At 45.3% G+C, this 232,460-nt stretch overlaps 4 protein-coding genes across 26 annotated transcripts; 2 read left to right on the top strand and 2 right to left on the bottom strand.

The window, feature by feature from the left end:
* Positions 1 to 1,504: 1,504 nt before the first annotated feature.
* CNIH2 (cornichon family AMPA receptor auxiliary protein 2) lies at positions 1,505 to 21,009 on the top strand. 2 transcript variants are annotated; one of them, XM_073351616.2, is made up of 6 exons: positions 1,507 to 2,074; positions 8,560 to 8,628; positions 17,528 to 17,575; positions 18,882 to 18,994; positions 19,285 to 19,428; positions 19,662 to 21,009. In XM_073351616.2, the coding sequence occupies exons 1-6, from the start codon at positions 1,994 to 1,996 to the stop codon at positions 19,687 to 19,689; spliced, it is 483 nt and encodes a 160-aa protein (XP_073207717.1). In that variant the 5' UTR covers positions 1,507 to 1,993; the 3' UTR covers positions 19,690 to 21,009. The 2 variants fall into 2 exon arrangements, with proteins under 2 accessions (XP_073207718.1, XP_073207717.1); XM_073351617.2 differs by lacking the exon at positions 8,560 to 8,628 and having other exon boundaries at positions 1,505 to 2,074.
* Positions 21,010 to 26,584: 5,575 nt separating this feature from the next.
* YIF1A (Yip1 interacting factor homolog A, membrane trafficking protein) lies at positions 26,585 to 33,556 on the bottom strand. Its single transcript, XM_073351614.1, has 8 exons — positions 33,358 to 33,556; positions 32,069 to 32,286; positions 31,285 to 31,389; positions 30,844 to 30,922; positions 30,349 to 30,406; positions 29,738 to 29,893; positions 28,971 to 29,064; positions 26,585 to 28,371 (listed from the first exon to the last, which is right to left on the bottom strand). The coding sequence occupies exons 1-8, from the start codon at positions 33,386 to 33,388 to the stop codon at positions 28,216 to 28,218; spliced, it is 897 nt and encodes a 298-aa protein (XP_073207715.1). The 5' UTR covers positions 33,389 to 33,556; the 3' UTR covers positions 26,585 to 28,215.
* Positions 33,557 to 36,992: 3,436 nt separating this feature from the next.
* Positions 36,993 to 40,861, top strand: TMEM151A (transmembrane protein 151A). The gene is made up of 2 exons (XM_073351613.1): positions 36,993 to 37,287; positions 38,869 to 40,861. The coding sequence occupies exons 1-2, from the start codon at positions 37,228 to 37,230 to the stop codon at positions 40,183 to 40,185; spliced, it is 1,377 nt and encodes a 458-aa protein (XP_073207714.1). The 5' UTR covers positions 36,993 to 37,227; the 3' UTR covers positions 40,186 to 40,861.
* Positions 40,862 to 56,966: 16,105 nt separating this feature from the next.
* On the bottom strand, positions 56,967 to 229,644 carry WNK2 (WNK lysine deficient protein kinase 2). 22 transcript variants are annotated; one of them, XR_012159824.2, is made up of 33 exons: positions 229,165 to 229,639; positions 227,652 to 228,419; positions 169,511 to 169,683; positions 168,247 to 168,467; positions 163,265 to 163,422; positions 146,415 to 146,503; positions 145,305 to 145,524; positions 142,386 to 142,674; positions 134,595 to 134,791; positions 131,699 to 131,851; positions 126,391 to 126,582; positions 124,155 to 124,694; positions 118,212 to 118,517; positions 113,951 to 114,000; positions 111,927 to 112,092; positions 111,726 to 111,842; positions 109,338 to 109,505; positions 108,923 to 108,968; positions 107,490 to 107,603; positions 105,039 to 106,255; positions 102,076 to 102,148; positions 96,272 to 96,327; positions 95,510 to 96,192; positions 92,431 to 92,645; positions 89,770 to 89,985; positions 88,797 to 88,895; positions 81,167 to 81,211; positions 79,545 to 79,804; positions 66,388 to 66,452; positions 64,776 to 64,837; positions 61,090 to 61,177; positions 58,951 to 59,085; positions 57,119 to 57,207 (listed from the first exon to the last, which is right to left on the bottom strand). XR_012159824.2 is itself a non-coding variant. In XM_073351585.2 (31 exons), the coding sequence occupies exons 2-31, from the start codon at positions 228,327 to 228,329 to the stop codon at positions 57,179 to 57,181; spliced, it is 6,897 nt and encodes a 2,298-aa protein (XP_073207686.1). In that variant the 5' UTR covers positions 228,330 to 228,419; positions 229,165 to 229,639; the 3' UTR covers positions 57,094 to 57,178. The 22 variants fall into 22 exon arrangements, 21 of the variants coding, with proteins under 21 accessions (XP_073207688.1, XP_073207686.1, XP_073207700.1 ...); XM_073351585.2 differs by lacking the exons at positions 58,951 to 59,085; positions 61,090 to 61,177 and having other exon boundaries at positions 57,094 to 57,207; XM_073351586.2 differs by lacking the exons at positions 57,119 to 57,207; positions 58,951 to 59,085; positions 61,090 to 61,177 and adding an exon at positions 61,189 to 61,632.
* Between the last annotated feature and the right edge of the window lie 2,816 nt (positions 229,645 to 232,460).

Here is a 232,460-nt window from a genome sequence, read left to right as displayed (position 1 = left end):
CCTACCATACTCAGCTCCCTCCACAAAGCAGCCCCCACACATGTCAATCCCAGTATCCTCCACTCTCTCTCCTTGCAGTTCCCCCAGTCTTCCCACCCCAGTATTGCCATCCCCTCAAGATCCAGCTGGTATCCCCTCTCAATTCCCCATGCCCCACCCCAGGGATTCCCTCCCCCCATTCCTGCCCCTCCTGGGAACCCAAAGCAATTAATGAAATAATGGAGAGAGGATCCTACTGGTGCGTGATGGAGGAGGATGGACCAAACCCTGACAGCATTGACCAGGGAGACGCCCCGCACTGAATCCCCCTGCAGGTGGCACAGGCTCCACCCCACAACCCAGCACAGACACACACACCCCATCTGACACAGACCCTGTAGCAAAGATTCCCCCTCATTACCCACCTGCCCCTGTAGAGAGGCAGGAGGCCAAATGGATGTTTGTGTGTGCAAACATATATGGAGCCAGGCAATTACATGTCCTGCCCCCTGGTTATGGTTTTCTAAAGCCAGTCCCTTTGTGCACACAGCCACACCACTGTCTCTCCCATGCACACTTCCTTTTCTGTCACATTCACACACACACCCGCCCTTCCTTCTCACACTCACCCCTCCCAGTCTCCCTCATCTCTCTTTCACCCCTTCTCTGTCTGTCACACACATCCCCCTATCCCTGTCTTTATCACTCACATAAACCCTTTGGATCACATTCTCTCATCCACACAGTCCTCTCCCCAACCTCTCCCAAACACCCACCCACCCCATCTCACCCCACCTTTTGTCTCTGTCTCTGCTCATATCCCATTGTCTGTCTCACACCCCCGCCCTTTCTCTCACATACACCCTCTCACACACTCACTCATACACACACTTCTTTCCCAGCCTCTCTCTAACACAGACTTAACCCCCCCACCCATCTCACATACCTTCTTTGTCTCTGTCTCACACACCCCCCTACCCCCCTCACCCACCCTTTGTCTCACACACCCCCTCCTCTGTCTCTTGCACACTCACACCCTCCTTGTTTCCCTCCCCCTCCCCACCCCCCCACAACATTCACCATTGTCTCTCTCACACAGCCCCTTTGTCTCTCATTCTGGCACCCCCCCTTCCATCTCTCCTTGTCTCACACACACTCCCATTCCCCTAGCCCCTCTTTATCTCACACACACCTCGCTCTGTGTTTCACACACCACTGTCATTGTCTCTGCCTCAAACCCTTTGTCACACTCAGAGACCCCTCCCTGTCTCACACAGACTACACCTCCGTCTCACCCATACACACTATCCATTGTCTGTTTTATACCCTTCCTGTCTCACACTCCGACCCCCTCATACTCACACCTATCCCTGTCTTACACCCTCACCAATCTCCCTGTCTCACCCCCTCTGTCTCACACCCCCATCTCACTCATACTCACATCCATCCCTGTCTCACACACTCACCCCCTCCCTGTCACTCACCCCCTCCGAGTCTCATACACTCACCCCCTCCTTGTCTCACCCCCTCCCTGTCTCACCCCCCCGTCTGTCTCTTACACACTCACCTCTCCCTGTCTCACACACACTACACCTCCGTGTCTCACCCATGCACACCATCCATTGTCTCTGGCTCACGCCCTCCCTGTCTCACGCTCATAGCCCCTCACACTCACCCCACCCACTCCCACTCCCACTCCCCCCTCCCTGTCTCACACTCACACCCCTCTCTCTGCCACACTCACACGCGGTTGCGCTTGCGCCCCGGCTCCTCCTCCCGGCTGGTTGCGAGCGGGGCCGGGGTTGGCAGTCGCGGCGGAGCCGGTCGAGAACCGGAGCAGGGAGCTGAGCGGAACTGAGGCGGGTCCCCGAGCCATGGGGCCCCGGGCTCCGCAGCGCTCCTAGGCGGGCGGGTCCGCCCGATTCCCCACGGCGGCGCCCCGAGCTCATGGGCGGCCGCACGGGCTGAGACCCCACGCCGGACGGGCTCGGAGGGACCCAGGCGTCCTGGCACCATGGCGTTCACCTTCGCCGCCTTCTGCTACATGCTCACCCTGGTGCTGTGCGCCTCGCTCATCTTCTTCGTCATCTGGCATGTGAGTGCGGGTGGAGGGTGGGGATCGGGATGGGGGTTCGGTGCTGGGGGGGGGTCGGGATGGGGGGATCCGGGCTGCGGGATGGGCGTGCTGGGAGGCTGCCCGTGTCCCTGTCAGGCCGCCTCCTCTGCCAGCCAGGCCCCCCGGAGATCGGGCCGGGGGCGGGGGGGATCCACCCCGTTCATGCTGCCCCGTTTCTGGGGTTCGGGCTTGTCTAGCTACTTGCTCCCCCCGCCCCCGCGTCTCTCGGTCCCTGGCTGACAGGCTTTGCCTGAGTCTCCGCTTTCAAGAATAGCAAGAACCGTGAATAATTCTGCAATGAAAGAGAGACCGAGAGTTCCGCTCTGCCCCCCGTCGCCCCCTGCCCCCATCACCCCGACACCGCACCAGCCCCAGTTCCCATCGCTCGGCTCCCCTTCTCACCAGCCCCTTGGCCCTGCGCCCTGGCTGCCCGGTACCAGTTTGGGGGTTGCTCCCCAGACCGGGCTGCTGGGAGGCGTTGGGCCGGACCGGGGCTCCCGTCAGTGTGTGTGTGTGTGTGTGTGTCTCTGTGTGTGTGTGTGTGTGCGCGATGCTGGTGCTGATATGGAGCCGACGTAGCTAAGAAACCCAGGGTTGGGGGGGGGGCCTGCCTGCGCTGCCCCCAGAACCCCTAGCCCCACCCCCGTCGTGGCTCCCCACTGTGTCCCAGCTCCCCCGGGTCTCCCCAACTGCCTCCCACCCCCCTCCCGGTCGGATCTTCCCCAAACACCCTCCCCTCCGCAGCCCGATCCCTCTCTCCCAGTCCCAACCCCCTCCCGTGCAGGATCCCTCCTGCCCCCAGCCAGATCCCCCGTGGATCCCCCAAATTGCCCTCCGCTGGATCGCCCCCCCCCGTTTGTTCCACGGCTGCTGCATATCCCGGGCTCCCCGCGATGTAGCCCCCCTTCTCTCTCAGCCGTAGCTAGGGAACCCGGCGCTGGTTGCCATGGGAACTACATCTGTTTACAAGATGGGCTCTGGGTATCAATAACAGGGTGGTGGGTTTAACTCCTCTGGTTCTGGGCGGGAGGTCTCCCCATCGCTCCCCTTCCTAGCCCTGCACCCCCAGCTCCGCCAGTGCCCCTCAGCCCTGCCTTGCAGCTCCCCCTCCTACCCTTGCCTCGGTGCCCCTCAATCCCCATCCGCAGCCCCCTGCTATCCCAGCCTGGGCTCCCCCACACGGACACGGGTCTGGCTTGGCTTTCCACTGCATAGACAGCCTGGGCCTGTCTCTCCTGTATCCCAGATTACTGCCTCCTCATCCCTGCCCCCTCCCCATGGGCATCACAGCACAGCTGTGTCATCCCCCTCCTTGCCCACCCCCCACCCCCAGAGTGCCCAACTGCTTTGGCACTTGCCCCTGTCATGGGAGGGCTCCAACCACAGCTGTCTGGAGCAATGATCTTTGCAATAGTCAGGGATGAAAATATGGTTGTGGGTGTTGGGAGTGCGGGGCACCAGCAGGGCTGTGGGGTGGGGGAAGCCCAGGGCTGGGATAGCAGGGGGCTACAGGAGTGAGGGGCCCCAGCTGTGTTTGGGGCATAGGATGCATTTGAAACAGGGACCACTCCTGACCCCTGGCCAGAGGGGTCTGTCCCTGGCAGCAACGATCCAGGTGGGTCTGGGAGCTGCAGGCTGTCAGCTATTTCCTCCCCTGGTGCTGAGATGCAGCCACCTCTGGGGTGGGGCACAGGGGCTGTTTATACAGGGATCCCTTGCCTGGCACTGAACTGCAGCCACCTCAGGGGGGCAGGGTGTGTGTGTGTGTGATAACAGGACAGTGTCACACAACAGTTTAGGACAGAAAGTGAAGCAGAATCCTGTCTGTCTGAAGAGTGCCCTAGGAGGACACAGGAGTAGGGCTGGGTGTGAGCTGCATTTCCCATTTCATGGCAAATTCCACAAATTCAACATTTTTTCCTGGAACAGAAGCAAAATATTTGGAAATTTCCCACAAAAGGAAACGACCCCCCCCCCCACCTCCCCCAGGCATTTGGGGTTAATGGAAGCGTCTGGTTCCCATTTCAACCTTTTCCAACTTTTAATGGTTTTCTATATAAAAACGATGAATTTCGTTCTGAAAAGTCATTTCAAAACCCACTGCCAAACCTTTTCATTCCAAAAACGTGCAAACAGGCCCGTCGCGTTTGGCCAGAAATGGCATTTTTATTAAGAAACAGTCCGAGGAAAAATTTCAGCTCCAGTCAGAAGCAAAAGGGAATGTACCAAACAGAGTGTGAACAGAGCCCCTGACATGTAAGGATTTTGTCCTGCCCCGCTCCCTGCACTACAGCGCCCCCTGCGGAGCCCCCCCTCACTCTGCGCCCTGCAGTACAGCGCCCCCTGCGGAGCCCCCCCCGCTCCCTGCACTACAGCGCCCCCTGCGGAGCCCCCCCTCACTCTGCGCCCTGCAGTACAGCGCCCCCTGCGGAGCCCCCCCCCCGCTCCCTGCACTACAGCGCCCCCTGCGGAGCCCCCCCCTCTGCTCCCTGCAGCGCCCCCTGTCCTGCCCCGCTCCTCGCGTCGCAGCACCACAGTGGGGTCAGTAATGACTGCGAGGAGGGAGTGCCCCCTCTTGAGCCCCCTGCTCTGCTCCCTGCAGCACAGCGCCCCCTATTGAGGCCCACCCTGCAGCACAGCGGTGGAGGCTTTAGGGCGGGATGTGGCCGGGGTTGAGCCCTGGGAGCAGCTGTCCCAGGCGGCTGTGGGGATGGAGATAGGGGCTGCTCTGTGCCTTGCTGGCCCCTGTATCTAACCCCCCAGGGGTCCTGACAGTGAAGTTGTGTCACTGCCAGTGCTTAATTTGTGCCAGGGCTGAACCCGGCACCCTGGGCTTGCTGCATCAGTTACAGATGGAAAGGAATTGTTGAGCCCCAGCACCTCTTTCATTACAAATTAAGCACTGGTCACTGCCCGGCCCCCCCCCCCGCCCCGGCCATTAACACCCTTCTGTGCTCTGCCCCAGGGCCACACAATGGCCCATCCAGCCCAGTATCCCTCAGAGGTGTGCTGAGGGGGAGCTCACTGTGGTGCCCTCCTTCCTTTCTCTGCTGGGGGTCAGGGGTTTGCATTGAACTCCAGCACCCCACAGATAAGTGACCTTTCCTCCCTGAACATGCGGCACATCCCATAATACTTTGAGTGCTGAGGGGGGCCCTGCCCCATTCCCTCGCTGCCCCCACTTGAGCCCTTGGGAACCATAGATTCCCCTCCCCACCCAGCAGTGGAGGGTAAACTGAGGCAAGGGGGTCAAACAGCTTGCACAGTGGTATGCAGGGAATCTGCAGGGGAGCCAGGAACAGAACCCAGGTGTCCTGAGCCCCAGCCCTGGGGCCCCCACTCCCCTGTCAGGGCCTGGCCCCTGCAGGGGCTTGGCTGCATGGGAGAGCCCATATGTGTCTGCACATTGCTTTGCTGGGTCTCCTCAACCAAGCTCCTAGCAGAGATGGTGCCCCCCTGTAATTCCCACCCCCCCCCCAGCAGTAAGCAGCCCTCTTGCCACCGGGGAGCCCAGAGGCTGAATAGTTTCCCGGACTCGAGGCAGAGTCCTGGGGGATCCTTGTGTGGAGGGAGGGGCAGGAGTGCTGGAACAATTTGTATAGTGGGGGTGCTGAGAGTCATTGAACCAAATTGTAAACCCTCGATAGAATGGAAGCCACTTCAAGTTAGGGGGTGCGGCAGCACCCCCGCACCCCTAGTTCCAGCACCTTTGGGGGGGGAGCTCCCCCAGCCAGGGCTCCTCTCTCAATAGAAGGAGTGAATTGCTCTGGATGTCCCCTGATCCTGCCCTTCCCCAGGCTCAGAACCCAGGTGACTGGGATCAGGGACCCAGGCGATCGGGGGGACTCAGGCGATTGGGAATCAAGGTGCCTGACCCCTCGGAGCAGCAGGGAAAGTTCGTCCCGCGCACTCCCCCCCTGCTGGAAACCATCCTGTTGCCCCGTGACCGGCTCTCAGGCGGCCAATGGTGGGTGGGTCACACTCTGGTTTCTCTCCCTCCAGTTCTGGGCAGGTGCTGGGCGTGGGGGAAATGGAGGGGATGGAGTTTGTAGCCGTGCAAAGCCAGTGTACCTCAATCCTGACCTGCAGCCCCCCCAGCTCTGCCAGTGCCCCTCAATCCTGACCCACAGCCCCCCAGCTCTGCCGGTGCCCCTCAATCCTGACCCCCAGCCCTCCTGTTCTGCTGGTGCCCCTCAATCCCAATCCCCTGCTATTCCAGCCCTGGGTTTACCACCTTCCCACCCCCACCCCCAGCACACACTGACCCCTAATCTCCCACACTGTGCCTGTCACAAAATTATGTCTGTCCCAGCACAAGCTGGAGTGTTGGACCCTGTCTAGGGCCTGGTATGTGCAGTGAATTTGTGGGATCTCAGCTTCATTCTGTGTGGGGCAGGCACCCAGCCACAGAGAGCAGCAGCTAAATGGTCCAGCCAGCCACCTCGTTACCCCATCCCTGGCTCCCTGCTCCCCCAGCTGGCCTTGCAGGCTGTTCCTAGGGCTCCGATTATGGGGGGAGGATGCTGAAGCAGAATCCCTCCCCTGCCAGGCACAGAAGCCACGTGTGAGGGTTGCTAAGCAACCCCGACAGGCGCCTGTAGTCCTCATTGTTGCTTTGACAGGTACCAAGTGCAGCTCAGATCTGACTGTGGCTGGAGAGGAGCCCAGGGCTGGGTTAGCAGTGGGCTCTGGGCTGGGTTGGGGGGCACCATCAGAGTTGTGGGGGTGGAGGAGAGCCCAGGGCTGGGTTAGCAGTGGGCTCTGGGCTGGGTTGGGGGGCACCATCAGAGTTGTGGGGGTGGAGGAGAGCCCAGGGCTGGGTTAGCAGTGGGCTCTGGGCTGGGTTGGGGGGCACCATCAGAGTTGTGGGGGTGGGGGAGAGCCCAGGGCTGGGTTAGCAGGGGGCTCTGGGTTGGGTTGGGGGCACCATCAGAGCTGTGGGGGTCAGGGGATCCCAGGGCTGGGCTAGCAGGGGGCTGAGGGTCAGGATTGGGGGAACCAGCAGAGCAGAATTGTGTGTCTCAGCCCATCACCTTGATGAGTCTCTGCTCTGAGAGCCCAGAAACTGGTGACGGGAGTAGCTGGGGCTGGGGCACATGCCAGGGAGCCAGGAGGCTCTGGGTGCTGGTAAGTGGGCCTGAGTGTGATGGACCTGGACATGCTTAATGTGGGGGGAGGGGGCAAACTCACAAGCAGGGGCTCTGGAAGGGGGAAGGGAATCCCCCAGACACACCTGCTGGAGACCACGGCAACAGGACTGAGCTCAGGCTAGTGACAGAAACATCTCCATTTGGGAAGGCCGGGGGGTATCGGCTCTGATCCAGGCTGGGGGCTCCTCCAGCCCCCCACTGTCTCACACCGGATCTCTCCCAGCCCCCGGAGGATGGGGAGGCAGTGGCTGAGTCACCCCATTTGGCTGGGGCTCCGGGGCTGGCTGTTCCGGAGCCGGCTGTGCTGGCAGGAGCCCAGGAAAAGCCATGTGGAGTCGGGGGAGGAAACAGGACCCCCCAGGGAAGCTGGGTCTCTCCACATCCTGCTGGGAGCTAACTTCCCTGGTAACGCTTGGGGGAGGATGGATCCAGGCTTTCAGGGGGCAGATGAGTTCAGGGGGCTGGAAGCCAGGACTCCAGGTTCCATCCCAGCTCTGTCAGGGGAGTAGGGGCTAGTGGTTAGAACAGGGAGGGGCTGGGAGCCAGACTCCTGCTCTGATCCTTGATATTTTTATTATTGATATGGAAGTGCAAAGCAGCAGAGACTGGTGAATTCCTGTCCGCTTGATCACTTCTGGGGAGTTTATCAAGCAGTGACTGTTAGCAGTAGGGTCCGTCTGTTCCTTCCCACCTCCTGTATCCACAAACCAGCCAGTCCCCTGGCCCTGGGGCTGGATTGGAGCCAGCGCGCCATAGAAGGGAAAGCCCCATGTCCCATTCTCTAGAAGGGCTAGAGAGGAAGGGTGACAGAATGGGGAGCTGAGAACGTGTATGTGTGTGTGAGGGGGTCCGGCTGGGTGCCCCAGTGGGTGGCACTGCAGATGCTCCTCTCTGGCTTTATCAGCCCTCAGTTGGGGTCACCCCGTGCAAATTGGCAGGATGGGGTCTGATTTGCATACGTAAATAAGATTGTGTGGGTTGGGCCAGACACTGCCTAGGTGATCATGTCCTCAGGCAGCCCCACCATGGGCTTGTGTGACCCCCCCTCGCCTGCTTCCCCCGGGGCGACCCTCCTGGGAACTCCCTACCCTTCCCTCAATGAATGGGGGAGCCCCCATGGGAAGGTCGGGGGGATGGATCCCTGTATAAACAACCCCTGCACCCCACCCCAGAGGCAGCTGCATCTCAGCACTGGGTAAGAGATCCCTGGATACACTGCCCCCATGTCCCACCCCAGACTCAGCCGTGTTCCAGGGCTGGGCCGGGAGTATCTGTCTCTCTCTGCAGCTGTCTCTGACCCTGCTCCCCCCACAGATCATCGCCTTTGACGAGCTGCACACAGACTTCAAGAGTCCCATTGACCAGGGGAACCCGGCAAGGGCAGTAAGTCAATAGATGTGATGGGAGAGGTGTGTCTGTCTCTGTGTCCGTCTGTGTCTGACCCTCCCCCTCACCCACTGCCATGCCCCCCCCCCATGTCGCCCATGTCATTCCTATATTTCTTAAATGTGGTGTCCACTCAACCGTCCTCTGCCATGAATGAGTGACAGTGCCATGAAGGGTGCAGGGCTCCCAGACTCCTGGGTTCTATCCAAGCTCAGGGAGGGGAGGGGAGTCTAGTGAGTTAGAGCTGGGGGGCTGGCAGGACTCCTGGGTTCGCTCTCGCTGGCTGTGCTGCGCTGAAGTTTGTGTCACTCAAATGTTTTTTCGGAAGGTCCCAAAGTTCCCATCAGCCCCTGGGGCTGGTCCTCTGGGGGGGTGTCAACACTACTCTGGGGCTGGGATTTCAACAGGCTTCCAAGGCTCTGCACCAAACCACCCCCTCCCATCCCCTCACCCCTCTTCCTTTTCTACCCCAGTACCCCACCCCCTCCTTCTCTCCTCATCACACCCCTGGTCCAACCCCACTGCTTGTTGCTTTTTCATCTCTCTTTGTCTAGTTTGATCCAGCTGCATCAGTGCTGGGTCCCCTCCATCCCAGTCCCCAATCCCCCCGCTAGCCCACCCCTGGGCTTGCGCTCAGCTCTGCCGATGCCCCTCAGTCCTGACCTGCAGCAGCCCTGGATCCTGTTCCCTCCATGCTCAGCTGATACTCTTCAGTCCCAACCCCCTGCTATCCCAGCAGCAACCATTCAGATGGGGGTCAAGGTGCGGGTGGGTTCTGGGAGCTGACTGTGCTCAGGCGTGGGGGTCGAGGAGCTGTAATTAAAGGTGCTGCTGACAATCACTAAAACTGCCCCTCCCCACCAGCAATGTTCCCTCTAATTTTTCACAGGCCGTGTGTGCAAAAAATTTCTTCTGTGCAAATTTTTGTGTGCACGGTGTTTCACCGTGTGCGTGGGGTTTAGGATCTGTGTGAACACGCACAGAGCAGAGGGAACAGTGCCCCTCAGGGTTTGCAGGGGCGGAATAGCACCCTGGGGCCTCGAGAGGGGAAGGGGCTTGCTATGGGTCACAGTGAGTCAGTAGCAGACCTGAGGAAAAAACCCCACTCCCACCCCAGAGCCAGGGATAAAACCAAGGAGTCCTGACTCTCCCTCTCTCTCCTGCTCAAACCCCTTACACCAGCATTTCCCAGGGGGTGGGACCCAAAATTGGTTGGCGGAATGTTTCAAAGGGTCACGTGGCAGCTCCTAGCCCATGGGGCTGGCTGGGCTCTCCCTGCTCCACGCACTGCAACTTCTGCAGTCCCAGCACCCCTCAGGTTTGGCCCAGCCACCCAGACAGGCCAAATCTGAGTGAGTGGCGGCCCTGTAACCCCATGAGCCAGGTCACAACTCCACCCACACACATTTGGTCCAATCAGGTGGGCGGGGCCAAACCTGAGCCACGCCGCAACCGCCAGAGGTTGCGATGCCTGGCACTACCCAAGCCAGCACAGGAGCTGCTGCTGTGGGGTGAGTGCCATGCAGTGCCCAACCTCGTCCTGAGGGCAGGAGCTGACCGAAACCCCCCCCAAGGCCTCCGCCCCCCCAGACTATTTACTGAGTCGCGACAGGCCATAAACTTTTACAAAGGGGTCCTGAGCCCCCAAAAGTTGTGAACCACTGCACTAGACCCTCCCCTCCCTTCCAGGAGTGGGGGATAGAACCCAGGTGTCCTGGTGGGTGGCGAGCCCTGACTGCTGCCTGTGTGTCGGCTGCAGTAACAGAGTTGCTGGGAGAGGAATTCAGGTCACACAGAGCTGTTTATATTTAGGGAAATGGAGTGGGAGCGATGGCCCCAGCTGCAGTCCCTGGCTTGGGGCCCCCGAGGTTGCTGGGATTGACTCTGCCCAGGTTAGGCACAGTGGAGGGGACAGATGGGCCAGGTGAAGGAATAACTCCTCATAGGGCAGAGTGCTCCCTGTCTGTGCAGCCCAGAGCCCTGGAGTCAACCACCTCCCTGCTCGCACACAGCATCTGCCTGACTGATGGGAAACTGAGGCACAGATGGGGGAGGAACTGAATCAGGGTCATGCAATGAGTAGGGATGAGAAAGGGAAATAGAACCCAGAAGTCCTGGCTCCCAGCCCTCCTGCTCCAATCCTAGACCCCACTCTCACCCAAATTCTATTCATTAACATTTCAGTACTGGAGTAACCTCATTTCATATCTGATACCAGAATCCAGGCCCAACCCCAGTGCAGCCAGGGGTGACTCCGGATATACCTTGTGGGAGCTGACACCAGAATCTGGCCCCGACCCCAGTGCAGTCAGGGGTAACTCTGGATACAACCTGTGGGAGCTGACACCAGAATCCGGCTCTGACCCCAAGTGCAGTCAGGGGTGACTCTGAATATGCTCTGTGGGAGCTGACACCAGAATCCGGCCCTGATGTCAGTGCAGTCAGGGGTGACTCTGGATTTATCCCAGGTAACCAACATCAGACTCTGGCCCACACTCCATCGCAGGCAGATGGTGACTTTGGATTTACTCAGGCTCTCAGCTCAGAATCTGTCCCTAGCCCAATTGCACTTGCTGACTCTGGATCAGTGCTTAATTTGTGCCAGGGCTGAGCCCCAGCACCTCTGGGCTTGGCAGTGCCGAGCCCCAGCACCTCTGGGCTTGCTGCATCAGGTATGAATGTAAAAAATCGCTTGAGCCCCAGCACCTCTTTCATTACAAAGTAAGCACTGCTCTGATTGACCGGGGGAAGCTGAGCTCAGAATCCAGCCCTCATCCCGTTGCTGTTGCTGGGTGACCAGATTTACCACAAGGGAACTGAGATCTGGGGGCCACTGGGGGCTGGCGGGGATGAGATGGGGGTGAAGAAGGAGGGGAAAGAAGGAGCTGGGGAAATTGATGGGGATGGGTTCTGGGGGCTGGCCTTGCTCAGGTGGGGGGGAGGGGTCACAGCAGAGTGAATTGTGGGGTCTGGCTGTGCTCAAGAGGGGTTGAGCAGGTGGGGGGACCTTGCTGTGTGAGTCCTGCTTGTAAGTTTGCCTTTCCTGTTATCGATCCAGCCAGGGTTTGGGGTTCACTGGGTGGCAAAAGGGAAGAGACACTGAGGTTTCAGCCCCCCCAGATGAAGCTCAAGTTGCTTCCTGTTCTCTGCAGGGTTGGTAGCAGTGTGGGGAGCCCAGGGCTGGATAGCAGGGACTGCGGGTTTGAGGGGCTCTGACAGAGCTGTATGGGGAGCCCAGGGCCGGATAGCAGGGGCTACGGGCCAGCACAGGGATACCAGCAGGGTGTCCAGGATTCCAGAGCTGGAATCCTCTCAGGCTGAGTCTCTGTTGGAAAAAGCTGCCATTTGAAGTCTCTGTCGCCCAGTCTCAGGGTTTGATCATGGCATTTGGTGTCTTAGGGCATGTCTATGCTACAACCAAACACCCGGGTTGGCCCCTGTCAGCTGACTCAGGCTCATGGGGCTCCCTCCCTCCTCACGGGGTCCCAGAGGCCAGGCTCCAGCCTCAGCAGTTTCATAGCCCCTCAGCCCGAGCCTCGCCCACCTGAGTAAGATGGCATGGCCTAGCTATGTGTTTTTTATTGCAGTGTAGACATGCCCTTAAATCCCCAGCTCCCAGAGTCCTGGGATCTTCTGAGAATCGTGGCTTTCATATATAAACCCCCCCAGAAACTTTCTCTCCCTTGTGGGGAGAAGCTGGGAACTGCCTCCTGGAGGCACCCCACAGGCACTGAGCCAATAAATACAAGCCCAATGGCACATGATTTCAAAGCTAGTCTCCTGGTTTTGGGGCCCCACTAGCTTCGGGGTTTATGCTGAAGAAACTGGAAATGTAAATGTTCCCTTTCCCCTCACGGGAGCACAAGTGGAGCCACTGCTCTTGAGCTCTGTCTATGTAGGGGCTAGTATTTGTGTTTGTGCAGGGCTTAATGTCTGGGGTTTATGTGGGGTCTTGTCTGTGTTTGTGTAGGGCTTAGTCTCACTGTTTATATAGGATCTTACAAGACCCTTGACTTGCGTATTGTACAAGCCCTAACTAAGGGCACACATTGTGTCAGACAATGATGTGAATGATGGAGCCTGAATCCTCTTTACAACTTGGGGGGGAAGGAAGTGGGGCCCCAGAGGCCCTGGGATTTGGGCTCCACCTTCATTTTGGACTTTCTGCAAACCCTAGCCCTATATAAGGGCAAGGAAGTGTCTTCATGGCTACTTGCACCCCCACCCCTGATCCCAGCTCCAGCAATAACCCGACACACAAAACTAATTCCCAGAGTGGGTATCCATGTACACACCCTCCCCTCCCCAACCACAAGCCCTCATTCACCTCCCACAGCTGAGAATAGAACCCAGGAGTCCTGGCTCCCCTCCTCCCCCACACCCTGCTCTAACCACAAGGTTCCTAGATTATAAAGCCAGAAGGGACAATTGTGATCATCTAGTCTGTCCTCCTGTATAGCCTGTTCCAGTGTCTAATTAAAGCGCTGGGGCAGGTTACTTGGGGAGGCAGTGGAATTCCCACCAGTGGAAGTTTTTAAGAACAGGTTAGACAAACACCTGGCAGGGGTAAGCCAGGTTTATTTGGTCCAGCCTCCTTCAGGTGGGTGGCCTAGATGACCATGTTAGGTGCATTCCAGCCCTACATTGCTATGATTATATAACACAGGGCATATGACTTCCATGAATTAACTCCTGGTTGCACTAGAATAGAGCAGATCTGTTATCAAAATATCCCATTTTGATTTAAACATTGCCAGCGATGGTGAATCCACCACAGCCCTGGATAAATTGTTCCAACGTTTAATTACCTGCACTGTTAAAAATGTAGGTGTCTTATCCCTAGTCTGAATTTGTCCAGCTTCAACTTCCAGCCCTTGGCTCTTGTTAGACCTTCGGCTGCTCTATTGCAGCTCCATTATCCAATTTCTGTTCCCCACGTAGCTACTTCTAGCCTGTGATCAAGTCACCCCTTAATCTTCTCTTTGTTAAACTAAACAGATCGAGCTCCTGGAGCCTCTGACTCTGAGGCATGTTCTCTAAGTCTTTAGTCATTCTCGTGGCTCTTCGCTGAGCCCTCCAATTTATCAGCATCCCTCTTGCATTGTGGTACGAGAGCTGGATGCAGGATTCCAGTAGTGGCCACACCAGTGCCACACCCGGAGGTAACAGAACCTCCCTTCTCCTAGTTGGGATTCCCGTTTACACACCCCAGGCTCGCATTAGCCCTTTTAGCCACGGCATCGCACTTGGGAGCCTGTGTTCAGCTGATTAGCCGCCATGAGCCCCAAGCCCTTGTCAGAGTTCCCTGTCCTGAAAGTATGGCCAGTGTTCTTTGTTCCTAGAGGTGTATGTTTACATTTGCCCATATTACAACACACATTGTTTGCGTGTGCCCAGCTTACCCAGGAAGCCAGATCGCTCTGTATCCGTGACCTAACTTCATTATTTATTACTCTCCCAATCTTTGTGTCATCTGCAAACATTTCATGATGATTCGATGTTTTCTTCCAGGTCACTGATAAAAAGGTTAACTCGTGTAGGGCCAAGAGCTGATCCTTCGGGACCCCACTAGAAACACTCCCATTCAGTGATGATTCCCTGTGTACAGTTACATTTTGCGACCTAGCACTTAACCAGCTTAACCCCATTTAATGTGTGTCATGTTGGGTTTGTATTGTTCAAGGTTTTGAATCACAATGTCATGCAGCATCACATCAAATGCCTTACAGACGTCTCAATATATTACATCAGCTTTATTACCTTTATCAACCAAACTTGGAATTTCATCAAAGAATATACCAAATTAGTTTGACAGGAACTATTTTCCATAAACCCACGTTGACTGGCATTAATTATATCACACTCCTATAATTCTTTATTAATTGAGTCCCATCATATCTGCAGCCCCATGTCTTGCCTGGGATTGATGTCAGGCTGACAAGCCTATAATTACACAGGTCCATCCTTTGGCCCAGTTTAAATACTGGTGCAACATTAGTGTTCTCCCAGTCCTCTAGAACAGGGGTTCTCAAACTTTTTCTTTCTAAGCTCCCCTCCCCGTCCCCCCCAACATGATATAAAAACTTCACAGCCCACCTGTGCCACAACAACTGGTTTTCTGCATATAAGAGCCAGGGCCTATGTTAGGGGTAGCAAGCAGGGCAATTGCCTGGGGCCCCATGCCACAGGGCCCCTGCAGAGCTAAGTTGCTCAGGCTTTGGCTTCAGCCCCAGGTGGCAGGGATCACGGCCCTGGGCTTCAGCCCCAGCCAGTGGGACTTTGGCTTTCTACCCTGCGAGTCTAATGCGAATCTAGGCCCCAGCGAGTCTAATGCTGGCCCTGCTTGGAGGAGCCCCAGAAACCTGCTCGCAGCCCTCCCAGGGGGCCCCAGACCCCTGGTTGAGAACCACTGTTCTAGAACTTCCCCAGTGCTCCAAAACGTATTGAAAAATCAACCCTAATTGTCCAGAGAGCTCCTTGGTCAGCTCTTTTAATACATTTGGATGCAAGTTATAGGGCCTTGCTGATTAAGAAATGTCCTAAGTGGCAAAAAAAACAAAACTTGCCGCCGAACGGGGAGGCGGAGTGATGGTGCAGCCGAAGAAGAGTCGCGTCCCCGCCGCCGAATTGCCGCCGAGCGCGAAATGTGCTGTGACAGAGCGGCCGCCAAATTCCCGCCGCTGCCGAGGGTGGATTGCTGCCCCAGAGCCCGACCTCCTGCCGCCTGCTTGGTTCTCTGGTGCCTGGAGCCAGCCCTGACCTTAACTTTAGTAGACGCTGTTTAACATCCTCCGGAATTACTATTGGAATAGAAAGTGTTTCATCGCCATCATCATCATATGATATGAACACTCTATCTGGCTTTCTCTCAAATACAGAACACAAATAGTTATTGCATACTTCTGCCATTTCTACATTAGTATTGACAATTTTGCCATTTCCATTTAGGAATGGACCAATGTTGTTTTGTTCTTAACATTCTTGAAAAAAATTCCTTCTCATTGTCCTTAACTCTGCTGGCCAAACATCACTCCTTGTATCCTTTTGCTTTCCTTATTAATTTTCTACAATTCCTAGCTTCTGATTTATATTCATAGAATCATAGAATCATAGAATAGCAGGGTTGGAAGGGACCTCAGGAGGTCATCTAGTCCAACCCCCTGCTCAAAAGCAGGACCCATACGCAATTAAATCATCCCAGCCAGGGCTTTGTCAAGCCGGACCTTAAAAACTTCTCAGGAAGGAGATTCCACCACCTCCCTAGGCAACGCATTCCAGCGTTTCACCACCCTCCTAGTGAAAAAGTTTTTCCTAATATCCAACCTAAACCTCCCCCACTGCAACTTGAGACCATTACTCCTTGTCCTGTCCTCTTCCACCACTGAGAATAGTCTAGAACCAGCCTCTCTGGAACTACCTCTGAGGTAGTTGAAAGCAGCTATCAAATCCCCCCTCATTCTTCTCTTCTGCAGACTAAACAATCCCAGCTCCCTCAGCCTCTCCTCATAACTCATGTGTTCCAGACCCCTAATCATTTTTGTTGCCCTTCGCTGGACTCTCCCCAATTTATCCACATCCTTCTTGTAGTGTGGGGCCCAAAACTGGACACAGTACTCCAGATGAGGCCTCACCAATGTCGAATAGAGGGGGACGATCACGTCCCTCGATCTGCTCGGTATGCCCCTACTTATACATCCCAAAATGCCATTGGCCTTCTTGGCAACAAGGGCACACTGCTGGCTCACATCCAGCTTCTCGTCCACTGTCACCCCTAGGTCCTTTTCCGCAGAACTGCTGCCTAGCCATTCAGTCCCTAGTCTGTAGCTGTGCATTGGGTTCTTCCGTCCTAAGTGCAGAACCCTGCACTTATCCTTATTGAACCTCATCAGATTTCTTTTGGCCCAATCCTCCAATTCATGCTTCATGGCTATTGACTTCCCTTCTCTCCCTTTTGTATCTATCTGTCTTGTTCATTTATTGTAATGAACTGCCCTCACTTCATCTCTAAGTGAGGTGGGTTCTTTCTTGATTGTGGCTTTTTAGGCTTCTATTAAAATGTTCTTAAACAATTCCTAATTATCATTCACATTTTTCTCATTAAATTCTGCCTCCCAGCTGATTTGGTTCCTTTTAGCTTTCAGCCTTGTGAAACGAGACCTTTTAAACATAAGTTAATATATTGCTAGTTTGGGGTTTATTCTGTTTATACGTAACAAATGTGATCAAGTCATGATCGCTTGCATCTAAGCAACAACAAATTTTTAGTTCTGTGCTCAATTCCTCTTTATCTGTCCAGATGAGGTCTAATATAGAATTCCCTCATGTTGGATGCAACACTCTGAGCTAGGAAATTGTCATTTATAACTGCAATCTATACTATATAGAAATTCCAAGGATGCTTTCGCACTGACAGCAGGAGGCCTCCAGCAGATGTCACTCAGATTGAAGCCCCCATGATCACACTGTTCATGCCCCCTCTACTCATTAAAAACAGGTGTGGAAGGAGCCAGGCATCCTGTTCTCTAGTGGATTTGGTGGCATGTAGAAGACACCATCTAGTAACCAATCTATTGCTTTATCTGTTAGGACATTGATCTATAAGCATTGTAGCTCATTTGCTTCCTAGCTGTCGGTGACTCTGACACGCATAATGCTATATTTGACACACCCCTTGCCTTTTTGCCCACTTGATCCTTCCTAAATAGGCTATAACCATTGATTTCTAACATTCCAACCCCACTCCCATCCCAGAGCCAGGTATAGAACCCAGGAGTCCTGACTACCAGCCCCTCCCACCAGGCTTGAACACCCCTCTCTGTTCCTGCCTCACCCCCTTCTTTCAGCCCTCCCCTGTGCCAACTCTCAGTCTAATTCCCTGTTTCTTTTCCCCCTGCAGCGAGAGCGATTGAAAAACATTGAGCGGATTTGCTGCCTCCTGAGAAAGGTGCGTCCGTGTGTCCCTGTCCCTGCCTCAACTGTCTGTGTGTCCCCCCACGTCCATGTGGCCCCATCCCTGCCCCTTACGTCTTAGCTCTCCCAGTCCCCAAAACAGTGCATGACCAGTTCTTGAACCCCCAACCTGGGAGCAACTGACAGCGCCTGAACCCTCCAGCCCCCTGAACTCCTGCACCTCTCCAAACATCTGCACCTCCTCCCTATAGCCTCCTCACCTCTCCCCACTGCATCCTGAACCCCCAAGCTCCATCACTCCTTCCCTTCGTAGGCTCCCTGAACTTCCACCCCACAGCCCCCCACACCTCTTCCCACAGCCTCCTGAACCCCCAACCCCTCTCCCATCTCCTGCCCCTCCTAGGCTCCCTGCACCTCCTCGCACCCTCTCCCCTCCTAGGCTCCCTGGACTTCAGCCCCACAGCCTCCCACTTCTCCCACAGCCTCCTGAACGCCCAACCCCCTTGGCTCCCTGCACCTCCTCCCCACAGCCCCCCACAGCTCTCCCCACAGCCTTGTCTGCTCACACCCCCTCCCCTCCTAGGCTCCCTGCACTGCCTCCCCAAAGCCCCCAACATCTCTCCTCATAGCTTCCTGATCCCCCAAGACCCCTCCCACCCCTTCCCCTCCTAGGCTTCATGCACTTCCTTCCCTTTGCCACCCCCCCACCTCTCCCCACAGCTTTCTGAGCTCCCAACCCCTCTTGCACCTCCTCCTCCTCCTAGGCTCCCAGCATCTTCTCCCCACAGCCCCTGACACTTCTTCCCACACCCTCCTGAACCCTCACCCATCCCCCAGCCAGTCCCCACCTGCCTTAGGGCCAGATCAGAGCTGCCCCCTCCCCCAAGAAAGGCCCCATATCCTATTCCCTGCTACCCTGAGCCAGCCAGTTCCCCTGCCCTGGGGCCAGATTGGAGCTGGTGCCCCTGGGGAGGTGCTGTGTTGCTTGTGTCAGTTTCCCTGTTGTGTGTTGCTCTGCATTCCTGTCTGAGAATACTGCCCCCCCCCCCGTATTATTTATGCCTGGCTGCTGGCAGGACAGGACACGGCCACGGCCAAGCCGCGGAATACTAATGGGGTGCCTGTGGGGAGCAAAGTGTGCTGAGGCGGCATCTACCCACCACTGGCACTGGGAGCCAGGTAGGGTTGCCAATTTTGGTTGGGCATATTCCTGGAGGTTTCCTCACATGACATAATCTTTAAGTACAGATTAATCTTAAATTCCTGGAGGGTTGACAACCCTAGAGCCAGGACTCCTGGGGTCTATTTCCCCACAGACCAGGGCTTGCTGTCTCTTCCAGCTCGTGGTCCCTGAATACTCCATCCATGGGCTCTTCTGCCTCATGTTCCTGTGTGCAGCCGAGTGGGTCACCCTGGGCCTCAACATCCCTCTGCTCTTTTACCACCTCTGGAGGTGAGTGGGTTCTGCGCCCTGGGATCCAGCCCTCCTCGAGAGGACAGCTTGTGGGGGGAGGGAGTGCAGCCTCTGGGGGTGGAGGGTTGGGATTGAAGGACACGGGGCGGGGTGCCCAGGGCTGGGCTGGGGGGGACGGGACCAGCAGAGCCGTGGGCATGGCGGGGCTAGCAGGGGGGCCGGCAGAGCCGCGGGCGTGGCTAGGCTAGGAGGGGGGGTTCTTTCCTAAGTACTACAAGAAGCCCCTTGCACGAGCCCCTGTCTGAACCCTGGCCTCGTTGCCCCCCCAGGTACTTCCACCGCCCGGCAGATGGGTCCGAGGTGATGTACGATGCTGTCTCCATCATGAATGCCGACATCCTCAACTACTGCCAGAAGGAGTCGTGGTGCAAACTAGCCTTCTATCTGCTGTCCTTCTTCTACTACTTGTACAGGTAGCGCCCCAGCACGGTCTCTGGGGAATCCTCACCGGGGCTGAGGTGCAGCCTCCTCTGGGGTGGGGCATGGGGAGCTTATACAGGGATCCCTTACCCAATGCTCAGGTACAGCTGTCTCTGGGGTGGGGCGCAAGTCTGTGTGCCTGGCGCTGACTGTGCGCCTCACTCCTGACCTGCAGCTCCGTTATGCTGCAGCATTTCAGGGTGTCTCTTTTTCTTTCTCTCCCCAGTATGGTTTATACTTTGGTGAGTTTCTAAGAGGACTGAGTGGGGGACCTCACAATTATCTCAGTGGCTGCTCCTGGACTCCTGGGCTTACCCCCAACCAGCTGTTTCTAGGAGAGCGCAAGAGATGCTGGGAACACGGGGGGCCCCTGAAACTCCAACACCCCCATGGGCGTGATGCACTGCCCCCATGGATTTGAGGCTCTGCCCCATCGCTGGACGACTCGCAGGATCAGACGTTGGGCATCCCCATATTAGGGCCGCCCCATGTTTTGAGTGACTCACTAAACCCTGCTGCCCCTCATTTCTGCAGCGCCCATGAGGAGGGAAGCATCTCCTTCCAGATGTACCCTCCCCACCTCTGAGATGGGGGCCAGGGCAGGAGCGACCTCCCCCACCCCAACTGTGACACTCCCCATTGCCACACCCCATTGTGAGCTTGTCTGTTGGGGAGCAGGGAGGGGGACGGGGCACCCTGCCCCACTGTTAAACCTATTTTAGGGTGCAGGGGAGCTGGATACTGGGCACCTCTCCCCTGTAGTGTCATTATAATGCGGGGGTAGGCGGTCAGGGCTGATGTCCCCAGGACTAGGGGTGTTATTCTGTTGGACACATTTACGTCTAATCCAGGGGGGTGTAACCCACCCAGGATCTCCCCACAACCTATGGAGCACAGCCCCTGGCCCCCCCACCCCAGGGCAGGCCCAAACCCCACACATGCCAGGGCGTGGCAGGGTATTTCTGTGTGTTTGTAGTGTTGAATTTGTTACCAGGAGTTATTGTCTGGAGTGGGGGCTGGGGGCCCAGGGGGTGCCTTAACTAGACCCCAAGGAGAAGGGGCTCAAGGCTGAACAATGACACCTCCACCCACTGCAAATGTCAGGCCCACTCCAACCCTCATTACCAAGTTGGGGGGAAGATTTTGGGGTGCACTCAAATTTGGGCCTTGAGTCCAGAAAGTGGGATGGGGGTCCCTGTGTGTGGGGGTGACCTGTTATCCTGCATGCGGGGGGGTGTCTCTGTGCAGAACACCCCATTATCTCACGTCGGGAGCTGTTCTGGGCTCGGTGCTGGGGAGGAAATCACTGGTTTTAGAAGGAGGGGATTCCCCCCTCCCCTGCACCTCCATCTGGGGTCAGACCCACACAGAAAGGGACCCTGGTGCCAGAGCTGTCTACAGGTGTTGGGGTGGGTGGGAGAAATCGCTCCCCCTTGGTCATTTCCCCCCCCTCCCCATTTCCCTCCCCTTCCCGGGACATTTGTGTATGAAAGAAACATTGGCTAAACAATCCTCAACTTTGTGGCTAAATAAAAACTTGCAAAAAAAAAAAAAAGGCCCCCCCATTGGCCTCCTGGTGTCTGTAAGTGGGACAATGGGCCCTCAGGGAGCGCTGGCTCCAGTCCGGCCACAGGGCAGGGCAGCGCTTTCCATGCTCGGGGCCACCAGCTCCAAGCCAGTCCCCTGCCACAGCGCTTCATTGCCCCGCTCCACAGCCACGGGAGAGGGGCTGAGCAGGCCCCTGACTGGCTGCCTCCCAAGGGCAGGCAGCACATTGCCGGGGCTGGGGGGGATGCTCTGGCACTGCTGCTGTGGGGGACTGTGAAGTGCTGGGCAGCCTGTCCCCACCAAGCCTGGCCTCCTGGGGACGTGTCTTTGCTCCCAGCCCACAGGGCACTGGGGAGCTGGTTTGCACTGCAACAGCGCAAGGGCCTTCAAGGGGTGCCAACATTGTGTTTAAAACTAAGGGCCTGTTTTCGTAGCCCCCCCCCCCCCCGGCCTGCCCGATATTGTTGTTATCGGAGTTTGGAGCATGTAGCAATAAGAAGCAGTACTCACCCCCTGCACCTCCCCCACCCCCCACCATTCGCCAGGGGCATTGCTTGCTGCTTTTTGCAGCACTCAGCAACTCCAGAGCTTGTTGAGGTGAAAGTATAAGGGACGTACGTCCCGTGTAATAAGGGACTGCTGGCAGCCCTGCTTCTGCGTGGCCATTACCACAGGGACCCCCCAAAGCCTGCCAGGATGGGATGTGTGCTCTCACCCCAGGGCTAGGCACTGCTGTTGGAGCGTACGCAGCCCTTGAGCACCAGTGGGCACACACTCACGGGCTCAGCCCTTCATCCCTTCTTGCCAGACCAAACTCCTGCCCCCCCCAACACCCCTTACAGGGTCCCCCCCACCCCCCCCAACTAGCCTCACACAGAGCCTTCAGGACACACACTCCCCCACTGCCCACACACCCCAGCCACCTGCCCGGCCAGCAGTCACTCAGCGGTGGCTTGGTCTGTTACTCCTGCCTGAGCCAAAGGGACAACCCCAGGGTTGGCTGCTGTGGGGGACAGGGGCGGTGGATCATAGTCACAGTGTAGGCAGCGAGCTCAGTCCCTATGGGGCAGCCCAGCTAGCCAGGCCCAGGGACATCCCCACTACTGGAACCTGGGCAGGGATTCCTGGGTTCTTTCCCCAGCTGGTGGGAGGGGGGCTAGAGGCTTAGCCACGGAGAGGGGGGGACCCTGTGAGGCCTGCAGGGCTCTGTCACTCCACTGGGAGAGGACTGGGGTTTGGGGGTGTGTGTGGGGGGGCGCTGTTAGCCAGGATTCTTCGCTGACATGTTTCCCCTCTGTAATGAGCTCAGTAAAATTCTCTCCTGGGGCAGTTGTAGGGCTGCAAAGCTCTTTGAAGCGCTGGAGAATAATCAGCAACTGCTGTTTTCTGGGCCATTTATCAAGTCTCGGATCAAATTTGTCACTATGCTGCCAGGAGAGATTGTGAACGAGAACGAGAACCCTGCACTGGCAAAGAGCCACCTCCCCCAGGCTTTGATCTGCTGGGAAGGCGCCATCACAGCCGTGGCGCGAGGGATCCCTTTCCTGGCGCCATGCTGCAGCTGCCTCTGGCGTGGGGCATGGCGGCTGTTTATACAGGGGTTCCCTCGCCTGGCAGTGAGCAGCAGCTGCCTCTGGGGTGGCGTGCTGGGGCTGTTTATACAGATTTCCTCCCCCACCCTGCCTGGCACTGAGACATGCCCCATCAGCATTTTGGGTTTGGCCGGGGGGTGGGTGGGGGAATGCAGCGGTAGGAGCCCAGCCGCCAGGGTGGGAGCTGTTATGTAATGGCCAGTGCTCACTGTCCTCCCCACTTGCTCCAGCACATTAGCCATGAGCTGCAGCGCTGATGGATTTAATCTGTTTAGGTGAGTTGCCACCTGACCGCTCCCGAGCTGGCCCCATCTCCAGCCACAGGACCCCAGCTGCTGGCCCTGGGGCTGCCCTCAGCTCCCCCCTCCCACCCCCGCCTGCTACAATGCTCTTGAATTTGTCCTTGATTCGCTCCATTTCTCCATTAAACAAAGCAGGATAGTTAATGTGGGCGCACCTAGACTGGGCTGGGGGAGCAAGCGTGTGTTTGTGTCCTACCCTCGGGGCGCGGGGGGTGGGGGTGGTGAGCACCACAGCCAATCCAGCCCCAAGACAGGGGAAACAGACTGGTGTGGGGGTACAGGGAATGGACTACAGGGCCTTTCCCTAGGGGCAGAGGGAAGAGGTGCTGGCTTTTGGTGCACAGGCATGGGTGATGGTGCTTGTGCAAGGTGTGTCAGGGTTAGAGCTGGGAAGGCTGGCCGCCAGGCCTGTGGGGTCTGGGTCTATTGGTTAGAGTGGTGGGAGGTGGGGGCCGGGTGTCAGGACTACTAGGTTTTAGGCCTCGCTGCGGGACAGGCCATGGAACTAGTGGGATGAGCTGGGCGGCAGGACAGTGGGGTTCCAGTCTCAGCTCACTGGAGGGGGGTGTGGGGGAGAGTTCACACCTCATTCACCCCCCCACCCCCAAGATCTCTGCTTAATTGGAAGAGCCACCAACCTCCAGATGTGTCAGAAATGGGGAGAGTGGAGGGTGGGGGAGTTGGTTGGAGCTTGGGGTGGGGGGGAAAGACAGTGCTGGGGGAGGAGTAGAGCTTATCTGTCTTTCTTGCCCCCACCCATCCCTGCTGACTGAGGTGCTGGATTCACAGTGAAGGGAAGTGGTGGGGGAGGAGGCCTGGCAGGAGACCTGGGAGCCTCCCCCACAACTGCTGCGGTCAGCATTGCAGCATTAATTGCTCTTGGGGTGAGTGGTTGCAAGGTGATGATGAGCAGTTAACTAACAGACCCTGAGACAGAAGGGGAGCCCAAGGCTGGGCTATCAGGGGGCTGTGGGTCAGGACTGAGGGGCACTGGCAGAGCTGGGGTGGAAACCGATAGCTGCTCTGGCCCATATGGGGGTCCCTGGCTCATAACTGGGCATAGGTGCTGAAACGGGGGGTGCTCTTGCACCCCCCTAGCTTGAAGCGGTTTCCTTCATATCCAGCGTTTACAGTTGGGTTCAATGGCTCTCAGCGCCCCCCCTGTACACATGGGTTCTAGGGCCCCTGTAACTCAGGGCATCTGCTGAGGAAAGTTTGTGGGGATCCAATACATCTGCTTCCATTTGCTTCCCTGAGCAAAAGGCCCTGTGTGCTGGGCTCGCAAAGGGCTCGCACTGACACCTGGTGGCAAGAGGCAGAATGACAATGTCAGCAGCATTGAAGGCAGGATGAGCCAGAGCTCCCTCTCTGGTCCCCTCCCCACCCTTGCATCCCTGTGCTGCAGCAGGCCTGGGCTATAGTGGAGGCAAGGGTTAAAGTGCTTGGCAAAGGGGCTCTGATTGGCTGCTTGCCCCACCTCCTGTGGTATAAGCGGCCAATCAGAGCTGCTACAGTGCTCTTCCCCCAGGAGGTGCAGAGGAGGCAGGGGTGGGGGTAGAGTTAATAGGGGGTGAGAGGAGGGACAGTTTGATGGGGCAGGCAGCTGTGAAGGCACTTTAATAGCTGTGGAAAATTACAGATCATAGAACATCAGGGTTGGAAGGGACCTCAGGAGGTCATCTAGCCCAACCCCCTGCTCAAAGCAGGGCCAATCCCCAACTAAATCATCCCAGCCTGGGCTTTGTCAAGCCTGACCTTAAAAACTTCTAAGGAAGGAGATTTCACCACCCTCCTAGTGAAAAAGTTTTTCCTAATACCCAACCTTGAGACCATTACTCCTTGTTCTGTTATCTGCTACCACTGAGAACAGTCTAGATCCATCCTCTTTGGAACCCCCTTTCAGGTAGTTGAAAGCAGCTATCAAATCCCCCCTCATTCTTCTCTTCCGCAGACTAAACAATCCCAGTTCCCTCAGCCTCTCCTCATACGTCATGTGTTCCAGTCCCCTAATCATTTTTGTTGCCCTTCGCTGGATGTTTTCCAATTTTTCCACATCCTCCTTCTAGTGTGGGGCCCAAAACTGGACACAGTACTCCAAATGAGGCCTCACCAATGTCGAATAGAGGGGAACGATCACATCACTCGATCTGCTGGCAATGCCCCTACTTATACATCCCAAAATGCCATTGGCCTTCTTGGCAACAAGGGCACACTGTTGACTCATATCCAGCTTCTCGTCCACTGTAACCCCTAGGTCCTTTTCTGCAGAACTGCTGCTGAGCCATTCAGTCCCTAGTCTGTAGCGGTGCATGGGATTCTTCTGTCCTAAGTGCAGGACTCTGCACTTGTCCTTGTCGAACCACAACAGATTTCTTTTGGCCCAATCCTCTAATTTGTCTAGGGCCCTCTGTGTCCTATCCCTACCCTCCAGCATATCTACCACTCCTCCCAGTTCAGTGTCATCTGCAAACTTGCTGAGGGTGCAATCCACACCATCCTCCAGATCATTAATGAAGCTATTGAACAAAACCAGCCCCAGGACCGACCCTTGGGGCACTCCACTAGATACCGGCTGCCAACTAGACATGGAGCCATTGATCACTACCCATTGAGTCTGACAATCTAGCCAGCCTTCTATCCATCTTATAGTCCATTCATTCAGCCCATACTTCTTTAACTCGCTGGCAAGAATATTGTGGGAGACTGTGTCAAAAGCTTTGCTAAAGTCAAGGAACAACCCGTCCACTGCTTTCCACTCATCCACAGAGCCAGTTATCTCATCATAGAAGGCAATTAGATTAGTCAGGCATGACTTGCCTTTGGTGAATCCATGCTGACGGTTTCCGATCACTTTCCTCTCCTCTAAGCGCTTCAGAATTGATTCCTTGAGGACCTGCTCCACGATTTTTCCAGGGACTGAGGTGAGGCTGACTGGCCTGTAGTTCCCTGCATCCTCCTCCTTCCCTTTTTTAAAGATGGGCACTACATTAGCCTTTTTCCAGTTGTCCGGGACCTTCCCCAGGCACCATGAGTTTTCAAAGATAATGGCTTTGAAATTCTTCCTCCCACAACTCCTTTTTCAGACTACTTTAAGCATTGCAGGGAGCAGGGCCTGCACTTGTCCCCCACATGGGTTCAAAGCCCCCTATAGCCAAACACTCAACCCTGAGCTGTAAAGATACCAAACCCTAATGAACCTCCCACCTCCATCACTCCAGGGCACAATAATGGAATGACTGACACAAGAGAACTCAATTAATAAAGAAGTGTGGTATAATTAAAACCAATCAACATAGGATTATGGAAAATAGAGCCTGTCAAAATAACTTGGTATATTTTTTTGAGAGTCAAAGATGAGTGTTGATGTCAAACACTTATCCTGGGGTACCATGGCAAATGACTTACAGAAGTCTATCTTAAGAAACCAGATCAATACTAAATCACCACAGCACACATTAACTGGATTAAAAACTGGCTTACTGATCTGTCTCATGTTGTACTTGTAAACAGGAAATCATCACTGGGTGCATGTTTCTACTAGGGGCCCACAGTGATTGGTTTTTGGCACTATCCTGTTTAGTATTTTTAGCAATGACATGGAAGAAAACAAAAAATAATTGCTGATAAAGTCTGCAGACGACACAAAGATGGGAGGACTAGTGAATAATGAAAAGGATAAGTCACTGATACAGAACGAGCTGGTAAGCTGGGTGCAAACAACCAATATGTGATTTAATATGGCAAAATGTAAAGTTATACATATAGGAACAAAGAATGTAGGTTACACTTACAGGATGGGGGACTCTATCCTGGGAGGGAGTGACTCTGAAAAGGGCTTGGGGGTCGTGGTGGATAATCAGCTGAATGTGAGCTCCCAAAGTGAATCTGTGGCCAAAAGGGCTAATGCAATCTTGGGATGTATAAATAGGGGAAGATTGAGTAGAAAGGAGGTTCTGTTACTTTCGTAGGTGGCGCTGGTGCAGCATCTGCTGGAATCCTGCATCCAGTTCATAATGCAAGAGGGATGCTGATAAATTGGAGGGCTCAGAGAAGACCTAGGAGAATGATTAAAGGCTTAGAGAACATGCCTCATAGTGAGAGACTCCAGGGGCCTGATCTATTTGGCTTAACAAAGAGAAAGCTAACGGATTACTTGGTCACACTTTAGAAGTACCTAGTGGGGAACAGCACTTGGATAACAGAGGGCTCATCAATCTAGCCGACAAAGGTCTAACACGATCTAATGGCTGGAAGTTGAAGTTAGACAAATTCAGACTGGAAATAAGGCACAAGTTTTTAACAATTTAATAATTAACTATTGAACAACTTCCTAAGGATTGTGGTGGATTCTCCGTCACTGGCAATTTTAAAATCAAGATTGGATTTGTTCTAAAATATCTGCTCTAGTTCAAACAGGAATTAATTCAGCTCAGTCCCATGGCCTGTGTCATACAGGTCAGAGTAGATGATCCCAAAGATCCCTGTTGTACTCAGTCCTGCCTCAGAGCAGCAGGCTGGTCTAGCTCTCTCTTCCAGCCCTACATATCTATGATTCTGTGATATATAATCTATGGTTCTATGAATGGGACAGAAATTGCAGAGTGGCTTCAAGTTGCGATTGAGGGGCACTGTACTAGTGCTGTGTGTAGAGGGGTCCACAAAGCCTGCAAGGGTAGAATGCTCCCCTTCTGAGCCCCCATCCTGCTTCCTGCTGCACAGCCCGCCTAGTACCATGTCTGGGCATTGGGGCCAGGGCTGCAAGGGCAAAGTGCCCCCTATTGGGCCACTGTCCCACTCCCTGCTGTAAAGCTCCCCCTAGCACCATGGCCCAGCACTGACACACAGACTGCTAGTTAGTCAGGACTCTTTATTCCCTCTCTCCCAGTGTTGGGTTTTGATGGAGTTTTCCGGGAAAACACTGATATGCTGGAAACACTGTTTTTTTAGGTTACTTTCCACCGCAGGGGACTGAAGGACCAAATACTCACCAGCAGAAGGGAGGTGGGGGGATAGGGCCCTGCACCCGAGGTGATGTGGCTGGGGAAGTCCCAGAGGGCAGGTTAGTGTTATCATCCCTCCTTCATAATGAGGGTGAAACTGAGGCATAGGCAGGAGAAGGGACGCGCCTCAGGTCACCCAGCCAATTAGGGATAGAACCCAGAAGTCCTGGCTGCCAGACCCCGCATGGGGGTCTGACGTGTCCATGCTTCAGGTTGTGTGTGGTCCCCGCCAGCTGTGCATTGCAGGTTGTGTCTCCTGGGTGCCTCTACGTCTGGGGGCGTCCCAGGAGTCCATGTGTCTGGGAAGGACTGTCCCCCAGGCGCTACGCTGCCCCATCTCAGCGGACCAGGTGGAAGGTGAGCCAGTAGACGATGAGTGGCTGGCAGGCAGCAGCCCCCAGGGTGACATAGGTCTGACCACGCCCACCGCCCCTGGGATGCCCCATCCCATCTGGCACCAGGGACGGGTGGAGCTTCATTCGCAGGGAGCGTGCCTGGGGAAAGACAACATTAGATATAGGGGGGAGCCTGGCCTGGTAACCCACCTGCCCCTGTCTCTCCCTGCCACCACCTCAGCTGTGGGGAGACAGCATTAGACATGGGGGATGAACTGGTAATTATCCATGCCCACTCCTCTCCTCACACAGCCCCATGCCCAGGGCCCCACCTCTCAGGATTGTGGGGACTGCGCTGCCCCCATGGGGTGAGTTGAACATTGCAGCTACTGTGGCTGAGGGAGCCATTACCAAGTCCCATGACGCCCCATGTTCAAAGGCTACTGCTGCCGCTGCCCTGCAGCTGGGATTGGCAGATACCACCCTGTGGGGACAGGGCCCTGGAGACTAGCCCAATGGGATGGCCTCAAACGGCCCACAGGCCACATGGCCTCGCTCACTTCTGAGGCTCTTCCCCTTTCTCCACTCCCAAGCACCTCCAACCTGTGGGGTTACAGGGGCTATAGCTGCTATAGAGAAGCAACCCCCATTCCTGGGTGCCTAGTGCCAGGGATTTATGGGGGCTCTATGTGTCTATATAGGGGCTGGCCCTAGAGATTACAGAGGCTGTAGGTGTCCGTATTGGGCCCTGCACTCACCAGGAAGTACATGAGGGCACAGGATGTCCAGGCAAGGGCCACGTAGTACCCATCACTGCCAAAGAGCAGCCCCCCCAGTACAGCCAGGATCATCCTGGAGGAGACAGAAATTAGGGGAGGGCAGGGCCAGGCAGTGAGAGGGGGCTCCTCAGATCTCCCCTCCCTGCACAGATGCACCAGACTCCATACTCCAGCATCATGTCATCCAGCCTGCTCCCTCACCCTGGTGGGACTCCTCAGACTCACCCTCAGTATCATCCCACACAGTCCCCCGTTCCCAGCTGGACACCTCAGACCCACTCTCAGCTTCGCCCCATCCAGTCATCCCAACCCTGGCAGAGCCCCCAACCCCACCCCAGCATTACCCAGTCCAGCCCCGCATTCCAGCAGAACCCCAAGGCCCACCCCACTGGTGCATCATGGGAGATATAGTCCGTGCAAGGGAAACTCGCACAGTGGAGAATGGGGGCTTGAGGCTCCCGGACTATAACTCCCATGATGCCCTAACAGCAGCTTTTCCCCCAAAATTTTTGAGCAAAACTGAAATATTATCAGAATTTAAATTTTTGCCAAAATACTGAAATTTTCCATTAAAAATTTAGATAATTAATTTTTTGTTTTCATTAAATTATTTGCATTTCAGCCTAGTTTTCTGTAACCTCTGCCCCACATTTGTAGCCTTGAACCCCCCCTCCCTGAGAGTTGCCTGGCACTGCTGCCCGCCCAGCTGGCTTGTGGCAGCAGAGCTGTCCTGTGTGCAGACTCACCCCACATATTTGTACCCACTGTAGGCGAGCAGGTCAAAGGGCGTGAGGTCGCTCTGCACTGTCACTAGGTACAGACTCAGCAGCAGGGCGAGGACCTCGATAACGACCCACACAAAGGCAGTGCTGGCGCACATGCCCAGCACCTCCGGGGAGAACCTGCCAAGGAACCATGATAGCAAATCAGCCTTAACTTCTGACTCTGGGGTGGGGTGCAGGTGCTATTTATACAGGGATCCCTTGCCTGGCATTGAGACGCAGCCACCTCTGGAGTGGGGTGCAGGGACCGTTTACCAGCACATAGCAAAGCTACACCCAAGTTTGAGAGAGGAAATGGGGGAGAATCCTGCAGCTGGCAGAAACTGTAGCAGGGATTTAGAGACAGGTAGAGTCACCCAATCTGGAACCTGGCTAGGAGGACACCTGGGTTCACACCTCAGCTTTTGAGGAAAACCCCAGGTGGATCCTCCACACCTGGGAATCACTGGAACAAAGGACCCACTGTGCTAGGGCACTGGGGTCAGCACTGCCTGCAAGGGGAGAGCGCCTCTGACAAAGTCTGTGGGACAAAGGTGGGCTGAGAGTTTTGGTGGCTCCAGGGAAGCAGGACCCACCTTTGCTGCAGGCCCAGGGCTATGCCGGCCAACAGGATATAGGTGATAAAGGCCATGGCTGAAATAGAGACACAGATGAAGCATGAGCTAGAGCTTCCACTAAGGGGAAAACACAACCCATAGACAGGACAGGGAATGTGACGGGAGGGGATCAGCCTCCCAGGGGACAGTGCTAGCTATGTCTGTCTGCCTAACTGACCGGGCAGTCTGTCCACTGACCCCCCACCCCCATTCATGCGCCCCACCATCCATTCATTCCCATACACACCCTCTCTCTCTGTCTGACACCTCCCAACTGCTCTCTCTCTCACACTAGATACAGACAGAAACGGGGGGTCCCTTAGACCCTAGCTACCAGTCCTAGGAGAAGGGTCATCAGGCCCTGGCCTCTGGGGCTGTGGGTGAGTGGCCTGAGAGTGGAGGGCATCAGACCTGACTAACCTGGGCTAGGAGGAGAGGCCCCTTCCCCATCACTATTTGCTTGATCATACTCACTGGGGATGTACAGGTCGGGTGCGTTGATGTCCTGCCGGGGTGTCAGGGGTGTGTCCCTGCTGTACCGAACCTCCCAGTTCTAAAGAGAAGGGAGAGTGATTAGATACTGCCTCTAAGCCTTGCAGATCCTTATCCATTAAGCAGGGGAAACTCAGGCACAGACATCATCATCATCATGCAATTGAACCAATGGCAGAACCCGGACTAGAATCCAAGAGTCCTGGTTTCCCAGGCAAACCCCCCATCATCCCCCCAGTATCCCACTGAACCACAATCTCCTCCCAGAACTGCAAATAGAACCCATGAGCCCTGGCTCTCAGCCCATGCTCCTCTATCCCACTTGATCCTATTCCCCTCCCAGAGCTGGGGAGAGAACCCAGGAGTCATGACTTTCAATCCCACAGCTTCTGCATCAGGATGTGCGGCAAGGGCGTCCCGTACCTGGTGTGCATATGGGAAGAGCAGCAGCGCCAGCTTCTTGGTCACGTAGGCAGTGTCCACGGCGAAAAAATATTTGAGCCTGTTCACAGACATGAACCTGTGGATCTGTGCAGGGAGAGAGACAGGTTATGGAACCAGAAAGGGGACTTGGGACTTACTGTGCCAGGAAGAGCAGGGGGTCGTGCTATGGGGCATAATGGAGGACTAATCACACCAGGCTGCACAAGGAGATTACTGCACTGGGCAAAATGGGATGTGTGTGACAGGGGCTTACTGCGCTTGGGGCATCCTGGCAGGACAAAGCCCATCACTAGTCAACTAGTGACACCTCCCCATTCTCCTGTGCGGGCCAGATCCAATTTATAGACAAGAAACTGAGGCAAAGAGACAGGAAGGGAACCCTGGAGTCCTGGCTCCCAGCCCATCCTGGCTCTAATCCACTAGATCCCACTCCCCTACCACCGCCAGGTATATAACCCAGGAATCCTGGCCCCCGAGGTCCACTCGCCTCCCAGAGCTGAGAAAGGAACCCAGGAGTCCTGACTTCCAGACCCCTCACTTTAACAAGCAGACCGTGCTCCCTTTTGGGAAAGGACCATGGAGACTCAGTTCCCTCTGCCCAGCAGAGGGGGTACTGCCACAGTAGGGGAGGACTCTCCCGACCATGGGGGGGCAGGGTATGCAGACTCCAGAGGCTGCAGAGCATTCAGCACCCCCAATCTGCCCAGCCCCCTCCATTCTAGCCCTGTGCAATGCAGGGGTCTGGGTCTTGTCCCTCCTGTACCTCCTTGTGGACAATGTCCTTGCTCTGGCTGGCGATGGAGGAGCCATACGCCACGGCCACGTTAGCCATTGGGTCAGCCAGTAGGGTGTTGAAGCCCATGTCGATTCCTGAGGTGGGAGTGCCTTGTGCATGTGGGAAACCAGCACTGGTGTCATCGAAGAGCTGGTGGGGGTCCGGGGCAGGAGGGACCATGGGGCCCCTGACTCGGTGCTTGGAGCCTGCAATACATATGAAATCAACGTTGATCAAATGTGCAGACAACATGCAGATTGATAAACAATGACTGGGCCAGGGCTGTCATACAAAGCAAGCTGAATCGATTGGGGAGCAGGGCCCATTCAGACACACTATATTTTAATCAGCCAAAATTGGCAACCCATCTAAGAACAAGGGGGTCAGGTCGTGCCGATCGAGCTGGGACTGTCTCCTGGAGAGCAGTGACTCTGGACAGGATCCAGGGGTCAAAGTGGACAAGCAACTGACTATGAGCTCCCAGTGCCATGTTGTGGCAATGAGGACCAAGGCGACCCTTGGAGTCACCCAATCTGTAACCAGAGTAGGTGTAGGTAGGAGCACACAGCACTGGGTAGACCCTTACTGGAACAGGGCATCTGGTTCTGGGGCCACAGCTTGGAAACCGGAAGAGCGTGCAGAAAGGAGCCGTCAAAGCGACTTGGGGGCTGAAGAATAAAGTCTCTCACTCGAAGACTTTAAGAGCTAGAGCTGCTCAGCTTCTCAAAGAGAAGATCAAGACTTACTCCTGGTGTCTAACTGCCTTGCTGGGGAGCGGCGAATGGGACGCAGCTGGGAAATAGGGACACGCTGGTCTTTTCTTCCTGACTTGGGGTGGGGGTGGGGGGGCACTCTACCGTGTATCTAACTCACGCCACATCACAGCAGGCCTGGCCGTGGCATCGCCCCTCCCCACACAGGGCCTGGGGTCCCCCCCCCAGCTCCTGCAGGGCCCTGGACGGTGTCAGGAGGGCTGAGCCCCATTACACCGGGCGCTGCCCCCAAACCACCCTGAGGCCCCCAGCCCCGGAGAGACCCCCCGAGTGCCCGCTGGGGTCCAGCCCCCACAGCTGCCCACGCGCGGGGCCAGGGGAGCCCGGAGCGGCGGGAACCCGACGCCGCGAGCCCGGGGGCGGCTGGAGGCCGCGGCGGAGACACCAGCCTGGCAGGGGCTAGCGCTGGCCCGGGGCCTCCCGAGGGAGGCAGCAGCGGGGACCGGGAGGGGGGGCGAACGGCCCAGCCCTCAGGAGAGGGCGCGCCCCGAGCCCCGCACTCACCTTGCCCCCCGTAGCCCTGGTGATAGGCCATGGCGGGCTCAGCGCGCGGCCAGCCTCCGCGGGGCTTTGTGGGTATGAATAACAATGAGCTGCGGGCCCCCCCCCACGGGCGCTTTCACGGGCCCTTCGTTCGCTGCGGGCGCCTCGTACCGGACCCTGAGACCCGGCAGCGGCCACGTCCCCGGCCACACGCTCCCCACTTCCCATTGGTCGCCGGCGCACGTGGATTGGACAAACGGTCACACTGATTGGCTCAGGAGATATCAATCCACACCCAGTTGTTCCAATGAGAAGTCAGAGGGCAGGCTGTGTGGCAGCAGGGAGAGGCGCATGCGTGTTTACTGCGGATGAAGCTCTATGTACCAGGAGTGTGGGGGCGGGGGCCAGCAGTTGCGAAAGGGCAAGCAGAGCGGGCGAGGGAGTAACTCAGCCAGGGTTCTGCATACTAGATCCATGCTCTGTACAGAGGTTAGTGGCTACTGCCAACCAGTGCCCCCGCACTGCACATACAGTCACAGATGTCAAGGCCAGAAGGGACCATTGTGGTCATCTAGTCTGTCCTCCTGCATGTGACAGGCCACAGGACTGTCCTGAATTAATTCCTGTTTGAACTAGAGCAGCTACTTGAGGGGGGGGGGGGGAACACTGATTCTTGATTTAAAAGTTGTCTGATGAAGAATCCACCATGAGCCTTGGGAAGTTGCTCCAATGATTAATTACCCTCACTGGTAAAAAAAATTATGCCTTCTTTCCAGTCTGGCTCTGTGTTGGTTCAGTTTCCAGCCATTGGATGTTAGATCTCTGTCTGCTGGATTTAAAAGCTCGTTGTTAAATTTCCATTCCCCATGTAGGTACATATAGACTGTGATCAAACCACCTCTTAACCTGCTCTTTGTTAAGGTAAGCAGGTTCAGCTTCTGGAGTCTCTCATCTAAGGCACATTTTCAATTCTTTAATCATTCTTGTGGCTCTTCCCTGACTCCTCTCCAATTTATGAACCTAATTCTTCTTGAATTGTGGACACCACAACCGGACACAGGATTCCAGCAGTGGTCGCACCCCAGGCCCTGACACAGAGGTAACGGAGCCTCTCTTCTCCTACCTGAGATTCCCTTGTTTGTGCATCAAAGGATTTCATCACACTGGGAGCTTATGCTCAGCTGCTTATCCACTATGACCACCAAGGCTTTTTCCAGGGTTACCAATGGGGTTTTTGCTGGCCACAGATGTGGGGGATGGGGAGAGTTCATATCTGAATAACAATTTAGCACATTTTTAAAAACAGAGCCTGCAGGAATTAGTCAAATCCCATGGATCACTGGGAGACTAAGCCCATTTGCACCATCTGCACCCATCTGTACCCCAAAGCACATCCCCACTTTGGGCCACTGACTCCCACCCTCTCACGGCCCAATTGGCTGGCCCCAATTGCAGGTGAAGTTATTCGCTACTGGTAGTAGACTCTCAGTGTGTGAAAGTCATCCCCACACTGGTGACTTCAGTGGAGCCTGGTCAATTTCCACCTGCTGAGAGCCTGCCCCAGAGGGGTCTATGTAAAGTGCCAGTTCCTGGAGTCCCAAGATTACAGGGTTTTGAGTAAAGTGACTTGCTTAACTCACCGTCCCTTTTGGACAAGCTGAACCTTTGCCTAATAGCAGGCATGACTCCACAATGCCTGGCTGGAGAGCCCTGACCACAGCACGGGCTGGGGGCTGTATCCAGGATTGCAGGGACTCATCAGTGCTTGTGAAAATCAGCTGAGCAGGAGCTCCCAGTGCCATGCTGTTGGTATGAGGGTGAATGTGATCCTGGCATGTCTGAGGGACATGGAGCAGGAGCTGGGAGGTGAATCCCCTCTACAGCACACAGCACTGGTGAGACCGAGACTGGATCTTACACCCACATCCAGTTACGACTCTTCCAAAGGCTGATGACAAATCAAGGGGAGCCTCAGAGAAGAACCACAAGAAGGATCCGAGGCCTGGAGGACCTGCCTTGCAAGGAGAGTCTGGTGGAGCTGCATTTAGTTTATCCCAGAGAAGGTACCAAAGGGGCTCAATCCTGGCCTTTCAGCACCTCCACAGGGAGATTTCTTGGAGCTGGGGGCTCATTAATATCACAGACAAAAGCTGAGCAAGAGCCAAGGGCTGGGAGCCAGTGCCTGACACATTTAGCCTGGAACTGAGGGACACATGTTCAACAGGGAGAGGGGACTCACCCTTGGAACAACTGCCCCAGGGATGGGGAAGGGGGTTCTCCATCAAGTGAGGTCTTTCAATCCAAACTGGATGTCTCTCTAAAAGCTCAACTCCAGCTTAGCCAGCAGCTCTGGGTGGGGTGCAGGGATCCATGTGGGGAAGTACCCAGCCTGAGTGATTCAGGAGTCAGGATGGAGGATGAGAACAGGCCCTTCTGGCCTTTGAATCTCCCATCCATAAATCCTGTGGCAGGGAGTCCTGCAGCTCACCCACTGACTCTCATACCAATCTCCAGGGAATCTAGTTCTTTGCACACTGCACAAGGAAGTCTTGCATGCTGCACATGTTCTCTGAGATAGGGGCTCCCTTGCCTGGGCACTGCCCCCTTGTCCTGGCACCATGGGAGCTGCAGGGAGAGATGGAGAGGAGGCCTGGGGGGAGGGCAGTGGAGCCAGTCTCACTTCTCTTACCTGAGCAAAGGAGTCCATGGGCAGTCAGGACCAGCCATTCTGCCAGGGGCATTAAGGGGAACTGAATTCCTATCCATCTTAGGGACCATCTCCAAAATGCAACAACATGGGGGTTGGGGGGGGGGAGGGGAAAGGAAGGAGGCATAGTCGGACTTTGGTAATGCAGAGCTGAGACACCTTGCACCCCGAAGGGTATTGGAGAGCAAGGGGAGTGGGGATTGTAGGCACAGAGGGGGGGCAGGAGGCACTGGGGATGGTGTCGGGGGGTGCAGGTTGGTAGGAGCAGGAGGCACAGATTGGGGGGTTGCAGGATGGCACCTGGGCTGGGGGAAGAGGGTCAATTAGGAGCATGATATGTGGGTCGCACTGAGGGGGTGAGGTATGGGGGTTCCGGGGGCACATGCAGGTAGCATAGGGGGTGAAGTGCAGGGACAGGAGGTGTGGGTTGCACTGGGGGGTGAGGAGTGGGGGTTCAGGGGACACATGCATGTAGGATGTGCAGGTAGCACTGGGGTGCAGGGCATAGGGGGTGCAGGGACAGGGTGGCACTGGGGTTGCAGGGCCCCCGGGCTGAGTCATAGCAGGGGATGAAGGTGGTGCAGAGGGAGAGAGGGGATCACAGGAGTGGGGAATGTCAAGAGGCATAAGGGGCGCAGGGCACACGTGAGTGAGAGCAGGGTGTGCTTGTGTGTGTGTGTGTGTGTGTATGGCGGGCAGGGGGGCACACTGGCTCTGGAGCACAGGGCTGCAGTGTAGGGTGGGTGGCACGAGGGGATGGGGCAGAGGGGTGCAGGGAGGGGAGGGGTGGGGGCACAGGAGACCCCTGGGGTGCAGGGGACATCAGGGCCCTGGGTTGGGTGGCAGGGGAGGTGGGCACCTGGGTGCACTGGAGGCGGCGGAGGGTGGATGTGGGGGGGCTCTGCCTGGGCGCAGGGGAGTAGGGCTGCGGAACCGGGGGCGATGGTGTAGCCGGGGCGCAGTGCTGGGCAGGGGAAGCTGGGCACCGGGGCAGGAGGGAGGCGGCCCCGGCGCCGCGGGCAGGGCCCCGCCGGGGGAGGCGGAGCAGGCGCACGGAGCAATCGGAGCGGGGCGCAGAAGATGCACCAGGCGGGGAGGCGGCTCCGCTCTCGGGCCGGGGCGCGCTGGGTCTGACCCCGCCATGGTGCCCGCGATCCCGGCTGCCGCAGCCCCCAGCAACAGCCATGCTCGGCGAGGGGGCGCTGCCCGGCCCGCCCGCCGCGGGGGACCCGCACCGGGAGGAGGTGAGCGCTGGGCCCGATCCTGGACCCCCCACGCGCAAGGGGTGGGGTGCTCTCCCCTCAGGGGCTAGTTGCGGGGGGGGGAAGCGCTGCTGGGAACTCCCCCCCCACCCAGGACAGACAGGCAGGGCGTGGGGGGGTGTTTGAGTGTGAGTGGGGGGGTAGGCAGCGTTGGGGGGGTGGGAGGTGGGGGCAGGGGGTAGGCGGGGCTGGGGTACGGGGAGACAGGCGGGGTTGGGGTGTATGGGGCTGTGGACGTGGGGGTCACGGCGATTCCCCCGCTCCGTTCCCCCGGCATTTCGGTAACTCGTTACCATGTGGAGGGACGATGCACCGGAATCACCGGGGCTGGATCGGGCCTGGGGGACCCCGTTGGCCCGGGGTGTGGGGGTTGCTGTCGGGCCCGTCGCGGGGAGGCGGGTCGGGTGCCGGGCTCTGCATTGCAGCAGAGCGGCTGGGGCTGGTGGCGGCGTCTCTTGCTGGGGCTGGGTGTGGGGGGAGGGGGAGGGACCGTGAGGGGCTCGATCGGGACAAAGGCAGAGATGGGGGGAGGGCTTGCTGGGGCTGGCATCCCCCCGGGCCAAGCGTGAGGTGGGGAGCCCTTGTTTTCTCCGCCCCCGCCAGTCCTGCAGGGAACACCGGGTGTGTGTGTGGGGGGTAATCGCAGAGGCAGGAGGAGACGTGCGGGGCAGTTTCGATCCCTGCGTCTCCCCCCATCACATCCCTGGGCCCACCCCTCCATTCCCAGCTCTGGGAGGTTGGGGTCCAGTGGCAGGGAATGGGGGCTGGGGTGTTGGCAACCCCGACTCCTGGGTTCAGTTCTCAATTCCAGGAGAGGCCTGGGGTCTAAAGCAGGGGGCAGTGGGAACCAGGACTCCTGGGTTCTGTCCTTGGGCCTGGGAGGCAAGTGGGGGCCAGGCAGTTAGAGGTGAGCAGAGGTCCAGGACTCCTGGGCTCTAGGCCCAGTTCAGGGTGGGATCTAATGGGCCAAAGCAGTGGGGGTGGAAGCCAGGACCCAGGGGTTCTATACCCAGCTCTGGGAGCGGGAGGGACATAGGGGGTAAAGTCGGGTGGTTAATTTAGCCCGGAGCCTGCCCATCCCCCAGTGAGCTCATTGGTGCTGATGCATCTGCATCCCTCGCCCTGCCCTGCCCCCGGGAGTCCATTTGTAGTTGGCGTTGTGCCTGGTGCCCACGAGATGCTGATGAGGTGGAAGGCGGGTGGGGGTGGATTAGATGCTCGCTGTGGGCACAGCTGGGCCTTGTGCCAGAGGGGCCATCCCCTTTCCAGCCAGGAGCCTGCTCACGGGCATTCTGACTGGCTAGTGCTGCCTGGCCTGGGCCAGCCCTTTCGATAGTTGGAGGTTGGAGAGCGGGGTAGGGGACAGGTGGCCTTTCCTCTCCAGGGGGCAGCAGCTCTGGGCGGCTCGGGGGGGACGGGACGGGCGGGCGGGCGTGGGGGGAAAGGAAACGGGACCTTCCCCTGTTGTGGGGCATGGACGCTGATCCAGCCTCAGGGCGAGGGAACAGGGAAAGGGACCCAGGGCCTTTCCCCACTAACTGTGTTTCTCTCTCCCTGGAGCAGCAGCGCCCCCTCAAGCAGTCCCTGAGCAGCTCCCTGTGCCGGGAGTCACACTGGCGGTGCCTCCTGCTCACCTTGCTGATGTATGGTTGTTTTGGTGCCGTGGCCTGGTGCCACCTGTCCAGCGTCACCCGCCTGGCCTTTGATGGAGCAGCCCGGGGAACCTCCACCGTCTATCACGCCAGCCCCTGCTCCGATGGCTATCTCTACATCCCGCTGGCCTTCCTGGCCATGCTCTATCTGCTTTACCTGGTAGAATGCTGGCACTGCTTTGCTCAGGCCCGGCGCCAGCCCCGGGCCAGCACGGCCAGCGTGCACCAGCTGGTGCAGCGCATGCAGCAGGCAGCGCCTTGCGTGTGGTGGAAGGCGGCGAGCTACCACTACGTCCGCCGGACGCGCCAGGTGACCCGCTATCGCAATGGCGATGCCTACACCACCACCCAGGTGTACCACGAGCGGGTCAACACCCACGTGGCTGAGAGCCACTTTGACTACGCGGCCCACGGCGTGCGCGACGTCTCCAAGGAGTTGCTGGGCCTGGCTGAGCATCCGGCCACGCGCCTGCGCTTCACCAAGTGCTTCAGCTTCGCCAGCGCTCGGGCCGAGGCTGCCTACCTGGCACAGCGGGCACGCTTCTTCGGACAGAACGAGGGGCTGGACGACTACCTGGAGGCACGAGAGGGCATGCGGCTGCAGGATGTCAACTTCCAGGAGCAGCTGATGGTCTTCCCTGAGCCAGGGCGCCCTCCCTGGTTCGCCCGGCGCTGGGCCTTCTGGGCAGCCTCGCTGGCGCTTCTGTCCTGGCCGCTGCGGGTGCTGGCCGGGTACCGCACGGCCAACGTGCACTACCATGTGGAGAAGCTCTTCGGTACCGAGGACGGGCCCGGCTCCCTGGAGCCCCCTGGCTACGGCCGCCCCATCCCACGCGTGGCCACGGTGGACATGACGGAGCTGGAGTGGCACATCTGCTCCAACCGCCAGCTGGTGCCCAGCTACTCAGAGGCGGTGCTGATGGATGCGGTCATGGCAGGCGGGGCTTACCTACGGGGCTGGCAGCGCTGCCGTCGCACGCTGAGCAGCAACTCACTCCCCTCTTGCGGCACCCGGGCCCTCTACGCCCGCCTGCCCTTCAGCCGCAGCCGCTTCTCGCTGGGCCGCGGCATCTTCCGCAGCCTGAGCGGGGGCGGGGCAGAGAGGCAGCCCCTGGGGAATCCACCCTGCTACCACGACGCCCTCTACTTTCCCGTGATCATCATGCGCAGTGGGGAGACGTGCCCCCCACAGGGCACCCCGGGCACAGCGGCTGGGACGCCTCTATGAACTCAGTGCACGGCCAGGAGCGTGGATGGGTGCCTGGAGACAGGAGGAGAGCAATGCAGCTACCCCTGGGGAACAACTGAACCCCCTCCCCTGCCCCGGGGACCCCAGTGCTCGTGGCACACAGGCCCTGGCTGAGGTAGAAGTAGGGGAGCTACTTCGCAGCAAAACCAGTGTGTGCATTCAGCTCTCCAGGTGTAGATCCAGTCACCCACTGAGGGCTACGGGGTCAGGGCTGGATTCTGATCTCAGCTCCTGTGCGTAGAATTGGATTCCAGAGGTTAGACTGAATCCAGGGCTGGGACAGGGACATTGACAGGCCTGTGCAAAGGGGGAGCCTAGGGCAGAGGGCAGCCTTCCCCAGATGTGCCAGATATGCAGGAGGGGATGAAGCTTCCTTTGGAGGTGACTGGGGCTGCCCTAAATCCCTGATAGTTGGAGGACTTTGATACTGTGGGTTCGGTGCCTCACCCCTCTCTCCCCGAGGCTGTGACCCCCATGGCAGAGTGAGGCTGGGGGATAGTTTAATTTCCTCTCAAACCTTCCCTGCAGGGTATCTATTCTGCCCTGGCACCCCTCTCTCCCTGAGGCTGTGCCAAGGGGCTGGTGGTTAAATGGTGCATGCCCAGGGAGGCCTGGCTGGAGTGAGCGTGACAGTGAATAAAGGGACACAAACCCACAGCAGAGTCTGGGTATGTGGCTGTGCAGGGGGGGGGATGAGCCAGGCTGTGTGCGCGTGTGCAAGGGGGTGGGGAGTCCCCTGCTGGAGGAGCTAAGCCCAGACTAGGATACGGCTCTGGTCCTGGCCTGAACTGTGCTGTGCCCGCATGCAGGTAGCCCCCTGCTGCGTCTCAGCACCAGGTGAGGGAGTCCTGTGTGAACAGCCCCCATGCCCCACCCAGAGGCAACTGGCACTCAGCACTGCCCAGGACCTGCAGAGACTCTATTGCAGACCCTCCTGGGGCAGGGCCCTTTAAGAGTGAGTGGCCGCTCCAAGGCCTGGGGGTAGCACGAGCCACTCTGGCAGGAGCAGATGGGCTCAATTGCTCAAGTGCCTTGCCTATGGGTGCTGGAGCCATGAGCTGATCCGCTCTGGGGAATGGAGCGAGCAGTACAGGGCAGCCCGGGAAATGGAGCCAACTGATATAGCAGCCCTGCTGATGCCCCTGACTGCCAGCCTGCAGCCACTGCTATCCCAGCCCTGAGCTCGGCCCCCTGGACTCAGACTTTGGGGCCAGCACTGACTGCAAGGGGCACGTGCCCCCTACTGAGCCCCTGTCCTGCTCCCTCCAGCACAGCACCACCTACCACTGCCCTGGAGCACGGGGGTCAGCCCTCCAGGCCTGCGCAGTAAGAGTGACAGACACAGCTGCTGATGGAAGCATTAGGGTTTATTGAGGGACTGACAGATGCAGGTGCATCTTGAGCTTCCGCACTGGCTCCATGGGGCCCAGGGCCTGCTTTCCTGGAATGCAGGTCAAACGGTGCAGGGGTGGTGTGGAACAGGCAGGTTAGAGCCCTTAGTCAAGCCCTCACTGAGCCCTATCAAGGCCCAGGGCTTCCCCATCCCTGTCTAGACACTGCATGGCCCCAAGCAGTCCAGACCATTGTCCTGCTGGCTTCAGCCTCTCTGGGAACATGAACAGAGCCAGCTCAGCCCCTGCAGAAGGATGGAGCACTAAAGAGAGGAAATCACTCACTCACTCATGCCAGGGGCAGAGCCAGGAATTGAACCCAGGATGCCTGATGCCCAGCCCACATTCTAACCCATTAGACCCCACTCCCCTCTGGGGCAAAACCCCAAGAGTCCGTGCTCAGCCCCCGGAGGGGAAACACAGCACCGTGTTCTCGAATGGAGGGGGTGCTTTATACCCCGAAAATCTGCTGGAGATTCATCCTGAAGTCTGATTCGGGGGGAGCCCTGAAGAGCCCCCCGCCCTGCTCTCCCTGCTGCTGCACCTCTTACTCCCAAGGTGGCTTGTTCAGCTGCCTAGCCCCAGTGCTGGGGATGCCGGCGAGGGGCGGGTTAGTGCCCACGGGCAGGGCTGTGTGTGTGTCCTGGGGAGAACTGGGCTGAGACCCTGCAAACATGCCTTACACAAGGTGGATCCAGACCAGAACTGGCACCCCTGGGAGGGGAAAGGCCCCCTGTCTCACTCCCAGACCCGCTGCCCCAGGGCTGGATTGGAGCCAGCCCCCCTAGCGTGCAAAGGGTCCACGTTAAATCTGCTTAACTGCCCTGATGCCCGTCCTGGAGTTGGTGCGCTGAGGCTGCAGCTCTAGCTGTTTCTTGCATAAAGGGTGGGGAGGGGGGGCAGATTTACCTGGTGCATGTGTTGGGACGTGGGATGGGGGCGGGTCAGAAGGTATCTCAGCCCCCTGAGCTGTCCATCTTATCCCCAGCTGCCCATGACCCGTTGGTCTTTGCTGCAAACCTGGCACCCCTAATGCCCTGGCTCCTGGCCCTGCCACCCAAGGGGCATTATTCCTGCCCTGGCAGCTCTAGGAGCACTGTCTTGCTGCTGCCCCAGACACCCCCCATTCTGGGAGCCCCTGGAGCCAGAGAAGGGCAGGGCTGGGGGCTGTGCAGCCCATCAGTGCATGCTGGGATAGGACGGCAGGGCCTATGGGCACCACCGCGATGTATACCATGCAGCTCAGCACTGCTGTCTGTACCCCACCCATCTCTCACCTGCTCAGGGACAACTCCTCCTGTGGCTGCCAGCTGGATCCCCCTCTGAATCACAGTCTTCCACGTCATCCCTGGGGGAATCCATGACTCCTGCCTGCCCCAGCCAGTTCCTGGTGTCTGATGTCTGCCATCGGATCCTTCGGCCTGCTGGTGGGGGGGCGCACTGAGGCTGGGGGCTGAACTGGCCTCCACAGGGAGGGGGCATCACTCGGGCCCATGCTGGCCTGGCACTCAGCCAGGGGAGGCAGGGTGGCCATGCTAGGCTTGGATGGTGAATACTTCTAGAACCTAGGAGGGAAAATCCTAAGTGAGCCAGAGAAATTAAAGCCGCATTAACAGCAGAGGCCATAATAGAACCCAGGCATCCGGAGCCTCAGCACAGCCCCTGACCTTCCAGACACCCAGGAGCTCCTGTACCACCCTCAGAGCCAGGCAGCCTTTATTCCTGTAAATGAAAGGGTCTCACCGCCCCCCCACTTTCCCCGGTATTGAACTCAAGTCAGCTCACTCCAAAACCTCGGCTGTGTTTGGGCGGAACCAGGAAACCGCAAAGAGGAACATCATAAGTGGGATTCGATTGGTCTTTCAGCCCCCCGGGCTGCTTCCTGCAGCCTAGCGCCCCCCACCAAGCCCCTGCCCTGCAGCCCAGTGCCCCCTACTGAGACCCCTGTGTGTCTCACGGACATCTCCCATCCCCTCCATGCTGAAGGCTGGGGCAGGATCCCATGTCAGACCCCAGGGTGGGCTTGTCCCCTCACCTGTTCTTGGTTGAGGCTGCCCAGTCCTGCTGGTGGTGGTTGCTGAACCAGTTTCTCACATGGATGGGGGTGAGGCCTGGGGCAGGTGGCACTTGCAGGACAGGCTGGAGTCCTTCTGCGTCAGCTCCTGGGGACAGAGATGGGGATGGGTGCCAATGCAGGAACAAGGTGGTGGGGAGTCCCCTGTGCCCCACCTCAAGGAACACCCCTCCCCCCCCAAGCAATACATGGTCCCCTACAGAGTATTCCCCATCCTAGGTGGGATCATCTCCTACAGTCTATTCTCTCTTGGGGGGGGGGTGAGGTGGGGGACAGGATCATCCCCTCCTGTGATGGACAAAGCACATGTAAGTGCCCTTAGCACTAGAAGGGCACTTATAGTTTTACTATTAATCAGGCAAGCTTCCTTTGAACCGGGCAAGGATAGTCGAGACTCATTTGTCATTAACTTGATTCATATTGCACTTTTCCTCTATCCGTTGCAAATAACTCTAAGGCGGCGTGGACGAGCCCTCCCCATCCCCCCAAGGGAGGAACAGACTGTACAGGGGATGATCCCACAGGATAAACATGCCCATTTTACAGATGGGGATCGATGTACAGAGGTGTTACGTGATCTGCCCAAGGTCACATAGTGAGTCAATGGCAGAGTTGAGACTAGCACCCAGGTTTCCTGACTGATGCCCTGTGTACTTAGAAGCAAACGTCATTGGGAACATGAGTGAAAATATGAATTAGGACTGACTGCGCCTAATAAAGCCAACTAAGCCGTGGGTAAACGGCAACAACAATGGGGCTCTCGCGCCCCCTCTCTGGCTAGTCCTCAGAGGTTTGAGTCAGCTATGGTGCTTGCACTTACTGTATTTAGACTGAGCAGCAGAGGCCCATACTTCTCGAGCCAGTTTACTTGCTGCGCGGCTGTCCCCAGCCAGGGGCATCATGTCACATGTGCTTCGAACAGCAGGGTAATGAATATGTCGTGCAAGACCAACACGGACTCCCAGACAATAATTCCTAATATGGGCCAGATGCTCACGTACAACCGAAAGGAACAGCCCCCCAGTCAGTGGGGGGTACACAAAGGTAGCTTGAAGCACTCCTGGGGCTGCTTTGCCTACACCTTTGGATCCAGGTGATAGGAGCCTGTCCTCCCCTTTGGGTCAAACATGGCAGAACTCCCCTAACACCTGCCATTTTTGTATGATTTTGACCCAACATGACAAAAGTTTCACACCCACTATGCAAGTGTGCTAGGCCACGACACGTGGCCTTGGCTAGCGCCGTGTTTCAGCCTTGGATCCAGATGCCGAATGCTAGCCTAAGCCTAAGCCATAAATCTCTTCCTCGGCCCGCAACAGCTCTGCTTATGAAGTCACATTTCATACCACTGTCATGTGTTGCTTGACAGGGTTTGGCTGTATTTGTGGCTCCCCGTCTTCCACCCTTCTCCCCTGTGTTTCTCCCAGGGGGCTCCCTTCCCTCCAAGTACTTAGTAAAATGCTGGGTTTCCAGGCTCTCCCAAGCTCTTCTCATCCCAGTGCATTAGTACAAAGGAAAACCCAACTTAATGGCACATGCACACGAATGAGGTCCCCAGCACCACCTTCTAAGTAGGGCTCTCGTTCCCGTTGTAAGGCCCCATCCCTTCTGGGGGCGTCTCACTCACTTGTAAGGACTGGGGTTGAGTACTCCACACCACTAGGATACCCACAGCATGCCAGTCGTAGCGCCACTCTCAGGCAGTCTTATTAGACTGGGTCCTAATGATCACTGAGCCACGTGGCTGAGTGAAAGGGTATTTTACGAGGGCCGGCAGGAAAGGGCAGAGGTTGCACCCCCCCGCAGCACAGAGGCTTAACCAGTTACATTTCAAGTGAGCAATAATGGGTTTTCCTTGGGCCAGTCCAATGGAGAGTCAGGGCTCTTCAGGGCTGGGGCCTGGGGTGCCCTCTCCAGTCCTGTCTCTATTCAAGGAAAGAGGAGCTTGCAAGTTTCCAGGCCAGCCAGATCACCTAGTGTCTCTCATTGGGCCCCTCTGCACTGGCTCCCTGTCCAGCTGCTGCCGCCCCATAAGCTGCTCACAGAGCTGCACCCAGCTGCTGTAAGGCTGGCAGTCACAGCCTGTTTGATGTGTGGGTCTGTGGACAGATCCTGGAGATTCCACTCTGCATCCAGGTTCTCTACAGCTCCTAGCTTGTCATGCGGCCCCTGGTCCTGCCTCCCAGATCCTGTTCACTTGCTGGTTCAGGTCATTTCCCCTTACCTGTCCAGGAGGCAGGACTGATGGGAGTTATGTTCCCCTACTCACCAGCTCCATCACATGTTCTTTCAGGGTGAGCGCCTTCGATATTTATCTTCCACAAGCAAAGGAAAGTTTTCTCACAAATGAGTGATGCTGTCTCTGCCCATCAGTGAGGAAATAGTCATAACAAATCAGCTGGCATGTGTTACACTTTTATATTGCTATGCTGGAGGCTGGGTGAAACCTTGTTGAAGCTGGTGGGTGTGACAGCTGCCTTTCATTCAGGATAAACGTAAAAAGCAGTTAAGCTCCTTTTGGCAGAAGACAGCTGAAACAACAGGAGCCACTCCCCAAAACACCGGTAACACGCCAGGCCAGTCAGGAGCTGAGCTACGAGGGCCGAGAGGTTTCACAGGGGGGCTGAATGCAAAGGTAGGCAGCTGGATAATGTTTTGGTGAGCTGCATGTGTGAGAACAGGCACAGTGGCAACACCACAGAAGCACACAGAGAAGGCAGCAGAAAGCCAAGGACGGCCAGAGACGTACTTGGCACATGACCCTGAAAGAAAGCGGAGAGGGGGCTTTTTGGGCAGACTGCCGGCTGGAAAAAGAGGCTTGCCAGACTGAGCAAGGAAACGGTTTCCTAGTTGATTCCTACTGTGGTCAGAGAACCAGCACTTCATGTGCATTCTTTGTACATAAACAGGATTGCCCCACAGAAATACCTTATCCATCATCTATTTCTCCTCTTCACAGAAACAACCCACAAGACCCTGCATGTTGGCTAACCACTTGGGTCGAAAGGGCTAACGCTTTACTAAACTCCCACTGCTGAGAACTGACATGGTTCTTAAGAACATAAGAATGGCCATCCTGGTCAGAGCAATGGTCGATCTAACCCAGAAACTATGGAAAACGAAGTCCTTGGATTTGAGATGCTCTTGTCTCATTTCTGCCAAACAAGCAGCAAAGATCAGAGTGCTGTCTGTAATTTACAGGAGTGTAAACTGGGCCCCCAGATTCCTTCCCCTGCTTCTACCCTCAAAACTTGGCTTAATGTGGTGGTATCTGGATAGGGCCAAGCTGTAGGGCAACAGAGTATGACTAATTGCCAAAGCAGAGGGCAAATACATTTGTGGCATTTAGGTATTGGCAGTTCGGGTAGTTTACTCTGTGGAAACAGAAAGCTGTTCTCAGGAAGGCAGAATGCCTGGGTGAAGTAGTAAAGAATCAGGAGGCCCAGATCCTCAAAGGTGTTGAGTCACCTAACTCTCCTTTTCTTTTAATCAGAATTGGGTGCCTAAATACCTTTGAGGATATTAGCCAAAGTTCCTTAGTATTATCTGAGAATCCGACTCATTTTCCTGACTTTGAGCAGTTAACTTCTACATGCTTTAGTCATCTCAGTTCAAACAGGGCCTCACTGAAAAACAGATGCAGTGAACAATTTCCCTGGGTAAATACATGTCAAATTACAGCACCATTAGAAAGTGGGGAGTCAGAAAGGGAACCAGTTCTGATGGGCCCTTGGGACACGCCAGTCAATCACTGAAGTTTTCCTGTATTTTTTTTCCCCCTTGTCTCTTCTTCGCGTTTCCAAATCCATGTGGAAATCAAGGATTATTTCCTGTGAATCGATTCTGATTCGGACAGACGATACGAGGGTAAATCTTTTAGTGGTTTCACATGTCACCTTTTTGCTGTGTGGGGTCATTTGATTTTTGATAGCTGATTGGGCAAGTGTCTTTTATACAGATGCTATGTGTTTCTATGAATGAGCTGTTTTAAAATTAGTTATTTTGACCTTAACATTTCAGGGAGCAATTTCTTCCCATCAGATTGCTGGGAAGTAGACCAGTTCCAACTGGTACAATAAGAAATTGTACCAAGACATCCCATCACTAGGGATATGTCATCCTTCCAAGCTAGTTTTTGGAGTCACAGAACTATGTAGTGTTCACAAATCCCATTTCCTTGTAACAGAACCATAGAAATTAGAAATGAAATAGACCTACTGCATGTAGTCTACTTCCTTGGCAATGCAGGATTGAACCTCAAACACTCAGGCTTACTTCCATGTTCAATTCAATTTTTTAAAAAAACTCTCTCCTAGCGACCGTGATGCCTGCACTAGCATGGCACCACTATGCCACACCAGGGAGAGAGCCCTTGTCTAATAAACAAGGGTAGCACAAGTGTTCTGTGTGATTATGGCAAAGATAATATTTTTGCTCTGGAATTTCTTTTCCATTGCTTCTCAGCTCCCTCTTTCACAACATTCAAGTCAATAGAACTTTCAGGACCAATGCTCAGGTGGTTCAAAATTAGTTAAAAGCAGTTCCAGCCTCCTTAAATATCGCCAAATAACAAAAAGTATTCTGAGAGGCTGCAGAACCTGTTGGTGCCGGATGTTCTAGAACGGGACGGGCCTCCCCACAAAAGATCAAGAGAGATCTCTATACATTCACTCCTCCACAGCCCAGTCTCCTCTTGGCCTCCCGCCCCCCCCAAAGCCTCTCTCCCTGCACCCACAGGAATGTGGTGGTGTTATTTTAAGAGCTGAGTGGAAGTCAGAATTTCTAACATGTCAACATTTGCTTTTGTCTCAAATTGGGACAAAAAGTTGAAATTTTTAATGTTTTTGAGGAACCAAAATTCTGAAAATTTTCAATTCAGAAATGTCTAGTGTTTCATTACTACTTTTTTGATAGAAAAGAAAGTCTGACATTCCCAAAATTGAAATATTTAATTTTGGTTTATTGAACTGACCCAGAATGCTTAGTTTTGAATCAGTTCAATATTAAATTGCATTTTTCCATGTCACATTACCTTATGGGAGTTGTAGTTCAGAAGTCTGTTGCCCCCATTCTTCCCTATGGGCTAGGCTCTCTGCCAAGATGGCATCTCCCATAATGCACCCAGAATCATACGACTCCCATGATGCACCACACAGCTCAATCAGTAGAAAGTCCACATTGCATTATGGGAGATGTAGGTCCCCAGGTATACTGGCCCACAGGAGAGAATTGGGGCACAAACAACTCCTATAAGGCAATGCCTTGATAAGGAAATATAGATTAATATTGTGTTGAACTCATTTAAAATGAAACCTTTTCAGGTCAGTTCAAAAACTGAAGTATTCTGATTCATTTTGAACTGACCCAAAATGAACATTTCATTTTGATTTTCCAAATGGAAAGTACAGTTGCTGGAAAATTGAAATTTTCAATGGGAAACATTTTTCCATTTTCCACAAAATCAGAATTTTCCTGTAGAACATTTTGATTTTCCAGAAATTGTATTTTTCCATCACAAAATAATTCCAACAGAAACTTCCCCAATCAGCTCTACTGTTCTGCAATGCAGCCATGTTTGTTAAAGCTGTGTGTAGAAGAGAGAGGATGGCCAGTGGCTGTGCAGAGATGCGCTGGACCAGCTCTGGTTATTTGGACTCAGAGCCTGTAAAGTGCCATCTCTTTCTTTCAGATAATCCAGCTGTGAAAATTAAATGACCAATCAGGAACTCTGGAAAAAAGTTACTAGAATCACACATGACCAAAACAGTGTTATCATCTGTTCCTACATTGCACGTTAGCGCTGTACTGGAGAGGATAAAAACACAACTATCCCACCAGCCATGGCACACGGGAGACCCGCCTAAGCATGTCTCTCTCCCCCCCTCACTGTTACAACAGACCCCAGAATATTCATGTGAAAATGAGGGTTCCTCCTGTTGCCTGTAGTCAACCAGGTCAGCTCCAAGATCTACTGATGCAGCTGACTTATTTTGTAAAAACGGATACATTTCCAAACATATTAAAAAGGCTAACAAATGCAGGTTGCAGAGTCAAATAAGTCCCAAACTTGGAAAATTAAGGTTCCAAAGCCCCATTGGATTTGTAGAGTTTTTGTATAAGAACATACGAATGGCCCTACTGGGTCAGACCCAAGGTCCATCTAGTCCAGTATCCAGTCTTCTGACAGTGGCCAGTGCCAGGTGCCCCAGAGGGAATGAACAGAACAGGTAATCATCAAGTGATCCATCCCCTGTTGCTCACTCCCAGCTTCTGGCAAACAGAGGCTAAAGACATCATTTTCAAAAGAATCCACCATTTCAGCCACCATAAATAGTGCAAAGGTAATTGTTAAAGCATCTAACTTCCTTTATAACCTCCCCCAGAATCCAACCCCTACCCCAGCGAATTCACCCCTTTCCTCAGAAAAATTTCTTCTGCTGAGATTGCTAGAGTACCTGGAAACAGTCCTGGGAAGAACGGAGGAAAGAAACAGCATTTGGATGTTCCTTTTTGGCACAATAGCCCTGATTCAACAAAAGTCTTAAGCACACGCTTATATCTCTCAGAAACTATACGAATCCAAAAAGGGTTTGAAGATGTTTTTTCTTGAAGTCAACATATGCACCCCCTTGCTCAAATGCTTTGCTGAAGCAGGGACTTGTGGCAGGAGGCTTGATTGTGGGTGTTAAGGTTCTAAAATAATATCTCCTCTTAACTGTCACCAAAACTAAATTTGCTGTCAAATGAAAGCATTGGTTCTTCCCAGTACCGTGTTCTACTGCCTCTCTGGAATTACAGAGTGACTGTCAGCAATGAAAAAAACACAAAATTCCAAAGAGATGGGCGGGAAAAGCCTTTTAAATAACAAAGCACCATTTTACAAGATGGTAAGTGTAGAACTTTCCTATAAGAGTTTGTGTCTGAAAGAGCCCTACACATTCCCAGTTTTCCTTGTAGCCTCCATTGAAATCCAAGGGTCAGCCTTCCATTTGAGAGCTTCCTATGAAACACATCAGCAGTGATATCTTTGCCTTCAATCAGTGATGGCTGCAATATTCTTGAGCCAGCTCACGTACCATGGGGATTGGAAACCAAGGCCAGGAAAGATTGGGATCTCCTGCAAAGCAGTGTAGTCAAGCATCAGCAACAAGCTACTTGGTGCTTTTACATATTAAACGGCTTCCCTCTAGATCACGGTATCAGACCTTTAGGGGCTGATTTTCGTAAGTGCACATCCAATCAGACAGCATGTTTGAGCTTCCTATTACCAGCTTGCATGTGCAAACACCTTCTGTGTGCAAATTAGACATGCAGTTCTGAAAGCCGGGGCTGCTGAAGCTTTTGATTATATGATGAGTTGACAAAAGTAGGTCAGGTGGATAGATATACCGAGGAAACAATGCGTCCTTCCTTCATTATATCCCTAGATCCATCCCTCCGCTTCTTACATGCTTTGCAAGGTGCTACATGAAAGGCCCGAATCAGTGCCCTGGAAGCCAATAGAAGGCATTTTCCATGCAGCAAATTGACTAACTCTTGCCTTAAAAATCACTAATACTTTCTGCAGCTTCTGTTACCCTTAGTGTAAATCTGATCATGACTGAAACAGCGACACACAGGAGACTCTGGCTGAAGCGGAAGCAACTCCTACCCATTATTCCTTCTCAGCAGTATTTAGGTATTTACTGTGAGTTCATCTCCCCTTGGTCACTACCCCTCTCCCTCCCGCCCCGTGGTGGAACCTGGGTGTGTTTTGAAAGTTTCCTCCTCCGAACAAATCCTATTGTCCTTGTGTCCCCACTTTTAAAGCCCACCTGTATGTAACATTCCAAATCTGCCCCTACAAGCCCTTGCCCAGAGGCACCTTGTTTTTGTTGCTAACAAGTGAGAAGTCTCTGTCTGACAGACAGCTGCCAGTTTTGCACCCACGCTGACTAGACGATTCTGGCTGTTCAAATGCTGGACCCAAAGCAGCATGGTATTCGAGAGGTGGCTATCCAAGGAAGCCATGGTTTAGGGTTAGGCATTCCAGACTGGGAGTGCATTGGAAAGGCAATATAGGCCAGAGATCTAGGGGTGGTTCTCCAGGTGCAGGAGATTGGAGAGCCTCTATGCAGCTCAGGGAAGGCAAGAGGGGAGCTGGCATCAGAACCCAACTCCTGAAGAGTCCCATGGTGCAATGGGCCCCAGAGAAGACCTGCTTTGGGTGTCAGTTTGACAAGTAGCTGCTGATGTTGCCATGTGGATATCAGGTGGTGAAAGGCGAATTGCTACAGCAAGGAAAGTCGCAGGTTTTGTCAGTGGGTGTCAAGGAGGCTGTTGCTTCCCTCTTCCGCCAAGCCAAGGTGAAAGCTCCATTTGGCTCCTCAGGTGCAGTGTCAAACCCAGCTATACCTGTTCTACTCCTGGCCAGAGGATGTTGTGAAGGCCAAGACTATAACAGGGTTCAAAAAAGAACTAGATAAGTTCCTGGAGGATAGGTCCATCGATGGCTATGAGCCAGGACAGACAGGGATGGTGTCCCTAAACTCTGTTTGCCAGAAGCTGGGAATGGGAGACAGGGGATGGATCATTTGATGATCACCTGTTCTGTTCATCCCCTCTGGGGCGCCTGGTATTGGCCAGTCGAAGACTGTATATGGACTAGATGGACCTTTGGTCTGACCCAGTGTGGCCATTCTGATATAGCCAAGCATGCCAGGCACTTGTTCTCCGCTACCGCTAATTAATACTTGGCATGTGCATAGAACGGCTTATGAAAAGATCTAAGTGCTTAACCAAGGTAGGTAGAGCCCTTCCCCCCATTTTATGGAAGGGGGCACAGCAAGGATAAGTGATTTGCTCAGTGTCACGAGGCGAGCCAAAAGGTATAGTTGGGAATAGAACCCAGGCCTCCTGTTGGCCACACCCAGTGCACCAACCACTACCCCTCACTGCCTCAGTGGGTGCTGAACTGTGACATGAGTGTAACAGGAGGCTAGTCATTCTCAATGCCACTTACGTATCACCTGGAAGAAAGTACCGTTTGACTGCCTTTCCCCAGGCAGAGCCTAAGCCTTGTGTTTTAGTGCTGGGTTTGTAATCAAGGCATCTCACGGTTTCTCCTTTTTCCATTTGCTTATGTAAACCCTGAAATGTCCACTCTTGTGTACACGGTTCTTGACTGCATTTGTGAGACTCAGGGAGAAAAGCATGAATGAGCAGTCTCATCCTAACACTGGGCTGCATCCAGTGAGACACATTGAGCCCTGGGAAACTACTACCAAGGCTGGCGGTAGCAAAACAGAACCCACACCTAACCGGGAACGTCTGGGAGTGGGTTGCTACATCCAATACCTATTTGTGTATATACCTCGTGAGTCTTGTGGGATATGAGGGGGCTTTTCCAAGAGCCCTGCTTTTGAAGCCAGTTCCTGATGCAGAACATTTTAACAGTTAGAGTTGGAGCCCAGAGGCTGAGTAGCTGACGGGTGTCATTTCCTGGAGCCTAACTCCGGCAGCAGGAAGGGTTTTCAGCTGGAACTCGAGCCCAGGTACATCAGCTCCATGGCTAACATAAGGGGGAACATTCAGCTTGCTCTGCACAGGGTGGAGACACTGAGGACACCGGGTCCCTTAGGAAGGCACCACTCAGGAAACCGCTCATTTTTTGCAGGGAATCCCACGCAGCAGATCAGATGGGATGAGCTCAGCTATTCGTCTCCATCTGGCACTTTTTAGAACATCTAATTTCCTACTGTAATAAAAGCAGCAAATGCGTGAGCCACACTGCAGAGCTCCCTGGTCTGAGCAGCACCTTGTACAGCAAACTAATGCCAGGAGGACTCTGCAGAAAAACCAGGGCTCCACCAGCATTCCCAGCCAGCCTGCTACAGGAGTGTTAAGAAGCTGTTTGTAGGGAGCACCTGCTCTCCCAATTAGGCAGGGGCTTGTAGGCCAGGGGCTTCCCTTCAAGAATTCTGAGAAGCCCTGCTCAGCTCAGAGGGCCAAGCAGGAGTGTGACGGACTAAAGAGGGTTAGACCACAGGGACGCTGCTGCACGCCGCACACAGGGAGGAAGATAACCAAGGGCTCACAAGTGGTCATGCAGTGGGGAAGGCCCAGTCCTTGGAATGTCGCAGGAGCCAGCGAAGCCATTGGGGAGAGCACCCATTAAAACTGTAAAGAATAAAAATACCCAGCCAGGTTACCAGGCAGTGATGTGTTGCCATACTCACTGGAAAGCTGTCATGACGGGAAGAGCAGGTCTGTGAGATACATACTTGTCCTGTGTGGAGTGTGCCGGCTATTCCCACAGCTACTCCATGGAACTGCATAGGAAGGAGTTTCTTATTCACTGTGCTTGATGGAAGTGAAGAGAAAACCAGCTAGAGGCCAAAAATCAGAAGGGAGCCATAAGAATGTGTCTCAGACCCTTTAGTCTTCAGCGAAACTCTTACAGAATTATTTACACCAACCACCCATGTGCAAGGGAGTCAAAGCGGATCTAACATGCAGACAAGCCAGCAGCAGGTAAGAATGTGTAATTTAGAAGCAGCCCCCACCATCTTACAGCTTCCTGGTGTGCGTCTCAGATGAGCTTTAATTCCCTTACACCTGGGCAGAATAGCGAAGTGTCAGGATCACACATCCAGTCCATTTTGGAGCTATGTTTCAATTCCAGCGTAGCCTACAACGTGGTTATTTGCAATGCGGCTTCTGTTAAGACTTTTATCCTGTAGGACATGGAGGTGTTTGGCTTTAATGGTTTATTGTGCCAGGGTATCTAATGCAGGCTGATTTAAATGAATGGCTTGTACCTTCCGTCTCCCCAGACTGTCCCCTATTCCAGATTCTTTTCTCTCCCGCAGCCGTAACGCCTTGCGGCTTGGATTTCAGGGACCTAACGGCTTGGAGAATGATGGCAGCAAAGGGTTTTATTGTTGAGAACTGAAGTTTGGAAAAGACAGGGCAGGCGACACCACTTCCCCACACACCATGCCCAGATGCAGCCGTGTGAGAGGAGATGACAATGAGTGCAAAGCATGTGGAAAATGGGACTGCATGCTTCCATGGTGTGACACATGGCCAGAAAGGGGTTAAGCATCCTGCAGGATAAATTACCCAAATTCAATCTTTAGGGACATATTGGTAGATGATGTTTGTGTTTTTATGCATGTACATACATATTGTTAGAGGTTAACAACGTAATCAAACCATTCTGGTCTATACTCTGTTCATCTCTCTTTGAAATGTATAGCAAATCACCTGTGAATGGTGGAAAACAGGCAACTGCCTTATGCTAATCCCTGTAGCTAATTACTGGTGATGCTTAGGAAATAGGTCTACCTCAAAGTCTCCATGATTGCCTATTGTTCACCTAAGGACTCTGAGCTGTCAAAAGAAGGCCCGGAACTGTATAAAGATGTCTTGGGTCCTGAAACTTTCTATCTCAGATCTGCTTGATGCTTCATGCAGGGGTAGCTTAAGTCATAAGACTGAGATCTCCAGTCCCATCTGGATCACCCTGAATATGAACACTGGACTATAACCTATGGCCTAATTCTGAAAGAACGCGTTGCAACTACAAAGCTCACCATCTCTACTATGAATCTGATCTGAGAACTATACTCATGTCTGTATGTATATTGATCTTTTAACCAATACTTTCTCTCTTTTCTTTTTTAATAAATTTTAGTTTACTTAATATGGATTGGCTGTAAGCATGTATTTGGGTAAGATCTGAAATATTCACTAACCTGAGAAGTAATATGTCCGATCCTTTGGGATTGGTAGAACTTTCTTATATGGTGAATAAGATTTTCAGTACTCCTCATCATATTTGACTTGGGTGTCTGGGTGGAGGCCTGAGGCTGGGTTGCTTTAAGGGAACTGTATTGTTGGCTTCTGGGTACCCAGTAAGATATTATAGAAGCCGTTTTGTGCTGGTTTGGTAAATCTAAGTATTGGAATATCCACCAGCTTTGGGGATTGTTTGCCCCATTCTTTGCCATTGACCCTAGCTGAGTAACTTCAGTGAGGCTCCCTGGGACCCCGGTCACACACGGTATCAGAGAAGAGAAGGTGAAAGGTCAGGGACTCTAGTTAGAATCCAGACAGGAAGCAAGTGCATAACAGCTGGAGTGTGGAAGAGTTTGGGGCTACCAGCACTCTTTAGCCTTCCCCAGTGAGAGCACTAGAAAGTCACCCAATTGCCACGCACTTCAGTGGCTATCTGCAGCCTCATGAGATAAGTGCTACAAACTCATTTCTACATCACCTCCACCCAGGGGACAGTCAGAAGCGGTCTTCAGTGACTCAAGAAAGAGAAATCACCCACCACATAATTTTAGCATGTCCTCTGTTGAAGGCACTTTTAAAGTATTTTACGAATTGCTCCAGTTAGTGGCTCTCTTTCGGAACATTTTTAGATTTAAAAGTAGAAGAGACCTGACACCTGTATTTACCTCTGTCAAGAAAATGCAGCTAGTCTATTCAAAAAAAGAAAAAAGCCAAGTAACAAGCTTATTCTCCAGCAAAGTTCACTGTCGATTTCTCTTACTGAATTTCACCAGTTTTAAAAAAAGAATATTATCTTTATGAATTTCATTTTGTGACTTGGAGAAATATAAATGGAACTGGTTCTCATTCTAGTAGAATTGGAATAAATATGCCTATTTTTGTTTTTTGAAAATTAAATTAAATTAAATTATGATTCACTCTAGGAAGCAAAAATAATGTGAAAGTCAGGCCTCTGTGGGGGTGTGTCAGGCATTTGTTGCCCCCTGCTGGAGCCCTGACACCTTGGCCAACCCCACCCAAAGGTGTCCTTTTGGGGAAAAAGAGCAGTGAGTTTAGACCTCCAAGAGCTGCCTAGAGAGGCCAGCCAGGATCAGCTGTGGGCAGAACTCTGGGAGAATTGGTCTTCCAGCAGCTAGAAGAGCGGGGAGCAGACAGAAGCCAATCAGGGCCTACGAGGCAAGGTAAAAAGGGCTGGTGCGGCTTCCTTCAAGTCACTTGGACTAAGTGAGCTGTTCTGGGTGAAGCAGGAATGGGAAGGCAACCAAAAAGCCCAGCCTGGTCGGGGCCTAGCTCTGAGTGCACCTTTCTGAGTCAGCGAAAGGCTGTCTGTTTACATTGTGGAATGCAAAGCCCAGGTGGCCTCGAGCTGAATACCAATCTGAGTGCTGTAACGTGATAAAGAGCTTGCTTGTGAGATGCTCGGCTGGTGCAGGTGAAGCCGGGGCCTCACCCCTTCTCCTCTGCAGGTTGCTCCTCAGAGCTCAGATCTGAAGTCACAAGAGAAGGGAACAAAATCCTTTTCCCCCAAAATATTTTTCCTTTATTTTGCATAACATTTGTGTTTCCAGCTATAAATAGAAAAGCTTAGAAAGATGGTACAAAATTGTGCAGAGTGGACCAGAGCGGTACAGAACTTCTCACGTTACATCATTTCACATCCTCCTCTTTGTCCTCCTTAGCTGACGTAGGCCCTTGTGCTTGGCACTGCAGCTGAGCTGGTCCCGCATCAATCGGTGGCATTCTCATTGTCAGAATCTAAAAAACAAAACCGCCACAGCAGATTACAGACCCATCATGTACTATAGGAACTAAATCTTCATTAGAAGGTGCCTGTCTGCTGTGGGCATTTTAGGTGTCTTATGGAAGCAGAAGTCAATCACCCAAGAGAAGAATGACAACGTCCATTGCAGCATGCTGAAAGCTCTCTCAAATGCCAGGATATTTTAAAGCTCCTGTATAGAGGGCCATTCAAGCACATCTAAGCCATTCAATTGGGACCCAAGGTTCAGGGTGCAACCTTTCCCCTAACTTCTATATCACAATGGCCAGGAGTGTTCCAGTCCCTCAGGAGGTGGTGATGGGGGAAACCAGAGAATGTGTCCAGAACTGGTGTCAGTGGATGGAAGGAGAACACTGGATGGAGATTTCTTATTGTACGAGGGAAGTGAGTGGGAATCTGGAACGTGCTAAAATGGTTGTTTGTTTTGAATCCTGAGTTATCACCACAGAGATCTCGGTCAGCTCAAAGCAGCAGGAACAGTGTCGCATGTTACTGCAGCATGATTCGGAAATGGCGCTTTTGCATTGGTGGGGCTACCCATGAACAAGGGGCTTCCTTGTTCCATGCCAGGTTTGGCAGCATTGTTTGAATTGGCCCTAAAGAAAAAAGGCCAAGTCCATGGCCCTAAGAAGACCTGGACTGCAGAGAAGGGGATAAACCAGGCTGGGAGAACACAGGGTCTGAACATCATCCTACAGGCCCTCCTACCTTCACCAGTGCAAGAGGGTGGGTAGGACACAATCAGTTCGGTAGGGCCCTGGCACCAAGTTCACGGAGCTTTAAAATGTCATGTTCAAAACAAACTCAAAGCATGCACCTACAGGCGAGCACAGAGCAACACACAAGCAGAGACACCTTTCTCCACTCCCTCATTGTGGTTCCACATATTCTGCGTTAGCTAGAGTCACAGATCAACCCTTTTTGGTAGCCTGCAGCGAAGTGCACTGAAGTCCTCCCGTCTATATCACAGAGACATGCACCGGGGTTATCAGAGCTGCAAGCACGTTTGGTTTATACAAGGCACAAAGTCTGCGGGGCTCTTTCAGTATAAAATAAGACTGATTGCTCTCTCTAAGACTGTAGGCTCTTCAGAGCAAAGGAAAGACAAAAGGATAAGGGGGAAGGGCGTACTGTACAAGCAGAATGATTCTGTTGATGTATGGTATGGGTCTCGGTTCCCATGGTGTTTTATATTAAATCCACTCTCTCCTTTCTCCCACCCATCACTTTAGCTGCTCTGACCTGCCTGGACATGTGTCACTAACCCACTTTGAAAAGTAGTAAAAGCTGCCTTGACTGAGACTGACGGTCATTCTTCCATCTGCTTCTGACCAAAGTCAAATTCTGCCTGGACTTGGATTCACCGCAATACCTGAACAACTTCCCATTAACAGTAATTAATGCCACTTTTCATCCACAGAGCTCAAAGTGCTTTAACAAAAGGTGGGTGAGCATTATGTCCATTTCACAGACAGGGAAACTGAGGCACTGGGAGGTTATGGGACTGGCTCAAAATCACATAATGAATCAGTTGCAAAGTCAAAAACAGAATCCAGACTTCTGCTCAAACCACTAGCTGAAGCCTATCCCACATCTCTAAGGACACTTCTAAATTTGAAAGCCATTTCAAAGCCTACAGGACAGAGACTGAGACCTCAACATCTGACTACATCCTTATTAACTGCATAAAGGAGTACAGGTAATCCAGTAACCCAAACCTTGTGCCGGGTGGGAAAAGGAAAAAAAAAATATTTTATTTCCCACAATATCCAGTTGCCGCTGACAGTCTGGATGGAGAAGGAAGTAAACACTGAAAAGGGATCTTAGACGGGTTCTTGAAGAAGCTATCAGCCCTGCAAAATAGAAGTCGAAATCCTGATAAATGATTTTTCACAATATGTTTGTCCTGCTCAATATACATTGCTCTTCACCAGCATGTGCACTTCCTGTTTGGTTAGCCCACTGCAGAGTGGCCTTTTCCCCATTTCCTACACATCTCTTTGGCTGGCAGGCTGGGTTAGACCAGCATTCTGTTACAGCAGAGGGCCCCAAATTGTGGGGCATGCTACCCAAAGGGGGTGTGGAGGAATGTTTGGGGGGGGGAGGGCGGTGGCACGTGGCCTGGCGCGTGGCCCGGACCAGCCCCCATGTTGATGCTGGAGGGGAGGGGAAGGGAGTGCCACTCATCTCTGCTCCTGGCCTCGACTGCTGGCCCCGTGCCTGAGGCCCAGGTTGCCAGCTTTAGCTCACAGCCAGGGCTCCATTCTCAGCCCTGTCCCTGCCCCCAGCTGCGGCCCCAGCATTGGCCCCCTTACTCCGGTCCACGTCCTCCCACCCCTCCCGAGCCACGGCCCCCACTCCGGGCCCTGGGGGGGATGGGGCAGACAGCAGTAAGGGTGGTGTGACCCTGAAAAGTTTGGGGAACACTGTGTTACAGTCTCTAACTGACGACACGGAGATTTATCAATGTGTTGCAATTGGGTACATTAAAAATCCAGAGTCTGATTTTCCACTGCCATGCAGAGTGTATGGTGAATGAGCAAGAGAGAACAGGTCCACTGGGTTTACATGCATGGCAAAGCTTTAGTGAGAATTGCATTTTACCTTATCTGCCCCAGATCATTCTTTAGCAGAAAACACTATGCAAGTAACTCAGTAAATATAAAAAGAAAAGGAGGACTTGTGGCACCTTAGAGACTAACCAATTTATTTCAGCATAAGCTTTCGTGAGCTACAGCATCCGGTGAAGTGAGCTGTAGCTCACGAAAGCTTATGCTCAAATAAATTGGTTAGTCTCTAAGGTGCCACAAGTCCTCCTTTTCTTTTTGCGAATACAGACTAACACAGCTGCTACTCTGAACCCTTCAGTAATACAGACTGTTTCCCCATTTTTGTACTTGGACAAAGACTTGAATGGTATTTTCTACTAAAGAATGATTTGCAGCACATATATTTATTGAGCCTTTAAGGCTGAAATGTCTCCCAAGCTGAGCCCCACTACAGGGCGTTCTGAGAAAGTAGGGCAGAACCACCAAAGCCCAGTACTGTGCTGCTAAAGGCACACTCCCTTGTGTTGTAAGTTTCTTCATGTCTATCAACAATCTCAGGGAAAGATGTGGATACAGGATCTATTGTGGCAACTCAGTACTGCAGGTCTGATCCAGGGGCTGGAGGTAGACCTAATGCTGCACAGCGGATTGCAGTGCATAATTCTTCTCAAAGGATGGAGGATCTACCCTGGAGATTTCTTATCCCCAAGAGATCAGCGGGGCCCTCTCTAACGTGGGACTATTCTAGCATGTTGAATATACACTGGTGAATCCGTCTGCCAGCAAAGTAAACGAATCCAAGCTCCTCTCACCCCTCCACAAGCGTTGAAATCACCAAGAAGAATTCACAGGGGCTTCACGGTTACAACCGAACACTGCTGGAAGCTTCCCTGACATGCCCAGTGTTAGGGTATTTATCAAGAAAAGCCTGAAGACTGACTATGCTTTGCACATAGAAGATCCAAATGCTTCAAATGCTCAGGCCTCCAGATTCCAAGTCTGGAAGTCATTCTAGGAGAAAAATTCTACATTCAAGACAGGATCTAAAAGAGGATCGTCACTGCAACCCCGCTACATTACAACTGGCACTCTGAAAAAAGAAAGAGGGACCAGGAAGTTCAAAAAATGAGGCCAAGTTGTTATCCAGCCAGGTTTCTAATGCTGTACATGCTAGATCAGACAGACTATCCAAAATCAAATCCCAGATCCATTATTTACAATGGATTTATTTGCCAACAGCACCTTGAATAGTTTTATAGCACATCCAAATCCCTTTTAGCACCAAGTTCTTTGATTACTGACACCAACCTGTTTGGGTTTATCAGGGCTAGCACGTCTTTCTCCTAACTTCAGTGAGGAGAGAATGAACAAGGATCAGGGTCTAGAACTTGATCTCCTGGAACAGAAGAGGAGTTATTTATCGGCCTCTGCACATGAAGCTGTTGACACAACAAAGCCGATCAAAAAGTAGCCAATGAGATAATTGCTCACACCAGGCCTCATCTACACAGCCTCAAAAATTTCACATCTAAGCTCATCAGGAGTCAGACTCAAGAATCTAGGCTAGGAAGTCATTTTAGCTGCCTCAGACCCATTCAGGAGCAACACCACAGAAGGCCCAGAATAGCCATGGCCCTTGTAGCTCTCTAGAGAGCTGTACCACCCTGGCTTCATAATTGCAGGCCAGAGTCCAGGTTAAAAAAAAAAAAGGTATAAAAAAATCTAAGATTAGAAATAAAAGACTCAATAAATAATATAGAACATACTAGAACCAAACGCTCCCAGCACCATCTGGTCAGCCTTGTTTGTCCCTTTGTCAGCTCCCCAATCACACAACAAGATATGCATCCCCTATTGACAATGAAAACATTTGTGTGTACACACAACTGCCTCCTATGCAGAGAGACTTACTACACAATTCATCACACACAAACTACTCCAACACCCAGCATCTTCTACCAATGGTGCTGTAAGTCTAGGGTTTAAAAGGGAAGAAGGATTCAGGAAACCTTACAAGTTATTATTTAGGTCTCAGCCATGAACTATTTAGTTTGTGACCCCTACCTCATGGCCAATCATTTCAATAAGAAATACCCAACTGACCTCAGCGGGAGGGCAATGATTCAGGAACTCTGCAGGTTTTTGCCATATATATTAGTTTACAAATGGCACCTGAACCCTGCTGGACTAGACCTGGAACCTCTGCTTATTTTGAGAAAGAAAAATCACATTGGACTCAAAGCTTTGAAAAACTGGGAAATCCGATTAGAACTTTTCATGGGTGACTTGCAAAGATGCTGGAAGGATGGTCACTATTCTATTCAAACACCACCTATGTACAAACACTATTCGGGGGTTTCAGTCCTAGTCTGTGGGGTTGGTTTTGTAGGTTCAATACATCCCATTGTTTTCTCCAGTGAGAATACTGCACAGGAGAATCTTTACCTTGCCGAGATAGGGGAAATTTAAGTCTCCAGCAATTCAACAAATCTGACCCCATGGGTTTCACGCTTGGCACCCAGAAAATGAGGAACACAGCTACCACCTATGAAGTTTGGTTTAAGTGACCTGCCCAGCATCACATAGGATCTTAGTGGCAGAGGCAGAATCCAGTTATCCAAAAGACCATCCGTGCTCTTCCTGCAATCCCCTGCCTCGTTCACTACACTACTAACAACCTCTAACCTCACTCCTTTTCCTGTTTTCTCTTTCATTGTCCGCAGTACTCAGCTGTGGCCTGGGCTTAGTGGTTCCTCCCCCTTCGTTGAGGGGTAGACCTTCAGTCTTGGGCAGGTCTAGGCCCGCCTGTCCCAGTCCTGCCAATAGTACACAACTAGCTTTTGCTACCAATGAAGCAGGGATCCTAGAGACGACAGCCTGATTCACTACACAAACCTGGCTCATTCTTAGAGCAGGTCCATCAAGTGCCCTAAATGAGACAGGTGTCTTGTGGACCAAAATAGGATGTGACCCTGTAATGAAAGCCTGTCATAATGAAAACACACAAGGGAACTGAGTTAAAGTTGCACAGCCAACTTAATTATGGCATTTGCTAATTGCTGAGTGCTTGACTTTGCTGCTTTTAAATTTTTAAACATGTTATCTCCTAAGCTTCTAGAAGCTTAAACACTGAAAAAAACCTTCTATCACAGGGATCCATGCTGGCCCTTCACATGGGACCTCAGCAGGGTTGAGCTCTTTAGTTCCATGGCACATTCTCTACCATAGGAACTAACAGAGTAACTGGTCGCAGTAGAAGGCTATTATCTTCTATGTTGTCCTGGCATGACAGGGGGATAAGGGAGACACTATGCCAGTGAGGTTCAAGGATACTTGCTAGACAGCAGAGGAATGGTGAGCATAGGGATAATGGGTTCCCTCCCAGGGTCTGTAAGGGAGTGGTCTCTTAGTGGGCAAAGATACTTCTGCTTCTAACCCCACCTTTCCAGTTCATGACCCAGTCACCTGCCCTACTCGTATCTCCTCCAGCTGCTGCCCCAGGTCTCCCAATGATTCCTGCTTCCCTCACTTGTATACTCCCCCCTCCCCCAATATCTTCTGTCCTCTCTGCTCCTGCCCTGCACTCCCAGCTCCTATTCCTTCTCCCTTGCTTCTCACCCCTTTGCATTTGGGTCATTCGGCTTCCTCCTCCTCCTTGCTGCCTGGGCACTGGCAGCAGGAGCACGGAGAGCATGGAAGAATGTCTCCCTGCTCTTAGTCATGGTGCCTGGCACCCCCATTGCAGGAAAAGCCTGCTCAGCCCCTGCAGCCCTGGATGGAGCATGCTCAGTCACTCTGTGAGGATGACAGATGCAGAGTCTGGTCTTGAAGGAGGAGCTGTGCAAGGATGGAGCATGCTCAATGCAGATGCAATCTTCCAAGAATTTAGTTGCCAAACAAAGCTCTATGGTGCATGTGCAAGCAGATTTTTCAGACGTTTATAATTTGGCCAGATTTAGGAATATTTTCATGGGAATGACAAACGGCACATTCCTGACACCAAGGGCAAGCACCCTGCAAAATGTAGGGTCTCTGCTCAAAATGATAGAGACACTAGAGTTTCTCAACAGAAGTGTTGAAAGATTCCCCACCTCACCACCCTCCTCCTCTGGAATGGCTGAGCTGCTTTATCCGAAACTTTTTAAAAAAGTTCAATTGTAGGCACACATCCAGTATGGAAAATTTCAGCCTGATCAGTTTAAGTTTGGCAAAATTATAAGCAACTGAAACCAGGGGTTTATAATGGAAAATGTCAGATAACCTTAACTATAGGCGGCACAGGTGATGACACTCATACTCAGTTACCTTTTCAAAGACCTAATATAAACATATGCAGCTAGCTAGAAACATTTGAGATAATACAGACATATTCTCTTGATTTCCCTCACTACACTGAACTGGTGGGAGAGCATTAAGCTAACAGAGACAAAGAATGATTTTTGAGCAGCTACAAGTTGCATGTACAGAGAGCATATCCAATGGTTGGTACCCACAGAGGAGTCTTTTGAAGTCCTTATAGCCTCTAAAAGCTGGGCACATGCCAGATTTGGATCCCCTTGTTGACAATGAATAGTACCTGGCTTGACGAGCATTATCATTTATTTCATTGGAATGACTCAGAGCAAGAGACTACTCGGCATGAGGAAAGACAGCAGAATTTAGCCCAAAGTTAGTAGCATGAAGGATCTCAACCATGGTGATTTATCTGGAGATCAGAATAAAGGATATTTTAATGAAACTGTCAACTTCTATCTCCACTACTCTGCATCCCTCTCACTAGTTAAGAACGGTCGCTCAGAAATGTACATCACAAATGACTTTCAAAGCACCATTGTAAAGAGTACGTTCAGGAAACAATACTGCTGTGTATGCCTCACACTCAAAATTCACTTCTTTTTTCAAAATTCAACACTATTTATAAGCACAGTATTACTGACGCTTCTTGGACACACAATAGATGACTGTATACATATATTAATGCAGCAATTACTCACTCTCTCTTGTGTGTTGTGGGTCTGGAAAGAAGAGACTGAGGGTAGCCAGAGAACTCCAATCCCTAGAATCATAGAATATCAGGGTTGGAAGGGACCTCAGGAGGTCATCTAGTCCAACCCCCTGCTCAAAGCAGGACCAATCCCCAATTAAATCATCCCAGCCAGGGCTTTGTCAAGCCTGACCTTAAAAACTTCTAAGGAAGGAGGTTCTACCACCTCCCTAGGTAACGCATTCCAGTGCTTCACCACCCTCCTAGTGAAAAAGTTTTTCCTAATATCCAACCTAAACCTCCTCCACTGCAACTTGTCCATATTTTAAAACTAAGAAAAATTGAACTCAGGAGAGTCTCGGACCTAATGTCTGCCCAGCTCACGTACATAGGGCAGTTGAAAAATTGAAATAGATGCACCAAACATCTGGTCTACAGTTACTCTCCTCCTCTCATCTCTGCAATGCAGTCTGTCTGAGTGAGAGAGTTTGGCAAGAGTGTGCATGGTGCACACAGTTAATACTTCAGGGCTCATTTTTATCGGTATATTGTCACATTTACATGATCACAGGTTGAGTTACAAGGGGAGCCTTGGTATTTCATCAGGGGAGATTCACTCAAATTCAAGTGTCTCTTCCCACCATCTGCCTAGCTCTGGTAGCCTAATGGCCATCTGCAGTGCTGCAGTTCACTTAAGACAACCAATTGGAACATCCAGTTGGGTTTACTTCCCAGTCTATGTGCAACGTAGCACCAGAAAAATTGAGGCAAGAAATGGCTAACATGACTGAAGAGGTGTGTGCTGTGCAGACTCTTTCAGCACAGTCTCACTTCCACTGCTACATACCCTGGGACAGTGGCAATTACAGGCAGCAGCCAAGACCTGGGAAAGGCAGCATTTGCACCTTAAAAGCAAGGAAAGGAACCGATGGCCTGGGTAGGGAGGTGGAGGACAGCTGTCTAGTGCAGTTAGAGAACAATCTGTTTCAAAGTTTTAGGAAAACACTAAGTTTGTCACACAGTTTTCAAGCACAAAATGTTTATTTTTCTTCTTTTTAATATATACAATCTCTGGGGGATTTTAGTGCCACTGACTTTGTCAGTATACAAGGGGTGGACTATACATCAGGCAATCGCAACAAACTGTGAGATCCAGTGCAAGCTGAAGGAGAAATGATGTGAGAACATATTTTCCATGTTTGCTCAGGAAGCATACAGACATGAATCTAAAGAAATTAATTAATTAAAGATACATGTTACAGAGAACAGAAATCTCTTACTACAGTAAGTATTTTGCCCAGGCAGAAGACTCTGCATCATGGTCTACAAAATTCAATTCTAACTGAATCGATGGAATAATATATTTAAAGGGTACAAACAAAATAATGTAGACAGTTATAATGCTCAAAGTACAACAGAACTATATAATTCACAGCTTGGCAGCACAAGACATCCCCACCCTTTGGCAGGTAATATAAAATGTCATTGCAGTAAAGAAATCTAGAACAGTATGCCTTCAAATCTGACCATGTAATGTTTTGTTACCAGTGCCCATAATGATTTCCCTTAGTGTGTTCTGTTAAAATGAAACTTAGCATCAGTACATCAGTTTTAGTGGTTACCTTGTGCCTTTTGACTGAGAGGTGAAGATGCAGATTCTACGCACAGTAAAATGGACAAAAAGCATCTGTCAAACAGAAGAGAGGTGTCTTTGCTACCTACAATGCAAACTTAATTAAAATTGAAAAAAAAAAAAATTCAAACAAACCGTGTTCAAACCCCCAAAACCAAAGGATTCACTGTTCACATAAGAAAAAAGAAAAATAAGAGCTTCACATTTCATTCCATTTCAGTGCAAGTACTGTTAGCACTTCAGTGACAAAAAATATTGTTCTTAACCAACACTGCTGACAGAATTGAAGGGAGAGTACACGCAAGTACGATACTTACATACTTCTTATAGCAATCTGGAGATGGGTTGTCCTATAATCAAGATTTCAGTTAGATTGTTCATCGATGAAACATGCACGGATTTGTAATTTAACTGAATTAAACAAGCCCGTTGGGGGAAACAAAATGTAATCAATTTGCTGCTGAACTAAAAGAAAGCAGCATTTGCCTGCCTGCTCCCTGTAACAAAAGTAAGTTGTCATCTGCAACAAATATACCAACAACTGCATAACAGAAGGAAATGCACTGCCCAAAGCTATTCCCTATACTTATGTACAACGTTCTTTCATTGTTCTTGTAAATGCTTCTATTTTAAAATGCATATATTTCACTACTCATTGTACAAATGCAAATGGATTTAGATCAGTGTCTCAGTCAAACCAATCTCACCTTGCAAACTTCTGAAAAGCCTTAAAACATTTAAATTCAACCCACTAATTAAAATAAAAGCATTTACAGTAGAAAATGGAACTAATCAAGAGCTTCAATTGTAAACCTTCAGTATTTTCGCAAATAAAAAAAATAAAAATTTAAACTCACAAGCAGATTGTAAATAAAATACACCTTTCAAATATTTTTACATCTCTTTCCAGCTGGGACTGAAAAGCTTAAATTCAAGGCACTGTACTCCTGCAAGGGTTAATACAATTTTGTAACCTTCAATTCAAGTATATTAACTTTAAAGACTGCAAGTGTAGAACACGGGAACACTAGAGAATAAAGTGTCTTTAGCAAGGACATTTAAGCAAATATTGCCATAACAAACCAACTATCTTTCGTGAAAACATTTCACAGTGATTGCTTGATGCACTGTATGGCTGTGTGTGCTATTAGACCTGAACTGGGTGCCAGCAGAAGAACCATACCTCTTCAAACACATATGGCATCTATAGGCTCAAAACACTCAGCATTCCAATTTTGAAATCATCATTATCTATCAAAAGGCAAGAAAGCTATGTTATTTTCATGTTAGGGCCAGGTGGATTGACAGCGGGCTGCTGCAGTGACACTGGAAACATCTGCAAGCCAGTTTTGCCAAGAGCTGCAAACTGTGCAGTACTCTGAGCTCCTACAATCCCAGGTTGTGCTGTTGTGCCTGACCACTGTACTCCATAAACTGGCGTAGGGAAAACTCCTCCATATTGACAAAGAGGCATCACATAAGGTGTTACTGTGCCAGAAAGGGTAGCACCTGGCATAGGCACTGGCATGGCTGGCGAAACTCCAGGAGCTAATGCGGCTGACATAGGATAAGACACTGGAACAATGCACTTTTTCCCCACTCCTGTTCTTACTGAATTAACCTATAGAAAGACAAATAAAAAAGCAAAGCTATTAAGCTGATCTTCTCCTCACTGACCAATGAAGCGTTTTATTTTCTGAACTATAAAAGCTGTGGAGAATTGGTCATTTTCAGCTCAGCGGTGGCAAGTGATTCAGCTCTTACGTTAGTCTCATTCCCTCAAGTAGCAAAGGCTTTGAATGACAGGGTGCATACCACCACACTCCACTGACCCTTTCTAACAGAAACCCCCTCTGTGTGAGACAAAAATGGGAAAGGAATGCAAAGAATAACTTTGCATCAAGTTCCTTGGCCTCTCCACTATTAGACTCTTCCAGAAGCCTCTGAAATAATAAACTTTGCTCTCTCTCAGCCCATGCAAGAATCAAGTGGGTTCTAGTCACCCTCCAACTCTAGGGACAGGGTCAGTTTGGGAAATTAAAAATAAATTTTGATGTGGGAAAAAACGCAGATGCCTGTATACATAATAGCTGTGTCAACTATCTAACCTAAAAGGGGCAGGCAGGCCAGGGTATGCCACTAAACCAGGGGGAGCACTCAACACAGAAAGCCACAAAAGCAATTTTTTGTAAAAGGTGATCTGTAAGATCCCCCAACTCCAGCTGGCACTTATGCCTGCCCGAGAAAAACAAAACCGCAGCCTAATCTCATGTTAAACTTCCTCAGTTTTTTAAAATCCCAGCACAATTTTTCAAAGGAGGGGGGTTTAGCCCTCAGTAGTTCACCCTCATTGCTCACTGAAACAACGGTATTTGGAGTTTGCATGGTGGGGTGACAGAAAGGGCTTTCTTTTCTCGGAATTATAAGGTTAACAATAGAGCAAATACCACAGTAACGATTATGGTGCAAGACAATCTGGTCTCCCTGTGGACTGGGTTAGTTTTTAATTTCATACAACTTCCTGCAGTGTTTGCACCAAATCAGCACCTATTCCTGAAACAGAGATACCAGTGTTTCTTTTAATTTGGAAATCTCAATATGGAACAGGTCAAATGGCAAAGATTGGCTCAAGTGGGGAATTTTTAAGGACAGAAAGCAAGTATGAAAAAGACATAAGGGTGTGTGTGTCGTGGTGGGTTAGTTTTTTATATTTTATTTTAAAAGTATCAGTAATGTCACCAAGTGACTTTTTGCTTTTGGGGTTGCAACATCTAGTTGCAAAACAAAACTCTGATTTGTAACCAGTGCAGAAATAGTTAATGGCTTTTTTTTTTTGCTTAACTTTATCTCAAGTGAAATTTGAGTCTGTGTGTTATCAATATATTAAAATATACATGACACCTGAATGGTAGGTTTTAAAATCAGTGATGCAGCAAAATCCCCCACTAAAAATAATGGCATGAACCAGGGTTCTTTTAACTTTTTTGATTCTTTTATATTGTTAATTGTGTCAAAACTATTGGTTTATTTTATAGCAGTCAGAATATAGCCAATTGAAAAGCAACAACATGAACTGAGGACATACCTAGACAACAGGATGATTTAAATAAAATGTTATTTAAGCCCATATTTTGAGAAAATGGTGTTTTCAAGCAAACTAGACTGATCTAAGTAACAACAGATTTACTTTGCACATGCTTCACTCCAATTTACAATTGATAATACTTCCCCAACAAGCAACAGACTATAACACATTACTGGAAGTCACTAAATGGCACTAATGCAGATGGTTTTGCTACCTCTGTTTACCTGAATGTGTAAGAATCAGAACTTGGAGAAATGCTTATTGTCAGCTGTGTGATACAGCTCTTTTTAGATGCTGAGAAGTATGGTTCTACCTTGGTGTGTGTATGTTTCTTGCTCTCTCTCAACTACATCTACTACTCTTGGGCACAGCTGCTTCTTATAGATTATACCCATAGAGGTGGACATAATATTATCCGGCTCTCAAAAAAATAAACCCCACACATGCAGGCTGTATCTTGTAAAGTTGTGACAGATTCATGTTAATGTTTCGAGGACTTCTCTACTGCTTAGTGCATCCTGCCAGAAAATGATCAAATGAACAGGTTTATTAATTATGGCTGCACTCCAGCCATTGCCTCTTTCTCCATGTATAGGAGGTTGACTGTCAAACTATTTTTCAGCAACCTTTTTGTGATTCTCCAGCTGTACCTCGAAAGACATCATCTTCATCAATAATCCTCAAATGTTTTCAGCAGATCATTAGCACTCTTGCATCTCTCAGCATCTTCTGAGTGTGATGTCACAACCAGCACCCCTGCCAGGGTGTTCAGAACCGTGCCGTGGAGTGGAGCATGTGATTCTAGTTTCAGTGAAGCCATGGACTGTCATCCTCTGTGCTCACTTAGTGCATGAAGTTCAAGGCAAAACCTGGCCAAATCTGAAATCCTTGTCCAAATACTGACCAACAGCTTGAATAGTTCTGTCATGAGGAAAGATAGAGCAGTATTCAAGGTCGGCTGGGTATTTCATTAAATCTGTCTGAGGACAAGGCAGGTATTCCAACTGATGCACACGTGAGGAATCTTGCCAGGCTCAAGACATAGCAAGGCACTGCTGGGGCTTTATCAGGTAAGCCACCCAGTGAACTGTAAACAGACGCCAACCGTTCCAAATAAGAGGTGGAGGACCCCATAATTTATCGTTCCAGTGTCAATTTCAGAGCTGGATTCGCAGCTGAGGTTGAATTATGTCACTATTTTCTCCCTCACCTCCTGAGATGGTCAACTCCATGCTGATAGAATGAGCCATTTTCAAATCACTAGATACTTGCTGGACCAGATGTCCTATTCTGTTGGCTAATGTATTGTCAGCAAAGCTGGCTACATCCATTAGCGCCAGTTACTCATTTGGAAGGAAGTTCTAATGCAGGCTCGTTTTTACCGTATCCTGATGACTCCTGGATACACATTGTTCATCAGTGATCAGTGTGAGATGCTAAAACAGAAGGCACTGTGTAACTATAGGGAGTCTTTTTAATTGCAATAGCATTTCCTGATACCAGCATTTGCAACACACCTTGAAATACTTTTGGTTGGCGTGGATCATATATTTTATACTAAAGTTGTCTTGGGAGGTGTAGGAATATCAGATGCTGGTGTCCTGGTGCAAATGGCACAAACACCAGAACCTTGTGTTTCATTCATTCGGTTAAGAAGTGTGAGAGTGTGTGTGTGAGAATCAGAAGAGTCTTTGCAGAATATTTTGGAGTTGTGTCTCCTAGCTCATTGACAATGTTTCCGAAAAAGCTAGGTTCTCTGGGATGAGAAAGAAGAAGTAGAGCTGTGTCTTTACTTTCTAGCTGATTCTTATACACTATACCATGACAAGTGGCACAGAATCACACGGCTAATCCTATTCTGAATGGACTTTACATAATTCACAGTGTTTCCCTATTGGTTTCATTTTATGTATCTTTCTGCTTTTTGTTCTCGACATTTTGTTTATTAAGCTAGCCTGGGCTTAACCATGCTAGATAAACAAACACATAGTTCTCACAATGAATGGCTCCACCAAATGCATTGAAAAATTGCATCTAAAGTCACATGTGATACAAATAACTTCCCTGGCAAAGAAAGAAGTGAATTATGCTAAACCAAATTAAGGCCACTTCAATTCCGAACGAGAATGTCCACACAGGGGTTTAATGCAGTTTAACTAATTCACTTTGAGTTCACACCTTTAATTGGATCAGATTAATTTTTGAGTGGCCCATGCAGACAAGCCCTGAATGAAGTTTTCAGACATGCTAAAAAGCATTTTATAAATAAAACATTATTGAGAGGGAAGGAGGTGAGCAAGTCATTTTTCTTTCTTCCTCCCTTGATAATCCTTTCCCATCACATACACTGTACTTATCTTACTTTAACCACATTCATAACTATGCAAACAATGCATAATTATATATTAGGAAACAGTCTCAACACAGATGACATGTCTATATGATATATAAAGCTACCTGACATGCAGTAGCTGAAGTGAACATAGGACAAACCTTAAGAAACCACATGGCCAATGCAACCAAGCTATAGAAAATAGAGTGAAAAAACAGATGCAGGCTTCCATCCAAAGTCCACCCATTCTGCTGGAACATGTCATGACCTGGTTCTCTCAAATGGAGAAATGGAAGTTCCTCCTCTCTCCACCTTCCCCACCACTCAACTACAATCCACTCAAAATGCTACAGCTAAACAGATCTTCCTTCCCTGGTGTGTCGACTCTGCCAGCATCTCTCCGCTCTAATCTCTTCAATCCCTTCCTGTCTAGCTACAGCTCAAGGCTATGTACAGCTCCGCTCCTGCCACATCTCAGCCTTTTCTTCCACATACCCCCCACTTTGCGTACTACGCCTTCCAAACTCTTTTGACCTTAATAAACCTCTGGTCTCTCCAGTGGTGTGGGAACTATGGGTGCTACCACACTCCCTGGCTTGAAGTAGTAATACAAACACAAAATACATGGTCTCCATCATCAGTACCCCCTGTCCCAGAACCCCTAGGTCTCTCCCGTGGCTTTTTCACACTCCCCCTTACATCCGGAAGAACAGTCACACTCCTGAGCACCAGATCCTTCCTTAGGATACTACTCTTCTGGCTAGCCTTTTACTGTCATCCTCCTCCTTCTCCACTGCTATCCTCTCCTGTGCCCAGTATACTCCTAAACAGTAATTTACCAAATACGTCAACACACAAAACAACAGTAAAACAACAAAATGGAGACATGTGGCGGTAAGTAGGAAACAGTTGTCTTTTTTTCTGCTCCACCTCTTTTGCCTGTCTTTTCTTACCAGGCTAGGTCTAATGTGCCAGTCACACCTAGTGTGTGATAAATTGGTGTATATATCCTATTTTCTAGAGATTAGGTCTGGTCAGTTCTCACAGTGCAGCACAAGAAGATTTTTACTTCAACCAAACTTGGTGGGGCGAGTATGATCTTGGTCATATCTACAATACTACTAACAGTAATAATCTAGGATCACCACCACCAAACAGAATATGGCTAGTGCTGGTGGCTAAGAAAAAGTAGAACTGGGATGTCACTTCACGCACAGACTTCTCTTTCCTCCCGTCATCGGACAAGAGGTCAAAATACCAAGGGGTATGAAACAATTGAGAACTGGCATCAGATGATCCTGTCAATGCCCACTTACTTGGCATCTAGACAAGCGAGATGTAGGGAAAGCCAGTCTGACAGACGGCGGAAGATAGTGAGTAGTGGATTCTGCTCAAGCACAAAATTTCATCATAGTTCCATTGTTCTTCCAAGCCAACCAATATGGAACACAGCAAAACAAGTGCTGACAATCTCCCTTCCTTGTCCTTGCCCCTACGCCTACTTCAAAGTTCTTGCTTCCTAGACAGTCAACTAGCTAAAATAAAGCTCACACAGATGTATAAAGTTTTGGTAACGGACAGGCTTTAAGACATCACATGCCGGTGACAGAAAAGAGGATGTGCCTTTTATAGAGCAATCACATCACCGACTCAAACATTTTTTTCTGCTCACAGCTTTCCTTTATGGTTATTTCTTTTATAAGCATTTAGAGCTCATGTAGTAGCAGGAAGGAAAGCCCCTAGTTAGTGAATCCCTTGGTTCCCTGTCATCTTCAGGTGATATGTTTATCCAAAGAACATTCAATGCACTTTATACATAAGGCAGTTTTTATATCACTTGCCGCATTCCTGTGTTTTTGTGGTGCCCACAACTACCTACAAGAGTTGGTTATTTCAGTCCTTGTCCAGCATGGATTAGCAGTTGTGAAAATTTTATTAGGTGGTTTGACATCAATACCTACAAATTATCTCCCTTTACATTTCTACATATACTGTTGGATGATCAGTTTTCATGCATATTTCCTGTCTGAAAGGGAGTAAGTCACATGAAAGCTCAGATGAAGACATTCGACCGGTGTTTGAGTGTTCCATAACACTACTGAAAATTGGAAGGTATTTTTTAAAAAAAGGTAAAGGGTAGTGACTATATTTCATACTCAGACTGCTAGGCAACATGGTGTGGTTCACTGTAGGAATTCTCATTTCAATAGGAACAAAACAGAAAGCTGTTCCTTTTTCCCCTTGGAAGGGAAAGTTAAAGTCCTCCTTTGCGAGCCCAGTCTCATGTATTGCCTACTATGCTTCCAACTATGGACAGGGGGAAATTAAGAATGAGAAAAACACGATACGTCTGTATGAAATTGGTCAAGCACATCCACCAACATTTCAAAGAGCTGTTAGTTGCCTTCCCCTTAAAAAAGCAGCTCTCATTTTAAAAAGTTACCTGTAATATCTTGTACTCACACAGCAAACAATTTGCCTATGGCAATAAAAGGACCTTAAGGGAAACAGAAATGTTCTTTCAGAAAAAATACACAAAGTTTGCTGACCATGTTATAGGCTGAGGGAGAAGCAGATCGTATGTTCATACTGAGCTCTAGGTTCATGTGTGCAACTCCTATTAATATTAATGGAGGTTCTGAGTAGAAAACAGGCACAATGAAGATGTACAGATTTGGATGGAAGGGACTTTCCAGCTCATCTAGTCTATCCTCTGCCAATGCAAGTTTGTCCCAATGTTACGTCACGATTGCTTTGCCCAGTTAAAAAAACAAACAAACAAAACAAAAAACCAAAAACCTAGACTGCCTCTGGTGGTAGATGCTGCCACAGATGTTTTTAGAACCTAAAAACGGCCCTACTGGGTCAGACCAATAGCCCATCTAGCCCAGTATCCTGTCTCTGACTGTGGCAAGTGCCAGATGCTTCAGAGGGAATGAACAGGCAATTATCAAGAGATCCACCCTGTTGTCCAGTCCCAGCATCAGGTGGTCAGAGGGTTAGGGACACCCCTGTAATGGGGTTGCACCTCTGACCATCTTGGCTAATGGCCAGTGATGGACCTGTCCTCAATAAACGTATCTAATTCTTTTTTCAACCCAGTTATATTTTTGGCCTTCACAACATCCCCTTCAACGAGTTCCATAGGTTGACTGTGCATTGTGTGAAGTACTTCCTTTTGCTTGTTTTAAACCTGCTGCCTATCAAGTTCATTGTGTGACCCCTGGATCTTGTGCTATGTGAAGGAGAAAACACCACTTCCTTATTAATTTTGTCCACACTATTCATGATTTTATAGACCTCTATCCTATCCTCCCCTTAGTCATCTCTTTTCCAAGCAGAACAGTCCCAGTTTTTTTAATCTCTCCTCATATGGAAGTTGTTTCATATCCTTAATCATTTTTGTTTAGCTCAGGTGTCCTTCTGTTTACTTTTTCGGTTTCTAATATATCTTTTTTGAGATGAGATGGCCAGAACTGCACGCAGTATTCAAGGTGTGGGCGTACCATGGTTTTATATTGTAGCATTATGATATTTTCTCTTATCTGTTTCCTATTGTTTCCTAACATTCTGTTAGTGTTTTGGACTGCCGCTGCACATTAAACAGATGTTTTCAGAGAACTATCCACAATGACTCCAAGATCTCTTTCTTGAGTGGTAACAGCTAATTTAGACCTCATCATTTTTATGTATAGTTGGGATCGATGTTTTCCAATGTGCATTACTTTGCATTTATCAACACTGAATTTCATCTGCCATTTTGTTGCCCAATCACCCAGTTTTGTGAGATCCTTTTGTAGCTCTTCAGTCTGATATCTTGAGTAATTTTGTATCATCTGCAAACTTTGCCACCTCACTGTTCATTTACATCTTTTTCAAGATCATTTATGAATATGTTGAACAGTGCTGGTCCCAGTACAGATCCTTGGGGGGGCCGCTATATACCTCTCTTCAATGTGAAAACTGACCATTTACTCCTCCTCTTTGTTTCCTACTTTTAAACAGTTATGGATCTATTAGAGGACCTTCCCCCTTATTCTAGGACTGCTTAGTTTACTAAATAGTCTTTGTTGAGGAGCCTTGTCAAAGGCTTTCTGAAAGTCCAGGTACACTATATCCACTGTATCACCGTTGTCCATGTGTTCGTTGACCCCCTAAGAGAATTTTAATAGATTGTTAAGACAAGATTTCCCTTTACAAATGCTGTTTTGACTCTTCCGACTAATCGTATTCATCTGTGTCTCTTATAATTCTGTTCTTCATTATAGTTTCAACCAATTTGTCTGGTAATGAAGTTATGTTTACTGGCCTGTAATTGCCAGAATCCCCTCAGGAACCTTTTTTAAAAAATTGGTGTCACATGAGCTATCCTCCAGTCATCTGGTACTGAGGCTGATTTAAGTGATAGGTTACATACCACAGCTAGTAGTTCTGCAATTTCATATTTGAGTTCTTTAGAACTCTTGGGTGAATACCAGCTGGTCCTGGTGACTTATTACTGTTTATCAATTTATTCCCAAACCTCCTCTACAGACACTTCAATCTGGGACCATTCCTCAGATCTGTCACCTAAAAAGAATAGCTCAGGTGTGGGAGTCTCACTGATGTCCTCTGCATTGAAGACTGATGCACAGAATTCATCTATCTTCTCCGCAATGGCCAGGTCTTCCTTGAGTGCTCCTTTAGTACCTCGATTGTCCAGTGGCCCCACTGATTTTTGGAAGGGTTTCTGCTTCTGATGTACTTAATTTTTTTATGGTTAGTTTTGGAGTCTTTTGCTAGTTGCTCGTCAAATTCTTTTTTGGCCTGCCTAACTGCACTTTTATACTTGACTTGCCAGAGTTTATGCTCCTTTCTATTTTCCTTTGTAGGATTTGACTTCCAATTTTTAAAAGATGTATTTTTGCTTCCAACAGCCTCTTTTACTCTGTTTAGCCATGCTGGCTTTTTTTTTTGGAGGGGGGGTCCTCTTTTTTTTTTCTGTAAGAGATTTGATACAGAGTTATATATTTTAAAGCGAGAAGGGGCCATTGGATCATCTAGTCAATCTCCTGTATACCACAGGCTAGGGAATTTCACCCATTTATCCATGCATTGAGCCAAATGACTTGTGTTTGACTAAAGCAAGAAAGGCATTCAGTCTTGAATGGAGGACATCAAGAGATGGGGAATCCACATCCTTTCCCCTGGGAGTTTGTTCCAATGGTTAATAACCCTCTCTCTTCAAAACATGAGCCTCCTTCTAATAAGAATTTATCTGGATTGAACTCCCCGCCCGCAGTTCTTGTTATACTTCTCTGCTAGGTTAAAGATCCATTTAGCACTTTATATTTTCTCCCTGTGAAGGTACTTAGCCACTGTAATCAAGTCAACTCTCAATCTTCTTTTTGGCAAGCTAAACAGATTGAGTTTTTAAATCTTTCCTATAAGACATTTTCTCCACCAGCCCTCAATTTTTTGGCTCTTTTCTGCATTCTCTCCAATTTCCCAGCATCTTTTTAAAAATACTGACAGCAGGACTGGACACACTATTCCAGTACTGGACTCCCCAGTGCCATACACAGAAGTGTAATCAGCTTCCTGCTCCCACTTACTACTGTGACATCAGTGGACTCCAATGTAAATCAGAACGATCAAAAGATGCTCTAGTTAATGACAGTGTCCCAGGGCTGCCTGTGGCCTGCTCTGCAGGTGCAACATCCAAAAATCCCTGTTGTGCTGTGGGGAGTTGCCACCTGCCCTGGTCCTGCCTCCAGCGTGGGCCTGGCCAGGCTGAGCACATAGGGCTGCTCGCACTGGGGAAATCTCCCTGGTCAACAGCAGTGGGGCTTTTACAGCTCCTGTAGATCAGTACAGCGGCATACGGGGCCCCGGGTGTTTGGATTTTAACCTTTCCTTGTAAGTCATTTCTTCGAAAAACTCCACCATCTCTGTTTCTTCCTTGGACAATAACCTTACTTTAGGATGAAATATATCCCCAAACACTCTGCAGACTATATGTGGAATATTTCCCTCCATCTCTCCCCCACCAATATTCTGCCACACCCCAGATGGAATATGGGAGCTCTTAAGCAGTGCACACATCACCGAACAGCTTAGGATAGGCAATAAAGACAACTGCTCAATGGCCATTTTAAAGCGAGTTAGGCAAAACACACTATCATTACCCAAACTGGAGCTTGAGCAGGACACCTGGACTGACAGCTCTAACTTGTGCCGAAGTCTCAGCAAAGGCAGCTTTCCAACTGCAAAACCCCTGTCGTGGAGTAGAACGGGCAGAATGACAACTACTGGATCCCCCAAATCACTTCCTGAAGCACCTCTGGGGGGATCTCCCATCCAAGAACTGACCAAGCAAAAGTACGGGTCGCTTGCAATAACTGACAGGATCTACAGACAGACATGGGTATTGTTGTGAAACAATGTGCTCATTTATTATGTATCTGGGCAGCAAAACTGCATCAGCATTTTGTAGAGAGGGGGTAGGACCCTCCCCCCTTCTTGTTAAGCTCTGGCCACTCAACAGAAAAATTATGTTTTAAACAGTTTCACTGTGCTGTACGTTTGTTTTCCCCATCAAATCTGCCGTCATGTTGCAGTGACACACATTTTCACTTTGTGCCAGGAAGGGAAGTCAGCAAACTCCTAAGCATGTGTTTGGACAGCACCTAGCTCAATGGGGGTGAATCCCCCACCACGACTGCAATGCACAGGTTTTTAAAAATAGGGTTTTTCTAGGGTTTATTTATTGTTTGTTTGCTTGGAGTTTTGTTTCTGTTAAAAAAAGTAACGTTTCTCCATGAACATTTAGTTCTTTCGATTGGAAAAGATCACTGTACAATTGCCACAGTGTTTTTTTCCTCCCTCATCTTTATTGCTATTTTATTTCTTCTAGACTCAATTTTCAGCCTCCTGAAAAATGAAACCAGGCAAAAAACAACTGGGCAGGGAGTCATTAAGTCCAGACGAAGACACTGTAGGCCAGGAAGAATTGTGGGGCGTATGTGAGCTGTAACTGGGATTCATTGTTTGTCTCTCTCCTTCATTTTTGTGCCTGCAGGGATGTAGCATAAGCTCTTATTCTCAACACCATCAGCTGAGCCATGAAGTCAAGCGTGTGCGCGTGCACAGAGATGCACACACACCCCTCAGGCTATTCAGCTGTGCCACTGAACAGAGGATTAGCGGGTAGGAGATGCTAGTGCTTCCACGCCTCACTGTATTCGGGGTCATCTGAGTGACGATTTAAAAGTGTCTGTAGTATGGCACTGCTCAGCCACCAAGGGCAAGCTAACTACCCACTCGACACCCATCTCCTCCTCAAGACAGAGTATTCACAAAGCGTCTGACAGAATGAGAGCTCGCAACATACCACCACCAAGCCACTAGTCCAGCAACCATTCTATATGAGGAAGATTAACATTAAAAAAGGAGAGGGATTTTAGCAAAAGTAAAACCTTGTTTAAGTCAAGCAATCTATGGATCACCAGCCAGTGTGTTGCTGTTTATCAACTATTAATTAGCAGTTCTTAATTTTAAAAATATATATTGGCCCATAGGTTACCAAAATTAACTCCAGAAGACCAAAAAACATAAGCTATTTTAGTACTTAGTGAAGTGAAATGGACATTGCAGTATATTTTAAATTTATGTCCTCCTCCTCATATGAGTTCTGCAATGGCTGTCAGATACATGGCAAAATGTATGTTCTTCAAGGAGCGCCACTTACTCCACACGTCTCATTCTGTGCCTGCATGGGATTAGCCTTTGGCTCCATGTCTTGCCTTTTTTGGTTCTGCTTTAGTTGGTTTAAAGAAGGTTTTGACTGTGCTGCGCCAACAGTTTTGCTTGTCCACTGATCCACCAGTTTGTGAAGATCATCTGTGAATGTTCCTTTCTTGTTGTTACTGTTGTTCGCTTGCACCTGGACCTGCAGAGCTGGTGGTGGTAGAGGCTCAGGACACATTACAAGACTGTTTGTAGACGATCCTAGAAAGTCACACACAAAGAAAAGGTCAGCCACGTCATCGTTAGCGCACCACTTTGCTGCTTGATTGACGTTGCTCCCGCACTATGGCTCAAAAGTTAGTTTTTTTGTCCTTTAATGTCCTCATCCCTTTCTAAAGAACATCTTTGCTTCAAAAAATGGTCCCTGTACTCACATTGATAGTTATGTTATTGTGCATCATCTATGCCACAGCAGTACCTTCCCCCAGATGAAGTTATTTAGTAGTGTTGATGTAACACCACTTATAAAAGCATCTCCACAGATCATTACCATTGGAATACAATTTGATGTAGCTACTATTAGCTTTTGTGAATCAGGATTTTACTAGATCAAAATGAAATGCATAGATGATATGCACTTTTGTTAATATTTATGCAAGTTCATCCAAGAAAAATAAGCTTAGAAAGTATAATGTAGGTTTCCAGGGTTAAGAGAGGACACTGTTGAGTTGGTGATGCCTCAAAGGCTACAGAAGCATTCACTCTCTCTTTCTCTCTCACACACAGTTATGGAAATATCTGTCCCATGTCTGTGCTGGAGCTCCACTTCCTGGCAATTTAGTACTATGCCAAAATTAGCACTGAACGTGAAGTGACGAAAGGTGCGGATTTCAATTTCCAGGGAAAACATTAAGTGAAACAGTTTTAACAAATGCACTTGGATATATTCAAAATATAATTTTAAGCAAAGACCATCTCTTCAAGCAAAAAGTTCAGCGAATTGGAGTGAAAGGATTTATTTATAAACATCAACACAGAGTCGTCTTTTTCTGCTAACATGAATTTTCCAGCCCATAAAGTGCATTGGGATTAACCTACTAATGTTCCTCTAGTCACATAAAATACCCGCACCCTCCTTTAAAGGATCATGCATTCACCCTCTGGTGCGGCTTCTATGTGACTCCTGCTCTCATTCTTTTGGGAAAGGGACCAGTGAGAAGCTATGTATTTTGAGGATAAAGCTCTTCAAATAGCGTTCCATATTTCATGCATCTCAACAGGAATGAGGTAGCATCAAGCTATAGGTTCAGCCAGCAGCAAAATGGCAGTTTTATAAAAACTGTACATAGAAGATTAGACACAAGCACTTTACTCCGTTCTCTCTCACATATCTCACACAGAAAATACCCCACAATTATCTTGCAGCATGCACGTGTCCCAAAGCGTCACGAGACATGCACTGTGACTCAAGAGATACCGGCTCACAATTCATATGCAGCCTAATTTAATGTCAGCAAAGGTACAACAGCTGCTTTTAAGTAAACAAACTATATTTTAGTCAAAAATAAATAAAACATCCCATGCTATGAAAGAAATACTGAGAAACAAAAATGGGATAGTTACGACTACTGTGATCTTTGCCTAGACATAGTCGTTTCAGGGTGGACCCTATAAGGTAGAACAATACAAAGACACACAGAGTTAGGCAAGGCTAAACACAAGTCTGATGGACAAGCTTCTGTACTTTAGGCAATCAAAAAGTAGTCATTATGCAAGGAGGAGCAGACAGAAAGTCAGCAGTTCAGGTGAGTAAAGGAAATCTAAATAACTGGGCAGCCCAAACCTACATTAATGTGCAACCATACAAAAGCTTTAAAGGACATAACTGTGTGCCAAGAACAAGATTCAATAAACTTGAAGATTTTTTAAAAAAATCACCTTGGCTTCCAAATAGGGCTTTTTTTGATTCCTACTCTATTTATGCAGGGAATGATGTTAATTCAGTTCATGACAGGATGCCAAAAATGATTTCAGTAGCAAGTAAAGCTAGTCTGGCTGCAAAGACTAACTGTAAAACAACCCCAAAAGTCTTGTTTTACTAGTCCAAAAAGATACATTGTTCTGCAGGTCTGAGGCCAGTTTTTTAACTGCTTCTGTAATAGGATTTGCGTCTAAATGCAAAATTCCAAATTAAAAAAAGCCACAAACTAGTTTCCCTTTCATGTCTTTTCAAGGTGCACAAACAGTCCAGCACAATAGCAGAGGTCTCATTTTTAACCATACTATGTATTTTTCAGTATTGCCTTATTGTTACATTCTCCATCATTATTTTTACAAGTTCAGCAGAATATATGCTCTTACGATGCCAGGCGTCCAGACCACTGTCTGAGTGTAAGGTCTTGCCAGGCAGGACCATCATTCCCTATAGGAGCATCAAATTTTCTGAAAGATATTTTGGACTTCGGTGAGAAGAAAGCCTAATGATGGTATCCCAGGGGGTGCATATCTGGGCAGGGGCAGGTAATAATCTGCTGTCTAGGCGCACTTCAACATATGAGCAAATCAGAGGGCACAGCAGAACCCAAGACAGTGTGGGTTCCCCTGCCTAGCAGCATGGCACCAACACACTATAGTACTATGGAAGAGAGCCAGGGTTAAGCTCAGGGGTCTTGGTTCCAAGTTTAATGGGGACTCTGAATGAGTCTCAGAAGCAGAGAGAAGGGAGACAATTCAGAACTAGAACGAGAGGAAAAAGAAAGAGACAAACTCTTTTGGCATGGGTGGCACAAGAGAAAAAGGGATCTGAAAGAGATTATTTTTATTTTCTACACACAGCTGAGTGATGCTGTTCACCCTGTAAACAAAGAGAAGGACATTTCTGAGGTAGTGTCATGCTTGATTTGTAAGTAAGGAAATCCCAGTATTTTAGTACTCAGCTCTTTACACTTAAAAGGCAGATACAAGCACACACAATAATAACTGAAACAGAGTTTGGGTTGCATTTAATGGATTTTTGTTCTTTTGCTCTTCAATACCTCCGACATACCTTACCCTGCCTTTCTCCACCCTACAGTCACAGCCCTTATTACAAATGTCTCAGTGGGACTAAAATTAGGTGGTCATTTTGCTAACTCTCTTGCAATACTGTAGAATGCAAATAAGAGCATTTGGCTCCATCAGCTAACACACACAGTGAAAAGACCTTTTGTGTTAGTGCCTGGAAAATATAAAAGCAGGCAGCAGATTACTGCACACGCTCAGATCACTATGTTTAAAAACACCCTGCAAAACAAATACACAAACATATGCACCGTGTCAACTAGGGCCCCAAAGCTGTAAGCACTTCAGTATATAAGTGGCTAGGCAGGTGAGTAGGCTTACTGAGTTCAATGGTACCATTAGTGTGTAAAGTTACTCAGCCACGTAAGGGTCTATAAGAAAGGAGCCTATTAAACAAAAACATTAGGAAAGTGAATCACCAAAAATAGGGCTTACTTTTTCAAACAATACCTCTGCAGAACATTGCTTGGAAGACAGGAAACATTACCTTGACTGAGATAACCCCTGAAGCAGAGCAGTGAAAGAGTCTGAAATGTTTATTTTTAAAATGCCTTCAGGTAATAGCTACAGCTGTTGAACTTAAATTCAGGCACTTCATTTATAAAGGTAAACCCAATTTGCATTTATTTTGTTAATCACTTCTGAAACAAAGGAGTGTAGGAGATGGAAAGCGAGGAACAGGATGCAAGTAATTAAGATATGAAGTCTGACCTGCCTCAGGGTGGTAACAGTAAAGTGGAAGGGAGTCCCTCAGATTTTAGAGATCATCACTAAGAAATTAGGCAGCTACCATATTTTCCACAAAGACCCACAAAGTCTACTGTCCTACTCGTTCATCAACAGTTACCAAGAAGCTTGTAAACTTTAAAAAAAAAAATTAAACTTCTCAAATTTTTATAAACTGTTGGACCATTTTCCACCAGATGCTCAAGTATTTAATTCATTGCTATATAGACACTTGAGAAAAAACGTTTTGGGAGGAATTCATTGAAGTGCCAAATTTAAGAGCACACACTCCAATGGCACTTTTGAAAACCCTTCCCAAAGTCCATGCAAGATCTTTCACTGAATGTCTGATTCTCGTGGTACATAAATAGGCTTGGCAGAATTGGATTTTTTAAAAAATAATTTGACAGATAATGTCAATGGTTATTTTGAAGCATTTTTTATATTTTCATCAATTTAAATTTTCGCAGCAGTGGGAAGTATGGTCTGACTATTTAATGAAAGTAGATGTTGAGATTCAAAAAGTTAAAGCTTTATAACCATTAAAACGGAATGTGTCAACATCGTATGTCAAAATAAACAAAACCGATAGCCTTAAACCAAACTCTAATCAGTTTAAAAGCAGCATTTTTCTTACTTTGCCTATCTGTAAATTTTGATCAACATTGATGGAAATATTTTCTCATCGGTTTGCATATGTACGGTGAAAATCGACATGAACTGACATTTACCGATAAAAATCGAATCCTTCCAAGACTATATATAACCAGCAGAGGGAGCAGAGGTTAACAATAATTCTGGAATTGCTCCAACACTGATTATGCCAAAAACATCCCATTCTACTAGAAATGCAAAGAAAGATCCCACACCGAACAAAGTTAACAGATCAAAAAGCTGTCTGGGAAGGACACTGTGGAAGTGTTCAGGCTTTGGGGTCATGTAAACAATGGAGGAGGGGAAAAGGGAGGGGGAAATAATTAGCCACAATTTTCAAAAGCCGCCCTTGATTTTGGGTGCCCCAGTTGAGACACGTGGTGCCCGATTTTCAGAACTGTTGAGCTCCCAGAACTGCTTCTGGCCTCGACTGAAGTTATGGATTCTTGGCATTTCTGAAAATCTGACCCAAGTTTCTGCTGAAATTAGAGATCCAAAAACGAAGGTACCGAAAATAAAGTGGCCATTTGGCCGTATTGGTCAATTGTCTTGAAATATCATGGTCTATCGTTAAATAGGAAAGACAGGGAGTTACATTCTAATCGGCCTTGATCTAGCAATTTACATTATGGAAGCAGACTGCTATGCCTGCACAGAACCCCACTAACTCCAATAGGGCTCTGTGAAAGTACAGATCTCCATCCAGATGTAAATTGCAGGATTGGGGGCTGAATTTGTAGATCTGAAGTATAAGAAGTAGGAACAACTCTAAGTGCTGGTCTACACTATGTGGGGAGATTGATCTAAGTTATACAACTTCAGCTACGTCGACGTACTTAGATCTACTTACCGCGGTGTCTTCACTGTGGTGTGTAGCGTCTCCCATCTATTCTCCTTGCACTTCTCACTGAGGTGGAGTACCAGAGTCGATGCTAGAGTGATCGGTGGTCGATTTATTGCGTCTATACTGGACACCATAAATCGACCCCAGCTGGATCGATCGCTGCCCGTCGATCCGGCCGGTACTGTTGACAAGCTCTTAGCATAGACACAGCAGTGACGAATGCTCAGCTAATTGAATCCACAGAACAAGCCTCTGCACAAGGGCTTGTTTGTAGAAGAAAGTTGCACAGACGTAATCTAAGGTGTCACTTTAAAATAATTTAATCAAACCTTTTTCAAACCGCTGTCTGGAACCTTATTTCAGTATAAGAGTGGCTTTTTCTGCACTCAGCTTAAATTGACTGGGAAGAGGTATAAGCTAAATTGAAATAAATCACTCAAATGGAAATCAGACTGCTCACACAGGGGTTTCCACCAGCTAGCAGTGAGTAAAAAAACCAAAATTTTAAGTGCAACTGGTGCAACATTCCTTTGTAGATGAGGCCTAAGTTCCTGCAACTTTGAGGAAAGTTTTTTTGTCACTTTTGTGGGTTGAAGGTTCATAAAAACATGGTGAAGTATCATCCGAACAAGATGCTTCATAATTTAGGATATGTTGTATCTGATGCTACTTGATATTTTAATGTGGCTATACATTAATTGCAGATGGGAAACATTTATGTTCACTTCATTGTTCTTCTGGTTTCAAACTCAAGAATTCCAAGGGAGACTTAACATATATTTGTACAGACTCCCAACCTGCCTAATGTTTATATCATAAATACACTCAGAGGGTGTGATCCTGCAAGGTGCTTAGAGCTCCAGACTCTTAATTAAGTCAATGGGAGGGTGGGTGTGGGTGTCCAATATTGTGCAACAAGCACTCAGAGCCTTGCAGAACAGGACTCTCAATTAGCTGTCTGCCTGGTGAAGTAAGATGGAAATTCCTTTTGACCTTCTGTGGTTACTTTGTCTACTGGGATGGGCCACAGTTATTTTAAAGAGTCCTGATTATGACAAATTTTAAATAGTGCTATAAAAATATAAATTCTTAACATGTGACTTTTCTTTTTAGTATTAACAATTTGCTGCCTCACAACGAAGGTATGCTATATACTGGCAGTGATACATAAATGCTTTAATAAACCACAAAGCATGAACTCAGTTAACATTAGCCATTTTATGAAGTACAGTTGCTAAGTATATTCCTTTCTAATCCTTAACACAACTTCTTTCTCCAGCTGAAATAATGTTTTCTTATACGCAGACCATCCATGTTACTAAACTAGTTAGCAATTATGAGTGAAGAGTGGGAATCTTGTAAGTGTTTTACACCTAAGCACTAACAGGCAAGGGTCAATGTACCAATTTCTAACCTGGAGGGAAAATGTTTAAGAGTTAAATATGCCAGAGTACTTACAGTATTTTCCTGACATACATGTCCATTCTTGTCAGTAAACGCTAAAACCAAAAGGTATTCTAGGAAATTGATTAAAGGGGTTATATATTTACACTAAAGATTGCTTCTGAATATCAATGGAATCCTGGCTTGAGGTTACTTTTGTTTAAAAAAAGATGGAGTCTGAACTGTAAGATTTACACCCAAAAGCTGCAGCAAAATTGTTTCCACTCCAAGGGACAGATTCTGATCTCACTACACTTCCACAAGCATACAACAGAGATGCATACAATAGCACATTTTGAATTTGGTCCAAACTTTTGAAATTTGTCTACTGGACCAACTCAAACTGAAAGACTTGAAAGTGTATTTTAGACCAAGAGGTGGCGGTTTCCTTGAGAGTCCCAGTCTTTCAACTCCCTGTCGGGACCTTCAGAAACCTGGGTCCCTACAAATGCTACATTGTCATGGGAATAAGGACTAGATGCAGCTCCATCTAGATGGAGCCACTAGAGAAACATCCTTTCCTCTCCTTGAATTGAGTGCACAGCAATCTCTTAAATTAAAAAATTTAAAAATAAAGGTCTATTTTCTGAATTGGAATGGTTCTGGATGGATGTATTTGTGCTAAGTGTTTGGAACTCTGCGCTGACCGAGTACCATTTGGAGATGGGGTAGTACGGCTCATCTCAATACACTTCATTCAAACGAGACACAGAAGAGACCATGTGGACTGAGAAAGAGAAGGTTCATCCACCCAAGAAATTCATTATTTAGGCATTGGGAAAACTTAAAATAATTAAGTACTGACATGTTTTCTCTATCAACTTGAACCATTGGCTGCCATATGCCCCAAAAAATTAAAAACAAGATTGTTTTTTCTTTGGTTGAGGTAGAAATTCTCCCCACTATTTTTGCAGCATATTGAATAGTAAATCTGTGATAGAGGAATTAAACCATTTCTGGGAATTATTTGTGCAGCTAAGGCTACAGCCATGTCCATTACACTTCTGATGGATGGAAAAAAATCAGTATACAGAGAATTCCTCAGGTTCTTAGGATAAAAGTCCCTCTATTCAGAGCATTTTGGATCATCAATGATCTTTAAAACCTTGCATACCATAGGCTGAGGGGTAAACATCACTTTTCACCAGCTTGGATGAGTGGAGTTCCGGGGATCCCAAAATAAATGAAAAAAAAAATCTATTTGAAAAATATTGTTTACTTAGAAAATTGGAAAAATTTATTTGAGCGGTCTTGTGTCTTTGATCTGCATCACCTGAATAATGATGAGCAATGTAGAACTACAATGGGGAAAGTTCGATATCAATGCAAACGAACATTGAGTTGACTGAATATTTCTTCAAGAACGTTAGCCTTGTTAACATTATATGTAAGTGGCCCATAGTACCTGATCAGTACAATATATCTTTATTGTACAAGCAAAATCTGTTTGTCCAAAAAGCAGCATATTTGTTTGGTGAAAAAAGATTGTATTTCAAAATGAAAAAGTTCTATTAAGTTTTGCTGAACTGCCAATTACTTTAGAGACAATGCAAATAAAATAGGTGTTTCATTTGAGCTGGTGCACAGTTATTTGAAATAAAAGAAGTACTGGATCCTGACAATCCATTTCAAAGTATCATAAGAAAGTCTGATAAAGCTTTTTACTTATTGGTGCTGTGATGAACTGCTAAATGACTTCATCTCTGAGGTCACATAAGGTCAGAAGAAAATAAACTGAGTAAAGTGCTCCAGCCAGATTAGTTTATACGAAAAGGTAAACGGAACTCTTATTTGGCGTAACCAGATCTTTCTATTACTAACAATTATACTAACAAGAGCTCACATAAACTAATTAACAGCTCTTAATGTGGAAAAACACACCACCTGAAAAACACACTTTGAAAGAACTAGCTGGAGCACTGTCATCTCAGCATTTCCACATGCAAGGAGCAGGGGAAAAAAGAAAAGAAAAAGAGAGTGGATATAAACAGTACTGTATATTGTTTTAATACAGCCCTTGTATGGAAGTTATACCCTTCAGTGACCTTCTAGTATTGTATCAGCTTGCTACATGCATGTCTTCGTAGTCCAAACATGTGTGAAAGAGACCATTCGTCTACAGAAGGTAGGATTTCTTTTTGTTGTCGCTGGAACTGGGACAGCAGACATGTATATTTGCCACATTGCAAATAAAAATATTACTTCAACATAAATCACATAAAGGACAAAAGCTTTGATACGTCCAGGGTAAAATTTACCATAGGGCTATATAATAAATGATGAGATCTTCCACACATGCTTTTGGTACCCAGGCATGAGCCAAAAGCAGTGCACAAAAGCCTTCATATGAAAAATGAAAATAAAACTAAGGAGTGTCAATGATGATAACTTAAAAGAAAGAAAGAAAAAATGGTGTAGAAGGAAAGGCATCCTGCCAAACATATTAGAGATATAAAGAATGAGCTTGGAAAAAGGGGGACAAAAGAAAGATGGGTTGTGATAAAATACAAAAGAACAAATACAAACAGATGGACAAAGACACAGGTCCACTGAGGAATCTGGTACGAGGTTTGCTACTAGATTTATAGGTCACTCTCTCAGACGTTTGGTGGAAAACCGTCCAGCCTGCAAATGAATATAAAGGGAAGAAAACAAAGACACTTATAAAGTACAAATAACTGTGATCAGATGTCCTATACCATCAGTCAAATCAGCTTTGTTAATCATCCACATCTCCATTTTAGCCTTGCCAAGGAGGAGTAAATTAATTGACCATATGCAAAAGGATGCAACAACAGCAGAAGAGAATAGATATTCTGTAGATTAGTTTGGCAGGATGTGCAATGTTGAGCAAGGTATTTTAATCGTCATAACAACTTTCAATACATTTGGCAACAAGTTCAAAGTCTAGCACTGCTAACTCAGTGGGAACTCAGGACTGCATAATAATGCAGCCTTGACTGACACCTCTATACTGTAGACATGATACCAAAATCATGCAAGAATTAACCCCTCTGATGCTGGTAGATTAGCTTCCCCCACATCATCATATTTTTGTTGACCCAGTAGTTCATAATGGGGAGCTTAGGGCCCGCCAATATCAAGGGGTTAAGAGAAAATAGTATGAATCAAGGGAAACAAAGTTAGCCTTCTGTCTATTGTCATTTTTTTCCAGATCTCAGTAAGTCAGATTCCACAAAAGATTAAATCTGAGTAAGTCACTGTTTGTAAAGGAAAAGGCATTCTGTTCCCTAAGGACAAGGGATTCTTCTGCAGTGTTGATTTATTTTATGCTTTGGGAAGTCTCCTATTTATTTTCGCTCACCTAACCTTCTGCTACGCCTAATTTTTTTACAGGTAAGTCAGTAACTTGCATTTATAAGGCTTGCATACCTACATTGTCAGTAAAGTTCCTCCTAAATCATTTAAGTTTTAAGTGGTATGTATGAATTTTGGCATGTGCTGGAAGACATGCTGAGCTGTAGGTACATAAAATCACCTTGGCCAGAACTTCCATGCGCATTGCCTCCTTCGGTGGCTAAGCCGGAGCAGATGTCAGAAGACAAAGAGGCCTTGACTGAGCAGGGTTGCTGTGTCTGAACTGAATTTCCAAATGTGGCTGATGCGGAGGAAGTTACTGCTGTTGCTTCAGTTGAACCAGCATGAGTTTTAGTTGTTTCTTTGGGAAGGGACTCTTTGCAGTCTGACAGATTACCTAAAGAAACAAACAAAATTGCAAATGCCACCATAAGGAAACTACTACAGAAAAATCAACCTTGTGTAACTGGTAGTTTGCCACTGAGAGGAACAGCATCGTAAAATTCTAAAGAACTGGTAGAAACATACATCTTTATGGGAAAAACTGCATCTGAAAAGAATTTACATACTCCCCCATACCTGCCCAGCGTCTGCAAGATGAAAAGCCAGCCCATCCAATAGGGTTAATTTTTATGCAACGCCATTAGGTCACTTTTCAGAGACAGCTGTGAACTCAAGAAAAGCATTGTTCTAAAAGTTGCAGAAGTGCCTCAATAGGAGATGGAACACATTCTAGAAAGATGGAGCGGGATTAGTGAGACCCTACACCCAACTATGGAACGTATAAGGGAGTGGACAAACTGGAGAACGATTGAGTGAGAAGCAAAGCGAGATGAACAGAACGTTAGAAAGGCAGGACTGGGAAAAAATATCAGGTTTTAAAACCAGAAGAACTTTGAAATTCACTTGGGAGATGGAATGAAAGCTAGCAAAGCTGACTGAGGATGGGAGTGATATAATCAGAATACATCAGTAGTAATGTCAGAGACCTCCTGAAGCTGCAAAAGGATTTAAGAAAGCTAAAGAAGCAGCCATTTCAATAGTCATGAAGGAGAGTGATTAAGGCATGAATAAAGGATTTATTCAAAATCAAGGAAGCTGGTCAGCTTCCTACAGCTTAGCTGAAAAAGGGAAAACGATAGAAAGGGAGATGCATGAGGGAAAGTGTGCAGCAGAAAAGCATTCCAATCAGCAAGGCTTAAAGATGAGTGATAGTGGAGACAGAATTACCTGACAAGACAAGGCAGAAAGAGGCTCTGACTTTGTGAAACATTCAGCTAGTGAGGGAGATGGTATGCTGATGTGAGACAAGTGAGAGGTCAGAGCAGGCTGAGAGTGGGGTGTTGTTGGCATGGAAGGAAAGGAAAGGAAAAGAGTAGAGACATCCCGGAGATGGTCTACAGACTAAAAACACATGGACATGAGGGTTAGATACCATCATAGGGAACTCCATATGGGAAGGAAGGAGGCAGTAAGGCATCCACCAGAAATAAGCAAAGGAGTTGCTAAAACGGGAAGGTTTAAAAGAGAAGAGGAGTTTGCTGGAGACACTGACTCATACAAAGTGGATCATGACATGTCAGTCTTAACTCTGAATGTCCTTGCTTTTGCTATCTTAATTTAGATTCTGGTTTTTTGTAAAAGAAAAAAAAAGTCTATAATAAAAACTGACATAATGCAATTCACATTGGTACAGAACTGCAGTCAATGGAAAGACGACCTATCGAATTTGAAGTATACCCCCAAGAGAGGAAGAGCTAGTTTGCCATCACAGACTTCAAATGAACTAAGTTCAGCAGGAATTACTCGTATTCTGCAGAAGAAGAATTGGGCACTGCCTATCTAAGTTCCCCTACTCAATTACTATTTTATTACTTTTCCAAACAGATAATGCCAAAGACTGACTGCTGTTGGTCACGCAATCCTGATCACAGATTTCGCATCCATATTAACAAGTATTAGAAAACCCCTCAACACCTACCTGAAGTGAAAGGCATCAATCACAGCTTTAATTTGTTTTTTGGCAAGTCCAATCCAATCTTTTAGAGCATCTTTTAGAAAAGAGAGATCACAAAACGCCATACACTCAATGCAGACTAACAGTATCTAAACCATAAATACAAACATGGATAAATTACCTTAGGGAGAAAGATGGGAAAACAAATGGATTTAGGTTCTATCCCAAACTAAAACTGAATTGTGACATTGTTATTTTATTTGGCAAGCACTGAGAGCATGTTCGATACCTACACATAAAATACTAACTGCTTCAGAGGAAGAAATCTGCACTAGGTGGTTATGGAACAGCTCGTGAATAGGGAAAACATTTCTTTCCAAACCTGAGTCAGAGGTCAGCTTATGGCCTGAAGCATGAGGGTTTATATCGCCTCAAAAACTCTTGATTAATTTTTCTTTGTTTTCAATTCTTCCTATTTTAATGCTGGGCGGGTTTTTTTAACCTATATAAATGTACAATGCATTTTTTGGAATCCTGCTGGGGGTGAATTATATCCAAGTAATCACACATTACATTTATTTTGTTTTCTTCTTATCTCATCATTGCTGGCAGAATATTACCTTTTCATATAACCAAGCACTACAGTTAATGCAGGGAAGCCATGGGATCAGTACTGGGCAGCTGCAATAAGAGGAGATCACAGAGAGATCTCTTAAAAGTTGTCTACAGTAGGATGTTTCAATCACTGTAATAAAATTATTATTTCACCTTTCATTGCCTTCACCCAAATTCAGTATAATTGCCTAGCTGGTCAGGGACAGAAAATAAAATACAGGTGCTCCTTATACTTGATAGGATACAAGGTTTTAAACCAGTGGGACCTACTTGTGTTGGAAGGTGCAATTTTGAGCTGCTGAACCAGAGGATTCCATAGTTTCCCAGATTTTAATTTATTTTTGCTGGTTCTTCGCCGCCGGCCACTTGGTGGGGCTGAGTGAAGAAAACCCACTTTGGGTGGCAATGGTTTGCCCAGCCGGACGTACAAAGCCTCGATCTCATTCTTCTGTTGAGTCTGCAGTTCAGCAATTTCTTTCAAGTGCCTAACAAAAAATAAAATAAAAGGACATCATGCTAGCTACTTGTCTGAGAAAATGCCAGACCCAGATGGCATTTACAGTTATAAAAAAAAACCCCTCATGTTGTACAGCAAGCTATTCCTCATCCAAGAGCATGTACATGTGTAAACATTCCACATAGGAAACGCCATCTAACCCTGTATGCACAGACACGAAGAAAATGAGTTTCAATTCGCTGCTTTAAATTTACTCTTCGAGGATTAGGTTATACAGAGACTCCGGTAAAAAGAGGATTTTCAGAATCCAAAGCGAACGTGATTGGTTTGGATACAAGATCTGAATTTAACTCAAATGTTTCCAGAACTTCTGTCCCTTCAAAACAGTGCTAAAAAAAAGTTGTCTCTAGAAGTATAGTTAAAATAACTGGGAGAAGTGCTGCAGGACAAAAAGCAAAAGTAAGTGTTTAAATTAATACAGTGACACAAGAACCTAAATGGTCACGTTTCTTATAATGCAGGATGGATTGCATCTAAATACCCTTTGAACACACACTGAATTGTTTTCTAGAACACCCTTATATTCCAAGTTAAATTCTAACTTTACAGTAAGATTGGGAACCACTGCTTCCATTTTTCTCCCATCACATGCTTAGAGAAAAAGAACCATGAGTTCTGGGGACTAGCCATGTGACAGAGTTTCATTTCAGGCTCACCACTTCAAATCCAGCCTAGGTCAGCAGTTGGGCTGTTAACATTTGACTGCTCAGGGGTCCAGTCATGTGTGACATAAGCTGGATGTCTTCATCCAGTTCCTCTTGGATAGGTATCTACTTAAAAAGTGAGTCCAAAGGTAATGGTCGGATTGAAATAAGCCTGAACTAGCCTCTAACCCCAAAGATGACCCAGGACTGAGGCACTCTGGACAGGGTAACGTGGGGAAAGAGCTGCACTACTGCTACCTATCCCATACCAGGAGAATTCATTCTTTAGGGTTTTCTATCCAGCACCTTTAGGGATTACTGTATTTACTTTAAAAAAAAAAAGAGAACAATGCCACTGAGAGGGAAATGGCATTCACTTTGCACAGCATAGCCGGTATGAAGCACTTCTCCAACTTGAATACACTGAAAGGTGCTCAAAAGAGGAGTTTAATAACAACTGGCTTTCTGGAGTTTACTGCTCATGTAAGTTTGCAACCAACTCACTGAAGAGGTCATGTTATCTGTGACATGCTATCATGTTCTATAGGGTATGACAGAGAATTACTTTTGGGAGACACCACCATAAGCAGTATGCTAAGAGATGCTAAATGTAATTTAATTTACTATTCCAGATGCATTTTGATAGCAAGAAGTACTTTATACAAGGATACATTGAACTGCTTGGATGAGGAGAGTGAATTCTGGTTTATTGTAGATGTGAGCTGCAAAACCTACAATTTTTTATAATCCCCTGTGCTTCTTATGATCTACACAGCCCTGACATGCTTTTCCCCCTCTCCAAGCAGGTCGTCTTCTGCTTGTGTTTACATTAGAAAAATCAGGTCTTGTTTGCAGTGGTTTTGCTAGAGGGCTCTACAGACAACTGTATATCTAGTAGGTTTATGACACCACAATAGACTGATGTCTTAGTCTGTGAGTGCAGGAGGTTGTTTTTTTTTTTTTGGTTACACTTGTTTAAAACTTGGTTGTCCGTTTTGTTAACATGTATTTCATTAAAAAAGCTTTTCAGGTCTTAATATTTCATAAAGCAGCAAAAAAGGACACAAAAGCCACTTCCCCCAGACCCATTTTGCCAGTGACATTGAAAGCTAGTTAGAAAAGACCAAGCAGCGATAAATAAGGAAAACTAAAAAAGGAGGATCCCATTATTGGTGACTCCGACTGAAGAAGGCGGCGCCTGACAAAAAGAAAAACATTTTGCTCAGGGAGAGACTCAAATCCAAATGCTGGCAACAGACATTGCCAAACTTTAGGTAAATTTGAATCCAGATCCAAACAGTGCAGCTCAGAAACACGACTCCCTCCTATATGACAGGATCATGAATATTTCTCCCAATTAAATCAGAAGTTGTAGTTATTATAAAAACAAACTTTTAGTAAATGGGCTTTAGCAACAAAAAAATATCTGCTTCTGGGAAGGGGAAATCTCAAAAGCTCCAGCTAAGTAACCAGATTATTCCTGATTATCTTTTATTTGCATTGAAGTAACACCCAGAGCTCTCAGACTGGGGCCTCATTGGGCTGTGTGCTGAACAAACATCAGGGACATTTCCTGCCCTGAAGTTAACTGAATTCTTTGGTTAGGAAATTGGGGCTAAATTGGTTCTCTCTGGCTCAGAACACACACATATAGGCTTTTGAGGTATTTTGGTATTTTCATGTCTAGCTGGAACTAAGGCCATGTCTATGGTGCTGCAGCTCTACCGCTACAGTGTGGACACTTCCTACATCATCAGAATGCAGTTTTCCGTCAATGTAGTTAACCCACCTCTCCGAGAGGCAGTCGCTAGGTTAACAGAAGCATTCTTCTGTCAGCCTAGCCATGTCTACACCAGGGTTATGTCAACCTAACTATGGCACTCAGGGGACAAAATTTTTTCACAGTCCTGAGATGTGCAGCAAGGCCGATCTATTTTTTAAGTGTAGACCAGGCCTAAGAAATACAAAGGTGCATAAAAAGAAAGGAATGATTAAGAAAAGTTGGGGTTCTGTAACTGTCACCATTGTGATTCGGGTTCAGTATGAATTTTGCAGGAAGGGGTGGCATTTTCTCTTAATGAGTTTACTCATTGCTGCTGTACACACACAGTTTACTATGTGTGGAGATGCTTTTTAGGTAGTCTAAACATATGTCAAGTATCCAGCATTGTTTTAAAATCCAACATACTTCTCTCTCAGGTTTTGCAGTTCTTTCTTCATATCTGCATCTTCAAATTCCGAGTCATTGTCGCTGCTCATGTAGGATGACTGAGAGTGGAAGGATGTTATATTGATAGTGGGAATTTTTGTTCCCTGACCATTACGCAAATCAGGGCCCAGTGCACTAGTCTTTCCAGATCTTTGCAGAACAGAAGCTGCCTTTTTTGTGATGTCATTGGCTGCACCACTGCTCTTCAGGGACGGCTGAACAGCAACAGACTTCCTTTGGAGAGACTCGTCACCAGAATCACTGGACCCATGGTCAGAAAGGACGTCAAGAAAAGATGCCGTTTGCACTCGCCGTACTGATGTCTTTAGGTCAGGACTTGAGGGAAGCTCATCCAAATAAACATCAGGTGGTGCAGAGTACCTTAAGCAGTGTGGCAATGTTAAAGTTAATTCATCGTGGGTACTGATCACTGAAAACCTGCCAATAGTTTTGGCTGGTGTACTATTATCATGCCCTTCAGACTGTTTTCCATAGGAACCAGGGTCTACAAAGTCATTCCTTTGAAGGTTATTTATCTCCCTATCTGTTGTAGAAGTCTGTATTAAGTTCTCTGTAGGTGCAGATGAAGTTTTGATCTTTGCCTCCTCATTCCTTTTAGAAGTTTCCATTTGTTCAGGTATGGTTGTTGATGCAGGAGCAACCTAGAAAAAGAATGAGGGAGATTAATTTTGAGTGTAAGTGTGGCAGACAGACATACAACTATTTATAGTTTCACATTACCTGAAAAAGACCTTTTGTTGGAACAGCAGAAGTTGAAGAAATATTTGCAGCTGAACCTGTTTCATAAATTGGAAAATAAAAAAAATTAACTGAATACGTGTCTGAATGGAAAGGTTTTAGCCTAAAAAATGGAAAGCAACACTAGATCCAAAATCCATTATTAAATAAAATTTGCATTGGAACAATACATGATTCAACTGCAAATCTATATAATTTAGACCATAATTAGGATAATCAAATGCAAGATTTACTTAAAATATTTCAAAAGCCATAGTGCAGGTACTATAAAATATCCCTTAGTAGAAACTCAGACTCAGTGCAATGATCTGGGCAGTCTAGATAAAGACAGGTCTGAAAAAGTTCTGAAGACAAAAATGTAGTTGTGTACTGTATGCAGAACTCAAGTTACAAAGGTACTTTTGAGGTCTGCAACAGAGAAATAGTTGTCTGAACATGTAATTGAGCAGTGTGCATAAGACAAGCAGGATTTGACCATAGCTGGAAAGTCTTTTTTCATATCTTTCACCCGGATCAAATTTGAACAACATATTGCTGAAGGTGGTAACTACAGACTCAAATAGTGGTCATTTGGACCACAATAGCACTATATGAGAAGCAAAATATCTTCCTGATGACATACAAGATAGAATTTAACCTCCAGGCCATTATGCTTTTTCAAAGTTAAACCAATGAATGGAAATCTTTCAAGAATGCAGAGTGAACATAAGGTAAGAATGTCATTTTGCAGTTCTGAAGTCATGAAATATATGCATCTCTTTATGGCATATTGAAATTAATATGAAAACCTAGGGCAAAATTCCCCTCTCCTCCTGGTTTTAGACTGGTGCAACTTCAGTGACTTAAACGAAATTTCCGATGATTGACAAAATTCTAAGAATAGCATCAGGCCTCCTTAATATTTAAGTTAGGAAGGGATACTTACACTACAGTGATGGGGTTCTTTGAGATGCGGTACTCAGGGTAAATCCACTGAAGGTGCACACATGCCTCCTGCATGTGAAATTGAAGGTTTTTTTTTTTTTTTTAAATGGCAGTGTCTGTCAGGGCCACGCATGTGCCCTGTGCCTCCTGGTGCAAGGGCACAGACCCTTCCTTAGCTCCCTCACAATTCAAGGGCTGTGTTACCATGAGGACTCTGAAAAGCTAAGATGAAGGGCGCATTGTGGGATTCACACCGACTGCATCAAAGAACCATGGCTACTGTACGGTAAGTAACCAGTCTTTCTTTGCGAATGTCAGTGTGGAATCCTCTGTAGGCTACTAGTGAGTAGAAACCCTCCTGGACAGTGGGAACAAGGAGTTACAGCTGCATCAGTCAAACGGCAATTAAAGAACATCTGACCTGCCTGCCACGTGCAGGGTAAAATGTTTCACAAGAGTCAGTGGGTTGCTCCATGTTGAATGATCTCAGAGGCTGGAACATTCCTGAAGGGGATGGAAGACGCTGCTTGTGTGCCTGAGGGCATCTGGAGATGCTCATGGTGAGATGATTTGGTATTTCAATGGGCTGGATATAGTCACAAAGAGGTGGTGAGACTGCCTAAAGGGCTTGGTCTTGTTAAAAGTAACAGAACAAAGCTCCAGGCACATCTAAAGTATACAGCTTCTTTCTCCAGGCATTGAGTGCAACGTTGGGAAGAAGGCTAGCAAGGTGATTCATTGGTTCACATGGAATTTGGAAACCACCTTAGGGATGAACACGTGGTGTGGTCTCAACACCACCTTGTTCCTGTGAAAGGACGTATAAAGAGCTACCAGGGCGTGGAGCTCACTAAAGCTCTGTGCCAAGGTGATAGCAACCAGAAAATCCATCTTGATGGTAAGGCGGCGTGCTGCGCAGTCTGACGGGTTCAAAAGGAGGCTCCATGAGTTTTAGGAGGACAGTGTTGAGGTACCACATAGGAGTTGGGTCGCTAACCAATGGGCAAGTATGCAGGAGGCCCTTGAGACATTTTGATTTCGTCAGATGGTAGGATTGTACTGAAGCATGGCACACTTACATTGCCACAAGGCAGACCTGGACAGAGCTAACTGCCAGTCCAGCCTGTTTCAGCTCCAGCATAAAGTCTAGGCTCTTTGGTATCAGGATGTCTACTGGTTCTAGATCTCACTGGGCTACCTGCATTGAGAACCTCTTCCTTTCTGAAGGGGAGATCATCCTAGTGGATGGTTTCCTGCTCTGTATAAGAATGTCCTGAATCTGCAGGGAGCAGTCTCTGTCAGCAGTGTTCAACCAGGCAACACCCAAGCCGTCAGGTGCAACAACCAGGTGCGGTATCTGAACTTGGCTCTGAAATACTATGTCTGCGCAGACTGGGAGGTGTATAGGAGATTGCTTGGATATCTGCAATCAGTCTGACAGCCAAAACTATCTCTACCAGTAAAGGACTAACAGAGTGATTATAGACTCATCTCACCTGATCTAGGAATCAGTGGAAAGGCGTATAGCTCGAGACCAATGGAGGAGAAAGGCATTTGGTAACAAACCCAAGTTCATGCACTCTCTGAAACAGAAGTTTGAACATTTGGTGTGGTCCTCTGTGGTACAAACAAGTCCATTATGCGAGTTCCCCATTGACTGAATATGATGGACTTTCAGAGTGAAAACTCATGGTTGGTGATCAGTTGTTGGCTCAAGAAGTCTGAGGTCATTGCTGACCCCTGGTAGGTGAAGAGCCAACAGGGTTATCCCTGAGAGCTGGGAGGGTCCCAGAGCTCAGGCTGCAGCCCAAGCCTCTACACAGCAATTAAACAACCCCTTAGCCCGGGCCCTTTAGCCCCAGTCAAGCGGTGTGAGCCAGTCGTGGGTGTTTAATTGCAGTGCAGACATACCTAAGGAGTCCTAGTTGAAAGAACAGGGACAGGATGTATTCTAAGGCTGTTACAGTCTCCTACTGGGACCTGCTTCTGATCAGCGAGTCGTCCAGGTCTAGGTAGATGTGCATTCCACGCCTCCATAAATGCACTGTCACTACTCCTAGGCATTTTGCGAATACTCTTGGTGCTGTGGAGATTCCGAAGGACAGAACATTGCATTGGTAATAGTTGGGCCCCACTGTGAATCTTAGGTACTTTCTGTAGGCTGGACGGATAACTATATGGAAGTACGTATCCTGCAAGTCAAAAGCCACAAACCAGAATTGTGCTTGGAGAGATGGAGACAAGTGTTACGGTTCTGAACCCGAGATGGCGTATGTATTAAATGAGTCTCTTCAGGTCTAGGATAGGACGAAGGCACCTTTTGTTTTTCAGAAAGAGAAAATACCAGGAGTAGAAGCTTTTTCCCCTGAACTCTGGTGGAAGCTCCTCTATGGATCCTAGACAGAAGGCTGCTTCTGCTTGTAGCGGTCTTTTGCAAGATGGGTCCTTGAAGAGGGACGGGATAAAGGAGTGGAACTGGATGGGATAGCCACAGGTAAAATTTCTAGCACCCATCTGTCAGATGTCATGGTAGACAAAATGGGGTGAGGCAGCTTCTGAAGGCCAAGCTCCCTGGACTGGATCTGATGTGGCTCCTGACAGTCCTCTATAGATTGTTGTTGGGTTGTAGGTGAGAAGTGCATTGCTGAGGAGGAGGAAGGTTGGTGTCTCTCTGCTGTACCTTGGTCTCTTTTTGGCATGGTACTCAGGTTGCCTGGAATGGTACAATGGTGTAGTCTTTGGTTGAAGATACACATCCACAATTGGTCAATTCAGTCCATAGCGGAGATATGCTCTTGGATTCCTCGAGGATGCTGAACTCTCACACAGCAGCCTCTGCAAGTAATGCCTTCTACCATCTCGGCTTGGCTAGGAAACGCCATCCGATCTTAGTGAACAAAGACCCTCGTGATTACAGCAATGCTATATTCATGAACATGCTGACTTCAGCATTAAAGAAACCGCAACTAGTTCAGAATGCTGAAGCACAGCTCACCTCAGCAACACAGGGTAGCACAACCACGTCAAAGGACTCTCCGCTGACCACAGGGGAGAGGATTCGCTGCTTGAAGATGGAGAAAACGTATGCCCCAGTGATAGTGAGAAAGAATATGCCTCTTCCAGGTGTAGTGCTGAGGAATATGGGTGCTCTCAGTATCCGAATCCGTTCTGGTATCATAAGGTGCTTCGGCACCAATTACAGTCCTGGCTTTGCCAGAGATGCCTCCTCTGAAATAGGGGTCAACACTGAGAGGGGCTTCACTGGAGCTGGATGCTGGAGGACTCCGTGTTATAGGCTGCTCTGTATAACCAGCTCTCGACAACAAGCAGAAGCTTTACATGGTCTGTCCTTGTGGGAAGACACCGAGCTTCGCTTGGAGTTTATGCCTCTGTGTTTGGAGCCACTCCTCTTGGTTCTGGAGGTGTTGTTATTGGTGCCAGGTCTTTTCTCTGCACTGTCTTCTTCACAGCGGTCTTTGGTGTGACATGTCTGCTAGATGTCAGTGCTGGATGACACTGGCTCTTTGCTAGCCCAACTCTGGAGCTGGTCCCCTCAGGTTCTGAGGAGACCCTCATGGATTGCTCCAGGAGATGAAGCTTAAACCTGATGTCTCACGACTTACGCATCCTAGTGGAGGATGCAAGGCGCACTGAACATCTGCTGGGTATAGTGAACTCACCTAAACAGCAGGCACACCAACTGCGTCCATCTTTCAGGGTAATTAGTCCAACAGGGCTTGGAGCCTGTAGGTTTTGAGGCTGGCATGTCAAGCAGTTCTGTTTGTGTGTGCATGTAAGGGGTCTGTACAGGGGGAATCTGTCAGTGCTCGGTCCAGACAAGTTGATATATATCATGATAGTCGTATGTCAGAGTCAGAAGAGTTGTGAAGATTTGTAGTAAGTTTTTGTAGAAAATTTAGCCAAAGCCAAGAACTGATGGGGTCAAACACTTCACTGGTTCCATGTTGCTGCCACTGGTGGTAAGAAGGTACCGAGGTAGGGTTGTTGCCACCCCACCCTTTATGCCCTCAGAGAGAAGCATGAGAAAGCACAGGGTGCATACATGGCCCCAAAGGACACTTATTAAAAAATCCTCTAGTCTCAAGTGCATGAGGAGCATGTGCACCTACAGTGGGAACAATGCTGACACATACTTGAAGAACTGTGTGTTACTCTAACACATCAGCAGCAGCAGCAGGAGCTAAAGTCTCCAGAGTGCTCCGTCCTTAAAGGGGACAAAATCTTCCTGGACAGGTAAATCAGATTAGTTCCACATTCTGAACAATTTTAATATGGACTGCTGTGAAAAGTGTCATTGAATCCATCAACAGCTTAGTTGGAATGGAGTATGCCTGCCTTGATAGGCCTTCATGGTCATCCTCAATGATTCCTCGAGAACGCTACGGACCGACTCTTCTCTGCAGAGCCCACCCAAAATCCTGCTACCTTTAAGAACTCCATCCAGTGGAGTAAAGGAGATCTGGCTGGCTTTCTGCTCAGCCTGTGAACTGCAAACTTCAAAACACTATGGGAAAAGTGCAGTGTCTCACATGAAGGCCTCTGTACCTCACCCACGTGAAAGGACCTGCATTGCTTATTTACAGTATTATGTTTAAGTCTGTCCATGAGACTGTTTGCTTTTTGTATGTTTGATAAAAGTGACAGCAGAGTCAGATTTATTTTTTGTTTTGTGACAGCACCCAGCAGCCCAAGCCAGGTTCAGGTCCCCCTTGTGCTGGGTGCGGTTGTGAAGGTGTCCCAAGGAAAGTTAGTAAAAAGGGTGCATGAGCAAAGGGGCCCACAGGATAGTACAGAAATAGCATTGAAGTTACCACTGACAGCTAGTTTGAATTGTTAACTACCTTTTCTCCTCATCGACCCACCTCTCACTTCTGTGGAGCTGACACCGATGCTAGTCGTTTCGGACTTTTCCAACTTTAAGTAAAAAGAAACAAAATATAAAAGTGAATTTCAGTTTAACACACCCTCAAACAGGGAAGCCAATATACAGTCTCTGTCTCTGGAACTTGCTTCATATTTACATCATATCTTAGCACAAAGTTATTTTGTACAGGAATAAGTATTTTACATTCCTAGCGAAATTTGCCACCCATCTTCTTTTTCAGCCACACCATTCTTTTCTGGGGAGGGTGAATGAGGAGGAAGGTTTTAGAAGACTGCAGCATATACTAGTATGGAACGTTTGTAAATATGCACCAAGTTTAGCTATTCAAGTACACACTTATAAATGAGTATCTTGTGCTTTTTCAACCAGATTACATCCTAATACATATGAAATTTCACTGAAAAGTTAAGTAAATTACAATACAAATGTGTTATGTATCTGTGTTATTCTATGGCACACAATCTAATTGGGAGCACTCAATATTATGATGTTATTTATAATCCCTTTTATGGAGAATGAGCCTTCAGTACTTTAGAAACTGGCTTAGTAACATACACAGCGTACAAGGATATACCTTCATCAGTTGCTTAACTGCAACCACCTCTCTGTTGAAACATGGCATGGTTTTAATATTTTGTACAGTGAATCCAGTTGAAACTACATGGGGGGGCAGCTTTATTTTTGGTTGGGGGGATATAACCAACTCCAGAATACTGCTTTCCAACTAGGTTAAACGTCTCTGATCTAGCAGAAAGTGCTAGGGAATTTGTAATGATCCTAGAGCAGTGGCTTTCAACCTTTTTTTCATTTGCAGACCTCTAATAAATTTCAAATGGAGTTGCGGACCCCTTTGGAAATCTTAGCCATAGTCTGCGGACCCCAGGTTGAAATCCACTGTCCCAGAGCATTCATAGCCTCAGCGTCTCATCTGAATGACTGCATCTCGTTCTGCTTAGGGTCCCTTGTCGGGACACTGAATCATTAACGAGCCAAGCCGCCTACGGAACCACCAGCACCTTGCAGCACTGTGGCTTTTCCACAGCAGTCTGCCAACAAAGCGGTGACATAGCCTTCTCCTGCTGAGCTTATGAAAGGAGGCAAGATCCCATCTGGAAGCGGTATAAGCTTTATGCTAGAGAGTATCCAGCACTAGCTGGAGTGTCTGAGCAAAGTGAATGCCCATAATATGTTTAATTAGGGTTTTAAGTTAAGACTGGTTTCAGAAGGTAGCTATGATGCCCTTGCACAAATGTTATACAACTGGCAGGCAGGCAAGCAAGCAAGCAAAAAAATCTTGTGTTCTGTGCCCTGGGGGCAACTCACTTTTAAAGTGATGGCACTACAGGCCTCATCTAGGACCCAACGTACTTTAGCAGTCTGCTAGATATCACGGAATTAGTCACGGGGGCATAACGGAAGGCAAGGAAAGACTTTTATTATAGCTAGTAGCATGATAATGTCTACTAAGCACATTTATATTTATGAGGCACAATAACTTACCTGACTCTAGTTAAGTTATACATAGCTTTTCAGTTCCAGTTCACCTATTAATCTGACATTTCTGTTACAACCATATTGCTAGTATTTACATTTACTGAAAAATAAGTGTGCAGAAGTGATGGAGGGCAGGTAATCAATTTAAATGAATACATGGAAAATGATCTTGACAAATTGGAGAGCTGGTCTGAATTCAACATGATGAAATTCAGTATAGACAAGCGCAAAGTACTGCACTTAAGAAGGAAAAATCCAATTCACAACTACAAAATGGGGAAGACCTGTCGAGGTGGCAGTAAAGGATCTGGGGGTTATCGGGGACCACAAACTGAATACGAGTCATCAATGTGATGCAGCTTCATAAAAGTCTAATATGATTTTGGGCTGAACTAACAGGAGTGTCATTTGTAAGACACAGGAGATAACTGTCCCTCTCTACTTGGCACTGGTGAGGCCCCACCAGGAGCACTGTGTCCAATTCTGGGCACCACAATTTAGGAAGGATGTGGACAAATGGGAAAGAGTTCTGAGGAGATCAACAAAAATGACAAAAGGTTTAGAAAACCTGACCTAGGGGGAAAGGTTGAAAAAAACTGGGCACATTTAGTCTTGAGAAAAGACGACTGCAGGGCGACCTAATAGTCTTCTAATATTTTGCTAAGGGCTGTTATAAAGAGGTTGATGACCAATTGTCCTCCATGTCCACTGAAGGTAGGACAAGAAGTCAGGGGTTTAATCTGCAGCAAGGGAGATTTAGGTTAGATACTAGGAAAAACTTGCTAACTATAAAGGTAGTTAAGCTCTGGAACAGGCTTCCAAGGGAGGTTGTGGCATCCCCATCATTGGAAGCTTTTAAAAACAAGTTGGACAACCCCCTGTCGGGGATGGTCTAGATTTACTTGGTCCTGACACAGTGCAGGGGGCTGGACTTGATGACTTCTTGAGGTCCCTTCCAGCCTGACACTTCTATGATTCTATGCATGAATGAGGAACAGAAAATAATATACAGAGGCCAGATAGTGGAAAGAGGGTGATGTCTGCCTATCAAGGCTTAGATAAATGCTCAAAAAGGAGTAACCTCAGTTATCAACATCACTATGAATATATTTAACATTCTTAAACCACCATGACATATCACTTTTCCTCAGCTCTCTCGCTTTAGAAACAGGATTTAAAAAAAAGAAAAGAAAAAGACTGCATTGAAGGATTATATGAATTTTTGAACCCAAGAGTAAAGTTTAGTTTTCTCTAATGAATGGCTAGTGAAACACTTGTATGAGTCAGAATACATGTGACAAATTGAAAATAAAAGCAGTGCTGCACTATGGAAAGCAGTAAACAGAGAACCCAGACAGAAAGTAAGCTATTACGGCAACAAGCAATATAGAAATGCTTATAGATAGATGAATCTGCATATCCTACCATTGGCTCTTGGATTCTGAACTCTGTTCTGCTGTGGCCAGTGGCTGTAGCATTGTTCAGCATGGCAGACATTTCCATGGCTGCTGGATTTATGGGTATAAAAGGCACAGTCACAGCCTGACTAGCCAATACAGGGTAAGGTGGCATTTCAGAAGGTACAAGTGACACAAATTGATCCTGAGCAGCATTAGCGTCCTGGCAGGTGTCTGGGACATTAAGGCCTGGTTCTCTTAAATCCAATACAAGTGTGGGAATTAGTTCTTCATTAAAAGGCGGTAAGCTAGCCAACTCGCTCTCCCCATGCTCTAAAGGTACAAAGCTCTCTGGTGTCCCTGCTGATGCAGAAGATGTAGGAACACACTCTTGGTACAGCAAATTGCGCAACTTCTCATCGAGGCTTTTTATTGTGTTGTCAGCAAAATCAACTCTGGGTGGCCCTTCTCCATCTGACTCTACTGCACAAGGTGGCTGCAGCAGACCCATGCCAAGGCCAGCGCAGGTGACAGGCTGGGACTGGGTCAGCATTATATGTTGCTGGGATACAGCTACTGGTAGCTGGGGAGGACTTTGAAGCTGAGAGCCTGTCAGATTTAGAGGATCAGAGACAATACCCCCAGGAAGCAGCTGGTTCACCAAGGAATGCTGCATTACACCAGGCTGCCTGGCCTCTGACACATGGTGGATTTGTGGCGTAGGCTGGAGTTCCAAGACGACGGCATCAGAGAGAGCAGGAACGGGGCAGAATTCGGCTCCTTGCGCAGGAACCATTAGAATTGAGCTGGGTGGCCTGACAGTACAGCATGAGATCTCCACATCGGGAACACAAGCATCTTCATCCGTCTGCTGCAGTGTTTGCAGGGAGGATTTTGGAGCAAGCTGAGCATCAGAAGGCTCCTCTAGTGAAGCTGCATTGTGGGCAGAAGCATCAGGCTGACTGGGCATTACCAGGTGTAGTGGAGGATACTCTGGTTGACCTACATTAGCAACAAACTGTTCTGGGACATATGGAGCAGTTCCCGTTAGTGTTGCAGCTAAAATTTCTGCCTTAGTCTGTAAAACAGCTGACGACACTGCAGCAGGAACTTGTGCCAAAGGACCAGGTGTTCCACAGGGGCTGTCGTATACACTTGTTTGACTAGGGAGCTGGTGACAAAACAAGACACTAGGTGTGTCTGTCACGGCAGAGCTCATTTGCTGATCATCGGACTGTTCAGGATCTATAAGGAGTAAAAACACCAATTTCACCTTTTACAGGCTATACAGAGTGAACCATATAAAGTAACTGCAAAATTTCTTAGTCAAGTTTAAATACAGCAGGCCCTGAACTGCTAAATGTTTTCTGTTAGAAAACTAGTAACTCAATATTCAAATAAGGACCACAAATTGCAGACTACAGAAGATATTTCTGTAAAAAGGATGCAGCCTATGATAAACAGCTATGAATAGAACTTAAATTACAACACCTAACTCTTAACAGAGTTTAAGAACACTGGGACTTTTCTATAAATAATCAAAAGACCATCCACATTTTAGTTTAAAATTATATGCTCACATAAAATGTGTGATCCTACAGAAAAGCTCTTCATGCTGGATATGATCTATCCATTTTGAATGGGTACTGTGTATTGCACTCCATTGGCCATTAATAGTAATAATACACTATTTATGAACTACCTTGTTTCAGCAGCGTGGTAAATTGAGGTTCATAAAAAGGTCCATATCCTACACGACTTTTTAGACTGCAAATTATGTGGCCGATACTACAGGCTCGTTTTGCATTTGTACAAAGTTCTTAAAATTCAAGCACCTTTTGGGGCAAGGCTCCCATGCTATTCTGGACTACAGTGGTGCTCCCTAACTTGCTACCCCAAAATCCATGGCTGATGAACAACTAAGGTAAGAGCTGCCCTAAGCCAAGGAAGACACACCCATGAATGATTCCTTCCCTGGCCATGGCCTCCGAGTGAGCGGTGATGGCGAAGATCAAAACCAGAAGCAGGCATCATTTTTGCTGATTATTTTGGCGTTACGTGTAATCTGTGAATAACTTTTAGAAGAATAAACTTATTGCAGGAATTTGTTTGGCCACACAGCTTTGCTAACAACTAAAACCAAGCCACCGTACTTCCTCTGCAAGATTAGCCTATCTGGTTACCCCCACACAGGTGCTGTGGACGGCAGCAGTTTGAGGTGCAAAAAAGTAATTAAAGGAGAACTAACAGTGCCTGTGTTAGCATCTTTGGTATCCTATACTGGTCAGCTCATGAAGCAACACCACACACAATACTTTTCAGCCTCTGCCTCCCACCATGTTGCAGCTAAAAGGAAACAATCATGATGAAAGCATGGGAGGGTACAGGTAGAACTGACAACTGCCTCTAAGACGACAAGGTCAATGGCCCACACCCCTGTTCCCTGAGATAAACGAAAGCTTTAAAAGTTCATAAATACCTGGACCTTCTGGCTGTTTACTTTGAGGAACTGCTGGGGAGAATTCTGGTACTTCCTCAGTAGGGTTTTCCACAACAGGGCATATAATAAACCACCTTTTTCCAGTATGTAAAACTAATTGTGAAGAGCAAAATAAAGGGTTAACATTGTATTTGTTTTGGAGCATCTATACAGTACTTTAAGAAGCTGATCGGATCCAAATCAGACTTATTCTGGATGTGAAACTCCCACATTTTAGGAAGAGGCACGTGTCTCTACAGTATTCATGGAGATTAAAAATAATGATCTTACTGGACTCCCATAGCAAAAAAGTGATCTTGGGATGGAAAGAGTCCTCTGCCTTACAAGTGACTGTATTAGAGTGGGACCCAAGGCCAGATCCAATCTTGCTCACTGAAGTTGCTGGAACGACTCTCTTTGATTTAAATGATGTTTCGCTTAGGCTTAAAGTGAATTAATTGTACTGTAAAGAAGGTATTTATAATAGAAAAACTGTTTTTTTGGTAATGTTTTTTGCAACTTACTTTATCTATTTTCCTACATAGGTGGTGTTTTTTTACTACTGCTCTCCTACATTTATCTTGAACTTTTACGTCCTCATTTAAATATATCAAATTACTCAGTTTTCAAAATTCTATTTACAAACCAGTAAAGGCAAACAGTATACTTTAAGACTGGCCAGCAAGTGTGAACTATCGAAGAGGAGCCAGGCAGACTGCGGACACCATTGTTTGGGAGGAACACCATTGTTTTCAGTCACTGAAGCATGTTGTGCGGCCCAAAAGAGGTTTTACACACACAAACTCAGAAGTGCCTGGCAAATAGAGGTGTGTACAACACATGACCACATACAGTTTGGAAATGAGGTTTAAACAGGATATGGTTTTATTCCCTTCTCCAGTTTAGAGAGGGAGTAAAAGCCCACACTGATACCTTCCCCTTCTCTTGGAAAGAGATAATATACCAAACACATCCAAAAGAATAAGACTTCTCACTGGTAAGAGAGTTGGCTGAAACTTCCTGGTTACCAAATTCAATTGCATCTGCAAACATTAAGGCTGGAAGAGCCAATCTCTGTTAACTTCCTTTTGCAAGCTTAATTATTGTTGAGAACAAAAGAGTACATTTATGAAAGTCTCGTCTCTTCCTGCTCAACCCCACTTCCAGTTTGGAGGTACCGGGGATCATCGTCAGTTTGTAAAATTTGTATATTTCCAATACACCCAAACACTGGTTTAATCTATTTTAGCCTTGGCACTTCAAAGCTGCTAACGGCAACCGTGGCTTTTACTAGGCCTATATTTTTAGGATATATTCCAGTCACCTGTAACTGGTGGAGTTATTTGGAGACTGCTAAACTTCTGGACAGTCTAATATTACCTGTTCATTGCCTGATAGTTTGATATTCTATTTGTATTCAAAAGCACTTTTACCATTCTGCTGATACATTGGTGTCTTCACTTGAGATTGCCGGTTCTCCTGTTTAAAACAAAAAATATGTTTTTAGACAAGCACTAATGCAGGAACATTTTTCTAAGGAATATTTGTGTTACAAATCTTACATGAGAAGAGGCTGTAAAACAAACTTAAAATACAGTAAGTAGATAAAGAAAAAAATCAGTTTTGATATCAAGAAACCCTCATTTATTAAAAAAAGAAAAGGAGTACTTGTGGCACCTTAGAGACTAACCAATTTATTTGAGCATGAGCTTTCGTGAGCTACAGCTCACTTCATCGGATGCATACCGTGGAAACTGCAGTAGACATTATATACACACAGAGACCATGAAACAATACCCCCTCCCACCCCACTGTCCTGCTGGTAGACCAGACACACAAGATTCTTACTTCATTCATTTCTAGTCTAGAGGCATCTTGCTGGGGACTTGTTCCCTGATCAGAACTTCGTTCTCCTTCTGTATCTTCACTGAGCATATCTTCTGCTTTATCAATAATATCTTTCATTTGTTCAATGAATGTCTCTTTTTCAGTCTGCAATATGAATTCCTTCTCTACCTGTAAAGAGCACATTAAGATAAACCACTAATGGCTGTAGGTCAGTACTCACTGTATGGTCTTAACTAGCTGGAAGTTTGCATCTGTGTACGGAGAGCACGTGCATCATTCTTCATGGGAACTAGACCCTAAAGAGACAGTATTCTTATTTGGCCTCCAGCCAAACTGAATCACCCCTCTCACAAAAAATTAGTCGTTCTCTGGGCCTGGTGAGTTTGATACAAAGTGATCACCTTGCTTGTGTGTGTAAGAAGCATTGTCTTGTTTCTCATCCCCCCCAAAAGACAGACTTTGTTACAGTAAATAGACATAAAAAAAGCCACCCAGAGCCCCATACCTACAAAACACAGAGCCTGGCTTGCAGGTGTGCTTAATGCCCTAAGTTCCCATGGATTTCATTTGGGACCATGGAAGTTCAGCCCCCTCTGAAAAATCAGACTCACTGCATCTGTGATCTAGATCAAAACCAGAACATAGTACAGGAACGACGTGCTCCCCAAACCATGCAACCTCAGAAGTGGGGAGGTTTTGTTGGGGCTAGCATGGGAGAGAAAACTCTTGGCCCTTTTAAGGACTGCACCCCCACCACCCCTGCTTGTGGACTTGAGGAACAGGGCACTGGGGCTCATTGGTTGCACAGGGTGCAGCATAAGCCTCTTGGTTCCCATGCATCCAAGGGAGGGCTTATAAGCCCTTCCCCCTCCTAGGGAACCATTCTCCCCATTTGCCCTCTCTGGGCTCTCATCCCAGAGAGGGCAAATGGGGAGAATTTGGGGAATAGTTGCCTTTTTGCAGCTGGGAAGAAATTATTCCTCACTCCCAGATTGGCTGAAGGGGGGGCCCCGCGGGAAGGAGAGGGGGTGTACACCTTCCTCTCAGCAGCTCGGGAACTGGGCAGGAAGGTTTGGTTGCAAAATTTTGTTGCAAGCTGTTAGGAACCCAGTGCAGGTAATTCTTCAACAGGGGTCTGGTCCACAGATAAGACAGAACTGGAAGAGGATTAGGAGAAAGCATCTCCTAAAAAGCTGGGGCTGGGGCTCCTAATCTTTGGTACAACAAGGTGAGAACCCCTCTTCCCCACCCCCTTAATCCTCCTACAATGAGAGGGCACTGATGTTCCAGCAGTGGTACTGGGATAGGTGAATAAGGGGAGTGGCCGATCTCAGCTCCCCGTCAGGTGACCTGGGTTAAAGTAGGAAGGAGAGCCTGCGCTGGATGCATTATTGTCTGATAGTTCCCAGATGTGTTATTAAAGAAAGTTGTGACCTGTATAAATCACATTTCTGGGGTCTTGTCCTTCTTCCTGTGGTGTCCTGGCCAATCAAAGTCGTGCTTACTTTTCAGATGATAAGCAGGGCTGGTGGCACCGCCTGTTAAGGTTGCCTGACATGTCCTATTATAAGACCCTGCTTTGAGTGTTTATAGCTTTTCCAAACTGATTGGGCTAAATTTTCCAAGCTAGGCGTCTTTTGGAAAATTCTAGCCAAAATGGTCAATGGTTTCTGGACAAGGAGACTGGGAATGGATGAGGAGCCAGGTTTGGGGAATAGACAGGATTGGGACAAGGTCAGATTGGAGAGGATTCAAGGCAGAAAAATCTGTGCCCATTGGCGCACACTCCCTTTGAGAGCCTGGACTAGAACCCAAGATTCCTGAGTCACAGCCGCCTTCTGCTGCTAGCAAGTATCTGTGAAACCCATTGGCAAAATGTGTCTCTCATACCTCTCTAGTGCTGAGCCACAGAGAGGATGACAACCTACTACTGCTATCAATTACTCTAGTAGCTCAAGTGGCAAAGGTCTGTGTGGTGGATCTAAAGATGTCAACCTTGCTGATGATCCATGTGCGTGTCAATATGATGCCACATGATGGAACTGTTTTTTTCAGTTTATGCTTTTTAAAACCTAGGAAATTACACAAACTATGTTAAAAGAACATTATTAAGGTTGCAAAAAGTCAAGCCCTCAGCAGTTAGGAAATGCCAGAATTAAGGCTGCCTGTGCCACATTCATAATGCATAAAACATAGGCTTTAATTATATGATCTCATATTATTTTTTCATAGCAATCTTAATTTTGGCATTCCCTAGCTTTGGAATGCTTGACTTTGCAGCCTCAGTAATGTTCCTTTAACACATTGTGTGTGTGTAATATACATATAGTATAAGCAACTCAAAATTTTAAGTGTCTTTTCAAAGTTTCTTCGCAAATAAAGTCTTACCATGTAAGTAGCAATTTCTTCTGGCGCATCACCGTCTAAATCAAATTTAAAAGTCACCATTTTGTGATTGTGTGTTTCCAGCTGACATTCCACCATCTTATCCCCTGTGTTGCACACCTATAAGAAAAGAGTAATGTTGATAATTATTTCTGGCATGTCCAAGAACAGAAGTTCAGCCTAAGACAAAGAGGTTGTACTTGCATTTAGAATGGTCAGCTTTGGTCTGCTCGACTTCTCCTGGCGTGATCGAATGCGTGTAGATTTCTTATGTTTCTTTGAAGGCTTCCCTTCTTGCTTTCCACTTCCAACCACTCCTTCAAAGCTGTCACTCATCTCTTTACCTGAAGCAACATCGGGACTCATGTAGCTTTATAACAGGGAACGAAAAGATATCCACACGGGATGTGGATATGGAAAGAAGAAGAAGAAGAAAAACAGTGACTACAGGAAAACAGTGGATCTGCTTTGTAATAAAACTTTTGAGAGAGCATGGCTGGCCACAATTCAGCAAGGTCCTTAAGCATGAGCATAAGAAAGCACATGATGTCCCTTGCACAATTAAATCAGGGCCTTAATTTCCACTGAGAATAGCTCCTTTTCCTCAGGGGCCCTTACAGTCTGTCTTTGAATTGCAAGGGTCCCCCATTTCCCCAACTTATTTTCTTACCCTTCTTCAGGTTCTACTCTCCAATGGCGAAGGTACATATGTGACCTTCTCTAGAAACCATCACTTTTTGTCAGTCAGAGATGCAGGGAAAGGGTCACACAGGAGAGTGACATGAGATACAGAATACAACTTCTGCAGCTGCGGGCCATTTTACGACCAGGCACTTGTTTTTAGTCTATGAAGGTGCAACAAAACTCTAATGTGGAGAGAGGACCGCAGGGCATTGCTCTGGGATATGTTCTGATGCAAGCAGCTTTAAATGTTGCCACGGCTAGGAAAATTAGTTTTTCAAATATAGCTAATGAGGAAAAAAAATTTGAGAGTGATCAATCACTAAATATTTGGCGTCCTTTCCTATAAGAGACTGTAGGATAGCATATTCACTAGGGATGAGTGAACTCACTTTGCCTAATTCAATTATACCCAAGAATTATAGGTCTGAAAGTTACTGGAACCTGGAAAAGGTAAATTCCACCTTCCATGAAACACAAAAAAGAATTGAGCACGCCACAGAAACACCAGACACAGAGTTAGTGTCCTGAAGCCTTAAAAACGCTACTTTGCCTGCATGAAGGGAAGACTGAGTTTATTTTCCTTCCCTAGAGCTGTCATGGTTTTTACAATGGCATTCAGCCTGTAAAGCAGAATACTCCTTGCAAGTGAGAAGCAGTTCTAAGGCTCTCGGCCTGTATTTACTTGTGTCAGCCTCGCTTTTTGGTGAGGTAGAAATGGGGGCAAAGGGAAATGTTCAACTCTGAATACACAGGGCAGGCTTCCCTTTATCTAGAAAATTTGTTCTGGTTAAAATATAATAGCTTGAAGGTAAAGATAAACGTTACCCCCACGAGTTTGGGTCCTCCCTCAGGCTCAGACATAAAAGATTGGACATTAAAACATGAATTAAGGCAGTCAGCCAAATACAGTAGAATTATGGTAGTACCTTAAGGCTCCAACCTGTATTGTGCTAACCATGCTAAAGACAGAGCTGGCTTGGTCTATACATTAAATTAATACAATTTTTGCTATACTGGTATAGTTAAAAGCAGGATAGTCCACCCACTAGAATGATTGCAGTTATATTAACATAGAGGTGCCTAATACTGGTATTAGCTCTTGCTGGGTGGAAACGGGAATAACCTCCAGTGGTGTAAGGCACCTTTATACCAGTATAACTGCACCCACACTAGGGACTGTGCCACTTTACCTACTTTGACAGAAAACAAAAATCATACACCTAACCAAAATCGTTAAATAGCACCACAGTTGTGTGTAGACCAGGCCTAAGACAGAGTCCCTGCTCCAAGGAACTTACGGTCTATTCACATAAGATAGACCAACCCAAATAGCTAAACTTCATGTATGCAACTTGTTACTTTCCCCAAACCTATCACTTACTATCTCCAATCTGTCCATGTGCTACTAACCTAATACTCCCACTCTACACCCTGCTCCACCCCATTACAAAAGACAGAAATTCAGGCTCAGGCTTGTGAAGGGGGAGAAAGAAAAAGCTTCCAGAAATAAAATATGTTCAATGCTAGAGAGATTGTAAGAATACCTTTCACAGCTCAGTGCTAGCGTCTGCTGTTTTTCCAGTATTGCATGCTCCTAAAATATAAAAAGAAGTAATTTAAATAGAGACATCAGGCAACATTTGATATATTGTATTTGCATATGAAGAAACATGACACTTTGTAGATCAAGATTTTTGGTAGAACAGTTTTGGGGCATTTAGAAGGATATTTTCTGAAAATAAGATTTTAATCCCACACCATTTTGTTTAACTCATTCTCAGAACTTGGAATGCCACTAAATTGTTGCTTTTGTCGCTAGCATTTCTTTTGGAGCACAAGCCAATATGGCTGTTCGTACACACGTGGCTGTTTGTTAAAGCCCACTTTTGGAATAGAGTTTGTTAATAATTTAGTTCTCCCATTGCTCACTTGGCAGCAGAAGAGCAGAAAACAGAGAAGATCTTACATAAATCAGCAGTTTAAAAAGAGCTCACGGCAATCGAACAGTGTTAGTATATTTGGGATCCACGTCATTACCTACCTGATCTTATTTAAATGGATCTAAATTTTTGGCCTAACCTTGTTATTTTTTTGCAGTATCCTACAGTAAAAAAAAAAAATGCATACAGCAGCAATGTTTAGTATTTCCAGTATGTTTTGCTTATGTTTGAAAGCGCATGATGAATTTGGAAGAAAGGAGAAAAACACTGACATACTGGGCTGCCTACCACCCTCTTCTGCCGGCTCCACAACAGATAGATTTTCCTTTAAAAACAGTTCCCCACTCTTGCTATCACTGGTTCAGCTTCACAGTGGCAGCACTAGTAAAGACACCCTGCCACCAGTCTTCAGGGCTCTACATGTGAGGTGGTGTAGGCCTAGTCTGAGCAGAGTTAGAAGAGATGATGCTTAAAGCACCAGTGGTTGCTGGAGCCCTCTGGCACTCCCACCAATGGAGATAAACTGGTGGCAGCAACAGCAAGACACTAACCAAAAATCCTAGTGTAGCCACATGTTCAGGAACCAAGTCAAACCAGATGATCCAGCTGTCCCTTTCAGCTTAAACTCCATGACTCTAAGGGTATGCCCGCACACAGAGGTGCCAACTTTTCCCGGCGCCGGTGGGCACTCGACCCCACCTGCCCCCACTCCGCCCCTGCCCCGCCCCCTCCTTGCCCCTATTGGACTCCTTCCCCAAATCCCCACCCCAGCCCCACCTCCTGCTGAGTGTGCTGCGTTCCCCCTTCCTCCCAGCGCTTGCCGCGTGAAACAGCTGTTTTGCGGCGGCAAGCGCTGGGAGCTAAGGGGAGAAGTGGGGACGTGGCGCGCTCAGTGGAGGGGAGGTGAGCTGGGTCGGGGTGGGGAGCTGCTGGTGGGTGCAGAGCACCCACCAATTTCCCCCCGTGGGTGCTCCAGCCCCGGATCACTATGCAGACTTTCTGACTTGGGTCTGCATCCATACTGCAAAATGATAGGGCGTGGATACAAGTCACAGCAGGACTTGGGCTCTGATCCACCTCCTTCACAGGGTCCTATGATCCAGGTCATGAGTGCTTGCTGACCTGAGTCAGATTGATGTGTGTGTGGACAGAAAGGGGCTTGGACTCAGTGTAGACATATCCAAAGTTCCCTGAATCCTTTATGACTGCCCTCTAATGGAACGAGAATCTGCATAGCAAAGTTAAAATCTGTAAGCCTCTAAAGGATACCAAGCTCATGTTGGCTATTGCTCATGGCTCTATAAGCCAGTTGTACCAAACCTGACTGTTTTCTCAACAGAATTACAAAATGAATAAACAATGAGATCACAGACACAACATATTTAGATTTTAGTAATGCACTTGATCAAGTGTTTTACAAAATCTTAGTTGCCTGATCAAATCAAAATGGCCAGGGATTTGAGTGCTGTCACATGGATTCAAACAAAAGATAACACCAGAGAGCAGTGTTATGGCAAAATGATAATGAAATGAATTGTTTTGAATTACAATATACGAGTCTGATATGAAACTCTCCTTATAAAAGGTTATACCTAAGAAAACTGTCACAAACGTATTTCACAGTATCTGACATCAGCACAGTCATCAAGGGGTACTTGGATCAATTTGACCCTTATGTGGATGGGGACTCACAAACAATCCAGCTCCAGTGGACAATGATTATCGTTCAACCTAAATGAGGAGTTCCTTTGTCTTGCAGAGCAGATGGACAACAAGGGCCAGCACACAGGCTCACGTGAACAAACCTGTGCCCTGCACGGAGAAAAGTAGAGACACATGATAAGGGCAGGTATGGCTTTAGGATGGGGATTTCCCAGGGGACAGTACAGGGCAGGGAGGGTTCAAGCAAATCTGGGGTCCTTTACAGTCACTCAATTGGGTCTCCAAGCCTCAAGAATCTATGTGCAAATCTTGCCTCCAAACCGCTCTTCTCCATCACATGGGGAATGGAGGGCCAAGGGAGCTGATCCCATGAAATGAGAATGGGAACAGGGAGTTTATCCAGAGCTACTGTGTGTGAATGGAGTTGGGGAAATAGTGGATGGGGGTTTCCAAGGACATGATAAAAAAGTAAAGAGATATCCTTATGCCTCAGGGGCCTCTCGTTGCCATTTCAGTTCTCTCAGAGAAGCTTGTACTTCACATCACATTACGCTACAGCAATACACATCACATCCATATTTCATAGCTCCCAGAGTGGTATAGAACCCCCCCAACAGACACGGCAGGTGTAGCAGCATTGTCTATAATGGTTCTGGTGCTGGGTATATGCAGGACCCAGAGTGGGCAGGAGGAGAAACACCCAGAATCTGAGAGGTGTTGGATACAGCTGGGATTTCAGATGGGTTTTTAGCAGGTGAAATTCCCATGTGCACAGATTTGCTGATTTTGCTGCCAATGTTTGAGATCCAGGACTTGTGTGAAAGCACTGGGTTGGAGAAAATACCACAAGTCTCCATGTTGCTAATTTCTCTAACAAAAAACACATACACTTCAAATCCTTAAGGTCTTCCACTGCTTGAAGGGGCAATGGAAATTTATCAAAATGGGCGGTGGTCTCCAGAGCGGTGCCATAAAGTTTGGCTGTACATTCAGTCTTATTTAACATCTGCACTGATGATCTGGAAAAGGGGCTTAACTGTACCTTAATGAAATTCACAGACTGTTCAGTGCCAAACTGGGAAGAAGCTGCATATACCAGAGAGGAAAATACAAACTGACAGCTAAAGAGCTTAGAAGCATGGGCAGAAAGAGAGATTGAACCTGGAAAGGTGAAAGCCATTGCTTCAGGGGAAGAGATCCTCCAAACCAGAAATGCTCCATGCAGGACAAAAACCTGGAAAGCAATGGTGCTGAGGGAGATTTCAGGTTGGGAGTGGACAGTAAGTCAGATATTGGTTTGCAATCTGATATAACAGCCAAAAAGCCAATGTAACTTTGCTTTGCATAATAATATGCATTACAACACTGAAGGGAAGGCAATATACCTCTATAAAACTTTGTCAAGCCTCAAAGTTAAACAACTGAGTGAGGTCATTCAAAGAAAAGCCAAAGTAGTGATTACCAGGAAGGAAAAAGTAATTGTGTTACAAAGAAAGACCAAGAGAGCAAAAGGTAACTTTGCTACATGACTGCTAAGAAGGGACATTTTTGGTAATTTTTTTTTTTTTTTTTTTACCAAATATGATAAATATTTACCAATTTTTGAAGAATCTAAACCATCAGGAATGGAGATATTACACTAAACAGTAACGGGATGGGGGAAAAAAGACTTAGGCTGAACATAATGAATAACTTTTAGACCATGAGATATTAGATTATGGAATAGTTTCTCAAGGCAAGTGGTGGAAGCCCCATTGATGAGACATTTAAAACAAGACTGGACAACACACTGGATGGCACTGTACGGAACATTCCTGCACTAGCCCATGGGCGATGACCTAATGATCTAGAAGTGTAATTTCCATACCAATTTCAAAACTATCTTTGCATACCCGTTCAACTGAGGATGAAGGGAGTACTTGAGAGCTGAGTTGTCCAGGTGTCTTATTACTCCAATAAATGACGTTAACGAGACATTTCCCAGGTTAACAAGTATAATATAGGTGTCAGAGTGGTATAATATATAATCTCCAGCTATATATGAAATAGTTGCTAAGATGATGATGGTTCAGCCAATAAAATATAGTCTAAGATAAGGGGCTCCACAGAGTGAGCTTAGATAATGGCTCTTGTGAAACAATTTTATATCTATAAAGGAGATTAGTGGCAAGCATGGTAAATTGTTTAGGAAAAAGTGTTCTACCTCTTGAGTTGACTCTGTAACCGACTGGATGGCAGAACATGGAGCCTGCTGCCCCAGAGGCTGGGAAAGATCTGGTTGAAGCTGCAGAAGACCAGTAGGCTGAACAGGCAGACAATGATCTATGGGCACTGTTGCACTAGCTGCAGTAAGGTTGCCATGAAGTTGTGAAAGACTTTCTGGCCCGAGGCAGGGAGGCAATATTTCAGGTTGCAACTGCAAAGGCGATGGCATAACTATTGAATGCTGCATTGGTATTACAGGCATCTGGGTTCCAATTTTCAAACCATATGGAGGATGTCCAATGATCTGTTGTAATACAATAGAGACCTATTAAAAACCCCTCTGTTTAGGGTGTTCATGACTCATTCAAGTCAAAATGCAAAAGTTGTTTTTGCTAATTAATTAAACCTACGCTGAGAACATCTCTATGTTTTTTGTTTATGGGACATGGAAAGAAGAGAACCATAAAGACTTGTTTTCAAAATAATCAGAGTTAAAATAAAATCAGAGGCTGCTACGTATATAATTTCTGAAGGTACAACAAAGAGCATGCATGTCTGAGCATTTATGTACTACATGTGTGATTATTACTTTCTTAATGATATTTGTAGGAATCATGCAAAACTAGGCTGGATCCTGCTTATAATTTCAAAACCCTGTTTATATCCCATTTCCTTGAACACTTGGCTCTATTTCCATAAGCCTAGGGCATGTACATGGAGAAAAAGATGACAATACTTAACAGAGTAAACAATATTCAAGTTGGCAGGGTCTGATGACATTCATCCGAGGGTACTTAAGGAGCTAGCTGAAGCAACCTCAAAACTGTTAGCAATTATCTTTGAGAACACCTGGAGGATGGGGATGTCCCAAAAGACTAGAGAAGGCAAACATACTACCTGTTTGAAAAAGGGGAACAAAGAGGACGAGGGGAATTATAGACTGTCAGTCTAACTTCAATACCTGGAAAGATACTGGAACAAATTATTAAACAATCAATGTGTAAGCATGTGGAGAATAATGGGATTATAAGGACTAGCCAGCATATATTTGTCAAAAAGAAACCATGCTTAAGAACCTAATTTCCTTCTTTGACAGGATTACTGGCCCAGTGGATGTGGTGGGAAGCAGTACATGTGATATATCTTGATTTTAGTGAAGCTTTTGTCACAGTCCCAATGACAATCTCGTAAGCAAACGAAGGAAATGTGGTCTAGATGAAGTTACTTGAAGATGACTGTACAACTAGTTGTAAAACCATACTCAGACTAGTAATCAATGGTTCGCTGTCAAACTGGGAGGGTGTATCTAGTGGGGTCCTGCTAGGGTGACCAGACAGCAAATGTGAAAAATCGGGACGGGGGCAATGGGGTGTAATAGGAGCCTATATAAGAAAAAGACCCAAAAATCTGGACTGTCCCTATAAAGTCGGGACATCTGGTCACCCAGGGGTCAGTTCTGGGTTTGATACTATTCAATATTTTAATTAATGCCTTGGATCACTTGATAATTGCCCCGTTCTGTTCATTCATTTCTGCTCCTCGTTTTGGACAGGTCCTCGGCATGCAGCAAGAAGGGCTGAAACCATTGGGACTGCTGTGGGCGGAACTGTTTGGTTTTAACTGCCGGTGTATAAATCCTCAGAGATTGAAGGGTCACCCTTGGATCTTTAATCTCATCTATTTTATTGGAAAAAGTGTGAGGGGCCTTCAAATGGGAGGTCTCAAAAAGTCTGTTGCACCTCTGGGGGGAAGACTTGATGACTGCAGCCAAGATGAATGCCACGCAGTGATGGCAGAAGCCATAGCTCGAGCCACAGAGTCTGCTGCATCCAGGCTCACCTGCAATGCTGTTTTGGTAAATGATTTGCCCTCCACCATAGCAGTGAACTCCTGCTTTGACCGATCAGGAAGCTTGTCTTTGAACTTCAGGATATTATCCACTCTGCTGAAACTGTAGTGACCCAGCAGAGCCTGCTGGTTCACAACCCCAAGGTGTAACCCTACTGTGGAATGAGGCTTCCTGCTAAACAGGGCTAGCTTTTTTGCTTCTTCTCTTTTGGGGTAGAAGCCTGGTGTCCTCGTCTCTCTCTTTTGTCAGCAGCAACGACTACCAGGGAGCCTAGAAGAAGGTGGTTATAGAAGTGCTCAAATCCCTGTGATGGCACATAGTATCTTCGGTCCCCCCGTTTTAGCAGTGGGAGGCAGGAAAGATGGGGTTTGCCATAAAACCTTGACAGGTTCCAGGATAGCCTCATTAATAAGGAGAGCTACCCTAGTAGGTACTGCAGAGGCCAAAATGTCCACCAGGCTGGGTGATCTTTCTCCTGTACCTCTTCTGGTGGGATATCCAGAGCTGCAGCCCCCTCTTCAACAAGTCTTGATGAGCTCTGAAATCATCGGGGTGGGGTGGGACTCAGTCACTATTGCCTCCTTAGGCAGTGAAGAAGAGGCTAAACGTTGTTGAGGAGGTCCCTCCTCTAATTCCTCCACAGGAGAGTCCTGACCATGTCGTTCCCGCAGCACAATACCAGTCCTGGTCCCTGGGAAGGAAGACAGTGACCTTGCTGTAGAAGCTCCCAGTGCCTAGCCAATGCAGAAGGGCGAGAAGAGAGGCTCTAGAACGTGAAGAGAAGACCCAAGGGGTCCAAAAGGGCCACTGATATGGAAGCGGGACCCAGATATGTGCAAGCCATTGGTCTTTAGAGTGCTGAGACTGTGGCTGGTACCATGGTGGACAGGCATCTTGCCTCACAGTCTGATGGGGAGTCTGCTTCCTCAGACCATGGTGGAGCTGACCCGGTTGGGACCAGGGAGACCAGCTCAGAGTCTGGAGATGGGGGAGCTGGCAAGATCATCGCTGGTTTCCTTCTAGATGGAACTCTGGAGAGAGTAGCTGTAGAAGCCACCGGTGCTTTGCGGCTGGAGCTGTGACGACGCGCTTCCAATCCCCATACCGGGCGAGATTCCAAACCAGCAGGGGAAGTGGGCACCAACAGGTTAAGCATCTCTCTGGATGTCTTGAAAGCCTTGGGTGTAGACTGAACCCAAAAGGGCTCCTGACTGCATTTCCAAAAGGTGCACCAGTCCTTCAGGGATCAGTCTCAATGGGAGCTCCACAGGTTGAGTGTGCAGTGTTTGAAGCATCACTTCCTTTTGTTTGTTTTAAATCTGCTGCCTACGGATTTCACCAGGTGACCCTTAGTTTTTGTACTGGGTAAATAACACTTCCTATTCACTTTTTCCACATCATTCATGAATTTATTGATATCTATCATTCTCCCCTTATTTATCTCTTTTCTAACCTGAACAGTTCCAATCTGTTTAATCTCTCTGCATATGGAAGCTGTTCCATACCCTCGAATCATTTTTATTACCCATCCCTGTACCTTTCCCAATTCTAACGTTTTTTGTTTTTTTTTTGAGATGGTGTGACCAGAGCTTCATGCAACATTCAAGTTGTGGGCATGCCATGACTTATATAGTGGCATTATGATATTTTTTTATTTTATTACCTATCCCTTAGCTAATGATCCCTAGGATTTTGTTCTCTTTTTTTGACTGCCGTTGCACACAGAACGTTTTTTTTCCCCCAGAGAAATATCCATGACTCTTTCTTGAATGGTAACAGTTAATCTAATTTAATATGCAGATAGAAATGAAGGCACAGCATCCTTATATCATGGAATGTGTTTACAGAGGAGTCTATCATGGAGGTTATCTGGATAACAGTTTGGTGTGTGTTGCTGGAAGGGAGTACCAGGTTGCTTTAGTGCAGAGGTAGTCACTTAAAACTGTACAGTAAATTACGGCAGAATAATTTTGAAATCATATGTTTGACCCAGGAGATAGCGAGCAAACAAATATTAGCCATCAACATCAGTGAGACAGTGACCATATTGGACGCTTAGTTATTCCTAGAAATACCTCTCCCTTAAAAGTACTTTAAAGACAGAACAATGTGCTTCTGAATATTCTCTGGCCTAGGTTTAGTCTTCTATTTCATTTGAATTAGCTATTATTTGTCCTACTGAACTATTTCAGGACTCTACCACAGATGTGTCAGGTAAATGATGCCTTTGTGTCACAAGCGGGAATAGCAGTTCATGGTGTTTGCCATGCATACTATGCATAAAAGGCCAGATTCAACGCTCTTTGAAGCCAATGGAAATATTACCATTGATTAGTTCAACAAATTGTATCAGGCCCAAAACGAGCTAGAATTCTTCACAAAAAATATGTCAGTACCAAATATATGGCTGAAGTCAGAAATTTAGATACGATGCAGTAAACTGGAGATACCATGGTACAGTAGACTGAAACGGGATGTTATGAATTTCAATCCACATGCCATTCACATGTAAACAGATGTAATAAAACACTTTCTTCTTCAACCTTCATTTTTGAAGTAAGCCATTCTTAACAGATTTGACCCCTCCTACTATCTCCTGCTTGGGTCTTGCTGTATTGTACTTTATGTTGTCACATTATAAAGGTGACAACGGTATCATTTGCAGACTCATTAGTAACTCATGAGCCACTTATCTTGCAAATGGTGCTAATATTAGAAGTCCTATTTTATGCTTCATTGGTTTTAACAAAAAGGACCTGCAGCTGGTATTTATTTCTTTTTTGTAGATATCCTCCAAGCAGCCTTCCAGAAGTATTCTCCAGCAATCATTTCCCTTCAGTTTAAAAACCCACTACTTATAAACAGTTCTACATCAATAGAACTGACACAGTATGTCCATATTCCAACATGCGTACATATCGACAGTTCACACAGGATCATGCATGTACTGTACTATGGATATTAAAATCAGTGGTATAGTATCCCTTTATATCTGGCCGTTATGGACTGCTTTTCTCCCTTGTAACTGAAATCAGGATGATCATCCTTTTGGTGTGGCCATTTTTTCTTCCAGCTAGGACAAGGAGAGAAGGAACAGGGTGCTCAAGAAGTGATCCTAACCTTCCTTCTACAAATCCATTAGACGATTATATAAAGTACACTACACTGGGTCAAGACTTCGCGCAACAAATTCAACTGCTTAATCCTAGTCCAACCAATAGCTACCTCATACTTAGGGCCCTACCAAATTCACAGCCATGAAAAATGTGTCATGGCTATACAGATTTCATGGGAAGGGAGAGCAACATTTCTCAAATTGGGGGTCCTGACCCAAAAGGGAGTTGCGGGGGGGGGTCACAAGGTTATTTTTGGGAGGTTGTGGTATTACCACCCTTATTTCTGTGCCGACTTCAGAGCTGGGTGGCAGGAGAGCGGCAGCTGTTGGCCAGGCACCCGGCTCTGAAGGCTGCGCATCGCCCACAGCGGCGCAGAACTAAGGGTGGCAATATGGTACCATGCCACCCTTACTTCTGCACTGCTGCCTTCCGAGCTGGGCGGCCAGAGAGCGGCGGCTGCTGACCGAGGGCTCAGCTCTGCAGGCGGCAGCGCGGAAGTACGGGTGGCACCACCATACCAGGCCATCCTCACTTCTGCACCGCTGCTGGCGGCAGCTCTGCCTTCGGAGCTGGGCTCCCGGGCAACAGCCGCCGCTCTCCAGCTGCCCAGCTTGGAAGGCAGCACCGCCACCAGCTGCAGCGCAGAAGTAAGGGTAGCCGTACCGCAAACATCCCTACAATAGCCTTGCGACCCTCCCCCCCCCACTACTACTTTTTGGGTCAGGACCCCGACAATTACAACACTGTGAAATTTCAGACGTAAACAGCTGAAATCATGAAATCTGTGGTTTTTAAAATCCTACGACCGTGAAATTGATTACTACTCCTAACACTGCATTACTGTGCTGACACCAATATGCACGAGTAAAACACCTGAAGTGCAAGGAGCAGAAACCCCACCTGCATGTTTATAATGGAACAAGGCACAAGATCTAATACTGTTAGTACTGATACAGTCCAGTGTCAAAAGGGTTACCTGGTTACCAACTCCAGACGCGGACACAGTCTGTTCTGAAGGATGAATTATGCTTGGCTGCAGTGACTGAGGAAGCGGAGGCAGCTGCTGCTGCGAAACTGCTTGCATGTTCTGAGCGTGATGGGGTGAGGGAGCGTCACTCTGAATGATCTGCTGGAAGGTAGGCTGGTACATCTGTTGCTGGGAGAGATGGGATATTGCGTGATGTGTTGGCAAAGCTGACCCTCCCGGTGGAGCCACAGCAAGTAATGGTACCGTAGCAGCCGACATATTTGGCACTATTGTTTGGCAGGGCAAGACCGAAGAAGCCACGGTAGTATGAGGAAGGTTGACTGCCTGCCTGGACAGGGCCGGGGGATTGGATGCCAGAGGCAGAGCAGGATTCATGGGAAGGCTTGGTATAATCACAGCTGGAGTGAAATACTGGGAAGGAGCAGGTATGGGGGGTGCATTTGCAGCAGGTAAATCAGAGAGGCTTGGAGGAAGATTGTCAAGCCCTGCCAGAGGAGTAACTGCAGGAATGACAGGAAGCTGAGGAATCTGAAAAAAATATAATATCACATAAATTGCAAATGTTTTAAATTGATGATACAAATTAGTTTCATCTGCCATCTATTAACTCATTGGTGCCATGCTAATTATGTCTATTTATTAGTCACTTCCTTCCATTTCCAGAGTTTCATAAATAGCAACACTTGGAGAAATCGATTTACTGAATACAAAAGGAGAATTTTAAAGTTTCTGGCCATTTTTGAGGCCAAAGAATTCACAACGGTTTCCAAAACTAGTAGGCAGCCATACAGCAACCTAATAATAAATAATCATTACTCTGATTCTGAAACAAATTAAAAATCATACTAGGTAGAGGCGTCAAAAAGTAACCACTGTGCATGCAAAATGAGTTGAGACAATTTTAATAATTCATACTGCAACTGGGCAGGATAGAAAAATTTGTGGGAACAGTTTTTAGACACACAAACTCCCAATGACATGACAGACTAAAATGACCCTACTTTGCCAATCTGCTGTTTAACATTTCCCTCGAATGCCGAAAACAGAACATGCCTCGAGGCCTTCTGACGTGCCAACAGGGATCTTATACACTAAGGTCCTGCTCCTGCAAGTATGGAAATACGTGACCAGTCCCCCTGTTCACAGGCATATGTACAACTCTATGCATAGGTATTTACAGGTTCAGGGCGTGCATTTAAATTCCTGTAATCTCATAGTTTCCTTTTTAATACATGCACAAAGGAATTGCAGGGTAAGTTCTCATGAAGTCAATGGCAGTGCTGACTGCAAAAGTGGATCACAATACACTCTTTTACTAAAGAACACTTTATCTTGCATAAAAATCCAGACGTGTAAAAACTGGATACTTCAGTAATTTTATAGATAACCTGATAGCCATGCTAAAATAATATAACAAGTAGCAGCAATATATTGTTTAAGTTACTAGAAATTTTGTTGACTGTAAATGCACTTTTAATCTTCAGAGGACATTTAGGCAGATTCTTGGCTTTTGGAAGTGAAAAGGTTTTATTTTGCAGTTGGACAATTTTTTAGAAGCAGACGTTGAGAATTTTCTTTACCAAAGCAGATAGTGGGAGTCAGTGGAGACTTTAGAAGAGGAATACATCACAGAAGCAGCTTGCTCTTTCCCCTTCGTTTAAGCTGCTTCACATCTTTAAAAGCCCTCGACAGCCAACCTACCAAATGATGCTAATAAGAGCTTTACTACTGCAGGCCAAAGAATAGGTTCCATCTTGGCTACTGCTAATGGAAAGGGGCCAGAGATCTGGAAAAGGAGATGGAGGGGGGAAGGTGGTGGGGTGGAAGGTGAAGAGAAGAGCTCAAGAACATTAAAGTGGGCAATTGTTCATGCTCTTAAGCCTGTGATGGGGAAGGGGGTCCACCATGAAGGGGAAAAAAAATGCAGAATTACAGTTATTGCAATTCAAGTGACTAGCATTAACAAGATTAACTAGGCAAAACCCAGGATTATTCGAACAGGATCATTTTTTAGTTCACCAAAAACAAAAATTAATGAAAACAATCCAGAGAGCATTTAATAGTTACATTCTCATGAACTAAATTACACTGGTGAGCATTGCCAGTAGCCAGGTGAAAACTTCAGGGCACATGACACTGATCACTGACTGGCTAGAAAATATTACTTGAACAAACGTGCCTTTAAAATGATTTAACGCACCACTGAATTCTCAAAACACTTTACCTGGGAGGGTGGGACCTGAGGAAGTTGCTGCACAGTGGAAATCTGTAACGGTGTTAGCTGTGTACTGGTAGCTGCCACCTGAGAAGTCTGGGTTTGATATTGGGGCAGCAGATGGACCGCGGGCTGCAATGGACAAACTGGCTGGCTGGCTAGAACCTGCTGCAGAGGAGCTTGCTGTGGCATGGATTGCTGCTAGAGAAAAAAAAAATGGCATATTAAGAAAGAATCAGTTCACCGGACACCAGTCTTGTTTTCTTCACAATTAAAGCTGTATGCTCAACACAGAACTGTCACTCATATTGAGCAGCACTGGTAAAAAAGACTGACACTTCCAGTTCAAACATTGTACAAGAGCCTAGATTGAAGTCTTATTTAAATAAAACCTATATTACCACAAAAGATAGATGAGCACTGTTTGGAGAGGATATTTTTAATAAATCATGCTGGCTCTTTAAAGCTAAGTAAAGGACAAAAGAACCTCTATTTTCTAGCCAGCCCTGCAAAATCTTCCAGCTATGGACCCCAAATATTCCTATATGTAGAGCAAACCAAGGCAATATTGTCATTCAAAAATTCACTCTATAAAAAAGCCTAGACATTCAAATGTACTGCAAATTGTACTCTCTGGCTGATCAAGGAATACACCGTTCTTATTGAAATAAAGCTACAAAAGCCAGATTCTAAGAATAGTTCCCTCCACCCTGGCAGATCTGAATGTACACAAAGGCTAGGGAACTGATAGCATAAGAAACTCGTCTTACACTGACCACCCCTTAACCCTGTAATATCTGAAAAGGTGAACTACAAAGCAAAGACGACCCCCTCCCCACGTTTATGCTTTTTGTGATATATAAAGACACTTCTCAGAATTGAACAGTGATGTCAAGAGTATGTGACCAGAGCTGGCTCTCTCCCTGCTTCCAAATGAAGTGAATGGGATTCCAATTGATTATAAGTGAATATTCAGCACCCCTTCTCTGTTGGTCAGGAGGTGAGATAGCAAAAAGCTCAAATCAATCACAATTTGCATTCTCCAGTAACCTTGCCAAGAGGGGAAAGTAAAGCCTGACTTCTTATATAAAAAGCAGCACTTTAAAAGATCCTTTGAGAATGTTTTAAATCATGGAAGGGCAAAACAAAGCTTTTTGTTTAATTTTTTGTTTTGTAATCCTGTTTTCAACATGCAGGGAAGCTTTTGCCAAGTCATAACTCATTTTATGAATGATCTCAACTCTCGCCTGCATGAACCACACTCTAGAGTTTCAGTGGTAGCTGTGTTAGTCTGTAACAGCAAAAAAACCAGGAGTCCTTGTGGCACCTTAGAGACTAACCAATTTATTTGGGCACAAGCTTTCGTGGACTAGAATCCACTTCATCAGATGTATGAAGTAAAAGATACAGGAGCAGGGATAAATACATGAAAGGATGTGGGTTGCTTTACCAAGTGTTAAATCAGTCTAAGGAGATAAATCAATTAACAGCAGCATACCAAGGGAGGAGAAATAACTTTTGAAGTGGTAAGAGTGTGGCCCACTACAGACAGTTGACAACAAGGTGTGAGTTGAAAGTTTAGTTGTTGTGACAACAGTTTTAGAACTTTTATTTGGATAGAGGAAATAGACAATTACACCATCTTCCGATACAAAATGCCTCTTGCCCCGCCCTGCTTTTTTGCTGCAAGTTTACATTACAGCATATATGAAAAGTGACAATTTCTAAATTAGAACCTAATTTTGTAAACATTCACAGTATAAGACAATTGAGCATTGGACCTCTCTCAGTTCAGCTGAACTCTGCCTAGTTCCTTTCATTAAGTTTTACGCAATTACCATTTTATTCAATTGGAGAGCAGCTGGTGAGCAAACAGACTGGCACAAATCTAACATTACTGTACTCCTACCAGTAAGCGATTTTGGATCTCGCAAGAGATTCTATAGTGACAGCCCTGGAAACCAAGCTCCGGGTTCACAGGCACAGGGGAGGCTACATTGGCCTGCCACACTACTGAAAATTTGATTAGAATGAGATCACTGTTCCATGGCTGACTTAATAAGTACGTTTTCACCTCTAACCATCTGTCCTGCTTCAGGGGTCTCAGTGAATGCTGGATGTAATTTAAGAGATAAATATGCTTGATGTTAAAACTGTAAAGATAAAAATAAATGAATAGGGAAATGTAAGCATTGCTTTTCATCTTTGCTGCTTCTGACGAATGACAGCTCCGCACTGTTTGATCTTGTGTGTTTTCAGAGATAGAATGCTTCAACAAGAACCCTTATTTCCTTTTTTAAAATATATAAACACAAGAACAGGGATAAAACGGATTAAGGAATCAAGTGGGCTTGCCCATCTAGACACATTTAAGACTGAAGCAGCTTTGTGGCTTCCAAACATTGTAAACAGGTGTGTGTTTGGCTACTTGCATCTGGTGGCGCAGGTTACTCAGCAAGTCTCAACGTAACAAGTAGGGCTGTCAAGCGATTAAAAAAATTAATCTCAATTAATCGTGATTAATCACACTGTTAAACAATAGAATACCATTTATTTAAATATTTTTGGATGTTTTCTACATTTTCAAATATATTAGGGCTGTCAATTAATCGCAGTTAACTCATGCGATTAACTCAAAAAATTTAATCGCACTGTTATACAATAGAATACCAATTGACGTTTTAAAAATGTTGGATGTTTTTCTACATTTTCAAATTCATTGATTTCAATCACAACACAAAATACCAAGTGTACAGTGCTCACTTTATTATTTGTGATTTACAAATATTTACACTGTAAAAATGAATCTGCAAATGAATCTGAAAAAATCTGCAAATTCTGATGTGTCAGCAGAAAGCCCATGTGGCCAATACACACACTCCTGCAACTGGAGCTTTTCCCAGTTCTGTCCAAGAGGCAGTAACATTTCTGGCTGAATGAGAGAACATGAGAATATTTTGCCTATTAGAAAAAAGGGATACGATACAATAGTTCAAGATACCATAGGTTATAAACAGGAAGATCAAATTATGCTGTTTCTATGAGAGTGCTTTCAGAAAGAAGACAATACTTCATCCAGTAACAAAACTTGAGCTATTCCAGCACTGAATATTACTAAGACTAAAGAGATTTTGAGATCTTGATAGCTCTAAGTTCAAGAGAAAAATAAGCATTCATCTATGCCAACAATGCTAGTATTAGAAATACGGCATATTTTGACAGCCTAAATGGTGTGAGGGAGCTGGTGAAACAAGAAGACATCTGTCAGTAAGGCAGTACATTCCTCTGCCCTGTGCACAGAGAGCATAAACACTCCTCAGCCCATTTAAACCATAGCTTGTGTTCACAGAAGCCGAGTTTTTGGTAGAAACACAGAACGGGGACAGGTCTTTATGACATTTTTGTTGGCCTGAGATACACTTTTTACTACCAGTTAGTACGGGATTCTTGTCCAAGCAATCAAGAATTTGTGACTCTCAATTTTCCAGCATACAATAGATGCTTTGTAAATACCTTTACTATGCATGAAATTTCAGAGAATTATTTGAGCATCCTACTCCAGAGATCGGCAACCTTTGGCAACCTTTTCCCTGTCAGGGAAATCCGCTGGCAGGCCGGGACAGTTTGTTTACCTGCAGCGTCCACAGGTTTGACCGATCGTAGCTCCCACTAGCTGTGGTTCGCTGTTCCAGGCCAATGGGGGCTCCGGGAAGCAGTGGTCAGCATATCCCTCGGCCCATGCCGCTTCCCACAGCCCCCATTGGCCTGGAACGGCGAACCATGGCCAGTGGGAGCTGCCATCGGCCGAACCCGCCAACACTGCAGGTAAACAAACCGTCCTGGCCCACCAGCGGATTTCCCTAATGGGCCGCATGCCAAAGGTTGCCGATCCCTGTCCTAGACAGACATTGGAGGAATCAGCATTTTGGAGACTGTCTAGAGACAGCCAGATTCTTCATTTAGAAGAGTGTTACTTGGTGGATCAAGAACACACTGTACTATGTTTTTAAAAAATTATATAATTATTCCTAAATTCGAGGTGGGCCTCTGACCCTCATGCTCCCTTGGAAAAGATGCTCTAAAATCCCCCTGAGGATCTGAGCGCAGTTTAGAATAGACAAAAGTTTGTTTTTCCAATATTAATTTATTAGCGAGTCATGCACATCTCAAGTGCTAACAATAAAATGAAAACAAAGTTGCTCCCTCACTTAGCTTTTTTATAAGTTATGCTTTGCTCAGACCTGCATCCCCCTGTAGGTACTAAAGCAGGTATCAGAGCACCCAGCATGTTAATACATGGTGGTAGAGAAACTGTACAACAGGATATGCCAGGGTCTCAAACTATGGGGCTAGGACTCTCCGACTGAGTCAAACTATTTTTATTTATTTATTTGCTGTCCTGAAAATCATATAATACAAATGGCTGCCTGGGCTTTCCCTCAGGGTTCCTGTGTGCCTATTTCAGCTCCAGGTCAAGTCTCCCACAGCGAGCAAGGCTGCAGAGGCTGAGCAAAGTTTCCCCATCAGTGACCCTGCCAGACTACAGGGGCCTACTGGGTTGCTGACACAGACTGTGTCTCTTCCTCTGCCCAACAACCCTTCTGCTAGTGCTCAGCCAGCCCACAGCTGCCTGGGAGGAGAGAATAGGGGAGATAGATAGCAACCACCAATTGCCTCAGGGCCTCCCGGTAAGGAGGTGAAGAGGACGAGGACAAGCTCATCTACCTCAATGAACTATATTCACAGAAAGGCAGTTATAATTGCATATGTTTTCTACAGTATTTCATTAATGCGAATATTATCTCTAGCACATGTGAAAATGGGGCTCGGGATCATTTGCTCTGAGCAACATGGGGTTGCAATGATGAAAAGGTTGAGAGCCACCAGCATCAAGGAAGAGTGATCAACTTTTCTAGTTAGCAAGCCAAACTACTGTGTGATTTAAGAGCAGATATTAAACTGGGATTCTCTCCACTACTGCGGATAAAGAGTTTATGTCAAAGTTCTGTCTACTCTGAAAAGCACCCAACCACTAAGTCACTGATGAGCCAGGGAAAGAAAGTGGAAACTCTGATGTATAATATTCATGAATGTAACTTCTGAATATTACGACTTATGTTCAAAAGCAAGGTTTCAAAACTAACTAATGCATTTAAATGGTGGTTTAACAGGTTCTCAGTACAGTAGTTCTATTCAATAAGCAGACCTGATCTCTTAGAAGTCCTCGAACTAAGGTCGGACAGTGATTTTGCTAGCAAAAAGACCATTCAGAAGAAAAGAAAGGCAAGAGATGGGGTCAGATAGTTTAGCTTCTCACCTGCTGGCTGGCTAAAACAGGCTGAGATTGCCCCATCTGCAATGAAGCAACTGTGGTTGGCTGTGTGACTGGGAATGTCATTGCTGGCTCTTGGTAATGCTGCGGTCGCTGAGAGATAACAGCAGGCGGAGCCTGAACCACGGTTAGTCCAGGCTGGAGGAAAGGAAAATAAATTACTTTAGAAGAAACATCAATAAAAAGTTGTCTACAACCGATTTTTAAGAACATGCTTGCTACTAAATATTTAATTCAAAACAAGGAAAGAGAAATGAAAAACACAGGCAAAGGAAGGTAACATCTCCAGAAAGAGAGATTCCCTAGGGGAGATAAAAAAAAAAACAACCTGTATTGCATTTCTCTTTATTGGACCTGGGGCCACAACCCAGATAAGCTCCATCTTCTGTCACTGAAAGTGCTCTCTCTCTCACGCACACAAAATACATTAAAAAATCAACAACTAGCTTGGTAAACTCCAGTTGGTATCTTAAAAACAAACAACTTTTATTGCCAGGTGATTTACTGAAATTGGAGGCCAGGAGATTGATTTAGGATTTTAAAAAAAACAATAAAAAAAAACAGCAACAGATAAGGAAGTAAAATAAAATAAGGTTCTTGATAAGCAAAGTCTCAAACTCCTGTACAAGGAAAAGGATAGGTATGTATATTAAAGAAAGGGCCAATAGACTTAAAACCCTATTTACCTACAAGGAACACCAATTACATCTCTTGCTGCATGATGCTATACTACCGCAGTAATATATTTAGAAATTTCCAACTTAAATATGTCAGGAAGTATTCATTGCTTAAAAATCAAGTGTTCTTTTTAAGCTTGTAACAGTTTATACCTGTGTTGAAGATGAAAATGCAGTCAAAAATTAAGTGGACATGAAATATCTAGGAAGAAAATATTGCTTTTGACAAAATACAAAACCAACTGAAATACTTCCTGCTGTTTTACCCTTTGCAACACCCAATTAAAAAAAAACAACAAAAAACAGATCACACTTAAGTCCAGTTACTGAGACTGTACCAATGAAATCAATAAAAAGAGTGTGTCTGCTCTAAGGCACTATACTGCACTGCTCAATTTTATGTCTTCTGCAGAAAAGGTATTGCTACACTCAATCATAGCTGTTATTTCTTCATGTGAAAAATACAGGAGAAAGGATGCAATCAACACCACTACATTCATAGGGCAGATGGCGTCAACAACTGAGGGAGTTTATTACAGAGGCCCAAGTTAAAACAAGATGGTGATTCAAGCCATTCTCAGGACCATTCAAACTAAATATACTGTACATTCTGTTGCAAGCATTTTGGAAAACAAGGGGGAAACAGGGTAAGTGTGGCATTTCTGAAGCATCTGGGGAAATTTTGGATCAAACAGGAGACACTTGTCATTCTTGGATGTGGGTTTTCTTCTTCTAAACCAACTAGGGATAAAACGAGGGATTCAACCTACCACATCACTGGTGGTGTTTTTACTAGCTAGGCTGTTTCTACTGCTCTGCACAGATGGAGTCACTGGATTGTTCTGCTCTGTTAATGATGTTTTGCCAGTGCAAACTTTGTGGAAGGGCGGAGGTAGTTCAGGCATGTTGACTTCCCCATAACTGAAGGACTCAGAATGCAGGACTTTTTCTGTGACTCTTGCAGTTCTCACGGGAATAGAATTGGTCTTTTGGCTAATTATGTGCTGCAGAGATTCATGTAATAAAGGCAGGTCTGACCTTCTGTCGCAAGGCCTGCTTGCTTGAGGAACAGGTAGAGATACTGAGTTTTTCTCTTTGTTACAGAGGCAGCGAGGAGTATTTGTAGCACACTTAAGGGGTACTGACTTTTTTGGATCTTCTCCAGAATGAAGCAGATGGGCTAAGCATCCCTGACAACTGTGTTTAAGGATCATTAACTCAGTGGTATTTGCAGAGATCTCTAATGCCACTAACTGTGATTTACCTGCTTCTTCTTCTCTATTTGGTGAGATTTTTATGTTTTCCTCTATTAGTTCTGTTGGAAGAGAGGATGTAACATTTGGAGTCAAAGCCGCTACTGAATCGCTATGGCGACGATTATTGCTCTGAGTGCTGTGAATCATGGGTAACAAGTATTGGCTAACACAGGAGCAGTGTGCCACTGGAATTTCTGAAGGACACACTAGGCCTATATTGATTCTTTCACTGGAGAGATAGGAAGGTTTATGTTCGCTTGCACGCAATTGTTCTTGCAGTGATGAGTCCATTAATTCTTGGTGGCCAAGGTCATTGTAACATGAACACAAGAGTAAGTGTGAATATCTGTCTGGGTTACCAGTGTTGGGTTTTGGAGCCTCAATAACAGAAGTGCTTCTTCGCCTCTGTGCAACATTACATCTAAGCAAAAAGCTAGAAAGGCATTCAATAGACGCTTGATCTTTAGCACAACAGGAAGAAACATCGGACCCAAGAGGCTCTTGAACAAATGAAGGAACAATATGTGGCTATATTAACAACAAACAAAACACAAAAACAAAGAATAATTCTCAAATGGACATGCTCATGAGGTTAAGTCTAATCATGGCAAAGCTATTAAAAAAAACAACTCAGTGAAATGAAAAAGATGAATGCTCACTTTATGATGCTTAAATTAAAGTACTATAGCAAGCAGCAAAGCATTTCCTTGAGCACAGGAAGTACAATGATAAATGTCTTATCTTTCCATAGCAAAACTAAAACACATTTTTAGGCAACAGTATGAATACATGTATTAAATAAATCAGTATTGGTAGAAATGGGCAGAAAAGAAAAAGGGTGAGCCACAGGATCTACACTCACGGAAGGCAGAATATAAGGCGAGTCATTAAACATGGTCTAGTATATTCAACATTGTTGGGGGGGGGGAGGAAAAAAAAAAGACTTACTACTGAAGGCTGCTGGTAGTGCCCCAGCTGCTGAAGGGTTTGGGGCAAAGCCTGGCTCTCATTTAGAGGTGGACTGTAAACCCGTTGAATAGCAGGAGGTATTGAATCAGGCAGAGATGAGTAGATGACACTTTGCTGGCTGCTCTGGGAGTCTGAATAAACTGTGGACCCCTGACCGCTGTCAAATGTGCTGTCAGCTGAAAGAACAATCTTTTTTATTAAGAGCTTAACAAATCAAACAAAATGTTCAAGTAGTGACTTAATGGGGAGGCCTGTGTGGGGTTTATGCAATTGGCATTTTTACTACCCTAGCTATTTCTACCATATACGTAAGTTATAGAATACAAATGCTATTTTCTGTGAATATATTCCTCCCTGAAGCCAGAAATGAAGAGAGTCTCCTATGGATTTTGTGCAGAGCTAGGCACATTGATATTCCCTTCAGAGGTCACAACATTGATGTTAAGAATTGCAGACCTTCTATGGATTTTATAGCATGAAAGAACAGTGAGCTGATTGTGACTTCAATGGGAGAGGAAGGATCTCAGCTGCCTGCGGGATGAATTCCTTTGGAGATAGAGTGGTTTTAATGATTATTTTAATTCCCTTTTGGTTAGTGGTGTTGCATATTTCAATTTCAAATAAGTTATGAAATGTTACATTATTTACTGTGTGTTAGCCAATATAAAATTTATAATCAGCTTCACTATGTAGTACCACCTTAGTTGAGGAATACTAACAAAACAAGAAAAAATAGGGGCAAATGTTCAACGGAGAAACTGGAGGAAAACAAATCATGGCTTTTTGACAGCTGTATATTAATTGGTGCAAGACAGCAAGTAAAAGAGTAGGCATACCTAAAAAACTGCTCTAAATCATTAACTTGATTTTGACTTGCCCTACAATTTTAGGCATTGCTTGCCATGGAAGCACAGTAAAGCTACACAAGAACAGATCCTCCGAAATTACAACTGAATACTAAGCAATTTTAATACACCCTACTCTTCCCTGGTTTTGTTACTACGAACAGAAAGCCTTAACATACCTGGACTCGACACCATAATAACTGGATGAAATAAAACTGCTTTATATAAGCAGTCATCTTGATCCAAGTTTTTAATGAATAGGAGCACAATTCACCACTTTGTCAGTGCTCATAAGACAGAAAGTTAGCCTGACTAATCTGAAAAATTGCACAACTCTGGGAACTGGGCAAGAGTGACATCTTTGTCAAAACGGAAATAAGGCTTATAATGGCATTGTTAAATATTAACGGCTTGAAAAAAAGGTCTTTTCAAGTTTACTGAAGCCAGTAAAATATATCTGCACAGTTAACTAGCTTCTTTTTCTATAGATGTTGTTTTTACACTTGAATTAACCAAGGCAGCAGTAGTAGTGAAGTTAAAATACCTTGTCACAACAGAGAGGAGTTAAAAATCTGGACCAAAAGTGGACTGTAGCAGACTTGAACCATAACTGTTAAAAGGATTTTGAATTAAAGGAGTATGATTTTACCATATCTTTATCTAAAACCCTCCCTCTTCCCCATCCCCTCACCTCCCACACAGGGCTTGCTCTACGGGGTTTGAATAAAATGGGACCCAGAAGTGAGCCCCACTCAGTTTTCAGAAACTAACCTCCCAAATATGTTTTGAAAAAACTAAAACCCACCTCTAGTTTTCCTCATTGCCAGTTTAAAATAATCAGATGCTGCCTGTTATAACGATGTAGGTGTTTTATAGAATACGGAGTTTCATCATTATAAATAGTTATTCAAGACCACAAAGGAAGACAGAGTGTAAGTGAACAGAGCTAAAGCAGAAGCTGAGAGTCAAACCTAGATTTTCTTGGCACACCATGTCGCACACAGACATTAAATTATTAATATAATCTCTGCATCCTCTCTCTCTACCAAATGAACAGATAGGGAAGTGATTTATAGAGCTTTTAGACTCAATAGCACTAAACAAGCATCCAAAGACATGGGATATGGAATTGCTAAAGTACAGCAAGAAATAAATTACAAGACAGAACCAGGAAGCAAGTTGGGTATATAATATATATATTTACACCCCATAAATTGTCAGCTCAAAGGTCACAGAAAGGCACAATTAACCTCAGTTAGCTATTATTTTTAACTAACTTAGTGTCTTTTATAAAAGGTTCTTCAAAGGCAGGGGTGGCCAACCTGAGCCTGAGAAGGAGCCAGAATTTACCAATGTACACTGCCAAAGAGCCACAGTAATACGTCAGCAGCCCCCCATAAACTCCCCCCTGCCCCCAGCGCCTCCCACCCACTGGCAGCCCCCCGTTCAGCACCTCCCAATCAGCTGTTTTGTGGGGTGCAGGAGGCTCTAGGGGGGAGAAGGGAGGAGCGAGCGGATAGCAGACTCAGGGGAGGGGGCGGGAAGGGGTGGAGCGGGGGCAGAGCCTGTGGCAGAGCTGGGAGTTGAGCAGTGAGCACCCCCCAGCACACTGGAAAGTTGGCGCCTGTAGCTCCAGCCCTGGAGTTGGTGCCTATACAAGGAGCTGCATATTAACGTCTGAAGAGCCGCGTGTGGCTCTGGAGCCAAAGGTTGGCCAACTCCGCTCAAAGGAGTCAGCTTATGTGAGTTAAGTATGTAGTCAGAAAAATATAAGATCAGACCAAATCATCTTCTTCCAAAAGTTTTGAAAGTACTATAAACATTCTGTAAAGTTCTGAAAATATTGTAGGAGTAAGACAATTTTATGCCTTCTGAAAGTCTGCTGTTTTGTGCTGACCTTGTTGAATTATTATTATGTTCAACACTCAAAAGCTAACTCAAGCACAATGCATGAACTATAAAATGGGTAAGGATTTTGTATCCTTATTTATAAAATACCTGAATTAAGGAATAAGCAGTCTCTGTGCTCCAAATAATATCTATTTAAATCGAAGAACGTCTATAATAAAATTCCAAAGCAACAAAAAGGTAGCATTGGCTTAACAGTTTAGGAGGAGAAGCCATACATCAGTTTGTCTAAGGGATATACCCTTGTCTAAACCAAGGGATAATGCACCCTACAGGGATGTGATTTTTCAAGCACATTAATGTCTCATGCATTAATTGGTCTGTATAAACCCTGCTGGTGTGCACTAAAGGTTTTGAATACTACTACATTAAAGTGGGCTATGGAACCATTAGCACGCACCAGCGGGTTCTACCTGGACCAATTAATGCACAATTGATTAGTGTACTTTAGAAATCACACCTCCCACATGGCACATCGCTGTTCGGCATAGACAAGCCCTTAGTAAAACACGTAGCCCCAAACTTTTTCTGAGCTTCCAGTCTGAAGTATTTTGCAATATCAACCTGAAAACCACTAATACTTAAAGTACACCAACAAAATTATAAATACACTCACAGTTCAGTGAGATGGGGAGCCTGTCTTGCTGACAAAATGTGTTCTGAAGCTTGATCTGGGGGTGGGGAAAGGGGGACATGGTCTTAAATTATTTTTGATCACCACAAGACTGCAATTTTCCCCCTATATCACTGAAGAGAAACCTGAGGCTCAGAAATAGGAAAATGAAAGCTCTGTACCTAAAGCTGGGTACCTTCTCATTCAGAAATGCCCAAAAAGCAGCTGAGTTTCTACTTCGAGAAAATCAGTTGCAGGGACTTGTAACATGTCTCACAATTTCGTCCTGCAATGGACCAGAGAGTGCTGTTGAGCCAACAGCATCTTGGTTGAAAGGGTTACTGGTCAACCTTCTCCCCCTATATCCAGGGTCTGCAAATAAAACAGAAATACAGCTGGGTCCGAAGTTTCTTCAAATGAGCAAAGAGAAGATGGTCTTCCTGAGAATGGAAAGGAGATGCTATTTGCCAAGTGTTCTGATGAATGTTTCCACACTGGTCTGCATGGACATTCATAATCCGTCCTTTGGGCAAAGGGTTCAGCTTGTCTTAGTGCCCAAATGTCAGCAAGGGACGCTTAGAGTGCCTCCCACGACAAGTTATTAAAGGAGTCAGCAAGGGAAATCCTGCACTTCTGCCCTTCATTTGAAGAGTTGAGTCAGCACCTCACCATGTGAGAGCCAAGAACTTCACAACGTAACGGCATCGTGAAGAACCTGGCATGGGCCTGCAGGCATTTTCTTAGTAGCAAGAATTTGTCTGGGTATGAAACAGTGGGGCCATGAGGTTTAAGATGTGATGTTCAGGATCCATGTGACCAAGTCACTACCTTAAGCTGTCATTTCCTTGGCACCTTCCATGACAACTGCAATACACCACTCCCACTAAATGCGGAAATTTTTGACTGCTTCCTGAAGTGTCCAGTGTCTGCTCTCTTCTGTTGTACATCCTGGCACAGCTTTACAAAAGAACAAGCCTTCAGTAGAGCCACCATACACATCACGCACAAACTGCTAGAAACCATCACACCTTTGTTTTCAGAGCAGTTCCTCTTGGACAAACTCATCTGTGTCACTAATGGAGTGAGAAGCAGTGACATCAGGCAAGCCACACAGTTCAGTCTGGTAGCTGAATCATGCCCTGCAACTTTTGAAATCACAACCGTTGCACAAGGAAGGAAACAACCTTCTGCAAAGTTATACAATTTTCACTGCTGGGCCATTCTTGTCAATACCAAATAAGATGCCTGAAGAGCATTTGTGCTGACATTGCCAGGTTGAGGAATGAAGTCTCATTGCTTTTTCCAAGACATGACATTGACTCCAGAAATAAAAGCCTCAGGTTCATCTTTCAGTAACTGATGTTTGGCATCTAAAAGCATCCCGACATCAGCCAGCGCTTCAGGACATGCTACCTGCCATGCTTTCAAGTCACATGACATACAACCATACATCATATCTTTGCTATTATTCCATCCTGTCCTTTTTCCTTTTGAGCCATCATTTGGACAAACTTAACGCTTTCCTTCCTACAACACAATCAGACTTTCTGAATCATCTCAGGGCAGAAGTTAACTGCAAAGACTCCAAGAATTGGGCAATACTGTCATGAGAGGTTCAAGCAGTGGCTTCATGCCATAGTAAATACAGTCAACAGCTAACATCTTGATTGTTCAAATTCAATGACTTTTTGTCATGACATTTTGCTTGGATATTTTCATTTCATGTGGTACATAATTTTAAAAAAATAGGTGTGTGCTGTTCTGTAGGAAGTTAAATTCAAGCCCATACAAAGGTACAGATTCAATGCTATTTTGTTAACAGAGTCTCTAGCAGCCGGATGCACATTCTAACGTTCTGCAGTAGTCTATAGTAAGCTACTATCTGGGTATCTCGGGTTACAACAATGTGGTGACCATAAAGGAACAAATAATTAAAGGGTTTATGTCATGTATCTATTTTGATATCTTTTTAGCTGAACTGAATTCCACCCCCCCGCCCATCCCTCTCCTCCACATTGTCTGCATGATTTGCAAAACCCTGGATATCCTATGCAACCCAGAGATTGTGAAACCCTGAATACAAAAATGCAGAAGTGATGTAGAAAATTACTACATCTCTGGTAAAGTTAAAGTATATCAAAGAAGAGGGCTCAACAAGACTAGAGAATCCTCCAATTACCCTATAAAAGTGATTTGCCATTAACGCAGCTGTATTGTACTATCCTTTTGTTGATAAAGTTATAGCAAGTATTGCATCTTCCTGGTTTTATGTTTTTTCCCTTAAGGACAACCAGGAAAGTAGCTACTGGACTAGACAAAAATTTTAGTATAATGGGAAAAATGCAGTGATTACAAAAAAATCATTATTTTATTTATTTTGTTTTGGACTAGGGTTGCCAGGCATCCGGTTTTCGACCAGAACGCCCGGTTGAAAATGGACCCTGTGGCTCCAGTCAGCACTGCTGATGGGGTGCTAAAGGTCCGGTTGGCAGCACAGTGGGGCTATGGCAGGCTCCCTGCCTGCCCTGGCTCTGCATGGCTCCCAGAAGCAAACGGCACGTCCGGCTCCTAGGCACAGGGGCACCCAGGTGGGCTTATGCACTACCCCCGCCCCGAGCGACAGTTCCGCAGCTCCCACTGGCCAGGAACTGTGGCCAATGGGAGCTGTTGGGGCAGTGCCTGCAGGCGAGGGCAGTGCACAGAGTCCCTTGACTCTCCTGCCTAGGAGCCGGACATGCCAGCCACTTCTGGGAGTCACATTAGGTAAGCGCTGCCCAGAGCCCTCACCTCCTCATCTCTGATACCCCCACCCCCTGCCCTGAGCCCCCTCCCACACCCAAACTCCCTTCCTGCACCCCCAGACAGAGTCATCACCCCCGCCCACACCCCAACCCACTGCCCCAGCCCAGAGCCTCCTCCTGCATCCCAGACCCCTCATCCCCGGCCCCACCCAGCACCTTGAAGCCTTTATCCCCAGCCGCACCCCAGAGCCTGCACCTCCAGCTGGAGCCTTCACCCCCTTCCGCACCCCAACCCCCTGAAAATGAGTGAGTGAGCGCGGGCAGTGGAGAGTGAGTGACCAAGGGAGGGGGGATGGAGCAGGGGAGGGGCAACGGTGTTTGGTTTTCTGAAATCAGAAACCCTATTTTGGACAAGTGTATGCTATGAAGTAAGAAGTTTCACAATGTATATGTTCACCTTTCTTTCAGAAAATTATCAAAAAGTGAAAAAGGAACATTCGTAGTATTTTGAGTATATTAAAGGACTATTGTACCTTTATCACAAATTGCAAACTCGTGTACATTATTTTACCCTCCTCCTCTCAACAGGGGCACAGTTGTAGGGGTTGCAAGAATGGCTAGCTCATCTGACAACATGGTATGAGCCAACCCCACTCAGCTCTGTCGTAGGGCAAGGGACTGGCTAAAGCCAGAGGACCCCAATAGAACATTTAATTGGCTCTCCTTAAAAAACAACCATGAAAGGGTAACTTACACTTGCTCCCTGTTTAGGGGTAAGTGTTACTACCTCCTACACACATTCGTACCGCCATGTCATGTGTGCCTCACAGAGAGCACTTCTAATAGATTCATGTTTGTTTTTAAAAGGTAAATTTTACAGTTAAATTTTAAAGGTGGTATTGAACAGCAGATCAGTTGACTTTGTCATGCCACAGAGAAAGGGTAACATTAAAACTATTCTGAATACACATTATTTTTGGAATCACATCTAACAGGGAATGTGATTAGACAGCATTCAGATATTCTTTTTCAAATCTGAAGTATTGGCCTCTTTTTGCAGACCTTATGCAAACTTACATGAATTACAGTAAGAATTCTTTTTTTGAACCGCTTCGGACTTTTTAAAAAACTCCATATTTAGGAACCAGTACCTCTTGTCAATGTCTAAGTACGTATAATACCTCCAACACTGATTTCATTGGGACTTCTAAACATTAAAAAGCAAAACAAAACACACGCTCAACCCAGCCCCCTCTCCAAAACAACATTAATTTCCGTCTTGTGAATCAATATGGAAAGTTTAAGGTTTTATTTTTAATATTAGATTTTTGAAAAATGTATTTTAATGCAGTTAAAAGTACTTTCAATTTTCTTGCTATTTTATTCACTAATTTATCATACCTTAATCTTTCATATGTTTACTCACCCTATATCTGTAACGTTAGTCAATGACTGATAGATAATGTAGATTCTGTAGAAGTTTTTTCTCTTGAATTCAGAATACCTCTAGTATTTAGAATTTAGACTTTCCTCTAGCGGGCAAAACTGTATGTAACACTCTCAATGTATAGTTCAGAGCACTGACAAGTTGTGGATTTCATCCATTTTATGCCAGGAGAATCATAACTGCTCACACAAGGAGCAACGCAAACATGATACTTACATGCAACAGATGTGACGCTGGTGGGGAGGTTATGCTGAAATAGATGCTGGTCAGCTTCTGGCTCCTCTAGCTCTGACAGAGTTTGTTGACCAGTGTGTGAAAGGTACGTTACTTGAACCTGTTGTGCTTGTGGCACCTTCAATTTCTCCAAACTTTCAGAAACTTGATGGTCCTCTGATTGTATCATAGGCCAAATTCTCTCTCTTCTCCACTGTATTAATGCTACTCTGTCACGTATTGACTTTGCAACTATCTTGACATCACTTTCATGAAAAAATCCGGAGTCAACCTGCAGGGAAGGCATATAAACTTATCAAATGCACGTACATGTGCATTTTAACCTGCATCTCTTCATAGCAAAGAAAGGATGGGTTTGAAATAACATGAACCGTGCATCTGTTCCTCACAGAATCAGGAATTCAATATAGTTTTGAGTTAAACGTTTGGCACTGAAGTATTTAAGAAAAATAATTGCTTGCCCTGTACTCCTAGGAAGGACCTATGACCATTGCAAGAACTTTCTAAGCACCCTTCACAGGAGCAGGGGTGCTTACCCTCAGAAAGGCACCCTGGACATATTCATTTTCCCTCCCGCCCAACCACAAGACCGTTGGCAGTTTACTTTTTTGCTGCGTGTGTGAAAAAAGGGACAACACAGAATGGAGGATAGCTGCAGAAAGGTGCCGTGTACAGTTAGGCACTTGCAGACATTCTGATGGACTCCCAGCCCATAAATTGATGTCCCTGGACTACGGACGTAGAAAGTGCTACTTGTAAAAACCTTGTGGTGAAAATAGGAGCTTTTGGGGAGCTAATTAACAATGTGCTCGGGTGATGAGTCACATAAGCTCACAGAGCCTTCTATGGCAAAAAGTAAAGTCAATTCTTCTATTCAAGTCCAGACGGGAAGAGAACTGAAAATCTGCCATGTTAACAAGTTCTAAAATTATATTCGTTCCTACTTCACGCTTTCATATAAAGAATGCTAAACTTATAATAAAGGCACGATTTCTTCCAATACCACCATTTGTGAAATGTAACCACAGGTTGTCAGCCCACTTGTGAACGTGCCTTATTTCAGATCTTTCCTTCTTTGCCTACATGGATTCTTTAAATGGGTTTGTTACTTAACTTCATGAATTTTGAAACCTCTTAACTATCATCAAATTTCATGTGCCCAACACTATCTTCTCCACAAGCATCGACAGCAAAACACATTGGCAAAGCAAAGCGTTTCTGCATTTGCCAACAATTTAGAATTGTCAAAAAAGCCACTTTCTTCAGGAATACACGTTCCTTTTTTAAAAAATGGCTTAGGAGCAGATAGTGTTTATATAAATCTGTTAATCATTTTGAATAAAACAGGCTATTTTTATACAGTCTGGAGGAGGGAAAGATGATATAGTAATTTGGAGGTGACCCTTTGTGGGTAATTCAGCCTAAACAAAATAAAACCACCTTCCCTCTTAAAAGAAGTTTTGCATAGGTAGTACAAGTAAGTTGCAGAACTTTAAGTGTCAACCATTTTCATAAATGTTTAAATATGGTTACAAAAACGTGGTAACTATCACATGGCAAATGTGAATAAGGTGAGTTGTGTCACAATGTATTGCATGAAACATTACATAGCAATTTCAAGTCAGAGTTAGGAAGATAGAGCAGGCCAACTTTCTTCCTTCAATGTATTTGGGAATGCTAAATTATGGATAGAAGTGAAAGCTAAGCAAAAATTACACTATGAGAATCGTTGCCTTCTTGGCAGAACAGAACTGATGGTGATACTGTCACTAAATAAAATCCCACAGGGGAAAAAAAAAGTAATTTAGAGTCCAGATGAAGTGTTCTTTGCTCATCCTGTTTTCATGAACCAATACATAAATGTGTTTTACCATCTGCTCCTCTGAACCTGTTATGAAATGAGATAAACAGCTCATACTTTTAATTATTTCCATGTTTTCGTCCAAGAAAAAAAGTTGCTTTAGTTTTAAGATACTGTTATGATTAGGATACATATTTATTATTAATTTAAGATTGTTTCCCCCTACGCAGCTTTATACTATACGTTGGCCAAGAACCACAGCCACAGCCACTTCATACTTTCTAACAGTTTCCCTTCACGTGCATCTATTTAACTGGTCTAACTTCAGATCACATTTGTTAGCAACTTTCTTGGTCTCGTCAATCTTATCTAAAAGTAAACTTTTGATAGGGAAAAAAATCAATTGCATTAAAGTATGCTCCAGAATAATATTACTTTTTAAGAACAACATAGTGACAGTAGAAGTTAAAAGTTTTCTAAAACAAAGCCCAGAACATTTTACAAAGGAAGATATAAAAAATTAATTAAGTTAGATATATCCACCACTATTAAAAAAACACCCTCCTCTTCCATCACTCTTTATACTATACTTTGATATCAGCTACCTGCTTAATTTTATCAGCTCAATGCCTCTTTATAGAGGACTTTTCTTATCTAAATTCTTCGTAATTTTTCAATGCCAGAAGAGCTTTTCGAAAAGATGGAAAAGGTGTTTGTGAAAAGCATAATGGAAAATGTATTTCAGTTTTTGTTTGCAATTTTGAACTCTTCCAAACAAGTCCACTTGTAGTCTGAAATTATCCTTGATTTAAGCAAGTCTCCAATCAACTCTGAAGATATAAAACAGATAGAGATGGGTTATATAGTTTTCTTTTGTCTCTTCCTGGGATTAAACAACATGTTTTACCAGATTATTAGTTTTCCCTCTTTTACTACTTGAGTTTTCTTCCAGCATTCATTCTAAAACCAATGTCATCCTATTTAAATGAGATAGCCTGACCATTTTGAGTGGAATTTACTTTACCAGATTTGCTCCTGCTGTCCTTTGAGATTTATGTACTACTTATATACATATTTTTGTCAGGAGAAGTTTATTTTACCATTTCTTGTGCAACATCATCAGGAGTTTCCTTCTCCAGATCAAAAGTAAACTCAATGGCTCCATTATCTTTGGGTTTTCCTTTCAGTTTCTTAGGATCTTCTACCCAGAGTCTTAAGGCAATAGAGGATTTCCTACCATGGTCTTCTTCTGCAAGTTCCACTCTTACCCCAGTATCTTCAGCAAAAAAGGCATGGCTTAATAAGTCTTTAATTTCATATCTGGAACAGATGATGTCCAAAATGAATATCAAATACTGCATAATTTAAACACTTTCAATTAAGTATTTAACAACATAAATAGAAAGGCCCTATAAAGGCAAGACTAACACCAACAGCATGCTTTGCATGCAGCCATAAGAAATTTGTATTCTTAGTAGATAGAAGTAGTATGTCTAGTATTTTTAGGAATCCTTGGGAATTCGACATTTGCTATTTGGCAGAGCTTCAGCATTATTCATTTATGCACCAAGTGCTCCAAAGGAGCAGAGGGAAACAGAAATGCAGTTCCTTCCCAAGACTGCTTACAAATCTGTGATTCAATATGACACAGGTGAGAGGGGGCCCCCTCATCAAGGAGACAGTTCTGGTCTATAGGATTCATAGATTATAAGGCCAGAAGGGACCACTGTGATCACCTAGTCTGACCTGAAACTGGACTCTGAAGCTAGACAAATTCAAATAAGGTGTGGTTTGTTTTTTTAAACAGAGAGTCTAAATACTCACTGGAACAACTTATCAAGGTGTGCGGTGGATTCGCCATCACATGAAGTATTTAAAGCAAGACTGGATGTCTTTTTTAGAAAGACATCCTCTAGTTCCACCATAAATTATTGTGCTCATTGCAGAAACTGCTGGATGAAATTTTATGGAATGTGTTAGGCTGGAGGTCACATGAGATCAGAACGGTCATTTTTGACCTTAGTTAATAAAGAGCAGGGAGGGTTGGGTTTATTTTATCATCTTGATCTTTGCTGGTGGTGGTGGTGGAAGTAGTCATATGGTGTACAGCATTGTGTACTTTCTCCTATACAATGAACACCCAGAGAAACTTTAATAAATCTAAACATAAAAATAAATTTTCATACAAAACTTGGCCATTTGAAACAAACCTTTCCTCTTTATTTTTGCAAATACACTCCCCAATTATCTCCTTAATTTCAGGATCAGTAACTTTCTCAAAACTTGCTGGCTTGACACCCTAAAAAGGGGGGGGGGGGAAAGAGTCATTAGTTCAACAGAAAAATCACAGTAAGTCTGTAGGAATGTTAATTGTGGAAAAATTGTACTAAAATCCAAGATACCCACTTGTTTAAGTTTTAAGTATTAATTTGGAATGGAAATAAGATATTCAACAACTTCCAAAACTAAGTATCACTGTGCTTTGAAACAAGCAGGTTATTTTGCGTATGTCACACTGAAATTCATCATGCAAACCTCCCTTGTCTTTATTACCAACATGTGGCAGCCTTGCTTTTTTACCCTGGATGGACTCTGCAGCCAACATTTAAGGAATGACAGTGTTACAATTCTCAGTTTTTTTCCTTGAGATGATTTGGTTTTAATGTAGGTTTTTAAAAGGTGGTTTCCATTAACTCTTTAAACGCTAAATGGACACAAAATATTCATTTTTTTCAGGTGGTCATTTGCAAGATGAGTCACAAAATGTGTTTTCTCACATAGGTACAATATTGCAGCGGCAAACACGAAAGATCAATACAATATTCTGAAAGCTATTCTCCATGTAATCTTTCAGATTGCTGAGGGGTGGGGTGGAGTGGGGTGGGATGGGTTGTTAGCTGGGAGGGGGGGAAGAAAAGGGAGGACAGCAGAATGGGAATCTGCTCAAACAGCTCCAATTTGTTTACACATTTCCCAGCTGTTGAATAAATCCAGTGCCCTGTAGAAACTCAGTGGAGACATTCGGGAGAAAGGGTGTCATCTCTACTGTAACCTGATGCAGGACAAACTTCATTAGCTTCAAACATTTTTACATTCTGGGCACAATCCTTTCCCCTGGGACAGCCCTTGTTCCAGCTCAGGTGGTAGCTAGGGGATTTCTTTCAGGTATCCCTGGGAGTGGAGAGGCTCTCTCTTTAGCCAGCTGAAGACAAAATGGAGTGGTCTCCCACGGGCTTAAATAGACTCTCTCTTGTGGATGGAAACCCCCTCCTCTCTCCTATGAAAAGTCCAGCTCCAAGTTTTGGAGTCACATGAGCAAGTCACATGTCCATGCATGACTCAGTTTTTACAAGCAGTAGCCATTGCTCACATGCTACCTTGAATGTCCTCATGTAGACTTCTTATGTGGATTGGAGCCTTTCAAGATCCATGGTCTGTTAAGTGCTTCTTGATTGGGCACTTAACTTGCAAATTCTTTTCTAAAGAAGCTGACCAAATGCTTTACAAAGGCTACTTAAAAATCAAGCCAGTACACAGCCAATATTTATAACTTCAAATACAAAAAAGGATACATGCATACAAATAGGATTAATAGATTCAGTAGATCATAACCTTTACAGAGATATGTTACATGGCATATGTAACATAAAACATTCTAGTTATGTCATATATACATTCATAAACTTATTTCCATAAAGCATTATGGGGGGGAACAATCACAAGGAGAAAAAGTGCCAATATAATCCCTGCCTCTAAAGAGGGCAGTAAAAGAGGTGATGCAGGCTGCTACATACAGAGACCTCTAAAACCTGGAGAGAGATAATAGAGAGGCTTAATAGTATGAGTTGTGGCAGGAAAAGAGCATGGTGAAAAAAAAAAAAAAACAGAAAAAAAAAAAAACCCCACCAGGGCAGTCAAACATCATCTCCACTTGCTTGCTGATAACATAGGCATCTGTCTCTAGTCAAGCAACACTCTATGGGATACACACTTCACAAGACTTTTATATCCTCCTGCATATATAGATTCTGCTTGCATGAGAAAATTTTAAGTCACAAGCTACAATACGGTTTGTATGCTCTTGTGTCTTTCCTTGCTGCCCCAAGTGGGAACAAGATAATTAGAAGAAAAACTGGACAGGTCATATGTAACACAAAGCAATGCATTTCCAATACCTGCGTAGACAGGCATTTCTGATATAGAGACGAGACTACAGTAAGCTAAGAAAAATTATGTTTTAATTCTTGTTTATGAGACTAATTTCTAATGATCCAGCAAAAAACAGCCCACCCTTCTAATGTCCTTGTCAAATCAAGCAGAATGGACTAACAGGCCCTCGTGATTTATGACACTGCTCACTTGTCCCCATGCAACACAATTAAAAGCTTTCCTATAATCACTATTTCAAGAGCAAGATGTGAGAAGTCTGGTAGTAGAACAGTGATAAGAAGTCTATAGTTCTAGACAAGAAGTTCCATTTATCCTTCCACTTAGACTCAGTCTACACAAAAAAGCCTGCCAATGAAATCTATACATAAAAGGTGTCTACTGAATAAAACTGGTCCGAAGGAGATTTTGGGAAAGCAAGTTTTCTGCATTTAGGCCCCACTTCAGTAAGGTACTCAAGGACATAAGTATTCCCACTGAAGTCAATGGGACTACTCATGTCCTTACATATTTTACTATTTACCTAAAAGACAGCATCTCATGAAGCCCAAAATTCAGTGGAGTTGAGCACCTAACCCCCTTCAGCTTCTTCTAAAATCTCATCCTAAAAGAACAATAATACTGTGCTAGACAAGAAAAACAGTACATTGGACTTCAGGCTCCATCCAAGGCTATGCTGTCTTTGAGATTAGCAGTACAGCTCTTCAGAAAAGTTCTGCACCTAAACCTAAACAGTTACTTATCTTCTCGTAACTGTTGTTCTTCGAGATGTGTTGTTCACGTCCATTCCACATTAGGTGTGTGTGCGCCACGTGCACGAGCTTCGGACACTTTTTCCCTTAGTGGCTCCCGTTGGGCTGGTGGGGGGGCCCCTAAGTGGTGCCACTGCGCCGTGCATATATACCCCTGCCTCCCGACCCCCTCCGGTTCCTTCTTGCCAGCGACTCCGACAGGGGGTAGGAGGGTGGGTGGTGCTTGTTCACGTCCATTCCACATTACGTGAATCACAAGCTTACCTCTGGAGGAGGGTAGGAGTCACAGAACAACTGATTGGAGGACCGCTCTGCCAACTGCCGTGTCCTCACTGGCCTGTTGGTTGACTGCGTAGTGGGTTGTGAAGGTGTGCACCAAGGACCAGGTGGCTGCTCTGCAGATCTCCTGGACAGGACCTGTGCCAGGAAAGCCGTGGAAGTCACTTGTGCCCCAGTTGAGTGGGCTGTGACCGCCAGGGCTGGAACACCTGTGAGCTCATAGCACACCCGGCTGCAAGACAAGATCTGCTGTGCCGACACTCGGAGGCCTTTCATCCTCTTGGCTACGGCCACAAACAGCTGCGCGGATTTACGAAAGGGCTTGGTGCGCTCCAAATAGAATGCCAGCGCACGACAGACATTCAGGGTGTGTAGGCTGCGGTGACTTGAGTCCGTATGGGGTTTTGGAAAAAACACCGGCAGACAAATGTCCTGGCCCAAATGGAACTGCAAGACCACCTTAGAGAGGAACTTGGGGTGCGGTCGGAGCTGCACCTTATCCTTGTGAAATACTGTATACAGTGGCTCAGAGGTGAGAGCCCTCAGCTCAGACACCCTTCTGGCCGAGGTAATGGCCACCAGAAATGCCATCTTCTAGGAAAGGTAGAGGAGGGAGTAGGTAGCGAGGGCCTCGAAAGGAAATCCCATGAGCTTAGAGAGGACCAAGTTAAGGTTCCAAGGGAGGGAGTGGGGGGCATCCTCACAATACTTTAATTGGAATTGGAAACATCCTCTCCAATCCTTTAAGGAAACTTCCCACCACTGGGTGGGAAAACACCGAGCCCCCCCGAAAACCCTGGATGGAAGGAGGAGATGGCCGCCAGGTGCACTCTGAGTGAGGACGGGGCCAGCCCCTGCTGCTTGAGGTGCAGGAGATACTCTAGGATGGCTTGCACCGGTGCCTGGCATGGCTGCATCTGTCGGGGCTCACACCAACATAAGAACATTTTCCATTTGGCCATATAGGTAGCCCTGGTAGAGGGCTTCCCACTGCCAAGCAGAATCTGCTGCACAGAAAGGGAACATTGGCTTTCCAAGGCGTTTAGCCACAGAGCTTCCACGCCGTCAGGTGTAGTGATTGCAGGTCAGGGTGGAGAAGCTGCCCGCTGTCCTGCATGAATAGATCCCGGTGAAGGGGCAGGACTACCGGGGCCTCCACCAACAGCTCTAGGAGTGGTGTGTACCAGTGCTGGTGGGGCCATGTTGGGGCGATGAGGACCACCGCCACTCTGTCCCCGTGTACCTTGAGCAGGACCTTGTTGTATCAAGGGGAGCGGGAGAAAGGCATGCATCAAGCCCTCTCCCCACAGGATCACAAACGCATCTGCGACTGAGCCCAGGCTGTGGCCCTGGAATGAGCAGAACCGCGGGCACTGGGCGTTGACCCTGGTGGCAAACCACTCGTGCATGCAATAAGACCTGTTGAGGTAGTTCGCCAGATCGTTTCGCACCCCCAGGAGATACAACGCCTCAAGGTGAATGGCATAGGCTATACAAAAGTCCCAGAGGAGAGCCTTGCAACAGAGCGGCGAGGAACGGGCCCCACCCTGCTTGTTTATATAAAACATGGCAGTAGTGTTGTCTGTCAGAACTGTCTTGCTGTGACCACTCAGAGTGGCATGAAAGGTCTGGCAGGCTAGACGAACTGCCCTGACCTCCTTCACATTGATATGGAGCGACCGCTCTGCTCCGGACCACAAGACCTGAGGTCCCCCAGGTGAGCCCCGCATCCACGGTCTGATGCATCTGTCACCAGCATCAGGTCCGGTTGTGAGGCAGCAAAGGGGATGCCTTTCCAAACCACAGGCTGGGACTGCCACCACAGCAGGAAGTCCAGCACGTCTCTTGGGGCTGTCAAGTCCAGGGGATCCCTGCCTGTGCGGTACACCCAAGCGAGCCACGCCTTCAGAGTCCTAAGCCTCAGTCTGGCATGCCTGACCATGTGCGTGCATGCTGCCATGTGGTCCAGCAGCCACAGGCAGCACCTGGCCGTTGTTGTTGGAAACTGGCGCAGGGAGGCCACCGCTTGCTGGATAGCCCGGAATTGGGAAACTGGAAGGCTTGCCCTGGCCTGCACCGTGTCCAGGACCGCCCTTATGAATTCCACTCTCTGTGTGGGTACGAGAGTGGACTTGGGGACGTTGACCAGGAGCCCCAGCTTGCGGAACTATCTCAGGGCCACCTCCATGTTGCCCCGCACTTCTGCTTCGGATCGGCCCGCCAGGAGCCAGTTGTCGAGGTACGGGTAACCCTGGATGCTCTGCCTCCGTAAGAAGGCCGCCACCACCGCCATGCATTTCGTGAACACCTGTGGGGCTGCGGCTAGACCGAATGGGAGAACCGCAAACTGGTAATGTTCTTGGCCCACGGTAAAGCGCAGGGATCGCCGATGTGCTGGGTGGATGGCAATATGAAAGTTCACGTCCTTCATGTCAAGGGCAGCGTACCAGCCCCCCGGATCCAGGAAAGGGATGATGGTGCCCAGAGAGACCATGCAGAACCAGGCCTTGACCAGGAACTTGTTGAGCACTCGCAGGTCTAAAATGGGACGAAGGCCCCCCATTGGCCTCGAGTATGAGGAAGTACTGGGAGTAGAAACCTTTCCCCTTTAGGCCATGCGGCACCGCCTCTACCGCCCCCGCCTCTAGCAGTGAGTGAACCTCCTTCTCTAGGAAATGCTCATGAGAGGAGTCCCTGAAGAGGGACGGGGAAGGGGGGTGGGAGGGAGAGAACTGCAGCGAGTACCCGTTCAGCACCGTGCATAAGACCCAACGGTCCGACGTAACGCTGGACCACACATGGGAGAAATGGGACAGGCGGTTCCAGAAACAAAGGGACGGATTCAGTGACTGGTCTGGTACGCTGTCCCCGAGCGCACCTTCAAAAGCCTGGCTTGGTGCCCGGCTGGGATTTGTGCTGACTTTGGTTCTGGCCTGGCGCATTATTGTTATTATTGTTGTTGCGCCGTCACCTATTATCCCTGCCTCACCTACGGTAAGGCTCATGCCTATGATGAGGCTGGTACTGGCGCTGACGGGGAGGCTGCGGCTTAAAGGGCTTCCTCTGCGTTACTGGGGTGTGCATGCCCAGCAACTTAAGTGTAGCCCTCGAGTCCTTGAGGCTATGCAGCCTCGCGTCTGTCTGGTCCGAAAAGAGCCTGGACCCTTCCAAGGGTAGGTCCTGAAGTGTATTCTAGACTTTAGGCGGCAGGCCTGACTCCTGAAGCCACGCTGAGCACCTCCTGACCACCCCCGACACGATTGTTTTGGCTGCCACGCCTGCTGAATCCAGGAAGGCCTGGAGAGAGGTCTTGGCTTCTGCCTTGCCCTTGTCCACCAGGGCCGTAAACTCCTGTTGGGAATTTTGTGGGAGGTTGTCCTTAAACTTCCCCACCGCCACCCAGGAGTTAAACTTATGCCTGTTGAGGATGGCCTGCTGGTTAGCAATCCTCAACTGAAGGCCCCCTAACGAGTTCACCTTTCTGCCAAAAAGGTCCAGGCGTTTTGCCTCCTTGGCCTCAAGGGCCAGGGCCTGTTCTCCATGGCGTTCCCTTTCGTTCACCGCCGAGACCACCCGGGAGCATGGACTTAGGTGGCAGAACAAGAATTCTTAGGCCTTTGACAGGGCAAAGTATTTGCGCTCCGCACCTTTGGTCGTTGGAGTGCTGGAGGCCGGGGTCTGCCATATAGTCTTATAATTCGATTGGATGGTCTTAATGAGCGGGAGCGCTATTCTAGATGGACCTTTGGGGCTCAAAATGTCCACCATGGGGTCCCCCTGCTCAACCATCTCCTTGGCCTGCAATTCCAAGTTCTGGGCGACCCTCTGCAGTAGCTCCTAAGACTTGTGATCTTAGTAAGGGAACTTGTGTTTAGATAAATCTTTTCATTGCAATTTCATAGTGGAAAGCAATGTGACACAGACCGTTCCACATTTTCAGCTACTGTAGTTCGCTAAAGGCCGTTAGCAATTTCCATCCTGCTTATACTGGTCAGAAAGAACGGGTCATCAAAATCATAACATGTTACAGCTTAATGCTTTTTGGAGAACTCATGTGCACATATCAATTAAATGAAAAGAAACAGACAGTTGAGACTTACATATCCAGTGGTTGTGCTTCCACAAGAATATTCCTGTTTCTTTCTATAGTCCCAGATTATCTCACAAGTATCTTGACATGAACTAAACACGTAGGAAATGTAAACCACATCACAGCACCTCTCATTTTAGTCTGGTTTTCCTGAACGCATGAGTTTTTTACATTTATGCAATTTGTCTTGCATTTGGACAGAGCAGGACAGAGCTAGTCACCTAGAGAATAAATCTGCTGGTTTAAGGAAAGTCTCCTTTGACAGAAGGCCCCAGTTGACCAATTGAGAGTTTTGACCTTACAACGGTGTTAAAGCAAAAGAGTGGCTCCCGAGGCTGCTAAATTACTCTCAAAGTTCTTTGGAGTCATGCCCACCCCCCTGCAAACATCTGCTGGGCTAGACCCGGAGTAGATGACAAAACAAATAATGAGGAGCAGCTCTGTGACTGATTTAATTCAATACTGCTTTCGAACCAGCATTTTAAAAAGGCAGCAGCAACTTTCCAAATGCTAGAACATGTTAGTGCCCTTTGTGCCTGGGAGGAGATCCCCAGACACATCTGCAAAGCCACCTCGTTGTCCTACTGCAAATCTCTCCTTTGTCATAATGCTTACAACAATATTGACAATGGATAGGGAGCTGGCAAGATGAGACCACTGCCCATCAGACTGCTCACAGAACAGTCAGTGCTGTCTCATTGTTTCTTTCTACTCCTGTCTGTTTATACCTGTCATCTCTTGTTTGTAAGCTCTTTTGGGCAGAGTCTGTTTTTACAATACCTAGCAGAAGGGGGTCCTGGTCCATGCCTGGGGCTCCTAGACACTACTGCAATAGCAATAAATAAGTAAACAAGTAATAGGTCAATGCCAAGTTAGCAACCAGTCAAGATGTGTCTCCAACTGTTTTAAAAAACAATCCCTTTTCCACATAAGAGCATTACCCATTTACAAGCAAATGAATACTGCCTTAGTGCTGCGATTTATGCAAAAGCTCACACTAACATACACTTGGAGCAGGAAAAAACAGCCACTAGATGCTGGGTTTTCATGTCATTGTCATTTAGGTAGAACCTGACCTGGAATCTCTTCCACAAGTGCAGCATCTCAAAAAGAAGTTTGGATACTGATTAAAACTACAGTACATTGATGAAACCACAACCTGTCAGCAAGCAGGTGGGCTTCCAAGACAGGTAAATTGCTGTAAATGGTCTCACTGAAGACTTTCTGATTAGCAAATATAATAAAACCTAAGACCATTTTCCCATGCTGAAAAAAAAATTAAATTAAAGTAAGGACTTGAACGCAGTAGCTGGGGTGTGCTCTAGTGGTTCTTTCCCTGACAGCCAGCCCTTACCTAAACTTCACTTTTGCTTACATCTCCTTAATAGGGAAATATTCTCAAACTCCCACACTGGTGAGAAGCTCCACAGTAGAGACACTAATAGACCCTCCCATGCCTAGGCAAGAGGTTATGTGTTGGTGGACTGAGAATCACTAATTCTCTTTGGTCCAAAATAATTTAACTTAACATTTTTTTGGCACTTTGCAAAAGCCATTAACTTTGCAGGAGGGTTGGGAAAAGGATGAGGGGATGCTCCTGGATAGGACTGGAGAAGGTGTGGGTGGGGAAAAACAGAAATAAGGGGCTGCTTCTTCATGTACTGGCTGGCTGTGGAAAATTCTCTCCATTTCATTATTTAATGCTGATGGCTGGCAGAGTTTATTTGTATATTAGTATTTACCGTTAGTGGGTGGTGGTGAAGTTTGATGGTTATTAAGGTGCACTCGGCGCATCTGTGAAGCTTTTTAAAATAGTTAAATTTAAATAATTTGACAAAATTAAACAGGTCTTATCACATGCAGGGATTGCAGCACAGGCCAATGCCTGGTGCAGTTTTAAAAAAAGCATTAATCTTCCTAATATTTTTTTGTTTTGTTTGAATACTACTATTCTATTAGCAAAAAACTTTAAAAAAACCAAAACAAAGTCCCCCCCCAGAACATGTCTTCTAGGATACAGTTACAATCAAACCTGTAGGTTTTTTTGAGTCCAGATCTCTGCTAATGGCTCTGTTATTAAAATTAATAAATTGTTGCTTAAATGAGGCGCAAATCTTATGTACCCATTTTCATGTTCTTTTCCTAGGCTGAAGTTTGCCTGGTTTTTCCCTCTTACGAGTTAAATTTTTATGTAACAAAATATTTAGACAAAGATTGTGGAAAGAACCCATAGTTTACATCCATGTTTAACATTCTTTGATTTTTTTTTTTTTTTTTTGGGACCAGATCAATGGAGTTTCTGTCGGTCTACAAAAGAGAAGGCATTTGGGGAAGTAAGTAATCAGTCAATCATATTTCATAACAGGGCTACATATAATTAATGTTAAATATAAAGCCTCCTCACATCTAGTTCTGCTCCTATTTTTGCTTCTTTTACTATAGAGGTCACTTGAAACACTGCTGTTCACGTTCTTATTGGACATCAAAAGGTCCATCTCATTCATCACTGTACAAAAGCCATCTGTCTTTTCTGCGTCTTCCCAAGGAAACATTGTAGCAACTTTTAAAGTATACTGACAGAGAACTCCCCAGTATAGACAGCAGCACAAACCCTGAACAGCTGCCTTTGTCGACAAAAGCAGACCCAGCTCTTCCACCTCTGAAAGAGAGAGAGTTAGGTTTTTTTTTACCTCTTGGACAGGGATATTTCCTAAATGATGTTCTCAGCTGCTAAACTTCACAGAGCCTTAGGACTACACACAAGAAAAATGAGAAACTTTTAAAGAGCCTCCTCATATTCTTCAAACACAGGTCAGATTTGAAGAAGAAAATTCACTGGAGTCCAGTGAAAGGTCTTTGAGCCTGCACAGCCACGCACATTTCGGGCATTAAAAGATTGAATCTCTAAGCCAGACTCTAAGAGAGCTAAAAATTGCTTCTTGTCTCTAAAAAGAGATACAACAATTTTTACACCAGGGGAAGGAATCACTCTATTGAAACAATAACAGTCTGCTTTAAGAAATGTACAACTGATGCCAGACAAATCAAAGTTAAACCTAAACCATATTAGCCTGAAAGTCTGTACCTTTTCTACAATCTTTTCCTTGGTTTAGATGGCTGCTTTTGGTATTTTGTTTACTGTGGGTTAGTGGTGGCATAATTCAGAGTTTTGGAACAAAAACCAAAAAAACCCTTTCACTCTGCAAAGCAATGGAAGTGATATCCTAATATAGAGGGTATGTTCTGTACTATTAGTCGTCTCATGTTGGCACATTACATGTTGCAAGCAAAGGCTATATGCACAAGGTAACTGGGTTGGTCTCCCAACAGAAAGAGGTGCTTTCATTTCAATACTGAGAAAAAAAAATGATTTGCCCATATGTTGGGTACTGTCTGAGAATCATATCCAGGGCCAACTGAAGCCTGCACTTTATTTTGCTTGGCCCCCCAAAATAAAAAACAGGGAGGGAATATGGTGCTGGTGCACTAAAATCCCACTTTTCCAGCAGAGTGAATTGCGTGGAGTTACAGAGTTCCTGCAACAGGAAATACTCTCTTCATGCAGAAGAGATGAAATGTCAAGACTATAGGGGTGAAATCATGGCCCCCATTGAAGAGAATGGCAAAATTCCCAGTCAGGCCAAATTTCATCCCAGGATTTTAAGTAGCGAGAACCTATGCAATCTCAAACTCATCTCTGTTTCAAAGCACAACAGGTGACAATTCTGCTAACCTGCAGATCTAAGAAGGTCTCTGATATACATGAACAGACCAATGAGAATGATAACACGGCTTGTCTGTTTCAGCAGTCTCTTGCAAAAGATGGGTTACTTCTGTTTGTATAAGCCAAATGCAAAATACAGGAAAAACATTAAACCCATTAAGACTCTCAAAAGGGAAAGGATGTGAACAAAATGACTCCACAGAGCAATGTTTTAAAATTATAGGTTTGTGATCTTTAGGCTCCTGCCCCTAAAGCCAATAAGGCATCTATTAAATCCCAATGGATTCAAGAACTGAAGTTTGTTTGCTGTGAATTCTGCAGTGCACCAGTAAAACAAATATTTGGATTGGACCTGCAAGGGAAGAGCAGCAAGTCAGATATTTTATCACAAAATATGCTTCACTGTCTACATCAAAATTATTTGGCAGAATGATTAAACACAAAGAAAATCTGACTAGGGGAAAAACACAACAAGATACGCATGAAAAATGAGATTACAGCATCAGAACTAAGGTCATCGGAAATATGCTGACCCCAAAAAAATCATTTTAGTGTTCGCTGCAATAATGCGTGTTTTTTATTTTCCCCCTTATTTCTTTTTGCATCGTGCAGCATTAAACTGAACCAAGTCCAGAATTTACTTTACTACTTTCCCCACCTTGTTTATACTCAGTACTCTGATTACCAGCATACTGAGGCTTTGGATCCCCAGTGCAAAATCTGAAACCTTAACTTGGTCACTACAGACAGGATCACAGACATGTTTCTAGTCTTTCTGTTGTTCTTTGGGTTGTGGCTAGAAGCCTAAAAAAAAAAGTCATCATGAGAGTCCTTGGGTGGAAAAAAAAAGTTATAAATGAAGTGTGCCATTTTATTCTTTAGATTAACTCAGATGCTAAGGTTGAGGGGCATGAGCTAGTAGCAGTCTAATCTCACAAAGAATCTTCAACCTACTCTGTAAAAACTTAGGAAAGAGAAAACTCAAGGAATCAGTGTGATATTACTCTGGACAACATGCTCATATCTCCGCCACATGCTCACATCTCTGCACATAAAGGACAAACAGTGGATGACTAAAGAAAATGGAATTGCACCATGGGTCAATTGGGTGAAGAAGCTTAGACAGGGAAAAGGGCCTTAATTGCAACAACATAGTAATCTATGGCTGCATAATCCTCTAACACCAAAAAAGTGAAAAGAGGAAAGTTTCAGAAAATAATTTAACAGTTTTGCATGCCAACAGTTCCTATCACTATGAGCAACAATAAAATATGTTATTTCAGCAGCATCTTACACTCTCGTAACAGAGAAGAGCTCAACATATTGTTTTGCTGTTAGAGTTTAACATCTGGCTGAGGAGGACAGAAATATGAATAAGGAATTAAAAACAGTGTAATCAATGTGTTACTCTCCTATGCACTATGTTACATTAAGGCTAGATCATTAATGACACTCTTCCAATTTAAAAGACACAGGAATGCAGTTATATTTCTGGTGCATTGTTTTTCCTATTATTATTTATTTGTATTAGCATAGTGCTTAGGAGCCCTAGTCAGAGACCAGGACCTGACTGTGTACTGTACAAACACAGAATACAAAAGGTGGTCCCTGCAAACCAATGCTTCATGTAAATATCTGTATGCAGTGTTGTTGAAGCCATGTCAGTTCTAAGTTGAAATATTTAGTAGTGTTCATGAACAAACCACATTTACATCATTTATTCTTTATTTGAGAAGTTTATGGACACATTCTACCCTAGTGAGGCCCCTGTAAGGAGCAAAATTGAGAATTTGGCCTCTTCATTTCTCTCCATATTCTTAGCTACTTTGATCTAATGAGACAAATGAAAATGCCAGCTGCACTAACTGCGGAAAGCCTGTATAATCAACAAAGTTTGTTGTTATGGATTTTTTTGATGAGGTGAATCTTTAAATAATTAACTTTTTCTGCTCAGGTTGTCAAACCCATCTGTAAAAGACCTCATGTGGGGGAGGGGAAAGGGGGGAATCTCAGGGTTCCGCTGCCTGCCTCCCTCCCAGAGCAAACCCCAGTCTTACTGGAGTAACATCCTGTCTAGAGAACAAAATGCACTCCTGTCTGGTTACTCACAAAGATCAGCCAATGTGTTGCTCTTTGTGGTAGCGCCCTGGGCTGCAGAAGCAGCTATTCTCCTGGGGAAATCCAGGCTGAAACCAAGATTCGCCTGGGTGGGAACAAGAGCCCTTCCTAAGGCTCATACTTCTCTCTCTAATATCCTTATGTTAGGAGGACCAGCTCCTTGCTCCTCTCTCTGGGACTGACAGTTTGCACACAGCCTTCAGGGTTTGGAAAGGCATTTCTTTCCCTCCCCAAGCAGTTAGCTAATCCCTTCCTCATGGTGATACTGGTGTCCATTTTATCAGCTAAAGAATTCGGATACATCCACACTCCCTCAGTGGCTACTATCGCTTCCAGCAGTGCAGAGACGTACATATAGGCCATCACATCATGCCGGCTGCACCTAGTCCTTGCTAATCCTTCCGGAAGTTCTTCCCAAGCTAGCTGTGTTTGAGGTACAAGGGACTCCCAGCATTAGGACTTGGGGCAAGCAGCTTCAGTGAGCTACCAGATTCACTTTGCTTCTTTGGAAAGGGATAATATGCACCGCCAGCTAAGGACCGTGTTAAGACGACCAGACAGTAGCTGAAAGGCTAGATGATTGTGTGGCTGCACATACCCCATACTGTTTGGTGCTCCAATGTGCTGGTCCTGATTCTGCCATTAGAACATTAGCTAGAGATTTTGTCCTGCTGCTTGCACCGCAAAGCGGTTCCATTATACTCCTCCTGCAGAGCAGAGAATGGGATGCAGCCCTTTGCAAGGAAAAAGGTGTTTCTAAGCTACTTTGGGCCGGGAGTCCAAGTAGCTGAGATCCCACTTTGCTTAGTTACAAATGGCAACTTGCAATAGTAACTGGGTTACTATTTACATAGGAGTGAGTAAGAACTACTTCACTATTCAGTGGTGGTCTCATACTGTCAGCATATTGCCACAGATTCCACAGACAGCTCCAACGTCACTTTGCTTTCGGTGACACCAACGCCAACTTTTCAACCAGGGAACTCTGGCTCATCCATACTGTTCCTGTTCTTATCATCAAGCCCAGCTGAGCAGAAATAGGTCTATAAAAACAAGGCCGTCTAGCAGGAGTGCCTGGTTCTCTGCCTGCCAGTCTGACAGCAATGGCAAGGGAATAGTTAGGGACTGGTGCTCTATGTTCTGGGCTATAGGAGATGAAATTATAAAGGCCCACACAAGCACTACAGCTTTATCAGGCAAGGGTGCGTAGCTGGGTACCAGATGAAGGCCTCGTCTGCTCTGGCAGGGATTGAGGAAAGTGGAGCAATACGGTTATTAGAAGGCATCTCCGGATATGCCGTTTCAGTCTCCAGCTTCACTGGCTGTGACCATCACATTCATGGGATTGTACTGAAACCTACGTCATACTGGGGCAGCTCTGACTGGCAGGATTCTTCTCTGATCAGAGGAAAATGGAGAGAGAGACTAGCTGTGCTTTTGGGACCTTGCTCACGCCTTCCAAAAGCAATCTGCTCAGTCTGTATACCATGTAACGTTAGACACTCACCACCTTGCTTGGGTTTGGGTTTAGAAATAAAAGCAACATTATCCATAGCTCAGCTTGAGCCTTCTCTAGGTGTAGCTGCTTTTTCCTCCCGGCTCCATTCTAGGTCCTTGAGAAGAGGTGTGCACAGCCACTCCCACCTTCTGTAGAACTGATCAATGAAATGGTTTTTAATTGTTCACTTTATTAATATAACTTCATAAGTAAAGTATTATGAATGAAACTACATTCATTCATAAAACCAGCTACTCCAATAAATGGCTAATTGAGTTTCACTTTCAATCCAATTGCTGCTTAAAATCATTGAAACTTGCACTGCTTCAACATTGTAACTTCTGTTCACTGTCTGCCATTCCTTACACTTGTCCATGTTGTAACCCAAACTCCATTTTAACTTGTCCCAAACTCCATTTTAAAATGCTCACTTCATTTTTGCAAAACCCTGCTGTAATCTGATTAGTGTAGTTTAGATGTGAGAATGAGGTATGTATGGATGATGGAATCAACCTCCAGCCCCAGCCTGTCCTGATGAAATAAAGCGTAAACACCAACGGCTGAAGATGCAGACAACAGCCCTGACAAAGCAAGAAGAGTCCACCCTCAAAAGAAAAGAACAAAAGTACAATTGAAGAAACATCAAAGCCAGGTCCTAGGCTGAAAGTCATGCCTGCAGTTGACGGGTGATCAATCACACCGAACCCAGAGGCAGCATGACACAGCAAGACCTATAGACTCTGGATTCAAACTAAAGCCTACAAAAAGGATAGGTGAGATGGAAGACTTTGGAGGGTAACGTTCTGCTGCCAACATGGAAGGGCATCGGTGCATGCCCAACAGAGACCCAGCTCTTCCTTGTGCCCGGCTTTCCTGGCCAGAGAGAGAGAGAATAAACGTGATCCTGTGCAGTTTTGTCAAGTCACGGTACATTCAGGACTGGTAACTATCTAGCAGTTGCAGAACGTGTGTGTGCGTGTGTGTGTGTACGTGTGTGTGCGTGTGAGAGAGAGACAGAGAGATAATAAACGTGATCCTGTGCAGTTTTGTCTGTCTAACACTTCCTTATACCCAGGTGAACTACATGTCTCAGGGAGACAACAGAACCCACCTCATCATTTCCCAGGGGGAGTAAACTGGCTAGAAAGGCCTGGGGTGTTTCATGTGCCAGTGCGTTTGAAGTGTTCCACTGTGAAGAAAGTCACAGTGGGTGAGGTAGTATCAATTTATTGGACCAATTTCTGTTGGTGAAAGAGACAAGCTTTGGAGTCTACACAGAGTTCTCCAGAAGAACTCTGTGTCCTCGAAAGCTTCTCTCTTCCTCCAACAGAAGTTGGTTCAATAAAAGATATCACCTCACCCACCCTGTCTCTCTAATATCCTGGGACAACCACAGCTACAACCAACAGTGCAAACAACAATCTGAAGAAAGTATTGTGTTAGTGGTTTCACCTAATGGTAACATCCCCGCATAAAAAAAACTGGTAGAGTGGCAACTTCAGTGTCCATGCAGGTTGTGATTTTCCACTGATCTTTAGGTCTCCATTAAAGCCACAGAGCTTTCCTAGGTAGTTTCCAGATCAACTCACGTAGACCAGGACACTTGGGATTTGATCACCAGCACAGGATCATATACGGTGGTATAAGCGATCACTCCTGGCTCCCTTTCAGACCACCTTCTCCTCCAACCTAGCCTCCCTCCTGTAGATACATTGGAGCCATTCCCCAGTTGTGTACTTGGAGACTCATAGACCCTACAGAGCTCCCAAATGCAGTTATAACACTATTAATCATGGACTCCTTCCTCTCAAGTGACCTTCAGATAACTTGTTACACAGATGAGCTGTGACAGAGGAAGCTATAAGACAGGAGGCTCTATTGCCAGAGGTCTGAATCAGATTATATCCTTTGCCACAATGTAGGAACATTAAGAGTATCTAGAGGCTGCAATGTAGGAATTTTCCTTTTTCTTCCACTATAACATGCGTGAAACAATTCTGAATTGTGGGAAGCCCAGCTGAACTGGGCAGCCCCATTTACAAAAAGAACAGCGTTACCCACTCCCATCTACTTTGACTGCTGTAGATAAATAATAAAATCACCAAGGAGCACAGAGAGATTATTAAAATTCGCCTTATGCAGCTATAGTAAAACCAAATGCCAGATGGCAGTAATGCAACTGTGGAATTTTAGACATTCCAAATGAACCTGCAAGCATCTTCTACCTCCCGGAAGAGGAGAAAGGAGACATGTAATTTCTACCCTACTAGTATCCCACCACAACATACATCCCAATTCAGAGTCCAAAACAGCATATTGTTTAAGAGGTTAAGAAAGTACTTCAACTGGTTTCAGATTATAAAGACCCATGCTAAAAAAACAAACAAACAAACTGAATAAAAATGTAAGTACACCTATTAAAGCTCACTTACACAGGTTACTTTCCGGTAAATCTGAGCAGCATTCTGGCATTCTGAGTAGGGGTATTCTGAGGTAGCCATTTCCAACATGCACATTCCAAAAGCATATACGTCAACTGATTCATCATAGTGTTCTTCATACATTTCTGGGGCCATAAATTCTGGAGTACCTAGACACAAAAGGGAAGAATTTAAGATAGACACAAATAGTAAATATGTTTTACTGCAGTTTTTTTCCTGATCTATAAAAATGTACCCATTTCAGCTGTGTCTGGGTAAATGCAAGATTATTTTAAAACAACTAAAATAAACTCCCTCCCCACCCCCCCAAAACAAAAACAGAACCCCACACAACTGCCCCTACCCTCATCAGTAATGCTGTGAGAAATGCAGATATGTGTAAAAATTCCAGAAGTGAAGAGCAAATCCTGAAGTGAACACAGTATAGGGCGTGGAAATAAACTGAAAGTTTCATAACGATTTTTTATGGGGATGGGGGGCGGGGAGGGAGAGAGAGAGAGAAGGAGAAGGGAAAGAGAAAGACAAGAAACTTCACATCTGATTTAGACAGTTTACAGATTGTTTCCAGCAATACAAGTAGTAATTACTTAGCAAGTTGCACTTTTGGTGAGATGTGTGGTAGTCCAAGTTCTTATATGAAGTCATGCATGAAGAACACTAGCATTAAGACTGATTGTACCATCACTGCAATGAGTAGAAACCAACAGAACTACTCAGAGTAAGGTCCTTCTCAGTGGGGGTTAGGGCGGCAGAAATTGGACCCACTGCGATAAGCCTGAAATAAAGCCCCACTGTTACTCCATCATAACTGTTCTGGTCAATATCTTCATCAATGATTTAGATAATAGCACATAGAGTACATAAAGCATAAAGTTTGCGGATGATACCAAGCTGGGAGGGGTTGCAAGTGCTTTGGAGGATAGGATTAAAAATTCAAATTGATCTGGACAAACTGAAGAAATGGTCTGAAGTAAACAGGATGAAATTCAATAAGGACAAATGCAAAGTACCCCACTTAGGAAGGAACAATCAGTTGCACACATACATAATAGGAAATGACTGCCTAGGAAGGAGTACTGTGGAAAGGGATGTGGGGGTCATAGTGGATCACAAGCTAAATATGAGTCAACAGTGTAACGCTGTTGCAAAAAAAGCAAACATCATTCTGGGATATATTAGCAGGAGTACTGTAAGCAAGACACGAGAAGTAATTCTTTCGCTCCACTCCGCGCTGATTAGGCCTCAACTGGAGTATCGTGCCCAGTTCTGGGCGCCACATTTCAGGAAATGTGGACAAATTGGACAAAGTCCAGAGAAGAGCAACATAAATGATTAAAGGTATAGAAAACATGACCTATGAGGAAAGGTTGAAAAAATTGGGTTTGTTTAGTCTGGTAAAGAGAAGATTGAGGGGGGACATGATGACAATTTTCAAGTACATAAAATGTTGTTACAAGGAGAGGGAGAAAAATTGTTGTTCTTAACCTCTGAGGATAGGAAAAGAAGCAATGGGCTTAAATTGCAGGAAGGGCGATTTAGGTTGGAGATTAGGAAAAACTTCCTGACAGAGTGGTTAAGCACTGGAATAAATTGCCTAGGGAGGTTGTGGAATCATCATCATTAGGGATTTTTAAGACAGGCTGGACAAACACTTGTCAGGGATGGTCTAGATAACACTTAGTCCTGCCATGAGTGCAGAGGACTGGACTAGATGACCTTTCGAGGTCCCTTCCAGTTCTATGAGTCTATAACTGGAACTAGCAGCTCAATACAAATCGCTACCTAGAATCCCTTCAAAAGTTCCCTTTTCTATACAGCAAATCAAGAACAAACAGAGGTAGTAATGACATCACTGGTAACTGAGTAACTCCCACGCTGAGCACCGAGACTTGGAAATTCAGTCACAATAGTTGTTTAACTCTTGTCAAAGAGCCTCTGAAAAACAATTACTTTGAACAGTGAGGTCTACAGAGCTCAAATGATACCTTCAGCACTGGTGCTTGCATCAAACAATTTATTCAAGGAACTGCATCTAGTCATGGGACAGTTTATGCTTGGGTGGTGGGAGTCTGTACATAAAATATTATTTTCTTATCAAATGAATGTCAGGAAAGATGCAAGAGGAGTGAATAAGGCAGTGCTTAAGATGAAAATGGATTATCTAGATAGGATCACAGATCTTAAAAGGAAGAAAGAGCATTTTCCACCAACTAGGATATCAATGAGAAGGTGCAAAAAGGGACGTTTGTTTTCTCTAGGTACATTAACCTGTGAGCATAAGAAAAGTAATAATTTTGGTTTCGGAAGGACTCCTAATGGCCCGTGTCATTCCCTAGTTTTCAACAAGACATGGACTCTGGGTTAGAAACCAAACTCACTTCCTTCCTGGGATTTGGCTTTATTGGCCTTTCAGGCCAGGTCTACATTAGAAACTTTTGACAGTATAGCAATGTTGGTTAGGAGTATGATTTTTTTTTCATATTTCTATACTTGTAGAAAGCCTAGGATAGACACAGTCATACCACCATAAAAGTGCTTTTGCTGGGGAACAGGTATCAACTGTATCAGTAAAAGCACTTTTCTGCTGGAATAAGCTGCATCTGCACTAGGAGGGTTTGCCAGTATATCTATACCAGCAAACCTTTTCTGGTACAGACCTGGCCTAAGACAAAATAAGCCTCAGCTTAATCTTCTCTCAGCTTTGATACTCCTGGGGCCTCTCTCAGGCCCTCCTCTGTTCTTGTTGCCACTGTCTCAAAGACACTCCCTTTATATCCTAGTTGGACCCCACCTGTCAGCAAGACTCAGCTGTAATTACCCTGAATCTTGATATGGAGTTTTAAAACCTTGGCTTAGGGTGACTTGACAGAAAAGTGCTGCATTCCGATACTGGCCCTTTATTTGCCACCTGTGACAGAACCTTACATTGCAACTACGAAATGGTTCACGGCTGTGTCAGATGTGGACTACGCTCTACAGACCTGCTACATTGCCACTGAATCCCAGTCAGCCTAGAACAAAGAGAAACTGGTGAATTATGCAGCATTTAAAATGACGGTCGCCACCCTGAGGAGGGAGCAATCTAAAAAGCAGGAGATACTATAATAGCATTCCAAAAATATAGTCCAAGGGGCAAGAATCTCATTTGGTCTGTGTATGAATTCATTTGTAACAAATTAGATTCAAAAAGGTTTTCTGTATGCTTAATAGTCCTTAAAAACTGGAACAACTATGGGCTCAGTATTCATTCACAGAATCACTGATCTGCCCAATGCTACTCAATCCATTGCTCTTTTTCGTAAGCACTCTTCTGAAGAGAATTACAAAAGGTAGCCAAGTTTATAAAGGGGTTTTCTCAACTTCCATTAAGTCTTGCCTACTCTAGGATTTTTCCCAACAGTTTCCCTCCACTACTACCACCACTAGAGGAGACAAATTGCCAACAGCCTCCAGTATTTTTGCTAACGTCTTGTCTAGATCTGCTCTGAGCAGGTTTGATGGCTCAGTGGTAAAAATTCCAACAGCCACAGAAGCCTCAATTACACTACTGGTACTAGTGGGGATCGTGAGGATGGAAAATTTTTGAATGGAAAACTTGCCTCCTAGAGTGGACAGAACCTTCAAATACCAAAATCCAAGGCCAGAATCTCAGCTGGTGTAAATCAGCATGGGTTCATTAAAATCAATGGAGCTAAACAGATTTACATGAGCTGAGGATCTGGCCACAGAATTTAATCAGCCACTTTAATCTCAATGATATCAGTCTAACAGCTATATGCTGGTGTTACTGAAATATACCAGTAAAAATGAAGGTATCCTTTTATTAAGCTTTCCGATGCAAAAGAATTACTTTAGCAATTACTTTTCAAAAGAACATACTGTTTTGCTGACTAGGGAATAGGTGTTACCAGGATTAGTTTGCTATGATAAGATATTATCCACTCCTCCAGAAGCCTAAAAGCTTCTTTATGAATAGAAATAGAATTTTAGAGTATTTAAATACTGTAGCTGGAACATGAGCATTGCCATGATAAATTCCCTCACCTTTGCTACTTCATTTTCAACCACAAGGTTCTATAACTTTCATCTACAAAGCTGAAATTTTCATGGTCTTAAGTTTCCAAAGGGTAAATTTGCTCAGGAAGTTTGAGTGAAAAGGGTTGAGCTGATTGAGAATGGAGGAAAAGGGGCATCACACACTTTCCCCACTCAAAGAAGTGTTGCATCAACTTCATCGGTGCCAAAGTGACTGGGGTTAAAAAGTTAACATTTGGCAGGGAAATACTGCCCTTAGGTCCCGATTCAGGAAAGCACTTAAGCACATGCTGAAATTCCACTGAAAATGGAGATAAAACTGCTGTCTCAACTAAGAGTGCTTCCTTGAATTGGGGCTTTCCTGAGGAGAAGGGCCTTTGAATGTTCTGGTGAAAAAAATCAGTTTGACTTTAAAGTGTTATCAGGTTTCAGTAAAATAGCAGTCCTGGGATACAGAGTACTTGGGGTACGTGGGGTTTTTTTTTGAAGACACTTACCCACTCTAAAGTGAAAGACAGCTGCAGTGCAAGGGTGCTGCTAATGTAGGCCCGCAGCAAATGAGTACATCTCTGAAGGCAAAAATAAATGCTGAACTAGTGACTCATTCTTTTAGAATTAGAAATGAAAAGGACATACAAACATTACCTATACGGAGGATATGGTGAGAAGACATTAAAAATCATTTTAGAAGAAATAGGGGGGCCTCTACTGTTTTGATTTAGAAGAGAATTTACCATGCCATGGTACCATTTTCTAGATAGGACCATAGATTGAAATTTTCCTAAGCAGTATAGAGGATTTAGCCACACACAGCCACCTTCATTTCTGCAGCCAAACGACAAGGATATAAATACTAAAATGAAACAAACACCACGAATAAGAACAGCTCACCACCAAAGCAGGACAAGAAGGGCTACAATACAGAACAGAATGATTACCTATTACACTTTTGGCAAATGAAGCTCTTTTGAGGGTTGCCAGACCTAAGTCTCCTATTTTCACAGATCCAGTTGGTCCCGTAATAAAAATATTGTCACATTTTAGGTCTCTGTGAATGATTGGTGGAGTTCTCGTGTGCAAGAACAGTAGACCTTTCAGGATTTGTCGGCACCAGCTACGAAGAACTTTTGGTTTCATCACTTTAAATCTTTTCAGATACCTGCCGCAAAAACACAGAGAGAGCCATAGGCATAAAGAAAAAAAGCGTTATTTAAAACTCTAAAGGTTTTACAATGGACAAAATTAGGACCTTGTTTTGAATACACCCCCACCCCCCCCCACACACCCCAACCACAAGCAGCTCAGAGACAGCATCATGGTGAAAGTAAATTGTGCTCTCTGAAGAAAGCACAGAGACATTTCATTTTTTTGGAGGAAGTTAATTATTGTATCATACTTCCCTGGTACAAATACCACCAATATTCAGACATATGGAAGTTTAATAGTAAAGCAATTCATTTTATGCAAAGACCTATGCTAGAACATAAAATGTTTTATGTATTCAGATTAGCACACTATGGAAGTCTTTTGATCTGTGTACTGCAGACCTGCATTTCTACCATTAGCCTAAGACACACATCTTTACTGTAGATATGGAGGGTATGTTTTGGAGGAACTCAAAATCTGCTTCTTGCACTTGCAGAGTGGCAGGTTGGAGTTGTGCAGTGATGTGTATTACTCCCATCAGGGATGAAAATCTGTTCTGAAGTTTGTGCCAACTGCTTTATAACCAACTGAACCACAAGCTATTAATTAGTGCTGTTTAGGAGATAACCTGGAGCAGCTTTTGAGTCAAAAAATGAACCCCTCCAGCTAAAGCGCTATTTTATTGCAGTTTTGTAATGCAAACCACAAACACCAACCCCCGCCCCCAAAAACCAAACCAAAACAAGCAAACAAAACCACGATCAACAACAACCTAACAAATTCACCCAGAGCTTCATGTGCAGAACAGAAAACAAAGGAGAGAACTGCTGATAGTTACATAACTGAAACAGTAGCTCAGGGGAAACAGCAAAAGGTGCTGAAATTCTGCTTTCAGATCAACAGAGTTCAAACATCGGGACACATGACTGAAGGGACAGAACAGATCAGTTTTTTGGTCCTGAGATGCTTTTTTTTCCCCAGAGAGGCTATAACTAATATTTTTCTAAGAATTTCAGCAGCTATTCTGAGATGTGCCACCAGGAGCACAGTACTTACGTTTTTAGCGTTCCTGAGGTCATCAATTCAGTAACCAGCACTATACATTTTTTCCCTTTTACACAGGACTCCCAGAAGTCGTAAAATCTAACAATGTTTGGATGCTGAAGACCTTTCAACATTTCTGCTTCCTCCTTAAATCTCTGTCTCTCTACTTTTGTCAATTTTCTGTCCTGTAATCCAAAATAAGCATTATTAGTATTGAATAAAACTTTTTTTTTTTACTGTAAGTCATTTACTATGGTTTTGACAGTACTAGATTTCTTTTATGATCACATCAAGCATGATCATTATAAAAACTATTTATATAAGAAATGAGTAATGTGGAGGAACAAGAACTCCACAGGGGCACTAGCCTCAAATTTAGTTCCTGTCATCATTAAATTGTGTCTCTGAGCTGAGCTGAAGGACGAGTAGCCCTGTATCCAAGAAATGTCTGTGGTATGCAACATAGGAGCCTTTGATTTCCATTTTCACCTTCTGAGGCATCACTAAAACCCCACAGTTGAGCCATGTCAATGGTTTGGTGCATTCATATATATCTAAATGATTTCATTAGATTTAGTTTTGAACCATTTTTGATCTTGAAAGTACAGTTAACTGGAAAGACTGAACTAACAAACGCAGGGCTGGATTTTCACATATGCCGAGTACCGCACAATGCCTGTGGATATCATTTACAATTGAGGATGCTCAACACTTTAAGACATCAGGCCTGTAATCTGCACTTTACTGAAAAAAGGGTAAGTTCCTCCTTACGTGGATGGCCTCCTTTTCCATTGCTATGGAAACAAAAACAATCTAGACAATGCCACCTCAAAAAAGAATGTGCCAATTTTTCTGCTCGTTCACAATTCTGCCTCTTCTTCCAAGCTATTTTACACTAAATTCGACTCAAAAAAAGATTTAAAAATGACTTTGTGCCTTTGTCTTTTCTGGGATGTAAAAAGGCATCCTGAAAATGTTTCTTGCCTGCTTTTAAGATCAGAAATATTGGGAATGACAAATTCTATCTTCCTGGTTTTCCTGGAGAATCTCTAAGAGGTCTCAGGGATATTTAAACTCTCGCACCTTAATTGAAAATGCAAGGGTGTTTAATCATTCACAAATGTTTAGACCCTGAAGATAGACAGGTGCAAGAGTTTAAAGGAATGACTTAAAATCTTTCCCTTTCAACTGTCTCCCTCTTGGCTTTTGGGCTGGTGTCAATCCACTAGTTCTTCAGTCAGAGTATAAGTATAATGAAAAAAGTTTTAAAGAAAAATCTGTTGGGGAAAAATGCACTCCTGCAGCCTTAGAGGCAAACGGACTTTGGCTGGATTGGCAGGGGAAGAGGGCTGTGGCTCCTTTAGGGATACTCATCTCCCATCCCACCTCCCATTGCAGGAGTCCAGCTCCCTCTGAGTCTTGGGTTATGGATAACTTGGGTCAGGGGAAGGGAGGGAAGAGGAGAAGCATCATCCTACATGACTGGCCAGTTGGCATATGGAACCCATTGGCCCCCATGCACCCAAGGGTCAGTCACAGAAGCCCTTAAAAATCCCTCAAGCCTTCTTCATAAACCATAAAAAAGCCACAAGCCTAAACAGTTACTCTCATTAGGAGCACCCCTTTAGTACTGTATGATAACCTGTGGTCAATCTCTCTCTCATGGACAGTAAAGCAGATTAAGATCACTCCAGTCCACTGCCCTAGAAATAAAGCTCCTTAGCTCTTTAAAAGGCAGAGCTGTTTCTTACTGACCAAACTCAGAGCTAACAGATCACTGGAAAACACATGCATTTATCAGGTCCAAAAGTTAGTTCATTTTTCAAACTCAGACATTGTACTTTCCTCAGCAACCTTAGAGGGATGTAGATAATAATATCCACTTCGTGAAATAAATGGTCACTTGGCCTATTTTTAACTGAGACTCTGAGGGAGATAAGGCCATTGCCATATGGATACAGTCTCCCTGCATCTGCAGTGAGAGGAATTCCACACAGTAATAAGAATTCTCATGGCTGGAGACGAACTGGCTTTATATTGGCAGAGATTTTTCAGAAAATCCAGGCCGAAACTTGCTACGTGTTTTACCTCATCTTTATCGCCTCCAAGGGACGGAAGCCCACCCTCAGGGTGGGGGGGTGGGGGGAGGAGGCGGCGTTTCCGTTTTCCAAGGGTTGCTAGATGTGCCAGCTTTACTGCTCCGCCGCAGTTTTTAGTTCTCTCCACATTTTACTGAGCAGCATCCACGTTACTACTCACACGAGGGTTGCCCAGGGCAACAGCAACAATCTTGGCCATCTGAGCAGCTGCTTGCCTGGTTGGGGGCAGATCCCTTAGTAGGAGGCAAGCCGTTCTGCCGGTCACAGGCGGACATCTACCGCAGTAACGAGGCGGCACTGCTGCTGTCCCATATCAAAACACTTTTAAGAAAGCTAAAAAATGGTGCCCAGTGAGCCTGCACGGAGGAGTCAGACAACTGCTTTCAACCCCATCGGTCCTTCCCCTACTGCTGAGTTTCCTTTTAAATTTAAGCCCTGTAGAATAAATCAGACACACTCCAATTAAAGAGGAAAGGGAGAAATTCCCTGTGAGTCAGGAAAAGCATACCGGGGGTGTGTGGAGGGGGAGTCAAGACAGGAGCAGGAAAGAGGACAACAACAAAGTCAGCAATTTTACAAAACATTCTAAAATTAAAAAAAAAAATCACAGTGCTCTTTGATTCTAACTTTTAGGTTTCTGAGCATCCCAGGGAAATTTTCCATCCCTAGTTAAGATATAGAATATAATTGCTTCTTGTATGTTTGCTTAAATGTTAAACGAACATACAATACGCAATTATATTCTATATCCCTGACTGCAGATTATGTGCCCCAGTGCACTGGGACTGAAGACTCAAAAGTATCCAGGAATGAACAACAGAAACCACATACATTTTGGATCGGACAAAAGAACCTGACACCTCCTCCCCAGCTCCAAACCATCTCCATATTTCATACCCACTTCTTTAGAGAACATATTTTTAAATCAAAAGAATAAACCAATAAATAAGTTCTAAAGAGCAGCAACACAGGATGAGCATCAGCCTCAGAAGAGAGCCAGTGCCAACTGGCAACACTTGAACAGCGAGTGTAGGGATAAATAAAGTACGTGCCAGGTCTAGGTCAACCAGTCCCACGGTGCAAACTTCAAAAGATTCAAACTGATATTGTGTACAGTCTTTGTAAGAGAGTTTATAACCAAGCTACTCAAATTCCATCAGGCTCAACCTGACCCAAAAATTGTTGGCTCTTTTTAAGAGGGCTTAAAAATTAATCTGTTTTCTGCTTCGAGGCAGGAAAACACCTACCCTGGTTGCTGTTTTAACTACACAACTCACTCAAAGTTCATTTGGAAACCAAAAATCTTTACTAAGTTTGTAAGCACATATTCTCATGCTGTATAAAGCACACAAGGCAAAGCTTTAAGAGGACGATAAAGTTGTAGGCTTGTTGTTTCAAGCTTTCGAGAAAGTCATTTGTTAGGAGGCCAAGAGAGCCTATGCTGAGATGACACTGCAGCAAACCAATTCCACAAAATAAGTGTTTGGAAATCACAAAAGCTAACGGAACCCTGGAATATCATGCCTAAGGTATCTCAAGTTGGGCACCCAAAATCAGGGGGAATTTATGACAATGTGGTTGTAAAGTGACTAAGCCAGGGTTAGCCAATGAGTTTGTTATAGGCAGTCTATTCCTACCTAGGAGCCTCACATTTAATGACTATACAGCACTTCCTCCCAGCCCTCTTTAGGGGAATCCTCTGCCCAGCGCACAGCCCAAGTTGGTGGGCAGAATGCTGAGCAGATAGGCAAGGGGATAATCCTTTTCCCAAATCATGGATCAGCCTCCGAGTCACTCTGCAGTCACCACTTTACCCCAATAGCAGCAATGGCCTCAGCAGTGCCCCTTTAACTGCAAGGTAAGGATCATTCCCACCCTTACTCTGCCCCTGGACACCACTGCACAGGGGGTGCATGACCATCCCATACTGCCAGCCTCTCGTTGCACCCCAGTTCATCTTCCAAAGGGATCCTCTGCAGATACAAATGAGGCAACTGGATGTGTCCCTCGATTTCTCCTTTGCTTCATTTTATTCAAATTCCTTCTCCTCCCCCTCACTTCTTTAGCATCAGCTGCCACAGTCCCTGTACTGACAAGGCACTGTGCTGCGGAGAGACAAGCAACTGCCTGACAGTCCTCAGCTTAGCAAACAAAACAGAAGAGTCATCCCGAATTAACATACAAGCTCCCTGCTTAGTCTATTCTCACTTTATTGGTTTTATCCTATAGATTTGCACTAAGTTTCCACAAAATTGTGAGACCCAAAAATACTTTGACAAAGTGTTTTCAGTGTGAACTGGGAGACACTGACATGATTTTGCAGAGGACTACACACTTCATCTCCTTATAAGGTGTCCGAGCTTCCAGGCGCCTCTGAATCTCACTTTACTGGGACAGAAAAATCTTGGCTCTGCAGGACAGATGTTTAAAGTAATTGACAGCCTCTCAACACTCCTGCATAGCACCAACGTTTCTAAAATAACTTTAGCCATCAAAAGTTCAACGCTATTGCATAGTGTAAGCCTTGGTTCAACATTTCTAGACAAAATTTAAACGGAACCAATAAAGCAAAATGATGTAAGAGAGCTGCTCATTGTAGATTTGTTTTAAAAAGGACTTGGCTAGCTTCTTCTCTTTCATAGGCTATAAAGAACGCCTTAAAGAGAGGCATTTTGTCCACATTTACCAACAGATCATTTTAAATGGTAAAACTTAAAATGATGCAGAGTAGAATTTGTTTCCATGATCAGAGCTCCAGTGTCATAGCAAGAGCAGATATAAGACAAATTATCCGTTTTCTGAAGGACAGCAAGTTTTCCTGCACATAGAATGTAAGACAGCTCTGTTTTAAAATAAATCCTAAATGCACAATCTTGAAACAAGTTTGCTGTGTTTTAATATATCCACCATGACTTCAAGACCACAACTGGTAACTGCACTGAAGATACTCAGCCTTATAAAACACAAGGCAAAAGCAAATTTTTTTTTTAGCAGACATGTTCATGGAAACAAATACAAAATTCTATTGTACAGGATGATTTAAAGACATTTTTGCAAGTGATGTCACAATAATCCATAACCATCTACCCTACCCTGTGTTCACAATTTGTATTAATTTTAAATTATACATTTTTATTATTACTCTATTTTGCTGCGGCTAAGGACTTATGGAGTGTCACTACAGCAGTAAGCCAAGACACGGTGTGCATAAGTAGGCTATTAGAATGTTTCAGGTGCAGTGTCAACAATCCGATCTCTTAGCCATGATACAAGAGTCTACGCAATCTAGTGTGGTTTATTTTGATAAGAGTACACTCCTAAATTTTACGGTTTTTTTAAGCTAACTGTTTTGGAGTTATGCAATCTATCCTTCTGCTATGAAAGGTAGTTCCTAGCAGGCAGAAAATAAAAGCTAGTAAGGAAAAGTAATAAATACTCTTTTCCCTATTCATTTTCTCATTCCTCTTTCCTCCCTTTAATTCTGAATATACCAAATGCATTTACATTGGCAAGATATACAACTGAACAAGTGATAGCTATTTACATTTCTGACAAAATACCCAAATTGTTTTATTTCTCACGCTGCACTTGCCAGAGTATGCACTGTTTCAGAGTAGATTATCAGGGAGTTGGACAAAATGTTTGAGGTAGGAAACAAAATTAAATTGCATTTCCTGTTTGTAAATTGGATTTGTGAAAGTCTGTCACTCATCTGGAACACATAAGTTACTCTCTCCTCCTCCCAGACAATCATGCTGGATAATCTAATAACTTTCACACCAATCAGGCTTCCTCTTTGCCAACACAATGTTCACCGTCACTAAATTTCCTAGTGCTGAACACTGGCTATGGTTGGAATTAGTACCAAAACCCCATTAATAAAATTAAAGGACAGGCTGAGCCTTATATATTCGATTTCTGAGAATGACACCCCAATTAATAATAGGAAACCTGTTTTGCTAGTATCTCCTCTATCTGGAATACATAAGCTCTGACTAAAGTCCTCACACGTCATATAGAAATAGGAGAGCACTTTATTCTGAGCCTTTGGAAAATTTCCAAAGAAAGATTAGCCATTGATGAAATGTAGTTCCTATCTATATTGGTCTAATACTTACCCTAGAAAATGAATATGATAATATTTCCATATATCTTAAAGCACTTTATAAAACAAGAGGGCATATTATCCATTTTTTACAGATGGGAAAACTGTGCCACAGAAAGTTTAAGTGACTTGCCCAAGATCATTGTGAGTCATTGACAGATTTGGGAATGAACGACAGCTTTCCAATTTATACTCACTGCAACTCTTATCCAGTGGAGTGGACTGAAGGTAAACAAAAGATCTAAACAACTTATCCAAAATATTTACTTTAGCTCAGTTCCAGTTTAATAATGCTATGTATTCATTTAAGAACTACTACTTATAATTATGTTTGATAATATGATAACAGCTGTGTCTCAGAGTAGAAAGATGTGGTGTTTCAGCACAGGAACCTGGAAATGCACTGAAATACTCCTGCACAATGTATTTTGAGTAACATTTTAATTAAAAACAGCTACTATGACAACTTGAAGAGTGGTACTAATTTTTAGGACAAACTAAACTCAACCTTGCTAGTGACTGAACTCAGGCTGTGATGCAGATGCTGTTATTTAAATAATTAACTATTAAGTTCTCCTAAGAAACTGAAGAAAGCCGTAGTTTACACAGAATGTTCAAAGTATTCTTTTCAGCCTTAAGATGTAACCATTGCTCAAGAAGCATTTAACCACCTGCTAAGTACTATCAACTTGTATGACAGCTAAGCATTTGGCGGCCATGTCATGCCTGCCCATGTATTAGGAAAGACTCCTTGTTAGCTACCCTTAGACCAAAAGGATATTGCACTGACCTGGAAGCCACAAGTTCTGGTCTCCTCAGAAACTGAGTGTTAATATTTCTATATAATTCACAATCCTCATTAACCAAGGCTTCATACCCCTACCTTAGGAGTCAGGCAAGTAACCTTCACCCATTCTCCAAATAAGATAACAGAGGTTGCACAAGGTCACATCAGGCAGGGTAGAGACAAGAAGTCAGGTATCTAATATAACAGAAGCAAGCCTCAGTCACACTGCCTTTTAGAGTGAATGTGCCAAATCCATATGCCTTCTGTAACCACTGCTCCAACCTGTAGACCACATGCTGCTCCCAGAACCATGATGAGAACCCAAGAAACCCAATTCCCACCATTGTCTCTCAACCTGTCGCATAATGCACTTGCAAAATGTCTGTCACATCCTTTAAGAGCTAGTTCAGCTACAGAACAACAATCTACTTCTGCTATCCCACAGGAAATTCTGATATTTTGTCATTTTAGTCCAACACCCCTAAATTTTTTATGGAACAAAGTTCCAAAAAATATCAGTTTGGAGATGTTGAACGTTTCATCTGCCTAAGACACTGCAGTGGTTTATGGGAAACGTAGTTCTGGTGCCTGCATCATGTTCTCATCCTCTGGCCAGACTGATGTGATAAATGGCAGTCATGTGACTTCTACGATACCCCCTGCCTCTGGGTCAGAGGGGAGACTGCGGTACATCAAGGGAGATGTAAACCAGCCAAGGAGCCCAGCCCACAGGAGAGAACTGGGGCACAAACACCTCCCATGAGGTACTGCTGCATCCTAGCTAGATACAATTTAATGTTGAACTATCTCAGAACAAAATGTTTCAGTTCAGTTCAACAAGCCACAGTATTTCCCCAAGGGTGGAATCAACTTGATACTAAATATTTTGTTTTGATTTTCCTGACAGTTTAAAAAAAAAAAAAAAAAAGAAGGACATATAAAAAAAAGTGTCAATTCTGTGGAATTTCCATCTAAAAATTGCAAGCTAGCTCCACTGCCACCGCATCTTAAAGGGGAGAGATCTGTGCTCTGGAACTGCAGGACTTGGGTTCCAACCCCGCTAATTATCTATGCGGGGAAAAAAAACCAACCCAACCCTAAAGGCTGAGTAAGGTTCTCAAAAGTCCCTAAGTGACTTAGGTATTTTAAAAAATTATTTTACCCCATATCTTTACACGTGGAAACGTAAAGTACTTGACTTTGCAAGGGTGGTTTTCTGTAATTTCATAAGATTCCCCCTTCTTTAGTGAGAGGGGCCTGGAATTATAATTGCGTATGATTTTACACTGAAAACACATTTAAAAGTGAATTTGGATGTAGTTACATTTTATTCTTGTTTATATTTAAGGGTATACCTACACTCCCAACGCTTCAGCACGGCAGCACTGTGACGTGTGCAGTGTAGAACATGCTTTGTCGCCGGCGGGGAGCGCTCTCCCAGTGACAAAAAACCACCTCGAACAAGCGGTGGTAGCTTTATTGCCGGGAGCGCGGCTGCTGGTGACAGAGCGCTGTCTATACTGGCGCGTTTCAGCACTAAAACTTTTGTCCATCGGGGGGGGGGGGGTGTTTTTTCACAGCCCTGAACGACTAATGTTTTACCGCTGAAAGTGGCAGTGTAGACACAGCCTTAGTTAATGGGAGCTGTTCCTTTAACATGGCAAGGCACTTGATTGCAAAGCGTGTAAAGAGATTTTACCTATTTGTCCAGAGAGAGGAAAACCCTGACGGTGTACTCTTCAAGATGGAGGACAGTTGGACATTCTTAAAGGTGGAAACTTTACCATTCGGTGTGACTGGGAGCTTCAGGGTATTGCTTATGAACTATGGCGCCTTTCATCTGGAATAAATTTTAATCCGGTTTAGTTCAGTAGGTATGAAAGGTTGTTCCCTTTTAATGGATGTTTGGTAGGCCCCTGCACAGCTCTCACATTACAAGCTCACCACCATACTTTGAAGTAATTGGCAGTGTCTGCAGAGGCCAAGAACTGAATGAGCATCAGTAGCTAAACCATTTCTTCAGCTCCTAGAGGAAGCCTGCCACCCCCAACTGGTCACAATAGAAGCATATTAGCAAGGTAATGTACATGGGAAGTTTGCTTTGCTGCTCCTCTGCAAAACAGAGGCTTCATTCACCAGGCCTGTCAGGTGAACCAAAGTAAAAGCTAACTGCCATATAATGAAATACTTTACTGTTACACTGATGATTCACTTTCTCCTCCCCAATAAATGTGTTACCGGTTTCAGAAAGGCTTTCAAAATAACTAACAAATTGGAAAGATCTATTAGTAATCTAGTGCACACCTGTATGGAGCAGCTGTGATGGTTATGTAACAGTGTGGAAGACGATCACCCTTAATATAGCAATTCTGGGCTCTGAATACTAATCAGAAGGGAGAGCTGCCAGCTGCAGATAGGAGCAGGCTTTGGTTTGTGTGTTCTTAGGTGGATATAAAGTTACAACTAAAGGAACTTGTTTAACAGAAGCTCCCTTTGTGTTAGGATGGAGAACACCACTATACCTACCCTGCCAGGAAGAACTGTTCCCTGTGTTCTCTAGTGTTCTGTTCAGCCTAGTTTTAAATGTTTCTAGGAATAAATCCTCCCATATTCTCCCAGCAATAACAGCTTCACAATCTTCCATCAAACATCAGGAAAAAGTTTCCTGAAAGTTAAACCTAACTTCTCCTTTTCAAAGTTTATTTTCATTTATAAACAATGGGGGAGAAGTATATGTAAACTTGCATCCTATTCCTCAGTAAGCAATGCCTGAGAAAGAGGATACAAGTTTACAAATACTTCTCCCTCAGATACAGTGCACATATTGTTAGTCAATCTTCTCTGGGTCAGTCCCTCCAACCCATTTATCATTGTGGTGGTTCTTCTTTTGTTAGCAACAAAAGGCATTAACTGTCAACTTAATTACTACCAACCTCTTTATTTACTTTTCCTTTGTTATTGTACGATCACTTTTCTTAACACTCAAAAGGGATTTAAAAATAAAGTTCATAAATAGCAGGACATTTTACCGGGGGGGGGGGGGGGGAATGGCACAACCTTAAAATTTCAAAGTCAAGAGACACCACTGTGAAAAGAGAAACACCAATAATCAAACTCCAGCGAGAAACTGCTGAATTGGAATTCATTTGCAAATTGGATACTATTAATTTAGGCTTAAATAGAGACTGGGAGTGGCTAAGTCATTATGCAAGGTAGCCTATTTCCCCTTGTTTTCTCCTCCCCCCCAGACATTCTGGTTAAACTTGGATTTAAACTTGGAGAGTGGTCAGTTTGGATGAGCTGTTGCCAGCAGGAGAGTGAGTTTGTGTGTGTGTGTGTGTGTGTGTGTGTGTTCGTTCCCGGGGGGTGGGGTGGGGGGGTGATTGAGCCTGGATTTGTGCTGGAAATGGCCCACCTTGATTACCATGCATATTGTAGGGAGCGTGGTCACTTTGGATAAGCTATTACCAGCAGGAGAGTGAGTTTGTGTGTGTGGTTTTTGGAGGGGGGTGAGGGGGTGAGAGAACCTGGATTTGTGCAGGAAATGGCCCACCTTGATTATCATACACATTGTGAAGAGAGTGGTCACTTTGGATGGGCTATTACCAGCAGGAGAGTGAGTTTGTGTATGTGTGTGTGTGTGGGGGGGGGGGGTGTGCAGAAGGTGAGAAAACCTGGATTTGTGCTGGAAATGGCCCAACTTGATGTTCACTTTAGATAAGCTATTACCAGCAGGACAGTGGGGTGGGAGAAGGTATTGTTTCATGGTCTCTGTGTGTATATAACGTCTTCTGCAGTTTCCACGGTATGCATCCGATGAAGTGAGCTGTAGCTCACGAAAGCTCATGCTCAAATAAATTGGTTAGTCTCTAAGGTGCCACAAGTACTCCTTTTCTTTTTGCGAATACAGACTAACACGGCTGTTACTCTGAAACCAATAATCCACAATCAGTTTCTCACACTTCATATTGACTTGAAAACACATTTTGTTCACTACGAGTCCCCATCCTCCTCCAACAGAAATCCATAAGATTTTTTTTTTCCCCCATCAACATCACTGGGGACAAGAGAAGCAGAAAGAGCAGACCCAGTGTTATGGCAACTAGGACTGAAGTGCCAGAGACATATTGTATATAGAGATGTTTTCAGGATGTGAACATTCATCTAAGCAAAACTATACAGCCTTCCTATGTAAAACTGTTTGTGCTGTTTTAACACAATCATCTTTAAATGAGCTGCATGTAGATTACTTGCTGAAATTACTAGTGCAGCAGAGTAAGTTCCACACAAACTAGTACATTTAGATGGAATACCAGAAATAGTTAACTTTAGACCCCCTCCCCATCCTACACACATTTTTCAAAGAAAACCAACCATTTCAGTCTGCAATAGCTGATACTCCCTGACACAATATATCACCAATCTTCAAGCATTTGCGTCTCAATGAAGGTAAAAAATTAAAATGCGTAAGTTAAAAATGTTTTGGGGGTTGAAATGCACATGGTATTTTCTGTCATTTACCTGTGAAGTACAGTGTTTGCTTAAGTTTACAGAAACGTTTGTACCACTTTTTCAGGTTTGTGATCACTTATCAGTTTGATAAAATATTAAGAACACTTTGCATGTATTACAAAAGGCATCTTTATAGCTCCCATTACCACAGTATCTGGGCACAGGCCATAACATCTTCATAACAAACTCCCACGATTCCTAGAGACAATAAAGAATCCCAGACCAGAATAATAGCCAATTCTAGCTCTATTTCCAGCTTCAAGAGAGTCTTTAAAAGCAACAAATGCAGATTTTAAGTTCTGGTGTGTCACACTTAAAGACTCTAAAGCACTCAGCAGGTCAGCTTCTAATTCTCATCAGTGTAGCTAGAATAGATTCTTAATTGGATGCTATGCTAAATTACATGTCACACTCACCATGAAATGATCAGTGGGACGGATTAGAAACTGTGGGAGGGGGACAGAGTGCCCCTAGAGGCAGGAAGGTGCACTGCAGCTGGCTCCTCCTCAACCAGCTACACCAGAAGGAGGAAGGAGGAGAGTTTTGATCACTACTACTATCCAAAGCAGATTTGGGATTGGAGTAAGAGACTGTGGTCCCCAACTAGGCGGAAAGGTTTCTTATGGGGCAGAGTAATAGAGGAGGGGTGGCCTATGCTTTCACCCACACTTCAGCATTGTTTGTAACACTACACAACTCCAACAGTCAGTTATGATCATGGAAGATTAATTTGTTCTTCCTGTCTGAGAGTTTCCCTCCACACACCAAGGCATCTCTAAACTGGCTTATTTGAAAGTTTCAGAGCCCCTTGCTTGTCTGCCCACCTTCTGTGTGAATGTGTATGGTTTTATTTACTGAACAAGTTATGGAGAATACGATCATGTACTACCTCATTGCAGCCTGCACACCACAGATTGAGAAGCACTGCTTCATAGTATTTGGAGATGAAGCAAGCATTGTGCTACTCAGCCTCATATTAAACATAATATTTATACAATGAGGTTCAACTAAAATAAACGCTGCTCAAAGAAGGAGCAAAATAAATTAAGTTTCTTAATTTAGATTTGTCCCTGGACAAATTTGGTTTGGTTTAATCCAGCCTTTTAAACAAGGTCAGTGTTACACAGGTAATAGTCTTACATAAAGAAACTGCTCCTGGACACGATTTCATTATAGAGTCACACTCACTTTTATGTGAAATCAGTAATCCACGGCGGGTTTCCCCGCACACCTATCAATTGTGTTGTGGACACTGACTTGAGACCCCTCTTTCACGGATGAAGTCTGCTGCTTTCTGGACAGTATACCACCATAATGAAGAGGCAAAGTGTCAAGTGGTAGCCACATGCCACCATGATAAGGCGGCTCCATCCTTCAAGATGTGAGTGTTATGGAGCACAAGTGTTCTGGAAACGGACATGGGTTTCTCTCACGATAAAGTATTATCAGGGTAGACACTCTGCCCTTTGACCCATCACCCAGAGAGTTCAACAAATGCAGGTTATATGAACAAAGATACTTTTACACTAGATCTAATGTTAGGCAGCATTCAAGAATTTTTTACCCCATGCTACTAAGTCACACACTTTCTGTCTTATGCATTAACAGTGCATGCCATTCTACTGATGGGATAAAGTGTGAAATGAAAACCTTTTTATTCCCTCATAGACTACTATAATTTGAAATACATCTTAAGTATTTTGAATACTTAGCTGTCTATTTTCTTCAGAGTCATAAAAATAATAGAAGTTAGAGATGGATAAAACCTATTATCCAGTCCATCTCCTTGCAAATGCAGAATTCTCCCAATAGTACATTGATATTTAAAATTGGCATGGTGAATACCTTATACAAAGTGATAAGGGCTACCAGAACTTCGCTTGGGGAGTCTATTCCATAGGAATAGCTGTTCTCACCAGTAAATGAATTATATCAAAAAATTTACACTAACTCAACAGTAAGGTTGTATATTTACAGTCACAAAGAGTCAGGACATAGAAAAAGTTTCCACCAGTAATGTTAACTCTGCTGCATTGCACATCTCCCATGATTTGATAAGTGATTTGGCTCACACTATTAACAATATTAAAGTTCTGTCAACTTAACTTTGGTCCCCATCTAAATTTTATTATAAGAATAATAAATTTAAAAACCTGAGACCAACAGCAATGTTTGCACAATTTTCAAATTCCAATGAAAATAGTTCATCAATGAACAAACATTCCATTGTAGTATTTAGAGCCCAAATATTGCAGCACTAAAAACTTTAAAAATTTTGTTTTCATTACCCAGGTTGAGAAAAATGCAAAGTAAAAAACAGAGTGGCAAATAAATTGGATTTTCAAAGTTTTCACTTTTAATTATTTATAGTATTCATCGGTTATCAGTAATTTCGGGTAAGTAGATACAACAAATGATTACTTTGAGAGCAACCACTCAACGAAAAAAGCCAAAAACAGGAAGAGACATTGACACATATGCAACATGGCATAGTTAACATTGTTGGAACATACACTTTTGCATTTTTTCACCTGCAATTTCAACTTTCCACCTCAATGTTGTATTGAAAGTTGGGAGTTGATATGGAGGGATTTCATTTGTTCAGTAGTGAGTTTATGCATCATGAAAGTCAAGGCTGAAATGTCCCATTTAGGCTTTGAAGTTTCAACCTTTGTTACCACCATTTGTTTAGCTGGGGAACTTTCTGCAAGGCGAGGATAACAGGATAGCAGAATACAGATAGCCTTTTTTAAGTGAGTTTAAGTTACAAAGTTCTGCAGTATCTGCAGAGACTCGCTATCAATGTGATGGGGCTGAAAAAGAGGCAAATGTAATCCTAGAACATATCCTAGGAGGCATTTCCAGAAGAGAGCGCGAAGTTGAATGCCATTGTGCCAGGCACTGGTAAGTGCTCATCTGGAACATTGGGTACAATTCTGGTCACCCACATTCAAGTATGATGAATTCAGACTGGAACAGGTGCAGAGAAGAGCTACTTGGATGGTCAGAGGAATGAAGGGCCTATTTTATGAGAAGAGGCTAGAAGAACTTGGCTCATTTAGCCTAACATGATGAAGGCTGTGAAGGGATATGATGGCTCTCTATAAATACATCTGGGGGGTAAATACCAGGGAGGTGAAGAGCTATTTAAGCTAAAGGGCAATGCTGGCACAAGAACAAATGGGTAAACTGGCTATGAACAAATTCAGGCTGGAAATCAGAAGGTTTCTAAGCATCAGAGGAATGAGGTTCTGGAACAGCCTCTCAATAGGAGTTGTGGGGGCAAACAACTTGATTAGTTTTAAGAGAGCCCTGGACCAATTTATGGGATTATATAATGGGTTGCTTGTGATAGTGAGAGGCACAGGTCAGCAGCTCTGGGGACTCCTGGTTCATGTCTGATCTCATGTGTCAGGACTTCAGCCAGTCACCTATAGGGATCAGGAAGGGATTATTTTCCCCAATGTATTCGGGGTCTTTTGGGGGGCGAGGGGGAGTTGTCTCCTTTCTCTGAATCATCAGAGGTGGCCAGAGCTTGAGATGGGATGGCAATGGGAAGGCATTCTCTCTCTCAGGTTGGCTGGCTCATGCTCTCATGTGTAGGGTCTAACTGATCACTGTATGTGAGGTTGGGAAGGAATTTCCCATCAGGTCAGATTGGTAGTGATCTTGGGGTTTTTCTGCCTTCCTCTGCAGCGTGTGGGTATGGGTCACTTATTGGGATCATCTGGTATTTCTCACTGAACCATTTCCCTGCCCTTGGAGGGCCCTCAGGCACTGCTGCACCTCAATCCCTCCTATTGTCTGCCTGTGGCATATAACAGATAAATCTCCTGTGGGCTGTAATACTTCGGTCTAATTTTGGTTGATGGGTTTAGTGTGATTATGCTGGGTCGTGCAGGTGGCCAGAGGTCAGACTAGATGATCTGGTGGTTCCTTCTGGCATTGAACTCTGTGCTGTGATCCATTATCTTTTGTGGCAGACTTTCTCCAGGCACTAAGAGGTTTTTATTTTGTTTGGGATTTTGGGGGTTCCAGGTGGGGCAAGAGAATGAGGACTTTTGTTTGTTTGTAGGTACATACAGTGCTGAGCTGGAGCTGGTTTCACGCGAACCGGTTGTTAAATTTTGAAGCTGGTTTAGAACCGGTTGTTAAAGGGGTGGGCAAACTCCGGCCCGCGGGACGGTCCTGTCCGGCCCGCCTGAGCTCTCGGCTGGGAGACTCCCCTGAGAATCCCTTTTTAATTTTTACTCACCCGGCAGCGCTCCAGGTCTTTGGCGGCGGGTCCTTCAGTGCTGCCGAAGACCCGGAGCAAGTGAAGGAACCGGTTCTTCAGCTTTTGGCAGCTCATCACTGGGTATATATGCCCCCTGCTAAATGTCCCAAGATCAGATAGCTTAATCCCTACACTAAGCTTCTTGGTGTGCCTATGTACAGATAATGGATAGTGAAGTCAAAGGGTGAAGTTTAGTTGGCGCTCTCTTTCTTAGAAGATGCCCACTGAGCGTACGGAGAGATGAATTTTTAATTGCATACTATTTTTAAACATGTTCCCCCAAACCAGGCAAGCTCTGATCCTTCCTCCTTACTGAGGAGGAAATATAAAATATTCAGTTTGGTCTCTATTTTAATGCCACTTCATGAATTTCAGCTCCCAGAAGTCAAATGGTTTCAGAAGATGATAAATGTGAAAAAGGGGATTATAATAGAAAATGTTTGGTAGCCTTGATTATAGCAGGTTCTAGCAACCAACATCTTCAGAGTGCTCTGCAAATTGTTGTTCTTATGTAATAAAGAGCACTGCACCTAACATTCATTCCACTACTTCCCCACAAGAAATGCCTCTGACATGTCTCATAAACTCAAAGCTAAAAGCCATCTCTCAACTTGCTCTTGTCTATCTGATGTAGTACAGTGCTTGAAAACATTAAAATACCCGAAGCACAGTAAGGTTTAACTCAGGACAGTGGATAGCATATCAGGAGAGGAGCTGGCCAAATAATGGATTTTTTGGTTCCCTGGCAATTTTGAAGAGTAAAATAAATTCATTTTGAGTCAAACAACAAGATTCGTTTTGATTTTGTCCATTTTTAAACATATTTGAAATTTGTGTTTTAAAACCATTTGAGGAAATTTTGAATAAAAAATGGTGTCTAACAAAAACCACCAAAAAACCAAAAACAACCCCTCTCCCCAAAAATCAAAGTCTTACTCCGAAACTACCAGAACAAAATGTTTTGAATTTCTGAATCCCCCTCCCCCAACGATTCAGGAAAACCAACATGAATTTTCAAAACTTTTCAGTGTTGCCAATTTGTATTTTTTGCCAGAAAAACTTTTGGATGAAAAATTTCACCCAGCTATTATCAGAAGTTCTAGTAAATTATAGAAAGAACTGTTTGTGACCCCAATATTTAGATTTAAAAGTTATCCACAATAAAATACTTGTGTGACCTGTCTTTGAGAATCTCCAACTCTTCTCCACTATTTGCAGCAGGCCTTTGAAATTCAGCAGCAGAAAGCCCAGGGGACAGAGAAGTACCTTTTCTTTGCCCTCAGGAAATTCTGCTGAGGTTTGAGGGTTATCAACTCTCACTTGCCCTTGCCAGGAAAAAGAGTTGGCAATGTGCCAAAAGTGGCGGTGGTTGCGGGGGGGGGAATGGAATTTACAAATAGACCCAGGAACTTTCAACAGATTTGTCAAAAAAGGCTAATGCAGTATGTTGATTTGTATTTAAAATATTCCCTTCATTTTTTTTGCAACGTAAACACTGCAGCCACATGCTTGAGACTGAACAAGAATCAAACCATGGAAGTGACTAATTATGCTCATTCTCCACCTTCAGTGAAATGCAAAAAAATTAAGTGTAATACATGATAAAAGCTATGGTAAAATGGATCATTTTTAAAGGATTTTAAAAAAATCTGAAGCACTCACAATAGCACAGATAAGGAATTTTGTCTAATTAAAAATCAGTGACTCTTAACAAGTTTCACTCCTTAAAGACAGCATTTTAAGTCCTGAGTAATTAATTTAATACAAGGTTACGCATTCAGTGAATACAAAGACCAGTTAGTTTCATATTCATGCACATTAAACAGTGTATATAAATCTCCTCACGGTATTTTCCACTGAATGCAACCGATGAAGTGAGCTGTAGCTCACGAAAGCTTATGCTCAAATAAATTGGTTAGTCTCTAAGGTGCCACAAGTACTCCTATTCTTTATATTGAAGATTATATTAAAATGTTAAACAGTTAATGGAGAAAGTAATAAAGAGAGACTGCTTTCCTACTTGTCCAATGAGAGAGACTTCCTGATCCAGGAAAGATATCATTTATGTAAATATTAACCTTGCTATTTGACAATAAAAAAAACCCATAAAATAAAATAAAACAAACCAGTAAAAACTGTTCTGAAAAATCCTGCTAGAGGATAGATTAAGTTAGGAGGAGGAAATCAGTGGTTTATATACAAATTTAGAAGTGTGTTATTTCCAGAGTTATTCAGGTAATTTGTTCTTTCTTAATCACGTGGACAGATCAACATGTCCTTCTACAATTGCAAAATGCCTCTCTGAAGTCCCCCTATACCTTGCCCAGCATGAAAGTTTTTTTGGAGTATGAAATGACTTAATTACTAGTGATGGAGAATTAGTAATTCAAGAAAAACATTTTGTAATCAACAGTGGTAATGGATGTTCAATGTAAAGAATGTACACCCTGTAAATAAGTTTTCCCCGTTCCCTAAGATTAGTGATAGGTGAGTGCAGTAAAATATTGTATGGGCTTCACTGGCCAAACAACTCATTTCATTGTGGGGGAAAAGTTACTTGTGTAGAAAAGTTAAAACAAACCGCTACAGAGCGGATTAAAAGGACTGAAGAGAGAAGTATACAGCGTTTCTGTAAGACGGCCTGTATTTATTTCCAATAATTGTCCTTGCCCTGGAACATCTAAAGTATCTCTTTGGGCTTATGCATGCAAATTAAATGGAAGGGCCAGATCCATTTGTCCCTTCAACCCATGCAGCCAACACATTTGTGTTTTGACTCCTTTCCCCAAAGGGTAGTTGTCTCAGAATGATCCCACTTCCAACGTGCTCAGCTACACACAGTTCGCTAAGGGCTCGTCTACATGGTAGCACTTAGTGAAGATGTTACTTATGCCAACAGGAGAGCTTCTCCCATTGGCATAGATACTCCACCTCCCAGAGAGGCAGTAGCTATGGTGAAGAGAGAAGCCCTTCTGTCGACATAGCGCTGTCTGTACCAGGAGCTCATTTAGTATAACTGTCACTCCTGAATGCAGATTTTCCACAACCTGAGCGATATAGTTACACTGACATAAGTTTGTAGTGTAGACTAGTGCTAAGTTTTGCAGTCTTTGCATATGTCTTTATGACTCATAAGAACACAGTCTTTAATATTTTGATCCCTTTATGTACAACGTTAAGAAAATTTAAACCATATGTAACTTATATTTAAATTAAGTGCACTTCTGTTTCAAAACATTGCATAGCTTCAAACATACGTCCAGCACAAACTGAGTTAATGCAAGACAAAGCAATACAGATTTGGACATGATAAATGAACTCGAACAAACAGCTTAATTTAGCTAATAGCTGCTGTGACCAGAAATTTCTTGCCACCTTTAGCTGGACAAATGATTATGCCCATTCCTCTCCAATGCAGACCCACTGACAGTGATTCATGCATCTGTCACTTAGAGACTAAACTACTGCAAGGTGCTTTTCCTGGAGGTGGTCAAGAAAGACCAGAAACTGCCTCATGCAGCTACCTGCTGTCTAAGGGTCCTAACTGCACAAAGACATATCACTGGAAAGAGTTCAGTAAGTGCTCATCTAATGTTGGGCCTATTTGAGGTCCTTGTCCTCATCTCAGAAGCCCTGTATGAGCTAGGGCCTACCTATCCAGCAGTTAAAGTAGATTGAAACAAATTGGACAGCTCTCGCTACACTAGCCAAAGAGAAGGGGGAAAATTTTGAAGGAACACTGCTTCCCTAAGAGGAGTAAGAACCCACTTCCCCCAAACTGCTTTTAGGAGACTTTCATGCTCCTCCTTCCTTTAATCCCTGCATCCAGGTGACCACCTTTCTTTCCTCTCCACAGCCTGCTGTTACACTCAGTGGGGATTGTCACAACTCGCCCCTTCCTGTGCACACACTTTGTTCAACGCCGGTGTCTGTGGGTGGCTGGTACAGCCCTCTAAGTTTAGCCCTCTGAGCTTCCTTTCAGAACACTTGTCTCTGAATATCAGGCGATCCTGGCTGTCTCCCAAACCTATTTCAAGGGCCCTCTGGATCTCTCCCAATCCCACTGATTGACACCACCTCCAACTTCTGAGTTTGAAAAACCAGTGAACATTTATTTAACCAGATGAAACAAACAGCAGCTTTCAGTAACCCTTCTACTTCTCACTGCCAGATGACCTAGCCTTATAAGAGTCCAGCTGTGCTTCCATTCCTGATCCCAATCTCCCACTGCAATCCTCTCTACATTCCTGCTCCCAACCAACGACACGTCGAATTCAACCCCCAAAGTTCCAAATGAACAGCTTGGTTACAGCTTCCATCCAGGAGTCGAAGCCTCTGTCTCTGTGTTTGCCCCCAGCGGTAGCTGGTCTTTTGGTCTTCGTCCAACAACAGATCCTGCTATACAATATGTGTCCTAAAACATCTCATATCACACAACGTCAAGCCAACAGTCTACTTTCCACAGGAATGCTCTGGAATAAAGAGCCAAGGACCTTGAGTTTGCAACAGTCAGATTACAGGGCATTCTTAGTAGAAAAGACACTGGAGATTAAGCTAAATCCATGCATGTCTCTCCAGTTTTCAAGCAAGTTCTGTCCAATCGGGCACACATTTCCCCAAACCACCACGGCCTAGTTAGCAGACACTGCTCTCCAGGAAGCCATAAAGCCATTTATATAATGAAAAGATGCTTTCAAGGATAAGGACAGACACTTTCCAGTGTCTGCAAGACTAAACTAGTTCAAAATTGGAGCTCAGCTCACAGCTAAATACTCATTCGGCAACTACCTGCATGTGCTACTCTGCCAGTTACAGTTAAACTAAATTTCCTAACTTCCAAATTTTGGCAAGAGATTAATAATTGTTATTAAAATTTCCCCTCTGACAAATCAGTCTCACAAACTGAATCATTTGCCCAGGGGCACTGCTATTTCTCTATTTCTTTCAAATCAGGCAACACCAAACAAGCAACTACATAATGAATTTGGGGAAGACGCAGTGATAAACAGTAAAGATAAAGCCTAAAATTATCATAAAAGCTTATACAAGAGAGCAGGGCTACGCAGCTATGCGGCGTGTTAAAACCAAAAGCACCATTCTGATTCACAATGGGTTATACACATTTCTAAAGCAGTATCGGTCCACACTGTAGAAGTCAGACACATCAATTGTCCCTCTGAAAGGGAGAACACTTTGTCAGCCGAGCCAGCTTCTATTTTTCAGGTCACTCCAGTGCTTGTTGAGGAGTTACAATAAATAAGCAAGTTCAACAGTAATATTGCCATTGTTTTAAAAAGGGAAGAGTCAAAAAATTGCTAAAAATCTCAATTCAGTTAACAGTTTACACTGAAACGGTTTATACTAGGGTCCTAGCATGGATTTTAATCTTGTTTAAGTTGGAGCCAACGCATACATTTCTATGAGAAGGCTTTAATATAAATACTCTTTGGTGCAGTAGTGATTTTTTTTTTAAAGCCACCTTTCACCTAAGGATCACAAAGTTCTTTAGAGATTGTGACAAAGTTCCTCCTCTACCTTGGTGGGTCTTGTGCTTATTGGTGGATTTGCTCGCCTCGGAGATTCACGGCAGCCCTCAGTTTGGCCGTTTTCGTGAACCCACAGTCCAGGTCAACTCCTCCTACGTCTGACCAGGAGTTTGGACGTTTGGGAGGAACCCGGGCCCACCCTCCACTCTGGGTTCCAGCCCAGGGCCCTGTGGAATGCAGCTGTCTAGAGTGCCTCCTGGAACAGCTGTGCGACAGCTACAACTACCTGGGCTACTTCCCCATGGCCTCCTCCCAACACCTTCTTTATGTTCACCATAGGACCTTCCTCCTGGTGTCTGATAATGCTTGCGCTCCTCAGTTCTCCTGCAGTACTCCTTCTCACTCTCAACTCTAGTGCCTCTTGCTCCCAGCTCCTCACACGTATCACAAACTGAAGTGAGCTCCTTTTTAAACCCAGATGCCCCAATTAGTCTGCCTTAATTGCTTCTAGCAGCTTCTTGACTGGCTGCAGGTGTTCTAATCAGCCTGTCTGCCTTAATTGTTTCCAGAAAGTTCCTGATTGTTCTGGAACCTTCCCTGTACTTTACCCAGGGAAAAGGGACCTACTAAACCTGGGGCTAATATATCTACCTTCTATCACTCTCCTGTAGCCATCTGGCCTGACCCTGTCACAAGATGTTAATTATGTCTTAATGTAAGGGAGGTGACCCCATTTTGAAGATGAGGAACCTAATGCAATGAAAGCTTAATGGTGTTCTAGAAGACACAGTGAGCCTGGACTAATACTCTGAATAGAACCCAGGAGCTCAGAAACCAACCTGTGGCTGTAACAACAAGATGATGCTTCTGACCCTATGACTCAGTATTTTGTTAGTATGCAGAGTAGCACCAGCTCCGATATATCTATATTTGGATTGTTTAACTCCACCTGCCTTTATGTATGATGGGACAATGCAGATAATGTTGATGCTGAATTACTCCAGAAAAGCACCAGTGGAAATGATTTATGCATTTGCTAAATACTGTTCTCTTACAACGTGAGAAGCACAATCCCCTCATTTTCGGTTCAGGAAACACCGTAAGGTTCAATGGCCTAAATTTGTCCTACTTTGACGAGGAAGCATATTGAAAATAATGCCTTGGGGATTGGTGATATTTTCCCAAACAGATGCTCTTGGCATAGGAAACATTTAAGAGGAAAGCAGGTGTGACAAAGACAGTCCATGTGCTGGTGCACATATGCCTGCTTTACCATAGCAAGAGCATAATTTCTATTTATTCTCATGCATTATCAACATTTTATGGATATCAGTAGCAATTTTGGAAGAGAGAAATAATAGTTAGAGAGCTCTGACAGCAAGCCCTTCTGTATGGGAGGCTGGCCAACACATGATCATTTTTGTATCCTTACAGAAACATTTTGTGGTTTTAAAACAATGCCCAATAAAAACACTGATAACCTAGGAAGGAACAAGAAAGATCATATAAAGTGTTCATCCTTTATATAACAACAATTTCACCAACACATGGACAGTTCAGAAAGCAGTTTAGAACTAAGTTATCTTAAAGATAAGATTAGATAAGCTATTACCAGCAGGACAGTGGGGTGGGAGGAGGTATTGTTTCATATTCTCTGTGTATATATAAAGTCTGCTGCAGTTTCCACGGTATGCATCCGATGAAGTGAGCTATAGCTCACAAAAGCTCATGCTCAAATAAATTGGTTAGTCTCTAAGGTGCCACAAGTACTCCTTTTCTTTTTGCGAATACAGACTAACACGGCTGTTACTCTGAAACCTGTCACTTTAATCATCAGATTCCTTCCTCTTTTGCTATTAATACAGCAACTCAACATCTTTAAGTTAATAAGTAACTATGTCTGCTGGTCTACATACTGTACTTGATTGCTTCACTGAGTACATATCCAACAAGTGATGAGGGACCAACACTTTCAGGACCAGTTAAATCTTACTGTAAATAAAAAATAAACCCCAGTATTTTACCCCACCCATCCAAAGCTATTCTATACTTTCCTCCATAATTTTAGCATTTCATGTTGCAGCTAGCTTTCTCTTCTAGTCTTGTACACTTCTGTATCCTAGCTAAACTCTGGCTGATGAAGTGTACATCAGATGCAAGTTTTCAGGTAAGGCTGAGAGTAACATATGCCATCCTCAACACAGTTGGCGCTTTTAAAACCAAATACTTCTACATACACACCAGGAGTATACATAGGCCTGGTCTACACAAACGAGGTAAGTCAATGTAAGTAGGTTACGTAAGCTACATATGTTAAGTTGATGTAGCTTAGATCAACTTACAACGGTATATACACCGCGCGTTATGCCAACAGGAGACACTCATCAGCTTATCGAGTCTTCACCAGACCAGCTAAATCAATGCCCACTGCATCGATCGCAGCACCACTGATTTATCCCAGAGTGAAGACAAGCCCTGAAAAAAGGCTCATGCATTCTGAAGTGTCTTGATGGGTACCATTACCCTGTGGCATTTCTACTTCTGACACACTTAGCATAGAGTTGACATTTCCACTGAAGTCTTGGAAACTAAGGTTTAAAGTTTCTTAGTTATTTCAAAGCTTGCCACAGAAGTTGTCAACTTGGATTACAGGTTATAAAAATAATTCAGATTCTCTTAATTGAAAGAGTAAGTCTGCAGGAAGATCCAACAGAAAATGTTTATCACCAGTTTCATAGTCAAAATTGAGTGTGGGTCAACTCAAGGATGAGAAACCAAAATCCGTATTCTACATATGATCAAACACTAACAACAAGGGCCAGAAGGAGCACAGGCACACATCTGCTCTTTGCACAAGTACAGCATATACTCCTGACACCCAGAACCTGTTCTGCTGATATTCCTGCTGCTTTCTTATCAGAAATTTGAGTTCACAGGCTTCAATAGCTCAACTGTTAAAGAGCTTGTCATAAATATAAAGGGAAGGGTAAACCCCTTTGAAATCCCTCCTGGCCAGGGGAAAGCTCCTCTCACATGTAAAGGGTTAAGAAGCTAAAGGTAACCTCGCTGGCACCTGACCAAAATGACCAATGAGGAGACAAGATACTTTCAAAAGCTGGGAGGAGCGAGAGAAACAAAGGGTCTGTGTGTCTGTCTATATTCTGTCTTTGCCGGGGATAGACCAGGAATGGAGTCTTAGAACTTTTAGTAAGTAATCTAGCTAGGTATGTGTTAGATTATGATTTCTTTAAATGGCTGAGAAAAGAATTGTGCTGAATAGAATAACTATTTCTGTCTGTGTATCTTTTTTGTAACTTAAGGTTTTGCCTAGAGGGGTTCTCTATGTTTTTGAATCTAATTACCCTGTAAGATATCTACCATCCTGATTTTACAGGGGGGATTTCTTTATTTCTATTTACTTCTATTTTTATTAAAAGTCTTCTTGTAAGAAAACTGAATGCTTTTTCATTGTTCTCAGATCCAAGGGTTTGGGTCTGTGGTCACCTTTGCAAATTGGTGAGGCTTTTTATCCAACATTTCCCAGGAAAGGGGGCGGGGGGTGCAAGTGTTGGGAGGATTGTTCATTGTTCTTAAGATCCAAGGGTCTGGGTCTGTAGTCACCTAGGCAAATTGGTGAGGCTTTTTACCAAACCTTGTCCAGGAAGTGGGGTGCAAGGTTTTGGGAAGTATTTTGGGGGAAAGACGCATCCAAACAGCTCTTCCCCAGTAACCAGTATTAGTTTGGTGGTGGTAGCGGCCAATCCAAGGACGACGGGTGGAATATTTTGTACCTTGGGGAAGTTTTGACCTAAGCTGGTAAAGATAAGCTTAGGAGGTTTTTCATGCAGGTCCCCACATCTGTACCCTAGAGTTCAGAGTGGGGGAGGAACCTTGACAGAGCTCTATTCCAGTGCTGTGTGTCCTTCTAAGCAAGGTACATGGTCTCTATGCTTCCACATCACACAGCGTTTTGCATGGAAACTGAACATACAAATTCCTAGTCCTTGTTAGAAAGGTGACCATCGAGTTATGTCAGCTAATCCTTGCTCCGAAGTTAAATATTTTACTGACGTCAATCAAAATGACTGGTCTTCCAAAGCTGATTGGGGCTCCAGCTTGCTGACAATTGCCTGACAGTAGTCATAAGGCAAATTTACTTCACTAAGACAGTGACAGAAACTCTTAACCTGACTGGCTTCAATTCACTGGGTATAAGCAAAGGGAGAGTTTTTCATTTTACTTTTAAAACAGGAAGTTTCAGAGTAACAGCCGTGTTAGTCTGTATTCGCAAAAAGAAAAGGAGTACTTGTGGCACCTTAGAGACTAACCAATTTATTTGAGCATGAGCTTTCGTGAGCTACAGCTCACTTCATCGGATGCATACCGTGGAAACTGCAGCAATTCTCTGTGTGTATATAAAGTCTGCTGCAGTTTCCACAGTATGCATCCGATGAAGTGAGCTGTAGCTCACGAAAGCTCATGCTCAAATAAATTGGTTAGTCTCTAAGGTGCCACAAGTACTCCTTTTCTTTTTGCGAAAACAGGAAGTGTTATTTAGAAAACTGGAAGCCATTAAGAAAAAACAGCTTCACTCTTAATTTTGAGAAGCACATCCACCACTCACCCAGCTGCAAACCAGATGTACATTCTGCAGCAATCTCCCAGCACACGCCCTTGATTTTTACAGTGTGCCACACAAGTTCTGTAGCATCTTTGAGAAGTTTCAAAAAGGAGTTAGTCGCCAAATGAAACAAGATTGTACCAGCTGTTAGCAGAAAGTTGGTAGTTTTGGCAATGAGGCTTCTGGCTTTCTGAACAGGGCAACCAGGAGCCTAGATTTTAGCTGTGGGGAGAATTCACATGTCATCTTTCCCTAACTCCTGTGGGAAGAGGTGGAGTGAACATTTAGCACATTAGCTGGGTGTTTCATAGTCATTTTAACATATCAATTGATGTTAAATCTGAAAGCTAGATACAATTTAAAATGGTCAAGTAATCCTTTGTAGTCACTGGGAAAGTTCAAATCTCCGAGCTATTGTTTTATCTTCCTGAGTCTGCAGGTGGCCTGATACTGCATATGTTCAGATTCTGAAGTTTATTTTAGAAACCACACAGGCTAGAAATGCAGCTACTATGTAAATTCTGGGACTAATAAATAGTAGGATGCTAGCGAATACAGAGAAAAATAAATAGCAGCAGGACTGTCATCTCACTAAGGACAAAAAAACCAAACGATCTTAAAAGTTTTCAAAAAGGGCTACTACTAATACCACTGAACATTTAATACAGCATTTATAAGTAGTCATATTTTAACAACTCCATTATTCGATGGGAAATGCTGTGGGGTGTACTAAAGATCAGCAATGGGTCATCCTTTATATTCAGATTCTATAACTGCTCCTCTGCATTCTGACCAGCCTCTCCATTGTCAGCATCAACAATGGTTTCATTGTTGCACTTACATGCACTTTACAGCCATTTTCAGGGGGAATGACATTAGGTATACCTTCTGTGAACCATCGTCTTGATTTTAATACAGCGAGAGGCCTTGTTTTCGAAATGCATCAAATGTGAATCCTCACACTCACTGAAATGAGACCGCTTCAAAAGAAACAACCCTCATACAAAAATAAGCCCGCTCCTAATGACAGTCTAAACTGTGAAAGGATTGAGCAAAGTCAATGGTATTGATTGGCTTGTCTGGTACTTCAGTACACCATTCACGGCAATGATTTGTTTGTTACTATCTGCTGTGTGGAACAGCTAGATGGTAGAAGCTAGCGTGCTTCCCTTACAGTGGTTTGCTGACCGCTTCCCGATTGCAAAGATTAAAAACATTTCCTTTCCATTTTAGAAAAAAGCCGGTTTTAAAATGACTGCTAATGTAGCACAGAACACGGCAAGTTTCAGCTCCATTTCTGCATCCCCTGCCCCACGATATAGAGAGTGGCACTCTAAATATTCAATGACAAAAGAACATCACTGCTTTATATCCCAGTCAACAGTAAACACAACATGGGTACATGAGCATATAGAGATACAGGTCTCTGCCAAGTTCCACTTAACAGTTCTCGAGAATATGTTTATAAATTCACATTAGGCATTCACGAACTACTGTCACCGAACGGCTTCTTCCCCTGGAGGCATGGAAACGAATATCCCAAACGCCAGAGACTCCATTCATTATTTTGGCTCAGTGTCACAATTTTTTCTTTTTCTGGAGATCAGATTCATATCTGTGATTGCTTTAATTATTAGATTACATTATGTTTATACCAAATGGAAAAAAAATGGACTTCCAAGCTTTTTGATATAGTCTCTGGAGATGCATTCTATTAAATATATGACACAGCATAGCTTAACTATTCACTATGGAAAACAACAAGTGTTTGCATTGTGTGTGAAACCTTGTTTTAGTTTTCAGAGTAGCAGCCGTGTTAGTCTGCATTCGCAAAAAGAAAAGGAGTATTTGTGGCACCTTAGCGACTAAATTGGTTATCTCTAAGGTGCCACAAGTACTCTTTTTCTTCTCGTTTTAGTTGCTTATCAGTATTAGAGCCATGCCACAGTTAGTTTGGAAACACTTTTTCTGAATTATTTTAGATTTAAAGTTTCCCCTAGGAGGCAGGTTAAAATATTTCTAGCATCATACACAAAGCCACAATAAAGTCAATGATCTGTCAAAACAGTGGCACATACAGGAGCCCTGACAAACCTGCAGGGACTGAAGATCTGCCTACAATCACAGCTGTTTGGATTCCTACCCAACAACTAAGGGCACTAACCAACATGAAACAAGTAGCAGAGAAACAACAGATGGTGATGACAAAGGTTCTCAAAACACAAGGCCAGTAAATGGTGGAACAATATAAAAACATGCACCAAAAAAAAAATCTGTTTTCTCCTACAGAAAAGTGTGGGAGCACAATATGACTGTTTCCTCTGACTAGAGCTAGAACAATATGGGCCAACGCTATGCAGCATTTCCACACAGCCACTTCAATATCCCTCATTCCTGGTCTATAATATTCCCTGTTTTTGTCGGTCCTGGCTTTTAGAAACCAAGGTGATAGGCTCTTTCAGGATACCGTACACTTGAAATTAAGTTTTAGAAAGTCTTACTTCTATGGAGATAGGGAACTAGGCCAGGGAGTTGAAAAGCGGCATTCTAACAATCTAAGATTCTCTCACTTTGAAAGTTCAGGCAGTTGGAATGTTTTTTTCCTCCCAACAGAAAATTAAAGCTTTCCACGCGTAGGATTGATTGCAATCTGTCTGGATGGTGCCAATGCAGCAACAGGTGAGAAAAGGCCTTGTCATATGGATCCAGACACACCACACTGACTCTATTGTGGCTTTGCTTCTTTATGAGCCCTAAGAAAGTGACTGAAAATCTGTACTAGGTCCTTCATGAAGCTTTTACAGTAATGAACTTCATAAGAAATCATCCAGTAAAGTCTTGTCTTTTTGCATTGCTCTATGTTTACATGGGGGCCTCTTCATCAGCAACCCCTCTTTTACACTGAATCAAAGTGGATCCTAGCCTAATTAAGAGCAGAAGTGCACATTTCCCTGATTGATCCACAATCCCTTCTCACTAACTCTTACCCTGCTTTGCTACATCTTTGGGAATAGAACATGAATGCATTCATCACAAAATGTGATCTTCCAATTCCAACCATGAACTTCAAATGATTACCTTTTGTTTCAGACATCACAAAGGCAACTATGAAATCAGCTGTGGCACCATTTTCCTGATGACCCACAGAGGACAAAGAGGCAGATAACCAAGTCCCACATCCAAGGTACTGATTAGGCCATTGTAGGAGAGAGACAGTCCCACCCGAGACAAGATTTTGAAAGTGACACTCTCACTAGGACTTCAGCAGATATTGGCCATCTCTGAAAGACAGCAATGCACTGAGGACAAGAATTGGTTTTTGAACTCTTGTATCTCTGCTAGTCAGGTTCCTCTTCAATGGCAGTGATTGACGGCAACGCTTCCCTTCTCTTCTCAACTGAAATTCATTTAAAACTGTATTTCCCCATTCCAGCCTCACGTGGAACATCTTTCATCAGTAAGATTGGCTCATGCATCACAGAGGAACAAAGTGTTATTAAAAGCGCTTTATCTCATTTATTATAGTGAAACTTTGCTCTGAGATTTCATAATGAGTTTTTTCTGGGATGACTAAAAGTCATAAAGCTTGTACCACACACAATTAGGGTCAAAGGTCTTTGTGAAACATTTTAATCCGAAAGCGTTCACCAGCGCCGCAGATGTGAGAAACCTTGCTATTGAGAGTACCAGGAACCCACTTAACAGAACAAACCCATACCTACAATGTAGAAGTGTGCAGAAGACTGCAAATTAATTAGATAAAACAGAATAGAAGAAAATTAAAGACTTTCATGTTGTAATGATACTGTGCTTCACAATAGAGACCCATCTTGGAGAACATACAGTTTAAAGATAAACAGATGCTGACTCAGTACAGTTAACTAACCCAGACTCACACCACATGCACATGAAACCCTGAAAATGTCCTACTTTATCTTTTAAGGCTCAAAAATAACTACTACACAAATTGAATCCATGTTTCAGGCCCACCAGAGATTGTCTGGGCAATCTATTCAGTGGATTCATCAGTCTATGGAATACATCAGTCAACAACAATTTGCCCCTGAATAAAAGTGAACCCAGACCCTAACAAGAACTTTGGCACAGGAAAGCAAGGCAAGGAAGCAGCTTCTACATATGGCTAAGGACTAATGACCTTACCATATTCCACCATTAGACTGAAACAGTAGGAGATATGAGCAAGTGTTGCATTAATAAGTGGCAGGATTTGATCAATCCTTTAATTGCTAGGAGATCAGTAGATTATAGCAATTATTGTTTGGATGCCAAGAAATACCTATCTTGTCATTCTCCACCAGAAGAGAGACAGACTGCATTTCAGAAACCCACCACTTTTTATCCAAAGGGTCACATGTTAATTTAAAGGATATTGTATTAGATAAAAGAAAAAAAAGAAAAAAGGATGTAGCTAATAATTTCCTGTTTGTTATAGCTTTTATGTGTTGGCCACAGTTCAAAAGAATTATGGATTAAATACTATGTCTGTTTGATTGGTCTCCAAAATTAAAAGCTTTACAATAACCTTTCATTCCCTATAGGTTTTTTAGGTCTGTTAACTACATTAGGCAAGATCTCAGACATCCTGAACAATACCCTGAAGAAAGATAGTTTCAAATATAATGAACAGAGTAGGATGTGCACACTTCAGAATTAAGAACTATACCCTATAAATTTGGGTTTTAATTGCATCTGTGCTATAGGTTTCTGTACTATGTTTCTGTAGACCTCGGAAGTAGTTTTCAAGGAGATTTGCACACATATAAGCCCCATGCCTTCCTGACATGGAAACCACAAAATGTTATTCTTTGACATTTGTACTGAGGCAGAACTCACAGGCCTCAACCAGGTCAGGGCCCCACTGTGCTAGGCACAAACTTAGCAAATGACCACTCTGTGTCCCAAAGAGCTTACATCGCAAGAAGGGGAGATAGCAGATGGATGAAAACAAGCAAACAGGAAGTCAGCGTAATAAAATAATAGAATGCTTTTGTGGGGTTTTTAAGTACTTTCTGCTTTTGACCAAGTATGCCATGAGAACAGACTGCACAATTTGATACTTTTGAATGAAGGCAGAAAGGGCAGAGGTAAGGGGCGAAAAATGAAAGTAAAAAATAAATACTATTTGATTTGGAAGAAAGGACTAGTGTCAATTCTTCTTTCATTTCAAATGCATTTACTCATCGCTGGAGTAAGAGAAACCCTAGCTGTCCAGAACACAGCAATTTAAGGGGAGAGAGCAAACCCTGCCATCTCCCTACAGAACAATGTGGGAAAGCTTTGCTAGAGATCAAGCCATTATCACCATAAGATCTCTATGGGGGAAGAGCAAATCCCCATCCCACTTACATACACATTTAGAATGGTATTAAGACTGCATTTAAAGTTCTGGTGTTCTATATAAACAGCAGACTAACTACTACAGCAGATACATATTCTATTCAGAAAAACAGCACACTGCACTATATACCAGTTCTGACATTCTCCTTCCACCCTCTTCACATCCCCTCTAGCTCTTCTACTTCATCTGCTACTTCAGAAATGTGGCATGTTAGTAATAGGTTTGTTATGTATCCTGCGAACATCTAAACTAATTATTCTGCATGCAGCTTCGTTCAAGTTAGGTTCCTTTCTTAAGAATCCTAAGGAATATTCTGAAAGAGTGTGACACTCAAACTTGCCAATAGCGTGTGGCAGCAAGAACAGCCATACTGGGTCAGACCAATGGTCTATCTAGCCCAGTATCTTGTGGCCAACACCAGGTGCCTAGGAGGAAATGAATATAACAGACAATTATTGAGTGATCCATCCCATCGTCCACTCCCAGCTTTTGGCAATCACAGGCTAGGGACAGAGCACGGGGTTGTCTCCCTGACCATCTTGGCTAGTAGGCATTGATGGACCTATCCTCCATAATGAAGTTATCGAATTCTTTTTTGAACCCTGTTATAGTCTTGGCCTTCACAACATGCCCTGGCAACGAGTTCCACAGGTTGACTGTGTGTTGTGTGAAGAAATACTTCCTTTTCTTTGTTTTAAACCTGCTGCCTATTAATTTCATTGGGTTACCCTAGTTCTTGCATTATGAGAAGAAGTAAACCCCACCTTATTCACTTTTTCCGCACCAGTCATGATTTTATCGACCTCAGTCATGTCCCCTCTGAGCGGTCGCTTTTCCAAGCTGAGCAGGCCCAGTCTTTTTAATCTCTCCTCATACGGCAGCTGTTCCATACCCTCCATCATTTTTGTTGCCCTTTTCTGAACCTTTTCCAATTCTAATATATATTTTTGAGATGGGGTGACCAGAACTGCACGCAGTATTCAAAGTGTGGGCGTACCATGGATTTATATAGTGGCATGACGATATTTTCTTCCTTATTATCTAACCCTTTCCTAATGGTTCCTAACATTCTGTTAGCTTTTTTGTCTGCAAGGGGAAAGATCAAGCAAAAAAGGTCCACAAACAGGCTACAAGCGTTGGTATTGATGCAGTACTTTCGTCTCCACCCCTGCAGAAAGGAAAGTGGTCTACCGCTGCATGTCTTTAGTTCTGATCTGTTAAGTGCACTGCATTTCATCCAGAGAATTAGCAATGTATCACTCTTCCATTCACTTCCCTTTCCAAAGTAGGAAATTTTATTGCTACACCACAAGTGACAACAATGATGGACAGCCTCTCGGAGGATACACGTTAAACATTTTACAGATAGTGAGTACCAGTGTCAGATACACGTTTTGTTCTAGCAGAGCCATCCCAGCCAGAGAGAACCAGAGAAGCAGGTCAGTGCTGGGAGCAGAGCCACAGAAGCAGCCCTGAGAGGAGATCTGTGCTGGGAGGAGAACTGCAGCAACCAGAGCCAGAGAAGCAGCCCAGGGAGCTGAGCTGGAGGCAGGGCACCAGCAGTGCTGAGGCAGAGTGGAGCTGGAGCTGGGGCCAGAGCCATCCAGAGCCAGGTGCCGTGAGCAGCTGGGGAGAGCGAGGGGGACCCTGGGCAGTGGGCCCAGTGCAGGGAGATGCTCCCAGCCAAGACACCTTGCAGGCCAGACTTGGAGAGGGATTGTAACCCCGACAGAGGGGGCTAACACTGGGAAGTAGGGCTCTGCCACCTAGAATGGCCACACACTGGAACAAGTGTCAGACTCACAGCATCCCTGCAGCACAGCCAGGGCCTGGGAAGGAGGCCTGGGACTTGTGAGGAAAAGACTGAACTTCCCTTACATTCCAGCTACGGCTTGTTGTGATGTCCCTATGCCACAGAGCAGGGTGACGTGTTTTCCTTTAACCTTCCCCATTTTTTCCTTATTTTTTTAAATTGGTTGCTGTTTAATAAATTGTATTTGCTTTAAACTGTATGTAATGATCAGTGGGTCAGGAAAGCATCCAGTACAGAGAGAGCACCCCAGAGTGGGGACACCCTAGCCCCTGCCCTAAGTGACCACGACAAGATGGGGGGGGAGGGGTCAAGCCCCCCAGGAATTCTGGGCCCAGCCTTGTTGGGGTTACGAGGATTCTACCACATAGGAGAGCCCTCAGGCAGGCCTCTGGGTAAAGGAAATGGGAGTGAGGACTCTGATCCTTTCACTAGCCCACTTCACCGGGGTAGTGCATAAGCCAGGAAAGTTCCCCGCAATAGCGGGACCATTCCCCTGCTTACACATAGAAAGACTTCAAGAAGCTCTTCTATTGTTACTCCACTACCAGTTTTCCCTTGTGATCAACCATGAACACTGCCCCTTACCACCACCACCACCCCCCGTATAATTCTCTAAATTAATGTCAAATAGTCATATCTGAATTCTGGACTTCTAGCAAGAATTTACTGACCACCACCTCCGCTCTGGATTTACTCCTGCAAACGTGTAGGTTGGCCTATTCTCATCATTGGACCAACCCAACCCTACTGAAGGCAACGGAAAGACTTTTCTTGATTTCAAGTAGCACTGGATCAGCCACCCAGTGTATTTTTCCATATCTCATATTAAAGCAGTAGGAGCAGTTAAAATGAGTATTTATTTGTTTTTTTATGAATCCGGTTCAAAGTGATTTTTTTTCCTTGAAACGTTTTTCAAGGCCTACTCTTAGAAAACTGATGCTAGTATTAGGTTTCAGAGTAGCAGCCGTGTTAGTCTGTATTTGCAAAAAGAAAAGGAGGACTAGTGGCACCTTAGAGATTAACAAAGGTATTTGAGCATAAGCCTTCATGAGCTACAGAATGCATCCGATGAATTGAGCTGTAGCTCACGAAAGCTTATGCTCAAATACCTTTGTTAGTCTCTAAGGTGCCACAAGTACTCCTTTTCTTGATGCGAGTATGAATTTCTTTTAAAAAACACAACATAATACTAGAGGTTAAATCCTGACTCCAGTTAAGTCAATGAGAGTTTTGACAATCGTCAATGGAGCCTGGTTTCACTGCAGACACCCACAAATGATAAGAAGCAATAGCTGAGCATCTACGCATTCTTTTATAAACACCCAAGGGAAAGGGGAGAAATTAACTGCCAAGTGCACAATCTTCAAAACCTATTTCTTCCAAGAGTGGCTCTTTATCCATCACTTTGCAAAAGTCATTTTAAGGTTTCATATTGCTTTTTGAGTCTTGTTTAAAGTTAACCTTTCTCCCCACATCCTTCCAAAGGGGCCCCCTGAGAATTTACAACTGAAACTGGAAAGTTCTTTGTATTAACTATGCTGTGTTGCCTAGTGAGAAATTATATATTCTGAACTGCTTCCACTATATGAATGCCATGTATTCTGTTTAATTTTGAAAATCTATAAACTTAATATAGCTTTTAACAAAGAAACACTCATTTTGAGATAAACTTATTAACATTTGCTAGAATTAAACCCACTCCAGGCATTTTAATTGGTTGAATTGTATTTTACCAGCACAGATGTTTTATCCTTCCTATTTTAAATTTAGTTACTTCATCCATTAAAAAAGGATTCTAGTTGATGCTAGTATCAGAGAGGTCTTTACCTGCAAGCAAGCCTAGAAGGTCATGGGCTTCTTGCAGTAGCAAGTGTTGCCATGATGATGAAAACATTGCAGAAAAAACAAAGGTGAGAGAATCACAATTCTGAAATCAAAGCATTTCCATCACTTACTGTACATTCTATTCAGCCTATTTTAAGCAGAGTCATGCTTAAAATTTCAATCTGCAAGATTTAATGCTATATAAATGAAACCACACACTATGTGCAATGTTCTTTAAACTAAGACATCAAAATATGTTCTTAAAGAAAAAGCCAGTAATTCTACATTACTCTGTAAGCACCTCAGCTTATACTTATGTACTTGTACATCCAAGATAAATGGGATCAGTCAACTTAACCCCCACCCTTACTGCAATAAGGAGGTTTTAGAAAAAGCCATTATAAGTAGCATTTACAGTATTCTGTACGTTCTTTTTGTTTACTTTGCATATTTGACAGAACTGCATATATGGTTATTTTCACCATTTCCCCTCTATAACTAGTCAGTTTCCCCTCTTGTTTGTTTGGGTCTTTTATCGAGCATAGTAGAGAGAACTAAAATAAAATAGGAAACTTATTTTAAAAGCCACAAAAGATAGTCCGGTGATTCTGGACAGGCCTAGTACTGGAAAGGACATTTTAGTCCTTTTGGAAAAGTGACAATTTTAAATTGACTGAGTCCCTTTCAAATAATACATGTCTTAGAAGAAGAAATAAAAGCCATACCCAATATAGCCTTCAACAAATGCATACCTCTAGATGCCACTGATGGACACCGGATCTTGAAATATCATACTAAATACAGCATAGTATTTGATCTGATCATGTGGGTGAAATCAGCCTAATGTAGGCACGGTTTGAGCCAAAAATATCCACGTTAACATGAAAGGGTGGCCTTGTGATTAAGGCCCCGGTCTAGTACTACGGAGATCTAGGTTCAATTGCCAGCTATACCCATGACTGCTTGTGTGGCCTTGGGCAAGTCGCTCGCTGTTCCTCAGTCCCCCATCTGCAAGGAGAGGGAGTATGATCATCCCTTCTCCCCGCCTCTGTCTGTCTTGTCTATTTAGCTTATAAGCTCCTCAGGGCAGGGACTGTTTCTATGCGTTTTTACAGTGCCTAGCACAACGAGCCCCAAGCTTGGACTCTAGGCACCACTGTATTACAAGTAACGGACAGGAGTAAGGATGTTAAAAGGATCTATCGTTACATATCAACATACTTGGTTACGATCTATGCCAGGCAGACTTTGTACCGGTGCTTCTGTTTCGCGCTTTGTACAGCCATTTCAGAATATCAAGCAAACGTGTTCTGATTTATCTCATGTAGGTTATATCTATTTCTGATATTGGATTTAGAAATTACCTAAGCATAGAGCCAAGAGAATGATAAACTGTGACTGTTTCTACTTAGTTCATCCAAGTGAGGTAGCCAGATACCTATAAAACATTTCGATTTCTGCTTAACACCTCTCTTTTCCCTCTAAAATACACAATTATATGCACAAGAAATTTTTTTTACAGTGGAAGATCTGGCTCTCAATAGATTAGCAATGGGCTGTACAACAGAGTCTCACCTATAGATAACTGATTAAGTAGCTTTCTGGCCCATGCAACATGAATTGGTGGGCTACATATTAAATGCACCTATGTTCATGCTACTTTGAACCTGGTGTGGTCACTCCAAGTCATGGAGGAAACCTATTTCAGGGAGTTATTGAGAGAGAGATGCTCCCAGTGCTGTACTGGATCCGTTGCTAACAGACTTCAGTCTCCAATCCTTGGAGTCCAACATCCTCCAATGACTAAATTCACTTAGAGAAAGAGACAAATTAAGGGTCACTTGTCACACATGCATGTATGCCATATGACCTCTGTGGGGCCTAACTGAATAGGAACAGGAGTTAAGGCTGAGGATGGGGAAAAGCAGAGCTCTCTCCTATTGCAAACAATAACTAGTTTATTGGAAATAATGTAGTGGCATTGTTTCCTTCCTCTAAGTGGACATTTCATGATGATTACATCACAGGGAAAGTTTCACCAGCTGAACTTCCAGTTTCTGTCCTGCAAAAATCTGCAGAAAACCATGAAAGGATTAATACTACTTCTTTAAGCAAGCCAAACTGAAGGCAAAAAAAAATTAAACTTCACATTTACTTTTATAACTGAAATACTAATACCAGCAAGAACATGCATATGCTACAACAGTGGAAATAAGTGAGGTAAAATTGGTTTATAAAAAAAAAATTCAGCCGGTTCATTCCTGAATTATGAATCACAACATCCGAAGATTTCAGTGACTAAGCAAACAGAACAAGCATTATCCATGATCCTAAATTACTGCAAGCTAAGCGATACTGCATTACAATATGCCATGAAACACCTTTTCCCCTCATACCACCAACTTATATTTAATTCCCTGCACATTCCAGCCCTAATCTTAGGTTAATTTTGGCATCATAGATCTTCAAACTATTAGGCTGTGTGACAGAGATTGAAATCTTAGATCTACAAAGTAGCATCATAAAATTGGTTCAATGAAAAGAGTTAAGTGTCTTATTCTTATCTGAAGATGTACTGGGGAAACAGTGCTTTGACTCTGACTTATGTTTAGGCCAGAGATCAAGGCCAACTCAATGCTGCTCTTATGCGACTTCAATCCAAAAACCTCATGAATTCCATGCCACACCCTCTGCACAAGAATGCAGTCCCCTTTCAGTTTTGGCTAAGGCCCAAAACCAGAGGAGCTGATTTGGACCCAGGAATCCGAATCTTAACTTTCTCCCCTCCCACCCTCAAAATTCAAAGGATCTTGGATTCATGCTTCTGGTTTTGGCTCATCCCTAGTCCTACCCTCAAGATCTCTATGGACACTTGACAATGATTTTCCTTGAGTCAGTAAAAACTAAGATAGCAGCCTCTAGAATAAGAGCCTTCTTTGTCAATCTGACCAGCTAACGGAGAATCATTTTGATTGGCTCTGCTGTGTCTAGTTCAGAATCTGTGTGGCGTCTTCGAACTAGAGCTGTTGGCACAGAGGCTGAGCATTCTTGGCTTCCTGCTCTGCCACCTGTTCCATCTTTATACACAGGATACAAAAAAAAAAAAAAACAGTCTTATTTTTTCCTCTGATTTAGCCTGGGCCTGGACTGGTGCAGATCAGGCCTAGCCATCAGGCAGCTTCCCTCATGTTCTCCATGCACATCTGGTACCAAGTTGATCCTGGCAGAGCAAAGAAACAGGACTTAGGTTTGCAACACGAGTTCGGTCATCTTTTTATTATTTTTGTACAGTGCTTGGCACAATAGGGTTCTGATGCATGACTGGAGCTTCTAGGCAGGGAGGGATGGAGGGGAGGGGCTTGCCTGGGGGGCCTCAGGCTGGCCCCGTGCAGTGTCCCATTTTACCTTAAGGAAAACATGGTCACCTTACAGATACGTGAAGCAATATCTTGTTGGATTAGTTTATGAAATTATAGGAAGAATTTTAAAAAGGAATTTTTAAAAACCTACAGATAGGCAAGTGACAAAAATAAGAGACTGTTATGGAAGTAGTGGTGTAGCAGTCCACACTGTTCTTGTAGAAATTCTAGGATATTTAAATTTATTTATTTTGGTGCTTGCTATTAGATAGCGAGGTATATATCTGTGTTGGTTGAAATCAAAAACTATTTCTTTAATGAATATCTAAGTCCATTAAAGACTACAGAGGGGGTGTTAATTTTTTTTAAATTAAGCCTCCCTGTTAATGCATTATTCAATTCCTGCACTCTTTATGGGTCACCATGGAACCCCTTCCGGGTCTGTAACAAACCCAACTCTGCACCACCAAAGCCACACTCCTCTCCAGGCCTGTGTGCACAGGCATTTATGCTCCACCATCCATCTCACAGGGATTTCATTGCCAGGCTAGCAAGCTGTGTATTTGCTGTGGTGCTCAGTGGGTGTGGCACTAACTCTTCTCACTCAGAAACACTTAGATCTGGTCACATTTCTTTTACCAGCATCCCCCATACCAGGAGAGTCTTTCCCTCTTGCCCATCTTTCCTTGTGCCTCTTGCCTAGAAGTTATCCTTTAACATGAAGGCTGGTATTTTTATAAAGCGAGTTGCTGTCCAATAACTTAACAACCTTGGTGGAGGGGAACGTGGGTGAGTTACTGAGTTGAATAGCAATGAATGCATAGTCCCAATCTTGCAATGAGCAGATGTTTATGCACATATGTAAGCTCATTGATGTCACTAAATTATTCACATGTGCTAAGGGAAGCACTGGCTTAAGTGTCTGTAGGACAGGGGACAAAGACATTTAGAAGAAATCTCTTAAACCAGATGACAAAAATCATGGGTGAGAATGGAAACTTGATACAACATCAGAGTAGATTCCCCGTCCTCTTCCCTCCCCTCCTCTTCCCACCATTCCTCTGTGAAAGATGTAACTTAGCCCTGGTCTACACTACGAGTTTAGGTCAAATTTAGCTGCATTAGATCGATTTAACCCTGCACCCGTCCACACAACAAAGCCATTTTTGTCAACTTAATGGGCTCTTAAAATCGATTTTTGTACTCCTCCCTGACTAGGGGATTAGTGCTGAAATAGACATCGCCAGGTCGAATTTGGGTTAGTGTGGATGCAATTTGATGTACTGGCCTCCGGGAGCTATCCCACAGTGCTCCATTGTGACCGCTCTGGACAGCGCTCTGAACTCAGATGCACTGGCCAGGTAGACAGGAAAAGCCCCGCGAACTTTTGAATTTCATTTCCTGTTTGACCAGTGTGGCACGCTGATCAGCACAGGTGACCATGGAGTCCCAGAATCGCAAAAGAACTCCAGCATGGACCAAAAGGGAGGTACTGGATCTGATTGCCATATGGGGAGACGAATCCGTGCTATTAGAACTCCGTTCCAAAAGACTAAATGCCAAAATTTTTGAAAAAAAATCTCCAAGGGCATGAAGGACAGAGGCTATCACTGGGACCCGCAGCAGTGCCGCATGAAACTTAAGGAGCTTAGGCAAGCCTACCAAAAAACCCAAGAGGCAAACGCCCACTTGGGGTCAGAGCCCCAGACATGCTGACATGCTGCTTCTGTGATGAGCTGCATGCAATTCTAGGGGGTGCCTCTACCACTGTCTCACCCCTTCACGTGGACTCCCGCAAGGGGGAAGTCTCACGCAACAGGGATGAGGATTTTGGGGATGAGGAAGACGATGAAGAGGGGGAGGTTGAAGATAGCGCACACCAGGCAAGCGGAGAAACTGTTCTCCCCAACAGCCATGAACTGTTTATCACCCTGGATCCAATACCCACTCAACCCGGGCTCCCGGACCTTGAAAGCAGCTCTGGTGAGCGTACCTTTGTAAATATAATACATGGTTTAAAAGCAAGCGTGTTTCATGATTACTTTGCCCTGAAGACTTGGGATGTATTCACAGCCAGTACAGCTACTGGAAAAGTCTGTTAACATGGCTGGGGATGGGGTGGAAATCCTCCAGGGACATCTCAGTGATGCTGTCCTGGAGGTACTCCCAAAGCCTTTGCAAAAGGTTTCTGGGGAGGGCAGCCTTATTGCATCCTCCATGGTAGGGCACTTTACCACGGCAAGTCAGTAGCACGTAGTCGTGAATCATTGCATAAGAAAGCATGGCAGTGCATGGTCCTGGTGTTTTCTGGCATTCAAGCAACATCTGTTCTTTATCTCTCTGTGGTTATCCTCAGGAGAGTGATATCATTTGTGGTCACCTGGTTGAAATAGGAGAATTTTATTCATGGGACATTCTGAGGTGGCCATTCCTGCGGGCCTGTTTGCCTATGGCTGAAAAGAAACCATCCACGCTGTTAGCCACGCGGTGGGCGGAGAGGTGAAACGATCATCCCAGAGAATTGGGTATGTGTGTGGGGGGTGGGACGCGGGGGGAGGTTAGTTCGGTTTGGGCTGCACATTAACCTGAAAACATCAACCCCTCCTTTTAAACGGCCAATCTCCCTTTTTTTCCCCCTCATGCAGCTGCAAAGGTTTCAACGTTGTGATTAGCATCTCCATCCCCGAGGCTAGCGCAGATAAGAAAGCAAAAAAAACCACACTCGCCATGAAATGTTCTCTGAGCTCATGCAGTCCACCCAAACTGAAAGAGCCCAACAGGATGCGTGGAGGTAGACAATGGCAGAGTCCAGGAAAGCACAAAATGAACGCAAGGACAGATGGCTGGAGCAATCAGAGAGGTGGTGGCAACATGATGAGAGGAGGCAGGATGCAATGCTGAGGCTACTGGAGGATCAAACTGATATGCTCCGGCGTATGGTTGAGGTGCAGGAAAGGCACAGACCGCCACTGCAGACCCTGTGTAATCAACCTCCCTCCTCCCCAAGTTCCATAGCCTCCTCACCCAGATGCCCAAGAACGCAGGGAGGGGGGGCGCCTCAGGGCACCTAACCACTCCACCTTAGAGGACTGCCCAAGCAACAAAAGGCTGACATTCAATAAGTTTTGAAGTGCAGTGTGGCCTTGTCCTTCCCTCCTCCCCCACACCTCCCAGGCTACCTTCGCAGTTATCCCCCTATTTCTGTGATGAATTAATAACGAATGCATGAATTTGAAATAATGACTTTATTGCCTCTGCAAGCGGTGATCAAAGGGGGGAGGGGAGGGCGGTTGGCTTACAGGGAAGTTGAGTGAACCAAGGGAGCGGATTTTCATCAAGGAGAAACAAACAGAACTGTCACACCATAGCCTGGCCAGTCATGAAACTGGTTTTCAAAGCTTCTCTGATGCACAGCATGCCCTGCTGTGCTCTTCTAACCGCCCTGGTGTCTGGCTGCACGTATTTGCCTCAACTTCCCACCCCGCCATAAACGTCTCCCCCTTACTCTCACAGATATTGTGGAGCACACAGCAAGCAGTAATAACATGGGAATACTGGTTTCGCTGGGGTCTAACCGAATCAATAAACTGCACCAGTGCACTTTTAAACGTCCAAATGCACATTCTACTATCATTCTGCACTTGCTCAGCCTATAGTTGAACAGCTCTTGACTATTGTCCAGGCTGCCTCTGTGTGGCTTCATGAGCCATGGCATTAAGGGGTAGGCTGGGTCCCCAAGGATAACTATTGGCACTTCAACAAGCCCAACCGTTATTTTCTGGTCTGGGAAGTAAGTCCCCTGCTGCAGCTGTTCATACAGACCAGAGTTCCTAAAGATGCAAGCGTCATGTACCTTTCCCGGCCCTCCCACGCTGATGTTAGTGAAACGTCCCTTGTGATCCATCAGTGCTTACAGCACTATTGAAAAGTACCCCTTGCTGTTTATGTAGTGGCTGCTTTGGTGGTCCAGTCCCAAGAGAGACGGAATGCATATCCCTATTGCCCAACCACAGTTAGGGAATCCCATTGCATCAAAGCCATCCACTATGACCGGCACATTTCCCAGAGTCACTACCCTTGAGAGCAGCAGCTCAGTGATTGCGTTGGCTACTTGGATCACAGCAGCCCCCACAGTAGATTTGCCCACTCCAAATCGATTCCCGACTGACCGGCAGCTGTCTGGCGTTGCAAGCTTCCAGAGGGCAATTGCCACTCACTTGTGAACTGTGAGGGCTGCTCTCATCTTGGTATTCTTGCGCTTCAGGGCAGGGGAAAGCAAGTCACCAAGTTCCATGAAAGTGCCCTTATGCATGCGAAAGTTTCGCAGCCCCTGTGAATCATCCCAGACCTGCAAGACTATACAGTCCCACCAGTCCGTGCTTGTTTCCCGGGCCCAGAATCGGCGTTTCACGGCATGAGCCTGCCCCACTGCCATCAAGATAGCCAAATTATCTGTCCCCTCATCACTCTTGTCAGCACATTGCCATCGCCTTCTCGCCTGCTTTTGCAGGTTCTGCATATGCTGCCTGATAAGGCAGGAGGTGTTTACAATGCTCATAACTGCCGCGGTGATCTGAGCGGGCTCCATGCTTGCCATGGTATGGCATCTGCAGGAGAGCCAAGGGGCAGTGGAAGAGGTCGTTCAATGACTATGGTTTGCAGTACTGCACCGTCTGCTGAAAGCAGTATGGCGCCCGCATGGAAAAAAGGCACGAAATGATTGTCTGTTGTTGCTTTCACTGAAGGAGGGGCGACTGAAGATATGTACCCAAAACCACCCGCAACAATGTTTTTGCCCCATCAGGCATTGGGAGCTTAACCCAGAATTCCAATGGGTGGCAGAGACTGCAGGAACTGTGGGATAGCTATCCACAGTGCAACGCTCCAAAGGTCAACGCTAGCCTCGGCACTGTGGACGCACTCCATGACTTAATGCGCTTAGTGGGGGACACACAATCAACTGTATAAAATAGCTTTCTAAAAGTCGACTTCTATAAATTCGACCTAATTTCGTAGTGTAGACAGATCCTTAGAAAACTAAAGGACACAGTAGTCAGTTGTAGTTGATTCCCTATAACTTTCCAGTGTGCTGCTCATTCAATGGCAGATGAGCCCAACTATTTCTATAATTTATGAAAAAAATTAATTCAGGGTTAGACGGTTTCAGTTTTAAAAGCAAAAATGCACGCCTCATTTAGGCAAGTTGACAGCCAACAGATGGTCACTTTGAGATTTTTATTTTAATACAGATTTTTAAAATAGTTTAATCCATCTCAGGCCAAATGTTATCAGCATTATTGTGAAATCTTGCATTCCATGCCCCCTTTCTGTGCTCTATCGCCAGAGTTCTCTTCTTTGTAGGTGGAATGCACGGACCACTGCTCCGTATGGTTTTGTAGTTTTGTTCACAGTGCAGTGCGATGGAGCAGTTAGAGAATGGAAAACTAAGGGACTGGTCTGTGACCGTGTTCAATGGGTATTATTTCTGTTAAATTCTCTCCAGTCCTAGAAAAGACTGGAAAACAACTGAACTGCTGGATACATAACAGGATTGTTTTCTCCTATCCTCATTCTAGTAGTCTCTCTTTCAAAAGAAGGGCCAAGGTAATTCTATCTGCAGATAACATTTGCAGAGTGTCTTGATCCAGGAAAGACAGCAGTATTTACTGTTTGCTATGGGATCATTTTGGATCAGGTGGATGGAGGGACCCAGTTGGCCAGAAACTATTAAGGTGGCAGATTAAAAGCCTGCTCCAGCACTGAGTGACTCACTCCAGTTTAATCAGAAGGCTCCTAAGGCAGAAGCAGACCAAAATTCCAGTTTGGGAGTTTTGTACAACTCAGCATCATTTCAATCTGGGAGTGCCAGGATAGCTCAGAAACTCACTGAAACTTTGAAGATTCATATTGCTCAGAAGCTTGATTCGGCCTGGGAGTTTAGTCCAGTTCAGGTGCTTGCTACAAAGCAGAGAGCTAGATTTCGGTGAGAGCCCTCTCTTGTCTGAATGAGGGAATTTAGAAAGTTGATATTGGAATTTTGTGTGTCAAATTAACATGCTTCCCGTGGGATCTTAGATTAAACATCTTTTAAAAAATGGACTGTTTTGCTTTTCACCCTCCCTTCGCTGCATGTTTAAGTTTCTAACCTACAGCTCTTGCGCGACAACTAGCCATGAGTGCAACTTGCCAGTAATTTTTTAAAAAAATTCTTACCAAATCCATGGAAGATGGATTTGGTAAGATTTTTAAAAAATTAAAAATCCTTTAAAAATCCATGGAAGATGTGATGTTACAGACTGGAAGGGGGTAGGGAGGAAGAGAGTTTGTATATCAAAAGGGACAGAAAGAAGGCAGAACACAGAATGAAGATCCAAGACCACTAACAGGCTACAAATGTGCAGTCCAGCTAGCTCTTGCCAGCTCATTTTACTCCTCCCCACACACTCTGGTTTGTATCATATCTAGTATTATAGAGAGAAAAATGACCACATCCATAAAAGCAAAGGAATAGCAGTTGGTATATTTAATGCATATTTTTACATATCTTAAAATTTCCCAAAAGAAATATGGAAAAAACATTAATGTAATTGTGTAGAATTGCTTCGTTTGCCAGAAAGATTCATGCTCTTGTCCTCCATTAGAAGTCAAGGGCAGTATAGGCTTTTATAGCAATTGATGAGAGAAAAACAAGTCTGTTTTACTGATGGAACACTTGCTTTATCTGCAATGCAATTTCCAAGACAAAAGGAAGCATTGTTATGAAATGGAAGAAAAGCAAGTTCAAATTCATGCAAAATGGCAATTTTCCTTAATTCAGTAATGAAAAGCAAAAACAATGCAAACAAACACTTGGAATCAACATACTTTTACCAGATCTAGACATTACCAAATATTTCAACAAGGAATAAACCAGGATAGTTCTGCAGCACAATATAGTATGTCAGCTCTGACTTTCATGGTTTTCTCCTACACAGTTCTATTTTAATAGACAAAATTGATTCAGCTTAGCAGACCCGGTTCAGCTGTATTAACTCCATCGAGTGCAGAGGTCAACTCTGAACGCCGCTTTGATTGAGAGATTTAAACAAATTGGAAAAGCCTTGCTAAAAGTTGCTTCATATGTCAAAATATCATAATAAGCCCTAACGCATATGCCAGGAGAGCAAGGAATGCAGCCGTTTCAGGGACACACTATAGCAAAACTCATTTCACATTTTTTTATGGAAATAAAGATTTAGTTCTCTGCATTTCTGAAATGACAACCTGGCATTTGTTCCTTTTATTAAAGCTCTCAGTTTCATAAAGTGTAAGTAATCTGTTGCTTTTGGCTAAAGAAAAAAAATGCATTCAACTGTCCTTGCATTATGACTACATGATGAATTCTAATGTATTTGAGATGCACAAAAAACGGTGCTCAGCAGCCAGTGATAGAAACTGCCTACACTGAGGAATCACATCATGTCAAGGCCATCAGTATACTAAGAGGTAATGAAAAGGCAAAATACATAAAAAAAGCAATGATTTTGTTATCTGTATACTATGTATATTTTTAATACAACAGATTGAAGTTTACTTGTATGTTTCAGTAAAATCCATGAAGGTTAAAATTATTCAAAATAAAGTAAGAACTAGTTCTAACCAATTGGTTTCCAGAACAGTTTGAAATAACGTTGTTTTTCAGAATTCAAAGTATAGGATTAAAGACAAGTTAACAGAAATTGTGTTAACTGAACATCTATTAACTGATTTAAGGGGTTGCAAGAAGAATACAGTTTAACAAAGGGACACCCCCCATTTCCTTTTGACATCTTATTTAACCATTTTCTTAGAGTAAAATGCTCAGAGCTAGACCTGTTAAGGAATTAGTTTATCTTGCTCAAAAGAAAAGAAAACTAACTCTGGTAGCCTGTTTTAAAAAAAGTCACAAGAGGCTAAGGATCTTTTTAAGAATGTATAATTTTCCATTTAAAAACAAATTTGGACATGGATCAAACTAAGTTTACAGAAAGTAGACAAAAAGATGTTATTTGAGTCTCTCTCGAGTTCCTGAATAACTGTTTTGTATCCCTCTATAGCACGAACAGCTGAAGAGCAGATGGCATTAGAACTTCAGTTTCTCTCGCATTGGTAGTTTAACCCGTAACACATGTATCCCCATGACAATGGCTGTCGAACAAATCTTCCGTTATCCCTATGAATAACCAGGATGCAAAAGGTACATTACGGTGTACAGTTCAGCACACAATCATTTATTGTAAGTCATGTCACCATGTATACAGCATTCGTATTTTAAATCTGAACATATATACGCGCAGACTATTTTTACATGGAAAGCAGAGTTTAAGAAAAGAGGGCACAATTCCACTGACTTCAGAGCTGTGCTTATTTGGAGCAAGTCAAGTGACTGCTAGAGACCTAAATGGTCATTTAAAAAAAAACACTGTAGTCCAAGTTCTTGATGAGTCAGACCTCAAAACATAGACCAATCCCTGGGGAAGCTTGTTAGTGGCTGTTTTTCTACAAACGACACCAGGGCAGGGCAGGAAGCAACAAAGTTCCTGTGGCTTATGAATTGAAGCAACAAGCCTCCTTAGGCCCCTGGAGAATGGTACAGGCGTTTCCCCTCCCACCCCCCGAGCACTTCTGTGATGCTTCCCGGGGTACCCAGGATAGCAAAGCACCACATTACCATCTGCCCTTAGCATGAGGAAGCCTTGTCTGTGCCTACCTAGGGTCAGGTCTCCAACGCTATCGTCGGCCCCAGGCAACACAAGCACACCTTTCTAGGCCTTCCCAGGCCACGCTCTCTCTACAAGTTAGCAACAGGCACATTCCAGTCCTTGAGTTCTCTGAGCGTTTTCTCCCTGGAGGGTCCAGCCCCTGTTCCACCGAGCACTGGCAATGCTCACAGATCTGCTGCTCCCAAAGCTGCAATACATCCCAGCTTACCAGCTACACCTCAAATCACCACTCTGCTTGACACGCAGCACTTAGATATGTTTATAGCAACAACAAGAGAAAGTGTATATAACAAAGTAGAGAGATTCCAGTGACAGCAAGCACAAGTATTGGAAACAATGGTTACAAATAAAGTAAAATCGTAACACCTTCTAGAACCTAGGCTTACTTAACTAGTTACTTTCCTGTCTTACAAAGCAATGCACACCCCAAGTCCTTCCAGCCAGACTTGGCTATGATCTTCCATTCATCAGACAAGTCATGCCTCCCATGAGAAAAATCTTGTCTGTTTACACCCTCTGATATAGCAGACTAATTCTTTGATCTTAGTCATAAGCAGGACACCCCCTGCTAGTTGTTTTTTCCTGTCTGCAAAATCTACAAGAAAGGAGTAATCTCCTAATCAGCATCTAGCTCAGTACACAAATATGCATAGTGTGAGAGAGACAATGCACAACACACACAAAATCAAACGAGAGAGAAGCCTCTCCTGCCTGCTGTCTGAAAGGAGTCTGTCCAAGGTGTGTCACCCTCTGGTGACCTGCCTCACCTTGAAGACCTTAAGAACATAATTTCCAGTATAGACACGCAACTCCTTAATCTTATCCGCACATGCTTTTGCGGTGATTGTGACCACTACTGGGCTATTGGTTCTCAATAGAGACCTCACATGCCACCCTTTAGTGAATGTGATTATGCATATATCTGACTCAGGGCATCCCTGTAAAACCCCATGCACTCCCCATGCCAGTTGGCACCAAGAGATCATTGGGTCACAGCTACTTAAGGGTCATGAAGCTTGGGCTTCTTCCATGATGCAGACCAAAGGAGGTTCACAGAAAGTGGGGAACGAAGACCACATGATCCCTTCCAAGCTTCATGCTTTCGCCAATTTTCTCTCTATGCACATCCTGAGGTCTGCAGGAAGAAAGGGTCTGCAAGAGCACAACCCAGGACCATCAGCAGGCCTTCCCCCACTTCCTGTGGGTATACAGATCTGTAGGAGGATAGAATTCCCGCAAGCCCCCAAAAGGCTCATAAGCCCCTTTCCTAAGGTTCAACATCCCTGAACTCCAACAAGCCTTAAAGTCTGTTAGTCACCATTAACTTATTTTGGCTCGGAGACCTGACTAGACTGAAAGTGGTACACAAGCCTATTTTATTCAGGCTGTGGGGAGTGGATTTCTCACAACTCAAAGACTGGGCCCCACCCCCTACCTCCAAAAATCCTAATGCTTCACGAGACTGTCAGCTTCTCCTCCCAAGATTTACATGGGAGTATGGCTTTGAGAGGCCTCAGAAGAGCTTCACAAGGCTCACCTGGGGGTGCAGGGAAGGACATATCTATCTACGGTACTCATTGCCCCCCCCATTAGTGTAGTATCTGAATGCCTCACAATCTTTAATATATTTATCATAAACAACACCCCTTTAAGGTTGGAAAGTGCTATTATCCCCATTTCAGAGACTGAGGTACATGAACTAAGCAACATGCCCAAGGTCATAGAGGAAGGCTATGGTAGAGCTGAGACTTGAACCTAAGTCTCCTGAGTCTGAAGCTAGTGTCTTAACCACTGGCTCATCCTTCCAGGGGAGGCCGGACAAGTCTTTTATGGTTTGCAGGAGTGGACACTGAAGAATCTTCACTCCTTGGTAACCCCACAGTAGGCCTAGGGACAAGGTGAATACAAATTTTTAACAAATTCTGATTTTTTAAAAATAAACCTTTTAAAAATTAAATTTGAAATTGACAACCTAGATTAAGGCCCATATTTATAATAAAATATTCAAATCATTAATATTATTTCTTTGTATTTAATGTAAAGTAGAACATATCAGCTGCCAAGTTTTGAAGAAAGTCTACCCACTAAGCTGAGGGAAGTCATTGGCTAATGACCTGAAACCAGAGCTTATTGAAATACTAAACCAGCTTTTGACAGCAGTAGCCTCTTCTGCAGGTGCAGAGAGAATAGGCATTACAGTCTATTCAACTAGTTCCAGTTCAAAGACTAGTTAATTCTAAGCTAAGAAACCAAATGGGATTTGAAAAAGCAAGAAATCTTATTTTCCTCTTCCAATGTATGAATAAAATATAGGTGCGAGGGCATGAGATCTACTCGTTCTAAAACCTTGAAAGACATGGTGATCACAAATAATCAGTTCAATTAATTAACTACCATTAATACTTCCATTGCTCAATACATGTTTTAAAAGCAAAACATGTTTTGAGAAAATGTGCTGGATACATAGTTTTAAAAAAAATGCTGTTTGTGTGTTTTGAATTTGAATTTCCATCCAAATAGGGCTTGACACAAATCACAAGTAAAAAATTAATCTAGTGAATAAAAAAAAAAAAAAGCATCATTCACCATTTTCTATCACAACAAAAAAAATAAAAATTAAGCATCTGAATAAAATGTAAGAATGCAGATATAGGGCATCCTCCTGGCTAGCAAAAAGCCGCATCACTTTACTGCAAAGCTATGTTTAGTTGTAAATCAACACATTTTAATGGTTACCAACCAATGAGAATCAACCTCTTTCAGAAAATAAAGTACAAATGCAAAACACAAATTAAATTGATTTTTTTAAACCAAGGTTTCTTGCTTGCTCCTTTAAATAGCTTTGTAATCAATCCACCTTGCCCAAGGAGCAACAGGCAAGAGGTTCATTACTCCCCATAACTCAACCTCCGAGAGCTGGGTAGCAGCAGCGAGAGGTGGACGGGATGTTCTAGCTCTAGCTCTGCAGGCCTCCAAAACCACGTTGCAGCCACGTTTCATCAAGACTTTGGCAGAGGTCCCCAGACATTAGGAGGCAGATAGGAAGGAAGCCGTACTCATGCTTGTTTAACCCTAATAATCTTACAGAGCTGTATGTACTCCAAGCAGTGATGGGTCTACAACTCTAGCTTCCCTTTTACCTCCAAACTTAGTTATTAATCGGAAAACAAGATACTAACTCCGCATTCCTTGATGGCCACTTCTAGTATTCTCCACACGCCAACTGACTGAACCACTCACATTTCAGAGCACTGAAGATCTCTCCTTCAGCACGGCTGCCAAGCATCACATCCCACCTGACAGTCAAGCATTTGGCAGTTAGGTCCATACTCCCACAGCCCAGCTCAGATGTCACCCATCCACATTTCCCTGCAGTTCTGCTTTTTTGGATGCTCGAAGCTACTGGCACCTACTGAACAGGCAGCCAGGCACCCTGCTCCCGCTGGTGCCAGCGAGGAGTAGTCTAGAGAGGTCAATGGCAGCTGGAGAGAAAGGGGATGGTGCCTGGAGAAGATGGTGACACCCTCCGTCCCTCTCCCAGTACCAGACCCAAGTTGCCTCCCACTGGTCCCTGCAAAGGCACCTACACCAGGCTTTCCCCAACCCACAATCCCAGCCACAGCTGAGTGAGCAGTCAACTGCACCCCAGGAGCTCTACTATTCCCTCCAGTAGCACCCAGGACCCTCTATTCCCACCAAAACATTCAGGAGTCCCTGCATTTACTCCCCCCCCCCCGCACCAGGCAGCAGCCTCAGCTAGTCCCAGAGCTCCCTAACCTCCAGCCGTTCCAGTAGCTACTCATCCAGTTACTCCCCAGTCTGACCCTCTCACCACCTTTAAGTAGCTAAAGTTACCAAGTTTTGTTCCCATGTCCCATCCTCGCCACTGCTCAAGGAAGAGCATATTGGCTATAAGCTTACGGTCGTATGCAGATTTGTAAATATGCAAATTAGCACATTAAATATTTGCATAAAAGTTTACATGGAGCAGAACAAGCCCTGCAGCTATGCTTTAAACTTAAAATGTTTCTCTACCAACTATGGACAAGACATGAGCAAAGGGGGCAGAGTTCATTGCAGACAAAATTGTAGCAATTTTCACCCATTTTCTTCTTAGCCGTATTTCACCAGACTAAATCTCAGATACATCCACAGTATGTTTTTACGAGAGAAATATATAGCTGTATGTAGTGGTGTGGTTACAACACCAGACCAATATTAGAGAGATAAGGAGGGTGAGGCAATCTTTTATTGGACCAACTTCTGTTGGTAAGAGAAGATTTCAAGCTATACAGAGCTCTTCCTCAGGTCTGGGAAAGGTAATCCGTGTTACAGCTAAATACAAGGTTGAGCAGATAGTTTAGCATAAATAGCGAGTACATATTCTAAGGGACCACGCAAAGTGAAGTGGCCCATTTACACCTTTGTGGTCATAAAACAAAAAGGGGGGGTTAGTGGATTACAGATTGTTGTAATCAGCCATAAATCCAGGGTCTCTATTAAACCCATGAATTTTAGTGTCTAGCAAAGTTATGAATGTAAGCTTCCAGCTCACTTATATCTAGCTGTTTAAAATAAAATATTTTTTCAAGTGCAAAAAGAAAGTCAAATTTAATTAAATTCTAAGTAAGTATCTGAGATTTGGCTCAGCTCTGCTTGCTATGGGTTCCAGTTTGTTTTTAAATGCTTCTCAAATCCAGCAATCTAGTTTACTGGTATTTTAGTGCCACATTTCTACCTAGCTTTCTAATGCCACTGACAGCTATACCAGCACATTAAGACTTTATGCTGTACACGTTAGAGTGTTGTTTTCCTATTAACATTGTCTAAATTTTATTTACTGTTATTTCTTTCAAAAATGAAGTTCCATTAAATTAACTAACAATCAGAATTTAATAGAAATCACCCTTTCAAGAGTTATCTTGAAGTTCAGATAAAGCTAGTCTGGTTGAAAGTTACTGTAATGTCATTGAGAAAGTCTTAATACAGAATTAGAACCCCAAGATGCAGGTTTCCCTACCTTCCACTAAGAACATTTTCTAAACTAGTCCTGCTAATTCAGACTAAGAAATCATTTTAATTGATAATTAATAGTGTATTAGCCTATTAAGAATCTACAGCCTTTTCCCTGAATCAATAAATGAAACGGTTGTCAGCCTTTATGAGCTGTACGAACACCAAGCTAATGCAACAATGAAAAACTCAAGTTTTTCTGTTTGTTATAACCTCTCTATCCAGAGCAGACAGTTGCACTTCAACCACCTTTCAGATAATGTAACAGTTTGTTTAGTTATATTTGTGGCTGCTTGTTAATTGGAGATATTATAAACACACCTTCAGTGATATACAAACAAGAATTACCTTGCAGCTATTAAAGTTGCCCATTCAGTGACCTCCTCCCTTGAATAGGGCTCCTCACAAACACAAGATTCCACCCACATGATCACCTTGCAGGATCAAGGCCTCAGTTAGCATTTGGAAGACTAACTGGAACACTGACACTTAGTTCAATACATGAATTATTAAAATGTAAGAGGAAAAACATTGCAAGAGTGACCCCATTTAGCATCATGCTGAATATTTTCTACTACACAGCATTAAATGTTTAATTTAATTAAATATAAACCCTATGTCTTCCCTTCATTAAAAAGTAAGAAACTGGTATTAATACATGATCATTCTTGTAGGTGCTTTGTTCCATTTAAGTAATTTTCAGTTTACAAATTGTAAGATGAGCTTTCAAGACAAATATCACCCTTGGAAACAAAGATTAGCACATGCACATGGATCCAGAGGTAATGCTTTGAATTAAAATCCTAAACCTAATCTCATGTTGTAACAATAGAAAATTAAAAAACAATATTAAAATCAGTTAGTCATCAACTAATCTGGCATGAGCTTCTTATGCAAAGAATATACCAAAGGAGTACAAATGTATAAATTAAAGAAAATCAACATAGTTGGTTCTCAAAATATTGCAACTTGTGCTTATAGTTCTTTAATTCAGACTAATACCCTAAAAGGAAAGTCATGGTGGCAACATGAATCACCTCAGTTGTGTTTCTAATCAAGTCAATTATTTCACTAAGGCATGTATCTGCCTTTAGAATATATCCAATGCAGTCCAGACACACTGGTGGAGAGGGTTGGGCATTTGAGTGGTCCAAAAAAACCTGGTGAAATATTTTAAAGCACTAGTTTATTAGAACAGTGACATAAAAGAATAAGACTTTATGCTCACCAATAGGCTTAGCCTTGGATAGATCCGAATGACTAATTACAAAAAGCTGTGTAATTATTTGAACTATTTCAGCTCAGAAAATGCAACAAGTATTAAATGAAGGTCTAAAACAAGAAAGAATTATTACTTTTTAGCATTTAAGTGTGAGTTACTCCAGACTGAACAGCTACAGAAAAAAGAAAAAATGAAATTACTTTCTTCTTTTAAAGTTGCTGTGTGTGTAATTTTTAAATGCACTTATGATAATTAGGCCAACTCTTCAAGCAGCTTAATGGCTGTGAATCTCTTCTCTGTGTTGAGGGTGGAGGTTTCATGATTGAACACTTTTCTCCCTCCCCCACTCCCTTCTGAATTTATTTCTGTATATCTGTCCAATCAGTTTAGACTGTAAACTCTTCGGGGCTGGTACATCCTTTTACTTTGTTTAATATGCTTTGTAAACAGCCGTGTACTTTGTATACCAGGCCAAATAAACATGCATATGTTTGTTCTAGAAAATTCCAGCCAATCAAGGTGTTCAACTTGCAATTAATTTACCTTTTCCCCCACAAGTGGCATTAGCATGTAGTAAAGTGAATGATCACAACATTTAAGTAGGCTTGCTACAGATGGCACCATGATGCAACAAAACAGTAGGTCGTTGACACCTACATTACAGCATTCTTGCTGGAATATTTGGTAGTCAATTCACATTATCTGACCAGCTTGCCAACCCTGTTAGTGGACTTTCTGATATAGGTACAGGAGGCCTTCAAAATGTAATTAAGAGGCGGTAGTCAAAATATAAAAGATTTTGGCCTTGGACAACCATTTTAAGTAGGAGGGGGGTGCTTTAATAATGTTCACTGGTGATAAGTAGCCACTTCTCTGATCCTTTCATCTTTGAAAGAAGGACAAGCAAAGGATGTCCTCTTTCCCTACGAATTTTGCAACAGTGGCTCTACAAACAAAAAGCTCTAAATAGAAACCTCAGTGATCAGAATCAAAATAGGAACTGAAGAGCACTAGTGAGGACTACTCAGTGATGTAGCTCTGTACATGGCCTCCCCCAGAATTTTTCTACAAGTCCCAAAAAGGGACTTACACTTTCAAGCTCTTCAGCATGCATCTATCTAAAAAGAACGTTTAACCTGCCTATTGGCAAATCTTAACGTTCCTTGCTCATGAACTGAGATTATAGTTAGAAGGCACAGCATTTTGAAATATGGCTATTCTGAATTCTCAGTATACAGCTGCAATGTGCCACCAGTTAACTAGAGGAGGGCAAAAACAAGAACCTGAACCCTTTCAAACTTCAGCAAGTACACAAATACCATTGCCAATAGTTAAAAGTTCCAGGCTAGATTCAACATAGTAAAGAAGTCTATTTTCTAGTTAAGATTTGGCTAAAGTCTTAATATCTTGCTCAGGCAAACTTAAACCCTAGTTTCAATTCAACTTTTAACCTGAGGCTATCCATGATTCCAATTCTACATCTTTAGCCCATCTCTTCAATCAGTTACACTACAAAAATATATAATTTTTTGGACTTCAAGTTTAGTTAAAATTAACTTCTTGAAAAAAAACTTCCAGTGGTTTAATATACAGAGATCTCAAAAATGGTTCACAACGCTTTCATCTAGATATAAAAAAAAAAAAACTATGATTGGACTGAAAAAAAAGCTGAGCAAGGACAAAAGAGTGATGGCTGCTTGGAAATTCAATCTATGAGAAGATAAATTGAAATATTAGGGGTACATGCTTCTGGGTCGCAGACTTAGAAAAATCAAGTTAGACATGAAGAGTGTCATTTACTGCATCACTTTGCCAAAGCAGAACTTTTCTCTTTCCTACTTTATCTTCATTGAAAGCTAATCAAGTTACATATAGCAGAGGTGTTCCATTGGCTCTCACTCTCTAAGCTTCAAGTATATCTGTGAGATGATCTTACTTTTAAAAACCTCCCACTATTTATAATTTTGACTGTGTGTACTGTAACCAAGATTTAAGAAGCACAACTGATCAGCATGGAAATGTAGGGATCTCACTGGAAAAAAAGACAAGAACATGTGTACACTTCCCCGAAAAGAAATCTACAGATGCAACGTTCAAATTCAGCAATGTAAAAACTGTTTCCTGTGGGATGAAAGTATCAAGATAGACATTTTATGTTTTCAACTGTCAGGTAATGATGGTTTTGTATGAGTACTTTGCCGCTTGCAACTGACCACATTTCTATAGAAAAGTAAAAACAGACTCAAGTATAATTGACCAGGTACATGTAGAAATGTTTGAAATGTTGTAAATAAGCAGGATTACTTAGAAATGTCTGCCTTAGACATAAAGTGCATGCAACTCAGGATTATAAAAGTAATACATAACTCCATCAGTGTATAATGCTGGCTATTTGCTTCTCTTGCAAATAAAGGCTGAAAACATATGCCTGACATAAATCAAAACCTTGCAGTCACCACTCAGTTACACTTCATTAATCCAAAACAAGTTTCAACAGTAACTTGAAAATCTGACATACCATCTCCTGGAAGCTGACCCTTCTCCAACATTACCTTCAAATCTATACAATTAATTGACACTGATTTGTTAGAAGTGGAAGCCAGAAATACCCTGATGAATTCTTATCACTTTTCCCGTATTTGTCTAGTCCAAAAATTAGACCTCTCAATTTAGAGCTATTATACAGAAAGAAGTCTGTAGAAAATAGTGAAACAATGGTTAGTGGCTCCATCAGATTTGAAACAAGCGGTACCTATGGTTTATAATGGAATGTAAAGTAATGATTACAGATCCTTCTTCCATAAAAGACATTTTGATCTATATGGGTAATCAGAGGTTTTTAACCCTCTTAAACACCTTCTCCACAAAAGGAGCACATTCAAGATCTCCTACCCAAATGAAATGAGGGGTAAAAACAGACTAGTGAAATTTTACAGTGTAGCTTACTATACCCATTTGTAAAGATTCATGGAGGATTTAGATTACCAGAAGATTACAATTTGCAAAGTATCTATTTTCTGACATAATGATCTTTCTAAGCAGCTATGGATAGTCAATTATAGATTTAAACATTACTCTAGTAAAGCAGAGTTAAAACGAAGCTGACAGCAAAATGAATTCCAAATTGCTGACTGTTCTGTTGTGACAGAATTTGCCCAACACAGGCCACAATAAGATTGTCAGATGATATTGACCTTTCATTATATCCAAACATTCACTTGAAGAGAACAACTGGATAAACATTTTTAAATGAACCTTTAGTTATTAAAATAAAAACTTACACACGCTAATATTTTGCGCCCTCCAACCAAACCCAGACCGGAATGACAAAGCCAGCTTGCGATGATGCCTCTCTCTTTTCCTCCCAGCAGCATGACAAATTCTCCAATTGTCAATTATGCAGCTTCTCCCCTGATTCTCATACAGTCTCCCCTGTGCTACTGGGACCTTTTCTATCTTGCCTTTTTTTGTACTTCTCTTGCTGCAATACACCATAATGCTGGCTCTGCAGTGCTTTTAAAAGCCCAACAAGGAAAGCAAGTTGTTTTTATTTCACTGGCTCTTAACAGAATAGGAGAAATTCAAATGAAAAATCAAAACATATTCCCTACACTTTTAATTAAACAATATGGGGTTGCAATGGATTACAAAATACCATACAATAAAATCAACCAAAGTGACAAGGCTATATGTCCACTCAGCTGCCTATCACAGGAGGCAAAGTAGAGTTTACATTGATTTTCAGAATCGGGGCTTCCATTCTATCCTTTACTAAATTGTACTTAGACACTATTACAGCAAGAGGATCGATCCTGTATTCAGTGGGAGTTTTGGGTGCACAAGGAATGCAGGATTAGTGCCATCATGGCTCAATTTGAGGTACAGATGTCAGAGCCCCAGCAAAATCTATACAACACAACCTAGTTTAAGAGGTAGTCTAGAAAGAAGATCTTACTAAAAGAAAAAAACTAAGGATTCAAAAAGTCACAACAGCTTAAGTCTCATATTAATGTATGTTACTAACCTAGGTGGAGACAGGAAACAGATAGCAAAAACTTCACCAAAAAACCCTGGGGTACATCATGTTGCAATTTGTATAACCCACATGGCCTGTGGTACATTTAAGTTTGTATGAAAAATATAAAGAATTACAGGAATAGTTAAAAGAATGTAGTGTCCATGCCCAGAAACTGAAGAGTCTCAGGCCTTTAATTAGAGTTGTATTAATGTACTATTTCACCCTACAGGACTCAAAGGCTTAAAAAAAATTGAGAGATGGGGGGGCGGGGAGACTTCAGTTGTATTTGCTCAAAAAGACATCTGAAGCCACACATTTTTGACTTTGCTGAAAGACTAACTCAGATATGGCCAAAAATATATAAGCCATGTTTGATTAGAAAGTGCTTCCCAAGTTTCAATTCAGAATGAGCTTGTGACAGCTTAATAACCCTTTCAAAATAGGAGGTTTCAGTGGGAAGAGACCCTAGACCCACAACCGCCATGTTTAGATTTGTAAAGGAAGTAAATCTATTTTCTGCAATTGTCTTTTAAGATCTTTAACGTATTTTTTAAGTTACAGACAGCTAGACTCCTGCTAAATCAAGTTACAGATGTCTCAAGTGTCAGTTTGAGTGACATATGACTACCCCCAGAAGCCTCTTCTGACAATCTCTAGGCAGCCAAGGGAAAAATTCCTGACCTTCTCATCAGTCTCATCCTTAGCCCATTACATTGCCAGAAATGTCAGTGATCACGCCCAGTGCTGAGGGGGTTAAGGCAGGCAGGAGCCTACATAAGGTGGCAGCTTCTGAGCCAATGAAAACCACATGCTATAGTTAGACGCAGGAGGATCAGCAATGGGGACTCTAAAGGCTGCGTTTGCAGGTCTGTAGATGGCACAGGCGGTGTCCTTAGCTGCCAGGCCAGCCCAGCTTACCTGAAGTTCACACCAAGCGACCTCCACCCAGGTCTCCGTGTCCAGCCCCTTGTAGACCGTTTTGAAGGACCCCCTGCCGAGCTCGATGTCAAACTTCAGGAACCGGCCGTCGGGAGAGGTGGAGACGGCTTTCATGTCGGCCTCCTCCTCCTCGGGCTCCTCCTTCCTGGACTTGGTCTGATCTTTGTCCGACGGCTCCTTCCTCTCCGCATCCCTGCCCGGCTCCTTCTGCTGCTCGGCCGCGGCCGGCCCCCCAGGGGCGGCCCCCTTGGGCTCCACCGCCGGCTCCGCCGCAGCGGGCTCGAGCTCGGCCTCCCCGTGCCGCTCCTTGGCCCTCTCCGCAATCATCCTCCTGGTTTTGGAGAGCAGGACGATCCGGCGCGGCTCGGCCGCGGAGAGCTCGAGAGGCGGCTCCTCCTGGTCCGAGTCCACCACGCTCCTCCGCAGGAACCGCAGGTGGCCGGCTCGGGGCTCCCTCCCGGCGGGCGGGCGGGCCGGGGGGACACGGGCCGGGCCCCGCTCCGGCACCGCAGCGGTCTCCATGCCCGCCCGGCTCCGGCTGCCGAGCCCACCGACGGCCGCGCTCCCGTCAGCTGGCGGGGGCCGGGCAGCAGCAGCTGGAGACGCGCCGCCTCCCCCCCGCGGAGGTGCGGAGCTGGCAGCGCACCCAGTTTCCATTAGCGCTGAGGTTCCGGCTCCTGCCGCCGCCGTCCCCGGAGCGGGGAAGTCACCATGGTCCGTCCGCCTGCGGGGCCCCGGCCCGGGCACCTGCGGGGAAGAGCGCAGCGCACTGACGCCCCCGCGGCCACCGGCCCCGCACCCGCGCTCCCCAGAGCCCTGCTGAGCCCGGCCCTGGGGGAACCTGCTCCCCGCACGCGCGCAGCCCCCTCCTCCCGCTACCCCCGACCACCCTCACCCCACAGCACCGCCCTCCCAGCCGGCTGGCCCCTCTCCCCAGGCACGCTGCCCCTCCCCCCCACCCGCGCTAGGTTTCCACGCACACTGCACCCCCCACACACACACACGGAGCCCCCCTCGCGCCCCCCCCCAGCCGGTGCTCCCTCCCCCGCCCAGCCGGTGCTCCCTCCCCCCTCCGCGGACTTGCCCCCTTTCCCTCCCCCGCCGTGGCACACTCATCAGAGGTGCTGCAGGCAGAGCGTTTCTCGCCGCAAAGCCATATGGGGACTCCCCCGAGCGGGAGGGTGGCTGGCTGGCTGGAGCCGAGGCCAATACCGCCAGCCCTACCCACAGAGGCCGCGATTGCCGCAGCAGTCGGGGCGAGGGGGTTCGTGCCGTTAATCCTTCGCCTTGGCGGGGTGGGGGAGCATGCATGCCACAAGCACGGCATCGGCAGGCGGGGGCGGTGGCTGCTGCCTGCAAGCTGTGTCCGCCCGCTCCCGGCGTGCCGACTGCGCCAGCCCGGTGCAGGTGCCCCAGCTGCACACTGGAGCTGCTGCTTCATTTGCGGTCGGGCCCAACCCAATCCCCCGACGCTGCACCGCCGGCTGCTCACCTTCCAAGGGGGGCCCACCCCTCCTCGCAGCCATGCAAAGGGAGCGGGCGCGCCCGGCCGCACGGCTCCTGCTCCACCAGCCTAGCACCGCCGCCCCCTCTTCGCAGGAGCCTTCGCCTCCCTGCAGCCGCTGCCTCGAGCCTCCGCCTGCCCAGCGCAGCCTGGGGCCAGCTCCCGGCTAACAATCACTGCGGGGGGTTACAGAGCAGCCCACGCCCCCTCCCCGCCTGAGCAGCGGCAAGCACCGTCCCCGGCAGGCGGCCGCCCCTAGCCCCGCCGCCCGGCGCTTTTGTCAATGGACCTCGCTCTCCACTGAGCGGCCCGAGCCCCGGGCGCCTCCGCCAGCCAATGAGGAGGGCCGGGGGCGTGGGTCGCCGGCTAGACCCGCCTCGGGGAACAATGGGCGGGTGGGCGCGTGTCTGCCCACCCCCAGCCGGCCTCGCCCCGGGCTCCTGGGGCGGCCGCGAGCGGCACGTGTCCAGCGCTTCCCCGCCCTCAGCCTGTGAAGAAGCTGCGGCCCTATCCGGCGCCCTTCGCCCAAGCGTGGGGAGAGCGGACGTCGGGCGTTCACGGGTAGGGAGGATCAGAGCGGGGGTGTGGCGGCGGGGGACGTAGAGGAGCGGCGGCGGCGGGGGGGATTAAAGGAATAGATCGGAGGTAAGGGATGGACGATTATCTTAGGGGGTCCCGGAGCAGGTTGGGGTGCCCAAGGGGGCGGGAGAGCAGATGGAAGAGGACGGAGGAGCAGGCTCGAAGGAGCAGGTGGAGAAGCCGATCAAAGCATATTCAAGGAAGCATCCTACTCCTAGAGGTAGTTGGGACCTGCTGCAGCGTGTGCTCAGCATGATGCTCCCAACCACCGACTCACCGCCTCTAGGGACAGTGAATTTTCTCTCTCTTGGCTGAGCAGGTTAGATGTTAAGTCTCAAACCACTTGCAGCTTCCCCCGCTCTTAAAAAACCCAACCAACCACCAAAGAATCGGCTCGTGAACTGCTGTGCCCCGTATGATAGAATCAGCGGACTGGAAATAAAAGAGGCTATGGGGCAAGGGAGGGTGGAAGAATAGACGAGCGCTTTTGTTACATTGCACTGCAGTGTGTGGATGACTGTAGAATTACAAACACACCTGCAGCCTGGAGTGATGGCTTCCCCCTCCCGCTGGAAGAGTAGCAATTATTTTTATTTAGATGGAGTAGGGATGAGGACCCCTGTCACTAGACTATGACTCCACAGTGGTAGGCCTGTATAAACACAAAGAAACTGGTTCTTTATCCAGAGCTGGCCCTTGGGTATGGCGAATCGTGGCAACTGTTATGGGCCCCACGCTTCAGTGTGCGTATGTCATGCGGGGGCACTAGGCCAGCCCAAGGGGAGTGGGGTTAGGGGTGCCAGGCTGGCCCAGGGGGAGTGGGGTTAGGGGTGCCAGGACAGCCCGGGTGGCTAGCGGGGGACCTGGCGCTGGCAGCAGAGGTCAGGCCCACACTCACCGGTGGGAAGCTCGCATTGTATTTCTTTTTTGGGCTCGGCGTCTCAGGGCTCAGGCTCAATCTCCAGCAGCTGCAGCAATGACCTCAGGCTGCCTGCCGCCGCACCAGCTGCCAGCATCCTACCATTGCCAGAACATGCCACTGCCAGGCTCACCCCCTCCATTGCCCTTCTGCCCCGGACCCCTCCCTTTTCTGGGACCCTCCCAGCACAGGGAGCCCCCTTGCCCCTAGCACAGGTGCCACTCTCTATGGTCTCTCACGCCCCAGCACTGGTGTCCCTGCCTCACACCGGATTTCATCCTGTATAAAAAACGTGAAGGGGGGCCATATAGGCTGATTTTTTCCGGGCCCCGCACCCATCTAGGGACGGCCCTGTCTATATCCCAAACAGCTTACACTCTGATGTATAATTGAGACACATAAGAGAGACCATAACACCCCTCCATGTCCATTTACCATTATTTGAGCTACATCAAGTCTAAAAAGAATTAGGAATAAAAACCAGGTGAATTAGTTTATGAGAGTTCATGGCGGGGATAGATAATGGGATAGAGAGCCTTTCTGCTCAAAGCTGCTAGTTTGAATTCACCACATGTCAAAAATGACTGAAATCTCTACGTGCTGTTGGCAAGTCAGAAGCGACTGTGTAATAAGTTGGTGTTCTCAGTCCTCATGAATAATATCCACATCACATAAATAGGTCACTACTACTGACAGTGGTAGCGACAGGAAAGATACAAAGCCCTGAACAGAGCTGAAGACTAAACTTCTCTCCCCTCTGGCAGAGGTCCCTTTAAGTCAGGTTTGAGACACAAGCACAACCCTTTAGCAAAGCTTGCATGAGCAGGAGTTGTGGCGGTGGTGTTCTGTAAGTAAATAAAAGGGTTCCAGGCTCCAGTATTGTCAAGCTTTCAGATCACACTAACACACAAACAAAGCAATTAAGTTAAAAAAGTTAAGAAGAAAGAAGATCCAGCAATACGGCTCCTGAGGGGGTTATTTCTGAATATGAAGAAGCTGGTTACCTAGGAAATCACAGATAATTAAAAGACAGACAAAGATTATTAAAAATGTAATATTTTATAAGAAAACAGATGGTATTTAAATGATGTAAGAACAGTGGTGCTTTCATTTTAAGAAATACGCTTAATGTCTTTGATAATTATAATTTCAGTGTTAATTGGTGCATTGTATTTTTTTTACTGAAGTGCTCAGACTTATTACTTATAATTATATTTGAAGGACTTAAAATTGTTTGCAACTGTACATAATAAAAGGAAAAATTACTTACTGGTAATTCTGTAGGTCACAATCTCTTCTCTATGGACAGCAGATTACAGAACAGACAGTATTGTAATGCTACCACTAGAGAAGCAATGAGTGTGAAAAGCTCTGAAACCGTAGTGCTAGTTATTATAAGATTGTCCAAGAACAATCTCTCCAGCTAGGGAAATATAGAGAGAAACAGCTGACAAGGAAATAAAATAAGCAACAGCATACCAGCCAACAGGGAGGATGGTGGGATGTAAGGTAGAAGAGAGTGTGAGACAAACAATTACTGATAAGTAAATTTTCTCTCTTTGAACATACTTTTTTCTTTCCTCCTACAATAGTGGATGAAAAGGACAGACAGTTTATTAGCAGATAGTAATCCCAGGAGGCAAAACTGCTAAGTTCTGCTGCTGGCAAGAACCTGCGGCCAAGGAAGGCACCCCGAGAAGCAGAGAGGCCCAGTTGATAGTGACATATAAAGGAGCGAAGAGATGATCATGGTCACTGCTTTACACACCTTGGAAATTAGTGCCTT

The sequence above is a fragment of the Lepidochelys kempii genome, chromosome 7, assembly GCF_965140285.1.
Source record: "Lepidochelys kempii isolate rLepKem1 chromosome 7, rLepKem1.hap1, whole genome shotgun sequence".
Taxonomy (NCBI): Eukaryota; Metazoa; Chordata; order Testudines; family Cheloniidae; genus Lepidochelys; species Lepidochelys kempii.
This window is presented reverse-complemented; position numbering and strand designations above follow the sequence as displayed.

Coding starts and splice junctions, on each gene's coding strand:
- TMEM151A (XM_073351613.1), top strand. CDS start 37,228: ATGCTCGGCGAGGGGGCGCTGCCCGGCCCGCCCGCCGCGGGGGACCCG. Junction 37,288..38,868: donor GGGACCCGCACCGGGAGGAG/GTGAGCGCTGGG, acceptor TCCCTGGAGCAG/CAGCGCCCCCTCAAGCAGTC.
- CNIH2 (XM_073351616.2), top strand. CDS start 1,994: ATGGCGTTCACCTTCGCCGCCTTCTGCTACATGCTCACCCTGGTGCTG. Junction 17,576..18,881: donor TTTGCTGCCTCCTGAGAAAG/GTGCGTCCGTGT, acceptor TGTCTCTTCCAG/CTCGTGGTCCCTGAATACTC. Junction 19,429..19,661: donor TTCTTCTACTACTTGTACAG/GTAGCGCCCCAG, acceptor TTCTCTCCCCAG/TATGGTTTATACTTTGGTGA.
- WNK2 (XM_073351578.2), bottom strand. CDS start 228,329: ATGGAAACTGGGTGCGCTGCCAGCTCCGCACCTCCGCGGGGGGGAGGC. Junction 102,149..105,038: donor TCAGAATCCAAGAGCCAATG/GTAGGATATGCA, acceptor TTTTACTTAAAG/TTGGAAAAGTCCGAAACGAC. Junction 96,328..102,075: donor TGGGTCGATGAGGAGAAAAG/GTAGTTAACAAT, acceptor TTTATGAAACAG/GTTCAGCTGCAAATATTTCT.
- YIF1A (XM_073351614.1), bottom strand. CDS start 33,388: ATGGCCTATCACCAGGGCTACGGGGGGCAAG. Junction 32,287..33,357: donor CCAGGGCTACGGGGGGCAAG/GTGAGTGCGGGG, acceptor TATGTATTGCAG/GCTCCAAGCACCGAGTCAGG. Junction 28,372..28,970: donor GTGCCCTCATGTACTTCCTG/GTGAGTGCAGGG, acceptor GTCTTTCCCCAG/GCACGCTCCCTGCGAATGAA.